General features: G+C 41.5%; 3 protein-coding genes and 3 pseudogenes across 3 annotated transcripts; 4 read left to right on the top strand and 2 right to left on the bottom strand.

Moving 5' to 3' along the window:
* Positions 1-51972: 51972 nt before the first annotated feature.
* EFHC2 (EF-hand domain containing 2) lies at positions 51973-202764 on the bottom strand. The gene is made up of 15 exons (XM_008153057.3): positions 202729-202764; positions 195654-195809; positions 159149-159299; positions 145961-146184; positions 141871-142122; positions 139608-139721; positions 139093-139231; positions 135407-135578; positions 127857-127999; positions 125609-125805; positions 122163-122293; positions 79432-79629; positions 77630-77722; positions 63854-63959; positions 51973-52192 (listed from the first exon to the last, which is right to left on the bottom strand). Exons 1-15 carry the CDS (start codon positions 202762-202764, stop codon positions 52091-52093), a joined length of 2214 nt encoding a protein of 737 aa, XP_008151279.1. The 3' UTR covers positions 51973-52090.
* LOC103296442 (sperm acrosome membrane-associated protein 4-like) lies at positions 69237-69982 on the top strand. Its single transcript, XM_028127710.2, has one exon. It carries the CDS (start codon positions 69473-69475, stop codon positions 69842-69844), a length of 372 nt encoding a protein of 123 aa, XP_027983511.2. The 5' UTR covers positions 69237-69472; the 3' UTR covers positions 69845-69982.
* LOC103296423 (peptidyl-prolyl cis-trans isomerase A-like) lies at positions 106750-107235 on the top strand (annotated as a pseudogene).
* On the top strand, positions 166842-169329 carry LOC103296424 (putative deoxyribonuclease TATDN2). Its single transcript, XM_054714718.1, is given in 3 exon segments — positions 166842-166878; positions 167028-167417; positions 167474-169329. Coding segments are annotated over 3 exon segments (2283 nt in total).
* On the bottom strand, positions 174972-184816 carry LOC103296441 (SNW domain-containing protein 1-like; annotated as a pseudogene).
* Positions 202765-265684: 62920 nt separating the features above from the next.
* LOC103296422 (rRNA-processing protein FCF1 homolog) lies at positions 265685-266309 on the top strand (annotated as a pseudogene).
* Positions 266310-288358: the final 22049 nt, after the last annotated feature.

Here is a 288358-nt window from a genome sequence, read left to right as displayed (position 1 = left end):
TCCTAGTCCAGAGGAAATTTCTAGGAACCCCAGAGAGAGATCAGTCTGGGGAGAAGTGGAGGGGGAGAGGGGCAAGTCAAGGACCTATCTTCTAGAAATCAGTGTCACAGTAGGGCCTGGACAGGCGGCAGAGTCCAGCTCCTAGGACAAGGCAGGAGGAAAATAAAGGTCTTTCTGAATACATAGCTTGAGCATCAGGCTTGTCCCAGAGTCTGGGTTGAAATTGAGCCTGATTGAATCGAGTTGACTCTGCTACCATTCAAGTTATATAAAATTGTCCTAGGTTGAACACTAGAACACTTCTCAGATTAATGTGCACACGAACTGCTTGGGAATACTGTTAAAACAGAGCTTCTGATTCAGTAGGTCTGGGATGAGACCTGGAATTCTCTATTTCTATCAAACTCCCAGGTAATATCCATGCTTTATTTATCCATGGAGCGCACTGGATTTACCAAAAACCTCCTAGAAGATGCACTGTGTGGAAGCAATCTGCTAACTGGCATGACTCTTGGATTTCTTCAAATATCTGTTTGCTCAAATTCTGAAATCAGATGAAGTAAATAAGAACACCCTCCAACACACACACACACACATACACACACACACACACACACACACACACACACTCGCACACACACCATTAAAGCCATGGAAGTCAATTTTCTATGAGGCATTCTAAGAACCCCCGTCCTATTTATTCTGAGTTTAAAACACTGCCATAGATGGTGTTGCAAAGAGATTTATAGCTTTTAATCTTCTCATATAGCACAACTGCTAAATACAATATAATATATGTGACAGGAATTAGTCCAGAATTTATTTAAGACTTTATCCCCACAGTTCATATGTCAAAAGATTGCCATTTCCAATTATTTATTAGGAATGTGATGTTTTTCAAGGTGGATGCATTACTCTTGTTATCTGCTTTCAATTAGCTGAGAATTTACTATGCTTGGCCAAATGTCCATTCATCAGCAAATTCCAGATTCCTGGCAGTCTGATTAACTTCCCAGGGCCTTTCTTTATAGTTAAAATAAATGAGCCTGTCTATATCTCATGCTTGCTTGCTTATAGAGGGAAAAAGAATAGGTTCTGGAATTGAAGGAGGATGAGGAGCAGGAGGAGGGGGAGGAGGAAAGAAAAAGCCTCAAGCAGTCAGAAAATATTATAGAAATAAATACCTGCCCTTAGACCAAAAGTTACTCCATGCTAAGGTTTTTTTCAGCCATATCAAAAGCCAGCAGTTCCGAAGTGCCTTCAGCAAAGGGTTGAAGGACTTGAACTTGACACATCATTTCTTGCTCTGGGACCTGGTGTAATGAGAGACGCATAAGCTTTGGAACCAGTGAGGCCTGGCTCTGAATACCAATTCAGCAACTTAAAACCAGGGCACCTGGGGTAAGTTATTGAACCTCCATTTTAAACTAAGTTCCCTCTTCTTTAAAATCATGACAGTAATGACTAACGTGCAGATTTGTCATGAAATCAAGTGGAATGGTGTTTATGTAACAATAATGTCAGTTAAGGTAACCCTGCCCTTGAGTTTCAAATGACATTTGTTCACACTGCATCCAGTGTTTGTAGAAGACCTCAAATCACTCCCAGTTTCTCTGGGGACTTGAAGAGAAATTGGGGATAAAGGGGTGGGGGTGGTTAATGTTTGTCCTGGCCATGGCTGGCCATACGGTCTTCCTTCTCCTGAATTAGTCTTGTCATGGGTTCCCTACTGTGTGTGTGCAACATAGGTCATCCCTGTTCTTTCTGGTATACTCACACACATCCTAAAAGGTCATATGTGTGCAGCAGATTTTATTACTAATGGTCTGAGGAGCAAGAGATTTACCTTGCAGTAATTCACACACTTAAAATTGAATATTTGCCACTTAGCACTTACAAACTTCAGTAGCCATTTTTGTTAATTATAATCCTACATAATAAAAAGGTAATATGTAAATTACCATCACTCCGCTACACCCACGATTGGGCCAGCGGGAGGTGCAGGGGGCGGGACTCGGGGTGGCCGAGGTGGTGATTGGGCCGGCAGGACGCTGAGCTCACATCGCCAGCAGCAGCGTGAGCTCAGCTTCTGCACCATGGCTGTGCTGCGGCACAGAAGGGGCCTCTAGGGCAGCGAGCCGGGCGTTTGGAGGCCCCGGCTGACAAGGCAGTGTAGGCGGGTGGGCGGCGCAGCTCCCAGGGGAGGAGTCTGGCGGCAGTTGGGCCGCAGGAGAGCACGGCAGTGTCCGCAGAGGACACGGGTTTCCACGCAGCCCAGGCCTGCTGAGGGAGGGCTCATGAGGGAGCCCGAAGGCAGAGGAAGTGGTGGCGGCCCCAGCCTTCCTGGGCAGGAGGCAAAGGCAAGACCCTGGCCTGGGTTCTGGCCACCGGAGGACCACGCCCCCACCCTGCCTCACCCTAGGGGCCCAGGGACTTTGGAGCTGCCGGCCACACCAGGTCCTGACCAGCAGACAGACAGCCTACACGTGCATGATTTAATCATGCACTGGGCCTCTAGTTTCTTTATAACTAAAGAAATATATGAGTTGTCAATATGTGAGTTAGCCCTCTTTTGGCCTTCTAATCTGTCTCTCTGTCTCTCTTTTCCTCTTCTTCTTGGGCAGGTGGGCGGGGGCAATAAAACAAAACCCAGCTCCCTCACATTTTATTCAGATCAGGGGAGCCCTTCGTTCTCCCTGACCTCACTTTTGGGAGCCCACCTAGGACCTGAGTATTGAGATCCCATTGACTTTTCAATGTGCTCTTCCAAAGAAACAGAATCCCTCACTTTCAGAGATGTCTCTCTGTGTGATTTGATCATTGTATTAGAGTCCTACATCATTCAGATATACATGGTCCAAGCATGATGTATGGCACATATAGGTACACATCAAAGCTACCTCTTAATTTGATGTTTGCTGAATACCAGACTTGCCTTTGGGGGGAAGTGGAGAGGCTAGTGAAATGTGCCTTGCATTTGATTTTCTTGTTTTCCTCCCCTGTGTTTCATTTCTTATTCTTTTTGTTGTTTTTTCTGGGAAAATTATTTTCAACTTTATTTTGCAGCCCTCTGCTAAAACTTTTAAGTGCCATATTTTAGTTTCCAAGAACTTCTACTTATCTTGTTTATTCTATTTTATTATGTCATGTTCTTGTTTCATGAATCCAGTGTCTCTTCATATATTAGCAGCCTAGTTATTATTGAGCTTTTTCATTGTCATAATTATTATTGAAGTTCTCTTCTGTCTGCTGAAGTTTCTCTAGGTCCCTTTGTTCCATGAGTTTACTTGGTCTTTGGTTTGTTTGTTTTGGTATTTTTAAATATATTTTTATTGATTTCAGAGAGGAGAGGGAGAGATGGATAGAAACATCAATGATGAGAGAGAATTTCTGCAGTCAGATAGGTGGTTTCTGCAAATGGTTTTTTGCAAATCAGGTATGTGGTTTCTGCAGTGAGAGTCTGGTAGTTGGTTTCAGAACTAGATTTTATTGTGAGTGAAGTGTTTCTAAAATGCTACCTGGATGGCAGGGCTGCAGTGCAGTGTGAGGACAGAGGTGTCCCACCCAAGGTCAAGGCAGGATTCCTGTAGAGAGATTGAGGGGGATTCTGGTGGGAGGAAAGAAGTTCCTGGGAAAGTCAGAGCCCCCCCCCCCCCGGAGGCACTGCTGGGGACAGGGATGGAGGAAGGCACTGCAGGTCCCAGTGTCAGCAGGTCTGGACTCAGTCGCTGTGTCGTTAAGGTCTCTAAGAAAGTGCCTCTCGCATAGGAATCTTCTGAGACCTGAGGTGGGGCGTCCTCCCAGGTGGGGCACACAGTGGAGAGAGGGTAGAGCCCAGTGTTGCCATAGGCTCAGCTGGTGTATGGTGAGCCCCCTGGGGTCCTCTCCAAACAGCTGAGGCATGGATTCACCTGGAAGGCTGTTTAGGGGGTGGGTATGGGAAGGAAGAAAGAAGGGGACAGAAGGTCTGACACCATCCTGCTTTCAGGGTGCAGTGGTGCCCAACAGCCCCAGAATGGTGGCCAACCTTCCCCCCTTCCCACCTTCCCCCCTTCCCATAGGTTGCCAGAACAGCTGCTGGCCCTGAGAGACTCCTGGATCTGAGCCCCACTGGTCACCCTGGCAGCTGCAGTCACCTGCAGCCATTTCCCAATGGGCTTTGAACATAACTGTGTGGAGCCCCATGGGCCACTCACAACTAGGGCCACCCCCACCTACTTACAACATTCATTCCCGATGTGGCAGGCTGGGGATGTACATTCCCAGGCCTGCACATACGTAGACAATGTGGTCCACATAGCCTCGTGAAGGCTTCTGGCCCTTTCCAAGATGGCCTCTTTGTGGGGTTCGACCCTAGCCAAGGGTCTCCATGGCAACCCCACTAGCATGGAACCCTGCCAGAAAAGCCAGTGCAGCAACTGCACTATATGTGCCCCGAATGGGGCCAGGGATCAATCCTGCAACCCAGGTGCATGCCCTTGACTGAGAATCGAACCCGAAACCCTTCAGTGCACAGGCCCATGCTCTAACCACTGAGCACACCATCCAGGGCCCATGAGGTTCCTATGGGCCAGGCCTGGAAGTTGTGTATGTCACTGCTCACTCCATTGATCAGAACTGTCACATGTTCACCTGTCATTGTAAGGGAGGCTGGGAAAGGGAGTGAGTCAGGAAGAAAGGGGGACAGGGTTGACGAGCCTACAGCAGTGTCTGCTTCAGGATTCGGTAGACTCCCCAGAGCTACGCTGTTTCATGTGGTAGCCACTAGCCACAGTCAGGACAGTGGCTCCTGTACAAGGTGAGGGCAAGGCTTCCAGAACAAGGCTGTCAGAGAGAGAGAGTCACATCAGGGCTCCTATACAGGGTCAGGAGAGTGTTTCCAGAGGCCAAGCTTTGGGGTTCCTATAAAAGATCAGGTCAGAGATTCCTGAAAACAGTCAATTTAAGGATTTCTGTTGGAAGTCAGGGAAAGGTTTTCTGCAGAATCTGGTTATAGGCTCCAGCACTGTTATAGGCAAGGCTTCCTGAGGGTCAGGCCATGGAGCCGGGACAGGTTTAGGTCAGCAAGCCCTGTACAGTGTCTGGGCAGGGGGTCCTGTGCCAGGTGAAGCTGTAGGCGCCTGTATAGGATGAGGTCTGGACTTAAAGCAGGGGGTCAGGACAGGTGCCTCCCACAGGTTCAGGAAAGGTTTTCCAAAACATTGAGAGTTGAATCGTGGGTTCCTGTGGACTCTATGGGATGAGGTAGAGATTATTGTGCAGAGTGACATCAGGGTCATTATCAACAATGTAAGCAAGGCTCCTGAACCCAATCAGGGTTTCTAAATAGTTTGAAGATGGGGGGTTCTTTTTTTACATATATAATACTAGGGGCCTGGTGCACAAAATCGTGCATGGGTGAGGTCCGGCCGGCCTTCCCAGATGGGGTCTTGGGGGCCGACAGGGAGCAGGGCCAGCTGGGGGGAGGGGCCACAGGAGGTTGGGGGGGGGGCTATTGAGGCCCAAATCGGGCCGGTTGGCAGCCACAGTGTGTGTCATAGTGACCAGTCATTCCCCCATTATGGTCTCTGGGCTTTTATGTATATAGATACTTGTATTGCATTCAGAGAGGAAGGGAGAGGGAGAGAGAATCATCAATGAGGAGAATCATTGATCAGATGCCTCCTGAATGTCCCCTACTGGGGATTGAGGAAGTTATGCAAGTCCTGAGATGTTTTCCCCGCCTCCACCCATCAAGCCCATTGTACAATTGAAGTGGTTGATGGGTATGACAGGAGACACACACACAAAAACCCTCTTTCTACCAATGCTAGAAAAGAAATGCACAGAGTTAAAGAGTCATTCCCCTTGGTTATGAAACTCCCCTTTCAAATTATGAATATTCATGGCATGCAACTAATTGAGTAGTGACATCTATATCCTCTCCCCTTAAGTTTGGGCAGGCTGATGACTGTTTGGACCAATTGATTAGGTAGAAGTAGAACTGGGTACTATTTGACTCTGGGTAAAAAACAAGGCTGTGAAGCTTCTGTTTAGTTCTCCTGAAATGGTCACTGTCAGGATGTTCCCTTTTGGAATTCAGCTGCCCTTCTCTGCAAGCCTGAGCCACATGCAGAGACCATGTGTAGGGGCCTCAGTTACAGACCTTGCTGAGCCCAGCTGCTAAAGCATCCCCACCCAGGCTCCAGCTGGATGAGTAAAGAAATCTCCAGATGACTGCAGACTCAGCATTCTAGCCATCCCAACTGAAACCCCAGACATCGGGGAGCAGAGACATCCCCGCCATAACTTGTCCAAACTCCTGGCCTTCCCTGTGCAGGCCAGAATCCCTGCCTCACACCTGCTCAGAGCAGCATAAACAAGAGATGCAAGTTCACTTGTATGTACATGGTAATGTGCTTCATGCCTTCCAACTTAAGGACTGTGTGCTCCTTGAGGTCACACGCATATGGCTTTGTACCTTCCCAAGGCCTAAAATAGTGCTTGGCATATAACTTGGCAGTACTTGGTATACAGTAGGAGCTCAATTATTTCACACATTTATAAATGGATCACTGTGAGTAAAGCCTCTCCATTATTGTCTTTATAATTCCAAATTCTGTTCTTCCTTAAGCTCAGAAGAACAAATATTGTCTGGTTCATTCCTCAGTGGTCACACCTGTCGGTTTTGAGGTTGGCTGCCTGAAAGTGAAGTCCCAGCTCTGCTTCTTTCTGGCTGTGTGATTTTGGGTGAGCTAATTGCCTTTCTATGCCTCATTCTCCTCATCTGTAAAATGGAGATAATAATTGTACACCATTTAACATTTAGTAAGCACTCATGGCTGCTGGCTATTTTACTGTTGTTGTTGTTGTTACTAGAGGCCTGGTGCACGGATTTGTGCACATTGAAAGGAAATTAATTAGAAGAAATATTTTAATATCACTATTCACCCTTTCTCTATAATAGAAGTGTCAACCAAATTCATGATCAACAATGACAGATGGAAACACACACATGCAATTGGTGCCAGGGAGGGTTTTATATATATAGATAAACTTGCTTAATTAGACCGGCTTTCTGATTTAGCTGAACTTTTTCCATCCCAGTGAAGCACCCCAACTTCTCTTTCAGGTAATTGTCAGCAACACAGCAGTAAGTATCAACACAAGGCAGATTATTATTGTAGATCACGCCGGGAGAACAAAGGGTAAAATATTTCACTGCAGCAGTGTTTGAATATATTCTGTGCAGTGGGAAAACCTGAAGTCATTTTCAAGGTCCACCATTTCTTACTTCTTTTCAGTTGGGTCCAGTTTCTAAACTTTCTAAATCTCCGTTTTCTGGCTAATGAAAAGAAAATAGGATTCCACCGAGTCTCCTATCTACCTACTCCAGGACTTCTATGAGGACCAAATGAGATGAGGCACAGGAAAATGCTTCACAGACATTTAGTTAAAGTGTAAAATGTTTGCACCTGGCTATAAAGCAAGCTGGGTTCCTGGGCTGAAGAAACTCCAAGGAGGCTAGTCATCGCTAGGGGGAGGAAGCTGGGCGTTGCTATATGACGTCATTACCCGGTGCCCACAGTGACCATTTCCAGGCTAGGCTGGGCTGGGCTGTGGGCCACATTTTGCGCCATGGGGTCTCGGCAGCGTTGGCTGCATTTTGGTGGGGTGTCGCTCCAGGGTGGTGGTGGGGCCTTTGTCCCACTTGGGGGAAGCTGAGTGTTGCTTTGTCAGTGCCAGGTCCATGGTGCCATTTCTTTGTAAATGGCCAGTGCGTATCATGGCAGCTCCTGCATTAAGCGTCTGCCCCCTGGTGGTCAGTGCACGTCATAGCAACTGGTTGGACAGTCAGAGGGACACTTAGCATATTAGCCTTTTACATATATATAGATTATTATTAAAGGCAATGCCTCCAGGAACCAAACTGCAAATTCCCCCTTCTCATAAAACAACCCCAAAAGGATGTTCCTGACTCTGAGCCAGCAGTTGCCAGTGCCCATGGCAATTCTCTTCACTTGGCTGTTTTATTTGTTGGCCTTAGTTACTAGGGGACTTACTGAGTTTGCTACTCACCAAGCATCTGCACAAGCCATGCACTGGCATTGGGGACTTATAAAATCTGTTGCTTTTACCACAATGACTCTTGGGTGCACAAGAATCACCAGGGTAGCTTGCTTAAAATGAAGAGTCTAAATCTCAGCTTTAGCCAATCTGGAATAGGGCCCAGAAACCTGCTCTTTTAATAAGCCTCCTCAGGTAGTTCCAGTGCAGGCGTCCATGGAAGCTCTGTTTCAGCAGATGGTCTTAAAAAAGCACCATCCAAACCTTGAAGGCAGCACTGATTACTCAAATAAATGGATTGGATTTTTTAACACAAATTGTTTAACACAACTATAAAAAAATTTAAAAACCTACAGGATAAACATATATTTAAAGAATGTTTGCTTCTATTTTAAATAATATGCTTGCTACATTTTTCTTCAAACTCTGGACATCATCTAAGGTGAAATGATGCTAAATTTAAAGCAATGGGTTCAATAGTTAATCTGAAAACAAATTTTATATATTAAATATATGACAATAACTATACTACAGAGTGCCTAAAATATCTGGAAACACAGAGAAAATAGTTTATTTATAAATACATATATAAATATACTCCAGAGTGTCCAGAAAGTCTATAAACATTTGAAAATGTAGCTAACATACTGCTTAATAATAAATCTATCCTGTGTTTCCTGATTGTTCAGACACCTTGTAAAATATCATTACGTCACGAGTTACATGATTCAGATATATCAGGGCTTGCATCAAGTCCCCCTCCCTCTCTTCCTCCCTTCCTCCTTTCCTCTCTCCCTCCTTTTTTTCCCTTTCTTCCACCATTCCTCCATTTTTTTCTTTTTCCTTCCACAATGATTTCCCAATCTAAAACACGCACAGCACTCTTCTCTACATGGCTACAATGGATATATAGAGGGGAAGGTGTTATCCAAAAAATAAAAGGCAGAATCCCTGCTCTTAAGGAGCATTCTCTTTGGAGTGCAAAATATAAATATGTGACACATTTAAATATTATTTTGAGTCAGCATCTCAATTAGGTGACTGATTCAGAAAGTATGTGCTATAAAATTGGGGGTTAGAGGTGTCAAGATGTCTGGGAGGATCCAGATCATTTCAAGGCATTTCATTATGGGAAGACTTTCTTCACTCTCTTTCCACCTAGGACACAATTACACAAACGTACAACAGCAGGTTGCAAATGAATCCTATGACACAATGAGAAAAAAATTTTAACTTTTCAAATTTAATATGATAGGTAACTTTGACTCAAGGGTATTATGCTTGATTCTCCATGCTGTGGGACCTGTCCCAACTCAGGGGAGAGAACAATGGCATGTCACCAATTTCTATTCTGACACTGGTTGGCTATTGACATAGGCAGGGAAGTGAACTTTCCCATCTCATTTCTCTTGATTCTTTTCATGCAGATTACTTCTTTGGGGAGGTGAAGAGGTAAAGAGATATCTTCAGTCTCCAGAAAGCAGGAGAGAGAAGAAATTTCCTTGGTTAAGTTGATAATTTATCATCCAGTTATCCTGATCAAGGGAGTCTGCTGAGACAAAGCCTTGGGCTTTTAAAGAGATTGTACAGGGTCCCACTCTTCAAGAGAATTTGCCTAGAGCAGAATTGCCATCTGGGACTGGATAATTTTTTGTTGTGGGGACTGTCCTAAGTATTGTAGGATGTTTAGAAGCATTTCTGGCCTCTACTATCTAAATACCAGTCACATGCATCCTCAGTTGTGACCAAAAAAATGTCTCTGGACATTATCAAATGTCCTCTGGGCGGGGGTGGGGGATGGTGTCAAAATTTACCCTGAGAAACAAAATTACCTCCTGGCTATACACTGGAACCACAAGAGGAGTTTTAGAAGGCACTAATGCCTGGGACTTGCCCCCAGTATCTGATTTGATTGGTCTAGCTGCGGCCTGCAGTTCTGGATTTTTAAATACTTACTAAGGAATTCCAATGTGTAGTGAGGTTGATCTCAGATTTACCCACAAATCTGAACTGGGACAGGGACCCCACACAGATTAGATGTCCAATGCTGCTTTGAGCTGGTCAGTAGGGAGCAGCTCCTGGGATGCTACAGGTCATGCTTTGATTTGTGGTCTGAGTATTGGTTATTGGAGTGTGTTCAGTTTGAGAAAATGTATAGACCTGTACATTTATAATTTATGTTCCATTTGTCTACTATGCTTCAATAAAGTATTTAAAACTTAAAAATTTTAGGCCTTCTCTTTCTTAGCTGCTGTCCCTCACTCCCATGTTGGGAGATTGGGGGCCTTGACAAGACACCAATGAGTCAGAAGGTGGGCAAGTCCCAGAAAACCCCTCTTGTCCTTGTCCTTGTCCCCCTGCCACTGTCCTGTCTATTCAGGTAGTATTGCATAGGTTAGAAACAGAAAGCACAGAAGTGAGGGAACTCAGTGTCTCATGGCCTGTCTACTGGGACCAAGACAATTTCACTATCACCTCTTTTTTCAATATATTTTTATTGATTTCAGAGAGGAAGGGAGAAGAGAGAGAGATAGAAACATCAATGATGACAGGGAATCGTTGATTGGCTACCTCCTGCACATTGGACTGAGCCTGCAACCCAGGCATGTGCTCTTGAGTGGAATCGAACCTGGGACCCTTCGGTCCGCAGGCTGATGCTCTATCCACTGAGCCAAACCGGCTAGGGCTACTATCACCTCTTGAGACCAGAGAGTCCAGCTGCAAACTGGGCAGAGAACCATGGGATATTTTTTTCCTTTAATCTAGATTTTTTTTTATGCCTAAATCAACAATCTTGCAGCAATGATGGAATCAGGCTGCGGCTCAAGGGTGGGAGCTGCTGGTGTGGCCTTTTGGCATTCACTACCCCAGCACTTTACACTCTGAGCTGTATGTCCTCTCTGCCCATCAGAGCAGCTAATGTTTTACCCACAGACACCATTGTATTTATCCCAACATCTACATAATATTCTGGATCCCACACACATGAATTGAGTGTTTATTTTACTAGCAGAATACACCTGCAGCCTAAATAGTGTATGCTGAGCAGCTGTTGGTGACTCTGAATTGAGACCTGGGTGAAGAATTGTAAACCCGGGAGGTTCGTCCGCAGCAAGTATGATCCAAGACTTTCAAATTCAATAAATCTGAACACAGTTGAGAGAAGGGAGACGTCATTATAGGCAGATAATGGTCCTAAATCCCAGTCAGTGATGATTGGGGAAGCAGATGTAAGCCAGGATGATTTTTATATGTTCCGATAGCCCCTGCTGGGTGGGATATAAAATAAGCAATAGGTCTGATTGGAAACTACATTTGGGCCACTGAGTAATTGCAGAGGTAGAAGCAATCATATTGCCTGTGCTTGCCAGAAGGAAAAAGATGGGGTTAACCTGCTAAAAGCAATCATTTTGTCACATAGCTTTATGTACTCAGACATCCTAAAATTCAGTTATATAATTCACCTAAGGCACTGCCTGTTTGGAACAATTACTGCCCCCCACTCCAATGTATTTAAGTATCGAGCCAGTCATTCTGATATTTGGGGGGAAAAAAGAATATGTATGAAGTGAAGTACTGGTAATATATTAATAAAAGATATGACCCCTGCCTTCAAGAAGTCCATCATCAAGTTGTTCTAGCTATTGGCTGCTACGTAAGAAACCATCCCCAAATTCAAGGCTTCAATATAAGAACAACCAGGGTGACTATCTTAGTCTGTTCTGGCTGTGTTAACAAATACCATAGGCTGGGGGAGAGGGGGGGGCGCTTAAACAACAGAAAGTTCTGAGGGCCTGAATCCAATATCAAAGTGCCTGCTGATTTGGTTCTTGGTGAGGACCCTTTTCCTGGTTTGCACAGTGTCCTCATGTGGCTTTTCCTTTGTGTGTTCCTAGAAAGAGAGATTTCTCCCTCTTCTTTTTCTTATAAGGGGACTAATCCCATCATAAGTGTCCCACTCTCATGACCTCATCTAGACCTAATTACCTCCCAAACATCCCACCTCCAAACACCATCCATTAGGGATAAGGGCTTCAACTTATTAATTGGGGAGGGGAACAAACAGTCTATAACAGTGACAAACTGCATTAGTTTGCTAGTGCTGCCATAACAAAAACCAAAGACAGGGTGGCTTAAACAGCAAAAATTTACCTTGTCACAATTCTGGAAACTAGAAAGAAGTCTGAGATCAAGGTGTTGGAAGCATTGGTTTCTTCTGAGCATCTCTCCTTGGTTTGCAGAATGCTACCTTCTTGTCATATCCTCACATGGTCAACCCTCAGTCTGAACATTGTCCGTGCCCTAATCTTCTCTTCTTATAGGACACCAGTCAGATTAAAGTAGGGCCTTCCCTTATAACCTCATTTTACAATAATCGCCTCTTTAAAGTCCCTAACTCAAAATTTAGTCACATTCTGAGGTCCTGGGGGTTAGAATTTCAACATGTGAACTATGGGGGACACAGTTCAGCCCATAACATTAACCATCCCGGTTTACCCAGGACTGAGTGGATTCCTGGGATGAGGACTTTCAGTGCTAAAACCAGAAAAGACCCAGTCAGACCACGACAAATTAGTCACCCTAAACATTAATATTAATGTGCTCAAACATCTGTAACATAGCTAGGGCTCAGAGGAGACAACACATATCTGCTCTCCCCACTTAGCTGGGACCCCTTGAAGGCTTACACACACACACACACACACACACACACACACACACACACACACACACACATCTGAAGGTTGGTGTTGAGGAGGAAGAGGGGATAAGGGAGGATGTTCCAGGCTGAGGAAACCCTAGCTCAAACAGTTACAGGCTGGGATGTCTATTGCTCCTCCATCATTTCTCTGTTTCTATGTGGTCTCTCCATGTGGCTCCTTTAGAATTGTAACTGGACTTCTTATATAGTAGTTTGAGGATCCCAAGGCCCATTTTTTGAGAGAGCCAGGCAGAAGCTGTGTTCCTTTATATCACTCAGATTCAGAAAACCATATATCAGCACTTCTGCGTTCATTTTATCAAGACAGTCACTGTGGCCTTCCCGGGTTCAAGGGGGAGTAGAAATAGATGCCAACACTTAATGGTGGAGTAGGAAGAACATATGGGTATATGCAATATATTATTGTAGCCATTAACATTTTTTAAATCCTGGAAAAACTTAGGAGGATGAAGGAGAGACAGCCAGAGAAAGGTGATTAAGGTAGCAAATGCAAATAAGCAGGGATGTGAGATGGCTTGACCTCATGGAGTTAAGAATGTTTAGGGTAAAGGTAAGAGGAAGGGAAACACAAAAGAATCTTCCAGGAAGAAAAGCCAGCCAAGTGAAGAGCTTTGTAGGCATGCTCTGGTGTTTGCCTGTAGCGTAGTTGCTAAGGGGAGCCACTGATGGGATTACTAAAACTATACACATATTTGACTATCCTGTACTTTTGCACATGGGGTTTTCTCAAACTGGGACATTCTCCCTTATCCCTTCTTCCAGACAAAGTCCTATTCATCTTTCAAGATATTAATTCCTGGCTATTACCTCTCTGCTGGGACCCTCCCTGTCTGCTAAGCCATAGCTCCCTACACCGCATTGCTGCTCGGCTCCAGGATACCATGAGCTGGGCATGGCCTTTGGCCTCCCCTCCCTGACAAGCTGTGAGCTCTTTAAGGCTTGGACTCCCTTTTCCATATTAGAGCCCAACATGAGGCCTGAATAATGTAGAATCTGTTCAGTAGTTGGCTGAATTAATGCCTTTGAAATGTGAAAAAAGCTTGAAACCATAGAGAAGAGACACCACCCCTACCCCTGGAAAAAACAACAACACAGTCTATCCAGTCAGATAAGAACAGGCACATCAGCCTGGACCCAGGGACATGGGAGATAACTCTCCACTGAGTCCAACCACTCTTTAGCTTTTATGCCATGGAGTCAGTACTGACTTGTTGGGCTCAGGTTAGTGATATAGGCAGTTACCCACATAGGCCCACCAGACCAAGACCACCAACCTTTTTACACAGCATAAGAAATGGCATTCATTGAAAGGCTGATATGTTCTGCCAATGCAGACCCAGGCTGGCCCTGAACCAATGGCCAGAGGGAGAAGGTAAAAGTTTCCATGTCTCCTTTTCTGCTGTTATTCCCTCTTACACATATGGGATTTATTCTTTACAGGTTTAAATGTTACATTGAAAATAAACTCAAATGACCAGAATGGTTCATTGAACAATCCATAATAAAGATAAAAGCCACCTGCACTGGGGGAGGCACAGACAGCCAACTCTAAATTGCTCTAGTGTTTGAAACTTCCTGAATAGAATTCTCAAGTGCTTTCTGAACAATTTAAAGAGCTCATCTGTCCAGGTTGGATTAGAACTGTCCCAAAAATGGGGTCACTTCAATCAAACAAAAATGGAGGAAAACAAAACATTCTGGAAAGAGAAACAAAATAAGTTACAACTGCACCCAGTGGATTCTAATAACATGGAGTTTCTGTACCCTTATATGGAATCCAGTATATCTGTGTATGTGTATATATTATACTAAACACACACACACACACACACATTACACATATATGTATATATTACACACATATATACATACACACATGTAATCTCCCATTTATTCTACTATAGAATATATACACACACACATGTAATCTCCCATTTATTCTACTATAGAATATATACATACACACATGTAATCTCCCATTTATTCTACTATAGAATCTTGGTCTAAGATTATGACCCCTCCAAAAAAAACAGCAATGTAATGGAGACACTTTTATAGTCATCTCTACTTTTATGATCATCTTTATGATTGACCTCATAAAAGAATATATACATGCATGCATACATAGGCCAGATTCTCAACTTACGTAATTCTATGGGAATTCACAGAATTATATTGGTTGAGAATTTGGCTTCAGTTTTCCTTATTATAGAAATTCCCATCAACTAGCCTGAGATGAGGCTCCACACACATTGCCACAAAACTTCACAGGCTGAGAATCTGGCTGACAGAGCACAGAATAATGTCCGTCCAAACATCGGCTGCGATTTTATCTGGCCTTCCTTTCCATAGTGGCTTGCATGATGGAATGAGCAAATGCCTTTGGCCTCTGGAGCTCTATGAATCAATGTGATCCAGTATGGGAAGCCCCAGGCTGTCTGTCCATCCTGGAGAAGCACAGTCCCTTCCCACCTCAATGTTCCTGCCTGTGAGTTGGATGGGACTATTACCTGCCTCTTCCTTTTCCCTCTGAGCATTCTTTGATGTTTATGAAAATACGGTTTGCAAATAGGACTCCCAAAAAATAGGCATTAAGAGCTGGAACCCAGATTTGGTTGCAAGGGAAAATGCATTTATTTGCTAGGTTAGCAAAGTGCCAACACCACTAATTGAATTTGTGCCAAAACATGCATTTTAAAAAATGTTGTTCTGTTCCATTCATTATTTATAGAACATCACCTAAGGGCAATGCATGCTACAAGCCAAAAATCTCATCTTGCATTTTATCAGAAAACCATTGCAAGGAAGGGGAGAAGGGAGAGAGAGGAAAACAATAAAATGAGATTTCTGGAAAAGCTAACGGAACTTGTCCGGAGTGTTTTGTCTGGACCAGTAATGCCCACAGGGTGACTTGATAATAATCTCCAAATGTAAGGGGACTGGATAGCAGCTGCTCTCTCTTGCCACTCAAGACAGAAGAAGAAACAAACCTCCACTGTAGCATGAAAGATTTAGGCGAGTTAGAAGGAAAAAATTCTCTAACAGAGAGTGTTATTAAAAGAAATTGAGGGCATGGAAAGATTTTTAGATAAGGGAAGTGTTTCATGTATTCCAGATAGTCTAAGGGTAAGAAGTCAATTAAATGTTTCCTCAACTCTAAGACAATAGATGTCCCTAGAGATCATTGCTACCTCAGGGAACTGTCCTGGTTACCAGATGGTTTGTCATCATGTTAGCAACATGGGTTTTGGTGTGAGAAACCTTGCTTTGAATGCCACACTTGGGCAAATTACTCGATCTCTTTATGTCTGCTTAGAAATTCATAAGATGGTGATAATTACTCATTTAACACCACAATTGCACGAGACATTGTTCTAGGGGATGGGGATATAGTGGTGAACACAATAGAAAAACAAAAACAAAAAACAAAAAACCAAAACCCTGCCAATTCTAATGGGGTAGTCAGACTTAATGCAATAATAAAGAATATATAAGGTCCCTGGCCGGCATTGCTCAGTGATTAGAGCATTGGCCACACACCAAAGGGTCACGGGTTTGATTCTTGGACAAGGGCATGTACCTTGGTTGCCAGTTTGACCTCCAGCCCCGGTCAGGGCACATGGGGGAGGCAACCAATCGATGGGTCTCTCTCACATTGATGTTTCTCTCTCTCTCCTCTGTCTCTCTCCTCCTCCCTCCCTCCTTTCTACTCTCTCTGAAAATGCAATGGAAAAAAAATATCCTCAGGTGAGGATTAACCAAAAAAGGTTAAAAAATGAATGAATGAATGAATGAATAAATAAATAAATAAATAAATAAATAAATAAAATATATAACATATCAAATGGTGATAAATGTTATGGATATAAATTAAGCAGGGAAGGGAATGAGGGTATGGAAGTTTCCATTTTAAGTACGGTGATGAGGGTAGATTGTACACTGAGATTACATCTTCTGAGGAAAAAATTAAAAGAAGTGAAGGAGTGAGCTAAGAGTGCAGTTGGTTGAATGGTGTCCCCCAAAAGGTTATGCTCATGTCCTAATCCCTGAACCTGTAAAGGTGACTTCATTTGGAAAAGGGGTCTTTGCAGATGTGATTAAGTTAAAGATCTTGATATGAGATCATCCTGGATTATCCTGTGGGGCTCTAATTCCCAATGGCAGGTGTCCTTAGAGAGACAACGAGACTAATAAGAACATCTAAGGGAGGAGTGGTTAAGCATTGAGGAAAGCAGGTACAAAGGCTCTGAGACAGGTCTTGTGCCTGTCTGCTTTGGAAAAAGCAGGGAGGCCTCTGTGTTTTGAATAGGGGGAGTGATGCAGCTCTCTGAATTAGTTAACAGTTGAAAGCTCTCTGCTGACAACACTTCCAATAGTTGGGCAGCAAGTCTTTTCTGAAAGAGGCAGTTGGGGGTGGGGCTCAACACAACTGAGTCTAGTGCAGATGTCATTGTAAAACAATGATGGCTGAGACCAGGTTGATAAGGGTGAAAATAATGAGTTTCTGAGTAAGTTCTTGAGGGATAGAGATAACTGGATTAATAGTATATTGCATGTGGGTTATAAGATAAAGAGCGAAGTCAAGAATGGCTCTGAGGATGGAATTATGGTAGACTGGGTGTGAGTTATAAAATAAAGAGCATTTTGGCCTGAGGAACTAGAAGAATAGAGCTGCCATTAGCTGAGATGGGGAAAGCTATAAATGGGACAGGTTTGGGGAAAAAGATCAGGTGTTTGGTTTAGGACAGGTTAGGCTTAAGCTGCTTATTAAACATCTAAGTGCAGGTATCAGATAGATATATGATTGAAGGGGAGATATCTGATATGAAGCTGTACATTTGGATGAATTTTTAAATTTATTTTTAAATTTACAGGAAAATTCTTTCTTCTGTTGTATAGTTTTATAAGTTTTGAAAAAATGTATATTTATGAAACCATCATCACAATCAAAATACAGAACTGTTTCATCATTTTTAAATATATATATTTTTATTGTTGACAGTATTATAGATGTCCCCCATTTTTCCCCATTTACTCACCTCTGCCCAGCCCCTTACCCCCACCCAGACTTTCATCACCCTATTGTCTGTGTCCATGTGCCATGCATATCTACACTAACAAAAGAGAACTGTGCAAATTGACCATCACTCTGCTACACCCACCAGTCAATCAAGAGCAAGTATGCAAATTAACCCAACAAAGATGGTGGTGGCCATGGAGCTGGAGCTAGCAGGAGGCTTGAGTTGCCCCCGGTGATGGAGGAAGCCAAGCTTCCCACCTGCCCTGGCCTCCACTCAAACTCAAGGCTACAAAGTTTCAATTATAGAAGATAAATAAATCCCAGATACCTGCTTCCCAGCCAGCCCTGGCCTCTGCTCAAGGAGGCACAAAAAAAAAAAAAAAAAAGGAAAGAAACAAAGGAGGGGCTGGGAGCTTGGGTCACTGGGGGGTGTGGCCAGCCTGCAAATAGCCCTCAGCCCCTCACCCAGGCTGGCCAGGCACCCCAGTGAGGAACCCCACCCTGAAGGGGGTGTGGCCAGTCTGCAAACAGCCCTCAGCCCCTCACCCAGGCTGGCCACACCCCCATGGCCCAATCCCTTTAAACGGGCAGTCAAATATCCCTTGAGGGGTCCCAGATTGGAGAGGGTTCAGGCTGGGCTAAGGGACACCCCCCCCACCCCGTGCACGAATTTCGTGCACTGGGCCTCTAGTACTATATAATAAAAGCTTAATATGCAAATTGATCAAATGGAGGAACAACTGATGGAATGACTGGTCGCTATGATGCACACTGACCACCAGGGAGCAGACGCTCAAAGAAGGAGCTGCCCCCAGCCTGCAGGCCTCAGGCCAGCCAAGGTGGGTGCCAGTGGGCCCCCCCAAACACCCCACTGGTTGCCTCCCACAAAGAGAGACAACTGGCAGTGGCGGTGGCGGTGGTGGGGCAATTGAGGTGCAGGGCTGGCTGGTGAGCGGGTGGCGCTGCACCCCAATTGCCCTGTGGTCGCCTCCAAGGTGGGTGCCAGTGGGCGCCCCCAGATCACCCCACCGGTTGCCCTGCCAACGGAGGCGACTGGCGGTGGCAGCAGAGGGGCAGGGCTGGCAAGCGGGCGGCACCAGGCTGGCTAAGGCGGGTGCCAGTGGGGGCCCCTTGATTGCCCCACAGATTAGCCCTGATTGCTGGCCAAACCCAGAGACCCTACCTATGCACAAATTTCGTGCACCGGGCCTCTAGTCCTATATAATAAAAGTCTAATATGCTAAGTGTCTGGTTGTCCAGTTATCGTTCAACCAATCAAAGCATAATATGCTAATGATATGCTAAGGCTGCTCAGCCACTCGCTATGACATGCACTGACCACCAAACAGTCAACCGGTTGACCAGTTGCTATAATGTGCACTGACCACTAGGAGGCAGACGCTCCAACTGGTAGGTTAGCTTGCTGCTGGGGTCTGGCTGATCAGGACTGAGCGAGACAGCCTGGACATGCCCTGGAGCCCTCCCACAGTCCCTCCCTGGCTGGCCAATGTCCTGCATCCCTCCCCGGCCCCAATCATGCACTTGTGGGGTCCCTCAGCCTGGCCTGCACCCTCTTGCAATCCAGGCTGAGGGACACACACCTTCCCCCGAGTGCACGAATTCTGTGCACTGGGACACTAGTAAGTATATAAATTCTTTGGTTAATCTCTTTCCATCCCCCTACACACAGAGACACACACACACACACACACCGAGATATATCAGTTAGTTCTATGCCTCCATGCCTCAGGTTTTATCTTGTTGGGCAATTCATTTTGTTTTTTAGATTCCACAAATAAATGAGATCATGTAATATTTGTTTTTCTCTGATTGGTTTATTTCACTTAGCATAATAGTCTCCAGGTCCCTTCATGCTCTCTCAAAGGGTAAGAGATCCTTCTTTTTTACAGCTGCATAGTATTCCATGGTGTAAATGTACTACAGCTTTTTTATCCACTCATCTACTGATGGGCACTTGGGCTGTTTCCAGATCTTAGCTATTGTAAATAATGCTATGAACATGGGGATGCATATATTCTTTCTGATTAGTGTTTTGGATTTTAAAGACATATTTCCAGAAGTGGGAACACTGGCAGTTCCATTTTAATTTTTTTGAGGAAACTCTATACTGTTTTCCATAGTGGCTGCACCAGTCTGCATTTCCACCAGCAGGCACGAGGTTTCCTTTTTTCTCCGCATCCTCGCCAGCACTTGTCGTTTGTTGATCTGTTGATGATAGCCATTCTTTTGCTATACAGAAGCTTTTATATTTTGATGTAATTCCCCTTGTTTATTTCTTTCCCTTTGTTTATCTTGCCCTAGGAAATGTATTGGTGAAAATTATGCTATGTGAGATGTCTGAGATTTTACTGCCTACGTGTTTTCTTGGATTTTTATGGTTTCATGGCTTACATTTAAGTCTTTTATCCATTTTGAATTTATTCTTGTGTATGGTGTAAGCTGGTTGTCTAGTTTCATCTTTTTGCATGTGTCTGTCCAGTTTTCCCAACAGCATTTGTTGAAGAGACTGTCTTGATTCCATTGTGTGCTCATGCCTCCTTTGTTAATTATTAATTGACTGTAATGGTGTGGGTCAATCTCAGGTGTCTGTTCTGTTCCATTGGTCTATATGCCTGTTCTTGTGCCAGTACCAGGCTGTTTTGGTTATAATGGTTTTGTAGTATAGTTTGATATCCGGTTTGTGATCCCTCCTACTTTGTTCTTCTTTCTCAAGATTGCTGCAGCTATTTGGGTTTTTTATGGTTCCATATAAATTATTGGAGTATTTGTTCTAACTCTGTGAAGTATGCCATTGGTATTTTAATAGGGACTGTGTTGAATCTGTAGATTGCTTTGGGTAGTATAGACATTTTAATGGTGTTAATTCTTACCAAGCTGTGAACATGGCATACACTTCCATTTGTTTGTATCTTTTATCTCCTTGGTTAAGTTTATTCCTAGGTATCTTAATTTTTCTGTTGCAATACTAAATGGGATTTCTATTTTAGTTTCTCTTTCTGAGTTCATTATTGGTGTATAAAAATGCCATCTATTTCTGAATGTTGATGTTGTATCCACTACCTTGCCAATTTTATTAAGTCTAGTAGTTTCCTGGTGGAGTCTTTAGGGTTCATTTTTGTTTCTAGGAAGTTTTTTTTATTTCCTGTTTGATTTCATTGGTAACTCATTCATTGTTTAATAACATGCTATTTACCTCCATGTATTTAAGTGTCTTTGAGTTTTTTATTGTAGTTGATTTCTAATTTCATGCCACTGTGACCCAAGAAGATGCTTGGTATGATATCAGTCTTCTCATGTAATCACCACCACAATCAAAATACAGAACTGTTCAATTATCTTTTCTAAAAAATCCCTCCTGGCCAAGTAGCTTAATTGGTTAGCACATCATTCTGATATGTCAAGGTTGTCAGTTTGATCTCTGGGCAAAAATCAACCAATGAATGCATAAATGGATTGAGCAACAGATTGATTCTTCTCTCTCTCTCTCTCTCTCTCTCTCTCTCTCTCCCTCTCTCTCTCACTTTCTCTTTCTGTCTCTAAAAAAAAATCAATCAATAAATTCCTCTTGCCACATCCTTTATAATCAAACCCATTATTCATCCCCAGCCCTTGGTAACCACTGATATGTTCTCTCACCTTAGAGTTTTTCCTTTTCCAGAATGTCATATAAAGTCATACAGTATGTAGCACTGTGAATCTGGTTTCTTTGCGTCTGTGTAATGCATTTGAGATTCATTCCATGTTGCGTTTATCAATAATTTCTTATCTTTTATTTCTGAACAGTATTCCACTATATGGGAGTACCATAGTTTGTTCAGCCATTGACCCATTGAAGGACATCTGGGTTGTCTCCCGTTATTAGCAACTAGAGGCCTGGTGCATGAAATTCATGCATGGGTAAGGTCCTTAGGCCTGGCCAGTGATCAGAGCCAACCAGAGTCTTCCAGCTGTTGGCTGGGGCCTCCTTTCCCCAGCTCCCGGCTACCAGCTAGGACCTCCCTTCCCTGACTGCTGGCCAAGGCCCTCTTTCATTCTGCACTGCCCCCTGGTGGTCAGCACATGTCATAGCGAGCAATCGAACTCCCAGTTTCCCAGTTGAATTCCCAAGGGGACACTTTGCGTATTAGCATTTTATATATATAGATTATGATAAAACTGGTATAAACATTCATTTTTATGCATGCGAAGAAAAGTTTCTAGTTTTTTGAGTATATAATAAGGATTAAGATTGCAGGGTCATATAGTATGTTTAAGTTTATAAAAACTGCCAAACTGTTTTTCAAACTGGCTGTACCATTTTGTTTCCACCAGCAATATCATATTTTAAATTATTTTTAATTTATTTTTAACCATTCTAATAGGTGTGTAATAGCATCTCATTGTGGTTTTCATTTGCCTTTCCCTAATGACTAATGGTGTTGAATGTTTTTTCATGTGGTTATTTTCCATCCAAATATCTTCTTTGGTGAGATATCCATTAAAACTTTGCCCATTTTTAATTGGATTATTTGTTTTCATATTGTTGAGTATGGAAAATTCTTTATATAGTCTGCTATGAGTCCTTTGTCAGATATGTGATTTGAAAATATATTTTCCAAATCTGTAGCTTATCTTTTTATTCTCTTAAAAGTGTTTTTGGCAGAGCAAAAGTTTTAAATTTTCATGAAGAGTAGTTTATTATTTTTTTTTTCTTTTATAGATCATGGTTCTTTTTTTGTATCCAAGATGTCAAGAACTAACTCAAGGTCACAAATATATTCTCCTTTGTCTTTTAAAAACATCTTAGGGATTTATGTTTTACATTTAGGTCTATGAAAATATTTGAGTAAATTTTTATTTAAGGATTGAGGTATAGTGAAGGTACATATTTTTTTCTTTTTTGCATATTGAGTACCAGCACCATTTGTTGAAGCTCTATTCTTTTTTCATTCCCCACTTTCTATTTTATTTTAATTCTTTTATCTCTTAGTTTTCAGACTGGATCGTTTCTAATTGTCTATTTTCAAGTTCACTTGTTTTCTTTCTTTCCTTTTTAATCCTCACCCAAAGACATGCTTAGAGAAAGGAGGGAAGGAGGGAGAGAGAGAGAGAGGAGAGAGAGAGAGAGAGAGAGAGAGAGAGAGAGAGAGAGAGAGAGAGGTAATAAACGTTGATTGGCTGCCCTCCTTAAGTGCTCATGACCCAGGTGTGTGCCCTGACCAGGAATCAAACCAGCAACCATTACACAGGACAATGCTCAACCAACTGAGCTACTATAGCCATGCACACTCACTTTTTTCTTTATCATCTCTACTGTTGAACTCATCAGAGATTTTTAAAAAATATTTAAGATATCATATTTTTCAGTTCTTAAATTTGATATTTTTATAGTTTCTATTTTTTTCTTGAAAGTTTTGAACTTTTCATTCATTTACAGAATATTCACCCTTACTTCATGGAACTTGGTTATGATAGCTGTTTTAAAGTCTTTACTAATGCTAACATCTGGATTATTGAGTTTTTGGCATCTGTTTATTTTCCTTTTTCTTAAGAATTGTTCAGATATTCCTGGTTCATTGTATGTTGAATCAATTTAGATTGCATGCTGAATATATTGACTATTATGTTATGAGACTGGGTTCTATTAAAATCTTGAGAATGGAATGTCAATAGATTTTGTTGTTTTAACAGGAAATCAACACAGGTTAAGATCACAAGTTTTGTCCTACTTTTTGTGGGCAGTGGTTCAAATATCATTTCAGGATTCTGTGACATTGTTTATATTGTCCCAGTATATGTAACACTCAGGAATGTGTTTGGGACTTGGGAGTGGTTTATTTCATAGCTCAGTTCCCAAAGATTTTACCCTGCTTCTTTTGCATCTGTGCACAGCTTAGGGGTGGGCCCAGGACTTCTGTCAGTTCATTCACAGAATTAGAGGGATTCTCTTTTCTAACTCTCTTCTCTCTGGGATTTTCTTCAAATTCTCTGGCTCCTGATGTCTCACTTTTCCCAATTTCTTCATTCAGATAAATTGATTTTTCTCAGATTTTATTCCCCTACACACAAACACATGCAGGCGTATATATACATGCGCGCGCACACACATACACACACACACACACACACACACACACACACACACAGTACAACCATCTTGGCATACAGTTCTGCATCACTAGAGTCACCCTCAGGGTGAAGCAACAAGAAAAAAATAATTAATGATGATTCCTTCTACACTCTTAACACAGAGAGATCATTTTTCTTGGTTCCACTAGTCAAAGAGACAAGGTTCACATGCCTGCACTCCCATTGACATTGTCACCACAGACACTGTCACCACATCAGTGCAAATCTACAACTAGGGCTTGAATCTTGTTTTTATTATGACAATTATGAGCTATAAAATTTGAGATGGTAAGGAAACAGAAGACATAAAGTAGGGAAGTAATAGAGAATTAACTAATTTCAGCAAAGCAAACAGGTTTGAAAGGGATGACAGAACTTGGTAGTTAAGGCATTATTGTAATCAAACCCAAGTTTATACGCTACAGGCACAGTAAGACCAATCACTAAAGCATTATGTATGCAACAAAGAGTTTATTGCCAGATGAGGAGATGGGAAGAAAGCCAAAATCTGCCTCCCCAATCCATGGTTTGAGGTGTTTTTTTAAGGGGTTAGGTGGAACAGGTAGGTATAAGTACTGATGGGCAAGTTTTAATTGGAGGAACTTGAAGTTTGGCCATTTATGGTAAGAGGATTCAGCACCAGATTTTCTTGGACAACGGATCTTCCACTTCTGAAAGAGTTCAGGTGTTCAAGATCTGGTCATGTCCTGATACTTTGTTTCCACGAGGAGGACAAGACTTTTGTTCCAGATGCAGCTGGAGGTCAAAATTCTCTCTTCTCACATGCTTCCACTGTATGACTTGTGGTTTTTGTCTGTTGTCTCTGAAAAACAACTTGGTATCTTGATAGAAACAGAATAGGACCATTTTGACCTGGTTCTGTGGTTACATTATGAGTTAGTGGAAAGAACACAGGAGAGACTGTCAGATAAACTAGCTCTAGTCTCAGTTTTACCCCCACCACTTGGATGGCTTTGACTACGTCAATAAACCACCTTCCCTACATTAGGATACACACCATGATCTCCTTTCCTCTAAAATTAGGAAGCAAGGTCCAGGGGGGTTATCTCTTGAGTTCTCTATTAATTTAGGGGGCCATTTATTCAACACACAATTATCAAAGTCTCCTACGGGCTTCATACTGGAAAAGACAATGAGAATACAGAGAAGAAAACTACAAGATTGCAGTAGTCATTGTTTTGGAGGTAGACCATGAATTCTGAAGGGTAGCAAAATTTGCCACCCCAAAATATGCCTCTTTGTCATAAAAATTATTTTGAGCTGGTTATTTAAAAATGAAAACAGTAGACATGGAAGAAGCTCTGAAAACAAGTAGAAATTACTCTTTTGTAATGGACAGTTACATTTATGAGGGAAATTTCCATTTGTGTCTCCCTCTCAGGAAGAGGAAGATGACCAAATCCCTGGAACCTCTTATGAATGGAGAAGGCACAGCCTTAAAGCTACATAACAACCTTATCCTTGTTTACCATGCTTTGCCTGTAACCTCCCATACCTGGCTCTGCCCTCCCTCCAACATATTTTTTATTAAATTTGTTAGGGTAACAGTGGTTAATAAAATTATATAATTACTAGAGGCCTGATGCACGAAATTCGTGCACGGAGGGGGGATTCCCTCAACTCAGCCTGCACCCTTTCTAATTGGGGACCCCTTATGGGATGTCCGACTGCCATTTTAGGCCTAATCCCAGGGATCAGGCCTAAACCAGCAGTCAGACATCCCTCTCACAATCCGGGACCACTGGCTCCTAACTGCTCACCTGCCTGCCTGCCTGATTGCCCCTAACCTCTTCTGCCTGCCAACCTGATCACCCCTAACTGCCCTCTCCTGCAGGCCTGATGTCGCCCCCCAACTGCCCTCCTCTGCTGGCCAATTTGGTTTTGATTGGTCCATTCCTATGTCAGCATCAAAAGCTTCACCTCCTGGGCAGACATTGGCTCCCCACAGCACCCAGATTTGGTTCTCATTGTTCGGTTCATATTCCAGTCATTGTCAAAAGCTATGCCTCCTAGACAGCCATTAGCTCCCCACAGCACCCAGATTTGGTTCTCATTGGTCAGTTTCAATGCCAGTCAGTGTCAAAAGCTCCACCTCCTAGACAGCCATTGGCTCCCCATAGCACCCACCTTTGGCTCTGATTGGTCGGTTCCTATGCCAGTCAGCGTCAGAAGCTCCGCCTCCTAGGCAGCCATTTGTTCCCCACAGCACCCACCTTTGTTTCTCATTGGTCAGTTCCTATGCCAGTCAGTGTCAGAAGCTCCGCCTCCTAGGCAGCCATTTGTTCCCCACAGCACCCACCTTTGGCTCTGATTGGTTGGTTCCTATGCCAGTCAGCATCTCCAGGCCTATCTCTGGGCCTGATCAAAGAGGTGGGGCTTAACAGCAGCCCCGGGAGGCAGGAGGCGGGAGAGAAAGAAAAGCCTGGCTGCTGGTGAAGATCAGAAAGAAAGAGGGAGAGAGGGAGAGAGAGGTAAGTACACTGATCAACAGCTTCCACTGAGGCTGCAGATCAGACCCTGACTCACTTTCTGGGTCTCAGCCACCCCGGCAGTCAGTGCTGGGCTGACAGGCTGCAGCTGGGCAACCCAGTGCTGACTTCCGGATGGTCTGTGTTTGGTCGTAGGCTTGGCCCCTTCCCAAGCCCCAGGCTTTAGGCTTGGGAAGCGCTGTGCCGCCCCCCCCCCCCCCTCGACCCACCCCTCCAATCACAGGCTCGGCCCCTTCCTCCGATTGGCTGGCTGAGAGTGACCTGGGTGCCGAGGAGGTTCCTGGGACCCAGGTATGTATGCAAATTAACCTCCATCTTTGTTGGGTTAATTTGCATACTCACTGACTGGCTGTGGGCATAGCGAAGGTACAGTCAATTTACATGTTTCTCTATTATTAGGTAAGATTAAGTATACAAGATTATTAGACATCTGTGTACTCTATTGCATGTTTCCACCCAAAGTCTAGTTTTCTTTCATTACCATGTATTTGATGCCCTTTACCCACTTCACCCTTACCCCACCTTCTTTCTTTTCTGGTAACCATCATTGTGCTGTCTGTATTTATAAATTTGTTACTGTTTATTTTGTTTGTTGCTTTTGCAGTATTATTTACAAATAGCCAAGACATGGAAACAACTTAAGTGCCCATTTAGGGATGATTAGATACAGAAGATGTGGTACATATATACAATGGAATACTGCTCAGCCACAAGAAAAATGGAAATACTGCCATTTGTGACATCAGTGGATGGTGAGAGTATCATGCTAAGTTAAATAAGTCAGATGGAAAAGTACAAAACACCATATGATTTAACTCATATATAGAATACAAAATACCTTTTTTTATCTTGAGTTGGAGATAGTATTTAATGTGGTGGCTTAGAACATTTCAGAGATTTACTCAGTTGTCCTGGGTCTTTCCAATGTATGCAAGATATATACCTGTTATTAAACTTCTGTTTTTTTCTTCTGTTAATCTGTCTTTTATTAAAGTGTGTGGGTGGGGTCTTAGCCAAGAACCTAGAAAAGTGGAGAGAAAATTATTTTTCCTCCCCTAAAATTCCATGTATTATATCTCTCAGTTAATATAAGGAAACCAATTATCAGTCAAGATTGTTTCTTATTTAAACCATTACTCCTATAATAACCAACTTCCTGCATGACTAATACAAAACTTCAATGAATTTGATTCCTTCTTATCCATTCTTCCTCTCACTTAGAGAAAACCACACTCCATGTTTAATTAACCCTGAAATACGCCATCCTTGTTTCTTGGGGTTACAAATGGTGACTAGCTAGTTTACTTATATCCTGATCCCATTTTCTGAAAGCTGTTCACAGTTGTTTTAATAAGAGGGAGATTTCCTTCAGGGAGATATTGACCTTTTTAGAGAAAAATTAATTTATAGTAACCCAACGGTATGCTTTGTTTCTGTCCTACAACTGCCTCACCTCTGAATTGGACCGAGCTTGGGTACATTGGTCATTACTATGATTTATCATGAGCTAATTACCTGGCCAATTGTTCCCTTACTGAAATAAAGTGAAAAAAATCAAACTAACCTTCCATTCAATGTAAAGTATACCAAATGGCAGTTTCCTTCATGCTCAGGGACTCTGGGCAGCACAGATGATTACCTGGTGTGATGTGATACCTACAGCTTTCTAAACCTCACAGCACTGTTCTCCAAGGACCCATTCACCTCTGAGTGCTTCCCTTTAGGGGTGTGTGTGTGTGTGTGTGTGTACACGTGCACAGATGTGCACAGGCGACCAGAGTTGTTTGGGAGCCCCTGGCCACTGCAATAAATCAAAATCCATAATACCAGATGCATGTTCATCCTTCTGCATTAATTTATTGCAGGGTTTTATTATTATTCACACAAAGAGATGCTACATTTCTTTTCCTGGGTGAAGAAAGTGAAGCCACCCTGGGGGGTGGGTATGACAGGTGGGAGATGGGGGCTTTGAAGTCAGTAGGTCACCCAGGTATGGGCTGTCTAGAGATTGACTCAGTCCATAAGGAAAACAGCACACATTTTTGGTCCTCAGACACACCACTTTGCTTTTCTGAGTCCGTAATGCCATTGTAAGTCTAAGACTTGGCCTTGGTTTTTCAATTTCAAAGTGACTACATTTCTAACTAGAAATCTATAGGGGCATAAAGTCTGTCATTTATCTCAAGCCTCCCCAATGAATTGCTAAACTCCCTCAAGCCTCTCTTAGCAACCTTGTATGACTCTATGAGGGTGGAAACTTCAGATATATTGTTTTATCTAATCCCTATTTTTCCTAAAGCTCCTCAGATTTTACTTTGTTTCATTGGGAATTAAAAAGATTCTGATACTTTTTACATATATGAAAAGGGAACTTTTGGATATGCTGATAATGGCTAACAAGCCTGCAAATATGTTAACTTTTCTTCTCATTAGTACATAATCTCAGCTGTGAATTTAGATTTCCCAAGAAGGAAGAGCCACGTGTCAGCATAGAGCATTCACATAGGTTGGCTTAAGATGAGCCTACACAGCTCCTTGATACCTATACCAGACTTTTTTGGGTAGATCAACATGAGAATGTGCTTACAGAGAAAGGCAAAAAAAAATTTGAGCAACTGGGTTTATTTATTAGAATTTAATATGCCTCTATGGGGACTAGTTTGTGACAAGTTGTATCATTTGTAGGGCTGGTTGGGGGTCCATACACCACAGCTGTTCATTTTCTCAGGTGCTGCATATTCCCCATGAGATAGTCTTCATCCACCATTAGCCTCATCTCTAATGGCCTATATTAATTTATAACTGAGGGGAATTGCAAGAATGCACTATGTTTCACAGAAGCAAGGCGAGCTCTCACAACCCTTTTAAAGTTATAATAAATTAAGCTGCAAAGAATGACAGTATTTATCTTGCATCATTTTTATAGTAATTGCTGCTATTTTTCTTATGCTACCTTAATTAGGATGTCTTTGGGGGATTAATTTCAGTTTGAATAAAAGCATAATTTAAAAAATAGCTTTGTTTTATTTCTGTGAATAAGAGTAGGTGCTGTGGCTTGACAAGATGGCAGAGAGAGGTGGGAAACACTGGCCTGGGAGTCTAATTCCCATACTAGCCAGGTGACTTAGGTGTTACTTTCTGGAATAGAAGAAGTTGGATTACCCAATCTCAAAGGCTCTTTCCCTGGTTTTTGACCACCCTCAGCTTGATAACTAAGTAATCCGGTCAATTGCTGCCAGATTTGTTCACGGCAACCATGAAACTAACTGAAATAGTTAAAATATATGCTAGCTTTTAAAGACTGAACTGAGTAGGACACTCAGTATCCTGATTGATCATTCCACAGCTGGTTGTTTTGACAACCAGAAACATTGCTGCAAAAGCAAGGACTTAGTGGAGAGAAATGGACACAGCCAGAAGCCTCTCTGCTATGGGAGGTTTAAAGAGGCTAAGTGGGCCCTATAGATTTGTTCCATTCAACCTTCGGCCAACACTGGCCCCATTAGTTTTTCTATCTGATACAAGTTTTATACTTACTCATTTGACAACAGCTTCATATTTAATCTACAAAGCAACACTGGTTGACTTGAAAAGTCCCTTGGTGTAGCCAACTGTAGCCTGCTCTTCAAGCTAATCATCTCTCTTTGTTTATGAAAAGATCCATATGCCTAGTAAATTCTTGTCCATGTACATCCTTATTTGTATTAATTTTATACGGCATGGCTTAAGCAATAACTCAATCCATCTAGTTAAAAAAGGCTTAAGATGCCCTTTGAAAGTTTTGCAATCACAAAAGATTTCCCCTCTTTAGTTTGTCTTAAAATGGCATACGTGTTATTTTTCCAGGTCAAAGAACAATAACACAGCAATCATTCCAGCCAAGCTCTCCTTCAACAGACCACAGTCCACCAAGTAGGACGCTGGTTGTCACCACTTACAGTAAATTACTAGATGGTGGAACCATCTTTGCCAGTCAGAAATATTTCCTCACCACACTGGTTCTGTTTGATCGGTCACGGGTTTATGCAGTTCCTGGCACAGGGAGGGTCTTTTCCTCCCTCTGCCAGGTTTCTTTCAGACTTGCTTCAGCCTACTTTCAACTCTGGCCCAGAAGCCAACCCACAAAACTACCTTCACAATTGCTCCTTTTGGCCCCAAGAATGTCATCCAGTTTTCAGTGAAGGTCTCAGTCAAAGGCTTTGTTGTTCTGGGATCTGGTACTCTAGTGGGATGGGTCATTGCCAACCACATCTTCCTCACCCACCCTAGCCCTGGGTACTGTTGGGGGACTTTGAGTTCCCACAGCCCCATAAGCAGGCAGTGAGGGTCTGGGATGTCACTGGACAAGGCTACAGGGCATAATTACGGGGTTCTGAAACTCTTGAGTTATAAAGACACTGGTCAAGCTGAGTTGGAAAATAAAAAATAAAAACGTTTTAAGCAAATAATAATATGGATTAGGTCTCAAACTAACACTAACTAATTTGGAATTTTAGGCCACTTAGCAGAAGACCTCCTATGCATCTTCCCAGACTCTATTCCTCTCCCTTGTCCATACTGAGGAAGTAATTTCTGTGAAAAAACTTTTATTGCCTGATTTATGGAAATTTCATTCTCACATTTACAACACTTCTCAAGCTCCATACACATAAGCCATGGGATCTTGATTTCTGAAGAGGGAGTAATTGCTGATGTTTTCTGAAAAAGACATTTGACCAAGGCTCCAATCTCTTTAGGCAAAGACTCTGCCACTCAAATTGAGAAATGGATAATGCTCAAAATGTCATGTGGTCAGTGGTAGCTGAATCTCATGTGAACTGAGTCACCTGATTGCACCTCTCTCCATCCATGTCCCTCTCATTACCACTCCATTTGCTTGATAATGGGATGAAAGACATCAAGCCACAATATTTATGTGTTATGCATGCAGAACACAGTCCAGGGCCAAAAGAAGGAGGAGAAAAAAAATAAAAACTGATAGCTCAAGCCTTCACAGTCTCACAACTGGGCTATCACTATAGCCTGATAACTGGTTTCCATGCTGCCAATTTCACCTTCAATCTCTAACCCAGTGGTTCTCAAACTTTAGGGGCATTACATTTACCTGGAGGGTTTATTAAAACATGTTCTGGGCCACACCTCCATATTTTCTGATATAGTGGAGATTACAATGTTATATTTTAATAAAGCAAGAAATTGTATTATTAAAAAGTTTCTAGGTGATGCTTATGTTTGTAGTTCAGGGACAATGCTTTGAGAACCACTGCTCTAATCCATTCTTCTCTGTTTCTGGAATGATCTTCTAGCATAGGAGTCTGATCAAGTGCTCACCACCCAGTCACCATAGAATATAGTATCACCTCAACATGACATTTAGGGCCTTCAGAATGTGGCCCCAGATGGTATGTACTGCCACTACCTCACACATCCCATATTCTAGCTCTCAGATTGGGCTCCCACAGAAGCAATCTCTGAGACAAAGATTTGAAGGGTAATTCCAGGAAGCAATAGTAAAGGAGGCAGTAAGACAGGAACAGAAATAAAACCAGTATGAACTGAGTTAATGAGAAGATTACTATTTGGGCAACTGGTGCTCAATCTCACGAGGGTTCTCTGAATGACTGCAAAGAGCACATCTCAGAGTTATCATGCTTGACGGCTGAGGGACCTGAGGTATTAGTCACCAATTTTGTAAGTCACTGGTTGAAGGCTATTTCTAGACCTATTAATTACCCATCACTTCAGTGTGCCCCTGTACAAGTCTAGCTCATTCCCAAGGCCAGAGAAAACCCTCAGGCAGAGCCCTAGGTACTTGAAGTAGGAAGCCATCTGGTCAGAATAAAGGGAGTGGTGAGTGCTGAGGGTTCTTGGATGGGGAAACATCAGCATCTACTCCACAAGCCCAACTATCTTCTTAATGCCAGCTCTTTCACACATCTGCTCTTCTGCTCTGGCTCTCTGGAAGACAAAGCTTTGGATTGGGCTGAGGTGATTCATTGAGGCTTGGGTGGGCAGAAGACTGGGTGATCCTTGGCTCAACACACAAATGAAATTAAGGAGCCTGAGAGCAGGTATTGAGTTGAAACAGCAGCACCCAGACACTGCTAGGGAAAGATGCTGAGGGTAGCTTGGGGTGCTGACAAAGCAGCTGAGGGAGTGTCTGCAGGCACAATTTATTTTGAAGTCGTTTTTTTTTTAGGGAAAATCTGAGCCCCTTTGCTTTCTTTAGGCAGTAGTAATTATGAAATATAATAGAACGTAAGAGAAAGTAGTGTAATAAGATCATCCTATTGACCAAATGAGAATCTTAAAGAGGGAAGGATGGAAAAGAAGGGTATGGTCACTGCAACTGTACCCTGACACTCAAGTGAAGTACTGCCCCTCCCAAGTGCTATTAGAAACCCCCTCCTTCTCAGTCAGTCTTTGCCTTAGGCACTGAGCCTCAGAAATTATTTTCTTGGTAACCCAACAAGTTGAGAGTATTCTCTCTCTTGATTTGTAGACTTCTTGTTCTACTACTTGGGTTATGAGAATGCAATTTATGGATAGCTTAAAGTGATTCAGAGCAACAAATATGTGCAACATTGGTATGTGTGGGTAGGCAAAAAGGACAATAATAATAAACAACAAAAATTCCCATTTAATGTTGTATAGTAACTTAATATTCACTATATAAAAAATAAAATGTCTTCTCTAAAAATAATAGAAATTTTTTCTTAAGAAAATCTTCTGACCCAAAGTCTTAGGTTCATAAAATGTTAGTGAGTAGCTGGTTTATATCCTTTTTTAATCCCCTTATCCTTTTAAATCACAGTTGAAGTGAAATATACATGAACTTTGCAAGGCATAAGAAAACATAATTTACTTGACATGATTTGGGGAGAGAAAAACTGAAATATATTAAACATCACCCAACCACATTATTTAGAAAGAAGACAATCAGAGACACTAATTGCCCATGATGGCTATTTATACAATGCACCACTGAAGTGAAGGGATGCTGGCTGCTCTTGAAACAGGCAATTTAAATTTGATCCCGAAGGCAACCAATGGAGCCAGTAAAGACATAATAATCTCAAATGAGACTGCAGAGTGGGAAAACTTTGTCCCTTTTCCTATCTCATTTTTTTTTGCCTGATGTCCTCCCATCAGATGCCCACTGTTCTGAGGATTACCCCTAAGTGTCCTAAACTCAACTGGGCAATTGCTCCTGATCCAGAACAATCCTTTCTTTCCTCCACATCAACCAAAACGTACCTATGCTATCTTAATCTTCAGAAGTTTTCTATGTCATTACTTAGCTGTTGCTTATAATCTAATAAAAAAAATCCCATAAAGAGTCAATAACTAATGATAGTACAAGGAGAATACATCAATTTCCCATTTCATTCTGGGTATTGCATAGGAAGGTCCTATTTTTCTTAATGGATCTTGTGAGTGTGAACATTAAAATTGAAGTGAATAAATACACCTGAATAAAAACACCTTGATGTTTCAAAGATTCTAGTACTTCCCAAATAATCTGTGATGGGAATGGATAGGCTCAGTTGCCAAATCATTTTGTTTGTGGTGCTGAAATTAGAGGGGCCCTATTAGAGCTAGGAGAAAGGTCTGTATTGCCAGTCTTCCAAATGGATAGGCTTGCTTGGATTTCCCAGAAATAAAAAGTCTAGGGGAGTTACCTTAGACTTTTCAGTTCTAATAAATTAAAATAGATTTTTATCTTTTCCTGGTAGGATGTGAGTTTTCGTTTCCATTTCTCAAATTATTCCTTTAGGCGGTGTACCTGGAATGGCACTGGTCTCTTTAAGCCTTCGGGTATCTTTGTTTTGACTCACTGCCAGTCAATATGAATTCTCATCAGAGTGAAAAATGGACAACACAGCCACACAAAAGACACAACCAGTTTGTGCCAATGGTATGTAAGGCACACAAAATTCTCAAAAAAGGGCCTATATCCACTGCCAAGTGACCTTCACACCAAAACAATGATTCCTTCACCCCTGAAGATGATGCTGCAGCTAACATTTTCAAGTAGGATTACTTTGGGAAAGAAAATAGAAACTGAGTTAAACTTAGTTTAACTGGAATGTACCAGGCAGTATAATAAGATGCTTTCATAGACCTTTATGTCCTTTACTTATTGCAAACACTTGTAAGATAGGTATTGCAATTCCTCACTTCTCAAAGAGAAACCTAAAAAAGTACTTGCCAACCTAAATTAATAAGTAGTTGAACTAAAACTGGCTCCAAGACACATGCTATTTCCTCTAAATTAGTGGTTCTCAAGGTGTGATTCTCAAAATCAGCAGCATCAGAGAACTTGGTACAAATGTACATTATCAGGTATTGCTCCAGATCTACTGGATGAGCAAGAATTTCAGAAGCTCAGCACTTTGTGTCTTAATAAGCCCTCCAGGGCATACTGATATTCCTTAAAGTATCAGAACCCCTGTCTTAGAACACAAATCTACCATCATCAAATCCAGAAATGGGCCAGCCACAGCTTGGCCCCTACCAGGGGCATTTAATCATTACAAGCCCAAATACAAGCTCACTCCTCTGTAACCATTCTGTTCTTAGTTGATCTCTTCCTCTTCTTAACTGTCCTTATCTATATAATCCTCTTGCTAACTTATCACTATGTCTTAAGACAACTCTTTCACTGGGGCCTGAAACTTTTAGGCCTTTGCAGTGATTTCATTTTTCACATTTGTTTTCCACTTAACAGTGCCTGATATAAAGTAACCGATCCATAAATATTCATTTCCATGATGAATGGATATATCAGAAGCAGTAAAAATTGCTTTGTATATCACAAGAATACTGGATATTCCTAAGTCCGTAGAGCACCTATTTAAATAAAATGCTGACAAATGAGAGTGTCCTCCTCAAGGTCCGTGCTTCTTAAATTCTAATGTGCACACAAACCACCTGAGGGTTTTATTAAAATGCAGATTTCATTCAGGATTCTAAATTCCTACAAGCTCCCAGGTGATACCCATGCTGCTGGTCCACAGACTACACTTTGAGTAGTGTGGTTAGGGTGCCCTGATCATAAGGGTATGGCAACTGTTATGCAAGAATTGTTGAGGGGGTATTGATGTGGCTGGCTTTTGATATTTGGAGGTGAGCAGCAGTACATTCACCCTTAGCTGGCCAGAGAGCAGTGAGGGAAAGCTATACTACATTAACAAAATTCCAATTTTGTCTCAATAGAGAAGAACTTCCAAACTATCAAAATCACCTATACAAGTAAGTGGATTGTCTCAAAGTATCTGTGTCCTCCTCTTTTCCTTAGCCCTGGAAGTGTTCCTGCAGATGAGGGATCATTGAGCAGAAGTATCACAGGAGGGAATCATGAATGGCACAAGCTGAACAAGGTGGTCCCAGAGCTGATCAAGCAAAATTTAAGTACAAGTATTTCCTTTCCCAACTGCGAGCAGAGACCACATCTCATTTTTTTTTTTTTTTTTAGTATTTAACTATCTTTTTTTTCTTTATTGATTAAGGTATTACATATGTGTCCTTATCCCCCCATTGCCCACCCCCCACTCACGCCCTTACCTCCCTGGTGTCTGTATCCACTGGTTAGGCTATATGCATGCATACAGGTCCTTTGGTTGATCTCTCTCCCTTACCCCCACCCTCCCCTACCGTCCCTGAGGTTTGACAGTCTGATTGATGCTTCTCTGTCTCTGGATCTTTTTTTGTTTATCAGTTTATGTTGTTCATTATATTCCATAAATGAGTAGATCATGTGATATTTATCTTTCTCTGACTGGATTACTTCACTTAGCATAATGCTCTCCAGCTCCATCCATGCTGTTGCAAATGGTAAGAATTCCTCTTTTTTACAGCAGCATAGTATTCCATTGTGTAGATGTACCACAGTTTTTTAATCCACTCATCTGTTGATGGGCACTTAGGTTGTTTCCAAATCTCATCTCACTTTTATTAATAATGCTATCAATGTTCTGAAGATAGATAAGACACATATTCTGAAGAAAATATGAATTTATAAAAGTGCAAAGGAACAGTGAAAATCAGATCAATTCTATTACCCAAAGATAACTATTGTGAACATTTTACAGTACTTCCTTCAAGTCCTTTTCTAAGCATATATTTTTTAAGAGTTAAAAATGGGTGAAGGTGGAAAAGAGTATATGGGGGATAAATGGTGATGGGAAAAAATAATAAAATAAAGAAAATTTTTAAAGGCAAAAAATATTTTTAAATTTTCAATTACATTTACCATTCAGTATTATTTTGTATTAGTTTCAGGTGTACAGTATAGTGCTTAGACACATAATTTACAATAATTCTAGTACCCATCTGTTACCATACATAATTATTACAGTATTGTTATCTATATTCCTTATGCTATACCCTATACCCTTGTGACTATTTTGTAACTACCAATTGTACTTCTTACTCCCTTCACTTTTTTATGTAAAATTTTGAGCTATGGTTTTTCCCTTAGTATTTACATCTTAAGTAATTCTTCAATGCCATTAAAAATGCTTCATAATGCTTCTTCTTATTATTTATTTTTATTTTATTTTATTTTATTTTATTTGTTAATCCTCACCCGAGGACATTTTTCCCATTGATTTTTAGAAAGAGTAGAAGGGAGGGAGGGAAAAGCTAAGAACCATATGATGTCATGCATAGGTGGGATATAAAACTGAAACCCGTTGGCCAAACAGCAGTGTGGTGGGGACTGTGCCTGCAACCCGGGCATATGCCCTGACCAAGAATCAATCCAGTGACCTCTTGGTGCATGAGCCAGTGCTCAACCACTGAGCAACACCAGCTGGGCAAACCTTTTATTTTTATACTAGCAGCCCAGTGCATGAATTTGTGCACTTTGAACTGTGGGCCGTGAGGCTACAGTGGGCACAGGGATGGGTCTCGGTCCATCCTCTGTGCCTCCTCCTGGCCCTTCCCGCCATGGTCTCCAGTCCCCTGTCTGCTGGCAGGTCTGCTCCTGCCACCACTACTCCCACATGCTGACGGTGCCAGCCCCCAGCTCCTACCGCCAGCCAATCGGCCACCCTGAGTCCCGCCCCCCAATCGTGGGCGTAGCGGAGTGATGCAGTTTGCATATTACCTTTTTATTATGTAGGATAGATAATAGTAGATTCAAATGTAGTTGTAAAAAACCATACAGAGAAATCCCATGTATCGTTTACCAAGTTCCACCAATGTGAACATCTTGAAGAACTATCGTACTGTATCACAACCAGGATATTGACATTGATAAACTCAAGATACAGAACATTTTCATCATCACAAAGATTCCTCATTTTGCCCTTTTGCAGCCACATCTATTTGTCTTTCTTCCACCCTCATTCACATTATCACTTTAACCCCTAGGAACCATTGATCTGTTCTTCACTCACTTTTTTTTTTTTAATTTCAAGAACGTTATATAAATGGAATAATATGTAACCTTTGGGGGATTAGATTTTTCACACAGCATAATTCTCCTGTAAACTTACCCAAGATGTTGCATTGCATCAATAGTTCATTTTTTCATTGTTGAGTGAGATTTGTATTGAGGTATTGCAGTTTAACCATCAACCCATTGAAGGACAGCTGAGTTGTTCCCAGTTTGGGACTATTATGAATAAAACTGCCATAAATATCCACATATAGGGTTTTGTATGAACATATGTTTTCATTTTTCTGGAATAAATGCCCAGGAGTGAAATTGCTGAGTCTTATGGTAGTTACATGTTTAGTTTTTAAGAAACCTCTAAGCTGTTTTACAGAGTGGCTGAACCTTTTTATAACTCTACCAGCAATGTATGAGTGATCCAGCTTCTCCACATCCAGCTGGTATTTGCTGTTGTCACTACGTTTTTTAAACACTCTGATAGAAGTGTAATGATATTTCGTTATAACTTTCTTTGTATTTCCCCAATGACTAAATGATGTATTTTTGTGTCCTGATTTTTCATGTGTGTATTCTCTTTGGTGAAATCTCTGTTCTTGTCTTTTGTCCATTTGGAATAGATTGCTTGTTTATTATTGTTGAGTTTTGATATTTTTTTGTATATTGTAGATACTACTCCTTTGTTGGATATATGGTTTGCAAAGGTTTTCTCTTGGTCTGTAGATTGTCTTCTTATCATCTTAACAGGGTCTTTTGAAGAGAAAATGTTCACATTTGATAAAGTCCAATTTACCTTTTTTTTTAATGGATCACATTTTTGATGTCAAGTCTAAGAACTCTTCACTTACCTCTTATCCTGAATATTTTCTCCTGTTTTGCTTTGAAAAGTTTTATGGTTTTACATTTACATCTATAATCCATTTTGAGGTGGTATTTGTATTAAGTGTGAGGTTTAAGTCAAAGTTCTTTTTTTGCCTTTGGATGTTTAATTACTTCAGTACCATTTGTTGAAAGGCAATCCTTCTTCCATTGATTTGCTTTAGCACTTTTGTTAAAGTTCAGTTGGTCACATTTGTGTGGACCTATTTCTGTGTTCTTTATTTTCCTCCATTGATCTATGTGTATATCCTTTCACCAATGACAAATCTTGATCATTGTAGCTATATAATTTTAAAATCAGATATATTGACTTTTCTTATTTTGTTCATGTTTTTCAAAATTTTGCTATAGCTACTCTAGTTCCTTTCTCTTTCCATATAAATTTTAGAATGATCTTGTCTATATATCAAAAAATTCTTGCTAAAATTCTGACAGAAACTGAATTAAACTTGTATATCAATTTGGGAAAATTCATACCTTTAGTATATTGAGTTTTCCAGTCCATGGTCAAATGACATATTTTTATTGAGGTGAAATTCACATAATGCAACACTAGCCATTTTAAAGTATAAAATTTAGTCACATTTAGCACATTCACCATGTTGTATAACAATCACTTTTACCTACATCCTAAACATTTTCATCACCTCAAAAGAAATTCTTGCATCCATTAAACATCCACTTACCATTCCTCCCTTCCTCGAATCCAGTATTTCAGTTTCTGTAGATTTACCTATTCTGAATATTTCATATAAATGAAATAATATATGTGATCTTTGGTGTCCGCCTTCTTTCACTCAGCATGTTTTTGAGGTTCATCTATGCCAGTGATGGGCAACCTTTTGAGCTTGGTGTGTCAAACTTCGCCAAAAAACTGAGCATAACTCGGGTAGTGTGTCACTTTGAGGAAAAAACATTATTTTGCAAATGTTTCATCCTCAGGAGCAGCAAATGTTTCATCCTCGGCATGCGGCTGCCTCAGCGGCCGCGTGTCATCACAAATGGCTACACATGTCAGTGCTGACATGCGTGTCATAGGTTCGCCATCACTGATCTATGCTGTAGCATGTATCAGCATTCTATTCCTTTTTATGGGTGAATAATGTTGCACTGTATGTTTATGCCACAATTTGTTTATCCATTCATCTTTGGATGAACATTTGGTTTGTTTTCCTTTTTTAGCTATTGTAAATAATGTTGCTATGAACATTTGTGTTTGTTTGTTTGACTACCTATTCTACCTTCATTTTTTTATAGAAAATTCTGCCTTCACTGATTATAGAATTCTACATTGTTTTACTACTTCAGTACTTTAAAGATGTTGGTCCACTATCTTCTTACTTGCATTCTTCTGATTAAAAATCTGCTAAAATCCTTATTTTTTTGTTCTCTGCATAACTTATCATTTTTAAATGGCTACTTTTAAGATTTTTATTCTATATCTAGTTTTGAGCTGTTTATGATGTTCCTTGGTGTAGTTTTCTTCATATTTCTTGTGCTCATGTTTTTGAGATTCTTGCATCCATGTGTTACTAATTATCATAAAATTTGGAAATTTTAAGGCTATCATTTCCCTATTTTCCTTCTCCATCTGCTACTATAATTACATATTAGAGTGATTTATCTTGTTTCACAGCTCACTGATGTCCCATTCCCATTATTTTTATCCCATTATTTTTACTCTCTGTGTTTCATTTTGGATAATTTCTATTGCTATGACTTCAAATTCACTAATCCTTTCTTCTGCTAAGTTTAATCTTCCATTAACCTCATTTATTATATTTTCCATCTTACCTCCCACATTATAGGTCTTATCAATAGAAGTTTGATTTTGGTCTTCTTTTTAAAATCTTCTGTGTCTCTCCTTAACTTTTTGATCATATGGAAAACAGTTATAATAGCTATTATAGTTTGGTTGTCATTATCTGCAAAATTATAACATTTGTCTTGGTCTGGGTCAGTATTGATTTCCTCATTGCAAATTGAAGTTTCCTTTTTTTCAAGGTTGGAAATTTTAAATTTGATTTTAGACAGAGAGAGGAAGGAAGGGAGAGAGAGAGGGAGAGAGAGGAGAGACAGACAGACAGACAGAGAGAGAGAGAGAAGAGAGAGAGAGAGAAAGAGAGGCGCATCAATTTATTGTTCCACTTATTTATGCATTTATTGATTGATTCTTGTATGTGCCCTGAATGGAATTAAACCTACCACCTTTCCAACTGAGCTACCAAGCCAGGGCAATGGCTGGTAATTCTTTCTTTTTTAAAAAAATATATTTTATTGATTTTTTTTACAGAGAGGAAGGGAGAGAGATAGAGAGAAACATCGATGAGAGAGAAACATCAATCAGCTGCCTCCTGCACACCTCCTACTGGGGATGTGCCCGCAACCCAGGTACATGCCCTTGACCTGAATCGAACCTGGGACTCTTCAGTCCGCAGGCTGATGCTCTATCCACTGAGCCAAACCAGTCAGGGCTCTTTTTTTTTTTTTTTTTTTTTTTAAGAATATTGTTTGTTTGTTTGTTTGTTTTTAATACATTTTATTGTTTGGGTTTTTTTTTTTTTTACAGAGAGAAGAGAGAGGGATAGAGATTTAGAAACATCGATGAGAGAGAAATATCAATCAGCTGCTTCTTGCACACCTCCTACTGGGGATGTGCCCGCAACCAAGGTACATGCCCTTGACCAGAATCAAACCTGGGACCTTTCAGTCCGCAGGCCAACACTCTATCCACAAGAGCTAATTGGTTAGGGCAGCTGGTAAATCTTTACTGGATACATGACCTAGTGAATTTTACCTTTTTGGGTGCTGGATATTTATGTGTTTTTATAAATATTCTTAATTTTGCATGGGGGATGTAGCTAAATTACTTAGAAATAGTCTGACCCTTTAAGTCTTGTTTTTAAAATTTGTTAGGTAAGACAAGAACCATGTTTAATCTAGAGTTAATTAATCCTCATTACTGAGTCAAGAACCTTCTGAGTATAATACTTTATTAATTATGAAATCAGGTTGTTGAGAATAGGCACAATTACCAATTTTGTGTGAACATTAGGTACGCTTCTCTCTAATCCTTTCAGGTGATTCTCTCCCTAATCTTTCATAGTTTCCTCAAATGCATGCATTGCTCAGAACCCAGCTGAATATTCAAGGGGTCTTCTGAGGATCTTTGAAGTTCCATCTCTATGTAGTTTGCTCCTATCAAGTAATCTGTGCTGTGAACTCTAGATCCCTTGGTATTCCTGGATTCTCAGCCCCATCTCCTCTGGTCAGAGAATCCACCATATTCTTCATGGTTTCCCTCTTCCTGTGCCATAAGCTAGAAATTCTCTCAAGGTATTAATCTGGGGCAATAATTGAGTTTACCATATTTGTTTCTTATCTCTCGTGGATCACTATTCTTCATTGCCTGAAATTTCTAAGTGTCCTTGAATTTCTCCTCTGAATTCTGAGAATCCTTCATGAGATTGTTGTCCAAGGAGCTGCCTTTGTTCATGGCTCTGGGGTGATCTTAAAGGGACACCACCTGAGTCTCTGAGGTCATCCAGTCAAAGGTCCTGTGGGAAAGAAGCCCTGAGGGAAGGTCACACCTGCCAGAATGGCTAGCATCAACAAATCAACAAACAAGAACTGCTGGTGAAAATGTGGAGAAAAGGGAACCCTCGTGCACTGCTGGTGCAGTCATTGCAGAAAACAGTATGGAGTTTCCTCAAAAATAAAAAAATGGAACATCCATTTGACCCAGTAATTCCACTTCTAGGAATATATCCTAAGAAACCTGAAACACCAGTCAGAAAGAATGTACACACCCCTATGTTCATAGGAGCACAATTTACAATAGTTAAGATCTGGAAACAGGCCAAGTGCCTATCAATAGATGAGTGGATGAAAAAAAAGATGTGGTATATTAACACCATGTAATACTGCAAAAAAGAATGATCTCTTATCCTTTGAGACAGCATGGATGGACCTGGAGAATATAATGCTAAGCAAAATAAGCCAATAATAGAAAGACAAAGTATCACATGATCTCACTAATATGTGGAATCTAAGAAACAAAATAAATTGATAAACAAGATAGGACCACAGATATTGAAGCACGAGACAGACTGACATCTCAGAGGCAAGGCAGGAAGGAGGGTGGGAAGAGATTAACAAAGAATTTATAAGCATGCTAGAGGTCTGGTACACAGGGGAGTCCCCTTAGCCCAGCCTGTACCCTCTCCAATCCTGGACCCCTTGGGGGATGTCCAACTGCTGGTTTAGGCCCGATCTGCAGGACATCCCTCTCACAATACAGGATCACTGGCTCCTAACTGCTCACCTGCCTGCCTGCCTGATCTGATCGCCCCTAACTTCCCCCCCTGCTGGCCTGGTCACTCCCAACTGCTCCCCCCCTGCTGGCCTGGTCATCCCTTACTGCCCCCCTGCCAGCCTTGTCACCCACAACTCCCCCCCCCCCCGCCAGCCTGGTTACCCTTACTGCCTCCCTCTGCCGGCCCGGTCGCCCACAACTGCCCCATTGTGGGCCTGGTCGTCCCATGCAGCCTGCTGCTTGGTCGTTTGGTTGCCCCTCACTAACCCCCCTACCAGCCTAGTCACCCCATGCAGCCTGTTCAGTCGTCCGTTCAGTTGTGTTGGTTGCTTAGGCTTTTATATATATAGATATGCATAGCCCATGGACAAAGACAAAAAATAGGTGAAGGTCTGGCAGGGTGAGATGGGTGGAGGAAGGCAAAAGGAGGAGAGTAATGGGGGACATTTCTAATATTCTCAACAATAAAATAATTTTTAAGTTAAACATACATTAACCAAAGGATCCAGTCTTTCTACTGGCCACCAAAGTTCACCCAGTAAGTGCACCTTCCAGATGGTGGAGACAGACAGGATATTCTCACTGGTCACAAAGCAAGTTCTCAAAACATAGGACAAGACAAACTACACAACAAACAGAAACAAAGCCCTATCTGGTTTGGCTCAGTAAATTGAGCATCCGACTGCAAACCAAAGGGTCCCATGTTTGATTCCGGCCAAGGGTACATACCTCAGTTGCAGGCTGGACAATCTTATCTAAGTTCAAAATTACCACCCATGCTATGATGTATCTCAAATATGTATCTCCAATCCTGGCCATTTTGCTATGATTCAGACCTGATTAACCAGTTGCCTTATCAACAATTCAACTTTTCTGTTCCATAGGCTCTCTAATCTAGCAAGCCCAAGGAAGAACTCTTGATCCTCCTCAAACCTAATTTTTCTCCTGTGTATCTCAGCACAATAAAAGACAGCACCATCTACCCAGTTGTCAAAAGGACCCAATCCCAACTTTTATTTCTTCTTCTTCCTTATCTCCAACATTCTGAATGTGACATGAATCTATCTGCTTCCTACCAACCTCACAACCTCACTGGCATTTCATTAATTCAAATCACCCATCAGTTCTCTGGCAACAGCCTCCCATCCTCCTCATCGCCAAACTCACTCTTGTAGTTCACACACATAAAGCAGCCAGAGATTGTTAAATACAGACATGAACTTTTCATTCTTTAGATAAAATTCTCTCAGGAAATTCTCAGGCCCTTGGAATGAAGTTTAAACTCTTTAACACGAGTTACACACACAAGGTGATCCTTATTCTCATCCTGATTTCCCTCTATAAATTGTCATCTCTTACCACTTAACTTTGTCATTCTCCACACTCCAGTCATAGTTAAACTGGGGATATCTGCAGCAATTTGAAATGACTTTCCAGCACCTGCTCTGTATTCAATGAGTGGCCTCAGCACTAATGAATAGCAGTGGTAGCAAGGGAGAAAAAAGAAGACAAAAGTAATTTTATCAAGTTCCTATTTTGGTCAGATGTTCTTAATATAGTTTAAGAAAACTGAAACAAAAATTTACTTTGGTGGAACTATTTATTTTTTTATTTTTATTTTTTTATTGATTTTAGAGAGGGGGGGAGAGGTGGGATGGAGAGAGAGAGAGAGAGAGAGAGAGAGAGAGAGAGAGAGAGAGAGAGAGAGAGAGAGAGAGAAGAGAGGGAGAGAGGAGAGAGATCAATTGGTGCACCCCAATCAGGGATGGAACCCGCAACCTAGGTATGTGCCCTGATGGGAATCAAATCCACGACCCTCTGGTGCATGGGAAAATGCTCCAACCAACTGAGCCACACCAGCCAGGTTTGGTGGAACTATTGCTAAAAGAAAACGCACTTTGTGTTTTCCACCAAGCCATCAGCCACTCTGGATTTTAATATTGGAGTGCGGGTCATAACAAGCATTGCCCCTGTTATTGGCTTTACACAGATGCAAAGCAGTGCTCAGGAAGCTAGGAGGTTGATGAAAAGCCATGTTGGTTTGGTATATTTGAACTATTCACCACTTTGAGTTAAATGTGCGTATTCTGTTCAAAATAGACAATGTGGAGAGGCATACCCTTTCCCTCTGTAACTTGCATAACATCAGGCCTCCCTGCTTAAACTATTGAGTATTTAGAAGTAAAGGCTCCTACTGATTCCAGCCAGTCATTAATTTTCTACTTACAGAGCCTATGGAGTTTTTTATCCAGCATATTTTTCAGCCATTTCCAGTTGCTTTTCAGCAGCAGTGCTGAACCTTGGGTTCCTGTGCCATGCACCAGACACATAATGGATATAAAAGTCCCTTTGAAAGGAATTTTACTGGAGACCAGAAACCAATGCAAAAATGAATATTCTAGTTTTATAACTCTTCGTTTTGGGGAATATAATTGCCATTGAATGAAAATATTAAACATTATTTAAGCCAATATATAACCTGGTAGAAAAAGGTAAGTGGGAGTGAATTAAAATTTCTCTTAAATTAATTGCACAGTCAGCACTACCCTTTGTAATAATGATGTTTGCTCCATTATTGCTCCAGGTTTATTTGCTAAATAGCTTCATTGATCTTGCCTCGGTGGGTTTTCCATTTCTACACATTATAGTCTCTTGAGAATTGAAAAGACTGTGTCTGAAAATGCTCATTCAACTGCAAAAAACTCATTTTCAAAAAGGTCTTAATCTACCTTCAAAGTTTGATGGAATTCAAACTTTGCTCAAGCAAATATTAGGGCAGACTCATCATTTAATTATATGCTCAACATTATTTGGAAGCTGTTTGAAAGGTCATTTACAGACCGTAGGAAAGCAGAATTTGTGACCCCAAATTATGTCTCTTTTGCATAAGTATTATTTGAGGCTGATTATTAAAAAAAAAACAAAAACCCTGCAGGCACAGAAAAAGCTCTGAGTAGGAGTTACCATTTTTTAAGAGATAATTGCACTTATAAGGGAAATCTACAATTGTGTGTCTCCCTTTTTGTCCCAGGAAGAGGAGGGTGACTAAATCTCTAGAAACTCTTATCAATGGAGAAAGCAATCTTAAATCTTAATCCTAAACCTCAATCTTAAATATTAAATTGAATATAAAATGGAGAAGGCAAACTTAAAGCTACATAACATTACCTTTGTTCACTGTGTTTTTCCTGGTAGCCTCCCATAACTGATTCTCCACCCCACTATCTTTTTAAAAATATATTTTATTGATTTTTTTACAGAGAGGAAGGGAGAGGGATAGAGAGTTAGAAACATTGATCAGCTGCCTCCTGCACACCCCCTACTGGTGATGTGCCCACAACCAAGGTACATGCCCTTGACAGGAAACAAACCTGGGACCCTTCAGTCTGTAGGCCACCGCTCTATCCACTGAGCCAAACCCATCAGGGCCCCAATATCTTCTTTAGTCTTTAGCTGAAGATGGTATTTAAGGTGATGGCATGCGCCATTTTGGGGAGTTACTGAGTTTTCATAGGTCTCTCCCATGTATACAGGAGGTATACATATGAACAAATATTTTTCTCTTATTAATCTGTCTTATGTCAATTTGATTATTAGACCACCCAGAAGAACTTATTAGAAGAAAAAATTGTATGCCCCTACAAGACCATTTCTGAAGGATATCCAAAGTGCAGAAATCTATATTCTTTTTTGAAACGTCATACAAGAATTTATTTGAGCCAAAATGGGGACAATTACCAAGAAACAAAATCTCAATGGATTGAGAAAATGCTCCAAAGAATGGCAGTTTTGCAGCTTATTTTATTAGAATCAAAGCAGGAGACAATTAGGGTTACATGAAACCCATCGGTGGTAGATTAAGGGGTCAGGAGAAAGCAAAAAAGGGAAATTTCTGAGATTGGATAAAAAGTAAAATGGAGAGACATACTTTTTTAAAATTAAATTATTGGGGTGACATTGCTTAATAGGATCATATACATTTCCAGTGTACCTTTCTATGATATGTGCATAGTTCTTTTACATTTGTGGGCATAGGATAGTTAATAACATTTACAGAGATGGTATGTGGGGAACAAGACAACAATACTGGGTTCTGTGGTTTTGTGCTCTGGTGGGGATAGATGAAAAAGTAGTTTACTCTGTCATTTCAAAGATATGTTAGATGAAAAAAAAAATAGGCTCAACTAAGGTAGAGATTGACCTTGTCAAGAAAGCTACAGACCTAGGACATGACTACCCACCATGACACACTTTTAATTAGTAATTTTTATGCTCAGACCATCATATGTGGTTACTTTAGGTCCCTGAGTTTGTAAGGCCCACCATGTAGGCCTCCCCGGAGCTTGTCAGATTTAGTATTGGCTCCCTTTTATCCACAGTTTCCCCTTTTGGTCATAAATCAATCTGAAGGATGCAATGATGACCAATCTTTTGTTTGAAAAATGTGGTCCCACAGGGCTAGAAAGGCTGATTCCTAGTAAGTCTCAGTGTCAGCATTTGTCTTGCTGAACAGTGGACCACTGAAGATGGGGCAAGACTGAAACTTTGGATGGAGGTAAAAGCCAAATTTTTCTCAAAGTGAAATGAAGGTCTTATGGGTCTTTATTAAGGGAAAACACTCTGGATCATTTTTATACTTGATCTTAGCCAAAAGGCCAAGAAGCAAGACACTCTGGATCGCAATGACACCAGGGGGCAGATGCTCGACCAGTAGAGGAAGGAGCCCTATTTCTTGAGGAATCGGCCATGGGTTAGGTTGCTGCTGGGGCACTGTAGGCCCCGAATCTGTTTCACCTGCACCCAGGACCCATCGGGGCCCAGTGCACAAGGTTCGTGCACCGGTGGGGTCCCTTGGCCTGGCCTGCACCCTCTCGCAATCCGAGACCCCTCAGAAAATGTTGGAGAGCTGGTTTCGATCTGATCCCGCAGGCCAGGCTGAGGGGCCTCTAGTGTACATATAATCGAGAACATGACAATTCATTATTCAATGGATTCTGCATTATTAAAAATCATAAATATTTTGTGGAATACTCTACTGTTTCATTAAGTTATTACTGAAGACTCCAATGGCCAAACTTATAACAAAATTACAACGTAAGGAAGAAGGGGACAGGGAAATGAAGAACAAGTGGAAAGACTATGAAGAAGTCATCATTCAAATTAAGATAAATCCAAGTTGGAAAGACAAGAGTTTTTGTTGTTGTTAATTTGGAGAGATTTTAGTTTTTCATCAAGAATTCCCTATTTGAAAAAAGGAATGACAATTTAAGTATCTTAAACACATTACTGAGTTGCCCATAAAGACTGGAAACTCTATGAAACAGCACACAAATCACACTGACCAGCTTAAAACTGGTTCTGCTCCTTTAAAGCAGGTTGGTGATCAATACAAGCCTTGAGTTATTTACAGAGACAGCACTATGCATGTGCCACCCTTGTCCTCTTTTCTCACATGACTGGAACTTGAACACCGGAACCCTTTCAGAGCGAAGTGTCTGTTGTCCAAGAAGTTTTGGTGCTGAAGTCCCTTACCATAAATGACCAAGTTCCAAGGTCCTCTAATTAAAACTCACCTAGCCAGCACTTCTGCATACCTGTTCCCCTAACAAACCCTATAATTGTAAGTCATTGGGTAGTTTAAGCTTTCCCATCCTCTTTGTAAGGCCTAGCAATAAAGCGACTCCAATTTCTCCACTGAAATTTTCAGTGTTCAGTGTTTGGCTCTGCTGTGCATCAGGAAGGACAAACTCTCTTTCTGTTCAGTTACACAAACACACAAAAAAAAAAAAAAAAAAAAAAAAAAAACTTCAAAGAGCATAGCATACAAAGACCAAGAATGGTATGTTTAACATTAATTGGATCAAATGTAATAAAGTAAGCAAAATGCTTAAACTATTGTAACTTGAAAGTTACAGTGCTCTCCATCTCCTTTCTGTTGTTTAAAATTTTAACTATTTTAGTAAGCACTAAAGTTGATCCATAAACTGATCCACAATACTCTTCAAACAGGTCCAAATAGTTCAAATGGTTAGATTAAAAAGGGGTGAGTGAAGGCAATTAAACACTGAAATTAGTCATCTGCCGAGAACATGCATACTTTACAAAAATGACTCAGCAAACCATTTAATGTGAACTTCAGTAGCTTTTAACCAGTTTCTTATGAAAAAGACAATTTGATTTGGGCTTTCAAATGACTTTACCAATCATTCCCACAGTTCCAGGAATACTAAGAAACAATTCATTCTTCGTACAAAAGAGTTGCCTATATTAACCTTCAATTCACCCAGACATCTACAGGCAGCACTTTTTCATCAAAATGAGAAAATGTTGGTAGCTGAAAATGTAAGTATATGCTAAGGTTGTAAAACTTTTAAAAAGTATTACTTTGGGTAATGGCAATAGTTGGAATTTCTCTTTTTTAGAAAGAAGAGAAAAGACAGAAATTCCAGAACTCTTCTCCGACTCCCCCAAATATTTGAGTCACAGGGTTGATTTGTGCTGAAAACCAGTTATCTACTGCTTGAAACCTAAACAGTATTCACCAGCATTTTGGGACCACCTGGGACCAAAGGGGTATGCTGGGAGATTTCCAGATGGATTATAAGACAATTCATTGATATTTACATAACAAGAATAAATGTTTTCCCTAAGATAGCATTTCCCTTCAGTGCCTTGAGACCCCTAGCAAAAGAGGGCGGTACAGAAATTCTATTACATTAATGGTCTTTGTTTTTATGGCTTTGGCATTTATTAACTAGTGGGAGCTGTTTATTGGGCCATAAACTTTACTAATGGGGATATTATCTCCAAATTATAAATCTCCTTCAGTATATGGCTTAGTTATAAAAAGAATAATTATTTAAAGTGTCTGTATGGCTGCAGTGTATCATGTTTATCGGCATGATTCCTATAATGGCCATTTAATTGCTAGTTGGAGGCTTGAACTTCGAATAACCAGGGCAGTGACACACATCTATGCAAAAGAAGAAGCAGTTGTCATCCTACAAATTCAGGAGCATATCCTTGGTTTGCTTCCTTTTCTTCTACTACTTCTCAAATGAATTATAGTACAAGCCTGTGCAAGGGCTAAATTATCTATATATTTAAAATCTTGAGGGAAAGACAACTGACTGAAGAGTTGAATAGGTAAGTGACAAATATGTCAGCTTGAAAAGTTCCAGGAAAGTGTCATCCTTCTAAAAGTTTGTTCTCTGGGGAATAAAAAATCTTAAAGTGACAAAATGGCTTCGCAATGTCAGTTGTCAAAAAACAAACAAACAAACAAAAAACCTGGGACAAAATTCAAGTAGTAAATTAGATTTTTGTGAGTAAATGGTTCTAGTATTAAATTGAGTGTTCTAGTTTATTGGGAAGTCCTATGGGGTCTATTCTAACAATGGCACATGTAGAATTATCCTCAGTTTATATAAAAATCATTTATTGATCAACTTTAATTTTAAAAACTGAAAGGGCCATTGTTGTTGAGAAAATTAGTATGTGTGAGTGGCAGGAAGCCAGCTCATTTCTAGGCAAATGTGAAGCCAAAGAATGAGGTAGAAGGGCCCCTGAGATAGCATCAGTACCTCCTCCTTTCCCCAAAGCATTCCCTGAAAGGTAAAGGTTGCGTTCCCCTCTCCATAGGCTTCTATTGTCTTTGAGAACACCAGGTGACTAGATTATGGTACATGGCACCCAACACTGAAGACTTAGGCAGATTGAGACAAACCTCTCAAATGAATTCCCAGATGTCCATGATTATGAGTGTTAATGAAATATACACTACATGACAAAAGTTCTGCTGAGACTCATAAATGTATAGGCCTAGAAGGAAAATAAAAATAGAACTGGAGAAATGCAAGAGGGAAATGCTATAGTCTTAGAATATTTAAACCTCTGGGGTGGGTGGTATGTGTGTGTGGAGAATGAACCAAAAAGATCTCTCAAACTTCAGCACTCACATTCTTACATATTTTAGGCATAATACATTTTGATCCTACTAAAATTATGTACACATGCAAATATTCCTAAATTAACAAGCTAACTTTAGATATAAAGGGGGCATTAAATTTTAAACACTGCATATGTTTTCATTTCTCTCCCACATTTTACGTGCCCAAGAGTGTGTGTTGCAGTGATGAGGTAGTCCTTTTCTTCTCACAGATTTGATAATGTCAGAAAATAATTATCTTCACTCTAGAGCAGTGGTTCTCAACCTTTCTAATGCTGCGACCCTTTAATACAGTTCCTCATGTTGTGGTGACCCCCAACCATAACATTATTTTCGTTGCTACTTCATAACTGTAATTTTGCTACTGTTATGAATCGTAATGTAAATATCTGTGTTTTCCGACGGTCTTAGGCTCTACAGCAGGGGCTCTCAACCTGTGGGTCGCGACCCACAGGTTGAGAACCACTAGCAGGGTCACCTAAAACCATCGGAAAACACAGATATTTACATTACGATTCATAACAGTAGCAAAATTACAGTTATGAAGTAGCAACGAAAATAATGTTATGGTTGGGGGTCACCACAACATGAGGAACTGTATTAAAGGGTCGCGGCATTAGAAAGGTTGAGAACCACTGCTCTAGAGGTTTAAGGATTATTTTGATAAGATGGGCTGCTACAAAGTTTGATTATACAGGTAACAAACATGTAAAAAATATTTCAAAAATGTTTAATATGATCATAATTTATTGCTTTGATATAATTTGATTTTATATTGCTATGTATAGCTGTCAAAAGTCATTTTCTTTTTATGTTGCAATAAATCAAATTATGTTGGTTGCCAAATTACCATAAGATTCTTTAGCATTAATAAATCATATATATATAATAAAAATGTTCAGTGTTTCTTTAAATGACATTTTTAATAGTGCTGGCATATTAGTATATAATATGATGTTCTGAAATAACTAAAGACAAAAAGAAATTAATTATAGTCTACAGATTTTAATTCAATATGAACCTTGTTTCTTTTTTGTTTTTAATGAAATTATACCCACTGAAATAAAGTTGGCAAAATCAGAGCAGGGAATCAAAGGGAGCTGAGCAAAATTGGCATGGTTACTCCACCTCTAAGCCATACACGTCCTTTAAAAATTGAAAATAGTTAATGCATTTATAAGGAATAGGTGATGGCATCCCAAGCCACACATCTTCACATCTCTAAAAAAAAATAAAATAAGGATATAATTAAAACCACATTTCAAAGTCTAGATTTGTAAATGCAGCATTAAATTATTTCTTGTTATATAAGCTCTTGGCAAATATTTTCTTTTCAAAGCAGACATTTCTGCAGTCCACTTTTGGATCACAAGGACTTTGTGGTACATTGGATTCTTGTGCTCAATTCTTCATCCCTGCCTGTATTAGAATTATACACCTATTATCTCTAAGATGTGACTTTGCAACACCTTCCATGGAGTTGATTTTTTTGTCCCTTTGATATGGGGTTGGCCATTTGACTGGATTTGGCCTATTTAATGTTAGCAGATGTACCAAACAGAGGCCCTAATGTGCTGGCATGATCTGGTTTGGCCTCCTGTGCCTCTGTCATAGCCATGAGAAGAACATGAAGCTTCTGCTGGTCAGAATGACACAAGTGGAGCAAGCAGAGCTGGAGCCAAACCCAGCTGACCTACAGGCCTATGAAGAAAAAAAATACTTGCTGTTAAGAACCACTAAAATTTGAGGGAAGGTGTCTGTTATACAGCATTATTGCAGTGGTAGCTCCTCTTATGCTTTATTAAGAATTCATTAAAAAAAAAAGCCAAACTACTAGCTATACACACTGCTTAGCTACTGTTTCTTCAGTCTAACAATGGAAAAAACACTGTATCATTCACAGTATTCTCTTGGGGTTAAGCTACTTTATATATACTTCATATATATGTAGCATAAATATATACAGATATACTTTTTATATAATATATGATAGGCACATATGTGTGCTAATTTCATAAAATAAATACCTTCACTCTAGAGAGGTTTAAATAGTAAGTTTATGAGATAGTTGCAACAAAATTATATAAGTAATAAATGTGTCAAAGAGATGTCAAAAAAATCTTGTATATATAAATCTATACAGACGCACATATGCACATGCATACTTTTTATTTATGTTGCAATGGTCAATTCATATCAACATCAAAAAAAAAGGAAAAGCCTATAACTGTGGCTCCTTAAATTTCTATTTTCAAGGATAATTATTTCATACTAGTGGCCCGGTGCACGAAATTTGTGCACATTAAAAGGACCCAGAGTCAAGTCCCCGCCCACCCACATGCTCCTCAAAATCACGTGAGATCCAGACCCGGCCAGTCCCACCCTTGTTAAGCCCCGCCAGGCAGGGGGGCGTAGCCTCAGGTCCCCTGGACCGGTGCCAGGACAGGGGGCGTGGCCTGAGGTCCCCCAGATGGGGCAGGGGGCATGCCTTGAGGTCCTCCATCAAGCCCTGCCAGGTGGGGGGTGCAGCCTCAGGTCTCCTGGCCCAGCACCGAGAGGGGGGCACAGCCTCAGGTCCCCCGTCAAACCCCACTGGCAGGGGGGCGTGGCCTGAGTTCCCCCAACCCAGCACTGGGGGTGCACCTTGAGGTCCCCTGTCAAGCCCTGCTGGGTGGGGAGCACGGCCTGAGGTCCCCTGTCAAGCCCTGCCAGACAGTGGGGCACAGCCTCAGGTCCCCTGGCCCGGTGCTGGGGAGGGGGGTGCGGCCTGAGGTCCCCCGGCCTGGTGCTGGGGTGGGGGGCGTGGCCTGAGGTCCCTTGTCAAGCCCCGCTGGGTGGGGGGCATGGCCTGAGGTCCCCCAGCCTGTGCCCAAGGCAGGAGGCATGGCCTGAGGTCCCCCAGCTTGACGCCAGGGCGGGGGGTGCGGTCTGAGGTGCCCTGTCAAGCCCTGCTGGGTGGCGGGCGAGGCCTGAGGTCCCCTGTCAAGCCCCATGGGGCGGGGGAGGGCGTAGCCTCAGGTCCCTGCTGATTGCTCATTAAGGCTCCTTAAGGGAACTTGGCCTCAGCTGTGGGTGCAGCCATCTTTGTGACGGAGTGATGGTCAATTAGCATATTCCCTCTTTATTAGATAGGATAAGAGGTGCTATATGTTACCTACAGCTAAATTGGTAACCAAAACCACAAGGTATCACAGAAATACTTAAAGGCCTCAATAATTACATGTGAATATGTTTGTATATTTTCAGAAAACAACTCTGAGACCATGTGGATTCCAGCAACAGAGAGGAATCAACAGGACTACTCCAGCCATGAAGACATAAGAGAAGCAGTGCAGAGATGGAAGATGCTGACGTGGTCTTCCCATACTAGCAGTTAGCAGCTGTGCATCACTGCAGGTTGCCCAGCACAAAATCAGAGAGAGTTGGACCTGCATTACCACCATTTGTCCACCATCCAGAACTGAAGTGTCAGTGCTGACATGTACACATAAGGAACTGTTGGACATTGAAATTGGGTCTCAAAAGAACTGTTGGCCCCAGAAAGAAACTCACTACAGACTGATTCATTTGCCTGTGACCATAGCCATTATTGCTTGTCTCATTTTCTGTTCTTATAAGTGTATTTCTAATAGCACATGATCTCACTCATCTAGGGGAAATAATGAACAACATAGACAGATGAACAAGAACAGACCCAGAAACAAGGAGGCATGGATCAGACTGTCGGGCCTCAGAGGGAGGGTAGGGGAGGGTGGGGTAAAGGGGAGAGATCAACCAAAGGACTTGTGTGCAAGCATATGAGCCTAACCAGCAGTTAAGGACAACAGGGGGGTTGGGGGCATGTGTGGGGAGGGGTGTGGGATGGGAATGGGGGGATGAGGACAAATATGTGATACCTTAATAAAAAAATTTTAAAAAAAATTGTGGAAGCAACCTGTGTAAGTGATATTTCACTTGGACCTTATAGAATAAAGAGCAGTTTAGCAGGGAATTAAAGTCATGAAGGCTGTATCAGGCATAGGGAACAGCATAAGCAAAAGCCTGGAGACTGAAAAATCAATTTTTTGAGAAAGGGTAAGTTGCGCAATGGTTTGGGGCACATAGCGCAAAGAGGCAAGAAAGGCAGTTGGAAGGAAAAGATGGGGCCAAACTAGTGCTAGTTTATATTCTATGCTATGATTAAGGAAAGCCATTGGTGAATCTCAGCCAAAGAAATCTGATTAGAAATGAATTACATAACTAGGATGTATAAAGAATGAAATATAGGACAATCACTTTGGAGGTTACTGCAATAATCCTGGGGAGAAATGATTGTGTCATAAGATGGGCAGCAGAAGCTGGTATGCATAAGAGCCACATCTGAAAGATTTTGCTACAGTAGAACATATAATACCTGGAAGGTGACTGGTTTGAATGGGTCATAAAAGGAGTAGTGTTATGGGTTGAACTGTGTCCTCTCAAAAAAATATGTGTTGAAGTCCTATTATTGCAGTAACCTCCAAGCTTCTGGGTTGCTAAACATGAGATTTGGGGATAGAGGCCCCTCCTGGAGAGGGCATGGCAGCTCCTCACTCTTGCCCCACACCTTGCCCTATGCATATCCTCCATCTGGCTCTTCCAAACCAGTTATCAGTAAGAAAAATGTTTCTCTAAGTTCTATGAGCCACTCTAGCAAATTAATCAAACCCAAGAAGGGAACCTCTAACCTACAGCCAATTGGTCAGATTCTCAGGTGACAACCTGGACATGTAAATGGTGTCTGAAGTGGAGAGGCAGTCTTGTAGGGCTGAACCACTAACCTGTGGGATCTGAGGCTATCACTGGGTAGATATTGTCAAATTGAGTTGAATTGTAGGACACACAGCTGGTGTTGAGAATTGCTTGGTGTAGGGGAAAAACCTATACATTGGAATTGGTACCAGAATTATAGCCAACCCACAATTTTAGGAAGATTTCCCAGTTACTAGTTTAAATAACACAAATCAAATTGTAATCCAAAGGAGGGTAGGAAGCAGGAGCTAAGCCTTAAGCAACTTGGAAGAGGGGGTATCAATAAAGTAGAGAGAAAAGATATCTCTTCATACTTTTTGCCCATACTTGGATCCATCTAAAGAAATAACATGGCCAATCTCTTTATAAAATAAATAGATCTTTGGTGACAGGAGAATCCCCATATTACCATGCCTAATTGTTCTAATAAATCCACAAATGTTCTAAACATTACAGAATATTTAGGACAATTGTGGCAGTGAGTTAAAATAGCCTTTGTCTTCATCGACCTTTTATTCATCCTACACCACAAAATGCAAAGCAAAAAAAACAAACAAACAAACAAAAAACAAAAAAACCCTCCATATTATATTGTATTCCTAGCAGTGCATGTAAATTTTAAGTGGAAATAACTGCATGGTAATTTTACAACAGGAGAGTTCATCCACAACAGTCCACCCCCTCCCCCTTCAAGATGAGGGTGAGCCTGCTTGTGTTTCTGTAAAGGAGCTCCCTTGATGGTGCATGTTGGAATCTTAAATGTCTTTGTGTAGCAGGCTCTTCCAGTGCCCTTCCACATTCCCTCACCCTCTCCACTTGGCTCACACCAGCCTGACTTCCAACCACCAGCTCCCTTGCACTTGCGGGGGGCGGGGGGGCGGATAACTCTGAGGTACCTGTTGGATATTGCACCCCTTGCACTCTGGGTGGGATAACTTGTTGGCTATTGCATCCCTGTGTTTCTCGGAGGCATTAAGCTTCAGTCGTCCACATTGGTTACTGATTTAACAATATGCCCTATAAGCTCATTTTCTTCCATTTCTCACTTCTCCAATCCCTTACTAGTGCTCTTTTCACCACCCCCCCCCCAAAAAAAAACTAGTTATGTTCCAAGCCTTGTTTCAAGTTAGCTTCTAAAGAAAGTCAAACGAAGGCATTATGCAATCTTCCATTTATCAAAACTAGTAAAATATCTATGACAGTCACAAGACATCTTGGAACAAAGCAACTTCCTGACAAATTGTGAATAAATTCAGAGTTTCCAGTGTGACTTTCAGATAACTCAAGAGATAGTGACCAAATTTTAAAAAAATCAATTTAATCTGAAGAAAAAGGACATGTGCCACAGAGCATTTTATGAAAAAAGGAAGAATTATGAAATACTAAGTAAAATTCAACCACAATACAAAATCATGACTCTAAAATGGCTGGGAATCATTGTTTGCAAGAGGATCCCATGACATCTTCCAAGCTGGCTGTCACTAGAGCTACTTAAGATGTCAAACAAGTTGGCAATAGATTACTTGTTCATCAATGGTGAAAACAATGTAGCTGCCAATTATAAAATTATGCACCCTTGAAATGGGAAGCAAAGATGGCACTGGATAGAAACCCAGTAAATAGCAGCTGCCCAGTGAGAATAGCAAAGCTATGAGAGAGCTCAGGGGCCCTGGATTTATTTGCTTTGACATTTTTAAAAGGAAATTTAATTGGATTATGTCTCCTTCTAGTTTAAAATTTTCTACTGTAGTACTGGCCACCAGATGCATGAGGGGAAAAGATCAGGAGCCAATTAAATTCCACGCTTCAGTGAAACAAGGTTATTTTTATTCTTCCCAAATGTAAGGCTGATAGAGTCATGTTAGTGATTTCACCCTACTACTCCCCTCCCCTCACTTGAAAAAGGACATTTCTACAGGAAATATCTATGAATTTGTAGAAAAGTACAATAATGTGCATGGAACTGAAATTGTGGTTTTATTGGATTTTCTTCCTTGTAATAGGTTAACATGATGTTGGAAGTAATCAAATTAAATTGACAAAATCATAAAAAGTTAAGTTTCAGTAAAATAAATTAAAATTAATTTTGGAAAAATAGTTCACAAATACTTGTCAAGATAATTAAGAGTATTCTGATGACATAAGGAAAAGCTCTTATGTCAAGCCATGAGATCTGCTTATATTACTATGCATTTCTGTCTTTACTATAATAACAATATTTCACAATTGCTTCCCTCTGCCCCAGACAAAGCTTTAATAAAGTTGTCATCTGTGTGAGTGTAACTAAAACACAGGTGTGACTTATAAGCAAGAAACTTCTCCTTAAAATTGCATTACATCCCTGGCCAGTAAGGTTCAGTTGGTTGAGTATCATCCCCTGCACCGAGAGGTCACTGGGTCAATTCCTGCTCAGGGCACATGCCCGGGGTTTTGAGCTCAGTATCAGGGCATGCAGACGGCAGCCAATTGATGTTTTTCTCTCCCTCTCACTTCCTCTCTCTCCCTAAAATCAATAAAAACATTTTTTTAAAAAAATGCATTATAGGACAAGTAAAGTTTACAAGGACACAGATTTTTTGAGCTTTAGTGACAGTCAGACATACAGTTCAAGTAGACATCATCCAATACTTTAAATCAAAGTGGATTCCAGCAACATTTCCCACTATGTTGTTGTTTTGTGTTAGGTAATCAGTATGTGTTTACCAGTGAGAATGATTAATAATCTATTTAATTGTTAAATTCAACCTGAAATATTAGAAATAACTGTTTATTAAAGTATTGGCACTACCTCCATAATCTTTACCTTTAAGAATGCTTTTGAGTCTCTGATTCTTATCTATAAATTGGGAATAATACATTCTCACAAGGTTGTTGGGACAATAAAATGTCACAGGTTATTCTACCCTCTAAATATCAAGAAAAAGATCCTCAACAAGTAAGGTGCCCAAAGATATATCCCAAGGTGCACCCAACTTCCCCCTACTCCCACTGCCACGGGTATATATCATACTGTTGTGACACGAGAACTTTAGAGCCATTTGCTAATGCTTCTGCAGTTCCAGAGCTTATGAAATGAAGCCACATCCAATTTTTCTCAGAAACGTCCAAAGATAAGACGCCAGTCACCCAGTGCAACTTATAAAGTTTATATGAGGACTGATTTTAGTGTTATTTTTTTAATGTGACTTCTGAGATTAACCAGACTGATTCTAAACAGTGGGACCTATTTTGCCAGTTTTACAGCTACCATCTGTGAGAAAGCACAATAGAATGGAAATGGGGTCTCCAGGCTGTGACAGAGTCAGGGCCACATGCTGAGACCATAGATAGTCACATAATGGAGTGAGAGTTAAATTACAGGCCCAATGTGGGGGACAGGCAGAGGCCTGGCCAAGAGAGCTCCTGAGAATCCAGGCTATAGGCCACAGTCAACAGTCATAATGGATGTCAGCTTACACACATCCATGTAGGAAAACCTCTCACCAAAGGGCAGTAGGACTAATCAAAGCTGGGCTAGCTACAATCATAGTCCTACTTATACATTTTATTAATTTATTGTTGGGCCACAGTCCTATTAGCTGAGATCACCTAACCATCACAGGTAGGGGAGCCCCATCTGAGTCCAGGGGACCAGTCCTGGCATCCAGCAGACCAATCCAGGAGCTATTAGTCTGAATCTGGCTTTATATGTTCGCTGTGTGGCTTGTTCACCTGAGCCCAAGTCTTTATTCTGGTAACAGACTATGCTAGATCATTCTCCATTTGCCCCTTCAAGTTCCATTTTGTGCCCTTCCTTTTTTTCACTGAGTTCTCTGCACTGAGAGGCCAACCTCTATGGATTGCATAATTTCCTGAGCTTCCTTGTTCTCTGGATTTTGGGTGGGTCCAGCCAATGTGAAGTAGCAAGAGATCAGGGTGTTGATTCCACTTCCCCTTCCCCTACTCCCTTCCTGCCTGGCCATGGTTTGGCAGTGGCTACACTCCTCTACCTTCTGACATGCTCTAGCTTCTCTACTGGGCTCCAATAATACTACCCACCCACCTCTGCTTCTTCAGACCTAGGAATGGTAAAGCCTTCCCACTCTTGTTAGTCCCTGAGTGTTCCACTGCCCTCACTGGTTCTCCTTAACCCTACCCACTCCTCTGTCAAGAGTCCCTTCATTAAATCCATATCCCTGATTCCTTTGAGTGTATTACGTGTGTATTTCCTGGTGAAACCTCACTGGTATAGTGACTTAGCCTATTCTATCCCCTGAGCAGGACTGAAGGCTCAGTTCAAGCCTGCTGACTAGCCTCTGATTGCTGAATAATGCCAACTTCAGGATTCCCTACCACTGTACTACCTGTTTTGGAGAGACCCCCTGCTGAAATTCCCGGATGCCCTGCCCTTCCAATCCCATGTCCTACTCAGCCTCTGGTTGGCTGACACCTGTGGTCCTGTTCCTCTTTTTTGGCTCCTCCCTGTTCAACTCATTAACTTCAGTTAAACAGATTACACTGAGAAGGTGTTTCAAATCCCCACCCTACCACAAATATCATCCATTGACACTGATACAATCTTAATACCTAGTCCTGCTTAGCTTTCATTAGTTGAGAAGTCCCATTTCATTTCTCAGTAAGATCCAAAATTCAGGAATGAGATCCTCTTGAGGATAACATTCAGTCCAGGAGTAAAGACATCCAGGTTCTAAGTGATGGTAGATGACGATAAGTTCTAGAGAACTTATTCATGGCATCTCTGGAGCTTCAGGCACAGCCAGCCTAACCAACTCATACACTGAAGGAAGCATACAGGTGCCCATCCCCTGGCCTCCACAGAGTAGCTAAGCCTGCTATTCCTTGTTCTTAACAAAACTTGAATATTGTCACATCACACTCAGGGCTGGGTGCTTTACAGCCTGGTGGATCTTGTCCTAAAGTCCCACATGTGACTTTTTTGCTATGGCAGGCTCCCCAAATGTTGGTGATCCCCAAAGCTCTAAGTGACAGGTTTTCTGGGCTCCACCAACCTACACATCTGGTCCAACTCCTCCATAGCCTCTTCTAGCATAACCACTCCCCTGTCAGTTCCCTGCCACAATGTAAGATTAGAAATGGATGAATAAATTATTCTATATCCACACTACACTTATTAAAGAATGGCTGAGGTCTATACATATTAAACTAGAAAAATTTCCCATGATTTACTATTCAGTGAGAAAAACACACTGACGATAAATGCATGCAGTATGATTATATTTTTGTACAACAGATGATGAAATCCCCAACACACAGGTAAACAGTTGGGTGGTGGATTGGGTGAAAAGAAAAAGTAGAAAGTAAGGAAAAGAACAACAAAGACAGTTGCTAACTAGCAAAAATAAGTACGTGTCTCACTCAGGATCCCATGGGAAATAGAGCACATATGCAAACTGTGTAAGTTGAGGAGTTTAATAAAATAAATATCTACAAAGTTGTTGGAAGTGGTTAGGGAAACCAACAGGGGATCCTCCAGTCCCTCAGGGATTGTAGCAGTGGGGTGCCATTACCATCACCCGGGGCTGAAGGGGCATATGAGGGTGCTTATCAGAACCTGGAGTGGACAGCTGTAAGGAGAGAGCCTCCGGATAGGTGCTGTGGACCTTGGTCCGAGGAGGCAGTCGATGTATTGTTACTGGCAGGGAGGGAGATGATTTCTCTCTCCACCCCCCCTCCACTCTCCTGTCGTTGCATTCCATTGGCCAACCCAATTGGAGGCCAGAGGGTTCAAGCCCCACTGATGCAGCTGGCAAAGGTCAGCTGCCTGGGATTCAGAGCAAAGGTAGAGGGGGCTGGAGAAAAGTCTTAATGGGGCAAATGGATGATATTCAACACATAATGCCATAATGTTAAATAAAAAGGTAGAATATAAACTATAATTTTTATGTAAAAATTAAATATTTACATAGATAAGAATTAAAAGGTTATTAAATGACAGTATCATTTTTTGTGATGATATCTTGGATTTTAGTTAATTAAATACAGTATCTTCAATTATAAGATTCTTTTTTTTTATTATCTGCAGTAAAACAGATCTGAGTTAAACTTCTGACTCTACCAAACTCTTGCTATTTCTCTAATTTCATCTCTAAAATGGGAATGAAAAAAGTATCTATCGCATAGGATTGCTATGAGTATTAAATGAGCTAATAGATTTGGAGGTCTCAGAATAACATTTAGCACATAGTAAATGTTCTGTTTGCTGTTATTATGGTGATGATGGTAGTCATGAGCCTCCTAATGGATCTCCATGCTCCCTCTCTAATATATCCACCATCCAGCCAGAGCAAGCTCCCTTTAAAGGGTACACCTAATCATGTAACTTTCTTCCTTAGAATTTGTCCATGGTCTCCATGTATGGCAGGACAATATTCAAAACTTATACTTGCAGTTATCTCCAGCCTCATCCTTCTCTACTCTTCCCTCTGTGCTTTCATTCCAGCCACACTGTTTCCTCCTGGTTCTGCATAAGCACCATGCTGTCCTGTGTCCCAGAGTCTCTTTTGGGAATGCCTTTTCCATACCGTGCCACTTGCCTACCTTGCTAACTTTTAGTATCCTACATAATAAAAGACTAATATGCAAATGAGCGAATGGTGGAATGACCAGTCACTATGATGCGTGCTGAACACTAGGGGGCAGACCCTCAATGCAGGACCTGCCCCCTGGTGGTCAGTGTGCTCCCACAGGGGGAGCGCCACTCAGCCAGAAGCCGGGCTCATGGCTGGCGAGCACAGCGGCAGTGGTGGGAGCCACTCCTGCCTTCGTGGCAATGCTAAGGATGTCCAACTGATGGCTTAGGCCTACTAAACCATCAGTTGGACTTCCCCCAAGGCTCCTGGACTGCGAGAGGGTGCAGGCCAGGCTGAGGAACCCTGCTTCCCAAGTGCACGAATTTCGTGCTCCGGGTCTCTAGTTCATCAATGAAACTTCAAGTATCACCTCCACTGAGAAGACTTCCTGTCCCTCCCCAATCCCAGTATGACTTATAAGCAGCTTCCTCCTCATCCCATTACATCCCATGCAGGCTGTATCATGCCATATTCCAAATCATGAGTGTATTGATTGGCTCCCCTATCAATAGTGGACCCCTGACCTTTTCCTCTGGACCCCAGCACAGAAGATAGAACCTCCTGAGAGTCTATACTTAATCATGATTTGTCTGAGAATAACATTTATAAATGAATTAGTTAAGAAAGTTACGAGCCAGAATTCAACCCTAGTTCTGTTTAATTCCAAAGGCCACCACTGTCTCCCAATCATCTGGAAGTTCTAAAGCTGCCTGACACTCCAGAATAGCTACATGCCTGAGGGAACTCCCTAGGGGCACCAGACCAGTCTAGGCCAGAATGAGCTGGTCAGCAGAGATCAGGAGGAATAAATGCCTCTTTTCTGGGAGTATCAAACACATGACATTTGCTTTATCAAGGGATTTTCCCAAGAAAATCAATTTCTGGAGCATGTTAAAATATAAATAAACCACCACCCACCCACCCACTCCTTAAAGACAATTGGTCCAAAGAGATCCTAGAGAATTTAGACAATTCCACAATGTTGAGAGCACCATCTGATCACATGAACTTTGTTTTTCCTAACCAAGCATTTTTCTACTAAATTTTCATTTTAAATCTGGCTCCACTGTGAAATGTGCATCCACATACTGTATTGTTTGACCCACGGCAAACCTGTGTGTACAGCCACAGATACACTGGGGATTCATGACATATTCACCATTTGAGATTTGCTCTTGTGGCTCATGATGATGTTACCAGAATCCCTTGATAACAGTGTTTATATCTATTTATAACTATAACCTATTATCCTATCTTCCATGTAATTGGATGTGACTAAGGTTAAAAAAATTCACTGCATAATAAAAGTCATCCTCTTATAGAACAGATGTTCACTCAGCATGGAAAGTGAATTATCCTTTAACACAAATACCCAGAAATACATAAGCACTCTTTCCAAAAGCACTGATGTTAATATTTTACATAGAAAAATGACTTTAAGATAAAGAATATTATTAAGAATGAAAGGGGGGAAAGAAAGGGAGATACCATAGCTGGTTTTTAAAATAGGTATTAATTTTACCTCTTTCAAGGGTGATATTGGTATTAATTCAGGCACCGGATTTATTCTCCAGTTCAGCGCAGAGAAAAACGACTTATAATCGATTTGTCCTTCACTGTCTTCAAACCTGAAAATATAATTATAGTATATAATTTGATTCAAACTGCAGAATTCAGGACCGAAATGTCAGTTTAAATGCTACTATGAAAACATAATATCAGGGATGCTTCAATATCTGATATTTTTCTTATTTATTATTGGTTTGTTATCTGTTTCTAACCCTTCAGAATATAAACTCTTTACAAGCAGAAATCTCACACATCTAATTCACCAAAGTATCTCCAGTACCTAGATTAGTACTGGTACTTAGTAGGTGTTCAATAAATATTTGTTGCAGTTGGCACAGGAACAAATTAGTTTATTCAGTAACTAAGACCATCACTATATTTTGTTAAGAATATTTGAAGGTCTCCTTAGTTTAAAATGGTTGATACTATATGTCAGTAAAATAAAATGCCCTTATATTTCTTAAATAGCATGCTTTTTAAATCTTTAAGGCAAACCTAGATTTATTTTGTCTAGTATATGTTTTATGAAAAATAAAAGGTGTCTTTATCATTTATTATGTAGCCATTAAAAGGGATTATTTCAATCTATATATTCTATCAAGAAAATATGTTCATGATATATTGTTGGGTGGAAATGAGGTTATAAAATAGCATGTAGACTTATGATCTCACTTTAACTTTATCCTATATTATAAAAGGCCAGAGGCCATAAGCGTCATGACCAGAATGAACACTTGACCTATTGCCATGAGGTGGCATTGACCACCTCTCGGTCTCTCCCCCTGGGGACGTGAGCAGGGGCGGGGCAGGACTGGGGACTGGTGACTGTGAGTGGGCTGAACAGCTGACATCTTGGTCCCTCCCCACTGCCTGCAGGCTCCGATGGATCAGCAATGATGAACTGGTGAATCGGGGTGGGTGGCTGGCTGTCAGGATCACCAGCTCATCCCCAGCTGCTCAGGGGCTCAGGCCTGCGGGAAAGCAGGCACCCGGGACTTCACCTCCACACTGGGGCTAGTAGGTCACGGGCGTACCCCGCAGCTTCTGTCAGTGCCTCAAGCCCCAGCAGCAGTGGCAGTGGCAGCAGTGGCGCTCACGTGAGTGGCCCCGGCCGGGCAGCATGTTCCATCAGCAGCCGGCCTGGTGCACATGCATGGAGGTGAAGTCGCCAGCACATACTTTCCCACAGGACTGAGCCCCTGAGCAGCCGGGGATGAGCTGGTAATCCCAACAGCCTTACAGCCTGGTGGCAGAGGCAGCATTCAGCCTGGGGACTGGAGATGGGCAGGAGATGGCCCTGATCACAGGAGGCTAGGCCTAGGGACCCTACCCGCACAATTTCATGCACTGGGCCTCTAGTATTTATATAAAACGACATAGAAAAAGGTCTAATAACAATACATTGAAGTATTAAGAATAGCTATCTCTGATAAGAAAGTTTATAAATTTTGGGTTTTTTTCTTTAGCATTTCCTGTATAATCTGAATGGTTTTAATTTTATAATCAGAAATAATGAAGCCAATATTCATTTTAAAATATTATCCTGCACCATAAAACTATAGGTCAAAAATAGACTCATCAATCTATTTGTCCTCCTTTTCCCCATCTCTCACCCTCCTATTAAGCAGGAAAAGATAGGATTCTTCTTTCAATACTTGACAGTCCCAGAAAGGACTCCCAGATTCCAGTTTCTGGCAATTAAGCAATAAAAATGAGGGCTAGGAGATGACTCATGCAGTGAAACCTATCAATCAACAAGGTCCACCCCCAAAAGCTTCCAGCATTAAGGACAGAAGACAAAAGAACAACAGAAAAAAGAGAATCAGAGAAACAAAGACAATTCAGGTAGCAGAGGGAAAGATGTGAGATAAAAAGATATATTGCATCCATGAAAAAAGAACAGAAAGCTAAAACAAAAAGGAATGCAGACTAAAAATGCTCTCTTGAAATAAAAATATGATAGCAGTCAACAAATGCAGTAGAAGGGGTGGAATATAAAGTTGGGGAGTACATCATAGTGACAAAGAGGAAATTAGGGAGAGAAAAATATCTAAATTCAAGAGGCCAAAAATCTTAATAATTAGAGTTCTCACAAAAAAAAATGAAAATGGAGGAGAGAAAATTATTAAAAATTAATGGACTTTTTTATAAGCTGTGGTACATTTATACAATGGAACACTGTGCAGCAGTAAAAAAAAGAAGAAGAAGAAGAAGGATCTCTTACCCTTTGGGACAGCATGAAGGGACCTGGAGATGACTATGCTAAATGAAATAAGCCAGTCAGAGAAAGACAAGTATCACATGATCTCACTCATATGTGGAATCTAATGGACAAAATAAACTGATGAATGAATCTCAGAGGGAAGGCAGGGCTGGAGGCTGGGTGGAGAGAAATTAACCAAAGAACTTATATACATATATGCATAGCCCATGGAAACAGACAATAGTGTGCTGAAGGCCTGGGGTTGGGCAGGGGCAGAGAGGAGGGAGGTAAAGGGAGGGAAATTGGGGGACATCTGTAATACTATCAACAATAATCTTACCTAAATAAAATAGTAATATGGAAATTGACCATACCTTTGCTATACCCACAAGCCACGCCCACCAGCCACGCCCACCAGGAAAGCATCCGCTGGAGGCTTTTCCGGCCTTGGGCACGAGCTAGGAGCCTGCGATGGATCGCAGGGAACTGGGGGTCAGCTCCTGCAAGGGGGTCTGCTCCTGTGGTGGATTGCACGGAGCTGGGGTCCCCTGCCCAATGGGCGGTGTCTGCGATCAGAGGGAGCTGGAGGTCCCCTGCCAAGGCCTAAAGCTTTGGCCAGAGGCTTTAGGCCTGGGCAGGGCACAGCCGGTGATTGGTGTGAACTATAGAGGAAACACCTTTTCTGACTGCACATTGGCTAAGCTTCCTGTATGCCACTGGTAATATTCTTAGTAACTTGGGTAATTAGAATCCAAAAAGGTGATCTAGGGTTTTTCCACCACACTTCTGGAGAAAAAAACGAAGGTCCGCTGCTGGAGGGCTAAGAAATGTCATATCCTGCCCTAGCCGGTTTGGCTCAGTGGATAATGCCTCAGCCTGCAGACAGCAGGGTCTGGGTTTGATTCTGACCAAGGGCATGTACCTAGGTTGCAGGCTCCTCCCTGGCCGGGGCCCAGATCAGGGCTCATGCAGGAGGCAACCAATCAAAGTGTTCCTCTCACTTTGATGTTTCTCTTGTCTTTCCCTTTCTCTTCCACATTCTCTAAAAGTCAATGGAAACATATCCTTAGGCAAGGATAAAAAAAAAAAGAAATAAAGAAATGTCATATCCTATGAAAGACACATCTTGAAAATGCCTAAAGAAAGTTGTCATTTTTTCTTGGTGAAGGGACTGGAGTCGTGTTGATGAAAACACCTTGGTGGCTATGGTGACTGGCAGTGGCTGCAGCAGCGAGGTGATGGGGCTGGTGCCTTCCCCTGACCAGCCCGGTTGCCTCCCACAAAGGGAGGCCAGACTGCAGCTTAGGCCCGCTTCCCATGGGGATCGGGCCTAAGCCATCAGTAGGACATCCCCTGAGGGCTCCCAGTATGTGAGAGGGGGCAGGTTGGGCTGAGGGACCCCCCACGCCCAGTGCACAAATTTTGTGCACCGGGCCCCTACTCTATATATAAAACCCTAATATGCAAATAGACCTAATGGCGGAACAACCGGTCACTATGGCATGCGCTGACCACCAGGGGGTGTGCATGGACCATGGTGGGCATTGGCAACAGATGACAGAGCGCGGAACATGGCGGATGTCAGCTGCGGCGGGATGGTGGGGCAGGTCAGCAGGGATGCCAGACCAAGGCGGGGCGCCAGTTGCTGTCATCGGGGAGAGCCTCTGTTGGTTACTGAAAATGCTTTGCTCCAGTGTGCTGCGGTCCTGCCTGGCACTCACACCCAATGCCAGTGACAACTTCCGGCGACAGAGCTGCCACTCGCATCCACTGCTGGCACCATCAGCAGGTGCCACCAGTGGGTGCCATCAGCTCGGTGCCATCAGCGGGTGGCTGCTGACCCTGATTGCCCCACAGGGCTTCTCCACCTCCCCCTGCTCCTGAGGGGTGATTGGGGCCGGCAGATGCCTCTTGTATCCACTGCCGGCGCAGGGGCTGGTTCCAGTCCCAATCATTCGGCACCATCAGTGGGTACAAGCGGTGACTGATGGCCCCAATCACCCATGAGGGCTTCTCTACCTCCCCCTGCTCCTGAGGATGATTGGGGTAGCAGCCACCACTTGTACCTGCTGACAGCGCTGGCCCCACTCGCTCCTGCTGCTGACACGGGACCCTTCCTCGCCATGGCCGGCCGGATGGTCAGTGCACTCCCATGGCCGACCTCCTGCAGCAGGCAAACCTTCCGCGGTAATACCTCCTGGCCAGCCAGCCAACCTCCCACAGTCCCTCTCCCCAATTGGCCCCGATCGGGACTGGGCAAGATGGCCACAATTGGCCATGATCACTGGCCAGGCCAAGGGACCCCACCTGTGCACAAATTTGTGCACCAGGCCTCTAGTTAAATAGAGAAAATGCTACTACCCTCTGGCCTCAACATCTCCCTCTATAGAATGGGAATCACCAAGGTACATACTCCATGAAGATAGCACAATAAGATACTTAAATTATCATCTGGACTTAGACTTGAGTCTAAACCTGGACTCTGCCTGTTCCCACTGAGTGATGCCTCAGTTTCTCCTTCTGGAAAGAGAGTTCATTTTCTGACATCCATGGAGACTGTTTTGAGACTCAGCTGCTTCCTATATTAACCTCCATTTGATAAGCACTTGCTGTGTCACAGGCTCTGGCTGTGTCTGCTCCATATGCAAAGATTCAAAGAAGAGAACATGGGTCGAGTTCCCTGCCTGGTGCCCAACACATGTCCAAGCCTGTGAGCTGTGGTGAGTCCTGTCATCACAGCAGTTGCTATTTAAAGCATCTAGCACTGGTCTTACACAAAGCAGGTGCTCAATAAATGCCCTCTTTGAAATTAAATAAAACTGGGCTCTAATTCTGGCCCTAGGGCCTTGGACACATCACTTTCTCCTCCTGAGCCTTGGTTTGCCCATCTGAAAAATGGGCTCACATGGGCAATGGGCAGGCACAGCACCCAGCATAGCCTAAGACTGAGTGGCCAGGATGGTATATGCTGGGTGGAGTGGTCTTACCTCGGTGGGGTGTCAATGTCCTTGCTCCCTGGCAAGTCAGCTGGTCAACTGCCCTTCAGATTGTGACACCCCTCCCCCACCATTACCTCACCCCCAGAGTGGCCAGTGGAACCTTGAGGGGTCTGTGAGGTCACCCCATTCCGCTCCACAAATACTCTTATAGGGCAGCAGCCACTGGCTGGTTTCTGTCCCTGGGAAGCTTCTGAGACCCTGAGACTCAGGAGCCGTGGTCAGGAAGACACTCCTGAGAGTTCCCACGGAGCATTGGGAACCAAGGACATTCCAGGTACTGAGCCTGGGAGGCTAGAACCAGGGGGGGAAGTCTTGTGGGTGTGCGGAGTGTCATTCAGCAGTTCCAGAGGCCCAGTGTCACTAGGCCACCATGGTCTTTGGCTGGCTATTGCTTCTGGTGATGGCTCTGCCCCAAGTCATGACAGGCGCCAAGGAGTGCATCTTCTGTGATCTGACTGACTCCTTGGACTGCAATGGTATCCCCATGACCTGTGGCGAAGACGAGGAGTGCTTCATGGGCGAAGGGACAGCCCCCGGCCTCAGCTCCATCATCAACAAAGGCTGCATAGAAACCACCTCATGTGGCAATGAGGAGGCTGTCACCTACCAAGGCGTCACCTACAGCCTCATCTCCACCTGCTGTGATGGCGAACTGTGTAACAGGGCCCACATCCCCGCAGGCATCCTGAAGGCGGGGGCCACCACCGGCCTGGCACTGGGCATGCAGCTGCTGCTTCAATGACTGTGATCAGCATGGAGGGCAGGGCATGGGACTGGTCTTGGGGCTCCCCTGCTCCTTGTGTCCCCTGTCTCCTCCCCCTCCCCTTTCCCCCATTGAATGGCCAGAGGCCTTAGACAAAAAATAAAAAATAAAAAATAAAAGATATACAATGCTTTTTTTTTCCATGGGAATGATAGTGTAACAAACTTTAGAAATAAGTAATACTGTCAACAATAAAAAAGAAACGTCTACTTTAAAAAAATAAAGCTACTAGTAATAATCTAAAAAAAATTAATGTATAATTTCTTAGAACCAAAGTACAGAGTCTCAAGACACAGTGAATCTATATACAGCCAGACAAAGACACACACACATACATACACCATAAAGCCCCATCCAGAGAGTAAGGAATAAGGAGAAGATCCTAAGAGCATCCAGAAAAAACAATAATGGGAACAAATATTATGTCAAATTCTCAAGGATCATAACAGGAAGTTAGTAGTAGTATCTAAAAATGAAAAATACAGAAATAGCAGTATGCGCATGCTATTTAAATGTCTGCAGAGACAGCTACAAGGACTGAAAGTGGTTGCTTCTTGTGAATGGGGTGGGGAGGGATGCAGCTGGAAACTGCTATTGTTGGAATAAGTTTTTAGAATAATTTTATTATTTTTTACTAAGAATATGTATCAGTTTGATATAAATAAAAATTTTAAAAATGTAAAAAGTAGATGAGAGACCCTGAAACATGCTTTTCAAGATAGAAACTCATATAGGTCAGACCTGGAAAGGAAGGAGCACCACAAGTTGGGAGCATGAGAAGCAATAATTCTGGGTCTTCTTTCCTGTTTCCAAATTCTACACATAGCTTCCTCCTGTGGACCACTGAGATAGTGAGATTTTTTTCATGTCCTTATTTGTTATTATAATATACTAGAGGCCCTGTGCACAGATTTGTGCACTGGTGGGTTCCCTGGGTGTGGTCTGCAGGGATCGGGCTGAAACTGGCTGTCCAATACTGCCTGCCACTTCTGCCTGCAGCTCCTGCCCGCTGCTCCTGCTCATCCAGGCCCCACTATGCCTGCTGCTGTAGGCTCTCTGCTGCTCCACTGTGGTCTACAGGCTGTGGCGGCCAGCTGTGGTGAGCCCTGCAGTCTGGCACCCATTGGTCAGCTGAGCAGTGTTCCCATTGTGGGAGTGCACAGACCACCAGGGGGCAGCTCCTGCATTGAGCATCTTCCCCCTGGTGGTCAGTGCATGTCATAGCAGCCAGTCAAACAGTTGCTTAGGCTTTTATATATATACTAGAGGCCCGGTGCACAAAATTCATGCACTTGGGGGGGGGGGCGGTCCCTCAGCCCAACCTGTGCCCTCTCGCAGTCTGGGAGCCCTCAGGGGATATCCGACTGATGGCTTAGGCCTGCTCCCTGCCACCGCCACTGCACTTGCCAGACGTGAGCCTGGCTTCTGGCTGAGCAGCACTCCCCCTGTGGGAGTGCACTGACCACCAGGGAGCAGTTCCTGGGTTGAGTGTCTGCCCCCCTGGTGGTCAGTGCACGTCATAGCAACTGGTTGTTCTGCCGTTTGATCTATTTGCATATTAGCCTTTTATTATATAGGATAGATTCTGTCTAATATATGTTATTGTTAGATGACACTGTGTGAGAGAGAAGACTAGGATACAAAGGGAAGCTCCAGTTATAAAAATAGTCCAGGTTGGAGGAGAAGGAGACAAGGTGAAGCAGTTCAGAGATGGAGAAAGGCTTGACTATTAGGAGAGTGAGAACAAGTAGGTCAGTACCTACATTCAACCCTGAGTATTATCTCTCTAGTCACCCATCATGGAATCCTCCCTGCCTTGTGACTACAGGCCATCATTTGCCAAATCCTACCCATCCTTTCAAATTATGACTTGTATACCAGCTCATGCTATACTTCTGACCACAAATATTAAGATCCTGTTTACTCTACCTGAGTCCCCTACTTTGCTCTTTTTCCAATATTTGGCTCTTGCTAAGACTCATCCATGGTCAAAGGATAATGACTTGCCACTCTAGAGGAAATTCTTTGGAAAAAGCAATTTCAAAGAACTTTGTATGACAACATTGTTGAAATCAGTGCACAGAGTTCAAGGGTAACTGCCCTAAAGGGCAACACTAATTCTTGTTTTTAAGTGGTCTTACGCTTGTTAAAAGTCAGCCTCCATACTTTAGATTCCCAGTTCACAGCACTCAAGTGTTTTCCTAAAATCTCCATAAATTCTTCTTTCCCTTTGATACTTGAGCAAGCCACCACTTCCTTCCCTGAACAAACTAAGGGACATGTTTGTGGAAGAAAAGGGAGAGGAGGCAATTTATCTGGATCTTCTCTGTAAAATAATGACCCCGAGCATGATTCCCAATGCCTCACTACGTGGGAGTTCTTAAAAATGACTCTAATGTGTCATTTGATGGCTGTTCTTGCTCCCCTTCCCAAAAATGATGAATGGCTTGAAAACTGTAGAACCCATCCATCTACTTGTCACGGGGAATAATGCTGATCTGCTTTATTTCCGCCATCTGTGGAGGAAAAAGGTGCAGCAGTAGCTGTATTTTGCTGAAGACTAAGATGGGTTCCACTCGGCTGCACAGACTATCATATAACTTACAGGATCGGGCTAGCTGCATGACCAGGAAAAGAAGGAGGGCAATGAAGACACACTTTATACCCATTTAATTGTGTTGGGTTTCAGTTCATTATCCAGAAAACCCAGAGGTGCTCACTGAAGCACCTGGGGAAATTCTTAAAAACCTGAAACTTGAAGAAAAAAATTGGAGCTCTGGGCCACTGTGCCAACAAACATGTAGAGTTGGAAAATTGGCATTGCCCAAGTTGTCAATGAGTAACTCAGGTTGTCTCAAATAGCCAGGCCTCTAAGTTTCAATTGTGATCCCAGCAAAGATCACCTCAGTGAGGCAGGTCACAGCTGCCAAGTACAGACTGTACATACGATCAATGTTCTGTTGATCCATGTGGTTTTGAGTATTTAAAAATTTCTTAAAGTACAAATCACCTTATATTTGAAAATATAGAAAGCATTAGAGGGAGGGAGGGATGAGGGAGGGAGGGAGGGAGGGAGGGAGGGAGGGAGGGAGGGAGCCTTCTCTGTGAAAACTTCCCAGTGTACCGAACACTGCAACAATAGCTGCTACATGGCTCAACCCTTGCCCCTCAGCTTTAATGCCAGGTATTGTTGGTGAAATAACTTGAGCCTAAACCATGCCTCTGGAAGGGGGCAAAGGGTGAGGTTGGGTAGAGTATAATGAGATAATTTTAAAGCCCTGTTAACTTTTTCCATTTTAACTGATATTTCTGGATGAGGCAGCAGCTCTCTTGGGAGACCAATTCTAAGGCATTCCATGGAGCACAAAGGCAGTTGTAAAAGACTAGCTTGGGGCAGAGTTGCTGGGGAAAGAGCTGCACTTGAATTTCCAACTATTCCAAGTCTCGATTCAGAAGTCCACAATTAGGGAAGGAGGCTACCTCTTTACTCCCTAGTCCCACAAGGAACACAGAATTGAATGACCTCAGAATACTCTATACTTGTTATGGTTTGAGAACCAGACTTTCTTGATAGCACTGAGGAAATATTAATACACAAATGAAGGCTCAGAGGGGTTGACTCAATTTACAAGGTTCACATGGAAAGGAGGCAGTACAGTTGTACTTCATATTCAGGTCTGGTAGAAATGAAGCTGTTTTTACCCCCTTCTAGCATAGGACAAGTCCCTGAGGCTGCTAAGATGAATGAGACATAGTCCCTATCCCTAGGAGCTCAGATAGGAACAAATATTTGGGTATCTTGTCATTCCATTAGACTCCATTAGAGATTCATCTTGACCTGAAGTATATGCTCTTTCATTGAGAGAGTTTCCTTATACCTCAATATTTCCATTTATGAAATGAGGAATCATACCTGCCATCAACTAAAATTCTCCTCTTAATATGCTCAGGGATTTACAAAATATTCTAGGGCCCTTGGCACTATGTCAATACAGAGTGCTACTCCTGTTATTAATGGGTAATAGGTACCACAACATAGATATTTAAGTCTGATGCTCTGTGCATTAGTAAAATGACTTCATTTGGTAAGTAAGGTGACCTCATATCACCTACCACAGCACAAACTGATGGGGGCTGGGATATCCGGATGTGGAAATATTTTAAAGTCCTGATTCCAGCTTGAGTTTTGCTAATAAGGAAAATACCCACTAAATAACAAGAAAAATAGAAATAGAATAGAGGAAAACCTTAGTACCAAAACACAGGGACAGGAGAAACACATGGGTAACGATCACTGAGTGAAAGAAACATCCAAACCATTAGCCATATTGTTTTTGGTCTGCTGGTATGAATTCAGGGCTATACAGCTGTTCAACAGTTGCCCAGTTCTATCTCAAGGCAGGTAAAACTGCCCCTGGACAGAGTGTGCATTGAAACAAATAAACAAACTCCACGGCTGCCTCCCACGGGAGACTGTAGACGTCAGAGGGGCTCTGGTAGCGTGCCACAGGAGGGCTATGCAAAAAGAGAGTCTGGTCAAGGCTCTGGAAAGCCTTGTGGAGTCTATGGGGAACAATAAGAATGCAGAATATAAATGTAGGCTGAAGGCTGATGGGCCCATTAGGAATTAGGGCAGTCTTTGAAAGGAATCTGTGGAGATGATGCAAAACACCAAGCATGTGACCCAAATCGTGGCAGGGCATATTGGAGGGAGAGGGGAATGAGAATGAGACATTTTCTAATCTGATTAGTCTGAAGTTTCTCCTGAGTGTCAAGAAGGGTCACTGCACAATTAGAGTCAAAGTTAGACTGAACATGGTTAGCTTAGTGACTCAGAGGGATGACCTCCTTGAAGCTAAGCTGGGCTCAGAGGCAGATGTGTTCTGAGACTAGGAGGACCTCAAAGTGAGTTGTGGAATAGTCTCTGCCTTTAATGTCAAATTTTAAAGCAAAGACAAAACAGTTTGCTGAGAAAATGAGAGGATGATGACTTGGTGGCCCCAGTATTGGATAAGACACATGTAGGTCCTCCAGAGGCCAGACTCCCACATTCTGGACTTCCCAGGATAACGCATCCTTGAGGCCATCAAGAGATAATCTAATAAACATCCATAGTTGCCTGACTACAAAACAGCTTAAAATGTGAAAGGCATTCAGATCCAATTGTTAAAAACAAAACTTCGTCTATGTAAAAGTACATAGGTTTCTTCCAGTTCATTTCTAAGTCAGAGTGTGTGGTCTATGGATTCCAACTTAAACTACTCTCCTAGTTCCCAATCAATACTTAGACCCAGGGGCAGTATTTTATCTATGTTATCTCAATTCATACTCAGAAACACTGGGAAATGGGTATTGTTATCTCATTCTAGAGGTAAGGAATATGAGGTTCATGCAACAATACACTGTTTGCTTATATGTGGTAAATCAAACAGGTTAGAAGTAGGTCTGCATTTGAATAGATCAAACATCAGTCACAAATTTTCAAGGGGAGGGCCAAAAATAGAAAGGGGAGGGCCAAAAATAGAAACATAAATAGTGTTGTGAGAATCCTTAAGAGGAGATAATCACTGTCAGCCAAGCAATCTGGGATGGCTTCATGGATGTGGTGCTACTTGAAAAGAGTTTTAAAGGAAAAGCAAGATTTCAGCAAGTGAAAAAAAAAGGAAAGTTATTCTATACTGAAAAAATATAGTAAGAAAAAAGGCAAACAAAAGTGGGAAGGCAGAAGGTATCCATGTGAAATGCTAACTGGCCCATTTGGCTTGACCAGTGGGAATGGGAAGGGGAGCTTTGGGAATCTGTTAACTGTGAAGAAGCCTGACTCCTAGGTCTGCTTACTTCATCTCAGGTCTTTTACACCAGGATGACCTAGTTATCCTTCACCCTGCTGCTAGCAAGTATAAGCAAATAGAGCAGATGTACAAAACCCCATATCAATCAAATGCACAGCACACCCACATCCAAGTAGAATGGCCCTTTTATTTTTTTTTAATCCTCACCCAAAAATAAGTTTTTTAATTGATTTTGGAGAGAGTAAAGAGACGGGGAGAGGGGACATTGATATGAGAAAGAAACATAGATCTGCTGCCTCTCATATGCATCCTGACCAGGGATCAAACTGCATTGTGGGCATGTGCCTTGACAGGTAATCAAACGTGCCACCTTTTCTGTGTATGAGATGATGCCCCAACACCAGTCAGGGCTGGCCGTCTTCTTGATCCCCCTCCTGACACCTTGGATCCTAGTTCTCCCACATGGGATTAAGTTTTATATGTTCTTGCCATTCTCCTTTTGTCTCAGATGATGACTCCCAACTCAGGACCCTGCCTGAGAACAATGCTCCAAATGGCAACCCTAAGCTCCATGATGGAGAAAAAGAGTTCAAAGCTAAGGAGTTTGGTCTTTCTTTGAGATGGTACAGAAGGTTTGTGAGTAGATGAATTGCATTATGATATTTTTTTCTCTAAGGTACTTAGCTGCTGTATGTAAAGATAGATTTTAAAATTAAGCGATTAGTGGAAGAAAGAACAATGTGGAAACCCTGAAAAAGTCAAGAATAAATGTGGGTCCAAACAAGAGTGAAAATAGTGGGAATGGAGATGAGAGAGTGAGAAGCAGCAGGAAGGAGACAGAACTGTCAATATATTCTAACCTAATGGCTATTTAGACAATAATTCAAAATGGTTAGAAAGGTCCAGTAGTTAAGTCACAGATCTTATTCTAGACTATGCAACTCTGCGCAAAATCATCTCTCTAAACCTTAATACATCTTCATGTACTATAGGACGATAATAGTTCTGATTTCACCAAATTGTTTTCACAAAGGAAATGAGATAATATATTCAAAGCAATGATAGAAATATCTAGTATGCAACCAAAATGTCATTGTTATCAAGGTAAGTATATCAGAGGAGGTGCTGGAGTAAAGCCATAGGAAGCATAAAAGATGACCAGAGTCTATGTGGTTTTAAGGTGGTGCCAGGAAGTCAAAAGTTAGGTTCAACAGGATAAATGATTTGTTTTATAAAGCAGTTCACCATGCTTTCCTTTTGCGACATTAGAATCTCTATGCTTTACATCTGGTGCTCTAGCAAGATAGAGCCCTGTGCTAATAACACTATGTCCTCTTATGGCATGTCTTTAGCCATCAAGAACTACTGCTTTGAAAAATATGCCCTGAATTTTACATCTAATACCCTCCCTCATAACCAATTAAGTTGTACATTTTCATTTTTCTCCACATCCTATGTATATGCAAGTGTGTCTTAATGGTAAGAAGATAAAATAATCCTATATAATAAAAGCCCAGTGACTGAACAGCATAACAACCAGAACAACCAGTCGACCAGTCGCTATGACGTGCACTGACCACCAGGGGGCAGACACTCAATACAGGAGCTGCCCCCTCATGGTCAGTGCGCTCCCACAGTGGGAACAGTCGCTCAGAGGGCGGGTCCACAGCCACTTGGCTGACCGGGATGAGCAGCTGCTCCTGCTGTGGGCCTATCCCTGCAGGCCACGTCCCCCACCAGTACCTGAATCCTGTGCACCGGGCCTCTAGTAATTCATAATAGGCTCTCTAACATTTAAATCACAATTAACTTTTTCTTTTGTAGTAGTTAAAATGGAGGTGTGTCATCAATAATATAATCAAAAGAGTCAAGGGTAAATCAAAGGTAATGAAAGGTAAATGGAAAACCAGGAATAGTCCCTTAAAGAAAAACATGAAGGATAATTCCCATGAAGGATGCAGATCTCACTTACTTGGACACTAAGGACTGCAGAAGTTCATCAGTCAAAGGCAACCTGGCGGCCTTGCACAGCTTTCTGATGCGGTTGCTGGGCAATTTATTTTTACTATATTGAAAACAAAATATGATTACTATATGTAAAACAAAATAAATGAGCTTATATATACTTTGGGTCTTTCAAGTAACAATTGCATGCTATAGGAAAAAATACATTGTATTCTAAAATTGTACACATGGAAATAAGTATGAAAATTGATATTGGAATTCACAGTAAGGAAAAACAGTCATATTGTATTTCATCAAATTTTTTCATTTCAAAACTCATCAGATTCTGTCCTTACAAAGGTCTTTCCATCAAGATTCAGATTCTTGGTTGGTGATAGTAGCTTATTAAAGCTGTAGTCATGAGTGTTGCTCTAAGTAATCCACCTGCATTCTTGACCACCATTCAAAAATGGTTCTGATATTTGAAAACATCTCTTAATTTGACAGGCATCTAGAGCCTCCAACACAAGTGGAGGGTATTTTCCTACTCTTCTCCTTGGACCCAAACCTTACAACCTGGAAGCCCCAGCAGGGGCCTTAACATTCACCTCAATTTTGTCACATGTTTTCTCCAGAGCAGCCTAACAGTAATCTTCCCCAGCCTGCTGGGGGCACAGAAATCCTTGTCCAATGTTCTCACTCAGTCAATGTTCTTCCAGGCAACAGGCAAAATTAGGACCAACAGGAAATAAAGTGGGCTTCTTTCTTTACAATGAGGTTATAAAATTATGACAAAATTTATGTCTAGAATAAAGCTTGATAGATCTAAAAAAAAAAATATCAAAGATGTCTAACCAATCAGCTCCACTATTCTGAAGAGATGTTCCTTTAGTGAAGGAAGGCCACACTTTTCACCCTGGGGAAGGAGTAGCACCAAGGTAGAAGGCAGGGCCAGAGTAATGCAAAGCTCAGGCCACACATCCTCTGAGAGGTTCAAGGAAACATAAAGATGAAAGGAAAAATACAATTTTTATAAAAAATCAGCAAGGATATATTATGGATTCGGAAAAAATCATGTTCATTATTAAGATGAACTTTAGGATCTTCAAAGATTTGGGTGTGCAGCTGGCTACTTGGGCGCACACTTCAGGGTTGGGGATTGAGAAAGGGGTCATTAGGAAGAGTGATTGCAGTGATGTGCAGTAAACAAAATTAGAACCTAGAGTTAAAACTTAGATTTTCTAACTCCAGATAAATACCCACACACTCTCTCTATCAGGTCTGTGGGTAAGATGAATACCAAAACATATTTAGGTGGGGCTCCAGTTGTTAATAACAATGACTTAATAAGCTTAATACAAACATGATAAATGTACTAGAAATAGATTATGCTTAACTTCATTATTTTCAAGAAAAAATAATTTTGAAGAAATTCTTTAAAAAGTTTACTTGCAAGCTCCTTATTCTGTATATTACAAAAGTCTCATTTATAAAGCCCAGTTATCACTAAAATAACGTAAGAAGAAATCTCAGGATTAAACCTAACATCTTAATTTGCTATATTTCAGTTGAAAGCTTCTAGAAACTAATTAAAACAAAATGCAAAGGAGCATCCTATTCTTTTGAAGTGCATCAACAAACAAAGCTCACCATCACTATAAAATATTTTCACCCAGATACTCTCCAAAAATGATTTCAGGTGGCTTTGCTGAACAGTAGAATATTATGAGATGTCAATTTTCTTTTTTCCCATTTTGATAAAATATACATTTCTTCAGTAGTCAGGTTCACAGAAACTTAAATTACTTATTAGAATCAATAAAAGCTTACTTTTTTCGATCTTCATATTCACAGTAAGAAATGAGTTTATCAAAATCCTCATAAAAAATTTTCCTGAACTGTTCATGAGCCATTGCAAGTAGAGTAGTCCCATTTGGACATGGTTTCTCAGGCACTCCATAGTGACGTACAATGGTTATAAATTGTTGCTCTGAGAGTCCATCAACAGTTATATCCATCAGTATGTTTCTATAAAGAAAATGGAAAAACACTCATGAAGTTATAAGTAAGAATATTTTCCTTCACTTTCTATTAAAAATACCCAAATCTCATTTTACAAACTTTTACCAACTGCATAGAGGATAGGTGATTGTTTTTTTAATTTAATTACTCTACTTATGAATGGCAAGAAGGTACCAGTGCTAGAATAGAAAACCATTAGCACTAAGAGCTAATAAAATGGTATATTTCCCAGAGTCAAACTTCTACCTGATAATAGCCTACAACCAGGAAGTAAAATTTTAAAGTCCTTGAATGGTCAAAAAACCTATCACTAAATGCATGATTTCATGAAATGCCTGTTAATCTTACTTTACACAAAATAGTAACAGACTTGGAATTTTGGTTTCCCAGGGTATAAAATATATAAATCAGTAAATGAAAAAGAAGTTTTGGATATGGGGAAAGCTTAAGCACATTTCTGTAGTAAAAAGTAAAAACTGACACACCCTGCCAGTGAGGGAATAAAAGAAAGAAAAAAGTGAAAAAAACCCAGCCAGCATGGCTCAGTGGTTGAGTGTCAACCTATGAACCAGGAAGTCATGGTTCAATTCCTGGTCAGGGCACATGCCCTGGTTGTGGCTCAATACCAGTGGGGGGTGTGCAGGAGGCAGCTGATGGATGATTCTCTCTCATGATTAATGTTTCTGTCTCTCCCTCTCCCCTCCTCTCTAAAATCAATAAAAATATAATTTAAAAAAAATGAAAAGAGCTGTGTAAGGGTACAGTTGTCTGAGTCTTTAGAAGGCAAATGGCATTGAGATTATTGGGCAAAGCTTAAAAAATGACAACATAATAATGATGCAGATTCAAAGCCTGACAAATAGGCTGAATTGTTTTTTCTCTATATGAAACCTATAAACCATGCAGAATGCATTAGAAAGTATTACATCAAAATCATTAAAATGCAAACTGTTATGGTGGTTCAATGAATAAACTTTCATCATCTAGAAAATTTACTTGCTGGAAATAATTCAGTTCCCTAGAATACCGAATAAATGAAGGAATACAAGATTTTATATGCTCTTCTGCTGTAGACTGGTCTTTCAGAACAATGGCTTTCAGTTCTTTTATGTATTTCTTCTCATTATCACTGTCATTTGAGAATCCTGGGTTCTCCTGGTCAAGAATTTCCTTAGAGTGTAGGAAAGCCCAGTTATGATGTTCACCTATCTCAAGGAACTGCATTTCGCCTACATCCACTTCTCAGGGTTTCTGGGGGTTTCATTTTGTCAAATAAAATATAAGGCCAAATTCAATCAAGAAGACTTCACAACTGCAGCAAGTTAGTTTAGGTCCATCAATCAGCAATATTGGCTGGGGGCTCACTGTGTGTGAAATACTGTAAAGTTACTTTGGCATCTGAAATTTTCAGAGTCTATAATCAAATAGGGCTTCCCAAGCATACAGATGAGCTCTCACAACCACAAACTGGGAGGGACAATTGAAGAACTGAGTAATAGTAAGAAATCTTGCCATTCATTCATTCATTCATTCAGGTGCTGTGCTGCCACGGTCATCTCATCTACTATTATCTTCATTTTACAGATGAGAACACTGAGGCACAGAAATGTTAATTTTTATGCCCAATGTCGCAAAAGCCAGAATGTGAACCCTTGCCACCTGGCTCCAAAGCCCATGCTCTTGCATACTATGTCCCCTTCTGTTGGAACACAGAAGACAAAATGACCAGATGGAATAGGACTTAGTCAGGGAAAGCTTCTTAAGGCAGTGGGTTTTGAGATAATGTTTCCAAACATGTATTCCTTTTACCATTCATTACCTCTGCTTTGAGGGCTATAACTGACCAGCATAAATAAAAGAAACTTTCAGAAACCCTGAGTCACCAACCATCTCTGACTGACTGGTAAGTGACCACAAAGTAACCACTCCCAGGAAATCCCCTGGCTCATTCAGAACATTGGTCATGGAATAATCAGTCATGACATGTACATAAAATAAACACTATGCAACCATGAACAGTGTGTTGTTTATTGGTATTTACTGGTATGAAAGATGTCCATACTATGTTGTTAAATGTAGTATGATCCCAATGAAACTGAAGATAGTGGTACATACACTGAGTGGCCAATTATGATCTCTGAATGCATAATAATCTGGCCACTCAGTGTATATATACAGTATATATATACAGTATATATATATACTATATATATATATATATATATATATATATACTATATATATATATATACTGTGTGTGTGTGTGTGTGTGTATTTTAGAGGCCCAGTGCATGAATTCGTGCATGGGTGGGGTCCGGCCAGCCTGGCCAAGGGGAGGGGACATGGGTGATTGGCCGGCCTGCCTGCTGGTCGAACTCCTGATTGAGGGGACAATTTGCATATTAGCCTTTTATTATATAGGATATACACTGAGTGGCCAGATTATTATGCGTTCAGAGATCATCATCATCTGGCCACTCAGTGTATAAATTCATAGAAGAAAAGACTGGAAGGATACATGCTATGAAATCTACAGCATTATTGCTGATTGATTGTTGGTAGGTAGGTGGATAGATAGATAGATGATAGATAGATGATAGATATAGATAGATAGATATAGATAGATAGATAGATAGATAGATAGATAGATATGGATATCAATAGATATAGTACGCTTTTTCTGAATTTTTATAATAATCAAATATTACTTTCATAATCAGAGAAAAAACACTTGAAAGCTTTTTCCTTTTGAGGGTAGGAAATGGTGTGAAGGAGTGGCACACACCCAAGGATCAGGGAAAAGATGTATGCGGCAATAATGAGAAACTTTCCACACACCTTTAACTAAACTGATTCTAGCACTACGAGGCTGTAAAAGTTTATTTTTCTTTTCATTGGATAAACTGAAATTATCCTGGCCTTACTGCAGTTAAAATTTATATCTTCTGGGTTTCTGTATGCTTGGGTTTTAAATGGCTCAGTATTCCATGACTTTCCATGGTTTTATGTGAGAATTTCAAACAAGCTCTCCCAGACTTAAAAGTGTTCTTAGTCACGTGGCAGGTCCCTGCACCAGCGATCCCAATCAGAAAGTACAAGTCTTGTTTTGCAGGACTCAAGAGGCCGCCACCACGTCCCCTGAGCTTGCCACTACCCATTCTTTAGGACTCACCCCACCCTATCAATCTTTAATGGGCTTCACCACAAAATAGGAATGTTATCAAAAGGTGCACACTCCATTTGTGTTGTGGTGGTAAAATACACATAATATAAAATTTACCATTAGTGACATTTAGCACTCTCACAATGTGGCACAATCACCACCTCTATCTACTTCCAGAACATTTCATCACCCCAAAGAAGAAGTCTCTCCATTTGCCTCCTCACCACTAGCTCTCTGCCCATCTGGCAACCACTAAATGGAATCATACAGTATGGTCTGTTCTGTTTGACTTTTCTCACTTAGAATAGTATTTTGATGTTCATCCATGTTGTAGCATGTGTCAGTACTTCATTCCTTTTATGGCTGAATAATATTCCATTGTATGAACGTACCACATTTCGCTTATTCATTCATGTAATGATGAACATATGGGTTATTTCCACATTTTGGCTATTATGAATAGTGCTGTCTGAACACTCATGTACAAATTTTTGTTTAAATATCTGTTTTCAATATATACGCAGGAGTCAAATTGCTGGATAACATAGTAATTCTATGTTTAACCTATTAAAGACCCGTCAACTTGTTTTCTGCATACTCCATTTTTACTTAGCAGCAACTACAAAAATAAAACCAACTTCCATCACATATAGCCATTCCTCACCTAAACCTTCAAGCGTGAACCTGAAATAAGGTCTGAAATAAGATCTTGGTACTTCCTGCCCAATCATTTAAGAGAAATAAAAATGCATTTTAAAAAGTATCTGTAGCCCTAGCTGGTTTGGCTCAGTGGATGGAGCATCAGCCAGGGGACTGAAGGGTCCTGGGTTCAATTCTGGTCAAGTGCACATGCCTGGGTTGTTGGGCTCGATCCCTATTCTGGGGCATGCAGGAGGTGGCTGATCAATTATTCTTTCTCATCATTGATGTTTCTATCTCTCTTTGCCCCTCCCTTCCTCTCTGAAATCAATTTCTAAAAAGCAGCTGTAATTGTATTGACTGGTGTTCTGTGATTACTATTGTTAATCTGAAAGATTCAAATGGCAAGTCATCTTCACCTTTACCCAACATTGCACTACAGATCATCATAACATTTTTTAGTTAATATTATAAGGGACACTACTATGATTTTCTCTGTTTTTGTTATTAAAGTCATAAGACTCCAAAAAACAATGCCAAACTGCTCTAGGACATTGAGGTAACTGTGCAAAATTTTGAAACTTGAAATGTGCCAGTTTTACGAGACATAATTCCATTAAAGTAACCCAGTCAAGTAATGGTAGATTGAAACCGCATTTTAAAGTTCTGAATCTCAGGATATTTTCTTGCATATTGAATTGTTAAAGTCTAAGCAATGTCTTTCAAACAAACTAAAAAAAAATTTTTGATGTAAACAATATTTCAAGAGTGGAAGCCTTGGGCTCTAAGGCTTATAAGAAAATCTGGTTGAGTCTTAATTAAATCAAGTCATCGTTTTTATACAATTTGGTAGTACCCTTTATCATTTCCCTCAATATCATATTCATAAAGTAAAATGAATTTCATGTCCTTTAATCAAGAGCCTGGCACACCTACTCACATCCTCTACTCCCTAGGGCTTTCTCTTACATTTGTCAGCTTAAGCTGCCCATACAGAGCAGAAAATCCTGCCTTCCCATCACTTGCATCCGAGTCTGGAATACTGTTGGACTAATGAGTTGCCAGATGGCAGACAGTGGTAGAGGTAACTGGTGGAATATGTGTGTTGAGGAAGGAAAAATAGAAAGCTACATCAAAGTGGGGCCAATACAAATGTCTAACCCCGTGGTCGGCAAACTGCGGCTCGAGAGCCACATGCAGCTCTTTGGCCCCTTGAGTGTGGCTCGTCCACAAAATACCACGGCCTGGATGAGTCTATTTTGAAGAAGTGGCGTTAGAAGAAGTTTAAGTTTAAAAACTTTGGCTCTCAAAAGAAATTTCAATCGTTGTAACTGTTGATATTTTGCTCTGTTGACTAATGAGTTTGCCGACCACTGGTCTAACCAAACAGATTTTGCTACCGATCATAGTTCAAAACCATTTATAAAGCTCTTCAACCTCACTGGAGAAAAGCCCATATGGCCACTTAGGCTGGCTACTGCCCACCTCTAGAGAGTGCATTTACAGACTGATGGTATAAAAGGTGTCCTTTAGAGTTGTGTGACATGGTAGCCTCACCAGAGAAGCCAAGAAAATCCAGAGAAAAAGGGGGAAAGAGATCACTGCAGACTATAAGAAAATCATCTACTCCAGCGTATGTCACAAACCTGTTTGCAATTGGGAGGTGGTGTGATTTAGTGGGGAAAGTGTGAGCTTTTGAATTACACAGCCATGGTTTAAAATTCAAGCAGACTATGTAACTGTCTTGAGAAAGAGCATGCTCCAACTTCAGGGTCTTTGCACCTACTCACATCCTATACTCCCTCGGGCTTTCTCTTACATTTGTCAGCTTAAGCTGCCCATACAGAGCAGAAAATCCTGCCTTTACCTGGAATGCATCTTCTCAGTTGCTGCTCCCTTTACCTGGAATGCATCTTCTCAGTTGCTCAAGTATAAGGTGACCAGACGTCCCGCTTTTGGCGGGATAGTCCCAATTTTTAACAATTTGTCCCACGTCCCGTGGCGTTTTAAAAAAGTCCCGATTTTTGGAAAGAATGCACGACAAGCTAGGGAACGGCGGGAGAACGGGAAGGGAATAGACGGTTTTCGGCGGCCATGTGGCTATTTAGCCAGGATATGAGTTTTATATTATTCTTGTTAATTTTATAATGTTAAACTTTAATAATAACAAATAATTGTTGAGAACTGATTATCGAGAACTGCTTATCAAAGTTCGCATTGTTGATCAGTTGTTAGAATTCAACCACCATTGTTTGGACTGAATGAACAATGGCATTTTTGGGGATTGGCAACGACGAAAACATTTTGTAACTGTCTCTCAGATGATACACATCATACTGCGTGCTAGTAAGCTAGTTAAACAAGTGATGTCATTACAAATCAGCTATTCAGATAATTTAGGTAAGTAATTTATTTAATTTATTTATTGAATTTAGCAGACAGTACTCATATTATTTATATTTTATAGTGGCGGCAAAAAGTCTAGCGCCAGCCTTGAAAGTGACACTTATGACTTACGTTACGGAAAATTCATGACCTTTTAAACAACGACAGCAATCTACTAAAAAATATTCACTCAAATGAGAAATATGCCAAAGAATAAAATAATACTATACATAATTTTTTATTTATTATATTTGTAAATTGTACTTACGTTGAAATTTTAAAAAAATATATTACAATACTATTTTTGCATTCTATGAAAATTTTTGTTGCTCCATATAGACCAAATTTTTAATCAAGAACCGCCCCCCCCCCACCACCCCCCCCCCACTCCCAGTCAATGGTGTCCCGCTTTACCAATGTTAAAATCTGGTCACCTTACTCAAGTATCATCTTTTCCTTGAGGCTTTTGCTGAAGTGACCCCTCCCCCCTACAAGTCTGTCTTTCCCCAACCCCCTTCTCTGCTTTCTTTTCTTCAGTGGCATTCATTATTCTCCAACATAGTATAACATTTACTTTCTTATTTTGTATATCTAACTTATCTCCCGCCTTGGCCCCTGCTGAGTAGAACGTAAATTCCACAAAGGGTAGGGTGATTCATCTATTTTGTTCACTGCTGAATCCCCGACATCTAAAATAGCCCCTGGCACACAGTAAGCCCTCTACAGTAACTAGTTTGCTGAATACATAAAAAAATGAGGGCTAAATTAGCAAGATATGAAAAGCATTTAGTGTAATACCTGGAGTATAAGCACTCAATAAATAATAGAAGTTTTTAGTATTCTCATCATTCCACAGTGGAGATTCAAGTTGTATTAAACTGAAAGCTATTTCTTTTAAGCAAGTTGACTTTGAAAAAATATAAAATATTTTTGATGACTGAAATAATAGAATTTATCAGCAGAATATGAAAGCAAAATGATGCACTTATTTTAAATAGTCATATTCAGGATTAAGTCTGAATTGAGAACGTAATAAACTCCAGGTGTGTCTTTCTGTATATAATGGATAATATTTTAGAAGCTGCACAAATGCTTAAGTCTTAGAAATCAAATGAGATGCCCACTTTTACTCTCTATTACATAGAAAAATACTGCGTCTTCATTTTGGTCATTTTTAGTAGGCAATGGCACCTAAGACCTTAGTTTTAAATTCCTCTAATTTCTGTCAAGTTCATAATGACAAGGAAGCACACTGAACCCTTAAATAAGTCATTTGGAAACAAAATAATCTTTTTTCAGTATAAATAATTACTTCCAAGTCCATCTGCTTTGTAAATTGACTTTTTGATATATTTTCTGGAAGAGAAGTACATCTGCATTGAAAATCACTGACCCTGTTTTCTTATTCCAAATAAATGTAAGCAGCTTCTAGATTTCTCTGTTACTGCTCTAATCTTCATTTCACATCAAATACTATGGCTTTTCCTGTTTTGACATGTAGTGGAATGTACATGGTAATTTTGATTTATTTAGTTTGAAATCCGGTATGTCTTGGTGTACTCGACTTTGGGGCTATTTAAGTATAGCCAAACAAAATGAGATTTTCTCATGCAGTTAAGAGAAATTGCTGTATTTTATTAACAATATTCTTTGTAGAGAAACTCTTTAAAATGTTCATCTCTAATTTTTCTACAATTTGGTACAATATGCATTTAATCAAGCTAAGACAACAGCAGTGTTTTTTTTAATCATGTCAAGATTTTTGGTAACAACAAATGATGGTGCTTAACTTGCAATGTGGGCAGAAAGGAATGAATATTCATTACATTTACAAGCAAAGTTATTCATTTTCTACCACCTTCTTTTTCATTAATACCCATTCTGTGTTCAAAGATTACTTGTCTCCAAGAAAACTTCACTTGTTTGGATTTCTGTTTTTAACTCTTACTGGTTGCCAAATGTTTTAGTGGTCATACTACAAGGGAGGGTAGGGTGTGGCTTACAGGGAGGGCGACCCCATATAAGCCCACAGATAATATATTGACATTAAATAGGCTGAACACAAGACCAGGCCTGTGCCCTCTGGGTGCTTACAATCAACTTACCACTAAACTCAAAACTTACTCCGATAAAAACATATCCAAAAATATATATAATTAGAGTCTTAATTCTGTCTAAACACACACTTTAAAATATAAAATTTATCTGCTTTATTCCATCATAAAAAGAATACATTTCTAATTATACAGAATTAATGTTTAATAGAAACAAAAGGAAAACCACATACATTCCCACCAAGCAAATACAACCAAGTAAACATTCTGGTATACTTCTTTGTAGTCTCTTTTCTATAAATGGGTATTAATTGCTTTTTTTTTCTTAATAGTTGTAAACATTTTATACTCTGTTTTTTTCATATAACTAATAGATTTCATTTTATCACATATCCTTCTGAAACCAAAATGCTAAACTTATTGGATATTTCATGGGCTTTTTTCCAATTTTTATTTAAATAATGTCACAATGAATATCTTTATGCATAACCATTTGTCTGTATTTAAAATTATGTGCTTAGCTCTCCAAAAAGGACATACAGATGGCCAATAGACATATAAAAAGATGCTCAACCTCACTATCAGAGAGATGCAAATTAAAACCACAATGAGATGTCACCTCACACCTGGCAGAATGGCTACCGTCAATAGGTCAACAGACAACAAGTGTTGGGAAGGATGTGGAGAAAAAAGATCCCTAGTACACTGCTGGTCAGAATGCAGTACACCACTGTTGTACCAGTATGGAGTTTCCTCAAAAAATTAAAAATGGAACTGTCTTATGACCCAGAGATTCCACTTCTGGGAATATATCCAAAGAAACCTGAATCACTAATCCAAAAGAATATAAGCATCCCTATGTTCACTGAAGCATTATTTACAATAGCCAAGATTTGGAAGCAGCCCAACTACCCATCAGTAGATGAGTAGGTAAAAAAGCTGTGGTAGCCCTGACCGAGTAGCTCAGTTGGTTGGAGTGTTGTCCAGTATACCAAAAGGTTGTGTGTTCAATTCCTGGTCAGGGCACATTCCTAGGTTACGAGTTTGATCCCCAGACAGGACATCTACAGGAGACAGCCAATCAATGTTTCTCTCTCACATTGATAAGAGAGAAATAGACTAGATTCAACCCCCAACCCTCAATATCTGTACCCTAAAGTTAATCGCAGACCAGAAGGCAAGTGAAGTCAACAAAGTAGAAAAAGGGCCACAATAAGGCTATGTCCAAAAGCTCAGTGATAGTACCCCTCATCCAGTCTGGCATGTATATATACACATAGCAGGAAATCCAGGAAGGCCTCACAGCAGAGGTGGTAGTGGAGCAGACCTCAAAGATAAAAAACAATTTACCACTCAGAGAAGTAGGGCAGGTAGGGGAAAGAGTTTGGGAGAAAAGGAAGAAAAAACCATATCCTCAAAGATACAAGGAGAGCAAGAGGATGGTACACCAGAGGAGCTATCCCGAGTATTCATAACAGGAACTAACATTTATCAAGTGCTTAGTGCCATGCATTGTTCTAACTGGTTCATATGCATGAACTCACTTAATCCTCACAATAATATTTTAAGTAGGAACTTTGGTTATCCCCATTTAAAAATGACGAGCTAAAGCCCAAGGGCACACAGCTAACAAGTGGTAGAGCCAAGATTTGAACCCAGATGGCCAGCGTTCTTAGAATAACTAGAACATAGGGAATGTAAACAAGAGATAAGAGAACTAGTAGGTTATCCCAATCATGAAAGGCACCCAAGTGGGCCATGTTTCTGCATCCAGATTTTCTTCCACAGATGAAGACCTCAGAGCATGTCAAGCAAGGAAGAAATCTATACTAATAAAAGGGTAAAATGCTAATTAGACCAGGAGACCTTCTGGGAGACCTTCCGGATGCCCTTCCGGACAAAGCCATGGTCACGGGGCTGAGGCAGAGGCAGTTAGGGGCGATCAGGCCAGAAGGGGAGGGCAGTTGGGGCGAGCAGGCAGGCAGTCGGGGGCATTTAGGGGTGAGCAGGCCGGCGGGTGCGGGGGGGAGTTGGGGGCAATTGGGCTGCCAGGGAAGCAGTTAGGCATCGATCAGGCTGGCAGGGGAGTGGTTAGGGGCGATCAGGCAGGCAGGCAAGTGGTTGGAAGCCAGCAGTCCAGGATTGCAAGAGGGATGTCCGACTGCGGGATCAGGCCTAAATCAGCAGTCAGAAATCCCCCGAGGGGTCCCAGATTGGAGAGGGTGCAGGCAGGGCTGAGGGCTGGTAGGGAAAAGTATGGAGCTGAGAAGCATCAACTAGGATTGGATGTGTTTAGCCAAGTATGGTCTCAGGTCTCTTGTTGCATGCCTCAAAGACAGGGCCATCATGGAAGCTAGCTTTGGACAGCAGGGGGGATTACTTTTACTACTGAGATGAGAAAAGAAGAGTGCAAAGTTGTGGATGCAGGGCATTGGGTAAGGTATGTATATTGCGATCTCTATATTCTTTAATAATCTGGACATGAAATTTTATGCTATGAGGTTAGGAGCTTAAGAGGGAGAAAGTTTAAAACATCCATTGTGGAGAACTGGAAAAGGTATAACTGAGCCTTGACCCATCCTTAACTGCTTCTTTATCCTTAACTGCTCACTGATCCATCAATTGCCTAGTCTGTCATCAGTACCTTTTATTTCTTGGTCCCTATTGATCCTTTCCCTTCAGCTTATAGACATATTTATGTCTCTCCCAACTGAAAACAGCAGCAAAACCCAGCCCTCAATCTATTGCCCAATTAAGTCACCCCAGTGGCATCCATCAATTTGGCAGAACCAGTCTCTCACAGCAGCCTTGTGACAGCAAAGAGCTACACTGTGGTGTTTGATCATGTTCTGACACTCTCTGGACCAAGTAAGTGTCCCTGGGGTTTCTGGGCAACTAAGGGAGGAGGGGAAAGGAAGGTGTCTCAAGAGAAACATATTGATCATTCCTCAAGAGGAATTCCTGGTAATATGGCCCATGGGAGCTCAAGAATTAAATGGGAAAGTAAAAGAGAGGAGATCATATGCTGGCCTTGAGCAGGTGGAATGTGTCATAATGATTCTAGGGGTCATCAGAGAGTTCACATTTGAGGTCAAAACAGCTCTGAGGACTTTTTTTCCCTGTCATCTCATTTTGTGTTTTTATATTGCTACTGCCTTCTATTGTTACTTGTCTTTTGCAATAAAGGCTATACTAGGTTTGCTTTTAGGTTCTGCAAATTTTTTCTAAAAAAGAACACTATGCAGTACACTTGTCTTTATTTTTTTCTACTGATGTTTTAAAATATAAAACAAATGCATCATGGTATGAATTCAAAAAGTATAAGTTATATAATGAATCTCCTCACCACCCCAATCTCTAGTCCCACTCCTCAGAATTTTCCCCCAGCTTTGTTGAGCTATAATGACAAAGTGTATATATTAAAGTGTATAACATGATGATTTGCTACACATACACATTGTGAAAGAATGATTGAATTCTGCAATTCTATTTGGAATTCTATCTTGGTTTAGTTGAAATTGCCCTAAAGTATGTTAAACTTATATCTGCCCAATTTTCAAAGATAAGGATGAAATATAATTTTACTTTCAAGATGGAATATGAGGAATTTAGCCCTTACATTCCCCACTCTCTCGAGTGTTGGCTATTTTATCTGTGGTATAAACCATGTCATCTTCCTTTTCAATTTTTCTAGCAATAGCATTCACCTCTTGAAATAGTGTTTTATCTTTGAATTTAGATGTATAAATGTATGTGTAAACTGTTTTAATGTTAAATGCTGTTCCAATACTTTTAAATAGAAAATGAGTCCCTTGAGTTAATTTTTATTTTCTCTTCATTCTCTAGAGTAATTTCATAAAATAATGTATTATTTTGAGTAATTTATTAAATAAACTATATTACATCTTGTTTTCTTGCAGATTTAAAAACATTTTCTACTGTTCTCATGTACAAAAACAACTTGTCCCCAATTTGTTTACCCTCAAAATCACTGAATATTTAATCCATTATCTCCTTACATTACCTGAGGCCTTATCTTTCTGTTTTTTACATCATTGGTTTTGCTGGTGGTGATGTCGTTTTTAAGCTTTGTTTTGTGTATGTTTTGCTTTGATGCTTATAAAATTGTTCCCTTAACTATGACCTCTAAATGTTTACCAGGGTATATCTAGTGATCTCTTTTTACATATTTTTCTTGGAAAACAGTGAATTCTCTCAATTTCCAGATACATGTTTTGTAACTTTGAAAAGGATTTTTCTAAAACAATCATTTTTTATTATTACTTTGGTTCCATTTGTCTAGTTCCCTCTCTGCTTCTATTTCTGCTCTCTTCTTTCTCGTTGTTTTAATTCATTTCTTGTTTTTCTCTGTTTGGGGATGTTTCTAAAGATAGTTTTCTGGTTTACCACCAAGTTGTCTGCAGCGTCCAGTGTCCTATGAGTGCCTCCTGTTTAATTTGTAATTCAGAAAATATGTTTTATACATTTTAATACAATTCTCTCCCTATTTTGGTATGTTTGCTTCTCCAAATGGCCTGCCCTTGCTGAGACCATCATACATCTAGTTGTGACCATTACATAGCTAGTTGCTAAAAACAAATAAATAAAACCAATTTTTCATACAATAAAATCACTCTTGGAATCTGCATGGATTCTCCTATACTGCACCATTTAGTTTTTCTTTGTGCAACTTTTCAAAGAGGTCTCTAGAGCAGTCTGGGCACTGTCATATGGCTGTGCTGTACCAAACTCCACAGGCTCTATCACAGATGGGCAGTGTATGGAGGGGGGCAGTTTAGGGGAAAAGGGATCCAACATGTCCATCCTCATTAAAAGTGCCCAAGTCAATATGAAAATAGAGAGGCAAGGACAGAGGTAGACAAGTTTTTGATTTGGAGACCAAGATGCCAATTTGGTGTGGAGTTTGGTAGAGAAAGAAGAATACAAGTGGTGGAGGAAAAGTTGAAAGCTTTGTCCCAATATCCCAACCACTCATAGGGACTCCAAAAAAGGCTCTTTATACATGGTGTCCCCAGACTTATGCAGTTCACAGTCTGCACATCCCATACAGTAGCCCTTCCCTAGGATCACAAAATCACATATAGGCTCCAGGGTAGGTTCTTTGCCTTTGCTCAATTTGACAGACAGTCATTGAGGCAACTGGTCTCTTACGCCAAGAAATAAATCAGAAAAGGAAGAAACAAGCCCATCAATGAATGCAATGATTCACTTCCTTATCAGAATATGATGTAGAAAAATTTCTTACATTTTGTTCTCGCAGTCTACTTTTGGATTTATTTTGGTCATCTATGAAGTATTCTGAGCTTGGCAGAGGGCAGCACTGGGATGAAAATTAAATCACTTATCTGAATCAGAAGTCATAGACACAACCTAGGCAATTGACCCAACTATATTTTGACAGTGGCTAGAACTTTTAAACTTTACAGTGTCAGTGAGAAATCATTTTTAGTCTGAGAACTTGTTCCTGGCTCCTTGTTTGAAACATCCTGTATTTAAATTATATAATGAATCCTAGTGTGTAGCCACAGAACATCAAGCCTAAATATAGCAGTTTTAAAAGTAATACATGAAGTCCATATGTTGATATCCTCAGCTATAAAACATAAGTGGCTCTAAATCAAAAAATAGCCCAGCTGGTGCAGCTCAGCAGTTGAGCACTGACCTATGAACCAAGAGGTCTTGGTTCAATTCCAGGTGGGGCACATGCCTGGTTTGCAGACTAGCTCCCCAGTAGGGGGCGTGCAGGAGGCAGCTGATCAATGATTTTTTCTCATCATTGATGTTTCTATCTTTCTCTCCTTCTCCCTTCCTCTCTGAAGTCAATAAAAATATATTTTAAAAAATAAAGTAAATATGCTTATCTATTAAGAGTTTGACATTTCTACTTACAAAAAATATGAAAAATGAGCAAGAATCAATTAAAATAAAACAAAATGGGGAAGATCATGTCAGTCACAAACCTCATTTCCCTGACACTTCAGGGGACATGCTCCCCACTCTGAGCGGGAAAGAGCCACTCTGGCAGATGCTGGAGCACAGTCCATCCCAGGCCACACAATGGTCACTCCCAGGGTCATCTGCCCTGAGCTGATTTGCAGCAACAGTGACTAGCCCAGCCACTTCATGCCCAAGCCTCCTGCAGGTCAAAATAATCAGCATAGTGACAGCAGATACAACCAGAATGGGGGAGAGGGGTAAGGGGATCCATGCTCCAGGGAATGGTGAGCTTTTCTCACAGTTATTTCCACTCCTCTGTAGGATGATGTATCACTACCCTCAATTCTTTACCCCTCCCTGTATCCACAACCTTTCCCATGTGACTTTGTTCCACCTTGTAAAGGGGCCCAATTGTTTTCCTGCTCCTTGACAATGGGATCAGCAACAGGACTTGCCTTGGACAATACAATGATGTTGAAGTCAAGGTGTGTTAGTTCTAAATCTAGGCCTCAAGAGGTCTTCCATGTTTTTTATTCTCTGACTACACTTCTGCCACCTCCATGAAAATCACATGCCTGGGTTAGCCTGCTGAAAATCCCAGCTCTGCAACTTAATATGTGATCCTGGATAGGTTCTTTAACCTCTCTGTGCCTTAGCTTTCTCATTTGCAAAATGGGAATGAAAATAGCACCCACTTTTCAGGATTGTTATGAGTATATCCTATATAATAAAAGCCTAATATGCAAATTGACCAAATGGCAGAACGACTAGTGGAATGACTGGTCATTATGATGCGCACTGACCACCAGGGGGCAGACGGCCAAGGCAGGTGCTAGCGGGGGATGCCCAAATCACCCCACCGGTCACCCCACAGATCAGCCATGATCACTGGCCAGGCCTAGGGACCCTACCCATGCATTAATTTCATGCACCAGGCCTTTAGTTCATATATAAAAAGCATTTGGTACAGGACCTGTCACATGGTAAGCAGCATAGAAGTGTTAGCTAATATTGTAGTTATTAGTATGTGGTAGAATAAATTGTCCTTCAGGAAATGCCAAAATCAGTCTAGGAGTTCCTTTTCAGTAAAATCCTAACTACTAAGTCAGTGAAAATTGAATCCAAACAAAAGGCACTGTCTTTGTTCATGTGTTCATTTAATCTTCAACTAACATGCCTAAGGGAATAAAAAGATGTGCTGAGTGGCACCAGCCATAAATGCAATGAGATCAAAGAGACACAGAACACTGTGAGCTAGGAAGTCAGGAACTTCTTAAGAAATATAATTTGGACTATATATTCAGGGGTAAGAGAAATCTAGACAGTAAAGAAGAGTCCCCTTCCAAAATGGTATGGGAAGAGAATGACCCAGATTGAGCAGCTCAGAAACAGCAGTGCCACATCTCACAATGGGTGATGGAGGTTCAGAGATAAGACTGATATTCTCCAAGGCAGCTCATTCATCTCCAAATTTACTTCAATCACCCATTATGGGATCTGGCACAGAGTAAGTACCTAATATATGTATATTGAATGAATGAATGAATGAATGAATGAACACACATGATTAAACACACTATGAGGCACACCTTCCACACCCAGTACTTTAGATAGCAAAATTTACTTGAATGAAAAATAGCCAGGTAGGGCCTGCCCTATGGTGGCCTAAGTGTCATTCCCTTCCTGCTCTGTTGTATTTTTTCATTTTACATCATAATTTTTACATCATAATTCTCCCTCTGAGGAACTGAAAATTAACATTTAGCTACTTCTCATTTTCTCAAATAAAATTTGGACTTTAACGAAAGAAGAAAGCATGGGTGGCACTAACCTGGTCATCTGTTCCCAACTAGATGGCTACATAGCTGCTTTGCTTTTATTCATAGAAACTTCATTTAGAAAAGAGACCATTAGAACATTATATTTTGGATGAAATAGAAGTTTCACTGTTAATGATTTACCCACTCCCAAAAGAATATAATCATGGAAAAAGAAATAAAAGAAACACAGTATAAATATATATGTATATATAAAACCTCAGAAAAAGAGTTGGTCTTTTTTCCACTCTTTAGAAACATAAGAAATAGTCTATCTGTTTTGGCACGACATTATATGATTTATTTATTCTAAAATGCCAAGAATTTTTTTCTAGCATCCCATAAAACGCAAAGCTATAAGAATGGACATGCTTCAAAAATAGAAAGAGAAAAGCCTGAGAGTTATTAAGATTTTTAAATAGTGTAGCTGATTTTAACTAAGTCTATATGAGCAAAGCCAAATCCACTTCAGCACAGGTATTAATAATACTTTGACATTCCCTAATAATAATGTCTAGTCAGTATCTCCTCCAGTGTAATTTTAGAGAGTCTATATGGCATGGGAGAGAGATGTGTGTGTCAAAATGGTAGACAAGGTAGCAATTAAAACGCAAACTCCTGGCTGAGCTTGCAAAACAAGAGAGAGAAAATATCCCAGGTACCAAGGCAAAGAGGTATCTGACAGCCAGAGAGAAAGGTGGTATAAGCTAATAGGGTGGGATGTGGGGGAGGTGGGAATCAAACACTATTAAAAGGTAAAAGCTTGGACTTTAATGCTCACTCAGGCACAAGAGACAAGGCCTCTGACCATGTTGGGCAGCAATTTAGAACTTCTACACATGAAATCTGTGCAACTGAAATGAAAGGATTAATACACTCTACCCATTGGCCAAGAGATATGATAATTAATCTTTGCTGAGTCTCTGATTACAAATAATAATCATAATAATAAGTTATCTGAGAACTCAAAGCCAATATTCTGTCTAAAAAGAATTTGGAATACAAATTATTTGACCCACTTATTGTGGCAAGTTCCAAAGCAATAAATTAACATCAAAATTAAAATGAAATTAGGCCCAGTGTATAAGCCGCTTGGGGAGGCAAAATCAAAACTACTTTGAAAGTTCTATTGCTGGATACCAAAATTAGTGGGCAAAAGTTTGAAGAAAAGCAGGATTTGCATAGTATCAATGTATCTCTTTCAAGGTATTTACTCTCTACAAAAGGAAAAATGGTAACTTTATAATGGAGAAATCTGGCAGACACCATCTTAATCAAGTGATCAGAGTCAGTATTACCAATAGTAAGACATATTAACATCATGAATACTTCAATATGATGCACTAAGAAAGACACATCATTTCTGTAGTATTCTTGCCAAACATGCATAATCTAAGTCCAACCGGGAGAAAATATCATACAAATCCAAATCGAAAGACATTCTACAAAATAACTGATTAATACTCTTCAAAAAATATCAAGGTCATAAAAGACAAGGAAAGACTGAGGAACTTTACAGAAGACTAAGAAGAAAAAACAACAAATGTGCCATGGGGGATCCTAGATAGGATCTTGGAACAGAAAAAGGACATTACTGGGAAAATTGGTGAGATTCAAATATGGTATTTAGTTTATAGTATTGTCCCAATGTTAATTTCTTGGTTTTGATAATTTCACTATTTTAAGATGTTAATATTAGAAGCCAGGTGAGGGGTATATTAAAATTGTCTGTACTATTTTGGAAACTTTTCTGTAAGTCTATAATTAATTCAAAATAAAAAGATTTGAACACAAGAAAACAAAAAACTAGTCTGAAGGGACAATCCAAGAAGCAAAAGAACACTGCTGTGGGGAAGAAAGTTCATCTTAAGATGAGCTTAGAAAACAGAAAAGGAAATAATCCTCTATGAGGGAGAGTCAGCAGATATAACAGAAGGATTGTACTCCATGAATTTTGGACAATATAACAAAAAACAGTAATGGAATATGAAAGTATTGTGTTTACAATTAATAAAGAGATAAAATATAGAGAAAGCATAAAACAAGATGCCATAGAAAAGAACAGAAATGTTTTTTTTTAAATCTAAATAGCACGTAAGGAATTGGAAGATACAGTCACTGAATCAATAAACTGGATGATGGATTTAAGGAAAATTACAAAAATGCGGCACAGAACAAAAAATAAATAAAAATAATGAATGAAAGGCATGGAGAAGATGGAGAAGTTTGGAAAAAAGACAAGAGAGATAGAACAGATTGAGAGTCTGAGATGGAAACGCAAGAGAATGGACAAGAGAGATATTTGAAGAGATAATGGCTTAGAAGAATTCTCAAACTGAATAGGTTACACATAGTCCCAAGATATATTGCAATGAAATTTCAGAACCCCCAAACAAAGAGAAAGACAACCAGAGGAACAATTATATTAACAAGAGACTTATCAACAATCACAATGGAGAGCCCAAGATATAATAAACATGACTGGAGGCCTGGTGCATGAACTTCGTACATGGGAGGGGGTGTCCCTCAGCCTGGCCTGCACCCTCTCCAATATGGGACCCCTCGGGGAATGTCAGACTGATGGTTTAGGCCCAATCCTGCAGGGACCCTGCTGGGATAGGCCTAAACCAGCAGTTGGACATTCCTCTCACAACCCGGGACTGTTGTCTCCTAACCACTTGCCTGCCTGCCAGCCTAATCACCCCTAATGCTCCCCTGCCTGACTGACGACTAACTGCTCCCCTGCCAGCCTGATCACCCACAACTGCCCTCCCCTGCCACAACCCACCTCCTCCGCCAGGCCCCACCCTCCACTGTGCATGTGGCCATCTTGTGATGGCCATTTTGTGATGGCCATCTTGTGGCGACATTAGGGTGTGATGCATGAGGGCATGACAACCACCTAGGCTATTATTAGTATATACTAGTGGCCCATTACAGGAATATTCCTGCAAGAATAGGGCTTCCTGCAGCCTGAGCAAAGCTCCCACCCGTCTCCTCTGCCTCACTCCCACCCGTCTCCACTGCCTCGCTCCCACCTGTCTCCTCTGCCTCGCTCCCTCCCTTCTCTGCTGCCTCGCTCCCTCCCTTCTCCCCCCCACCCTGCCTGCTTCCCTCTTTTCTCTGCTGCCCCACTTGCTTACTTCTCTGCAGCTTTGCTCCCTTCTGCAGTGCTTGGCTTCCTTCTCCACTGTCTTCAGTCTTCGCTCTGCACCTGGATATGCAAGTTAACCGCCATCTTGGTTGGGTTAATTTGCATACCACTCTTGATTGGCTGGTGGGCGTGGCTGGTGGGCATGGGTTGTGGGCGTAGCAGAGTGATGGTTAATTTGCATATTGCTCTTTTATTAGACAGGATAATAGTTTCAACAGGTCAAGGTAAAATAACTATAAATCTAGAATTATTTTCCTACCCAGTTAATCTTCAAAAGTATGAGAAAAATAAATACACTTCAGAAAATAAAGGTTCATTCCAAGAGTTATAAAGCAAGCCTCAATAAGTATCCAAGAATCAGTATCATGCAACCTTACTCTCTCACTAAATGTAATACAAAGAGAAATAAAGAATTAAAAGAAAGCTAACCTCACACACATTTGGAAATTGTAAAACAAATAAATAATTAATTGCCCCAAAACAGAGGATAATAGCATTAGGAAATATTTACATATGAACGACAATGCACACTAAAGCCAAAGCAGTACTCAGAAAGCAAATTAAAGCATTAAGTGCATTTCTTAGAAAATACTTATATTCAATGAAACAAATGTCCAACTCAAGAAATTAGAAAATAAACACAGGAAAAAAAAACACAGAAATAAGGGTTTAATAAAAGCAAGAGTGCAATTAGTGAAATAGAAAACAAAGTAAAAACAGAGGCTTAGCAAATTCAAATCTGGTTCTTTTTAAAACTAACCAAATAAACAACTCCAGTAAAATTGATTTTTAAAAAGAGAAAAGGCACAAATCAGCAGCAATAGGTCTAAAAATGGTGATGATTTTTTAAATTAGATGAAATGGAAACATTTCTAGAAAATATATAATTTCAAAACCAACTCTAGACAAAATTGAAATCTGGAATAAGATGTACTACCCCAAGAGAAAGTGAATCATTAGCTAAAAATCTACCCAAATAAAAAAGGAGCAGCAACTTCTACAAAACTTACAGAGAAGTAATAAAATGAACAAATTGTTCTAAGAAACTAATAATGAATATTCTGAAACTTATTTTAGAGACTATTAGAAAACAATGATATCTAAATTAGACAAAGACAGTGTGAGAAAAAGTATAAGCTTATTTACTCTATGAACAAGGATGTGAAAATCTGAAGTATAAGGATTAAAAGGGAAGAAGTAAGTCCGTCATTATTTACTGTTTACATGATGTGGTCCAAAATAAAATCCAAAAGAATTGACAGAATTTGAGAACTCAAAAGAAAGAAGATAAGATTAACATATTAAAAAGTAATATAAAAATTATATACCCCAGAAACAACCAATTAGAAAATGTAATTTTAAAGTAAAAAGACAATATTTGCAATAGCAACAAAACTATACGGCATTATACAATAATATATACTATATTCATGGATAGGAAATCACTATTTCATTGTGACAGCATTCTGCCCACAATTTATCTATAAATTTAACATAATTCCAGTTAAAATCCAATCTTGCTTTTTCAAGAACTAGAAAAAGTAGTCATGGAATTGATATAGAAAATTAAAGATGTAGGAATTGTCAGAACAAGAAAAATTAGAACCCTGCTATATATGGTTACAAATTCAAACAGGTAGTATCATTTAGCGAGAGACAAGTAGACAAATTTAACAAAAAAAGAGTTTATAAATCAATTCATATAGATAGGGGACCATGAAATGTGTCAGATGTGCCCATACAAACCATTGGGAAAAGGATAGACTTAACACATGGTGCTGGAAGAACTGGCAATTCAAATAGCATTCATAATTTCTTTTTTTAATATATTTTTTATTTATTTCAGAGAGAAAGGGAGGAGACAGAAACATCAATGATGAGAGAGAATCATTGATTGGCTCCTCCTGCACGCCCCCTACTGGGGGTGCGGGGATCAAGCCTGCAACCAGGGCATGTGCCCTTGGCCGGAATCTAACCTGGGACCCTTTAGTCCGCAGGCCAACGCTCCATCCACTGAGCTAAACCAGCTAGGGCAGTGGTCGGCAAACTGCGGCTCACAAGCCACATGCGGCTCACAAGCCACGGTTTGCCGCTCTGTTGACTCATGAGTTTGCCGACCACTGACCTAGACTCTTGATTCCAATAATTACAGGCTGTTGTTGTGTCTAACCCTAGGGCATAATTTCTTAAAGAGAATGCAAAGTTCACAAACCATAAATTAAAAAAGTGAATAAGTCCAGTTACAATTAAAAATCTAAACTGCCATATGGCAAAAGATACCATGCAGAAAGTGCAAAGAGAAGCCCACAAAGAGAATGTATCTGCAATGCATATAACCAACAAAGAACTCATACCCAAAATGTATCAAGAACAAAGCAATAAAACTTGAATCCCAACAGAAAAATGAGTAATATGCAAAATATGAAACTATAAATTGGTGCTTCCACTTTGAAGAATAATTTAACAATCCTTAGATATTCACCAACTATAGCCAAGCAGTTCTACTTCTATGCTTCTATTCTAGAGAAGCTGCACATATTCATAGAGATATGTGTGTTCCCTTGAAGCCATCTGTAATAGCAAAGTAGCTGTTCATAAGTGTAGGAGACTAAAAAATGATCCCCAAAGATAACAGATTCTAATCTCTGAAACCTATAAATGTTACTCTATTTAAAAAAAAAAAGTCTTTGCAGATGTAGTTAGTTTATTAATCTCAAGTTTGAGGGATTCCCTAGATGATTATCCTGGATTATCCAGGTGGGCCCTAATTGTCATCTCAGGCATATATATATATATATATATATATATATATATATATATATATAGAGGAGAGAGAGAGAGAGAGAGAGAGAGAGAGACAGAGAGAGACAGAGAGAGACAGAGAGAGACAGAGAGAGACAGAGAGAGAGAGCGGTAATATGCAAATTAGGCTGGGACTCTGTAACAGGTCATGACCAGACAGGAGGAGGTTGCGTGCATAGGTGAGGCTCAGAGTGGAGATGGAGACAGAGGCCGGGGGGCCTGCCCGAGCCAGCATGTCCCCTCAGGCAGCCCCAGAATGGACACAGGCTGGAGGGCTGGAGGATGCTGCGAGTCAGGCGCGGGTCCTAGCCCCCCCGCAGTGCTGGTCTGGCCTGACTCCCACTGCAGCTGGTGCTGTGCAAGTCAGGTGCAGGTCCCGGCCCCCCGGTGGAATGCCTTCTCGCACAGCGGGAGGTGGGGCGCCTCCTTGTGTGATTTCAATCGTGCGCTGGGCCTCTAGTATCTTTATAAGAGAGATTGGGGTGAGGGAGGGAAGGACAGAAGGAGAGAGTGAGAAGGGGAAGAAGGAGAAGAGAGGGGGAGAGAGAGTGAGAGAAACTTCTGTTGTTTTAAGCCACCTAGTTTGTGGCAATTTGCTACAGTGTCCACTGGAAACTAATATAAGTAAAAAATTGATAAACTGTATTCATTCGTAAAATGGAGTACTGTAAAACAATGAGAATAAATGAACTAGATCCACATGTATTCATATGGAAATTTCTCAATATCATATATTGATTGAAAACAGAAAGTTGCGAAAGGATATATACAGTGCTGTACTATTGTGAACATTTTTAATGACATAAAACAATATAAATTATTTATGGATATGTATATGGAAAAAATTAAGTATAGGGATTATATACACATCTTGACAATGGTAAGGGAAAGAAATTTTGGGAAGAGGGCTTTAGCTATATATCCACTTCTTATCTTCTTAAAAGAAAGATTAAAAGAAAATGCAGAAAAATGTTAACATTTCCTAATTCTATATATTTTGGTCTTTAAAATTTTTCATTATTACAATTTCATTTAAGTTTAAAAGAGAAAATATCAGATTTGGAATCAAACAGACTTAGGTCTGAATCCTAGCCCTGCCTTTAATTAGCTCTGTGACCTTGTGCTCACTAATGAGTTTGCCTTAAAGGCTTATTTTAAGGATGAAATGAGGTTTTATGTGAGTGTCCAACACAACTTCAAAGACTAATGGTAACATGTTCCAGGTGGGAAAGATTGAGACCTATGAGAAAACCTAGACCTTGTGGATAGGAGAATTATATACAGCAGTGTTTTCCAAAATTTTTGAATGTTTTTTTTTTAATTATTGATTTGAGAGAGAGAAAGGAAGAGGGGGAGAGAGAAACATTGATATGAGAAAGAAAACCTCCCCCACACCCCGCCCCCCGATTTAGGATCCAGCCTGCAACCTGGGCATCAAACCAGGTTGTGCCCTGACCAGGAATCAAACCAGCGACCTTTTGGTACACAGGACAATCAACTGAGCCACATCTGCCAGGACTGTTTCCAAAATTTTTTTTTTTTTTTATCACCCCTCCATTAAAAAATATTTTGAGCTGTCACCCTCATATATTACTTAATAATAATATGCTTATAGTATTATACTTTTATATCTAATATAATATATATAACATTAGATTAAAAAGATAAATGTAAATCATGGAAAAATAAATATGAATAATTGAAAAGACCATGGTCCCTTATAATATAAAATAGATCAATCAAGTCTCTTCTTTTTACATATAAGAAAATAAAATCCCAATAGGTACAGTGATCTGGCCACCATTGCAGGCAGGCAACTTATTCTATGAGGCTTCATGAAAATAGATGCAAAAATTTTAAACAAAATTTTAGTATATCAAATACAACAATATATAAAAGGAAAAAATAACATGATGAACAAGTGGAGTTTATCCCAGAAATGCAAGGATTATCATTCAAAAAGCAATATAAATTATCATTTTAACAAACCTGAACAGAAAACCAATACAGTCATTTCAATTGATACAGCAAAAGGACTGGACAAAATTTAACACCTAACAATGTAGGAACAGAAAGCAACTTCCTCAATATGATAAAAATTCTTAACTAACAGTACACTTAGTGTTGAAAGATTGAATGCCTTCCCCCTAATTTAAGAAACAAGAGAACAATTTTATCTCTCACCTACTTTATTTAACAATGTACTGGCACTTCTAAAATAAAACAAGAAAAGAAATCCAGTTTGGAAATAAAAAAAAGTGAAACTGCTTTTATTCGCAGACAATATGAATGTCAATGTAGAAAACCAGATGGAATAAAAAGAAAGTTACTAGGACAAATAGGTGAGTTTAACAATATAACAGGATATCAAATCAATATATAAATATCATACTTGAAAAATACAATTGGAAACTGAAATTAAAAACAATATGATTTATTATAATAATCTCCAGGTCCCTCCATGTTGTCTCAAAGGGTGATAGATCCTTCTTTTTCACAGCTGCATAGTATTCCATTGTGTGAATGTACCACAGCTTTTTTATCCACTCATCTACTGATGGGCACTAGAGCTGTTTCCAGATCTTTATTATACTAAGCGAAATAAGCCAGTCAGAGAAAGACAAATATCACATGATCTCACTTATATGTGGATCTAATGAACAAAATAAACTGATGAATAAAATAGAACCAGAGGCATAAAGCATGAAACAGACTGACAAATCTCCAAGGGAAGGAGTGAGGGAGGGGATGAGATTAACCAAAGGACTTATATGCATACTAGTAACCGGTGCACAAAATTCGTGCATGGGGGGGCGGTGTCCCTCAGCCCAGCCTACACCCTCTCCAATCTGGGACCCACAGGGATCAGGCCTAAACCAGCAGTCAGACATCCCTCTTGCAATCTGAGACCACTGGCTCCTAACTGCTCACCTGCCTGCCTGCCTGATCACCCCTAACCACTCGGCCTGCTTGCCTGCTCACCCCTAACTGCCCCTCCTGCTGGCCTTCTTGCCCCCAACTGCCCCTCTTGCCGGCCTGATTGCCCCCAACTGCCCCCCCCCCTTGCTGGCCTGCTTGCCCCCAACTGCCTTCCCCTCCTGGCCTGATCACCCCTAACCACCTCTGCCTCAGCCCCGACACCATGGCTTTGTCCAAAAGGATGTCCTGTCCAAAAGGTCTCCTGGAAGGTCTCCCAGTCAAATTAGCATATTACCCTTTTATTAGTATAGATATGCATTGCCCATGGACACAGACAATAGGATGGTGAAGGCCTGGGGTGGGGCGGGAACCAGGTGGAGGGGGGCAATGGGAGAAATAAGGGGGGATAGCTATAATACTCTCAACAATAAAGATTAAAAAACAATACAATTTACAAAGGTATAAAAAATATGAAACATTGAGGAATACATCTGATAAGAGATGGGCAAGATCTGCTCCCTGAAAGCTATAATATATTTCTGAGACAAATTAATTCCCAAATAAATGAAGAGATATCAGAAGAGTCAATACTGTTGACAAATTTATCTATAGATTCAATGTAATTGTCATCAAAATCCCAATCAGGTTTGCTGTAGAAATTGACAGGCTGATTTCAAAGTTCAAAAGGAAATACCAGTATAGCAAATTTAACTTTTAAAAAGAATAAAGCTGGAGGACTAACATTACCTGATTTTAAGACTTATTGTAAAGATACAGCAATCAAGAAAATGTGGTATCAGTGATAAGATAGACAAATAGATCAATGGAACAGAATAGAGTCCAGAATGGGCCCATTCATATATGGACAACTGATTTTCAACAACAGTTCAAAGGCAATTCAGTGGAAAAAGCATAGTGTTTTTTTCCAACAAAAGGTGCAGAAAAAGTTACATATCTACATGTAAACAAACAGAACTTTAACTCATACCTTATACCACGAGCAAAAAATTAACTCAAGGTGGATCATAGACCTGAATGTAAAACCTAAAACTATAATGCCTCTAGTAGAAAACCTTTGTGACCTTGAGTTAGTTAAATATTCCTTAGATACAAGACCAAAAGCATGATCCACAAAAGCAAAAACTAATAAATTTGACTCAATCCGAATTTAAAACTTTTACTCTTCAAAAACCCTTTTAAGGAAATAAAATCACAAGCCACTTACAAACATTAAATATTTGGCAATCATCTATCTGATGAGAATTTGTATCCAGAATATATAAAGAATTCTCACACTCAGAAACAACAAAATAACTCAAAAAATGGGCAAAGGACTTGAACAGAAGGTTCATCAAAGAAGATTTATAGATGGCAAATAAGCTCATGAAAAACCACAATGAGAAACTACTACACATCTATTAGAATGTCTAAAATTAAACTGACAGACTATACCAAGAGTAGTAAGTAAGCATGTGGAGGAGCTGAAATTCTCAAAGATTCTTGGTAAAAATGAAAAATGATACAATTGCTTTAAAAAACAATTTGGGAAGTAAAAAACTGAATGAAAAATCAACAACTCTTCTTAGATCCATCGAAGAAGTGAGGACTAACCACTGCCCCCAAATTAAAAAGGCAGAGAGGCAGATACAGAGAATCGTGACTTACAAGAGCAGAAACCTACAAGCAGAAATCTCCATGGGAACTGGAGTAGAAAAATCTGAGCTGTAACTGACAAAATTCTGGAGGCTCAATGTAGACAAATCTAAGAGATAAAAACTCCAAGGGAAAGTAATCATCATGGGGACCCCATACTTGTGAGTTTTATCTCCAGAAACTAAATCAGGTTCTCACAGAGAATACTGAAGAAAAGTCCCCTCTGGCTTCTGGCATGGAGAGGCAGAAAGTAACCATTTTGAAGTATGGCAGAACACCCAGTCTGGGTGGCTCAGTGGCTGAGGGTAGACCTATGAACCAGGAGGTCACAGTTCGATTCTCAGTCAAGGAACATGCGAGGGTTGCAGGCTAGATCCCCGGTGTGGGGCATGCAGGAGGCAGCCGATCAATGATTCTCTCTCATCATTGATGTTTCCATCTTTCTCTCCCTCTCCCTTCTTCTCTAAAATCAATAAAAATGTATATTTTTTAAATAAAATATGCCAGAACATTCTGTTCTTAACAAGGGCTGCCCTCAAGACAAGCTATTTTAGGCCTTGTCTATGCTGCCTGTGCCCAGCCATGGTCAACCCCACCTTGTTCTTCGGTATTACCATCCAGGAGAGCCCTTGGGCCACATCTCCTTTGAGCTGTTTGCAGACAAAGTTCCAAAGACAGCAGAAAAATGTGCTCTGAGCACTGGGGAGAGAGGATTTGGCTATAAAGGTTCCTGCTTCCACAGAATTATTCTGGGATTTATGTGCCAGGGCGGTGACTTCACATGCCATAATGGCATGGGTGGCAAGTCCATCTATGGGGAGAAATGTGATGATGATAATTTCATCCTGAAGCATACAGGTCTTGGCATCTTGTCCATAGCAAATATTGGACCCAACACTAGTGGTTCCCAGTTTTTCATCTCCTGCCAAAACTGAATGGTTGGATGATGAGCCCATGGTCTTTGGTAAGGTGACGGAAGGCATGAATACTGTGGAAGCCATGGAGCATTTTGGGTCCAGGAATGGCAAGAGAAGCAAGATCACCATGGCTGACTTTGGACAACTCTAATACATTTGTCTTGTTTTATTTTAACCACCAGACCATTTCCTCTGAGCACCCTTTAACCCCCATCTGCTCAGAATATCTTACGATCTTTGTGTTCTTGCTGCAGTTCATTGGGTTCCATGTTTTTCTTATCCCCCATCCTCATCTAGTTGTGTTGCAGAGTAAAGTTTATGATAATGAAATAAAAACTAAACAACAACAACACAAAAAAGAGAGAAACTATATTACCAGAGTCTAACCTATTGGGCTAGCCTCTATTAGAGGCTAACTGACCTGGGGCAAGGGAGTTACTCAACTATAGCTCCCCTGGGCCTTTCATGTGGGGAAGGGAAATACCCAAATCTAGCTCCCTCCAGCCACCCTGTCCCACCTAGGGGGCAGGGGAGGAAATTGAAAGTTCCTTTTGAAGTTCACAAACAAGGGATACAGGCACAGTAAATGATGAAGACCTAATCAAAGCAATAGAGAATCCCCTTCCCTCACACCTCACTACCACATCACTAAAGGTCTAGTTACCAGAGTTTGTTTTACACAGTATATCATGTCTGGCTTTCAACAAAAAATTACAAGGCATACTTAATGAAAAAAACACAGTTTAAAGAAACAGAGCAAGCATCAGAACCTCAGAATCAGACTCAGATCTGGCAAGGGTGTTGTAATTATCAGACTGTGGACTTAAAATAGTTAATATGCAAAGGGCTCTAGTGCAAAAAGTAGACAGCATGCAAGAACTGATGGATGAGGTAAGAAAAGAGATGAAAAAATGTTAGAAATAAAAAAAAACACTGCAGTCAACTGAATTACCAACTGCACATGGTCTCTCCATATAGCCTGCGCTCCTTATAGCCTGGCAGCCTCAGGGCTCCAAAGGCATGTGTCACAGCAGACAATGCAGGAGCTGCGTCATCTTTTCTGACCTGTCCTCCGAAGTCACACAGTGTCACTTCTGTCACATTCTATTGGTTACATGAGAATCACAAGGCACTCAAGATTTAAGGGGAAATAACATAGACCCCACCCTTCATTGGAAAGAGTGTCAAGGTCACATTTTAGATGAACATATTAGATGGGAGATACTGTTGCAGACATTTAAAAAAATATAATCTGCCATATTTGTGTGGCATATAGTTTCCTTCAGTTAATAAGATCATTGGTATGCAGCATTCCTCAGTTAACTGGGATATCAATTTAGTGAGGATACTTCAATTCTCCAAGAAGTGAGAATTTATTACATAAGGAAACTATTAAAAAGTATAAGATGTAAGAAAATTATTTAAAAATCAGCATTTCAACTTCTTTTGCAAAGGAAGATTTGAAATTTTAATAAGCAAAACTATGCCACAAAATAACAAAAAAATGAATGGTAAGACACTGCTACTAATTTAATAAGAATTTGAAAAATTTTAAATTCTTCCATTTCAAAATTATATTTTAAATCTTTGGAACTGTGTTTTTTTTACTTTAATATAAAATATTCTGGCCCATAAGAATTTCAAATAAGCATTTTAAGAATTTAAGTAAAATAAATCGTCATGCTTATTTCAAAGCATATACAAAATTTAATTTGAGAAGAATCATAGACTTAAAAGTGAAAGCTAAAGTCATAAAACTATTAGAGAAAAACATAGGAGAATATCAAGGACTTTGAGGTAGCCAAAAACATCTTAAACACCTTAAATACTAAAAACATGTTAAATAGATTACAGAAAGCAATAACCATAAAACAAAAGATTGACAACTTAAACTTCATCAAAATTTAAAATGTATACAGTACTCATCAAAGGACAACACTGAGATAGTGAATAGGAAAGCCATAGACTTGGAGAAAAATGTTCGCAAAATGTATATCTGATCAATGACTAGTATCCAGAAAATATAAAGAACTCCTATAACTCAATAGTACAACAAACAACCAATAAAAATTGGCAAAAGATTTGAAAAGACACTGCACAAAAAAGATATACAAATGGTCAATAACCATTTTAAAAAGTGCTCAACATCATAGGTTATGAGGAAAATGCAAATTAAGCTACAATGAAACAGACTCTACTACATATCTACCAAAAATTAAATTTTAAAAACCTAACAATACCAAATGTTGATAAGATTAGGAAGCTACTAGAACTCTTATACACTGTTAGGGGGAATGTAAATTGGTACAGCCACTTTGGTAAAAGGTCTGGAAGTTACTTACAAAGCTAAACATATGCCTATGTTCTAGCAATTCCATTCATGGGTATATAAGCAAGAGAAATAAAAATGTATGTTCACAAAAAGATTTGTACAAGAATGTTCAGCCAAAACCGGTTTGGCTCAGTGGATGGAGCGTCCGCCTGTGGACTCAAGGGTCCCAGGTTCGATTCCGGTCAAGGGCATGTACCTTGGTTGCGGGCACATCCCCAGTAGGGGGTGTGCAAGAGGCAGCTGATCGATGTTTCTCTCTCATCGATGTTTTTAACTCTCTATCCCTCTCTCTTTCTCTCTGTGAAAAATCAATAAAATATATTTTAAAAAAAGAATGTTCAAAGCAAGTTTATTTATATTAGCCCCAAACTGAAACTAACCCAGGTATCTATCATCAGGGTAAAAAATAAACAAATGGTGGTATAGTCATATAATGGAATACTACTCACCAATACAAAGAATGAAGTACTGATATAACTCAATAATATGGATGAATCTTTAAATCATACTGAATAAGAGAATCTGCAAAAGGATATGTGTTGTCTAATCCCAATTATATGAAATTTTAGAACAGGAAAGATATATCCACAGTGAAAAAATTAGAATAGTGATTGCTTTTTGAATGGGGAATGTGGGCTGAGATTGATTGGGATGGGGTGTGATAAACTTTCTGGGGTGATAGTAATGTTCTATGTCTTAATAGGGATTTGGGTTTGCACAGGTATATGTACTTACCAAAACTCAGCAAATGTACATTTAAGGTTTGTGCATTTTTTCGGACAGTAATTTTACACCAAAAGAAAAAAAACCTGTAAATAAATGGTAAGCATGCTGAAGTATTTAGAGGAAAGTAACTGATGACTATGCTTCTCTTTGAAATGGACCAAAGTTAAGATGAATTAATGGATGGGATGTATCATCTGCTAATTGAAGGGATGTATCAATGGAGAGATGTATGAATGGAGGTATGCCAAATACAGACATACCTCATTTTACAGTGCTTCACTGTATTGCGCTTTGCAAATATTGCTTTTTTTTCCTCCAAAATTGAAGGTTTTGAAAAACTGCATCAAGCAAGTCTATTGGAGCCATTTTTCCAACAGCATCTGCACATTCTGTGTCTCTGTGTCACATTTTGGTAATTCTCACAATATTTCAAATTTTTTCATTATTATATTTGTTATGATGATCTGTGATCAGTGAACTCTGATGTCGCTGTTGTAATCGTTTTTGTGGAACCACAAACCGCACGTATATAAGATGGTGAACTTATTAAATAATGTGTGTTTTCCTATTGCTCCTCTGGCCAGCCATTCCCATTCCCTTCCCTCCCCTCCCCTCCCCTCCCCTCCCCTCCCCTCCTCTTCTCTTCTCTCTCTCTCTCTCTCTCTCTCTCTCTCTCTCCTTCTCCCCCCTCTCTCTCTCTTAGGACCTTCCTGTTCCCTGAGACACAACAATATTGAAATTAGGCCAATTAAGAACTACAGTGACCTCTAAGTGTTCAAGTAAAAGGAAAAGTCGAACATCTCTCACTTTAAATCAAAAGCTAGAAAACAATTAAGCTTAGTGAGCAAGGCATGTCTAAAGCCAAGACAGGTGGAACGCTAGGCCCCCTGCACTGAACAGCCAAGTTGTGAATGCAAAGGAAAAGTTCTTGAAGGAAATTAAAAGTGCTGCTCCAGTGAGCATATGAATAAGAAAGCTTAACAGCCTTATTGCTGAAAGCTTAACAGCCTTATTGCTGATATGAATGAAGCTTTACTGGTTTGGATAGAAAATCAAACCAGCCATAACATTCTCCTAAGCTAAAGCCTAATCCAGAGCAAGGCTCTAACTCTTCAATTCTGTGAAGGCTGAGAGAGGGGAAGAAGCTGCCCAAGAAAAGTGTGATGTTAGCAGAGGTTGGTTCGTGAGGTTTAAGGAAAGAAGCCATTTCCATAATGAAAGTGCAAGGTGAAACAGCAGAACATTTATAATACTTCATAAACTTAGTTGATAAAGCAGTGGCAGGGTTTGAGAGAAATTGTTCATGAAAGAAAGAAGCTAATGATGCAGCAAACATCACTGTTGTCTTATTTCAATAAACTGCCACAGCCACCCCAACCTTCAGCAATCACCAGCCTGATCCATAAGCAGCCATCAACATCAAGGTAAGACCCTCCAACTGCAAAAAAGTATTATGACTCTCTGAAGGCTTAGATGATGGTTAGCATCTCTTTAGCTATAAAGTATTTTTAGTTAAGGTATATACGGTACACTGTTTTTTAGACATAATATTATCACACTGCATTATAGTACCAACATAACTTTTATATGCACTGGGAAACCAAAATGTTTGTGTGACTGGCTTTATTGCAACATTGGCTTTATTGCAGTGACCTAGAACCAAACCCATAATATCTTGGGGGTATGCCTAAATGGTAAAATATTAATGATACAATCTAAGTGATGGTCTTGAGTGTTCATTGCTCAATCCTATCAAATTTTCTGAATGTGTTAAATTTTTCATGAAATGCTGGGGGAAAAGGAATGGATAAGACTTTGTTGCTAATTTGATGAAAATTATAAGAACTATTTCATCCCCAAATTTATTTTTAAAGACCTCAAATTTTATAATGTTAAGATAAAATATTCTGGGCCACAGGATAATAATTTTAATAAACAGACTGAAGTTATTTGATTCTAACCAATAATTAGAGGGGAACTTCAAGTTAAACAACTGCTCTATGATTCTAAGACTCTTGACTTTTGCTCAGAACATTCTGCCAGCATTTGCCATTAGCTCTTTCTGGAAACTGAAGCAAGAAATTAAAAAAAATATTCAGTGCTCTTTGCCCAGGCTTTTTGGTTTTATTTGTTTGGGTTTTATTTGTTTTTATCTTTTTATTTTTTAACAATTGCTTCATTCTTAAAAAAATCAAAGAATGAGGCATACTCCATTAACAGCTTGGCATGTAGCCTGCTAGGATATCTTCAAAGGATACACAATCCTTGAAATATTTATATAAATATACATGCACATATAACCTTTAGGTTTTAGGCATAAATAGGATCATATTATACAGACTCCTGAATTTTGCTTTATCTACAAAACAGCATGACATATATATGGTAGCCATTAGTGCTATTCACCAACATCTGGTTTCCCTCTTTCTTCTGAGCATATGGATGGGGCTATGTGACTAGTAGTTGTCAATGAATTAAGAGAACAAATGATATGTATTTCTTCTCAGCTAATAATTTGTTGGGCTCAACTCCCCAAAGTTCTCTTCTTTCTCTGGCAGAGTGATCAGTACCTTCAAGGTAGTGGCTGTGCCATCAGCTTCAGTCCCTGAGTAGATACTATGAAAAATAATCCCTGACAAGAACAATGGATATAGAGAGTAAGCAAGAAATAATCATTTGTTGATTGAATTCCCTGAGATTTGGGGTTTAGTTGTGATTGCAGTATTACCTAGTCAATCTTGACTAATACATTGAACATTTCCTTCGGGTATGCATATTTGGTTTATCTCGTTCTTTCTCAGGGCTAAATAGCACTGTCTTAAAGTAATGCAACAGAATGTGTCTATTCCCCCATTATTTGGTATTTGATTTTTTTCAAAATCTTTGCTATTACAATGTTTGTTGCAATAACTATTGTGTGTGCACAAACTCAAACATCTATTACAATGCATTTTTTCAATCTTTTTCTGAATAAAATGTTTCTAAAAGTGAAATTAACAGGTAGATGGGTTAAATATTAGACATGATGCTGCCATTTGTCCTCCAAAATGTTGAACCAAGTTAAATTCCTATCAATAGGAAGTGAGCATACCTGTTATCCCACGTGCTCACCTGCAGGCATTTATGTTATTCTTTTTAAATGTTGCCAATGTAATAGTCCAAGAAGATTATATTTCATTGTTATTCAGCTTGTACCATTATTATAGGTTTAAAAGTTATTTGTATTTCTTCTGAGACTTGTCTATTCCTGTCCTTAACACATTTTTGTAGGTTGATTTTATAGGAGTTTTTCATAAATCTTCAATGTTAAACCCTAGGTTCTTATAGTGTCTATAAATATTTTCTCTCAGTCTATCCCTTATCTTGAAGTTTTTTATGGTATCTTTTTCTATAGAGAAATTCAAAATTTTCCTGTAGTCAATACAGTCAACTTATTCTTTATGGTTTTTTGAAACTGTGCCCTACCATAACATAAATGTATATTCAGTGTTTTCTAATTAATTGTAACTAAAACCTTTATTAAAAATCCATTCTTTCTCCACTAATGAAAAGTTATATATATAGTCATTAAATAAAATGGGTCTTTTATGGACTTCATACTCTAGTCCAATGATATTTTGGTTTATTTCTCTAATAGTGCATTTTGATACTTTCAAATATCTATAAACTATATAAATTCTAGTACCTAAACTTCAATATTCTTCTTTTTCAACATTTCTCAATTCCTTATTTTTCTTGAGGAACCAAAAGGGGACATATGTAATACTTTCAACAATAAAGATTTAAAAATATAATAACCAGCAAAAAACAAAAACTCAATGAGCCAATTTCTCTTCCCCTAAACCCACAAAACCAAATCAAATCTAACAGCAATAACAAAAACTCACACTGTAATTCTGATTGTAACTGCTTCAAATCTACAGTAATTTGGGCAGATTAAAATTTTTGCAATAGTGTCTTCCCATTGAGAGATATATATAATAAAATTTGAAATTGTATTCATTTTAGTCTTACACATTTCTTGTCCAATTTATTCCCAGGTATTACATTATTTTTTATTGCTACAATGAATAGTATTCCCCATTACATAACATTTCCTAACTAGTCACTATTGTTTTTTAGGTTGTTTTCTTGCATTTAGCTACCTTCCTGAATACTTTTAATAGTTCTAATCATTTTTAAATGAAGTCTTTTGGATTTTTAGATGCACAATCATATTCTGGTTCTAATTTAAAAAGCAGTCTTCAGTTCTATTTTGGGCTCTTTAATCAGTGATTCCTAAATGCCTATTTCCACTATACCTACAGGTAAGAAAATAATGGGATTTTACGGCTGGAAGGAACCTTATAATGATCTAATCCAAGGGTTACCTAGTCAAGTACCTACTAGCATATGCAGGTAAAAAACTGGGAGAAGGTATAAGACAATGAGGAATTGTAGAGACTGGGGAAAAAAATGCAGAGAACAGGCTCTGTCTGAGTTGGGCAGCTGCCACTCACCCCCAACCGGTTGCTGCCACAGGGAAATGTAGGCTCAGATTCTACTTTTCAAGAGGTGCCAGATATATAGATTTTTATATTTGAACTCCTAATTTTAAAAACATTAAACAAAAGCCAAACAAAATACAATTGTCAGCTTTCAATTCAGGAACTTGAATCTAATCCAAAACTTTCATTTAGGCAATTTATACTCAGAAAGGTGTATCAGAGATTGCCAAAGGAACAGATTGTAGGAGAGGGCTTTGTATTTTAACTGCTTGGTGGATCAGACCAGTATCTGCAAAGTGCTAAACTAGGCAAATATTTTATTTTATTTGGTTATAAACAAGGACTTTAGTCCCTAATATCAATATTTTATTTTCCCTGTTTGTCTCATCTTGGCTTAGATTTGCTATAGTGGCAAACAAAAAGGGTACCTTTTAAATCATCCTTCTACGGTATATTCAGGGAAATTCTCACATTATGTTCCCCATTACCCCAACCTGGAAGTCAGAGCTCAATTTCCCAGCCTTCCTTGCAGTTAAAAACATGCAGGTGACTCAGGCTCCACCAATGAGAGACGTTTACATGAGACTTTAACTTGGAATAGATTAACAGACAAAACCAGCTAGGTGTGGGCCACGTTTGGTATCAGAATGGTCCAGCTTTCTGGAATGGCAAAGGACTCAAGGTTGCCAAAAGCAGTGGTAGTAATGGCTGCAGTAAAATTGAGCCCTTGGCAACAGTGCAAATGTAGCAATGAGTCGTGGGTGGTGCAATGCTAACAGAGGCCATTTTCTCATCAGACAAGTTCTGCAGCCCAGTCTGGGCACTGTTCCTAGAATTTAGCCTCAAGCTTATTTCTCCAGCCCTTCCAAAGATACTATGAACTATCCAGGATCCTTTTAATAAATTTATTTTCTGCTCAACTAGCCAGAGAGGATCCTGCTTTTTAAAACTAAGCTCTCACCAATACAAACACCATCAGGCAGAGATAGAATCAAATCTAAGATCTCGGTCTTTTTTATTCCCAGGCCAGCATTCTTTTTATGATATCATACTATTTATATGTAATGCTTTTAGGAAGGTTCAAAATGCTGGGTTGTGTGTTTTTTTTAATGTATGCTGAAGCTCCCATCTCAAAGATATCCTATGAACTCTGTCAAAATGTCTATTTGCTTCTTGATGAGAGTAGATGTTTGAGTGCTTTTGGAATTTTTTTGTCTTGGTCTCTGCTTTTATTCATATAGATTAATAGACTAGTGGCTTCCTTAAAAGATTTTAGATAGCTTACAATAAAAACACCAATAATAATGTACACAGAGTTGTTCAAATAAAGATAGAGCAAAACCACATAAAAGAAGAGATAATTGTCCTAGATAAATCAGGATGAGATCATTACAATGTTCTAAGCAGCAAATTTACAATATTCTTCCTTGAAGCAAAGGACAGTAATAGGGTAGATTATAGTAATGTTTCCCAACATTGGTCCACCAACAATGATGTTTATTTTCCACCTTCATGGCCTCCAAGTTTTTAAGGAGTTTCTTCCAACCTCACTTATTAAAGAATGTTTTCAATGACCTCATCATGGGTAAATACATAACTAATTGAAATACCAAAAACAGAACATATGTTCCTACTACTATTTTAAGTGACACCAAATTGCAACTATTGATAAAAGGGTTTAATTTCTAGTGTCCACTATGCATTATAGTGTGCTAAAATAAGAACTTTTCATACAGTATCAAATTTATTCATCATAACAGCTATATGTCATAGGTATTATTATCCTCATTTTACAGGTGAAAACACTGTTGAGCAAGTTACTCAAAGCCAACAAGCTGACAAATAACAGAGCTGAGATTCGGATTCAGGTCTGCAAGTCCAAAATCAGATGAATTTATGTTATGCTACCTCGCTCAGCATAAATTTTAGTTTTACAAGAGAAAATTTTCTCAAGGCTCTAAATCTTAGGAATTTATTACATAAATATTCAAAGGAAAACTCCTGACCCTGCCATTGATAACGGGGGTCTGAGGAAGAACTGTGTGATAACTCACTATACTGAGTGGCCAGATTATTATGATCTCTGAACGCATAATAATCTGGCCACTCAGTGTGTGTGTGTGTGTGTGTGTGTATTAGAGGCCCAGTGCATGAATTCATGCATAGGTGGGGTCCAGCCAGTCTGGCCAGGGGGAAAGGACATGGGTGGTTGGCCGGCCTGCCTGCTGTTCGAACTCCTGGCCGAGGGGACAATTTGCATATTAGCCTTTTATTATATAGGATATACACTGAGTGGCCAGATTATTATGCATTCAGAGATCATAATAATATGGCCACTCAGTGTACTCACTGAGGCCTGAGACACAATACTGAAGGTATCTGGGGAAAAACACAAGAAAAGGGTGAACTGGGCATGGACCCTGCCCTCTGAGAGCTCTACCCAGGTAGGGAGAAGAGGTGAGCACCAGCAAACCAAAGTACACACAAGTTACATGGGGTGTCTGTCATCTCTGATAAACAGATCAAGGCTCAGGGAGGTGGCCAGAGGGAGGGACTGGCCACATCATCCCTGGCATGGGGCCCTACCTGCTGCTGCTACTGTCTGTGGTTCAAAATCCAGGGCCCACAATGGGAAGCCTTGCCCTGCCCATGTTCCCAATTGTCCAGCCCTGACAAGCCTAGTCCCTGCCTGGCTCCCTGCTGAAATCTGCCCATTATGTATCCAAGGTTCTGAGAAAGACTCTGCATTTTTTAATAACAACCAGCAGCTCTAATACACATCAATCTCAAAGACCATAAAAATGGTCCCAGATAAATAGGTACAGCCTAGAGGCAGAACTAGTGACCTCCACAAAGTAGAAGAAAAACATTCCCTCCCCAAACTGCCTTATTTTCCCTAGTCCCTGCATTCCCTCAAGTCAATTTTGAGGCAAATATTTCAGGAAAGCCCATTCATTAATCCAATAATCCATTATCAACCCTGGCACCTTAGGCAGAGGAACTTTATTAGCTCCTACTCTCAAGGTTTTCCCTAAGACGACGTGAAAATCTCTGAGAAGAAGAAAAATGCCCAGGGCTTGAACCTCTGCCCAGAGCAGCAGATCCCATTCTGAGTCCTCAGGTGTATATTGAGGGTGCCAGATATGTCATCAGGGGAGAGTCACAGCCACAGAGATGGAGCCCAGAGGCCTGTACCACAATGCTGCCTCTGTCTGCCTATGCTACTATTTTCATGCAAGGATTTGTAAAGGGAACATTTTTACAAATGTATTTATGAACTTACACATTAAGAGTTTCAGAATGTCAATGCCTACAAGGGGTCTTAGACAAAAGAATGAGGCGCAGGTAGGTAGTGAGTTGCCCACGTCACTTGGCTTGTGAAGCTGAGGCCAAGCTCTCCCTGACTCCCCTACAGTCAGAGACAGATTGCCCTTCCCCAGTGTAAAGTAATTAATTATTTACTTGTTTGCTTCAAACTGTATACTGAATGCTCCTTGAGAAATAGGACCATTCATTAAATTATTCAACAAACATCTATTGTGTTTGGCAGGAGCCAATTGTGGAGGCAGAGAAGTAAACAAATAACTCAGCAGGGGCTACCAATGGATAGTAGATGAAAAGCACTTAGCATGATGCTTGGCCCAATGTAAGTATTCAATAAATGGTGACGTCTACAAAAGCATTCTTCTAGTGAGATGGAAATAAGGGGAGAGGTAAAGGCAAAGGTCCGGTTATCACCAAACTCACATGAAACACTGAAAGGGTTAGGTTTGCCCTAAAGACAACAAAGCACTGATGGAGGGTTTAGAGCAGAGGAACAACATGAGCAGATTTTAGGAAGGTCACTCTAGCAAAACTTTGGAATATGAGAATTAAGAAAAGAAAATCAGTTACAAAGCTCTCAAGAAAGTCTAAGTGAACAGTGATGAAAAGCTGAACTGAAACAGTGAAGCTGGGATGGAGAGTAGTTTAAGAAGTTCAATTTACAGAGGGTGGAAGACATCAATCCACATAGGAGAGAGGGGAGAGACAAAGCAAACCCTGCCCAGGTCCTGGGGAGAAGTATGGTGGCCTCTACCACGATAGAGTCCCCAGATGCAACTTTATGGGAGAAAAAAATGAGGTTAATTCACGAAAAGTTATGTTTGGATACCTAAGAGACATCCAAGTGAGAGATGTCCTGGAGGTATTTGTATTTCCAGGTGTCTAAGTTAGGAGAGAGGTCCAAGCCTGAGGAATTAATATAGAGGACTAGGCCTTCAGCTGACAAGCAGAGCAATTAGGGCTGGATAAAATATAGCCATTTAACAAATATTTATTAACACCCTACTATCAGCCAGGCACTATGAAAAGTGATAAGGCTAAAGCAGAAAACATATAACATTATGGTGAGAAGATATTACATTATGGTGAGAAGAGCCAGAATAATTATACATAGAGGCCCAATGCACGAAATTCATGCAAGAGTAGGCCTTCCTTTCCCCAGCTGCAGGTACTGGCTTCTGTCTGGCACTCGGGACCCGGGCTTCCCTCACAGGCCCGGCTTCATCTGGAAGGTCGTCTGGAAGGATGTTTGGTCTAATTAGCATATAACACTAGAAGCCTGAAGAACATGAACTAGGGACCCACAGTTGTAGGCCAACCAATAAGGCACAGTGCCCAACACTGAGCATGTCATATGGAGATGTCTTGAAATAATTCCACCACCTCCAAACTAAAACCCCTAAGAATAATTCTAGAACTTTGTTATTTCATTCAGGAACTATGATATGTACTGAACCCAGTGCTAAGTGCTGGGAATAGGGCAGTGAACAGGGCCATCAAGGTCCCTGTGCCTCAGAAAGTTCATATTATAATCAGACTAGAGGCCTAATGCGCAAAATTTGTGCATGGGTGCAGTCCCTAGGCCTGGCCAGAGATTGAAACGCAAGCATCTGGCGTGGAAGGGCAGGTCCCAGCTGATCTCTGGGCCCTGAGCAGCACCCAGGCCCCCGTGTGCCCCCCTCCGCCTGAGTCACAGTGCCCGAGTCCCCACGCGGAGATGCGGTGAGTGCTGCCAGACACCGCAGGCTGGGGCACAGCATGGGCCTCTGGGCAGCCCAATAGCACCTCACAGAAGCCCGGCAGGCAGTGTGCTCTCTCCCAGCCAGCACTGCAGACCGGCTCCTGTGCAAAGCCACGGGGAACCGGACCGGCCCCTGCAGTCCCTGTGGCTGGGGCCTGGCTCACTCAAAAGACAACGCGCAGGTACAGGGCAGGCTCCTTGTGGGCACCCAGCACCTGAGCACAGGGGCTTCCCCAGTGCGTGAGCCCTGGCATCCCAGGGGAGGGAAGCAGGAGGAGTGAGAACAAGCTCAGCAGACACTCTGCATTCTCACCGCACCTCTGTCCCCATCACCCCCCACACCCAGCTAGCCAGCGAGAGGTCGCAACGCACATCGTAGCGAGTGATTGAACTCCCGTTCTCCTGGTTGAACTCCCGAGGGGACACTTTGAATATTAGCCTTTTATATAGATATAGATAAGATGAACACAAGCACACATACACCAAGTACGGATATCCAAGTAAAGTAACTGCAAGTTGCCATAAGAAAATTATAAACCAAGGTCTAAGAATAAGTGAGTGACCTACTTTAGGTAGAATAGTCAGAAAGTAAGTCCATCTGAGGAAGTGACATTTAAGCTGAGTCCTAGAGTTTGTCATGAGAAGGATGGTGGGGTGGACATTGCAAGCAAAGGGAAATAATGTGTGCATAGGCTTAGAACCAGGAAAGACCTTGATGTGTTTGAGAAACTGAGTGACAGCCAGGAAGGCCAGAGGACAGTGCTGGAGAAAAAGAAGTGATGACACCAGAAATGTAAACAAGAGAGTCACATCACTCAAAACCCTGCCAGCTGCAGTGAAATGTTTGGATCTTATTATAGGGACAATGGCAAGCTACTGAAGGGTTTTTCAAGCCAGGCACAACCTGATCTAATTTTTATCTTAAGGAATTTCTGGCCAGGAGAGGGCCTAGAGATCATGAGCTGGTTCTTTCTGAGCATGCATACCTTGAGGCTGTCCTCCAACCACAGTGTGGTGATCCTTTATTCCACCCTCAATTAGGGTCAGGACTCCATCTGTGGAGCAACTTTTCCTCCTTGCATCTCCTGCCTGGCCTAAGTGCTTTCCCCAAAGTCCCATAAACTCACTAAAGTATTTCCAATAGACTTCGCTAGAGGGTTGGGAGAATGGATGTTTTCGTAAAAGGATACAAAATAATAAAAGAAAACCACTCCCTCATTTCTGATGGAAACTTTTCTCCTCCACTGCTTGCCATTAGTCCATGGCCTGAGCAATTATCTTTGTTCTTTATTTTGTCTCCATTTATTTTGCAAAAGGCCATGAACATGTGTACTACTATGAGCAGTAACAAAGAACTATAAATTCTTATTGATCCCAGAAGGTTGGGAATTCTAAACAATAAAAATATGTCCTCTGACTGCTTCTCTCAAAAGAACATTTTAGAAAAACAAAAGAGCTTTGTTAAAAGAACAAATGAGCTTTTGGGACACTTGGGGCCTCATGGTGGGCTCAGGTCACCAGCTTTTGATGCAAGAGGTGACTTCAGGCACAAAGTTGGAAAGACCTCCCGGCCACCCTTTCCTGGGCTCACGTCCTCATTTCTCAGTTCACATCTTGACTGCATCAAGCCCAGTTTCCTATACAGCTTTCAGCCACAATTGTTTTCAGGAGCCAGAATTCTCAGCCTAAAGAGAAAGTCCCCTTTGTCCTCCACCCATGATTTAATTTACATTCTCCTGAACGCTCCATTCACTTTGTTCTCAAGCTAAGGGAAGTCTCACAATTATACTAGGCCCTGAATTTGAATTTCCCTGTGTTTCCACTGTTTGGAAATTTGCCTAGGTCATCTACTGAACAGTCCCTTCAGCATTCAGCTCTACCTTAGAGAAATCTTTACTGTTCATGATGTCTTAAAATATTTCTATAATTACTGTCATATATCCTCCCTCAATTTCTAGATTCTTTATTTCTTTCAAAATACACAGATGTGTGTGAACATTCATACACACAGTGATATACACAGTATAATTTTTTCTCTGATAATCAGTAAAGTGTCCACTCTCTTTTCCAATTGGATGTCATTCCTAGGGATATGTCCTTCCTTTGTTGCCCAGATTTTGGAGGGGTGCATTTAGCTCCATTTATTTTGCCTTTCTCCCTGAGATGCACCCTTCCTGGCATTCCTCTGATCCTTCAACATCATGATTCACAAGACAATGTTACCAAATGACTTTCTATATTTTGTCTCTCTGTTCTCATCTATAAACTTCTTTATATGTAAATGCATTAGAATTTACTAGAAATGAGCAAAACTTGACCACAAAGTAATATAAATGCAAAGAATTGTCAATTTCTAATAAAAAAAGCATGCAGTGTTAATTAGGGAACACCAGGGAAGAAATTGTTCTTTCTGTTCTTTGAACAATCTTGAAGGAAAAACAGATTATTGCTAGCAGAGTATGGCTTACCTGAACGTATTATAATCCACCATCTTTGTGAGATTGCAATCAACAGCCCTAAATACCTGCTTGATCTCTCTGGCTTTTGATTTTTCATCTTTCAGCATTTGTAGGGCACATTCAAGGTTGCTATGAGGAAACTGGAAAGGAGAAAAGAAAGGATAGATATTTAAATATGCCTGAGACATAGGCAGCCCAATCTTTTTGATGGCAAGAAAAAAGACTTCACACTGTGAACCTGAAGTTAGCTTGGCATGTCTTTCCATAGAGATCAACACAGAGAAGACATGACTATATTTTTACCTCTTCAGTTAAGGCTTTAGGACTAAGAGTGAGCTGAAGGTATGGCAGGCCACAGGAATCAGAAAACAACAGCTACTTCTATCTTAGCCTCCTCCCTTTAGCCCTTAGACATTAGCCTAGTATGTTGGGAGACCCTAATGGAGAGAATAGGGATTCAAAATTGGATAAGAGGACCCCCATTTTCTCCAGATCTTCAGAGTGGGTCCCTGAAACTGCTGGCCAGCACACAATGCACTTAGCAGAACAAGGCTGGATGTTAGAGGTCCACACACACTGAAATCCCCTTTCATTCGCTCTCCAGGCATCCCCCAGTTTCTGCCTCCTACTCTGTGACTCAGTTTTGACTCTGTAAGAATATGCCTTAGTCAATGCAGTAAAGCATAAGGTTGTAAATAATTACAGCTAAGAGCTAAAAAACTAGAAGACTAAATATGAAAGTAATGTGGATGATAATTTAGTATAAAGTCCTCTCTCTCCCACCTGAGGGTTTGGCACCTGTTGCAGCCCCCCATTCCCTCCTTGCTTTACATTTCCTTTCATCTATTTCCATGAGATGATCCATGTGCTCTTTTGAAAAGACTCCTCAGACTGATATTAAAGAGTATATTAATCTTTCTCTGCTTAGAATATCCTTGTTAAGGGCAGTTTTAAAATGAAGTTTTCACTTGGGATGCTCATACCAGATGTCCAACCCTGATTTTATCTTTTTGAAAGGAGAAAAGCCCTTTATATCTTCATATATATATATATATATATATATATATATATATATTCATTATTTCTTATATATGCATTTTTATCAACTTTAATTAAAAGCAAATTTTAAAAACATATATGGATATATATATATATATATATATATATATATATATATATAGTTGACCCTTGAACAACACGGGTTTGAATAGCATGGGTCCACTTCTACCTGGATTTTTAAAGATAAATGCTGCAAATGTATTTTCTCTTCCTTATGATTTCCTTACTAGCATTTTCTTTTCTCTAGATTACTTATTATAAGAACATACTATATAATACATATAACATACAAAATATGTTTATGGACTGTTTGTGTTATCGATTGGTAAAGCTTCCAGTCAATATTAGGCTATTAGTTGTTAAGTTTTGGGTAAATCAAAAGTTACATGCATATTTTTAACTATGTGGGGGAGGATCAGCGCCCCTAACCCCTGTGTGGTTCAAGGGTCAACTGTATTTTATAAGAAGGTGTAGGCTTGCCCAGTGTTTGAATATCAAACTCTAATTTACAATAGATACCATAAATTATACATTGACTGAGCTTGCTATGGGCCAGATAGTGTTAAGCACTTCACACACATTACCGCATCTAATCTTCATAGGAAGTCTATAAGAGAGACACTGGCCCTAGCTGATTTGGCTCAATGGATAGAGCATTGGCCCATAGACTGAAGGGTCCCCGGTTCTATTCCAGTCAAGGACACATACTTCAGTTGCAGGCTTGATCCCTGACCCTGGTCGGGGCCCATGCAAGAGGCAACCAATCTATGTGTCTCTTTCACCCTAATGTTTCTCTCTCTATCCCTCTCCCCTTCCTTCCACTCTCTCTAAAAATCAATGAGAAAATATTCTCTGGTGAGGATTAATAAGGAGAGAGAGAGAGAGAGAGAGAGAGAGAGAGAGAGAGAGGCATTTTGCTACTCCCATTTCAAAGATGAGGAAAGTGAAGTTCATGAAAGTTACATGTCTAAAGCCCTTCAACTATGAAGTGTAGAGTCAGGTTTCCAAGACAAGCCTACTGGCCTCCAAAACTCTAACTGCCCTATTACGGAGCCTCTCACATGAATTCAGTGCTTTTAAAAAGATACTGGTTCGCAGTTTAACAATAACCCAAATTCTTAATACTGCAAATGGAAAGATAGTGTGAGAGCCCTAGAGCATGCTACCTGGGCTTACCATCAGAGAGACTGTATAGAGAAGAGCATTGTTAGGTCATAGCCCTCAGCTGCTATACCTTCAAGATTGGTGGAGTGCTCCTACCAAGGCCACACTCTTCCCAGGCTGTTCCCACCAACGACTGAGCAGGGTGGGGGCACCAGAGCTGGGCCATCCTGCCTGACATGGGACTTTTCTGATGGTCAGTCTTTATTCTTGGCTCCCCACTGACCTGGCCAAAGAGTTCTCAGAGCTTTGCTATGTTTGAGGCTCTTCCTGACCCATCCTCCTTCCTTCCTTCTCCTTTCTCGGGGTTCAGACCTCTGAAGGCTCTCCCTGTCTACTCATTTCCTCTACCTTTATCCTTTATACAAATTTCTTCCAATACATCTCTTACACATATAATTCTGTCTTGGCATCTGCTTCTCAGAGGACCCAAACTAATATGGATGATACACTGAGAAACTGAGCAACTTGCCCCTGAGCATTTTATATACAAGTGAAACAAAATTGGCAGACTTTTCATATAAATTGTTTCTAGATAGATTTTTCAATATTAGGAAATGATTCTTAAATATAAGTGTTTGCTTTGCATACCAAACTAGTCCACACTTAAAATCAAGATTTTGTCAACATGTTATTTTTACTGCAGAGCACTGCCTAATAGTACTTTTAATAACAGTATCCATCTGCCATCTTATCCCAAATGAAAAAACTCTTTGAGCTCACTGTTGCCAATTTGTCCTTGAACTCTAATTTAGGCCTCAGGTGGCTCCTGTTATGGGAAGTTGCAACCCCAGCAACTATTGGATTCCCTAGGGGATTCTGTTTGTTCAGGTCTTAGCCTTCCCTCTAGGCCTGTGCCAATTAACTGGGACAACACAGTGTGTGGCACCAGATTTTCTTCCTTTCCTATAGTTGCCGGATTTCTTTGTGAAAACATTGTTGGCGTCAGCAGAAAACTCAGGAAACTTGATTCAACCCTGGGCCTGCCTCCTGCCTGTGCCTGGCATCTGTGATGCTGGGCAGCAAAGGACCCAGCATGTAAACAGAGTAGACCGGGACCTGGCCTCTGTGACAGGACCTGTGGCCAAGTCACGCTGATCCATTATTCATGCCCACATGTGTGAATGCACAATATAAACCGGGTGGCAAGATGGAGAAGAAAAGGCCTAGAGAAAGAAAAACACAGATTGCAGAGTGCTGACAGACAAGTCAGGAATTATACAAAGTAAATTCACCCTATCTGAATTCTCCTCCATGAATTTTAAGGTGTACTCATCAGCATTGAGCAAAATAAACAGGTAGCCATTCACGTTCAGTCTGGCTCCAATATACAGCTCCTCAGGCTGGATATATTCTGAGAGTTCACTTTTAAAAATTTCTTGTCCAGGCCTCTTAACTCGTATTCTTTTCAAGAACAATCCACCAGTATAGCCTACAGAAAAAGAGAAAAGTTAGAGTAGGCTTTATTCTTAAAAGAACCACACAACTTGCCTTTAGAGTTTCTTCGTGCTCAAACACAGACCATACAACTTAGCTGTGAACTCATAGTGCCTATTATTCTCAGACTGAAAGGAAGAATGGGAAAGGAGGTGAAGAAATGAGGCTCTCTAGGTAAGTGTATAAAGAAACAAGTGGCATGTTATTCCGGCCCTTTCTCTCCTCTCTTTACTCCTTCCCAATCCAAACATTTCAATAAACACTTACCAGTAGCCAGTTCCTACTATATGCCAGCAGCATACTGAGAATTGAGACATCAGAAAGATAATCATTTTTAGTGCATGTTTGAATAATACCAGGTAGAAATTTCCTTTCTTGAGCTTATTTCCATTCATTTGACCCAGATGATGTCTTATACCTATTCTGACATACAGATTAACTTTTTTTCTTGAGCAAAATATCTTTGCTTCTTTTATCAATGTCTCATGCTTCTTGCTTTGCAGAATTCTCCCTATTTCATCTGCTCCCTTATGGCATTATTTGATTTTTGACTTCTTGAATAGCAGTGAACAGAGTTAGTTGAATATGAAACTCCAGTATCTTCTGATAGTGAACTGAAATCTTTAGACCTATGAATAAAATCTGAAACCAGAAGAGCTTTTGGGGTCAGCTTTACCACATTCCTCCTACCATATTCAGAAACCATAGGTGGTGGAAAGACGAGGCTTTAGAGCCAAACAGAGCTGGAGTCCATCCTGGCTTTTTCAATTGTTTGATGATCTCTGAACCTCTCTGAATTCTCATTCATAAAATGGGAATAACATTTCTGAGGGCATGAAAATGCACCTCATCAGCATTTCCCCTAATAAATCTCTTGCATATTTAATCCCACCTTGGGGTTTGCCTCTTAGGGGACAAAACTTAACCTCATAAAGTTCTTGTGAGGATAATAGTGGGTATTCAATCATGGCTGCTATTATTACTAGTAAGCTTACAGTTGACAATCAGCACCCTTTCTGTTTTACATATGCTGCAATTTGCTTGACCATATCTTCCCCAATCTAGAAGTATAAAGTTTGTTTTTTGACCTTTAAGAGCATGATTTATATTCACCCATATTTGATTTCATATTTTAAGATTTTATCCATTATTCAAATCATTGTAAAGCCTGACTTAATTATACAAATTATTCGTTATTCATTGGTGTGCTGAGTGGCTCAAACCAGCTCATAAGGGCTGACTTTTCAACTACCAGAGATTTTGCAAGCCAGTTGTTAAACTGGTGATTTCTTGAAATTGGAATTGGCCATGGTTGGGGTATTTATACCAGGGAATTGGGGAAATGATACAAATTAGATCCTCTAACACTTTTTCAGAGTGCCTATTAACTAGCGCACCACTGATTATTCTACCCAAACATGTGTCTTCAGCAGATAAAAATTTTAAACATGTTAGGAAAAAGAACAGAGCCATGCAGCTCCATAGTTTGGTCAGTCAAAATCAATGGCTCTCCTCATTAATGGCCACAGTATAAGCACAATGTGTAGAGCCATTCCATGGGCCTGAGTGCTAGAACCTTGCCAACAGCTCACCAAACAGAAAAACCAAAAGAAGATGGACTATGAAGATTATACTGTATTTGTCTTATAATTAAGCAAAAAAAAATTTGTAAGCGGTGCTATCAAGAATACAGATTTCCTTTTTTTCTTGCTGGCTGTCAGTGAAATTGGTGGCAGCCAGTCCATGATTTTAAAGCCCTTGGATTCCACAGAGGTGTCTCCGAAGCCACAGAAGTGTGGGTAGTGTCCAAAAGGAGGCATCCCAAGTCCCCCAGTCCCAAGCCAACGAAAACTGTTCCTCTTTTACCATTTTATATGACCGGTTTACCATCTAGAGATCTTTGTAAAATACACGTTATTGGTTCAAAAAGGTGAAAACTAGAATCTTAGATCATCTAGTATATAAAATCAGATCATATTCCCTAATTTTCAAAGTGAAGAGACAGTTAGTTGTTCTGAGAAAATTGCTATGAGAGGTGTCTCTTACCTGAATTCCTTTCTATGGGTTCAAACACTGAAAGTGTGTTATTACCAAGAAAATATGAAATAACAAACAGCCTATCCACATCTTCACATTGGTGCTTAATCATTTTTGCAAAGAACCGGAGCGTATTGCTCTCGTTGCCATAGCTAAATGGAAGAGAAATGAGGGTTATGGCATTACACAAGTAATCTTGCATACATTATGTATATAAAATAAAACCTGCTGCCCTAGCTGGTTTGGCTCAGTGGATAGAGTGTCGAACCATGGACTGAAGGGTCCCGGGTTCAATTCTGGTGAAGGGCACGTACCTCGGTTGCAGACTTTATCCCTGGCCCTGATTAGGGCACGTGTGGGAGGCAACCAATCAATGCATTTCTCTCATATTGATGTTTCTCTCTGTCTCTCCCCCTCCCTTCCATTCTCTCTAAAAATCAATGGAAAAGTATCCTCAGGTGATGATTAACAACAAATAATAAAATAAAACCTGCAAAAGGTGTACTGTAAATTTTTTCATTGAGTTATAAATGACATATAACATTATATTCATTTTAGGTGTACAACATAATAATTTGATATTAGTATATACTTCACAATGATCACCACAGTAAATCTAGTTAATATCTATGACCATGCATGGTTATTTTTGTCTTATGAGAACTTTTAAGATCTACTCCCTTAGCAACTTTCTAAGATATAATACAATATTATTAACTACTAGAGGCCCAGTGCAAGAAATTCGTGATAGGTGTGGCCCCTAGGCCTGGACAGCGATCAAAGCGCAAGTATCTGGCGTGGAAGGGCAGGTCCCAGCTGACCTCTGGGCCCTGGGCAGCACCTGGGCCCCCAGACCTCCACGTGCCCCCCTCCACCTGAGTCACAGCGCCTGAGTCCCCACACGGAGATGCGATGAGCACAGCTGGACACGGCAGGATGGGGCACAGCGTGGGCCTCTGGGCCGCCCAGCGGTGCCGCATGGAAGCGGGTGGCCCAGCTCACCCAGAAGAGGCCACATGGGTGCTGGGCAGGCTCCTTGCGCGTGCCCGGCACTGAGTGTGAGGGCTTTCCCAGCATGCAAGCCCTGGCATCCCGGGGGAGGATAGCAGAGTGAGTGAGAGCAAGCTCACAGACACCCTACATTCTCACCACACCTCCATCGCCGTCACCCCTGCCCTCAGGTAGCCGGCGAGAGGTCACAGCCCCCCACCCAGGCACCGCGGGAGGTTGGTCACCACCACCTACCCCCAGTTCCCCATCCCAGCCTGGGGCCCACGCCAGATCGGGCAATAAGCGCCTGCTGGCTGTTCACCATCTGCGGAGTGATCGGTGGGGGCCTCCCCCTCCCCCCGCCTGGCTCCCTCATGCCTGGAAGCCGGGTGGTGGCCCTGCCCCCTGCCTCCACCGCTGGTCACAGTCTACAGGGCAATTGGCGGGGCAATCGGGCCTCTGCTTGCACCCGCCTTGGCCTGGCACTGCCCACTCACCTGCTCCACCATCCCACCATGATCCCACTCTCATCGGGGCCCATTGGGGCCAGCAGTGCTTCCACTGCCACCTGCTGCCAGCACCTTGTCACCAACACCCGCCACGGTCCATGCCGCCCCCTGGTGGTCAGCGCGTGTCGTAGTGAGTGGTTGAACTCCTGGTCAAACTCCAGGTCAAAGGGACAATTTGCATATTCGGCTTTTATTATATAGGATAGTCAGCATGCTATACATTACATCCCCATGACTTATTTATTTTGTAACTGGGAGTGTGTACCTTTTGACCCCTTCACCCTATGGTTTTAAGATAGTAGGATAAATTCTCTGAAGTTGAAAAAGTTCAACCATCTTCTTACTAAGGTTCTAAATTTATATGCAGAGGAATTTCTCCATTTATTAAAATATGACTTACTCTTTAGATGTCCAGGGTAACACATTGGGAAAATGTACCCAAAACAAATGCCATATACACATTACTCAAACAAGCTGCATTAAACAGTTGTTCCCCTCTCACAAAGCTAGTCAGAAATTACAACAATCATGTCAGCAAGAAGAACAGCACCTAGCCCTCATTGCTTGAGCATAAGTATGGCAGCAGGTGTGCTCCATGGCATCCTGGAGCCACATCCTCATTTCACTTCCCACTTTCTCATGCCCCTTTCTTTTCTTTCTTCTAGCCCCACACCCTCTCCTCCCCGAGTCATTCCCCCATTTCCTCAGCATCTCCCCAAATCCCTTTCAGGGAAAAATTACCTTTTCCCTTTCGAATGCTATATTAAATATCATTTCACTTATCACCCATATTGTAATTAGCCATTACAAATCTGTTTTCTGGCTGCATCTCATGAACCATTGTCTACTATAACAATTTTACATTGTAACTGTCGTCTAGTATAACAATTTTACATCATTTGTATAAAGTTGCTATACGATCCATATAGATTGGAATTTGCACTTAAAATTCTATGCATGAATAGAATAATCTAGTAGACTGGTGATGGAATCAAAGTCTAGAATCAAAGTTCCCGAAGCTAATTGCCTTGTCATTGAAGAAATTAACGTATGATCTGTCAGCAGAAGCATGTCTATGGATATCAGCTAGTGAAATGTGGAATATGTAACAAATCCTAAGCCCTTGGGGAGGTCTTTGATAATCAAAATCATTACCCCAAGGAAGCATAGAGTAAAATAAACCATGTACTTCGTCACTTCCCTGTCACAACTCTAGGGAGGTTTCAAGTTTTCCTATGTTGAAACTCATTCTTTCCTTGTGGTCACATGATTTACAAAAAAGAAAGAAAACAAAAAAAAATTCTAATTCGCAGAGCAGAAAGTGCGTTTCTCTGGCCCTTTCTCGGGCTGTCCTAGGAAGCAGGAGTGCAAAAGCATGGCACCAAGATTTCCAGTTTGAGGCCTCATGTGAGATGGAAAGCAGCAGTTTGGAAGGCTAGCCCCAGGGCAGCCCCAGATCTCCATTGCTGTTTTCTTGGTCCCTAGTTTCCCAGGCTTCAGATAGACCTCATCTAGTACATAATTGGATTTATAAGTAACAAACAGATTTGGTAACCCTCTCTTATGCTATATGGTTATGAATAGCACAAGTTTGGGATAATAACCATCCTGATGGGAAGTCCATCTGTCTCTTCTACCCATCATTAAGAATTGGAAGGTTGAATGTTTATTCTATTTAATCACTTAGGCATCATTCCTTCTCTTACTGGACAAATATTGATTGAGTCTCTAGTATGTAGTCCCCACTGTTTGAACTCTGAGGGAAGCAGTAAAGCCAGTCTCTGTTTTCAAGGAACTCTTGTTCTAAGGGGAGATCACAATTACATTATCAAGCAATTGCCGAACACTGCAATAAGTACAGGTTCTGTGGCAAAAACAAAAACAAAAACAAAAAACACAAATCAGGTGAACTCCAGAAGTCACACTTCTTCTGGATTCAAAACCTACTTCAACTAAAAATTAGCTGTGTGAGCTTGGGCAAGTTATATAGCCTCTCTGAGCCTCCATTTCCTCCTGTAAAGAATGGGTACCTTATGAGGCTGTTTTGAGGATTAAATAAGATCAAGTATTATAAAGTTAGCACATCATAACTACAAATTGCTTTTTATTAGTAGTGATATTATTATTATTATTATTATTATTATTATTATTGCTGTGATCAGCAAAGCATGGTGAATAAACTGAGAACAAAGTAATTCAGCCTGGTGTAGCAAGAAACACATTATTCTGGCTATTCCAAATCAGACTAGACAATCAGAGGACACCACAGTGAATCTTTACCCAGACAATGAAGGTCTTCATCCCATCAAAAATGTCATATCCTTTCATTCAAAACTATTTCCTCCAATGACTCAAACCAAATCACCATTAACCTCATACAACAATTAGTACCCACTAGATTTTTACTAGCAATACATATAATCAATATGTGTTATGTACAATTGTATGTCTCAATTCAGTTTATTTATTTGCATTAAGAAACTGGTCTTTGTATGCTTTTGAGATCATCTTCCTTAGGTTCTCACAGTTTTAAACCTTGGATTATTCGAACTCATGTATAAGTCTCCAGCTGAATGTGCCAGTTACTATGGAAACAAGGTCATTGTGTAGGAGGAGCTTGAGGGCAGTGTATTCCTGGCACAGATGGGTAGTGGACAGAAAGAAACAAAATTAGAGACATTTGTGCTTGTACCACCATCCTCTAGCCACAACAACATGACAAGAACATGGAATACTGTCTAGAGTCAATGCTCTGCGGGCAAGTTGCCACGGTGTAGACAGAAGGAGAGACTAAGGCAACTACCCACAAAGAACTATTTTCCCCTGGATTCCAAAGAAACACCCTGGATCATGTTTCATCTTGTTTACTTATAAGAAAATGTCCCTCTCCTTTTATAATAGGGACATTCTTTCTTCCTGCCTCCTTTGGGTAGCTGCCCTTAAAAAACAGCAGTTAGTAAAAAGTATCCATCAAAAACCCTGCCCTGCAACCCCACTGTAAACACTGCTATCTATAAGGTAGGATGATAGTGTCCCTCTCAAAATCAGTATTTCTCAAACCCTGGTACCCATCAGAACCCCTGGAGGGCTGGTTAAACACAATACCAGTCCCACCCCCAGGGTTTCTGCCTCAGTAGGTTTTGGGTGTGGCACAAGAATTAACATTTCTAACAAGTATGGGTGCCATATTTTGAGTAGCATAGATTCTAATACTGAAAACAAAACTCCAAAGTCCTCAAAAATAAAATATCATTTCTTGAAAGACAAAGGACATCACAGGCAGCCTTTTATACATTCTTCATAGCTCTTAATATATTTTCACCATTTTTACAGTTATAGTAAAAATACTGTTCTACTTCAAAATGTTCTACAACAGCATCTCATTCCATAAATGTTATCAAATTCAAGGTGCTGTCTCTTTCCTTTCCTTCTCCTGGTCTAACTACATGTTCCCTTCATCATTTTTCCTCCACAGGTTCTCTTGACCCTTTATTTCTCTTAAACAGGACTTCAATATTTAGCCCACATTCTTTTCAAATATCTGCAACATTTTCCTACCACTTTTCTCCCAACTTCTTTCTCCAGGGCCTTCTCTCCCTGAGAAATCAAAAGGTAGCTAAGGGAGGTACCTACCTTCTATATGTATGACTCAGCGGCAGATTTTTCCTTATATATATTAGGAAAAATTTTAAAAATCCATCTTTTGAAAGTATATTCAGCCATGTGAACAATCTATGGTTACTGAACTCAGCTAAACCTCTCAAATTAAAGCCACATTAATTGTAACAAAAAAAGACTCACAGATACAGAAGCATTTTGATGGTTGCCAGATGGGAGGGAGAAGGGGGGATGAAAAGAGGAAGAGATTAAGAAGTACAAATTGCCAGTTGTAAAAATAGTCAGGGGGTATAAAGTACAGGATAGGGAATATAAGTCAAGAATATTGTAATAATTATGTATGGTGTCAGATGGGTACTAGACTTATCGGGTAATCACTTTGTAAATTATATAAATGTGTAATCACTATGCTGTATACCTGAAACTAATATAATATTATACATCAACTCTAATTGAAAAAGAACAACCATATTAATTTCCAAATAACATTCTCAAAAACACATAAATCATGGAAGCCTATATTCCAGGGGTCGGCAAGCTACAGCTTATGAGCCAAGTACAAACTGCCACCGGTTTTTATGTAGCCTGTGAGCTAAGAATGGATTTTACATTTTTAAATGGTTGAAAAACATCAAAAGAATAATATTTTAATAGGCAAAAATTATATGAGATTGAAGTGTCAGTGTCCATAAACAAAGTCTTATGGGAACATAGTCACACATTTGTTTATGGACTCTGTGGCTGCTTTCACCTACAACTGCAGAGTTAAGTGGTTGTGACAGAGGACATATGGCCAGCAAAGCCAAAAATATTTACTATCTGACCCTTTAAGAAAAAGTTTGCTGACCCCTACTATACACCATTTCCTAGGGACCATCATGAGGAAATATATACAGAAAGATATATATCTATCTATATACATATATGTGTCTATCGATGTAGATATATATCTAATAAAGAGGGAATATGCTAATTGACTCTCAAACTGTCGCAAAGACAGTGGCACCCACAGCCAATATGGAGGGAATATGCTAATTGACCGTCCCGCCCTCAAAGATGGTGGTGCCCACAGCCACAAGATGGTGGCGCCCAGTCCCCTCAGCCCCCCAGCCACACAGGGCCAGTTCAAGGACAGGCAAGCCTCCGATGGCAGCTGACCTCCCGAGGCTCAGGTAACCAGGGCCAGCTGAGGCTTGCTCTGGCTACAGTGGCAGCAGCAGAGGTGTGATGGGTGCGTTGCCTTCCTCTGATCACCTGGTCGCCTCCTGCCCCTGAGGGCTCCTGGACTGTGAGAGGGGGCAGGCCGGGCTGAGGGATCCCCCATCCAGTGCATGAATTTTCATGTACCGGGCCTCTAGTATATATATATATAATAAAGGCAGGTTAGCCATCCCTCTCACTATATGATTTTAGGTGCTTTCAGGTGATACTTATTAAAATAACCACTCATAATCACTCAATGGCAAGGATTTGGAAAACAGGGAATCCTTGGGCGCTGTTGGTAGGAATGTAAACTGGTACAGCCACTATGGAAAACACTATACAGGATCCTCAGAAAGTTAAATATAGGACTATCATATGATCCAGCAATTCAACTTCTGCATATATATTTGAAGGAAATGAAATCATTGTCCCAAAGAATTATCTGCAACCCATGTTCACTACAGCATTGTTTATAATAGTCAAGACATGGGAACAACCTAAGTGTCCACTGACAAATAGATAGATAAAGAAAATTCAATATATGTCACATATATACAATGGAATGTTATTCAGCCATTCGAAAAGAAGGAAATCCTGCCATTTGATACAACATGGATGGAACTTGAGGGCATTATGCAAAGTGAAATAAGTCAGACATACTTATTATCTCACTTATATGTGGAATCTAATAAAAACCAAACTTACAGAAATAAATATCAGATCTGTGGTTGCCAGAGGCAGGGAGTGGGGAATGAATGAATTAGATGAAGATGAACAAAAGGTACAAACTTCCAGTTACATGATAAATAATTTCTGGGGATGTAATTAATATACAACATGGTGACCATAGTTAACTATAGTATCTGTATATTTAAAAGTTGTGAGAGTAAATCGCAAAAGTTTTCATCACAAAGGAAAAATTATAACTGTGTAAAGTGTTGAATGTTAACTAATTTCATTATGGTAATCATTTTTCAGTACATACACATAGCAAATCATTATATTATACAACGTTATATGTCAAATTATATCTCAGTAAAACTGGGAAAAATATAATAACCACTCAAGAACCTGTTAATACTTGCATGTTAATTGACTTCATTAAAAAGCTATAACTTGTCCCTGGACTTTAAATTAGATGAGCTGAGAAACATCTGTATCATCTTGGAGACTATTAGTGTATATATTTTGAACACAATTGGGAAAAGATCAAACCAAAATCATGGTTCTGTCAAGCACCTATCTTTTTCAATGCATTTCTTGAAGGCCTCCAGATCAGGACGAACTACGGGCACAAGGCCTATGCAAGAGCGGAGAGAATCCTCTTCAGAACCAAAACCAGTATAAGGTGGATATATCTTCTTTCTTTTTGGAGGCGATGGAGGCTTGCATGGAATTGAGGGAAAGTTTTCTAGAACAAAGCAAAGGCAAATAAAACATCAATATTATTTTTGCTCTGATTATGGCTGTTTTGAAAAGCTTGTTATGTTTTCAAGATGAACATGGAAATCTTTGTAGACTATTTTAAACTCTTTCAAACAAAACACAGCAAAATCCTGTGAGGGTAGGTTTCAATCATGTTTACAAAAACCACAGAACTCACTCAATAATCGTCATTGGTTCAAAGGGGGAAAAAAAGAAACTATGTCAAATAAGTAAACATTTATCTTTTGTTATCACATCCCATTTCTGAATATTTTTGTTCATCCTGATTTTTCCAGTGATATGAAAATTCAAACTTCGAAATTTATTCCACCCATTCCATATTTTAAGCTGTAATTTAGCTCTCTCATATCTTTAGTCAACACTCACTAATCAAATTCCTTTCCAAACAGGATTGACTCCTCACTATTCTGCCTTTACCTTTCCCATCCACTGTCCCCTCCTGCTGTACGCACTTTGTAAGCCCTCTCCCGTTTCCCCAACTCAAGTCCAGGCCACAGCCCTTCACTATCTAGTTAAACAAAAAACTTTTTGTTACCAACCACTGCTCCAGGTTGCTCTTGGTTCTGCCCACAAAAGGACTACAATTGTATAAAAAAAGTGTCATTTGTAATGGAAAGAAATTCATATAAGCAATGATTTCCTTTTCCAATGTCAAAGTTCTAATAGATGGAAGAATCCAGATTTAGTGCACACCTCTGTAATTGAAAATGTGCATTAATTTGTCATCCAGGGCAAACTAACTCTTTAAATTAAAGGACTTTTTTTATACTGATTAAAAGGTTAAGGGTTTGAGGCTACTTCTAATTCTAATTTGAAAAGTTCACATTTCCTTAGACTTCCTCACAGCCTTTGTGTGAACTCCTCTCAAGCATACTCCCCCATATTAATCTGAGAAATCTAACCAAAGGAGAACACATATGGAATAGCAAAGTAATTAAGAATGCATTCTATACTTTCCTGTATAATTACAGATTTCATAACACAGTGTTGTTTTCTCAACTACATAATTTTTGCAACAGATTTAAGTAACAAAAGAACCAATTTAGTGTTCCTCTGCACCCACAGTGCCATCTAGTGTATAAAAGTTGAGAACTGTTCCACTCTTCATGCCTGACTGTTCTAACACCACATACATCTTTTTGGATATTATGACTCAAGATATAATTTCTCTGGGTAATCGCTTACAACGCTTTGTACTGCACCTGAATAAGTTTCCTTTCTTTGGTTTTCCACCATCCTGCATTTTTTATGTATTAAAAAACATTTGGTGAATAAATGAAAAAGTATACATTTTTGTACAAAGCATCTTCCCAAATATCTTCTTAAACTGACACTCTGATGGATCTTTGAGACACATCTGTTTTTCAAATAGTCTGATTCCTCTAGTTCCAAGCAACTTGTAAAAACATGTATATTGAATGTCTATTAACAAATAACTAGATTCCAATAAATTTCCGGAGATGTGATATATTTTTAAAAGGAATCTTAATGTTCATTCACAGTGATTTACTAATTGCCATCTCAGTTGGAAACAATGCTAGCAAAAGCTTTCAATTACCTTAAAGTTGATTTTGTATGTTCTAGTGACCCAGATGCGGACCCAGGTTTAAGGAGGCCTAAAGCTTAAATAATTTGGAGAAGCTCTTCAAGACAAAGAATGACAAATTATTAAGACAAAATTAGGCCCAGGGCTTTGGACTAGGGCCCCTGCAAAGGAAGAAGCCTACTTGTACCCAATTCCAACGTCAAATGACTTTGATGGGATGTACATTTTGAAGTCAAATGATTATCAAATCCCATAGTTTTCTAGTTCTAGCTAGAAAATCCTTAGAAGTCATCGAACCCTCAATCCTCTTCACTTCATAAGGGAGGGAAAAGAGGTAAAACTGTTAACTCCATTGAGGCCATATGATGAGACGAGTATTTCATCCCTGTTACTGTATCTTGTGATGGCTAATTTGCTCAAATGATCATTAAACTTTCATCTTGGATGTCCTGCTGTTTCTAGCACCAAGAGTTCAGAAATGGCTAGAAGTGATTCCACATCAAAGGAGCTTTAAGTTTTTTGCTCATCCTTAATGTCAGCACAACCTATTAAGTGTTGATGGGCAATGGGAATGAATAGTCTTGTTACTAATTTGGTTATCCCAGCCACTACGAATTAATAATAAGAAAGTCTTCTTATAGACAAAAAACAAAAAATAAACCAAAAAAACCCCACAACAATAACCCAAGGAAAGAATTCTAAGCACAAACAGTTTACATTCAAATCCCTGTCCCTTCAGTGAAAGAAACACCTGCTGGGGCCTCTGGAGCCTTTTCCAACCTTCATGCTACAGGAAAGTCCGACAGGTCTCCATCTGCCAATCCGTGTTCATCCACATGAAATAATGAGGGAGTAATATGTTATAGTCCACAGGCAAGCCCGGGCCAGTGGGATGACCAAGCTGCCTAGTTGGGGGTAGAGAGGTCACACTAGACTATTTTGTGGAAGAATTCTATGAAATCACCTTCTCCTTAGAAATCTTAAATGCGTGAAAAACATCTTATCTTTTTAATAATCAGATTGGGTTTTGCATGGGGGTACAGATACCTCTTGGATTTCTATCAAGCCCTCTGCTTCTACATAAATAGAAAGCTTACTCAAGTACCTTTCTTGAGACTGTGGCCAACTCCTTCTCTTAGTCTGTTTGCCATTTTTTCTCCCCCCCCCACCCCCCCCCCCGCCACAAGTATGTTGTGGCATCATTGGTTAAGAGAAAGTACTAAGCACCAAGGTTCCACAATGCATTAGAAATCTCTCCCTGGCTTCCTCTTAGGGAGGCCCTTAGCTGTGTTGTTGGTGCTTGTCAGCGACTTCCTGCCTGTGGCATTATAGAGTGGAGACACCAGGTATTCCACTGACCACAATTACAGACAAGGAAGGAAATGTAACTACAATTATTGATGGGACTTTGTCCTGGTTTGGGCATTAAGAACACCAAAATAAACTGTATAGAATTTGGTCATTCTTATGAATGTAGAACCAGATTAATTATAAACAAAATTAAATTGTCAAAAATAACTAAGAACATTAAGTACATTAGTTTAACCTTACCAAAAAGTTAGGAAAAGCAAATGTAAAGATTATAAGAGAGTATTTATTCATTGCCCACCTAGCCCGCATCACGCATATAATTTCTAGTCATTAGTTACATTAAGTACACTGTTGTTACTCAAGAAATGTTGTGTAATAATAGTGTCTGCTAAGTGGGAGATTTTAACATATGTTATGAGGAATATAAAAAGTCAGCATGACTAGAAAATGCATCATAATTTACATTTGCATAATTTTCTGTTCAAATGCATAATGGTCATATTATATTCGCTTTAAAGGCATAAACTACTTTTTATATGAGTTTATATAGTAAAATCTTAACTAGAGAACAAAGATTTTAAGTTTTCAATATCATTTTCTAATTGACAGATGTATCACTTACGAATTCCATATTTAGTCCTATAATAAGTCTTCGTAAATTCATCACAGTCACAAAGGAGCACTTTTCTTCCCCACACATTGATGCTGGCTCCTATGGTCAGGTCAGTATCTTTGTAAAAATCTTGTACTAATTTTGAATCCTAATGAAAACAAAGGAACACAACACTGGCACCACAGACCCTCCAAACATCTAACCCTTCCCAAAGGAAAAAGAAATTTTTAAAAACTCAATTATATCATTTATAGCCAAATTTTTAAAATCAAACCAAAAGACAACTAGTCGATACTAACTTTTAAAAAATTATTTTAGCAATGTAGTGCTTCTCAACAGCAATGCAAAGCATATATTTATATATGCACTTAAGCATGGTTATTATTGAAAAACAGCAATGCAATGTATTCACTTATTAATTTCACTCACAATCAATCTCACCAGAGAAGAATATGTAACTCACCCCACATTTCAGGTTCTAGGGACGTCCCATTGAAACAGTAATAAAACATACGGTTCCTCACCTTGAATTTATCCAACATGTAGCCATGCACTCGGCTTACGTTATAGCCATTATACACGTTGAGAACTATTCTATCTGTTACGTCTCCTGGTTGATGGACTCCAGGTGGGCCATACTGGAAGACAAAAACCAAAGCAAGATGTGGTAGAAGGCCTCTAACGACAAAAAGGGGCTCAAGTGGGAAATATGCATTACATGGTTCTTCTCTGCCATCTGCACGAAGACAAGACATTTACTTTATCTACCTGCCCCTGTGCTTCTTCACCCCCTGCAGGCTGGACTATACTCCCTCCATCCATCAAAGCCCTGGGGAGCCTCATCTTTCCCCATGACCTCTCCCATCCTACTGGCCTGTCCCTAATTCAATGCTCCATAGCACCTACCGCAGGATTAAACCACTTGTTGTGGTTCTCTAGTTGCTTCATCTTTTCCCTTCACTGAGCTACAAACCAGGCCTTGCCTTATTTTCTTTACTCTGCTTAGCCTCCGCCGGATCCTGAACCCAAGAGGCATTTGCTGGCTGAGAGAGACAGTGTGGTGAGATAGCAAGAACAACAGAGTGTGGTCAGTTTCTAACAGAAACCATGGCCTGGAGGGAGCCAGAACACTCCTCAGTTCTACACACACTGGAGGCGGTCCAAGCAGTTGCATAAGCTTCAGGAAATACCTTAATTAACTTCCAGAGTCACAGTGACCAGTTTATCATATACAGATGAGAAATGTGAATCATCTCTGATACATGTGACATAATATGTAAGTGCAAATGTGTGAATATATTACATATGGGGCAGAAGTAAGCCACATAACATAGGAAAACAGTACATTTGGACACAAATTCTCTCTTCACCACTTACTAGCTACAGGACTTGGGGCAAGGTTTTTATCTTCAGTTTCCTGTAACCACAATAGTACTTATTTCTTGCTTTCTCAAAAGATGTTGAGAGTGCCAGGGGAACACCTACCACTACTGTATCTTTCTCCCCCACGAGAATATATGCTCCATCAAGCAGGACTTGATCCATTTTCTTTCTCACTGTAACCCCAGAGCTGACATACAGTTGACAATAAATATGCGTTAAATGAATGAATGAAGCAATTGATGTCCAGACACGCTGCAAATGTCAGGTGTGTCATTATTATTTTATAGTCAGCCTATTTTTCAAAGCCATTCTAAAGACAGGCTTCCCAGGTATCTCCTGGCCACCTGCTGTCCATACTCCAGAGCTCCCTCTGAGACAAATCCTGCCACCACCACCACTACCACCACCCCTCCCAGCAATACTGCAGGGCTCCTGGCTATGGGCTCAAAGAATCTGGAAGCGCCTCTTGTTTAGACCACATAACCAGTGGTTGTTTGCTTCAGAAATGAGTGTCACAGTAAACTCTTTAGTAGCGTTAAGAATTGTTAAAAATATTTTATCCAAATAAGAAATAAAATGTAATATAGAGCTGTGAAAAAAGCCTGTATGTTTTTGTGTCCTCATAGGTGTCTATAGGTCCGTAGGTAGTGTGTTTTACTATGTTACCTTATTCTATCTTTACAGTTATCTCAGGATGGAGGACTTGTTAACTATATTTTAGAGATAAGGTAAGACACTCAAAGAGCTTAAATGACTTGCCCAAGGTCACACAGCTATTAAGTGTAGAACCATAATTCTAACCCAGGTATTCTATATTTGTGCCATTTCTGGCTGTGCCCAAGTTATGTTAGCTCTCAAATAGCCATAAATATGTGTAGAAAACAGTCTGATAACTTTTTAATAGCAAATAAAATGCAAAGCTGTCACTGCTGCTAGCCATTGGCTAGTTGGTGATTGGTGGTTACTCTCAGAAGAATCACTCCTGTGTGTGTGTGTGTGTGTGTGTGTGTGTGTACACATTCACAACACAGACCAATACCAGTAGGATACAGAGGCCAAAGACCAATGTCCCATTCAAGGCCATAAGCAATTTTTTGACTAGAGAGTCATTTACTTTCATAGGACTGTGAACTCGATATTAAATAGGTAATTTCTCATCCATTTGACATTTTTTCTTTATTTGCCTTATACCCAGAATATTCCAACTACAATTTGTCATATCCTCTGCGTTACTTTCCAAGATGGATATTAATATAGGGCACCAAAAATGAAAGTTTTCTAAACTCTTGAAATAATGTATGGTAACTGTCATCACATAGTCATAACACATGACATTCCAGTGAGTGAGCAGAGTCTTTCAGCCCACAAGCAAACTCAGAAAGTGGTTCTGTGTCCACCACTCACCTTGGGCAGCTTTCCCCTCTGGAGGAAAAATGACATAGGATCCCGGCCTGAGTTATGGGGCAGCAATTCTTTGATTTCAATAGTATCATCAGACAAGAAATAATGCAAGATGAGTTGTCTATAGTCCCCAAAAATTGAGGCTGTGTCATCCCACATGCAGAAGAAGCGTAAAACTTTCCCATCATACTCAAGGAACTCTTTCAAGGTGTTGAAGGAATCATAGGGACGTAAAGGTCGCACATAGTCTAGTATCTGAAAATGAAGAAAAGTTTCATAATAGTTGTAGTTTGGGTATAAGCACCTCTGAGATGCAAGCAATAAGAGAACATACAGATATTTTTTCCATAGACTAGTCTACAATTTATTTTTTATTTCAACTAACATTGATGTATAACCAATTATACACACACACACACACACACATACACACACACACACACACACACACACACACACACACACTGAGTGGCCAGATTATTATGCATTCAGAGATCATAATAATCTGGCCACTCAGTGTATATATATATATATATATATATATATATATATATATATATGTTATAACCAGTACATATAACCAGTTTCAACCTTAAAAATATAATCAAGTATTAGGAAACTTTCATATTAAACATTATTTTAATGCACTAAAATTTATTCCTATCATATTTTTAAAAACTAATTTTTCTCAGACTTCAAATTATTGTTTAAGAAATGACAAAACTAATGCATAGTGACAGAAATTAGAACAGCAATTGCCCCTTAGTAGTGGATTGACTGGAAATGGGAACTAGGGAACTTTCGGGGGTGATAGAAATATTTTACATCTTGATTTTCATGTTAGTTACTAAATTGTACACATTGTTCAAAACTTGTTGATCTGCATGCTTAAGATCTATACATCTCTGTTAATTATATATCAATTAAAAATTATCTTTTCAATGAAAATTCATATCTGAATATCCTTCTTACTCATCCAAAGGTTTTTGTGAAGGCAAAAGGGAAGAAATATATTCATGATTTCATTTTGCTCAAAAGCTTTAGATATTGAGGATCTGAAAGTACCATGGAAACAGAAGCAGAACAAATGGAAAACTTCCCAATCAGCACAGAACCACTGCCTGGGCTCTATCCCCCAAGCCAGGAACCACTAGCTCTGCAGTCTTCTTGGTGCAACTCTTCTCCATCAGTACGTTCCCCGCCCAGTTTTGGAGCAAAACTGCTCCACTCTATCTAATGTAACCAAATGGCATTGGAAGTGCTCATTGGCAAGGGAGATGTAGTTTCACAACAACTTATGTAATCTGGTGTGTCAGTTCTCAAAAATTTGTACCTGTCCAGGGCAGTCTACATGCAGACTTATCCCAAGAAAGGAAGGAGACATAATGGCCTTTTAGTGGCTCTCCAGTATTATCCCTGATATTTAAATGAAATTGTGGGACCTTTACTTTCATTGATTGGAAAAATATTTCTTCAGCATTATTAGGCCTCTAAGACATGTATTATTGATTACATACTATTGGGGCTCTCTTCAGTTTAAGTTAAATGATTTTGTTTTGTTTTTAATCCTCACCTGAGGATACCTTTCCACTGATTTTTAGAGAAAGTGGAAGAAAGAGGGAAAGACAGAGAAAAATATTGATGTGACAGAAACACACTGATTGGTTAGCTCTTGTACATGCCCTGACCAGGGCCTGAGCCCGGGAGGAGCCTGCAACCTAGGTAAGTGCCCTTGACTGGAATCAAATCCAGGACTCTTCGGTCCGCAGGCCAATGCCCTATCCACTGAGCAAAACCAGCTAGGGCAAGTTAAATTGTTTAAATTTAACTACGTTTCAATGTAGCAAACACTGGAGAAGTAAAAGCATTAAAATCAATATAAAAGCCTCTTATTAAACTCCTAATTTTCCACAGATTTCTATATCTATTAAAGAACTTTCTCCCTGAGGGAATAAATGCTAAAATGATTCTCCCAATCTGAAAGGAAATTACTTAAAACATTTCTAGGATGTTCTTGGTATTTATTCTCGATTCCTGGCACAAAAGACTTTTTTTCTTTATAAACCTATGAAATTGCACAGTGCTCTATGCATTTCATATAATGCATCATCATTCACAACCACTATCATATAATACCAACTGTTAACTGTTAGTGAATGAATGCAGCTATATGTAAAGGGTGAGAATTCATATGGATCCATTTCTTTTAGGTTCTTACTGTTGGTTCTAAAGACGTATTTATCTAGATTCTTTCATCTAGGACATTTAGAAAAAATAAAAATGAACCAAAACCACTAATCTGCTTGCATGCCAATATACACTGAGTGGCCAATTATGATCTATGAATGCATAATAATCTGGCCACTCAATATATATCTTATATAATAAAAGGCTAATATGCAAATTGTCCCCTCGACCAGGAGTTCAACCAGCAGGCAGGCCGGCCAACCACCCATGTCCCCTCCCCCTGCCAGGCTGGCCGGACCCCACCCATGCACGAATTCATGCACCAGGCCTCATACACACACACACACACACACACACACACACACACACACACATACACACACAGAGTGGTGAGATTATTATATGTTCAGAGATCATAATAATCTGTCCACTCAGTGTACACAAGTATAATGCCACAAAAATTTCACCTTGAATACTCCAGGATCAACAATATATATTTTTCAGGAGGGTTGTATGCCTATAACATTAAAGAGTAATTCTGCTGGGGCTAGAAGGCAAGAACAGATGAATGATTCTACATGCAGATTTTAACAAGAGATTAAAGCAGAATCAAAAGAGAATTTTATTCTAACTTGGATATTATCTTTCTGCAAGGAAATGAATTACAAATTTAAAAACAATAAAAATGAGATTAATCTATAGAGGCAGAAATGAGAATAGTGGTTACCTTGGGGAGGAGAACAACTGATTAGAAAAAGGCATGAGGGTACTTTGTGGGGGCGGGTAAAAATGTTCTATATCTTGATTTGGGTATAGATTACATGGGTGTATGTATTTTTTAAGACTCATCCAACTATATACTTAATTTCTGTGAATTTTACTGTGTAAAACCATACTTCAATAAAAAGAAAAAAGGAATCCCTTGCTGGTTTGGCTCAGTGTATAGAGCATCAGCCTTCAGACTGAAGGGTTCAAGGTTTGATTCCAGTCAAGGGCACATGCCGGGTTGTGGGCTCGATCCCCAGAGGGGTTGTGCAGCAGGCAGCTAATCAATCCTTATCTCTCATCACTAATGTTTCTATCTCTCTCTCTCCCTCTCCCTTCCTCTCTGAAATCAATTTAATATATATCTATATGAGAACAAATGGCAATAATGAAAATCAAGTAAGAAGCAAAAAATTTGAGTTCAACTCCTAGAAAGAACATTGGCTAGGTATGTGACCTTCTACATGACACTTACCCTTTTGGGTGTTCAGATTATTTTATAAAGCACAACATTTGGACCAGGGGTCATTAAAAAAAACTTTAGAAAGAAAACAATGATACAATTAACACTTATTCTTTCCTCCCTACACTAATTGGGGTCATACTTTTCTTTCATAATGGGGGTATATCAGAATCATGGCCCTTCTTACTCCTCCAGAATATCTCTGTATCTGATGCCACCAGAAGGGGAGCTGGGAGTCCCAAGGAAGAAGGGAAAAAGTAAAAGATGTACCCAAGGCTTGGTTCAGTAAATCAGTAGAAAAGAAGCAAACATTTTTCCCAGAGTTAGGGAACTAAAATGGGAAAAGACAAGCCAGGTAAGTGTGGATTCACTGTCAGAGACAACAAAAACCAATTGTGGGCTCTTAGAAATTGTCCCATGTGGGTGGCTCACTGAAGACTCCTACTGACTGGAAGGAGGTCTCCATGAAGAGAAGTGTGGCCAGGGGCAGTGAGTGAGACTTTCTAGCACTGAGGCTGACAGCCAGCGTTCCCTCCAGCCCAAAGGACAAGTGGACAACTACAGCAACTCTTGCACTCAAAGTTATTTCACATCTGCATCAGAAGTAACCACTACCCTCTATTGACTGAAGGGATTCTCATTCTGAAGAAAAGAACTCACGATGTATCAACTTCTTACCTCTCTCCGCAACTTTGTGTAAGGATCATCTGGACACTTTCCCGGGGGGTTTAATTTGACTCCTACTTTCTTCAAAAAGTTTTTTGTGAATGGATTACAGTCATAAATCTTGAAAGTTCGGCCATAAAAGACCACGTCTATGTTGATATTGAAATCATGTACGGTATAAAACTTTTCAACATCAGGAGGTGGGAGAGGAATCCGGTGACGCCGGATGGAAGTCCCTGTGATGTGAAATAAAATACAATTGTTTCATCATGCAGCTAACAAGGAAGAGGTCACAGCACATATCAGTAAACAGCCCCGAATACTTTCCTACAACAGTGATCTGGGCAAAGGGATATTTCTTGGAGGCAGCATTAGTATATTCAAACTCTGAGGAAGCCAGAAGAAGCTGAGACTTCTGAGGTCCAGAGTTATTTGACCAGTCTTACATATTATTAGAATTGCCTAAGTGGTACTAGGGAAGTACTTTAATAAACCATAAAGACAAGGGTAGGAGGGAGTAAGAGGGCATAAAAAGTGAACTAATACAGCAGACACTGCCATCATGCCTCTTCCCAGAACAAGCATGGTCACTTTCACCCAATGTGAGCACACTAAAAAAGGCACTAAGAGTTCGCCATGGCAACAGCTTGCGACGATGCCTTTTTCTTCCCAGTTTCTGTATGTCTCTTCAGGTCTTGTGTTCTAAACTGTGAGAAAGGGAGGGTGTGGGAGGTCTCTGATATGACATTGTGGAGGAAGGGACAACAACTTGGACGGTGTGAGTACCAATCACCGTAAATGGCAGTTACTGGAAGAAATCCACTTGAACTGAGTTGGAGGGTGCTGCATGGCCTCCCGTGCTGGGTGTAGGGTTCACATCCTCACCAACCGAGGGTCTGCATCTGTGTGTACCCTGCCATTCAATGCTGAAGCCACTGAAGTTGATGTGACACCAGCAGTGTGATTAATGACAGATTTCTTAACTCTAAGATTGCTATGCAAATTATCTGATACCTCTTATGGTTGTTGCCAGGATTGAGTAAAATGCATGTAAAACACTTAGCATTAGTTTATAAAAAGCATTCTGTGGAAGTTAGCTGCTGCTATTGCAATTGTTCTGTTCACTTATTCACTATAGTATCTTAAACACTTCGCACAATGCCTTGAACACAATAGGCATTCAAAAGTATGTGATGATATACTCTGGTTTCTTTTCAGACCGTATACATCTTCCACCTAATACAAAAATGTGTGTTGAATAATTCTGTCATTTCAAAAATCAAAGCAATGAGACCCCAAAGCAGATTGCTTACACAAAATGCATACTCTTGGCTCAAAAATATAAGGTAATAAGCTGCATTGTGGTAGGTGACAACACTATGATTTACAGATCCTATAAACATAAATGACTTTATGCTGCTTTGAAGTTTTGTAGACTCTTCTTTCTTCTACCACCCTCTTCTCTCTCCTTCTTCCTCTATAGCCTCTATCTACCTCCACCCAACCATAACCACAAAACGAGCATTATCAGAGGCTTCATAGTTTTAGACAGTGCTCTGGGACAAAGGTTCTGATTTCATCCCATATTTTACTTCCAACCCTATAATGCCCATTCACTTCTCCTCTTGAAAATATGGACCCCAAACGCCTAAGTACACTCAAAATGGTGGTTTGCCACTGGATTCCCTTCCTAGATTAGGGTACCAACAACACCACATCATACTAGGCAACTTACCCAAACACTGCTGAAACCTGCTGTCAAGAACTGTTTACAGTTTGCGACTTTATCCCACTTGCAAGCTAATGAGTTAGCCTGCCAAACATTCAAGAGATGCTTTGGTTATAAACAAAGGGCAGTTTATTAACAGAAATACTAGTAGTAAAAACATCAGCACTTTTTGCACCAGTTTCCTGAGCTTCAATTCCCACAAGTGATACCAGGTCCTGGTAACTCCTGAACACACAGTGGGTTACAGGAGAGGAACCCTGAGCTTAGGGATTCCAATATTTTATAATGGGAAACAATCATTCCTGCCTTTTGCCTCAGAGGAAGACACTGCTTTATTTTAAATATATTTTATTGATTTTTTACAGAGAGGAAGGGAGAGGGATAGAGAGTTAGAAACATCAATGAGAGAGAAACATTGATCAGCTGCCTCCTGCACACCTCCCGCTGGGGATGTGCCCGCAACCCAGGTACATGCCCTTGACCGGAATCGAACCTGGGACCTTTCAGTCCACAAGCCAACGCTCTATCCACTGGGCCAAACCTGTCAGGGCGAAGACATTGCTTTTATTAGATTAGACCAGTGGTCGGCAAACTCATTCGTCCACAGAGCCAAATATCAACAGTACAACGACTGAAATTTCTTTTGAGAGCCAAATTTTTTAAACTTAAACTTCTTCTAACGCCACTTCTTCAACATAGAATCGCCCAGGCCGTGGTATTTTGTGGAAAAGCCACACTCAAGGGGCCAAAGAGCCGCATGTGGCTTGCAAGCCGTGGTTTGCCGACCACTGGACTAGACAGTAAGTATGTCTGTGCTTTGTTATGGAATGAAACACCACCTCTATTTTCCAAGGCTATGAGCAAATCGGTAACTTACTCCAGAGGGAGATACTATCTTTGTCTTCCAAAGCTGTTTGCTATATAAACATCCTTGAACAGAGAGTAGTTGGTGCCTTTGCTTGCAAGATCTACAGAATTGCAAGATACCCATGGAGAATTATCTCTCAACATAGCTGACTAACTTAGGCCTGACAATCTACTTTAAGAGTAAAGAGGCCTGACTGGTATGGCTCAGCGGTTGAGCACTGACCCAGGAACCAAGAGGTCACCAGTTCAATTCCCAGTCATGGCAAGGGCACAGGCCAGGATTTTAGGCTTCATCCCCAGTTGGTGGGGGGGCAGGGGCATGCAGGAGGCAGCTGATTGATTATGTGTAGAGGGCCCCCTGGGAAGACACATGGACATTCTTTAGCTTGCTGTTGACTAAGCCCAAGATATTTGACAGAGTCATGTCAGTTGCACCCCGCCCCAGGAGTGCGCAGGTGTTGTTAGTTCCTGGCTTACCTTTGTCCAGGTTCCAGAAGAGGGCTTTGAGATGTGGAACCAGTCTAGCACCGGAAAAGAGGAAATGAAATGGACCTGGGCCCTCCCAAGCTCCTTTAATCTTAAGTTTTTCAGTGAACCCGCCTTGTATATGGGAGTATAAATAAATGTGCTGCGTGGCTCAGGGGGTCGTCTGTCTCTCCAGCAGAAGAGGTCAGCGACCCACCCGGGACCCAGCTTGCATCTACTTCTGTGTCTCTTTATTTCTTTATTTCTCAATCCCTGGATGCCTCTATCAAGAACCAGTTTGATCTCTCTCCATGCTGGCCACGGAAAAGGGAGATCCCCGCCGCATCAGGCCCCCGCAATTATGTTTCTCTATCATTGATGTTTCTATCTCTTTATCGTCTCCCTTCTTCTCTCTCTCTAAGAAATCAATAAAAACATACTTGTACAAAAAGAGTAAAGAGAAAATCCAAACATAGCAAACTGAGGCTCTAATGGCTCAAGAAAAATTGGCTTGTGTGACCTCTGTATAAAAGTGTTTCAGTATAAAAATGTCATGCAATCTTCTTCATTTTATATAGCACTGAGAATGGCACCTTTACCCAAGTCTAGAAATACTCATTAAGTATTCATTACAATTTATTGGGGAGCATTTAATGAATATCTTTATGTGCCAGGTACTGTGTTAAGCTCTGTTCCATTATTCTACTAATCATCTTTTCACTCTGTTGAAAGTAAATTTACTGAAATCATTTTCATCTTCTTTTCTTTGTAGCAATTTTTAATAACTTGGTACATTAAATTAAAATAATAAAACTATAAAATTAGAACTGGCCTTCAATATTTTTAAATGTACTACATAAAAGATAAAATGATTTCACTGCAAAAAAATTACATTTCAATTAGCCTTTAATTCATGCCACTGAAAATAGTATGCAAATTACTTAATCATTCAAGATTAGACATTTAAAACAAATTGCATACTTACACATCTATGAAAGCATGGGCATTTCAGGTATTTTCAAGAACCATTATATACCTTTTTAAAAATACTTACATTGTGACAGTTTTTAAAAATACATAAGATTTATGCAGTAGCCAGGAGCTTCTTCAGAAATTACATCTATCTCGCATTTGTACTTCATTATAAAAATCCAAATAAGCAATTTCGGTTCAGTAAGATTTTAAATAGAAATCCTATATTTTCCTAGGTGGGAAGAACTAGCCCACCTACTGAGCTTTCAAATACTAATCATCATCATAATTATCATAGCCCTAAAGTATGCTTTCATGTACATCTTCTCATTTAATCTTCACTAATCCCAATGAGGCAGATAATGCATGAAATATAAATATTCAGCTTATGGATAAGAAAACCAAAGCTGGACTAGCTAAGTGACATGCCTAAGGTCACGCCCCAACAAATGGCAGAAAAAGATCTTCAACCTGGGTTTTCAAGCTCAAAGTAAATACCATTACTTTCCACAGCTTGCACTGAACTATATCTCACTGTACTGAAGCCACAAATTAATTAAGTGAAGGAAGGTCGGAGTTTTATAGGCAAAACAGGATAGAAATAGAGAGAACTGGCAGCGACCATGAAAGGGAGTGAGAGATGATAAAGCTGCTCTTCCCGAGGAGCCTGCATATCCCAGGCCCCCACACTCTTTCTTATCTTAGTTCCCATACTTCTTTCACCAGATGGTTTTCAGAAGTTTTTCGTGGTAACAGAAACAGATCTGACCATCCAAGGGTTGGAAAGAGAAGGCAGGTCTAAGGCTGAATAAAAAAACTTTAATAACAAGAAATCCCAAGTCACAATTCCATGTTAATCAGAAAACTAATGTGGGCCATTTGAAATGTATAGTTGCACATGAGAGCCTTCAATAATATATTTGAGGGTTCTCTCAACTGTGTCCTTTGGGAATTGAAATTTCTATTTATTGATAATGTGTGTGTTTATAGGCTTCCATGATAAATGACAGAAACCCCATCAGCAGGAATTTGTTCTGGAATATCAAAGAAATGGGCAGGATGCCATGTCTTTGGCACACACTGAAAAACACTCAAGATCATCAGGCTATAAAATAAAAATAATGCTCCAAAATAGAAAAACAACAACAGAAGCACTATATTTGCCCTTTAAGTCTTTAGATGTTTACCTTCTACACTGTCCCAAGTTGGGCAGATGTCCAGGCTCAGATACCTGCTTTTAAGCTCTTCCTTATCTTGATATTTTACATCCCTCTTCCAATTTTTAAAGGTCCTGCTATCTGATTATACTCTGCAAGCTTTAACTTTCTAACATCTCCCTGTGGTTTAGATCAAAATGATGATAGATTCCCTTTATGTTTAATGTGTTTTCATTTCACTCAGTTGGGATTTGCTTTAGATCTTTGCTCATACCACTAAATTTAATTTTTAGGAATTTACCTCCCAGAATTAAGTACGTTGTGTTCATTTTAGTAACATTGTAGACCTAGGATACATCCAATGAAAACAAGAGCTGGTTCTTTGAAACGATAAACAAAATTGACAAACCTTTAGCCAGACTCATCAAGAAAAAAAGAGACAGGACCTCAATAAATAAAATTAAAAATGAAAGAGAAGTAGCAACTGATACCACATAGATACAATGGATTGTAATAAAATACTATGAAAAACTATATGCTAACAAAATGGACAACCTGAGTAAAATGGGTAAATTTCTAGAAACATACAATCTTCCAAAACTGAATCAGGAAGAATCAGAAAATCTGAATAGACCTAAAGAAATCGAAGCAGTAATAAAAAATAAAAATAAAAACTCCCAGCAAACAAAAGTCCTGGACCCAACAGCTTCACAAGCAAATTTTACCAAACAAAGAAGCGAATAACTATCCTTCTCAAACTATTCCAACATATTTAAGAGGAGGGAACACTCCCAACCTCTTTTATGAGGCTAGCATTATCCTAATTCCAACCCCAGATAAAGACAATAGAAAGAAAAAAATTATAGGCCAAAATCCCTGATGAATACAGATGCTAAAATCCTCAACAAAAGATTAGCAAACTGGATCCTGCAATACACTGAAAAGATCATACACCATGATGAAGTGGGATTCATTCCAGAGAGGCAAGATTGGTACAAGATCCGCATATCAATAAACGTGATACATCACATAAACAAAAAGAAGGGTAAAAACTACATGATCATATCAATAGATGCAGAAAACGCACTTGATAAAATCCAGTACCCATTTATGATAAAATTGCTTATTGAAGTGGGAATACAGGGATCATAGCTAAGCATAATAAAGGCCATATATAATGTTACATATCATGATAACATCATACTCAGTGGACAAAAACTAAAAGCATTTCCCTTAAGAACAAGAATAAGATAGGGATGTCCACTTTTTACCACACTTATTCCACACTAAAGGCCTGATGCATGGAATTTGTGTAAGGGGCTCAGTCCCCGCCACTGCGGCTTCATCCAGAAGATCGTCTGGAAGGACATCCAAAAGGACATCTGGTCTAATTAGCATATTATACTTTTATTACTATAGATAGTACTGGACATCTTAGATCAGTGTTCTTAACCAGGGATACACTAAGAACCAAGTTCTAGACACAGGCCTACAGAATCAGAAATTCTGGTGGTAGGTCAGAAGATTCTAATTATCTCTCTCAACTGAAAACTGGTATAGCCTTATCAGAATATCATAACACATTTCTAATCATTATCATTTCTTTAGCATAGATTAGTTTGGACTTGGTAGTATTTGACAAACGATTTTTCTGTTAGAGAATTGGAGGTAAAACTAATGGGGTTAACCTCTGATATTCTTGGCTCAGTGTAAATTACTTCAACTACATTGCAACAAATTCTACAAATATTACACATCTAACCAAAAAGAGAATAATGTCCTGGCAAGAAATGAAAGTAAGCCTTGAAGTGCAACAGTGATTTGACTTATAATACACATATATCTCTCTGACAGCCAGGATTCAGGAACATTAAAAATAAGTTCTGATTAGAAGCTGCATATAACTGAATGCCCATTATGGCACCTTGATAAGGGATGCTTCTTTATTTTGGGCTTATTCTAAACTCCCCTTTCCCTAAAAATTTGACATGATAGGAGAGGCAACTAAAAGGGAGGCTAAATCCAGGTGCATGAATTTCTAAACGTTCTGCTCCACAAAAAAACAAGCAAACAAACAAGTGTATCTGACCTCCTAGTTCATTTGGAAAATACTGAAACCCTTTGAAAGTGACAGGAACACCATCAGTGTGCAGAACCTAAATGTGACCCCTGGCCCCTTCCCAGGGCCCACAGGCACATGAAAAGCAGTCCCAGACCACTCAAGACACAACTGAAAGAAATGCTACCTACCCCATCCCAGATCTGAGCCACTGATTCATTAAGTGTGTTTTCTTTTCGCCAGTTTTTTAATTTAGAAAAGCCTAAAGAAGGTATTTAAATTATTTTGCAGAGTATCCTCTGTTCAAACAGACTTTCCTTCACAAAAATCATCATATTAAATTTCAAGAGAGACTGGTTTCTCACTGAACAAAGCTTGGTTATTCGTGTTTGCTTTCCACAGGACTTGCTAGAGCTCATCAGGTATCTTCACTGTGCTGACAAATTCAGTCTCATTACATATCATGATTACTATGTATTTTATACAAACCCCTTGAGCTGTGTCTTCACTCAGGGAAATGACCTGATCAGAATGGGCCAATCAGAAATTCTGAAATTTTCACAGAATACTTTAGAAATGTCTTTTACTCAGGGTTTTTTCTGAGTGTTTATGAATAACATTCCCTACTACTTACATAAAATTATTTTCAAATAAATCATTATGACTATCTTCAATTTGCCTTTGGAGTCTGCCTATGTGAGATGTGAAATCAAGAGGGTGAAAAATTGAAAACTCTTAATAAAAGCCTTTCCAAGGTCCTCAGAGAGGATCTTGCAATTCATTTGTTTTCTTGGATAGTTTAATAAAACCAAGACTCACTGGACAGGTGCCAGTGAGCTCCAGGAATATGAGTTTTCACTTAAAAATAATAATAAAAATCAATGCAAGTCACTAATGCAGGTTCGGGATGTCCTAGACTTCCTGTCCATCACTTGTATAAATTTGGTGTCATGTAGGGAAGGTAATCAAAAATAAGAAAGGCTTTTTTAGAGAATATCAGAGTAAAGCATTTAAGTGTAAACTTACAAGAAAACATTTTTTTACTAAAACAATATTGTCACTTACCTAATATACATACTTACGTAAAATGCATGCTCATGGAAATTAAAAGTTATAAATTTTCTTTCTTTTCTGAAATAATTCTTCAAGCATTTTCTAATACATTATTATAAATATTTAAAAACTGCCTTATACATGTTAAAAAATGACTCTAAAGAGTCAGAGACCTCTTATCCATTTACAAAATAAAATGTCACACTTTTAACGTTAAAAATTTGTGAAAACCTTTTTTAAAATATCAAGGCTGCCTTAGCTGGTTTGGCTCGGTGGATGGAGTGTCTGTCTGCAGACCAAAGTGTCCCAGGTTCGATTCTGGTCAAGGGCACCTACCTCAGTTGCAGGCTCCTCCCAAGCCTGGGCCCTGGTCAGGACATGTGGAGGAGGCAACCAATCAATGTGTTTCTCTCACATTGATATTTCTCTCTGTCTTTCCCTTTCTCTTCCACTCTCTATGAAAATCAATGGAAAAATATGTTTGGGTGAGGAATACACACACACACACACACACACACACACACACACACACATACACACACACACACATATACACACACATACATACTAGTGGCCCGGTGCATGAAATTCATGCACCGGAGGCGGGGGTGTCTCTCAGCCCAACCTGCATCTTCTCCAATCTGGGGGATTGGGCCTAAGCCAGCAGTCGGACATCCTTCTCACAATCTGGAACTGCTGGCTCCTAACTGCTCACCTGCCTGCCTGCCAGATCGCCCCTAACCACTCTGCCTGCTGGCTTGATCACCCCCAACTGCCCCCCTTCTGGTATGACCACCCCTAACTGCCCCCCTGAGGGCCTGATTGCCCCTAACTGCCCCCCCAAAAGCCTGCTTGCCCCAACTACCCCCCGCCAGCCTGCTTGCCCCCAAATGCCCCCCAGCTGGCCTGCTCTCCCCCAACTGCCCCCCTCCTGTCCTGATCGCCCCTAACCACCTCTACCTCGGCCCTGCCACCATGGCTTTGTCAGGAAGGTCTCCCAGAAGGTCTCCCAGTCTAATTAGCATATTACCCTTTTATTAATATAGATATGTGTGTGTGTATATATATATATATATATGTGTGTGTGTCTGTGTGTGTGTGTGTGTGTGTATCAAGGCATTTCCATATTTCCTAAAAGATTTACCATTAAATCATAAGTTATTCAAATGAAAAGACCAAAGGAGTAGAGAACATATCAGTTAAAACGCAATGAATAATGAGGACAGCTCATATTGCCTCCTCAAACCAATTCTCCCTTCTCCCTCCACTAGTAAAATCAAGCACAGACACCAAATCAAATCTTCTTCCTCTTTCCACCACCTCAACAGCAGTTCTATTCCAACATGGTGGAATAAGCCCAATTGTATTCATGATCTGGACACCCCTAATTCACAGTCCACATCTCTAGTCTTGACTTTTTCCCTGAAAACACATGTCAAGGTTCCACCTGCCTGGTAGGCATCACCATACAGATGTCCCAACACACTTTCAAAGTCCTCATGACCCAAACAAACATACTTCAGTTCCAAACCCAATGCTGCTCCTTGCTCCATGCTCCTGGATTTTATTAATGCATCAACCACACAGTGAGCTCTGAGGCAATCATTTAAGACTCAGATGGAGCAAATTATCTCTCTAAGCCTGTTTCCTTTTCTGTAAAAACCGACAATGACATATTTTAGATGGTTGTTAGGGGATTAAGTAAGATAATGATAAAGTAGACACTTTATCATTAGATATTTCCCTTCCTCATACTCTGTATTTAAGCACTTCTCACAACCTATCAACTCTGCCAACCAAATGTCTCTAAAATCTTTCCCCTATTTTCTATTTCTACCATCAAAGTCATGGTCTGGACACTCAGCATTTCTAACCTAAACCATTGCAAAACTCTTGGACTAGTCACCTGTTCCCTTCTCTCTCTCTAAACCTGCTTGCTTATAAGCTCCACAAGATAGGAGTATAACAGGTCTTATTCCTTTTCCACTTCCCCCAAAACAAGCACAGTGTCTGGCAGAGAATACGTTGGCAATGCTGACTGACTCCCAATTCATCATCCAGACACAATGAAGCCATGCTCTAAGAAAAAGTTCAATCACCCAGCTGGCGTGGCTCAGTGGTTGAGCATTGACCTATGAACCAGAAAGTCACGGTTCAATTCCCAGTCAGGGCACATGCCCTGTATGGGGGGAGGTGCAAGAAGCAGTTGATCAGTGATTCTCTCTCACTGATGTTTCCATCTCTCCTTCCCTCTCCCTTCTTCTCTGAAATCAATAAAAATATATTTTTTAAAAATTAAGTAAAACCTCAATCCCTTGAGCACTGAAGGAAGTCCTTTGCATACTGACTCATCACCAGCTTATTCTCAAGGTCCCCAAATTCCTCTATTTCTACCTTTAGAATCCAGTATAGTATATCCATATGAAGGCACTAAGCCAAATAAGGAGCAAACAAAAAGTTTATTTGACATAGGCAGAAAATCATAAAATGTGTTAATAATGATAAATAGTAAGTAAAGCATGTATATATTAAACAGAGAAAGAAAGTTATGGAAGGACCAAGAGATAACTAATTTTCAGTATATATTAAGTATACATAAGGCACCTGGGTTCTAAATATTCATCATACACTAATCTACAAGATATAGTAAATATTCGTGAGTACTCAATATTCATGAGGCCTTAATTCGGCCACTCATCCATTGGGATACACATTCTGGCCCCATGTGTCCTTTGCCCAAGAAACAAAAAAAAAGTCTCTACTATTCAGCAGGTGTATTGATAAGCTGCAGCTGTGGCCAGGCCCACTGTCCCTGCATCTCTCTGATACACTATGTGCCATTACCCCAAGGTCCCTTCTGTCTTTGGTCCTTCTTGAACTTCCACTCTGGTCTCCCAACCACACTAATTAGCAGGAAGGGCTGATGCAGCAGAAAGAGACACATAGGACCATTGCTTATCCCAAGGTTCAGGCAAGGTGGTCATTCCATTCACTTTTACCCTGTCCTAAGTGTGTGAACCTACCTCATCTCCTCCCCCTTGGTTCTTGCTATGTATTTGAAATCATTTTAATGCATCATGTGATTGATGCATTTTAATTTGGCCCATGAGTCTTCTGTTCTGTGGTCTCTGGAAAGCCCATATGCATGCTTCTTGGAAGCCACCATTGCACCAAGGTAATATCCCACACTGTATTCTGGCTGCTTTGTAGGAGGAGCAGAAATGGAATCAGAGCGATCTATTAGGCAGCTATTCCATTATTCTAATCAAGAAATAAGGTTATCCAGGGTTACAATAGTAGCAAAGGGGACAGAGAAACATGAACAGATTCAAGATATGTTTTGCTATGAGAATAAAGAACAAAGATGCTGGGAGTAAACAATAGGAAAAGTAAATGAAGTAGAGACGATAGTCAGAGAAGGCAATTTCAGAGCCTAAGCTATTAGAGATGGCAATACTCAGAAAGACAAAGAGATAATAATAATATACCCAAGAATCATGGTTTGTCAGAGATCAAAGGGGCCTTTGAAGGTCATCAACACCAAACCCCAAACATGTGACTCCCTTCCTATAACTCTACTGTCAGTAAAAGCCCCTGACCTGCTCCCAGGACCATCCATCTATACCAATGACCAAAACAAATATGTGACTCCCTTCTCCACCCAACCCTGACTATGCTCACCCAGAGCCATCCACTACAAGTTATGGCAGCTCTCTTTCAGAAAATTATTCCTCTTACTGAACTGGATTCTGATCTATTAGAACCTGTCCTTGAGGATACAGAAAATTAGGTTACCCCTCCTCCACATGATATCCCTTTAGATTTCTGAAGACATTTATCAGGCACACCTAAGTATCCCCTTTAAAGATTTTCCATTTCAATAATTTGCCTCATATATGACAATTTCCAGTTCTTTCTCCATCATGGTTGTTATACACTAAAGGCATAACGCACTCAGCATTGTTCCGTATGATTTACTAATAGCATAAACAGAAGAAATCAGTCACTTCCCTTAATCTCTGCCATGCTTCTAATAATGCCACCCAGGATTAGCTTCTCAGGTGGCCACATCACAGAGTTAACTCTTGTCTGGTAGAAGTGGAGTATGGATAAAGATTACTGGTGTACATGGGGTGAAAGAACAATAACCCTCTGTTGAAATATCATCAAAGTCTGTAGTTAACAGGTATGAGGATGAAAGGGTGGTTGAAGCAAATGACACTAAATTCAAGAAAAGAGTGAATACTGATCTGGAAGTGGCAGTACAAAACAATCCTCTCTCTTCCCTTGAGAGTGTTGTGAAGGAAGTAATATGATCATAGCAAAAAGACCAAAATATCTAAAGAAAAAAGTCAGACATGGGAGAGTTTGCTCATACTAGAATATCACCTGAAAGGATACAAGTATGTCACAGAAGAGTGAGAGAAGTGGCCAATTTTGAGGTAGGGGGCAAGAAATCTGATAAGTCACCATTAGTAAATACAAGCTAATAGCATGTGTATTTTCATCATTGCCAACAAGTTAAATACTTAAGAAGTAGCATAGGGTCTTTTTGTTGTTGTTGTTGTTGTTAATCCTCACCCAAAGACATTTTTCCATTGATTTTTAGAGAGAGTGGAAGGGAGAGGAAGAAGACAGAAAGAAAGAAAGAAACATTGATGTGAGAGAGACACATCAATTGGTTGCTTCCTGCACTCGCCCTGACCAGGACTGGAGAGCACGCCTGAAACAAAGGTACTTGCCCCGGATGGGAATTGAACTTGGGACCCTTCAACACTCTATCCATTGAGCCAAACCAGCTAGGGCAGCATGGGGTCTTTTTAAAAAGCTACAGAAAGATAGTATATAAAGGCAGAAGTTTAAAAATAAAGAACTATAACTCTGCTTTAAATAGATACCTTGAGGCAGTCCGCTATTTTTCATCTCTGGTTCATTTACTTGAATTGTGTCATCTTCAAGGTAGAAATAGATTTTATAGCGTCTTATTCTATACTCTTCTATCCTTTTATCATGCATTTCAGCTTCTTCATAGGCATCAAAAGATAATACCTGTTGGAATCATAATTAGAAACTAAGAAATAAAAAATTCAGCAAACTTAAAATCAATAAAGCTACTTAATTTCCATATCCTTTTTGTTACTGTAAAGAAAAAAGTTGAGGCTATTTTGCAAGAAGATATTCTACACATCAGCTATGATAATGAATATACGACCCAGATTTCAGTATATAAAGATTATTTTATATTTTCATCACCATCTGGTTTTAAATGATATTAAAGCAATAAATCCATCATTCATCTCTACCATAAATTGAACTGTCTGTCTTTGTAATTTCACAGTGGGATTCTATATGTATGTGCTTTAAACAAAATAATATTCTTTCTCACAATATAAATATAAGTTTTGTCATTTTTTTCCATTAAAAATAACACAAAACTACCTTGGTCCTAGGATAAAATTATCCTGACTTCTGGTCCTGCTGATTGCTTGCCTTGAGAGCAATTCAAACAGGCATACCTGAAATTCTTCTAGTGTACCAGAGACCCCACCTTATACTTCTTCAGGAACCTCAAAGAACCCAGCTCAGTGCCAGACCCGGTCACATCTCACATTGTGTTATGTGTTTGGGTGGGTGGGTGGGTGGAACACTCAGGTAAGAGAGGTAGATTATACAGTAGTTAGTAAAAATCAGAGATAGTCAAAAATACCCTTGAATACCCTTAACCACTGAAACTGTGCCTCGTTCAGTAATACAACACAGCCCAATTTTCCCCCATGTTCAATGAAGCAAAGGTCTCTTGTTGCAGAGCAGTTGAAATAGCTTCCTTAGGCTTAGGTGCCATGTTGTATGGGGGGTGGGGAGGGAGAGGATCTTTAATAATTGGAATAATTATCAAATGGTGAGATGCTCACATACTGAGAAAAACATGGTAATTGAGGACAACTAAGAGAACAGTAGATTTAGGCTACCATTTTAAGCTTTACCTGGGACACAGGCTACTTGAAAGCTCCTTTTTAATATTCCCTTTGCTCCCATTTTTAAACAATTCTTATCATTAAAGTTGCAAAATTTAATTGTGCATATGGTGTAACATCAGGGTAATTCAAAATGGACAATATAATAGATATGAGTGAGTCTGTTTGGGTGGTCAGTTATCTTAGTTAGGAATACACTGAGTGGTCAGATTATTATGATCTCTGAACGCATAATAATCTGGCCACTTAGTGTATATCCTATATAATAAAAAGGCTAATATGCAAATTGTCCCCTTGACCAGTTCGACCAGCAGGCAGGCCAGCCAACCGCCCATGTCGCCTCCCCCTGGCCAGGCTGGCCGGACCCCACCCATGCACAAATTCATGCACTGGGCCTCTAACATATATATACACTGAGTGGCCAGATTATTATGTGTTTAGAGATCATCATAATCTGGCCACTCAGTGTATATGCTTTGGGAGTGTTGAGCAAAATTCTATCAGAAACCCACACTTTAGAAGGAGCTGATAAAATGTGCCAGTAGTTTATCTCTGATCAACACAGGAAGCTTTGTTAATTACCATAAAGGATTATAGAAGTGAGTTTTAGTTAGTGAAATAATTATATTCAAAATCAAAAAATCAGCTACAAATATTGACTAGGCACTGTCTTTACCAGTTCAGGTTCTAAATATCTACTAAGCCCACAGATTTATATCCTTCAAATGGCACCTTTGGCTTCATTCCAAAATGGTCCCATGTTCAGCTGCTTTCTTGGGGAAGTCATCTGGCCTGATTCCATTTAGACATTAGCTAAACTCATGACTATAATATTGTCGTACTTATGTTGAGAGAATATTTCTGGTAAGATGCTATTGGATGGATACAGGGTTTCTTTCTGGAGTGATTAAAATGTCTTGGAACTATGCCCTACCCAGTTTTGCTCAGTGGATAGAGCTTTGGCCTGCAGACTGAAGGGTCCCAGGTTGGATTCCACGTCAATGCACATGCCCCGGTTGCCAGCTCGATCCCCAGGAGGAGACATGCAGGAGGCAGCCAATCAATGATTCTCTCTCATCATTGATGTTTCTATCTTTCTCTCTCCCTCCTCTCTGAAATCAATAAAAAATATATTTTAAAAAATAAATAAAATAAAATGTCTTGGAACTAGAAAGAGGTGATGGTTGTACAACACTGTGGATATACTAGATGTCACTGAATTGTACACTTTAAAATGACTAATGTTTTATTTATGCTACATAAACTTTACCTCAATTTGGGGGCAGGTGGGTGGGGGTATGCTATAAGGAGTCAATGGGAGAAAAAAAGGGAACATATGTAATAATTTCAAATATAAATATTTTAAATAAATAAAATTTAAAAATTATATTGGACACCAAACTGTGTTGGGCATGTTAAAATGGTGAATTTTATGTTGTATGAATTATATCTCAGTAAGAAAAAGTAGGGGGTGAGAAGATGTTGCTGGAACATCTAAAAGGACAACAGAGCTGGGGTTTTATTGAGCTTTCATTAAAGGTAGCAAGGGAGAACAGAAAATGTGCCCTTCCCCGCCCCCCCCCCCCCCCCCCCCCCGCCGAATGTGCCACTTTGGCAAGTGGGTTATTTCAAGCTGAAGACAATAGGGACCCAACAGACTCAGGAAGAACTTTTACTTCCCACTTAACTACCTAAAAGAATTTAGACAGGGGCCCTGTACCAGGAGGAGAGCTATTATCAGAGAAAACTTTTTAAATCAGAAAGATTTATCTGCATGGCATGGCAAACATTTGTCTACCAAACATTTGCTCTGCCCAACTTCCTGTGAATTGTTCCACTCTCCTTGTAAGCCCCAGAGCCCTACCCTCTTCTCTTTAGCTCAAGATGGATGTAAGCCTCAATTTCCTTTCTACCAGGAAGTCTCATATTTTTATGGGACTGCCGTATATACAAAATTTGTTTTCCTCCTGTTAGTCTGTCTTAAATCAGTTTAATTACTAGACTAGCCAAAGAACCTAGAAAGGAAGAAGGGAAGTTTTCCATCCCTACAGTAGTATTCAATCTGAAATTTATCTTTTGGTAATTGGGTCAGAAAGTGTAGAGAAAATATTCATAGCTCTCACCTACTTCTATGTATTGAATATATATTTATTAATGACCTGAAATGTAGTTGTCCTATATAATAAAAGGCTAATATGCAAATAGACCGAACAGTGGAACAACTGGTCACTACGACGTGCACTGACCACCAGGGGGCACACGCGGAACATAGCCAGCATCGGCCGTGGCGGGTTGGTGGAGCAGGTGAGCAGGGGCGTCAGACAAAGGCAGGGTGCTGGTTGCTGTCATCAGGGCGAGCCTCTGGTGGTTATTGAAAATTCTTTGCTCCCATGCACCGCGGTCCTGCCTGGCACTCGCACCTGCTACTGGCGCTGGCCCCGCTCATACCCGCTGCCGGCACCCAGCGCCAGCCCGATCGCTTGGCAATGTCAGTAGGTGTGAGCGGCAGCTGCTAGCCCTGATCACTCCTCAGGGCTTCTCCACCTCCCCCTGCTCCTGAGGGGCGATCAGGGCCAGCAGCTGCCTCTCGCACCCGCTGCCAATGACAGAACTGCTTCTCAAAACCACTGCTGGCACCAGCCCCACTTGCACCTGTAGCTGGCACCAGAGCCGCTGCTTGCACCTGCTGACGGCACTGGCCCCAATCACTCCACAACGTCAGTGGGTGCAAGCGGGACTGGTGCCGTCAGTGTGTGGGAGTAGCAGGGGAGCAGGGCTGCCAGCAGGGGTACTAGGGCCGTGGCAGGAGGGGCCGAGTGGGGGCGCGGAGGATGGGCCAAGACCCATCCCTGTGCCCACTGCAGCCTCGCAGCCCACCATTCCTTTCAAGGTGCACGAATTCATGCACTGGGCACCTAGTGAATATATATTTATGAATGATATACTGATATATATTTATGAATGACCAAACTGATATATATTGATGAATGACCAAACGGGCATAGATCAATTGACAACACTGTCATGTATGTAATCATTAAATATTCATCAATCTAATGATGAATTAAAAGTGAGTAAAGGATGCCAAATGGAAATAAAGAGAAAAAATACATCATTTTAAACTGGGCTTCAATATTTCTAGGAGAGGGATATACTGATAGTTCATGTTCTGGTCCCCTGAGAATACAGGGCTGCAGAACTTCACCATGAAAATGAAGGGGAGCACAATCTGTCACCTCAAAATATGCCTATTTGGCAGAAGGATTATTTTAGGGTGGTTATTTTTAAGAAACTGCAGACACGGGAAGCTCTGAAAACTGAGTAAAAGTTACCCTTTTGTAAGAAACATTTACATGTATAAGGAAAATCTCCATGCGCAAGGGTGTTCTCTCTGTACCAACTAGAGAAGAATGACTTCAATCTACACAACAACCTTACCCTTGCTTACTGTGCCTTTCCAGATAACCTCCTCTAACTGGCCTTACCCTTCCCACCACACCTTGTGTTTTTAGCTAGAGATGATATTTAAGGTGTTGGTTTGCACCCATGTATACAGGTGGCAGCCATTGCTGATGCCCTCTGCATTTCAGGAAAAGACAGACTGAGATTTCAACCTCCTGTACTATCCCCCTGCATGCTTACACCCTCTGAGTCAACCACTGCAAGGATGTTCCTGGTTTTGTCTTTTCACCAATGAACTGAGACCTGCCCCAATTTGCATAAAACAGACCGAATTGGCAACTTGGGCAGAACCTTTCTCTGTAAAAGGTGGCCTCCCTTTTGTCTCAGTGGAACACAAATGAGGTTGCTACCTGAATCGGTGTCTCCCAGGCTACAGCTCTTTTGTTCAAATAAATGCTTTCTTTTATTTATTACACTGTAAAATTAATTTTGATTTACATAATCATGGTGCTGGGAATAAATTGAAAAATACAAGTATTAATTCTAATAAAAATTTAAATATATTTTTATTGATTTCAGAGAGAAAGGGAAAGGGAGAGAGAGATAGACACATCAATGATGAGAGAGAATCATTGATCCGCTACCTCCTGCACATCCCACACTGGGGATTGAGCCCACAACCACTAAGCCACGCCAGCTGGGCTAAAATGTTTTAAATGTACCAACCTATAAGACACAGGCAAACCTATAAATCTTGGGTAAATTATTTGATTTAGATTATTACATAAGATAACTTAAAGATAATTAACTTAGCCCAGCCAGTGTGGCTCAGTGGTTGAGCATCGACCTATGAACCAGGAGTTCGCTGCTCGATTCCCAGTCGGGCACATGCAGGGGTTGCAGGCTCAATCCGTGATTCTTTCTCATCATTGATGTTTCTGTCCCTCTCTCCATCTCCCTTCCTCTCTGAAATCAATATAAATATATATTTTTAAAGAAAGTTAACTTAGTTAAATGTGCTAACAGCAATTCTCGACCTTGACTTCGCATTAGGAACTTAAAAAAAAAAAAGAGCCAAGCCTAAATAAATTATATCAGAATCTTGGGGTGGGTAAGAGTGGCATTAGTATATTTTTAAAGTTCCCCAAGTAATTCTGAAATTCAGTCAGAGTTTTGAACCAGTGAGCAATGAGCTGAACAAAAATTTTTGAAAGTGCAAAAATTTGTCATAAGGAAAACAAGCAGAAAGCAAAAAGGATAAAATAGATGAATTTGGAAGAAGAAAAACAACTGCAACAAATAAAACCAAGTTTTTTAAATAAATGAAATAGATCAGATTCTAACAAAGATGATCAAGAAATAATATAAATAATGAAATAGTACATGACATATAAAGATGCAATAAATTATAAATTATCTTATTATGGTAAATTATACAAGCTTTTATGAAAGAAATTTAAAGCCACAATTAAAGAGATGATATTTCTGTAAGAATTGTGAACTATCAAAACAAATGAATAAACTAATAACCAAATAAAAAGTGAAAAAAAATTACCCAAATAATTGCCCCAACAAAGGCTCCAACCAATATGAGTCACTAATGGATTCTTTCAAACTTTCAAGAAAAATAAAATTTCTACAACATTATATAACTCCCCCAGGATACCAAAAATAATAAAATAGCATGAAGGTGAATTGCAGTGCCTGATAGTCTTACCATTAAAAAAAAAAAAAAGGAAACTGTGGAGCAATAATTCTCACCCAGGCTGCACATTAGAATCACCTGTAGAGCTTTTTAAACTGGTGCTTGGAACACACACACACACACACACACACACACACACACACACACAGAATGAAATCAGAATCTCTCAGAGTGGGCCCAGGAATCAGTGATTTTTAAAGTTCCCCAGATGATTACAATGTTGAGAACTACTGCTCCAGAGCAATTTCACTACGTATGATTTATAGAGCAAAGATTCTAACTAAAATACAAGCAAACAGAATTCAAATCCATAAGAGTTATAAGCCACCCACACACACAAAAAGCAGCATTTTCCTCACAGATTTAAAAAATGTTTACAAATTAATAAAATAAGGGCAAATATAGGAGTGTGTCAATAAATAAAAGGAAAATATCCACTCTTAAGAAATTATCAGGTAACTGCAAATTAAAATAACAGCAAGTCACTGGTTTTGTTTGTTTCTTCTATTAAACATACCTGGTAGGATTATTGGATGGGATGTTAAATTATTACAATTCTTCTGGGACCATGTGGTGCTATGAAGAGACATTTTAAAATTCCTATACTTCTCAGGAACTTTATTTCTGGGCATATAGCCCAACGAAGAAAAGCAAAATATGGAGAAACATGTGCAAAGGTGTTCTTTGCAACATTTACTTTTGTTAGGGAGAAAAAACTAGAGTGAGGGAACTTAAAGGGTTAACCAAAATGAAGTGTCTGGTGAATTATGGCACATCGATCTACTCTTGGATTATGAGGAAAGCACTAGAATGATGTTTTAAAAAAAACTATGCAGCAATACGAAAAATATTTAGGTTATATAGAAATGTTGATTTAAAAAAACAGGATTGAAAATGGTAGCATACTACAAAAACTATGGTTTTGAAAGCACGTATATTTAAAGTATGTTTTAAAAGCTGTAACTATGTTTTTGTTTTTTGTTTCATTTCTTTATTGATTAACTATGTTTTTTTAAAAGAACATGGGGGGAAAGGGAACGAAAGGCAAACAATGGCGGCAGCTCCAGGGGTAGACTGACCTGAGGGAAGTCAGAAGGGTTCCTTGCAAACTGCTCCGTGTCATACCCTCCCCCCAACCCCACTCCTGCCCTGACTCCCCCCACTTCCGCGCTAACTCCCCCCCTATTCTTCCCTATGCTGGCCACCGTCCCCCTGGGTTGAAGTGAGTGCTTCCGGTGGAAAGGACTGGTGGGTGGGGCGAGCTGTGCTATACTCCCTCACCCCTCCCTTCGGGAACTGGATTTGGTAATGTCCTCCTTCACAACATTGGTGGCTTGAACCTCTAAGCCTAGTTCAAGAGTGCCCTGTGTGTGGTCTGTAAGGCACCTTGCAGTCTTTTCAAGGGCTTCAACATTTCAGAAAAGTCTTCTATTTCAAACCACATGGAGCTTTACACCCCCTCCCCACCCCAGCTCATCCCCACCCCCATCCCCAACCGGAAGTGCCTTAATGCCCTGGAAGTGCTTTGATATACCGGAAGAAGAAGGTTCTTAGTCACCTCAGAAGCACATCGTGGGCTTGGGCGCCATACTGAGCCTTCGGTGAATCCGCCTTGAGACTTCTCCCTCGCGTTAAATCACAAATTCAGTGTGAGGCCTTTGGCATTTCTGGAACACTGAGAACTGTGATGGGCAGGTGAAAGAAAGCGGACCCGTCCACAGCCAACGGACGGGTGCAAAGTCAAGCACCACAGGAACGCCTCAGAGGTAGGGTCCCCGAGAAAACGCAAATGACTCTGGGAGTCCAGTGATGTGGCCCCCTCCAGCTGGCCACCTCATAGCTCTGCCTCACATTCAGGAGAGGCTAGCAGCCCTGAGTGTCTGAAAGCCCAGAGGAGGACCTTGTGGCCTTCAAGCCGAGGTTTTTCCAGGGGCTCAGCCTGCCAGGGAAATTCCTCCTATTCCTCAGGCCCAGATGTGGGTGGAGCGGCCTCCAAAGACTGCCTAATTCGGAGCGCTTTGGGTTCCTTTTGCCTGGAACCCCCTCAGTGCCCCCCCCACCCACCCCTTACGTGCTACGCGCTACGTGCTACGCGCTACGCGCTACGCGCTACGCGCTCTGCCTTGCCGGCGCCTTTCTAGGAGAAATGGCTTCTCGAGACGATGCCTACAGCTTTAAAGCTAATTCCAAATACAGTTCCTATAAGTCTATGAACTCTGAATTTGCTGCCAAAGCTGAGAGTCAAAATGGTAACAGTGAGCAGCCACACAAGTCTTGGAGAAGGTGCGGTAGACGGCACCACCAAGGCTCTTCGCTGACCTATGGGTTAGCTATCCAGAGCACCTTGGTAAAACCAATGCCAAAAGAAAAGGGAGAGGCTGCCACTGGAACCAAACCGAGCACTAGCGAGCATCCCAATCCTGATGCAAGACCAGCTAGTGCTGTCACCTCTGTTCCTCAGAAAAAGCACATGTCAGGGCCAGAGGTCAAGGAAAAGATGGTGATAAATGTCAGCAACTTGCATGACAGAAAAGTATTTATATATCCTCAGGAGCAATCCAGTGAGAAGCCACGTGGTGACTCAAGAGTAGTCATTTTTGAAAAAAGCTCTACAGCCTTAAAATTGCTGGGCAAATGTGACTCTCATTCAGAAATCCAAAAGCATACTGAAAGGGGTGTAATGATTAAGCACCCCTCTTCAGAAAGGGCCTGCTCTAATGTGAAGGACATTTCTATAGTCAGATTCTCTCAGGAGGGGCGAGGCTCACTGAGTCTCTCAAGAATTTCAAAGTCTTCCTCCTTCACCACTAACCGTGCCATGTACCAGCCTCCTTTGTACAGTAGCCCTTTACTTAACTATGCCAGCTACTGGACCAGCAGTCCAAAGCCTTCTCACTATCCCTCCATGGGCAGCAAGAGCAATAATACATCCCAGGCTGGGAACAGCAGCTGGGGCGTCTTAAGAAATTATTCCTCCAGCCCTGCAGTGTGCTCCCAAAACTGGTCCAGAGACCTGAAGGCAGCAGGGCAAAGTTATCCCCAGAATTCTTATTCATTTCCTTTCTCCAGAAGTTCAGAAGCCATGGTGAGGGAGAAAAGAACTTTCCAAGATCAGACACTAGCACGTTCTCGGGGAAGGTATGCATCTAGTTCCCTGTCAAGGAGCCACTGGGAGCAGAGCCTAAAGGAGGGTTTCATTGATACCCATTGTCACTTGGATATGCTGTATTCCAAGTTGTCTTTCAAAGGGACCTTTGCCAAGTTCCGACAAATATATAGCTATTCCTTCCCTAAGGCATTTCAGGGCTGCATCTCTAACTTCTGTGATCCTCGCACAATGAAGGATGGCCTATGGGAGATGCTGTTGAGTGAGGATCTGGTTTGGGGAGCCTTTGGCTGTCACCCCCATTTTGCACGTTACTACAATGACTATCAAGAAAGAAATATTTTGCAAGGCTTACGGCACCCCAAGGCTGTAGCTTTTGGAGAAATGGGCTTGGATTACTCTTATAAGTGCACTACACCTATCCCGCAGCAGCACAAGGTATTCGAGAGACAGCTGCAGCTGGCTGTGTCCCTAAAGAAGCCCTTGGTGATCCACTGCCGAGATGCTGACCACGATCTGCTGACCATCATGAAAAAGTGTGTGCCTCCTGACTACAAGATCCATAGGCATTGCTTCACTAGCAGTTACCCAGTCATTGAGCCCCTCTTGGAGTACTTTCCCAATATGTCTGTGGGCTTCACGGCAGTCCTGACTTACCCTTCTGCCTGGCAGGCCCGGGATGCTCTGAAAAAGATCCCACTGGAGAGAGTTATTGTGGAAACTGATGCACCCTACTTCCTTCCTCGTGGGGTTCCCAAAGGCTTTTGCCAGTACTCTAATCCAGGCATGGCCCTGCATACAATTCAAGAGATGGCCAAAATCAAAGAACAGCCACTCTACCGTACCTTAGCCACCTTGCGTGAGAATGCTGTTCGCCTCTACAATCTTTAAGCAAAGAGAGCACCGGCAGGAGTCTTCTAAAAAAAAGAAGACCAACCAACTGACAACATAGACTTGATTTGAACTCTGCCTGTATCCCAGCTCAAGGATGTGTTCAGCAAGCCCATTGGCTCAGAAAAAAAAACAGGACATGATGGTTTCCTCAAAACCTCTTCAGAAGACTTCATCTGGCTGGTAGGATGCAGTACAATGGGATGGGAGGAGGGGTAAGGGGGTCTCCCCTTGATTTTATTAAGGTTTTTTCCTCCCAGCCAGATTGTGCCAGCATAATCATTAAGGAAGAAGAATTCCATTGGGTATGACTTTGCTAATCCAAATTTCTGTTCTCTGCAGCCAGGGTTTTTGAGCAGTTGGTGAATAAAATCACCTTGTAAGAAAGTGAGGAATGTTGAAGTTTGAAAGTGAGCTAGGTGATTTGTTCTGTTTATTCTGTAAATTTATTTTTATAGGAATTCTATAATCCATATGGTTTGTTGTTACATTCATAAATTCAGTGACTGTTCAACTTTCAATTTCTTGTTTCTAAAGATAAACCAGCAATAGCATTTCATCTAAAAGGAAATTGATTTAGATGAAAATTGGTCAGTTAATAGTCATAATGTGCCAAGGTGTGGGGGTGGGGGGGCTATGGAGGAGCTTGGAACGATGGGGGCCAAACTGGTTTTGAATCTGAACCGAACTCCCAAAAGTTGTATTAATTCCAAATCTCTGCTGGTAACCAGTATATAATAGCAACTGTTCATTCAAATTGCTCTGATTCTTAATGAGACCCAAATATATATCATTTGGTTCTCAGCACAAAAGCCTCCTCCACCGAGAAGCCCTCCCTGACTACCAATCTATAATGTTCCTCTCACCTGAGAGGAAAAAATCCTTGGCTTGAATTTTTATTTTAGCTAATTGATTGAATTATAGCACTTAACACTGAGACTGTGTTGTTAGTTTATTTATATGTTCATTGGTTATTTTCCCCACTAGGTTGTAAGTTTACAAGCTTGTCAGTCTTGTTCACACTGTACATATATACCTGATGTAAGAATAGTGCCTGGAACAAAGCAGGCAGTGAGCAAAGATTTCTTGAATTAACATGTGACTGAATAACAGACTTCATTAACACCTGAGAGTTAATGACAATATTTGGACGAGGGGGCCGATATTAGAAAGAGAATACAGAAATAAACCATCATCTTTCTGATTAAAGGCCAACTATATTCTCACTACATAAGATCCATGGAGGACTAAATGTCATTTATCTGGTCCTAACAAAGTGACATTACCAAGTGGGCATTTAAAAAATGGGTGTGAATAAATGGCTGCATGTATAAGGACACATTCAACAGGATAAGGAGTATATATACATGAGGTAATTTTCATTTCCAAAACTCAGATCTTTTGATATGAAGAAAGTACTTTGTACAGTACTTGGTGTGTCTACTCCATTATGGGGGTATCAGAGAGCATGAAGGCAGCCGGTGATCTAGAAATTCAATTTGCTGTTAGTGGTCCCTGGGCCATCAGTCAGCCTGGAGTCACAAGGCATCTCAGGCCCATTAACAGGCTCTCTGAACCTTGGCAGTCCTTTCACTGCAGGTCAATATTTTGCTTCACTTAAATGTTAGAAAGGCAGCTGTTTCTACCTTTAAAGCTAAAAAGAAACAAACTGCCCACTTTGTCTTGGGAGATGGGAGATAGAGGATTCTGGTTGTTTTGTTTTGTTTTGTTTTGTTTCAGTTGGTGTTTATTCATATATGACTTTAAAATTAGTACTTGTTTATTATAGATTTCTGAGACTATTAAAGAACACTAAGTGGAAGAAAAAATAGTCCATACTCCTACTACTTAGACACAATCACTTTAACAACAGGAGTAGCTAGCTCTTTGGCAGTTTCTCTAATATTATTGACTAATTCCAGCATTGTTTTTGAGTCAGTTTTGCTAGTTACTATTTACTATAATATTCACTTCACTTCATAATTAGCATAAGTTTGTACATTTTAGTGTCTCTAAGTTTGTGATTTAAATGGATCACTTTGTGTATTTTTGTTTACTTTCCTGAACAAACAAGTTAGAAGTCTAATTCTGTTTGTTTTAAAGAATCAACTCTTAGACTTCTTGTTCAAATCTATTCTGCTTCCTGGTTTATAAAATTTTGCCTTTAAGTTTGAGATTTTTTTCCCCTGCAATTCTCAGATGTCTGGGTTTTTTGTGCTTTTTCTAATGGCTTAAATCAAATGCTTACTTCATTTTTCATTGAGAGAGGGAACGAATAAAGCATTTAATGCCATAAATTTGCCTGTAATTGTAACTCTGCTGTATCTATAGGAATTTTTATTTTAGCGAAGTTTACTTCCCCGCTGTCAAAATAACGTATATGCATTATAAAGATATGAAAATATGCACAAAAGAAGTGCAGGGTATTTCTGCAACCCAGAACCCACTGTTTTGTTAATATCTTGCCCATTGTGATTGTGATTATATAGCTACACCAAATTATATATACTTTTTAAAAATGCATATGCTTCACGCCCAAACTTACTAAGATTAACATCCTACAAAGTCCCACCACCAATCTACATACAATGTTCATATTCTGATGTAGCTTTACTTACAGTCATTTGTAAAAATAGAGTTAAAAGTACAAAGTAGAGTTAAAGAAAGTATTAAGTAGAGTTAAAGAAAGAACATTTACAGGTACTAGACAAAGATGATATAAACTTTTTTCTCTTGATTGTTACTTTTAATTTTTAAAGACTTGTCAGTTCGAGTATTAATTCTAAGTCAATATATGTTAAAACTTACCTAAATACTTCTCCTTTTTATATCCCTATCTTGCATTTGGGATTCATTGTATTAGTACTATTCTTTAACATTTATAGTGTTTACATTCTGTTTTGAACTTTAAATAAAATTTATTTGATAGTTACTTATAAGTTTGCTTCCGTTGTTTACCACTAATCCTTTTATTTCATGACTTCCCATGGCTGAACTGTTTAATTTGCTTTATAATTGGCTGGAATACATCTTTAAACAACTTTCTCAGGAAAAATATGTAGATGGCATGTTTGTGAGAAATTATGTATCTGAAAATATATTTCTGTTGCTGAGTCTAGAATTTCTGTTTCACAAACATTTTCCCCTAAAAGTAATAATAGATAGTGCTTCATTTGTGCTTCACTGTCTTCTGGTATTTATTATTTTTTAATTTTATTTTATTGTTTAAAGTATTACAAATAGTAGCACATATGTTTCCTTTTTTCCCCATTGACCTTCCCCTGGTCTCTCCTACCCTCCCCCCTACCCAGCACATGCCCTCACACCCCCTCCCAGTGTCTTGCATTCATTGGTTATGCTTATATGCACGCATACAAGTCCTTCAGTGGATCTCTTACCTTGCCCCCCAACCCTCCCCAGCCTTCCCGCTGTAGTTTGACAGTCTGTTCGATGCTTCTCTGCCTCTGTATCTATTTTAGTTCATCAGGTTATAATGTTCGTTATTATCCATAAATGAATGAGACCATGTGGCATTTTTCTTTCACTGACTGGCTTATTTCACTTAGCATAATGCTCTCCAGTTCCATCCATGCTGCTGCAAATGGTAAGAATTCCTTCTTTTTTATAGCAGCGTAGTATTCCATTGTGTAGATGTACCATAGTTTTCTAATGGTACTATGGTACATCTACACAATGGATGGGCATTTAGGCTGTTTCCAAATCTTAGCTATGGTAAATTGTGCTGTTATGAACATAGGGGCGCATATATCCTTTCTGATTGATGTTTCTGATTTCTTGGGATATATTCCTAGAAGTGGTATTACTGGGTCAAATGGCAGTTCCATTTTTAGTTTTTTGAGGAAACACCATACTGTTCTCCACAGTGGCTGCACCAGTCTGCATTCCCACCAGCAGTGCATGAGGGTTCCTTTTTCTCCGCATCCTCTCCAGCACTTGTTGTTTGTTGATTTGTTGATGATAGCCATTCTGACAGGTGTGAGGTGGTACCTCATTGTAGTTTTGATTTGCATCTCTTGGATGACTAGTGACTTTGAGCATGTTTTCATATGTCTCTTGGCTTTCTGAATGTCCTCTTTCAAAAAGTGTCTATTTAGGTCCTTTTCCCATTTTTTGATTGGATTTTTCATCTTCTTTTTGTTAAGTTGTATGAGTTCCCTGTAAATGTTGGAGATTAAACCCTTATCGGAGATAACATTGGCAAATATGTTCTCCCATGCAGTGGGCTTTCTTGTTGTTTTGTTGATGGTTTATTTTGCTGTGCAGAAGCTTTTTATTTTGATGTAATCCCATTTGTTTACTTTCTCCTTAGTTTCCATTGCCCTAGGTGCTGTATCATTAAAGATATTGTTACAACAAATGTCTGCTATTTTGCTGCCTATGGCTTCTTCTAAGATTTTTATAGTTTCCTGTCTTACGTTTAAGTCCTTTATCCGTTTTGAGTTTATTCTTGTGTATGGTGTAACTTAATGGTCTAGTTTCATTTCTTTGCATGTATCTGTCCAATTTTCCCAACACCATTTATTGAAGAGACTGTCTTGACTCCATTGTATGCTCTTGTCTCCTTTGTCAAATATTAATTGAGCGGATGGCTTGGGTCGATTTCTGGGTTCTCTGTTCTGTTCCATTGGTCTATATATCCTGACTTGCTTTTCTTTTATTTTTGTTAACCCTCACCCGAGGATATTTTTCCATTGGTTTTTAGAGAGAGTGGAAGGGACGGGGAGAGACAGAGAGAGAGAAATATCGAAGTGAGAGACACATGGATTGGTTGCCTCCTACACATGCCCTGAACAGGGCCAGGGCTGGAGCCTGCCCGATTGCTTGGCACTGTCAGTGGGTGCGAGCGGCAGCTGCTGGCCCTGATTACTCTTCAGGGCTTCTCCATCTCCCCCTGCTCCTGAGGGGCGATCGAGGCCAGCAGCCTCCTCTCACACCCGCTGCCGGTGATGGCCCTGCTTGCACCCACTGCCTGTGCCAGAACTGCTGCTCGCACCCACTGCTGGTGCCAGCCCCACTTGCACCTGTAGCTGGCACCAGAGCCACTTGCACGTGCTGATGGCGCTGGCCCCAATGGCTCCGCAACGTCAGTGGGTACAATCGAGGCTGGTGCCGTCAGTGTGTGGGAGGGACCAGGCCTGCAAGGGAGGGCAGTTGGGGGTGATCAGGCCTTCAGGGGAGGGAAGTTAGAGGTGACTGGGCCAGCAGAGGAAGGCAGTTGGGGGGACCAGGCCTGCAGGGGAGGGCAGTTGGGGGCAACCAGGCCAGCAGGGGAGGGCAGTTGTGAACAACCAGGCCTGCAGGAGAGGGCAGTTAGGGGTGACCAGGCCGACAGCGGAGGGCAGTTAGGGGCAATCTGGCTGGCAGGGGAGCAGTTAGGCATCGATCAGGCTGGCAGGGGAGTGGTCAGGGGGTGATCAGGCTGGCAGGCAGGCGAGTGGTTGGGAGCCACCAGTCCTGGATTATGAGAGGGATGTCCCAGATTGGAGAGGGTGCAGGCTGGGCTGAGGGACACCCGCCCCCCATGCATGAATTTCATGCACTAGGCCTCTAGTGTGTTCTATAAATTCCAAAAGGTAAGAGAAGCATAAACACAACCCACTTAAAAAACTTAATAGTTCAAATTAGAATTTTCTATACCCCCTGTATCCCATAATAAAAGGTAGTGCTGAGGTCTGAAACCCAGATTTGGTTTTTAGCTGGCCCATTGAGAAAATGTTCCCCCATATGACTTGCATCATTCGCATTATGGATAATAGTCCATTCACTTTGAAGAGAGGTGTATCTACTCCCCCTCTCTTGCCTTCATGCTCATGTTTCTTGAGGCAGCTGCTAAGAATCTTTTAGAGCCACAGTGTTGTTTGGCTTCTTCCTAAAATTTGTTCAACTGAAAAGGATCTTCCTCAAACTGAACTGTTCCTTTTTGACCTCTTTGCCTAAGACTCAAACCAGAAAACTTATTGGGAACAAATGTGTTGGTTTTTATTCTGGCGTCGAGGTAATCACCACATATGTCCTTATCCAGATTTTTACTGGGCCTGCAAATATTCTGAGGCATATATTTACCACCTCTCCAGACTTAATCATAAACATTGTAAATTACATCTTCTCCATTTGTAAAACCACTGTCCATAGCCTTGGATTAGTTGAACAGCCTGGTCATACTGAACTTCATTGGAAGTTTGAGGACTTGACACACCAAGAGCAATGAGATAACCTCACTAATATCTCGATTTTTATTTCTCTGCAGTATCAACCTCTTATCAGGAGCTGCCCCGGAAAGATTCCAGTCATGCTGTCTCTCTTTTTGCCTATCGTGCCAGATTTCATCCCTCTCACATGCCTCCCTATCCTCTTTTTCCACATGGGTTTTTACCCCAGCTCTTCTCTCCCTGGCTTTCTGGGCCATTTCTCTTTGTGTTTCTTTTCTTTTTGAGCTGTCTGTCTACTTGAGCATGCATTTTCCCAGTTTCACAAGCCTTACAATCAGCAATGTAGATGGCTTCTGCTAAATGGGCAAATTTTTCGTTTATATGAACTGTCTTCAGTCCTCTTCCATCAGCAGTCAGATGTTTGCCTAATGGACTTGTATAGCCCTTTGCATTTTTCCAATCTGAAATAGAAAGAGGAATCTTCCACTCTTATTCCTTCACAGCCATCTTTCAGGTAGGAGAATGCATGACAGGTGTTGGAGGAGAAGGTGGTCCCCGGGGAATTTTCTTACTACTCTTGAACGTTGGAGGCGCCATTGGATCTCTCTGCATTTCCACCATCCGAATAACCCTCTGTTTTGCTTTCAGAGTTGAAAGGCACTCCTTGTCGAAATGGTGTGTATCGGATAAACTGAGCAGGAGCCAGTTTATCAGCTGCTCAAACAGGCGTGGACACAGCAACCTTCTGTGATACAGATTTTTCTAAGCCCACCCTTGTCTTTTCTGTTATCTCTTTAGCAGCTTCTTCATCAGATCTTTACAGGTCTGGATCATCTGCATTCATGACTTCCTTGAGAACCAGGTCAGTGTACTCGTTGTAAATGATCTTGTCTTTAGGCTGTCCTTCTCAAGCAATTGTATCGTTTGTTTTTTTCTTTTTAAATACATTTTTATTGTTAATAGTATTATAGATATCTTCCCTTTCCTCCCTCTATACCCCTCCTTCCAGCCCCTCAGGTCTTCATTACCTTATTGCCCATATCCATGGGCTTATTTGCGTCATACTTTATTTTTCCTTCAGTAACCATCTGAATAGCCAGTTCATTCGACTTTTTTTTCTTTCATCATGTATCCTGTGGATATTGGGCCACATGATCTCTAGAAAAGCACCTCCATCTCCAAAATCCTTTAATAACCGAGGTCTCCAACTTTTCCAGTGCCTGTAATAGGGGAGATTCTCTTCAGGAGGAGACCAGTGGGGTTTGTAATGAACTCTGGGATCTTTCCTTTTCTTCAGCCTCAAGCTGGTCCTGAGATAGCTGAGTAGGTGCAGGAAAAAGCTGGTGAGCTCCATCTTCTTCCACTTGCTTCCAGCATAAGCGACCTCAGCAATATTCTGAATGTATTCTCTTGCTCTATTTTCTCCTGCCAGCCTTCACTTCAGAGTGTGCTTTAACTGCTTACTTTGTTTTGTTACTTCCTTACACTCAATAGGAAGCACAAAGCAAACTTATCAAAAATAGTAATTTTCCTGTAGAAAACATACTTTTGAAATATTTTTTCTTCCTCTGCCTCTTAAATACTATTTTGGGTTAGTGAACAAAGAGCAGTCTATTCAAGCTGGTATTTCCCCCAAAATAGGGTAGGTAATTTCGTTTCCCTTCCTTCGCCATCTATTCTGCTTGATAGAAATTCACATACAGCATATCAAGAGAAGTAGGGAGGACGCTGGGGCCATGGATAGTCTCCTACAGGAAAAACTTCAAAATTTTCCATAGAAATTGACCTGACCGCCACTCCAGGAACGACGCATGTAGCCAGTCCTTCCTATGCATGCTTGTCACATCAGAGAAAGGCCTTAACGCAGGGCCTGCTTTTCCCTCAGTATGACTTATCCTAGTGACACTTCTAATCCATCAATAGCTGTGAAAGTAATCCAAGTGGAAGCCCCTACAGGTTATCCTAACCCCCAACCCAATTCTTGTCACCTTCGTAGGAAATGAAATTGAAAATTGGTTTTGGTATATTTCTTCAGTACTATTCCATCTGCACTCTATCTGGTGGAAATTCTTCAAAGTTTGCAGCATGAAAATGGAACTCCTGGCCTCCAACACTAACTAATATGGTTTCTTCATATTTTAAACTTTTGCAGTCATTTTAATTGGGATTGTGAAGGTGGAGAGGTTCATCTAAATATCAATGCTTAAGTTATCATCTCATTCTAAAGTCTCATTTTTTCTCTCACTTCTCTTTTTTGATAAATTTATGTTCCTATGGATACTGTCTTTAAATAGGCATATCTTATTTTAAGAAAATTCAGTTTTTACAAATCTGAATCTCATTTAGCTTATTGAACATAAGGGATGGTCAGTAAGGTAAGTTGAATAAATGAATGAGAAAAAATACAAATTATAGAAAGAGGACTTCCAAATAATTTTTTGCTTTACAAACTATTATCACCCTTAATCTATAATTCATGCTCAAATTTTCATGACTAAACCTAGGGTTCAAGATGAAATGCACCTATATGGACAGTATAAGCATTCAATGAATTTATTTTTACTTATCTGCTTCTTAAGATCTGATTTTATAATGCATAAAAGGGGAAAAGATATAACTAAAATGCTGGAATAGTCTTCTTTTAGTTTTATCACTAATTAACCATATAACTGGTACAAACCACTTAAACTCTTTATCCACCGGTTAACCTTTCAGCCAAAATTAGAAAATCAGCACTTGCTAACTACAGGACAGTACAGTACCATTTAAAGGATTAAGAAAATTATATATACAGATATAACAGAGCTTTGGAGAGAAAATGAACGTATAAAACTATTGAATAACATATAAATCAGTTAGGATGCAAAGCCTGGAAGCTTAAAAATATTGTCAAAACCACATATAGTCTTTTTACATCCTGTGGAATCTATTGAGCAATGCAATTAAACATTTGATATTACTGAGAGAAGAGATTCAGACCCACTGCTTAAAATCAGACTTCCTGGAAAATTAATTAGGACTAGAAAAGGGGAGTTATTCTATCCAACAGAAATCACATTGCTAATCGTAGAGTTTCATAAACTGAATATTCAAACATTAAAGATACAACAGATAAAACACCTATAATCTATCTAATAATAGAGTAATATGCGAATTAGCCATCACTCCGCGACAAAATGGTGGCGCCCATGGCCACAAGATGGAGGTGCCCAGTCCTCTTAGCTCTGAGCCCCAGCACGCGATCCATGGCAAAGCGGCTTCGGGCTGGGGGGCCGGGGGTCTCAGGCCAGCCGACAGCGCCCCGCCCCCGAGGCCCGGTGCACGATCCAGGGCAAAGCGGCCGCGCTCGGGGGCCTCAGGCCGGCCGACAGCGCCCCGCCCCGAGCCCCAGCACAAAGTGCGTGATCCGGGGCAAAGCGGCCGTGGGCTCGGGGCTGGGGGTCTCAGGCTGGCCGACAGCGCCCTGCCTTGAGCCCCAGCGCAAAGTGTGCGATCCGGGGCAAAGCGGCCGTGGGCTCGGGGGCCTCAGGCCAGCCGACAGCGCCCCGCCCTGAGGCCCGGTGCACGATCTGGGGCAAAGTGGCCGCGGGCTTGGGGGCTGGGGGTCTCAGGCCAGCCGACAGCGCCCCGCCCAGAGCCCCTGAGCAAAGTGCGCGATCCGGGGCAAAGCGGCCGTGGGCTGGGGGGCTGGGGGTCTCAGGCCAGCCGACAGCGCCCCGCCCCTGAGGCCCGGTGCATGATCCAGGGCAAAGCGGCCGCGGGCTCGGGAGCCTCAGGCCGGCTGACAGCGCCCCGCCCTCGAGCCCTGGGGCAAAGTGCGCGATCCGGGGCCAAGTGGCCGTGGGCTCGGGGGTGAGGGGTCTCAGGCCAGCAGGGCAGTGCAACCCCAATGCACGATCTTCAGGCCAGCGAAGGCAGCTTGGGCTGGAGCTGCGCACCGCCACCAGGGTACCCCCACCGGGCTATCCCCAGCCAGGCTGAGATGGCAGCCTGGGCAGAGGTCTCAGCCTGGCTGGGCTGAGATGGCATTCTGGGCTGGGGTCTCAGCCTGGCCAGGGCCCGAACCCCTTCCAGCGGTGGCAGCCTGGGGACTCAACCATTGAGTCACACCAGCCAGGCAGATATGAAGGAATCTTAAATGTTTCTTTTTTTATAATATATATTTTATTGATTTTTTACAGAGAGGAAGGGAAAGGGATAGAGAGCTAGAAACATCTATGAGAGAGAAACATTGATCAGCTGCCTCCTGCACACTCCCCTCTGGGTATGTGCCCCCAACCAAGGTACATGCCCTTGACCAGAATCGAACTTGGGACCCTTGATTCTGCAGGCCAATGCTCCATCCACTGAGCCAAACCAGTTAGGATTGTCCAATATGCTAAAGGAAAAAACCCTATCTAATAAAGAGGGAATATGCAAGGGAGGGCATTTGGGGGTGACCGGGGTGTCAGGGGAGAGCAGTTAGGCATCGATCAGGCTGCCAGGGGAGTGGTTAGGGGGTGATCAGGCTGGCAGGCAGAGCAGTTAGGGGCAATCAGGAAGGCAGGCAGGCGAGTAGTTGGGAACCAGCAGTCCTAGATTGTGAAAGGGATGTCCGACTGCCTGTTTGGATAGGGCCTAAACAGGCAGTCAGACATCCCCCAAGGGGTCCCAGATTGGAGAGGGTACAGGTTGGGCTGAGAGACACCCCTCCCCCCCCTGTGCACGAATTTCGTGCACCAGGCCTCTAGTATAAAATATAAAGGAAAATATTTGGTAATATATATGAAATTTACCAAATATTTATACATTAGGAGGGTGCTGCAGGAGGACCATGTTTCCAAGCACTGTACACATAGTTCAACACTATGTTTGGGGAAACATCCAACACTATGGGCAAAGGGAAGGGAAAAAACCCTGGTAATCCTATAAAATAAAGAGCTAATATGCAAATGGTCATCACACCCTCACGCTCTCTTGCCGAGGCGGAAAGACCTGAGGCTGGGCCAGGGGACCTGAGGCTGCGCCACCCACCCTGGCACTGGGGCCAAGGGACATAAGACCATGGCCCCTGCCCTGGGGCCGGGGCCAGGGGACCTGAGGCCGGGCCGGGGGACCTGAGGCCGCATCCCTGCCCCAGCGCCAGGGGACTTGAAGCTGCACCATCCACCCTGGCACCAGGGCCGGGGGACCTGAGACTGCACCCCCTGCCCTGGGGCCAGGGCCAGGGGACTTGAGGACAGGTGACCTGAGGCCATGCTCCCCACCCCAGGCTGGGCCAGAGGACCTGAGGCCATGACCCCCGCCTGGTGCCAGGCCAGGGGACCTGAGGCTGTGCTCCTTGCCCCAGGGTCAAGGGACCTGAAGCCACACCACCCACCCTGGCACCAGGGCCCAGAGACCTGAGGCCACCCCTCCCGCCCCAGGGCCAGAGGACCTGAAGCCGCGCCACTCACCATGGCACCAGGGCTGAGGGACCTCAGGCCGTGCCCCCCACCCTAGGGCCGGGGCCAGGGGACCTGAGGCCATCCTGGGGGACCTGAGGCCAAGCCTCCCACCCAGTGCCGGGTCGGGGGACCTGAGGCTGTGTCCCCCTCCCTATGGGGCTTGACGGGGGTGGGGCTGGCCAGGTCTGGGTCTCGCATGATTTCAAGTAGTGGGTGGGCAGGGACTTGACTCTGGGTTCCATGGCATGCCTCAGACTCTGACAGGAGGGAGATTTTCATATACATTTTACTAATTTTCTTTCATCTCTGACACTTCTATTATAGAGAAAAGGCAAACAGCAATATTAAAGTATTTCCTCTAATTAATTCCCTTTTAATGTGCACTAATTTCGTGCACTGTGCCACTAGTAATAACAATAATAATAATAATAATAATAATAATAATGGTTATACTCTCCTAAGAGTTGAAGTCAGCAATTGCCAGGCCTTAACCAGAGGAAGAAAAAGTAGAAAAAGCAAAGATAATGAAGATGACGTGACAGACAAAGTCCAGTAAAAGAGAAAAATAAATAGAGAAAAGAACAAAAGAATGTAAGGGGAAGCCCTAGCAGATCTGGCTCAATAGATAGAGCATCGGCCTGCGGACTGAAGAGTCTCAGGTTCACTTCCAGTCAAGGCATGGACCTCAGTTGCAGGCTGCTGGTCCTGGTCTGGGGCATGCAAGAGGCAACCAATTTAAGTGTCTCTCTCACATCAGTGTTTCTCTCTGTCTCTCCCTCTCTCCCCTCCACTCTCTCTAAAAATCAATGTGGAAAAAAATATCCTCAGATGAGGATTTAAAAAATATATAATGGATATAATGGAAAGGGAATGGGGGAATGGAATAAGGAGGGTGAGAGATCAAGGAGGAGGGGTGGAAAACTTTGAAAAAAGAATGGAGATAATCATGTCTGCCTCCCTTTGAATACTGTCGCATTCATGCCCTCCCTGCCACCTCCCATTTCTGACATCCTAGAACAGTGGTCGGCAAACTCATTAGTCAACAGAGCAGCAAACCGCGGCTCGCGAGCCGCGGTTTGCTGACCACAGTCCTAGAATAAACAACCCTGCTGCTTCAATTATTTATACATCTGATAAATGGTTTGTGATGATGACATGTGTCCCTAGAGAATCCTCTTTAGTGAAAGAACTATTACATACTAAACAGCACAATGAATTTCATAGTCAAAACAGGTATTCAAATGGAAGGTCATAATTAAAATAAGTAGAAAAATATGGACAATTCTAACATCTTTTGAAGTTTAAAAACCTCTGAAGGGGTTTAGGAAAGTAATTTATTTGAAAAAATAAAACCATGTTTAAAAATAAAGGTGTATGAATCTAGAGGATGAAAAATAATTATACAAATACCCAGAAATCTGCTATGGTGTATTATTACCTGAATTGGCTGCACTGTGCATATATACATACATGTTATAAAAGCTGTGCCTCAAATCTTAAATCTGAATCAGTGAGATAGATGCAAGAGAAGATAGACTGTAAGATTTCATTTATATGAAGTTCAAAATAGGCAAACTAATCTATGATGATCAAAGTCACAGCAATGGCAGAGGGCTGAATGAAAGGGGGCATGAGGGAACTTTCTGGATGGTAGAGGTATATTCTATATGGTGTCTGGGTTGGTGATGGACACATTTGTCAGAACTCATGAAACCATATGCTTAAAATGGGCACATTCATCATGTATAAATTACACCTCAATAAAGTTGATTTGGAAAATTAAAATAAGGTTTACCAAAATAAAGTTGATTAAAATAAAGACTCAAACAATAAAATCCTAAAGGAATACAATTATTCTGTAACCTGACTGTGGTTGTTGTCACACAAGTCCATACATATAATAAAATTTCATAGAACTATAGCCCTGGCCAGATGGCTCAGTTGGTTGTAGCATCATCCTATACATTAAAAGATTGTGGGTTTCATTCCAGGTCAGGGTACATACCTAAGTTACAGGTTCAGTTCCCAGTCAGGGAGCATATGAGAGGCAACCGATACATGTATCTCTCTCACATCACTGTCTCTCTCCCTTCCTCTCTTTCTAAAATCAATAAATATATCCTTAGGTGACGATAAAAAAATCATAGAACTATAAACTAAGGAGAAAATGAGTACATCTAAACACTGGTGAGATTCAAATAAGGCCTGCAAGTTTAGTAGTATACCAATATAGATTTCCTGGCTTTGATAATGCACTATGGTTATATACTATGCTATCATTGGGGAAAGCTGGGAAAAGAGTACATAGGAACTCTCACCCACCATCAAAGGAGTAAGCTTACTACAGGGCAGAATCCTGCAAATACAAAATTGGGGAAGGCAGATAATTTTTTAATGTTTCCAATAAACTTGCATCTGATCTGAATTTAGAAGGGGAAAGTACATAAATAAACATTACTCTCTAGATTAAAAATTCAAAACATAATATAAATCAATTTAAACTGTAAGTCAACAAGTCAAACAGCAACTATTCCTAATTTGTGAACTAAAATGTTGCAAATAACCAATATTTTTATGTTCAAAAACTAGTCAGTGTGCACAAAGGACAACCATGTGAAGAGGTAGCAAGAGGGCAGCCATCTGCAAGCCAAGGAGAGAGGCCTTAAGAGAAAGCAACCTGCCAGCTCTTTGATCTTAGACTCCCAACCTCCAGAACTGTAAGCAAATACATGTCTGCGGTTTAAGGCACCCCGTCTATGGCGGCAGTCCTAGTAAACTAATATATTCAACTACAATTTACATAGCATAAGATTTACCTCTTGTAAGTATACAGTTCAACTTTTCATAAATACAGTCACAATCCAATTTAGGCCATTTCCATCACCCCCTAAAAGTTCCCTCTCCCGCTGCCAGCCTTGGCAACCGTGGATCTGCTTTCTCTGGTGTATTTGCCTTTTCTAGGATTGCAGATAGATGGAATCATACAATACGAAGGCTTCTTTATCTGCTTTCTTTCACTTGCTATGTTTTTGAGGTTTGTCCATGTTGTAATATATATCATCGTTTCTTTGCATTGCTGAATAATTTCCATTACGTGGCTATAATACGTTTTGTTTATCTATTCATCAGTTGATGGACATTTAGGTTGTTCCCTGTTTGGGACTATTATGAATAATGATGCCATGAAGTTGTATGTGAACATATATTTTAATTTCTCTTAGAAAGATATGTAGGAGTGGAACTACTGAGTCATGTTGTAAACATTACATGTTTAACTATTTTAAAAACTGCCAAAATAGCAGTATCATTTTACATTCCTATCAGGAATGTCTGAAAGTTCCAGTTTTTCCACATTCTTGCCAACACTTAGTATTTGTCAGTCTTTTAAAATTATATACAACCTGCCCTAACTGGTTTGGCTCAGTGGATAGAGCATTGGCCTGCAGACTCAAAGGTCCCAGGTTCAATTCTGGTCAAGGGCATGTACCTTGATTGCGGGCACATATCCAGTAGGGCACATACTGCAGAAGTCAGCTGATCAATGTTTCTCTCTCATCAATGTTTCTAACTCTCTATCCCTCTCCCTTTCTCTCTGTAAAAAATAAATAAAAATATCTTTTTTTTAAAAAATTAATTAATTAATAAAATTATATACATCCTAATGAGTATGCAGTGGTATCTACTCAAGTTTAAGCTCAAAAAGACAATTTTAACTTTGAGTTAATGTTTGGTCTGAGGGCAGGGTCTTAAAATTTTGTCTAATAACTGAACTCTAGGTTTTAAAAAAGATGGAATAACTCTATCTTCTTTAACAATCTGATTATCCTATATAATAAAAGGCCAACCACATTAAGCATAATGACTGGAATGACCAGAGACCAGTACCACCATGGCCCCTTGCTGGGCTGGCTCTGCCCCCAAGCAAGCAGTTAGGGGCAATCAGGCAGGCAGAGTGGTTAGGGGTGATCAGGTAGGCAGACCAGCCATTAGGGGTGATCAAGTAGACAGGCAAGTGGTTAGGGGTGATCAGGTAGGCAGACAGCCCCTGACTCTGCCCCCCAAGCAAGCAGTTAGGGGCAATCAGGCAGGCAGGCTGAGTGGTTAGGGGTGATCAGGTAGGCAGATGGCCCCTCACAGGGCTGGCCCCACCTCCTAGCAAAGAAAGAGAGAGGCCCAGGCCACCGGTGGCAACTCTGTGACAAGTGTGCAGCCGGCCAGCGATTGCCCTGCAGAGGGAGGCCCAGGCCAGCCAAGCCATCGCACCCCATGCCTGTTGCCTGCAGAGGGAGGCCACTGGTGACGGGGGGGGGGGAGGGGACGCGGGGGGCAGCACTGCACAGATGGCAAGCAATGGCAGTGGCAGGGGTGGGGCCAGCTGCCTGCAGCCAGGGGAAGGAAAGCCCTGGTAGGCCCTGATCTCAGGCCAGGCCTAGGGACCCTACCCAAGGGGTCCCGGATTGTGAGAGGGTACAGGCCAGGCTGAGGGATCCCCCAAGTGTATGAATTTTCATGCACCAGGCCTCTAGTATTTTATAACATTCCTAATTGGCTTTAGGCAAAACTTCAGGAAACCATATTCATGTATTTTTCCTTGCTAATCATATGTAATTCTAATGTACTTGATTGCTCCTTGATCCCCCTGTAGAAAAATTTAAAATTTTGGCTGGTTTGGGATGAGAAAGAGAATAGTAGCCCCTGACATTCAGGAGCCCATTTGGCATTATCAGCTGGCCTTGGTGTTGCTACAAGCTGAGCTGGCAGCTACAGAAAAGCTTTGGTATTCTCCTGTTGAATATGAATACTTTCAGAGAACATCAACATCAGACAAGGCCAGTCTATGACCACGATGGATCAAGACAAAAACAAGACCACTCCGTAACCACATCTGAACACAGACTGAACATGAACACTGTCTCAGTTATAAAATGTCAAACATCCCCCTCTCCTCGCTCAGAGGAGTGACAGCTGCTTCTCTCCCAATTACAGCTGTAGCTTTACATTAATCCAGCAGTCACCAACCGGTGGTCCACGGACCACTGGTGGTCCGTGAGGTCTGAAATGTTGGCGACTGCTGGTTTAAGGAAACCTTTGGAACAGCAGTCACCAACCGGTGGTCTGCAGACCACTGGTGGTCTGTGAGGTCTGAAAGGTTGGCAACTGCTGCGCTAGTCTATCTATCTATATATAGATAGTGACCAGAACGGCAGAACAACCAGAATGACCAATGGCTATGATGAGCACTGTGGTAGCCAACCAGCCTGATCCAGGCCCCAATTGGCCCCCCCAGCCGGCCCCGCCCCTGATTGGCCCTCAACACCCTGATCGGGGGTGTGGCCAGCTGGCCAACCACCCACAGCCCCTCTCCCCAGCTGGCCCTACCCCCAATCACTCCCCCAACCCCGATCGGGGGCAGGGCCCACTGGCCAACTGCCCACAGCCCATCCCCCCAGCTGGCCAACCACCCTCAGCCCCTCCTCCCAGCCGGCCCTGCCCCAGATCAGCACCCAACACTCCAATCGAGGGTGGGGCTGGCCAGCCAACTGCCCGCAACCCCTCCCCACCCCGCCGGCCCAGCCCGATGGGCCCCCATTGGGGCGGGCCGGCTGGACCCCACCCAGGCATGAATTCATGCACCAGGCCTCTAGTCTATAAGTGAGTTTTATTGATACACAATCAGAGAAGTACCCCCCGTTTCTATAATAGCAACCAATCCAGAGCAAGGCCCCCCTTCCTTATGCCCTCCCCAAAATTACCTAACACAAGCTCCAAACTTATAGGTAAACCTCTTCTAACACCTGCTCACTTAGACATCCCGTGGTTACTAAGAGTGTGTGTTTTCCCTCACTGCAATGAGTAATAAACCAACTCGCTCAATTAAAAAAAATCCAGGTGACCTAAGAGATCAAATTATACTTTAAAATTTTATCTTTATATTGTTCAAAGCATAGAGATTCACACAGTACTACATAAATAATCAGCTCACCATAAGCTCAATGCCAATGAATACAAAGTTATTAAAATTATATTTCTGTGGTCAGTAGGTTTGATTATATAATTATATTCATAATAGATGGAAAAAATAAAATAACATTCTTAAATGCATTCATATCCCATAGGATCAACCTTTATCCTGCCACTTACTATAATAGAGTCATTTGCAAAATAGCAAACAAATTAGGCTAAATAGGAGCCATTGAAAAATGAAAAGAAATGAGAGCATAATTGTAGAGTCGATGTAAATGCTACTTAACATCTAGATAAAAGTCACATAAAAACATTGTCATTTGAAAATTTCTAACTAGTCTGACTTTTTACAACAGCATCTAATGATAGATTATATACAATAGCAACAACAGCATATAAACTATGAAATACCAAATTTAAATTAATAATGAAGCAATAGGTGCCTGGTGTAATTAGAAAGAGCCCCAGGCCAGGAGATCCAGGGCCTGGGCTCAGTTCTAGGATGAAATTAATTTGCTTTTAGTCATAGGCATAGGCTGCTAGTGGTAAAATGTCATTCGTAATCAGCTAGCCAAACTTCACCTTACAGTCAAGAAAATTGAGGCTCAGAGAGAGAAAGAGACCAAGCCACAATCACAGTTAGTTAGCTATGTGAAAATAAAAATAAAAACCTCCTTTAAAATCATCAGAGTTGGGAAGCCCTAAAGAGAGAGCTCTCACACACAGTCACCCACTGCCTTCTGCAGACTCCAGCCTGAAGAAGCATACTTTGTACTCCCCAACAGGAAGAGGCTTACTTTATTACTCCTGCAGGAAAAAGGGAGATTTTTCTCCTTGCCCAGCAACAACCCAGCCAATGAGAAATGCCACAATTCCGCCAAGAAGAAGCCATCTCCACCCTGAAGTCTCACTCTCCTCCAGTGAACTTTTGCTTATTACCTCCCCTCCCTACTTCCTTCTCTGTCTCTATAAAGCAACACTCCCCTCCTTTGTTCTCTGCACTTGCCTATGGTTTCCTGTAGCTTGCAGGTCCAAAATTGCAATTGCTCTGCCATTTCTGAATAAACTCATTTTCACTGGTAAAAGAACTGGCTATTGTATTTTTAAGTTTAACATTACATGACAGTTCCAGGGCCTTCAGCACACAACCTCAGAACCCTGGCACCTGGCCCACTTCTTGTAAACAATTCCTCATTTATAGAAAAGAACAAATCCAGATTTGCTTCTTCCTTGTGGAGGTGCTGGGATGATGACGGCAACTAATTGGTGTGAGTGAACAGGTGCTTGTTTATATTTAAATGAATCCAATAAAATAGTCTTTGGAAGGTGGGTGTGTTATCAGGCAAAATTATGCTTGGGTGTTTGCATAATTCTGCCAATGCCAGGAGTTTTAATCAAGTAGAACTGTGTTTCTCAATTGGCATTTTAGGTAGAACATTCTCTCCAGTGTGCAGTTGCCCTTCCCACATTGCAGGATGTAAAATCCTAGTTGGCCCCCAGCTTCCCAATAGCAGCAGCACCTCCCACTTAGGGCTGGCCCTAGAGCAAGGTGATTTAAAACATCAAAATTAATGCAAAAATATCCACGATGCCGCCAAAACCGGTTTGGCTCAGTGGATAGACCATCGGCCTGTGGACTGAAATGTCCCAGGTTCAATTCCGGTCAAGGGCATGTACCTTGGTTGCGGGCACATCCCCAGTAGGGGGTGTGTAGGAGGCAGCCGATCAATGTTTCTAACTCTCTGTCCCTCTCCCTTCCTCTCTGTAAAAAATCAATAAAATATATTTAAAATATATATATATATATCCATGGTGCCAAATGTTAAATAAAGATGGAATCAGTATTACTTAATTTTCCCTTTTGCCTCTGGCTCTAATATAACTAAGCATAGCAGTTACTGATCCTGTCTTTATTTAAAATGTTGGCATTTTTCCCAGCGGCATGGCTCAATGGTTGAGCAATCAACAAATGAACCACAGTTTGATTCCCGGTCAGGGCACATGCCTGGGTTGCAAACTTGATCCCCAGTGTGGGGCATGCAGGAGGCAGCTTATCCATGATTCTCTCTCTTCATTGATGTTTCTAGCTCCCTCTCCCTTCCTCTCTGAAATCAATAAAACCATATTTAAGTTGGCATTTTGTTCATCATGAATTGTTTGCATTATTTTGATTTTTATATTTCATTAAAATATTATCTGGCTTGATTACTGAGTTTTGGGGTGCCCCTTAAATTTTACACCCAAGGCAAGTGCCTCATTCACCTCACCTAGTCCAGTGCTGCTCCTAGTCATTGTAACAACCCCAAACACCTTCCCACATTTCTAAAGGCCTCCTTGGGCTGAGAATATCTGAAATAGGGATTGATTTTTTTCTCATATAACAAGAAGTCCAGGAAAAGACAGCCTGGGCCTGGAAATAGTGGCTCCATGATGGCAGCAGAACCCCAGATCTCCTTTATATTGGCAGCACTCACAAGGTGGCTGCTGTGCCCTGAGGAATTATGTCCTAGTTCCAGACAGAAAAACAAAGGTAGGGCAAAGGGCAGGAAAAATTATCAGCTGAGCCTGACTCTTTTAATTAAAAAAAAAACTTTCCCAGGAGTCACACCTAATAAATCTTAACTCATATATCACTGGCCAGAGTGAGTCACGTGACGGGCCCTAGCTGCAAGTAGCCTGGGGCAGTGAACTTGCAAGTGGTCACATCTCTGGCATGAATAAAACTGGTGTTCTCTCCTTGAGATGAAGGGGGTTCAGAGAATAAAAGATAAACAGCTAGAAATGGCTGCCATAGGGGCCATATCCTATATAATAAAGATGTAATATGCAAATGGTCATTGCACCGTGAAGCATAACGACCGACCAGGTAACAACCGGATCACAGATCAGCAGGAGGGTGGGGCAGCAAGCTACAAGCAGGCAGCGGAGAGCTACAGGAGGGGGCAGGACAGCAAGCTATGGGGGTTTGGGAGGGCGGATGGAACTACAGGAGGGCAGGGCAGCGGGCGGAGAGCTACAGGAGGGTGGTAGTGAGCTACTGGCTACAAGCGGGCAGCAGAGAGCTACAGGAGGGGGCAGGACAGCAAGCTATGAGGGGTTGGGGGAGGGGGAGGGCAGAGCTACAGGAGGGCGGGGCAGCAGGCAGAGAGCTACTGGAGGGCAGCAGAGAGCTACTGGCGAGCTACTGGCGCACAGATTCATGCACAGGGCTACTAGTAGGATAATAAACACTGGCTCTTTTTGGTGACTGCAAATAGTATCGTCTCTGCTTGTAATTTGATGGTCAGCCTGAACAGATGTTGTCTGAAGCTAGGCTCCACAGAAGCAGAGCCTGAAATGGATTTAGGTGCATGTGATTTGTTATGGACATACTCATAGGAGAAACCTGGAAGGGAGTGAGGGGGGGCAGCCAAGCAAGGATGCATTCCCATGTGAAGTTTGGCTTTGGCTGGATGCACAGGGACTATGAGCCTATCCTATATAATAAAAGGCTAATATGCAAATCAACCAACGGTGGAGCGACCAGTCACTATGATGCGCACTGACCACCAGGGGGCAGATGCTCAACTCAGGAGCTGCCCTCTGGTGGCCAGTGTGCTCCCACAGGGGGAGCACTGCTCAGCCAGAAGCTGGGCTCACGGCTGGCGAGCACAGTGGTGGTGGCAGGAGCCCCTCCTGCTTCTGCAGCAGTGCTAAGGATGTCCGACTGTCGGCTTAGGTGGGGAGTGGGCCTGAGCGGTCAGTGGGACAACCCCTGAGGGCTCCCAGACTGTGAGAGGGCACAGGCTGGGCTGAGGGACCCTCCCCCCAAGTGCACAAATTTCGTGCACCGGGCCTCTAGTATCAGAATAAAGAGTTGCCACCTTGAAGAAGCAAACTCTTTACCCTTGACAAATCAGTCAACCATTTTCTACCCGTTCTTGTGGTAAAGGGGCAGTGTAACCTCCCAGGCTTCTCTGGGTGGTGTAATGCCCATTGGCCAAGAGCAACACTCCATAAGGGAATTAAAAATGTAAACTGTTTGCCAAAGCACTTGCTTCAGTTAGGGCGGGCAGATGCCCTACCATTAATGTGGATCTGGATGGGTGCCAAGAGCATCTACTACAAATACTAATTTTGATACACTTTCCAAGGAACTGCCTTTATTTCCACTTTTCACTGTTTGAGAATGTAACCCTGGATATATTGCTATGGTTAAAAACTATTGGAAAAACTGGCAGCAAGTTGAAAATGTCTCATTTTTTAAGAAAAATGATTAACAGGTGTTGACTTGTTTTGTTGAACCACGAATCTAGAAAGTGCTTTTTAATTTGCTAAGGGTATTAACCAGGATCCAGTCTGTAGTTCACAATCTCATCATAGCATGTAAATATTTCATAGTCTTAGTGTCTCATTTAAAACTCAATGAATATTTCATTGAAGTTGACCAATAAAATAACTGAAAGAATTATGTTGCATTTAGTTAGGCTTGAAATGAGCAAGCTCTTCATTTTCTCAAGTACTTGGAAGCTAAAATTATTCCAACTTCATGAAATATTCTACATAATTTTATAAGTAACTAAAGGTCTGCAAAATAAGCTTGAAAGGGTACATATTACATATTGAGAAAAACATAAAATAAAAGGAATTTTCAACTTCAAATTCAAGAGAATAGTTAAATATTTTGTGATCTACAACAGTACTTAATCAGCAGTGAATTATTTCAACTATTGTAAATAATCCTCTTTTTGACACTAGAAGTAAAAGTAGAATCTTTGGCCCTTGCAAATTAAATATTCTAGAATGATGATGTGCAAACACCTATAAGGTTGATATTAACAGAAAATCATAAATAATCCACCCAAGTACATTAGCCCAGAAATTGGTTCTGAACTCTGGGTCCAGCACTGAGCCAGGTACTGAAAATAATTTTTTAAGAGAGAGAAGGATTGGTCCATGTTCAAAGTAGGGATGGTTTCCCAAGAAAGAAGCTTCCCTGCAGTCTGTTAGATCTCCATAAGTGTCAGAACTGGCCTTCAAAAGATAATGTGCTCTAAGCGACGGACCCTAATGCTGAAGACACAGGATACGTCACTTCTACCAAATTTGAAAACATTTTCAATGGAATCAAAGTATTGCCAACCAACCCATGTTAAAAAACCACCTGGTAAATAGCATACTAAAGTCTGAATTCTTTATCTAGTCCTGAATTATGTTTTAATTACAGGACCTAAATAATCTAAACAGGCTCTGTTTTGGAGAACAGAACATGGGGCAGTGAACAGGGTTGTCAATAAATAAAGCAATGAGAAATGACTGGTCACCTTGGGGTCTTTTCCTTTCGATCTTAGTCCCTTTTTTATTTTTATTTTTTATTTTTTTTTTTAAATTTCTTTATTGATTAAGGTGTCACATATTTGTCCTCATCCCCCCATTCCCATCCCACCCCTCTCCCCACGCATGCCCCAATCCCCTGTTGAACTTAACCGTTGGATAGGGTTATATGCATGCATACAGGTCCTTTGGTTGAACTCTCCCCCTCCCCCCACCCTCCCCCTACCCTCCCCTATCCTCCCTCTGAGGCCCGATAGTCCGATCGATGCCTCCTTGCTTCTGGTTCTGTTCTTGTTCCTCAGTCTATTTTGTTCATCATTTCCTCTAGATGAACGAGATCATATGTCACTAGATATATACTAATAAGAACTGAATGTGAGACGAGCAATAATATTTATGCTGACAGGCAAATGAATCAATCTGTAGCGAGCTTCCCCCTGGACCAACAGTTCTTTTGAGACCCAATTTCGATGTCCAGTAGTTCCTTATGTGTACATGTCAGCACTGACCCCTCAGCTCTGGATGGTGGACAAATGGTGGTAATGGAGGTCCGACTCCCTCTGGTTTGGTCTCGGCCGAACCCAGGGGCACGGCGTCACCTGGACTAAGGGCACGTGGCCTCACCCATACCCAAGGGGCGCGTGGTCTCACCCGGGCCTGGGACCCAGCCTCACCCGGATGGATCCAGGGGCGCACGGCCTCACCCGGACCCAGGATCTGGCTTCACCCGTACCCAGGGATGCTTGGCCTCTCCCAGACCCAGGGGCACGTGGCCTCACCCGGGCTTAGTTGCACAAGGCCTCACCTGGATCCAGGGACACATGGTCTCTCCCGGACCCAGGGACGCTTGGCCTCTCCCCGACCCAGGGCCACTTGGGCTCACCCGGGCCTAGGTGCACGAGGCCTCACCTGGATCCAGGGACACATGGTCTCACCCGGACCCAGGGACGCTTGGCCTCTCCCCGACCCAGGGCCACTTGGGCTCACCCGGGCCTAGGTGCACGAGGCCTCACCCGGATCCAGGGACACATGGTCTCACCCGGACCCAGGGATGCTTGGCCTCTCCCAGACCCAGGGCCACTTGGGCTCACCCGGGCCTAGGTGCACGAGGCCTCATCCGGATCCAGGGACACATGGTCTCACCCGGACCCAGGGACGCTTGGCCTCTCCCCGACCCAGGGCCACTTGGGCTCACCCGGGCCTAGGTGCACGAGGCCTCACCCAGATCCTGGGACACATGGTCTCACCCGGACCCAGGGACGCTTGGCCTCTCCCAGACCCAGGGCCACTTGGGCTCACCCGGGCCTAGGTGCACGAGGCCTCATCCGGATCCAGGGACACCTGGTCTCACCCGGACCCAGGGACGCTTGGCCTCTCCCAGACCCAGGGCCACTTGGGCTCACCCGGGCCTAGGTGCACGAGGCCTCATCCGGATCCAGGGACGCATGGTCTCACCCGGACCCAGGGACGCTTGGCCTCTCCCAGACCCAGGGCCACTTGGGCTCACCCGAGCCTAGGTGCACGAGGCCTCACCCGGATCCAGGGACACATGGTCTCACCCGGTCCCAGGGATGCTTGGCCTCTCCCAGACCCAGGGCCACTTGGGCTCACCCGGGCCTAGGTGCACGAGGCCTCACCCGGATCCAGGGACACATGGTCTCACCCGGACCCAGGGACGCTTGGCCTCTCCCCGACCCAGGGCCACTTGGGCTCACCCGGACCTAGGTGCACGAGGCCTCACCCGGATCCAGGGACACATGGTCTCACCCGGACCCAGGAACGTTTGGCCACTCCCAGACCCAGGGCCACTTGGGCTCACCCGGGCCTAGGTGCACGAGGCCTCACCCAGATCCAGGGACACATGGTCTCACCCGGACCCAGGGACGCTTAGCCTCTCCCAGACCCAGGGGCACGTGGCCTCACCCGGGCCTAGGTGCACGAGGCCTCATCCGGATCCAGGGACACATGGTCTCACCCGGACCCAGGGACGCTTGGCCTCTCCCAAACCCAGGGCCACTTGGGCTCACCCGGGCCTAGGTGCACGAGGCCTCATCCGGATCCAGGGACGCATGGTCTCACCCGGACCCAGGGACGCTTGGCCTCTCCCAGACCCAGGGCCACTTGGGCTCACCCGGGCCTAGGTGCCCGAGGCCTCATCCGGATCCTGGGACACATGGTCTTACCCGGACCCAGGGACGCTTGGCCTCTCCCAGACCCAGGGCCACTTGGGCTCACCCGGGCCGAGGTGCACGAGGCCTCACCCGGATCCTGGGACACATGGTCTCACCCGGACCCAGGGATGCTTGGCCTCTCCCAGACCCAGGGCCACTTGGGCTCACCCGGGCCTAGGTGCACGAGGCCTCATCCGGATCCAGGGACACATGGTCTCACCCGGACCCAGGGACGCTTGGCCTCTCCCCGACCCAGGGCCACTTGGGCTCACCCGGGCCTAGGTGCACGAGGCCTCACCCAGATCCAGGGACACATGGTCTCACCCGGACCCAGGGACGCATGGCCTCTCCCAAACCCAGGGCCACTTGGGCTCACCCGGGCCTAGGTGCACGAGGCCTCATCCGGATCCAGGGACTCATGGTCTCACCCGGACCCAGGGACGCTTGGCCTCTCCCAGACCCAGGGCCACTTGGGCTCACCCAGGCCTAGGTGCACGAGGCCTCATCCGGATCCAGGGACACATGGTCTCACCCGGACCCAGGGCTTAGTCCCTTTTTCAGATATTCAAATGGATATTTGTCAACTGTCAATATGCAAATATATATGTGTGATATGTATATAAATATACACATTAAGAAGTTCAGACTCTTCTCTAATAATAGTACCTCTTTCTTTCACATCTACAACTCTTGCCATGGCACCCTTTGGTTCTCAGGGGTGGGGGATCATAATTATCATGGAGAAAAGAAAAGAAGGCATCTTTCTGTTGCTATCTAAAGGGACATTCAAAATCAAACAAAATTATTTAGTTAATGGCAACTCACTAAGCAAAAGTGACAGCCTTACCAGACTCTTAGTATCTATAGAAGAAAAGCTTAGAGAGGAGATGAGAGGAAGGTTGGTAAAATACCATATGATTTCACTTATTTGTGGAGTCTAAAAAACAATATAAGTGAACAAATAAAACAGAAACAGACTCATAGACACAGAGAACAGACTGATGGTTGCCAGGGCGGGGGTAGGGGGTGGTTGAAGGACTAGGTGAAAAAAAAGTAGAGGGATTGAGAAGTACAGATTGGTAGTTACAAAACAGTCATGGGGATATAAAGTACAGTCAATGATATTGTAATAACTGTATGGTGCCAGGTTCTTGAGTATGGCTTTTGAGAAAAACTAGCCTTAACATTTACATTGAGGACTCTTATTTTCTCAAATCTGCTTAATATTTAGTACATATAACATTTTAAGACTGCATTTCTCCCAATGTTATGTGACTTACGTGTTTATCAAAAGCAACCCAGGATGGTACTGCACTTCCCAACCCTGAAGGATATGAACTGTAATTCGGCTTCTTCTTTGGCCCATGAGGCAACATTTCACGTCTTCCATGTTTAGCTTCAGACACCAAAATTCTTTGGTACTTATCCTCTCCCACCTGTGAACACAAGAAACAGCATAAAATGACCAAGCTTATTCTTTAAGATTTGTCTTATTTGTCTTAAAAGGTAAACACATTTTCTGTCATTTCTTTTTCCCATTACAAAATGCATATTAGAGTGGCAAATAATTATGATCAATCTTTCTCCATAAAGTTGTGTCACATTTTAAATTCATTTAAACAAATTCAAAACTTAGAAAAGCAATGAGAATAAACCCAATGCTCCATGCTATTTAAAACACTTAGAAATAGCTATTACCGCAAGTGAACATTTAGAACCTTAATCTGCTAATTGGCATATTCTACTTATTTGCAGAGTGAAAAGGGGGCGGGGTGGAAGGGATAACTTACACATTTTCCTTCAGAGTAAAAATGTAAGTTATCTCATAGAAGTCTAACATTCTTTTCACCAAAACAGAGAATAAAGACTTTTGCTCATTGAAATAAATATAACAGGATATTCCTCAGAGCTGATGTTCTCCACCTAATTGTAGAGCCTTGCCCTCCCTCTTCCTCATTCCTCTCCCATCTTTTCTGGGGATCTGGGCAGAGAAGTAAAAGCCCGGAGTATGCTACAGGGACTAACAAAGATGTGGACCAATATCAGCTCACATACGCTGCTAGTAGGAAAGTGAAGCAGAAGAATCCCTCTGAGTTATGACAATACCTAGCAAACTGAAAGGTGTATAAGCCTTATAGGCTACCAAGTCCACCTCTAAATATTTTTTGCATTGTGCACAAGGAGCTATATATTGGATTTGTTATAGCAGTGTTTTATGAGTGAAAAATAGGAAACAATCTAAATGTCCATCAGTAGCATAAAAGATACCTCAATGGTGTTCTCTTTATAAAATGGAATATTAATAGAGGTGTAAATTACGTATATCAATATGAACAAATCTCAAAAAATTTCAAGCAAAAAATAGGTAGTAAAGGGGAACATAAAACCTGATAATTCCTCATATATAAAGCCTGAAAATATTCAAAAAATACAGTATTATTATCGATAATATAGACATAAAAATGATAAATAGAAAATTAAGATAATATAATATCTATGACAATACAATATCTGATACAATAAATAGCATATGTCATATCAAAGTGAACTCTGACATACTCCATAGCCCTGCATAAAAATATAACATTTTAGATACAACTGAAGCCCTCTATCAGAGCTGATGCCCTTGCCTCCATCTTCAGAGGTAATCATTATCCTGAATTTGCTGCCTGAACTTGAACACTTTGTCAGGACTGTATACAGCCAGGGCAATTGCCTCTTGCAAAACATGATGCACTGGCAGGGAAGTCTGAGTGGAAATTCAAAAAGACTTTGTCTCTTTGTTTGTGTTTTCTTGTTTCAAGGCAGCCTACTGAATGAGAAAATATATTTGCAAATCATATATCTGATAAGGGGCTAATCTAAAATACATAAAGAACTCATATAACTTAACAGAAAAAATAAATCCAAGTTAAAAATAGATCTGAGAAGACATTTTTCCAAAAAAGACATACAAATGGCCAACAAATATATGAAAAGATGCTCAACATCACTAATTATCAGGGAAATGCAAATTAAAACCACAACGAGATATCACCTCACACCAGTGGAATGGCTATTATCCTATCTAATAAAGAGGGAATATGGTAATTGACCATCACTCCATCACAAAGATGGCTGCACCCATAGCTGAGGCCAAGTTCCCATAAGGAGCCTTAACGAGCAATCAGCAGGGACCTGAGGCTACGCCCTCCCCCGCCCCCGTGGGACTTGACAGGGGACCTGAGGCCATGCCCTCCCACCCGGCAGGGCTTGACATGGGACCTCAGGCCATGCCCCCTGCCCTGGCGTCAGGCTGGAGGACCTCAGGCCATGCCCCCTGCCCTGGCACCAGGCCGGGGGACCTCAGGCCACACCCCCAACCCGGTGGGGCTTGACGGGGACCTCAGGCGGCTACCCCCGCCCCGGCACCAGGCCAGGGGACCTGAGGCCATGCCCCCCACCCGGCGGGGCTTGACGGGGGACCTCAAGGTGCACTTCCCGTCCTGGTGCTGAGCTAGGGGACCTCAGGCTGCTCCCCCCACCCCAGCGCCAGGCCAGGGAACCTCAGGCCACGCCCCCACCAGGTGGGGCTTGACAGGGGACTTCAGGCCACGCCCCCCACCCCGGCACCAGGCCAGGGGACCTGAGACTGCGCCCCCCTGCCTGGTGGGGCTTGACAGGGGACCTCAAGGTGCACCCCCAGTGCTGGGTCGGGGGAACTCAGGCTGCACCCCCCGCCCAGCGGGGTTTGACGGGGGACCTGAGGCTGTGCTCCCCTGCCAGTGGGGCTTGATGGGGACCTGAGGCTGCACCCCCTTCCCAGTGCCAGGCCGGGGGACCTGAGGCTGCGCCCTCCAGCCTGGTGGGGATTGACGGGGGACCTCAGGCCATGCCCCCCACCCAGCAGGGCTTGACAGGGGATCTCAGGCCATGTCCCCCCACCTGGCAGGGCTTGATGGGGGACCTCAAGGCACACCCCCGCCCCATCTGGGGAACCTCAGGCCACACACCCCGTCCTGGCGCTGGGCCAGGGGACCTGAGGCTACGCCCGCTGCCCAGCGGGGCTTGACAAGGGTGGGACTGGCCAGGTCTGGATCTAGCCCAATGGGGGGGGGTGGCCAGGTCTGGGTCTCACGTGATTTTGAGGTGCATGTGGGTGGGTGGGGACTTGACTCTGGGTCCCCCTTTTAATGTGCATGAATTTCGTGCACTGGGCCACTAGTCAAAAAATAACAAGCATTGGCAAGGATATGGAAAAAGGGGAACCCTCATGCACTGTTGGTAGGAATATAAATTGGTGCAGCCACTATGGCATACCATATGAAGGTTCCTCAAAAAAAAAAAAAACTAAAAATAGAACTACCATGTGATCCAGCAATTCCACTCTTGGTTATTTACCTGAAAATGAAAACATTAATTTGAAAAATATATACATCCCCATGTTCAAATAGCAGCATTATTTACAATAACCAAGACATGGAAACAACCTAAGTGTCCACCAATAGGTGAATAGATAAAGCAAATGTGGTACATATAATGGAACAAAAGTGGACATTTGAGGGCATTATGCTAAGTGAAATATGTCAGACAAAGACAAATATGATATGACCTCACTTATATTTGAAATCTGAAAAACAATTAGCTCACAGATACACAGAGAAGATTGGTGGTTACAAGAGGTGAAAGGTTTGGGGTGGTGGGTGAAATGAGCAAAGGCGGCTCAACGGTACAAACTTCCCATTATAAAATAAGTAAGTCATAGGATGTAATGTACAGCATAGTGACCATAGTGAGCAATACTGTATTGTAAGTATACACTTGCTAAGAGAGTAAATCTTAAAAGTTCTCATCACAAGAAAAAGAATTTTGTAGCTATGTATGATGTCAGATGTTAACTAGATATGGTGGTGATTTTGCAATATATACAAATATCAAATCATTACATTATACACCCGCAACTAACATAATGTTATATATCAATTAGACCTCAATGAAAATAATAAATAAACAATATTAAAAGGCAAAGATCCATTTCCTCTTGTAGTGAAGGCAGCCTAGAAGAACAGGAAAGGGCCTGAGCAGCCCTGCCCGGGGGAGTCCAGCCACAACAGCTGCTCTGAGCACATAACCAGCCCAGCTCAAGCTGCAGGAGGAAAGCTAGAGGCAATGCTTAGGATGATGAGCTGCAGCCTAGTTCTTTCCCTTAGAGAATCCATTGACACCACCTCAACCAGTCTCCCCACCCCCTGTCACACTCACAACCACACACACACTCAGGTTACCACAAGTTGGTCCCAAATCACCATAGCAAAGCAAACGTTGGCATGGTTAAAATGAATGTTGGAATACATAATTTTATAGCAATATTTATTCCCTCTTTTAAAGCAAGTATTTTGGGAGTAATCACAAACTCACCTCAGTTCAAACTAGTAAATATTTCTAAAGCATTTACTATATTACTAGATTTGTTCCAGATATACTAGTTAAAATAAACATAAGACTCACAACCCTTGCCCTAAAGAAGAAACCTACAATTTTACTTATAAGGCAAGATTTAGATATATAAAAGAATTTTAAAACTTTAAAAAAAAAACCAGTATGACTACCATTTCTGACCACTTACCATGAGCTAGACTCTTCACTAAGGGCTTTATATGTATTATCTAACTTCACCATCACAAAACTAGTTTATAGGTGTTATTACTGACATGTTACCAATGAGGAAACCAAGGCAGAGAGAGATAGACTAGCATATCCACAATTTCATGGTAACTAGTGGAGCCTGCATATGAACCGAAATTCCATTTCTGCACTATCAGAATATTAACTTAAAATTTCCTTATTTAATTTAAATTCTTTATTGTTTAAAGTCTTACATAAGTCTTCTTTTCCTCCAATTGACCTCTCCCCGGCCTCCCAAACCCCCCAGCACATACCCTCACTCCCCCTCACCACCCCCCTTGTCTGTGTGCGTTGGTTTTGCTGACATGCATGCATACAAGTCCTTTGGTTGATCTAAATTTCAATTCAAAATTCTATACTTTGAAAACTTATTGCTTGAGGATTTGTTTAGTATAATGTAAAATTCCATAAGGCATCTGTTTCAAATGTTTGCCCTTCCTGACACACACAAACTTGAGATCTGGCCATTATAATCTCTTAGGATCACATGTCAACCTGCCCTTTGCCCTAGTGACTGTGAAGTGGTGGTCATTCTCACTCCAAAGATAATAGGCAAATGTCTTGGCAAATGATAATGTCAGAAACATAGCATCCCCAGATCCAGGGCCCCCTGTTATCTCAACCCCTGGGGTCCCATCCCATTATGACACTGCTCCTGGAAAAACAGCAGCCAAATCCAGACCCCCTTGATGTTTCACATCCGATTAATAGCTGATACAACTACCACTTCTGTGTTGCTAAAGACTGGAAGAGTGCCCTAGCTGGTTTGGCTCAGTGGATAGAGCATCAACCTTCGGACTGAAGGGTCCCAGGTTTGATTCTTATCAAGGGCACATTTCTGGGTTGTGGGCTTGATCCCCAGTGTGGGGCATGCAGGAGGCAGCCCTATCAATGATTCTCTCTCATCATTGATGTTTCTCTCTCTCGTTCTCACTCTCCTTTCCTCTCTGAAATCAATAAAAATATTTTTTAAATGAAGATTGGAAGAGCAGTTTTATCACATGCTTGGATTGATTAATGAGTAATCAATAAGTTGTCAGGGCCACTATAGAAAACCATAAAGCTAACCCAAACTGAGAATTAGTCTGTAGTCATCAGCATGAGTTGTTTATTCACTTATTACCTCTCTTTCAGAGCTCCAGCATTCAGAGTCTCTTTGTTTCTTTCTAGGCTGCACTCCAAAACTCAGATGCTTAACAACCAAAGGACAAAAGCAGGAAGAGTGAGGTGCTTCTTAAGAACATGACAGCTCTTTAGAGCCACCATGAGCTAGAGATCTATCTTTACACATATGAATATCATTCCTGTAGCCATAATAGCTAACATGTGTGGCACTGTTCTAAGTACCTTAGAGGCATTAAATTATTTTAATTCTCAGAGCAGTTACCTGAGTATGTTTTATCATTATCCCCATATTATACATGGGAGACTCAGGCACAGAGAATTTAAGTAATTTTTCCAAGCTCACTCAACTAGTTTAAGTGATGAATCCAGGGCGTAAACTCAATGCCTGAGCCTTAGCATTAGGCCTCACATTCATTATTCCCTCTTAGAGGTGACAGACCTTCCCTTGTTTAAGTCATCAGAGTTTAATTAATACTTTTGCTTTTGACAAATCTAATCTAATAATAGACAAATATGCAAATTGACCGCACCTTTGCTACACCTAAGCCATGCCCACCAGACAAGCCACGCCCACCAACCCATCAGGACGAGTATGCAAATTACCCCAACAAAGATGGCGGCTAATTTGCATATCAAGACAGCGTCGAAAGAAGCCAAGAGCTGCAGAAGGGAGTAAAGCTTCGAAGAAGCAAGCAAGCCGGGGGGGGGGGGGGGGGGGGAGAAGGGAGGAGCGAAGTCAGGGCCGGGGGCGAAGGGAAAAGCAGGTGGGCTGGCGGAGAAGGCGGGGCGGGGTGACAAGGGCGTAGCAGAGGCAGGGCCGGGGGAGAAGGGAAAAGCAGGTGGGCTGGAGGAGAAGGCGGGGCGGGGCGACAAGGGCGGGGTGGAGGCGGGCCGGGGGCGAAGGGAAACGCGGGCGGGCTGGAGGAGAAGGCGGGGCGGGTGACAAGGGCGGAGCAGAGGCAGGGCCAGGGGAGAAGGGAAAAGCAGGCGGGCTGGAGGAGAAGGCGGGGCGGGCGACAAGGGCGGGGCGGAGGCGGGCCGGGGCGAAGGGAAACGCGGGCAGGCTGGAGGAGAAGGCGGGGCGGGCGACAAGGGAGGAGCGGAGGCGGGGCCGGGGGCGAAGGGAAAAGCAGGCGGGCTGGAGGAGAAGGCGGGGCGGGCGACAAGGGTGGAGCGGAGGCGGGGCCAGGGGCGAAGGGAAAAGCAGGCGGGCTGGAGGAGAAGGCGGGGCGGGCGACAAGGGCGGAGTGGAGGCGGGGTAGAGTGCAGCAGGAAATCCTATTGCAGGATTTTTCCTGCAACGGGAATGCTAGTATAATAATAAAATGACCACCATCATGACCTGGTATACCCAGACTCGATCCCTTAAAAGCAGGACAGATATTAGAGAGTGCTGTAGAAAGCCTTTTACAGCCACCAGCAGTTATTGAAAATTTGGGGACTGAAGAGAGCTAGCAATAATTTATATTTCAATATGTGTTAACAATATATTTCTAACTACTTTTTGCAGGTAATAGAAAATATAATGTAGAATTACCTAAAACTATCATTCTTAGGTCCTCTTACCTGATCAGGTTTGGGACTAGTTTGCTTCTGTTCCATGAATAGTTTATTATTTCTCCTTTTATATCATACTAGGGGCCCGGTGCACAAAATTCGTGCACTGGGGAGGGGTCCCTCAGCCCAGCCTGCCCCTTCTCACATACTGTTAGCCCTCAGGGGATGTCCTACTGATAGCTTAGGCCCGCTCCCCATTGGAAGTGGACCTAAGCCACAGTCTGGCCTCCCTTTGTGGGAGGCAACCAGGCTGATCAGGGGAAGGCGCCAGCCCCATCACCCCACTGCTACAGCCACTGCCAGTCACTGCAGCTGCCAAGGTATTTTCATCAACACAGACTCCAGTCCCTTCACCCATGAAAAAATGACAACTTTCTTTAAGCATTTTCCAGATGTGTCTTTCATAGGATATGACATTTCTTTCTTTATTTTTCTTTTTATCCTCACCTGAGGATATGTTTCCATTGATTTTTTCCCCCTTCCCTCCAATCTTAGGTTCAGCCCCTTCCCAAGCCTAAAGCCTCCGCCCCAGGCTTTAGGCTTGGGAAGGGGACCCCACCCCCGCCCCTCCAATCGCAGGCTCAGCCCCTTCCCAAGTCTAATGCCTCTGCCCGATGGCCGGCTGGGAGTGACCTGGTTGCAGAGGAGGTTCCCAGGACCCAGGTATATATGCAAATTAACTGCCATCTTTGTTGAGTTAATTTTCATACTCACTCTGATTGGCTGTGGGCATAGCGGAGGTACAGTCAATTTACATGTTTCTCTATTATTAAGTAAGATTTATTTTATAAATTCATTTTTTCTTTTTACCCTTTGTGTACTTTTATAGAGAAAAATAAGTCACTCAGCAAATACTGTGACCCTCCCAGAGAAAATAACAACAAAATTGCTTCAAGTATAGTGAAATCTTAGAACTCTGTACCATAAGAGCATGAAAATTATCATTACTTATTAATGAAGCTAAATCACTCAAAAAGAAACCCCAAATGTAAAAATAAAGTCATGTCAAAGAAAACTTCAAAGATTTTTAAGCTAATTTTCTTCTCTTTCCAAACCTAATTTTGAAAAGTGTTGTGCTCACGATTCTTAGCCATCAACTAAATATAACAATAAGATTCATTTTATAGCCAAAACCGGTTTGGCTCAGTGGATGGAGCGTCGGCCTGTGGACTGAAAGGTCCCGGGTTCGATTCCGGTTAAGGGCATGTACCTTGGTTGCGGGCACATCCCCAGTAGGGGGTGTGCAGGAGGCAGCTGATCGATGATTCTCTCTCATCGATGTTTCTAACTCTCTATCCCTCTCTCTTCCTCTCTGTAAAAATCAATAAAATATATTTTTTTAAAAAAAGATTCATTTTATATATTTAACTAGAAGCCTGGTGCACGAAAATTCGTGCAAGAGTAGGCCTTCCTTTCCCCGGCTTCTAGCTCTGGCTTCCCTCCGCACCAGGGACCCAGGCTGTTTCCCTCCGCCCTGGCTTCATCATGAAGGACATCTGGTCTAATTAGCAAATACCCTTTTATTATTATAGATAATGTACTTAAATCAGTAGAGTGGAAAATACAATTTAAATCAACAAGATCCAGAGAGATATGTAGCCCCTTCCTCAAAAACTCTGATTTTTTTTCTCTAAATAATTCAACTCAAACCACCAGTCAATAAAAAGAATGCTAAAGACTTCCTTAAGAGTCGATTAAAATCACTGGCTCATTGTAGCTGATTAGTACATCCATTCCCAGATTTCTTCTCCATTGCCAGTCACCATTTATAACTAAGAAAATGCTAAATACTCCACTTGTGTCCTCACCTCCTTTTCAGAAGTCTGTTCTGGAAAAGGCTTTTGTCCTCTCAAGCCAAGGGACAAATGCAGGTGACGCTGCCCCTAGCTCTCCTCTTCTTGCCTTAAGATGCATACATGATGCCTAGAGCTACAGTAGCTACATTGGGATCATGGGCAGGATGCTAGCTCAGACCAAGATGAGACTTTAATTGTATGCCAGCAACCACCCACCTCCAGACTTCCTGCTTGGGAGGAAAAATAAATAAATCCTTGCTTGCTTAAACTTCTATTAGTCAGGTATGCCATTACTTGCAGTAAAGAAACTGTGTACATACATAGACTACTACTCAGCAATAAAAATGAATGAAAAATTGATACACACAGCTACCTGGATAAATCTCCAGGGAATTATGCCAAATGAAAAAATAATAATCCCAAGAGGTGCGTAGTTTATGATTCTATTTTTCTATTTATATAACATTTCAAAATAATAATATTTTAGACATGGAAAGTAAATTAGTGGTTGCCAGAAGTGAGGGATGTTGTGGTGGGGTAATGGGGGTAGGGGTGATGGGAAGATAGATATGGTTATAAAAGGGTAGCAGGAAGAATCTTTGTGATACTGGAAACATTCTATATCTTCACTGTTGTGATGGTTGCAGTAACCTACACGTGGTGAAATGTACAAATTAGACTAATTTATACACACTGCTGGTGGCTGTAAAGGGCATTCTATAGTACTAATATCTGTCCTGCTTTTAAGGGATTGAGTCTAGTACAAGTAAAACTGGGGAAATCTGAATAAGATTGGTGGATTATGTTAATGTTAATATCCTAGTTATGTTATTATACTATAGTTTTGTAAAATGTTACCAATGGAAAACTGGATAAAGGATACACAGGATCTTTCTGTATTATCTCTTACTGCTTGTGACTTTACAATGATCTCAATAAAAAGTTTAAGCACCAATAAAAGGAAAGAGAGAGTCCACTTTGCTTGATAACTAGGAAGAGGTCCCACTCAGGTGCCTTTCACAAAGTATTAAGTATGAACATGAACACATAAGCAATAAATGACTAGTCTCAACAAAAATGAGATGGAAATAGCCCTATAAATTGTCAAACAAACATCTCTGTTTCAATTACCAAGCTCATGTGAAGAAGAAAACACAGTCTAAATCAAACATTAAGCTATGTGAATTGACCTTATCACCCCCCACACTCTAGCAATTGCGACCATTCCCTCCTTTGGGATGCCAAATACATAACTGGCCAAGCTGGTTACTTTGTCACAGTTGAGTTACCAGGTCAAATTCAGGTATTCTAAGGCCCGATTAATGAAGTAAAAATGCTCACCTCTCCCTTCCCTTTGCTTTGGAGAGTTATACACACACACACACACACACACACACACACACACACACACACACACAGCTGGTTCTGCCCTTTCTACAACTGTAGGAACATGATAAACTCAGGAAATAACCCAAGAAATCCCTTTGCATTTGCACTAGTGCGTATCCATAATCCTGTTGTTGGGAGACTGGTTTACTAAGGGGTCCTGTCTGATGAAAGCTCAGAGAAAAATATGATGCTTCTGGAAAAAAGCCAAACTGTAAACCAACAAGGAAAAGAGCAATGTCTCTCTGCATGGCACAATAGGCCCCAGAGACAGTTTGAGTTGCATTGTGCATGGTACATCTTCATGCTGTCCAGGACACTTCATAAGCAAATGACTTTCTTCCTCTTTTATATTCACTCTTCCTAAAACAAGAAATATGTATTTTGGCCCTAACCAGTTTGGCTCAGTGGATAGAGCGTCAGCCTGCAGACTGAAGGGTCCCAGGTTAGATTCCGGTCAAGGGCATGTACCTTGGTTGTGGGCACATCCCCAGTAGGGTGTGTGCAGGAGGCAGCTGATTGATGTTTCACTCTCATTGATGTTTCTAACTCTCTATCCCTCTCCCTTCCTCTCTGTTAAAAAAAAAAAAATCAATAAAATATATTTTTTAAAAATGTTTCCAGGGAAGGCTAAGATCTGTATGGAAAGAGGAAGAGCATGCTGTCAGGGAAGTGGGTAAGTAAACCAATAATTGAGTGGAAAAGTCCAAAATATATTCAAAGGACAGACAGTGAGCATACCAGTTTAAATGGGGTATTACATTTGTTTTCCATTATAATGTACTCATGCGTCACTTGTATAATTACAAAACACAAACAAAAAGTTTTTAAGAAAGGGATGCTAAGGCTGAAAAGAGCATCTAGACTCACGTACTGAGTCTGTGGCTGGTGTGGCAAAGTTTGCTGGCTCCCAACAGCCATTATTTACTCTCTTTACTCTTTCCCAGATCCAAAAATACACAGCGAAAAATCAAGTTCCCAACGCCCCTTATAGCAAAGGATAGCCATGTGACTCAATTTTAGATAAGAAGGTGGGAGGCAGAAACTAACTGGGGTGCTGGGAACCATTTTGTTTTCTGATATGAGAGCCTTTCTCTCTCCCTTTCCTTCCTGCTCATCTTGAACATGGTTATGAGAAGTTGTTCTGAAGATAGCAAAATGGAGGGATAAAAAGAGACTGAGTCCTTTATGACATTCATCAGCCACTGCTTAAACCTGACACTGCCACCCGCTAGAGTTCTTTTTTTCCCCAAATATATTTTTATTGACTTCAGAGAGGAAGGGAGAGAGAGATAGAAACATCAATGATGAAAGAGAATCATTGATCAGCTGCCTCCTGCAAGCCCCTCCACTGGGGATCAAGCCCACAACCCCAGCATGTGCCCTTGACCAGAATCAAACCTGGGGCCCTTCAGTACTTAGGCCAATGCTCTATCCACTGAGCCAAACCAGTTAGGGCTCTAGAGTTCCTGTCATATGAGATCATTAATTTGGCTTAAGCCACTGTTAGTCAGGTATTCTGTTACTTATAGCCAAAAGTATCCTAAGTGGTAAAGCTATGAAGTTCAGGACAGAATACAAAAGTGAGCAAAGTTAGATGTTTGATTCCCTGAACAGGCAAAGTGACCCTGATTTCTGAACCCATTGAATATTATCTCGTTTCCAAACTATAATGGCAGCTTCAAGAAGTGGCCTGGTCGCCCTGTTTTGGCTCAGGGGATAGAGCATTGGCCTGCAGACTAAAGGGCCCTGGGTTCGACTCCAGTCAAAGGCACATGCCTGGGTTGCGGGCTCTATCCTCAGTAGAGGGTGTGCAGGAGGCAGCCAATCAATGATTCTCTCTCATGATGAATGTCTCTCTCTCTCTCTCCCTCTTCCTTCCTCTCTGAAATCAATAAAAATATATATACTTTAAAAAAGAAGTGGCCTGGTCTGAAATAATGTGATTTTCAAGGACATTTCAATAATAATGGGAACAAGTAACAGAATACTTTAAATCAATACCATTTTGTGAACCAACATCATAAATACCTATTGTTTGTCTGCCCAGCAATTCCCTACCAACTCCTATCTTTAGCTATTTATTAACTAGGGGCCTGGTGCAAGAATTCATGCACTGGTGGGGTCCCTCAGCCTGGCTTGTGCTCTCTCACAATCCAGGAATCCTCGGGGTAGGTAGTAGTGCATGAAGGAACAGTTGGATGGGGAGGAGCCCGAGCCTGGGCCAGGCACCACACCACTCCCGCTCATCTTGGCCCCACTGCGCCTGCCACTTGGTAGCTCTGCTGGCGGAGGCGGGAGAGGCTCACACTGCTGCAGCTGCACTCACCAGTCATGAGCCCAGCATCTGGAACCCGTCTTCCCGCTGGTGGTCAGTGTACATCATAACTGGTCAAATGGTCGCTGAGGGTTTTATTTACACACACACACACACACACACACACACACACACACACACACACACACAGTTTTAATGAGGTATAACTTATCCTATAGAAGAAAAGCCTAAGTGGTGTCACAACCTTGTGTGATGTCATCACAAAATGGCCACCACAAGATGGCCAGCAGGGGAGGGCAGTTGGGGTCACCAGGCCTGCAGGGGAGGGCAATTGGGGGCAAGATGAGGCCAGCAGGGGAGGGCAGTTGGGGGCGAGATCAGGCCGGCAGGGTAGGGCAGTTGGGGGTGATCAGGCCAGCAGGGGAGCAGTTAGGCATCAATCAAACCGGCAGGGGAGCAGTTAGGGGCAATCAGGCAGGCAGGCGAGCAGTTAGGAGCCAGCAGTCCCGAATTGTGAGAGGGATCGGGCCTAAACTGGCAATCGGACATCCCCCAAGGGGTCCCAGATTGGAGAGGGTGCAGGCCAGGCTGAGGGACACCCCTGCCCCCGTGCACAAATTTCTTGCACCAGGCCTATAGTATATTATAAAGCTTACCCATCTAAAATATCCAATTCAATAGAGTTTACTATAATTACCATGTTATGTAATCATCACCATAATCTAATTTTAGAACACTTCCATCATTCCATAAAGGTACCCCATACCTTTAGCAGTCACTTCCCATTTTTTTCCTTACCCCACATAGGTCTAGGCAACCATTAATATATTTTTGTCTCTATAGATTTGCCTATTCTGCACATTTCACATAAATTAGATCATACAATCTACAGTCTTTGCATATTGTTTGTAGCATGTTTTTGAGGTTCATCTATGTTGTACATATACCAGTATTTCATTTCTTCATATAGCCAAATAATATTCCATTGTATGGATATAACACATTTTACTGATGGGCATTTGGGTTGTTTCCATCTTTTGGTTATTATAAAAAATACTGCTATGAATATTTATATTTTTTCATGTTGTGAGCAGCATTAATTAAAATGAATTCACAATCTTTATTTAAATTAAATCAACTGAGCTGACTTTTTAAAAAAGTAAATCCTATCTTGGATTAAAACAGCTATTTAACAGAAATGTATTATGCTGCCTTAAGAATTTTATACATGGTTGGGGCGTGTGCAGGGGGCGACCAATCAATGTGTCTCTCTCACATCGATGTTTCTCTCTCTCTCTCTCTCTCTCTCTCTCTCTCTCTCTCTCTCTCCCTACTTCTTTGCACTCTCTCTAAAGATCAATGGAAAGGTGTCCTCGAGTGAGAATTAACAAAAAATTAAAATTAAAAAAGAAAAGAAAGGTAACCTAAGCTTAACTACTTATTTGTTTCTCAAGAAAAGCCAACTAGGCTGGCCTGGGTGGCTCAGTTGTTTGAGAGTCATCCTGTGCACCAAAAAGTTGACAGTTTGATTCCTGGGTGAGGGCACATACCTGGGTTGCATGTACAGAAGGCAACCCAATCAATGGTTCTCTCCCACCCCTCCGCCTCCTCACCTTCTCTTCTCTGTAAAAAATCAATAAAAATATGTTTTTTTAAAAAAGAAAAGATGGCTACAAATCATTTTTAGTTTTAAATAGGAGGAAAGCCTACTCTTGCTCATATGCTACACTATATCTCACATCTAATAGCACCCTCTATAATAGAAACTATTAGAGGATTCTTGGGCCTATTCCAATAAGGGGAAAATGTCAAGTAGAAAATTTTACCATAAGGAAAAAACAACACCTTACAGTTCCTTCTACTATACTGCCACTTGCATTAGAGTTTATATCTATTGTGGCAAAGGGAAATCACACATAGTAGGTGAATAAGTTGACCAAAATCAACAAATCCACAGAAAACTATTACTCTTTACTCAAAAGAGATATATCTACAACTCATGGGTTGTACTAAGATACCATTGGCTATAGAAATCATTTTTACACAGGAGTTCCCTGAGGCTTGAAAATCACTTCAAAGTTTCCATTGGGGTAAAAGATTGAGATTCAGGGTAGTGAAAATGTCTTAGAAGTAGTTAGAGCTGATAGTTGCAAAACACTGTGACTGCACTAAATGTCACTGAATTGTAACTTTGAAATGGTTAATAGGATCTGTTGAGGCTTCCTAAACAATGACAGCCACATTTGGTTTTTTAAGGAAGTTGAAGATCTGAATTTAAAACAGAGGCAAGAATTGGTAAGATGGCTCTAGTGAGAAACGGTTTTTAAACTCTGACTACAACCACAATAACAAATAGATTTTGGTGCAACCCAGTTCACATGCACACATGTGAAAGAAACCAAAGTTCTTGAAACAGTACTTATCCTTCACAAGAATAATACATTCTGGGGAGAACAACCAAGATGGCAACATAGGTACTTGCCACTCACAACCACATCAAAACTACAACTAAAAGACAAAACAAATATCATCCAGAACTACAGGAAAGCTGGCTGAGTGAAAGTTATACAACTAGAAGGAAAGAGAAAAGTGCATTGAGAATGGTAGGAGGTGCGGAGGTGTGGAAGTGTGGAGGTACGGAGGCATGTGAAACAGGCTGGCAACTGGGTGTGCTGTTGTTTTATTCAATTGGGAGGGAGATACAAGCTCCCGATTGCTCTGAACTCCCATTCCGGGCGAGACTCTGGGGACCCAGACTCATACAGGGAGAAACTGGACTGTCTGGCATTGGCCAGAACACAAGGGCGGCTTTCTCTCAGAGGTGCTCACAGCGATCATTGTTCTTGCATGGGGCCGTGGGACACAGAGACCCAAGGACCTCTCTTGGGCAGGGCTGACTGGCAGCCATTGCTGTTTGCTACACCCTGGTGATTCCCTGAGACCCCGCCCCACCCAATTTACAACCCCACCCAAGCTGTGCGCAGCGGGTTTTGCATATGAATGGCCTGTCCTTTTGCAGCCTAAAACCTAACAAACTGCAGCTGGGTCAGAGAGCTCCAAAGCTTCCAAAAGAAGGCCCAAGGCCCAGCAGTAGCAGCCTGCCTTGCTTCACAGTTGGGCCTCATCTGGGCACTTCCAAACCCCAAACAAAGAGGAGGAATCTGCAGATCTCCCTGTAGCTCCTGCTGGGTGGCCTCAGGCAATGGCTGACTTTGCACCTCCTTGGAGATCCAAGAGCCAGTGTACCCAGGGGTCAGTGTGAGACCAAACTAGTTTACAACTCTTCATATTCATAAGTGACACACTCAAGGGATAGACTCAATGAGCACCAAAGCCCCACTGAAGCAAGTCCTGCCCCTTAAGGCTATCTCCAGCACAGCAGTTCTTCCATTGTAGACACAGCTGGTCCTCACAGCCAATTGGCCTGGAGGTCAATTCCTCCCAGTGATACCAACAGCAATCAAGGCTTAACTACAACAAGACTGTGCACACAGCCCACAAAGGGGTGCACCAAGAGCGTCCACCTCAGGTGATTGGGGAGGCTGAGACACTGGGCCCTATAGGACACCTAGCACACAAAGCCACTCTATCAACACAGGGAAGCAGCCAAAATGTGGAGACAAAGAAAAATGTCACAAATGAAAGAAATGGAGGAAAGCAAACTACTGGATATAGAGTTCAAAACCATGGTTATAAGGTTACTCAAGAATCTTCTAGAAACCTCTGAGAAATTTAGTGACACCCTCGAGGATATGAAAAAGGACCAATCAGAAATTAAGCATACACTGACTGAAATAAAGCATAATATACAGAGCTCAACAGCAGACTAGAGGATCCCCAGAATCAAGTCAAAGATTTGAAATATGAAGAAGCAAAAAACACCCAGCCATAAAAGAAAAAAGAAAAAAGAATCCAAAAATATGAAGATAGTGTAAGGAGCCTCTGGGACAATTTCAAGCGTACCAATATCCGAATTATGGGGGTGCCAGAAGAAGAGAGAGAGTAAGATATTAAAAACCTATATGAAGAAATAATGACAGAAAACTTCCCCTACCTGGGGAAAGAAATAGACTTACAAGTCCAGGAAGCACAGAGAACCCCAAACAAAAAGAATCCAAAGAGGACCACACTAAGACATATCATAATTAAAATGCCAAGGGCAAAAGACAAAGAGAGAATGTTAAAAGCAGCAAGAGAACAACAAGGGAGTACCCATATGACTGTCAGCTGATTTCTCAACAGAAACTGTGCAGGTCAGACGGGAGTGGCAAGAAATATTCAAAGTGATGAACAGCAAGAACCTACAACCGAAATTACTCTACCCAGCAAAGTTATCATTCAGAATTGAAGGGCAGATAAAGAGCTTCACAGATAAGAAAAAGCTAAAGGAGTTCATCAACACCAAACCAGTATTATATGAAATGCTGAAGGGTATTCTTTAAGAAAAGGAAGAAGAAAAAGGTAAAGATAAAAATTATGAACAACAAAGTGACAACAAATACATATTTATCAACAAGTGACTCTAAAAATCAAGTGAATAAAAAATCTGAAGAAGAGAATAAACGTGAATATAATAGAATCAGGGGCATAGAAAGGGAGTGGACTGATAATTATCTGAGGGAAGGGGATGTGGGGAATGCAGGACGATACTGGACAAAAATCTTACACCTATGGACGAGGACAGTGGGGGGGAGGGGGGAAGGGCATGGGGTGGGGTGGGAACCAGGTGGAGGGGAGCTATGGGAGGAAAAAGGAGGAACAACTGTAATAATATGAACAATAAAGATTTATTTTTATAAAAGAATAATACATTCTGATTTTTTTTATTCTATTCTCATTTCAAAGTTTGTCATGATTCATTAAATTGCTTACATGCACAAAGTAAGTGGCAAACTCTAATGGCCTAGGCTGTCAGGTTAAGGTGTTTGGACCTGATGCAGTTATTTTAAGGCAATGGAACTAACCACTAAGAACATAACCAACAATCTGTAGGCAGAATTCTAGATTGGGAAAACCCTCCAACTTGTGAATAAAGTGACTTTTATTATTATATTTGTCATTGAGCTAAATTTAAATTGACTTATCTAACATCACATAATGAAGTCAATAATGTGTACTATGTATTTTATTCATAGTGCTTTTCTCTTTCAGGTGTTTATCATTTAAATTGCTGGTAAATTTCCCAGAGAACCATTTTCCCTATCTATATATATAAAAGCCTAAGCAACCGTTACGACTGGACAACCCGATGACTGGATGACTGTCCGGTAGCTATAATGTACACTGACCACCACGGGGCAGATGCTCAATGCACAAGCTGTCCCCTGGTGGTCAGTGTGCTCCCACAGCCAACCCTCTGCGGTCCCTTACCTTGGCCAGCCAACTTTCCGCGGTCCCTCTCCCTGGGCAGCCATCACCAATCAGCCCCAATCAGCCCCAATACGATTGCTGGCCAGGCCAAGGAACCCCAGCAGTGCACGAATTCGTGCATTGGGCCACTAGTATATTAATATGTAGGCTTATATTAGTCTAGATAAAAATAAATTTCAAGGTATTGCCTGAACCTTTTTGTAAGAGAGAGATCCTGAATTTGTTTTATTTTACTGTTGTAAATTCAAATATTTTTTTTTCTTCTTAAGGAAACAGTTGTTTCACTATAAATTCAATGATGGGCTATTTACAATAACTACTCTAAAGATTGTGGCAAGTAAGCTTCATAAAAAGCAGAAAGTGTTCTCCTCATTATTCATTAGAGGCTTTCAGGATCAGCAATACAACCATCTGTCCAAAATACTGGAGAAAGGATTGTCAGCTTTGACTAGAAATGTACCTTTTAACTTTAATATCCTATCGTTTTTGACAATATGCCTGAGATTCTCTTAGCTGGATAGAAATCCAGCATGTAAATTGCTGGGAAAAGATACTGAGTCTGGAATTTAGTTGTGATCTTTCCCAAAGGTTTTCAATTAATTCACACCAAATGTAATGTCATCAGAGGTAGGCATGCTTATATTTTAGAAAGCACAATACTTCTTGTATTTTAGAGATAGAAGTATAGGTTGCACATCAGCTAGCTGTGGACAGAAACCAGCAGCTAATTAAGGGAGAAAACACACTCTTTTTTAATTTCTGAGAAAAAGCAGTAAAAGTTAGCTTGTGTTATAACTTGAAACCCAAACAGCCAGTAATTATACTATCTCCGGGAGTCCAACATTTTTCACTTGATAATTTAATTCAGCAAGCAAGGCTCTATAATTGAGGCAGGGGAGGGAGAGAAGTGATAAAAAGGCCAGATTGGGCTTTAATGACTTTCTGACCAGTCTATGCCAGAGAACATTCAATCTTTTAACCAAGTACAAGTTTTTAAAGTAATATTAATTTTGTAGCAACACATATCACATTTAGTCCCAAGACAAGTGCAATAATTGTTTAAATGCAGCCACCTAACTTGGGCACATACTAGGATACTCAATATATAAATACTGATTTGTTGAATGACCATCCACGGTATCTAGTAAGTATACTGTCATTCCCTAATTCCTCTCCTTCTCCCTCTCTCTTTGTCTCACGTGCACATGACTATTGATCTGAGGCATAAAGTAAATAAATAATTTTTCAAATACACTCACGAGTCTAGAAGCAGACCCAAACATATTTAGATATTTAATTTATGACAAACCAAGCTTCGCAGAGAAGTAGAGAAAGAGTTGGCCTTCAAAAATGTATTGAAGACAAGACAACAGACCCAAAATGGAGTCGCTCATGCTAAGCCCCATGTTGCCAAACTGAAATTTAATTATAGTTTTGGCTCTCCCAAAAATAGAATCTTGAACCAGCCAATCATGAATTTCCTGATCAGCATTAAAGTAATCTGCCTGATAGTTAGAGTATATATCTAAACATGAAAGGCAAAAAATAACAAGATTTCAAAAAAAAAAAAAAAACACAGGAAAATATCATCATGACCTTGGTGCAAGGAACTATTTCTTAAATAGGAAACAAAAAGCACTAAAATAAAGGAAAAAGTACTCTTTAAAAACACCATCAAGATGGACCTAGAGAGTATTATGCTAAGTGAAACAAGTCAGTAAGAGAAAGATAAATAAACAGAATTAAAATAAAAACAGAGTCATGGACACAGAAAACAGACTGATGGTTGCCAGAGAGGAGGGAGGTAGGGGGACTGGGTGAAAAAGGTGAAAAGATTGAGAAGTACAGATTGGTAGTTACAAAACCATCATGGGGACATAAAGTACAGCATAGAGAATATAGTTAACAATCTATATATATAAAAGCCTAAGCAACTGAGTGACTGAACCACCAAACGACCAGTCCACTAGTCGCTATGTTGCACACTGACCACCAGGGGGAAGACACTCAATGCAGGAGCTGCCCCCTGGGGGTCAGTGCACTCCCATAGCCAATCTCCTGCAGTCCCTCCCCTGGGGCCAACCAATCCTGATTGGGACTGCGGGAGATGCCCTAATCGGCCCCAATTGCCAGCCAGGTAGAGGGACCCCAACTATGCACAAATTCGTGCACCAGGCCTCTAATCCTATATAATAAAGAGGTAATATGCAAATTGACCATGACGCCCTAACACAAGATGGCCACCACAAGATGGCCAGCAGGGGAGGGCAGTTGTGAGCGATTGGGCCTGAAGAAGAGAGCAATTAGGGATGACTAGGCTGGCAGGGGAGGGCAGTTGGGGGGACCAAGCCTGCAGGGGAGGGCAGTTAGGGCCAACTGCACTGGCAGGAAAGAGCATTTGGGAGGACCAGGCCAGCAGGGGAGGGCAGTTAGGGTTGACCAGGCCGGCAGGGGAGGGCAGATGGGGGCAACCGGGCCAGCAGGGAAGGGAGGGCAGTTGGGGGAAACCAGGCTTGGCAGGGGAGGACAGTTGAGGGGGGGACCAGGCCTGCAGGAGAGGGCAGTTAGGGGCAACTGGGGAAGGAGGGGAGAGCAGTTTGGGTGACCAGGCTGGCAGGGGAGGGCAGTTAGGGGCAACTGGGCCAGTAGGCGAGGGAAGTTGGGGGAACCAGGTCTGCAGGGGAAGGCAGTTGGGGTCACCCAGGCCTGCAGGGAAGGGAGGACAGTTGGGGGGATCAGGCCTGCAGGGGAGGGCAGATGTGGGTGACTGGGCCAGAAAGGGAGAGCAGTTAGGGGCAACTAGTCTGGCAGGGGAGGGCAGTTGGGGGGACCAGGCCTGCAGGGGAGGGCAGTTATGGGCAACTATGCTGGCAGGGGAGAGCAGTTGTGGGGGAGACCAGGCCTACAGGGGATGGCAGTAGGGGGGCCAGGCTCTCCCCTGCCAAACCTGGTCTCCCCCAACTGCCCTGCCTTCCCTGTAGGCCTGGTCGCCCCCAACTGCTCTCCCCTGCCAGCCCAGTTGCCCCAACTGCCCTCCCCTGCAGGCCTGGTCCCCCCCAACTGCCCTCCCCTGCCAGCCTGGTCCCTCAACTGCACTCCTCTATAGGCCTGGTTGCCCCAAATTTCCCTCCCCTGCAAGCCTGGTTCCCCCCAACTGTCCTCCCCTGCCTGCCTGGTAGCCCCTAACTGCCCTACCCTGCAGGCCTGGTTCCCCCTAACTGCCCTTCCTTGCCAGACTGGTTGCCCCTAACTGCCCTGCCCTGCAGGCCTGTTTTCCCCCAACTGCCCTCCCTTCCCTGCAGGCCTGGTCACCCCCAACTGCCCTCCCCTGCTGACCCAGTCGCCCCTAACTGCCCTCCCCTGCCAGCCTGGTCAACGCCAATAGCCCTTCCCTGCATGCCTGGTTGCCCCCAACTGCCCTCCCTTCCCTGCAGGATTGGTTGCCCCCAACTGTCCTCCCCTGCCAGCCTGGTCACCCCCAATAGCCCTCCCCTGCACACCTGGTCCCCACAAATGCCCTCCCTTCCCTGCAGGCCTGGTCACCCCAAACTCCTCTCCCCTGCCAGCCCAGTTGCCCCTAACTGCCCTCCCCTGCAGGCCTGGTCCCACCAACTGCCCTCCCTTCCCTGCAGGCCAGGTCGCCCCAATAGCCCCTAACTCCCCTGCCCTCCCCTGCCAGCCCAGTCAACCCTAACTGCCCTCCCCTGCTGGTCTGCTCACTCCTAATTGCCCTCCCCTGCAGGCCTGGTCCCCCCAACTGCCCTCCCCTGCCAGCATAGTTGCCCCTCACTGCCCTCCCCTGCTGGCCTGGTCACCCCTAATTGCCCTCCCCTGCAGGCCTGGTCACCCCAACTGTCCTCCCTTCCCTGCAGGCCCAGGTGCCCCCAACTGCCCTCCCTTGCAGGCCTGGTCCCCCACAACTGCCCTACCCTGCAGGCCTGGTCCCTCCCAACTTGCCCTCCCCTGCCAGCCTGGTAACCCCAAATGCCCTCCTCTGCTGGCCCAGTTGCCCCTAACTGCCCTCCCCTGCCAAGCCTGGTCCCCCCAACTGCCCACCCTTCCCTGCAGGCCTGGACACCCCCAACTGCCCTCCCTTGCCAGACTGGTTGCCCCTAACTGCCCTCCCCTGCAGGCCTGGTTTCCCCCAACTGCCCTCCCTTCCCTGCAGGCCTGGTCGCCCCCAACTGCCCTCCCCTGCTGGCCCAGTCGCCCCTAACTGCCCTCCCCTGCCGGCCTGGTCACCGCCAATAGCCCTTCCCTGCATGCCTGGTCCCCCACAACTGCCCTCCCTTCCCTGCAGGATTGGTCGCCCCCAACTGTCCTCCCCTGCCAGCCTGGTCACCCCAATAACCCTCCCCTGCAGGCCTGGTCCCACCAACTGCCCTCCCTTCCCTGCAGGCCTGGTCACCCCCAACTCCTCTCCCCTGCCAGCCCAGTTGCCCCTAACTGCCCTCCCCTGCAGGCCTGGTCCCACCAATTACCCTCCCTTCCCTGCAGGCCTGGTCGTCCTAATCACCCCTAACTCCCCTGCTCTCCCCTGCCCTCCCCTGCCAGCCCAGTCAACCCTAACTGCCCTCCCCTGCTGGCCTTCTCACTCCTAATTGCCCTTCCCTGCTGGCCTGGTCCCCCCAACTGCTCTCCCCTGCCAGCATAGTTGCCCCTCACTGCCCTCCCCTGCAGTCCTGGTCGCCCCCAACTGCCCTCCCTTGCCAGACTGGTTGCCCCTAACTGCCCTCCCCTGCAGGCCTGGTTTCCCCCAACTGCCCTCCCTTCCTTGCAGGCCTGGTCACCCCAACTGCCCTCCTCTGCTGGCCCAGTCGCCCCTAACTGCCCTCCCCTGCTGGCCTGGTCACCGCCAATAGCCCTTCCCTGCATGCCTGGTCCCCCACAAATGCCCTCCCTTCCCTGCAGGCTTGGTCACCCCCAACTGCCCTCTCCTGCCAGCCTGGTCACCGCCAATAGCCCTTCCCTGCATGCCTGGTCCCCCACAACTGCCCTCCCTTCCCTGCAGGCTTGGTCACCCCTAACTTCCCTCCCCTGCCAGCCTGGTCACCGTCAATAGCCCTTCCCTGCTGGCCTGGTCCCCCCCAACTGCTCTCCCCTGCCAGCATAGTTGCCCCTCACTGCCCTCCCCTGCAGGCCTGGTCCCCCCAACTGCCCTCCCTTCCCTGCAGGCCTGGTCACCCCCAACTCCTCTCCCCTGCCAGCCCAGTTGCCCCTAACTGCCCTCTCCTGCAGGCCTGGTTTCCCCCAACTGCCCTCCCTTCCCTGCAGGCCTGGTCGACCCCAACTGCCCTCCCCTGCTGGCCCAGTAGCCCCTAACTGCCCTCCCCTGCCGACCTGGTCACCGCCAATAGCCCTTCCCTGCATGCCTGGTCACCCCCAACTGCCCTCCCTTCCCTGCAGGCTTGGTCGCCCCCAACTGCCCTCCCCTGCCAGCCTGGTCACCCCCAATAGCCCTCCCCTGCACACCTGGTCCCCACAAATGCCCTCCCTTCCCTGCAGGCCTGGTCACCCCCAACTCCTCTCCCCTGCCAGCCCAGTTGCCCCTAACTGCCCTCCCCTGCAGGCCTGGTCCCACCAACTGCCCTCCCTTCCCTGCAGGCCTGGTTGCCCCAATCGCCCCTAACTCCCCTGCCTTCCCCTGCCAGCCCAGTCAACCCTAACTGCCCTCCCCTACTGGCCTGCTCACTCCTAATTGCCCTTCCCTGCTGGCCTGGTCCCCCCCAACTGCTCTCCCCTGCCAGCATAGTTGCCCCTCACTGCCCTCCCCTGAAGGCCTGGTTCCCCCCAACTGCCCTCCCCTGCCAGCCTGGTCGCCCCTAACTGCTCTCCCCTGCTGGCCCGGTTGCCCCCAACTGCCCTTCCCTGCCGACCTGGTCGCCCCTAACTGCCCTCCACAGCAGGCCTGGTCTCCGCCAATTGCCCTCCTCCGCAGGCCTGGTACTCATAGTAATTAGGAGTGAGCAGGCCAGCAGGGGAGGGCAGTTAGGGTTGACTGGGCTGGCAGGGGAGGGCAGTTAGGGGCGATTGGGATGGCAGGGAATGGCAGTTGAGGGCAATCATGATGGCAGGGGAGCAGTTAGGCATGGATCAGGCTGGCTGGGAGTGGTTAGGGGGTGATCAGGCTGGCATGCAGCAGTGGTTAGGGGCAATCAGGCAGGCAGGCAGGCAGGCGCGCGGTTAGGAGCCAGCAGTCCCGGATTGTGAGCGGGATGTCTGACAGCCGGCAGTCGGACATCCCCCAAGGGGTCCCAGATTGGAGTGGGTGCAGGCTGGGCTGAGAGACACCCCCCCCCAGTGCATAAATTTCATGCACCGGGCCACTAGTATTGTAATAACTATGTATGCTGTCACGTGAGTACTGGAAATATCAGGTGGGACACTGTAAAGTACATGATTGTCTAACCACTATGCTGTGCAGCTGAAACTAATACATAATAATATTGAATGGAAACTGTAATTGAAACATAAAATTAAAATTAAAAAATAAATAAATAGCCCTAGCCAGTTTGGCTCAAGGGATAGAGCGTCAGCCTGCAGACTGGGGGTCCCAGGTTCGATTCCGGCCAAGGGCATTTACCTGGGTTGTGGGCTCAATCCCCAGTAGGGGGTGTGCAGGAGCCAGCCGATAAATGATTCTCTCTCATCATTGATGTTTCTATCTCTCTCTCCCTCTTCCTTCCTCTCTGAAATCAGATGAACAATAAATAATCCTATCTAATTAAGAGGGAATATGCTAATTGACCCTCATACTGTCATCAAGATGGTGGCACCCACAGCCAATAAGGAGGGAATATGCTAATTGACTGCCCCTCCCTCAAAGATGGCAGCACCCACAGCCAATAAGGAGGGAATATGCTAATTGACTGCCCCGCCCTAAAGATGGTGGTGCCCACAGCCACAAGATGGCAGTGCCCAGTCCCCTTAGCCCCCCAGCTGCCCAAGGCTGGCCTGAGACTCAGATAACCAGGGCTGGTCGATGCTTGCGCTGACAGCAGTGACAGCAGCAGAGGTGTGATGGGGCATCACCTTCCCCTGATCGCAGGGTCACCCGCCCCTGAGGGCTCCTGGACTGTGAGAGGGGGCAGGCCGGGCTGAGGGACCCCTCCTCCAGTGCATGAATTTTCATACACTGGGCCTCTAGTCTTTTAATATAAGTGGGTCCCATGCAATATTGGGGATATGTTTTTATTTGCTGAATCTGGCAACTAGTCAAGGGGGATGCTTTTCAAGTGGTAATATGTTTATTTCTTGCTATTCATTCTATGATCCTTTGTGCATTTTTCTGTGTTGTACTTCACAATAAAAAAAAAGTTTAAAAGAAAAAGTACACTCAGTACAGCCTTGCAGATCTTAAAATATCTCATCCAACCACTGTTTCTCCTTCCCACTCAATCACTGCATTTGAGAGCTGTGGTACTTGCGCAAGAAGCAGGCATCGGTAATCTCAAGTATTGCTGGGCCCAAAGCTGTGGGCTCTCCTTTCCATTTTTATTACCATTACTTTTACACAGCATGCTTGTTTACTTCTGGAATCGTTTTATGCACTGCCTCTCAGGGGTCTTTCGTATTTGTTGCCAACCTAATCTTACCAAAGGGCAATGCTAGGCTGGAAGGCCAGCCTCTTCCCCATCAGCCAAGAAATAAACAAACCAGTGTTCAAGAAGCAAGCTAGATTGGTCAGCCCCCCTGGAGGAGTTGGAATGCAGTGGGCGGAAGTTACAAAGAAACCTTGCACGTTAGGGCCCACAACTTTGTTCAGAATCCATAAAATCCAATGCTTCCTTCCCCCACCTGCTTTCTAAACTTACCAGAGGTTTACACAAACACCTTTAATGGCTCCAATTAGGTCCCCCCCATTGGTAAGTTACTTACCTTCTTCCTACAGACACAGTGGAAAACACAAGTAAAAGTAGTTAACTAATGTGAACAAAAGCCTGGATTATTTTTCTGCTGTTGTTTAAATAAGATGCTATTCATTGGGAAAAGTGCTTTCATGCTCAGGGATTTTTATATTGTTGTGTTTTGTTGTTTTGCTTTATACCTTTGTCTTGTTTTGAAATGAATCCCTCCCAATTCTAAATAAAAAAATCTTCCAAGTTTGGATGCATCTCTCTATAAAGGAACCCTTAACCTATCTGCCCCCTACCAGCCTTGCTATTATTCTTGTTATTATACTTCAACTTAATAGTAACTGTATCTATCTCTTTCACACAGGGCTGTGGGAACAGGTTGCCTGAAAGAAATCCAGTTTCGCCACTGAGACTGTGTAACTCTGGCCAGTGCCTCAGTTTCTTCAACTGTAAAATGGGAACAAACACAGTATTTAATACAAAGAGATGCTGGGAACATCAAATGTTCTGTAAGGTGATTAAAGCACTGCGCCTCTCTTACCTTAAATGCCCACAGATGATTGTTATCATCACTACCATCTACTATCCTCCGGGGTCCCCCCCCCACCTCTAAGGACTCTTACTTATGTATCTAATTTAGCAAACGCACCCAGGTGCAGTTGGAGATGCAGGGGGGAGGGGGGCAGAAAGTAAGGATCCCACCAGCCTACAAAAGTTTGGTCCAAGTTGAGCCCAGTTCACAGAAGGGGAAACAGAGGCGGGAGGACTGAAGTAGGGTTCAGGGATGTGGCCACGTCTAGGTCCCAGACCCCAGCCAGGGTGCCCTCACTACTCACATAGCGTTCGAAGCCGTAGCCCGGTAGCATCGGCAGGGACATGGCTCTGAGTGCCTGAGGGTCAAGGGTCCGAGAGGAAAGGGGCCAGCAGGTAGCAGCCGCACTGCGGCCGCTTTGTTTGACACCCCACTCCCCGCCACCAAGTTACCTAGAGACGGGAGGTGACGTCATGGAAGAGGGTGGGGCTGCAGCGGGCCGGGGGGGGGGGGTTCTGGGCGGGGCCTGAGGAGGGGCGGGTCTTGGGCGGGGCTAGGAGGAAAGGTCTCCACGCACCTCCTCCCCCGCGCTCCCGCCCCCCACACTCAGCCGGAGGCTTTTCTCTCCTTAAAGCCTTGTGCACACACAAAGACTTGCCCCCGCAGCTTTCTGCTTTAACCCCTTTATAGAGCTCAGAGCTTCCCCTGGCCTTCAGCTCCTCAGAATCTTGGCACAACATGCTTTGCCATTTGGTTATTAAATGTAGTTCAAATGCACAGAAAAGTGCAGAAAGCAATATGACAAATAGGACACCTACAGAAATGTGACACCAGTAAATGTTACATCTCCATCCGGTTTTATTTTGTAATTACAACTTTCCAGATGAATTCAAAGCCACACAGACCTCATCGGTCCCTCTCTCCCCCCTTTCCACCCACCCAATGAAAGCCCACCCTCCGTCCTTCCTCTGTCCATTTCATATTTGAACTAAACATTTGTAAGGTGTTCCTTCCTGACCCAATGAGGCTGACCAGGGGCGGGGGCGGGTGGCACAAAACGCTGCCCCTGTCCCTCCATTCTACACCCAAGATGCACAGGCCAGCAGCTCCCTCCATTCCTCTCCCCACACCCACCGCTAAGCCCTCCCTGAGTCCTACCGGCTGGATAGGCTGGTATCTCTCAGTCACCACTACCTCCTCTGTGTCAGTTGAGGCTCCATTATTTCCTCCCTGGTTTTCTTTTCCTTTTTTTTTCAATTTCTTTTCAAATTGATCTTGCCTCCAGAGCCATCTCCTATAATTCATGATGCACCTGTTACTCCTCTGCTTCGAGTTCTTTATTGTGCATGAATGTGTCATTTTACCCTACTCAAGTAGATCATTCTTCCCGATGATGATTTGTACTTTGTGAATTCAAAAAGCCTGTAGAACAGAATGATTCTCCTACATGTTCTAACAAATATTTTTAAATATTTTTGTTGCTTTTTAGATTGAAATCATTTCAAACCAATAGAAAAGTTACAAGAATAGTACAAAGAACTGTTTACACTTCATCCAGTCTCCCCCAATGTTTTTTATTTTACTACATTTGTTTCATCATTGCCTCTCTGTATACATTTTTTTTCTATTTTAGAGTAAATAGATCTCATGCCCCTTTACCCCCTAAATATTTCAGTGTATACTTAATAATAACAAGGATATTCTCCTATATAAATGAAATACAATAACCAAAATTAGAACATCAGTATTAATGAAATACTATTTTCTAATCTAAAATAATCAAATTTTGTCGATTATTCCCCAAATGTTCTTTTCAGCAAGAAGTTTTTAATTAAAAATTGGAAATCTGGTCCAAACAGCTCTGTAGTTTATGGCTTTTCAGCAGGAACACCACAAGAGGAATGCTGTGTCCCTCTCAATCATCAAAGGAGCAGCTACATACTTTAACCATTAATGGTAAAACCTTTAACCACTCATTTAAGGTGGTGATGTATGCCAACTTTGTCCACTCACATAGCGGTCGAAGTTATCATTGTTTCCAATTAATAAGAGTTTTGTGAGGAGATATTTTGAGACTATGTAAATACCAAAGTTCTCATTAAACTACTAGCATCAATTGAGAATTTTGCCCAAATCATTTATTACCATGATGGTTGCCAAATGGTGATTTCTTAACTTTAATCCTTCTACATATATTAGTTGGCCTTCTTCTACAAGGAAGAAATTTTTCTTTCTCTCTATTTATTTATTCATTCATTCATTTATTCAGAATGGTCTACAGATTCTTATTTTTTCAGTGGATTATAATATTATTATTAATTTTGCTGCTAAAATTATCCCACATTTGGTCAGTGGAAGTCTCTCTAAGGTTACTCTTCTCTCTTTTTCTCATTTTTCAAGCATTTCCATATGCTCCGTCACTACAAGATATTCGAGATATCTATAAATATAGGTAGATATAAATATGCATATGTAGATAGATCTTTCTATTTTTCTATAGATAGATATAGACATATGTAGAAACAGGCATATTAAAACCCATGAGTTTATACTTATACCTCCAATTCCAAGCAACACAATATACTGCATGCTTCAGTTCCCCTTCCCATATCTGTATATTGCCCTTCTCAAACAGTGAGAAACCTGATTCCAATTACTGTCAAAATATTTACTTATTATTCACACTAAAAGACCTCAAAAACCGTTTCAGAATATCTAACTCATGTCATTGTGACAAACAAACCTACTAGCTAGAGTTCAGTGTTTGTTTTCAGGGTTTTTTCTTTAGTCTTAATGTGCTTCATCAGAATAGTGTGTTCCCAAATGACTAAGGTCCGTTTCCCCCCTCCTCTCCTCTCTCCCTGTTTAGAATGCTTATGCTGCTTATGTTATTCGTTTGAAAAACAGTCTGTTCCCATTTGTATGTCACATTAACTTTTTTGCTCCATCCTTGTCTGTTTCTTTTTGTCTTTCTTATTTTGTAGATGTGTTTATCCCTTTTTAAAATATTTTTATTGATTTTAGAGAGAGGGAGGAAGAGGGAGAGGCGAGGAAAGGAGAGAGAGAGAGAGAGAGAGAGAGAGAGAAAGAGAGAGAGAGAGAGAGAGAGAGAAGGAGAAGGAGAAGGAGAAGAAGAAAAGAGAGAGAGAGAGAGAGAGAGAGAGAGAGAGAGAGAGAGAGAGAGAGAGGCATCAATGTGAGAGATAAATATCAATGGGCTGCCTCCTGCACACCCACTACTAGGGATCGAGCCCACAACCCAGGCAAATGCCCTGACTGAAATCAAACCTGGGGCCTTTTGGTGCATGGGACAATGCTCAACCAACTGAGCCACACCAGCCAGGGCTCCCCTTTTTTATTTGATTATTTTTACTAGTGATTTATATGTTTTGTTACTTTTTTCAAAGAACCAAAAGTTTATTTTTTACTTGAGCCTACTGTTTTGTATGCCTAATGTCCATTATTTTTCTGCTTTTACCTTTATTGTTTTCTTCTTATGTTTTCTTTTGGCTCATTTGTTTTTATTTCTCTCACTTTTTAAGTTGATATAATTCATTCATTTTCACTCTTTTCTGTTTATTGATGTGTTTTTTATTAAATTTATTGGGGTGACATTGTTAATAGGATCATATAGCTTTCAGGTATAGATTTCTGTGATGCAAGATCTATATATTGCATTGTGTGCCCACCACCCAACGTCAAATCTTCCATCACCATACACTGAGTGGCCAGATGATGATGATCTCTGAGCGCATAATAATCTGGCCACTCAGTGTATATCCTACATAATAAAAGGCTAATATGCAAATTGTCCCCTCGACCAGGAGTTCGACCAGCAGGCAGGCTGGCCAACCGCCCATGTCCCCTCCCCCTGGCCAGGCTGGCCGGACCCCACCCATGCATGAATTCATGCACCAGGCTTCTACTATATATATACTGAGTGGCCAGATTATTATACGTTCAGAGATCATAATAATCTGGCCACTCAGTGTATATTAGGCCCCCTTCACTCCACCCCCTTCCCTGTGGCAAACACAAAAAGATCAGTACAGGCACTACAGAAAGCAATCTGGTGATTCCTCAAAAAATTAAGAATAGAGTTAACATATGACCCAGAAATCCCTCTCCTGGGTATATACCCCAAAAAATAAAACTCAAAAACATGTATTTGCAAAGATATGCACCCCTATGTTCATTGCAGCACTATTCAAGATGGCCAAGATATGGAGACAACCAATGTGCCCTGCAATAGAGGACTGGATAAAGAGGGTGTGGTACATCTACACAATGGAATACTACTCAGCCATAAGAAAGGATGAAATACTGCCATTTGCAACAACATGGATGGACCTTGAGAATATTATGCTAAGTGAAAAAAATCAGTCATGATGTGCTTAAGGCTATGAATTTTCCTCTGATCTTTACTTTAAATGTATCCAATAGTCTCTGATATGTAGTGTTTTCATTATTTGCATGTGTATGTATGTTTTTTCTTGGGGGGGGGGGGGTAGATATCCTGTAGTTTTGACTCATGTTTTTCCCTTTCACCCAGGAGTTGTTTAATAGAATATTTTTAAATTTCTAATTGGAAGAGCTCTTTGGGTTTTTTTAATTCTAGTTTTATTGCACTATAATAGAAAGTATTATTATACTAGAGGCCTGGTACACAAAATTCGTGCACAGGTATGGTCCCTAGGCCTGGCTGGCATTCGAAGTGTGAGCATCTGGCATGGAAGGGCAGATCCCAGCTGACCTCTGGGCCCTGGGCAGCACCTAGGCCCCCAGGCCCCCACATGCCCCCCTCTGCCTGAGTCACAGCACCCAAGTCCCCACGCAGAGATGCAGTAAGCACAACGGGATGCCAAGGGCCAGGGCGCAGCATGGGCCTCTGGGCTGCCAATAGCACCACACAGAAGCTGGACAGGCAGTGTGGTCTTTCCCAGCCGGCTTCACAGACCAGCTCCTGCACAAACCCATGGGGAGACCAACCAGTCCCTGTGGTCCCGGAAGCCACAGCCCGGGTCACCCGAAAGAGGTCGTGTGGGTGTGGGGCAGGCTCCTCGTGGGCGCCTGGCACATGAGTGTGGGGGTTTCCCTGGTGTGTGAGCCCTGGCATCCCGGGGGAGTGTAGCAGGGGGAGTGAGAGCAAGCTCAGTGGACACCCTACATTCTTACCACATCTCTGTCCCAATCTCACCCCCAGGTAGCCGGCAAAAGGTCGCAGTGGCTTCGCTGACAGCCACCATGTTCTGCGCTGCCCCCTGGTGGTCAGCGCACATCATAGTAAGTGGTTGAACTCCTGGTCTCCTGGTCAAACTCCCAGTCGAACAACCGTCCAAGGGGACAATTTGCATATTAGGCTTTTATTATATAAGATTATTATATAAGATTTCCACTAGAGGCCTGGAGCATGGATTTGTACACCGGTGGGGCCCCTTGGCCTGCACCCTCTTGCAATCTGGGACCCCTCAGGGGATGTTGGAGAGTGAGTTTTGGCCCGATCCCTGCAGGTCAGGCCAAGGGACCCCACTGGTGCACGAATCCATGCACTGGGCCTCTAGTATGCATATAAGATCTTTGATTAATGTCTTCCCACTCTCCCCACTACCCTCTTCCCTCTGAGATTCATTAGTCTGTTTCATGTTTCCATGCCTGTGTATTGAGCGTCTGCCCCCTGGTGGTCAGTGTGCATCATAGCTACAGGTCAAAAGGTCACTTAGGCTTTTATATACAGGTATATAGATTGTTCCAATATAACTTATTAGTATACTAGAGGCCCAGTGCATGAAATTCGTGCACTGGTAGGGCCCCTAGTGGCTGGCAGCAGCCAGCCAGGTACTCCCTTTCTTCCTCCGGCCGCCTACCACCGGCCAGGGCCTCCCTCCCTTCCCCCAGCAAGCCCCACCCCCTGGTCAAACTCCCAGAAGAACTCCAGGTCAAGGGGACAATTTTCATACTACGTTTTTCTTATATAGGATACTTTGTAAACTAATACTTGATAAATTTTTGTCACTATTCCATATGCAGTTGAAAAGGAATGTGTATTCTTTATTATTAGGTTTTAAGTTTGGCATAGATCAATGAGTTCTACTCTATTGATTATGTCATTTACTTCTTCCATATCCTTATTTATATTTCTGCCAATTAATCTGTTCTGCACTGGAAATGGAGTGTTAAAGTCTGTTTCTATCTGTATCTATTAGTCTGTTTCTATCTGTATCTCCTTGCATCTGTAGTCTCTGCTTTTCTAAAGACAGTCATTTGATGCATGGATTTTCATAATTGTTATACCTACATTGTGAATTGGCCTTTAGCATTATAAAGTAATGTTTTTCATCATGTTTAATTATTTTTGTCCTGAATTCTACTTTGTCTGATATAAAGAATCACAGCCCCCAGTTACTTATCATTTCCATTTGCACATGCCTCTATTTTTGACCTGTCTGAATCCTTTTGATTTTGATATATCTCCTGTACACCACATATAGTTGGGTCTTGCTTTGTGAGCCATGTAGAAAATATTTTCCTCATAGTATATGAGTTAAGCCCATTCACATTTATTGAAGACATATTTTTGTTCATGATGTGTATTCTTTGCTATTATAATTTATAAATTTCTTTTTCTATCTAGGAAAGCTTGCGTTTTTGTTCTAGTGTTTATTTTTGTAATTATAACATCTTAAAAGAATTGAACATTTTCAATTTTACCAAGTAATATTACATTTTAAAAGGTTATTATAGCCAGTACATTGAAATTTTAATTTCAAAAAGTGAACTTTTCATTCCAGAAGTTTTATTTGTTCTTTTAAACCTGTATGTTCTTTCTTTTAAATAGGATCCTGCTCTTTACTTTTAATTTCTCTTGCTTATTTTAGCTCTTTAATCATTTTAAACATACTTAGATTAGAATCCTTAACCAACAGTTCTACTCTTTTATGTTCACAGGGTGCCACTTATCCTCTTTCCTGTGTTCTGACTCCCTTCAAGGCAGGTTGTTCCCTCATGTGTTTATAAATGTTTCTGGTGATCTCGCCTGTGTGGCAAGTTGTGGAGTTTGGGCCTCCCACCCTCTGATGTCTAGCCCAATGTCCTTTCTAGGATGCTATATCACACACTGACTACTGTCCAGTCACAGCAACACTCTACACACACAAGGGCTCTGCCTTCCACATTGAGGATATTTGGGACCCCACTGGTGCACGAATCTATGCACTGGGCCTCTAGTATGCATATAAGATCTTTGGTTAATGTCTTCCCACTCTCCCCCCTCCCCCCTTCCACAGGAAAAAAATTCTCATAAGAATGACTTTCTTTTAAAAATTGACAGAACAGAATATTTTAAATTAGAGCTAGCTGAAAAATCTAGGAGCCAAGGCTGCCATAACCCATCTATCTATTACCCTGCCTGTTCACACATGCTACCCCCTTTGGGCGCACTGATACTTCCACCTTTGTATTTCCGTAGGTACTCCCCACATACTGTCTATTCTCCCCTACACACATACAGTTTTACAATACGGTACTGATCCAATGGGTTCTCTTTTTTAAAAAATCCTCGCTGAGGGTATGTTTTCCATTGATTTTAGAGAGAGGAAGGGAGAGAGAGGGAGAGAGAGAGAGAGAGAGAGAGAGAGAGAGAGAGAGAGAGAGAGAGAGATGTTGATTGGTTGCCTACTGTATGGGCCCCAACCAGGATAGAAACCAAAACCTGAGCATATGCTCTGACTGGGAACTGAACCCACCACCCTTTGGCACATCAGAGGATCTCCAACCAACTAACCAACTGAGTTACACCAGCCAGGGCTGATTCAATAGTTTTTCATTTAACAAATATTTATTGAGCATCTACTCTGATGTAGCAGGACCTCTTTCAAACAGGGATAAGTCAGTGATTAGGACAGACTGAACACTTCTAAACAACCCAGATATGAGATTCTCAGTCTTTTGTAACTTGCAGTTTATCTTCTTGCTTTGTTTACTTTCCATGACACCTATCTTCCCATTTCACCTCCCCTGACACATCTACCACAAAGGAACATCTGAAATGCATGTATCTCTTTTTCAGATAAATTGAAAATAAAATAGACGCCCCCTGAAATAACTGAAGACACTTTGGGGCATGTCAGGACCAACACTAGGAAGCACTGTTATTTATGTTCAAAGAATCTGTTACACACACCCATGGATGAAGGAAGCACAGGGGAGGTCGGCAGACCTAACACTTCTGAACAAGCTCAAACTGGCCTATGAGCAAGGAAATATTTGCCCAGTTGGAAATTTTCTTTTGAGTCATGAGGTCATCCAGCAATCTAGAGCCTTCCTACAAGATGTCAGAGACCTTGGCAGCAGGAGGGAGTGCCCTTGACAGTAATTCTGTGGGAATTTCCTTTACTCCTCCATTGAAGCTTTGTCTCTCAAGTCCCCCTTGTCCTGATGTCCTCATAAATATCACTGCTCCATTCCTCTAAGCTCCTCAAAGCTGACACTCTTTATTATTTTGTGCTTACTTGGATTGCATCCACATTTCAAGTCCTTATTCTAAGCATTTAAAAGAAGAATTAGCACCAATCCTTCACAAACACTTTCAAAAAATAGAAGAGAAGGGAACACTTCCAAACTCATTCTATTAGGCCAGTATTACCCTGACACCAAGTCCAGACAGAGGCATCACAAAAAAAAAGAAAAGTTATGAATATCCTTTATGAATAGAAACATAAAAATCTTCAACAAAATACTAGCAAACCAAATCCAGCAATATGTAAAAAGGATTATTCACCATGATCAAGCGGAATTTATTTTAAGAATACAAAGTTGGTTCAGCATCTAAAAATCAATCAATGTAATATACCATATTACTAGAATAAGAGATAAAATCATGTGATTATCTCAATAGACACAGAAAACGCATTTGAAAAAAAATCCAGCATCTTCTTTTTAATTTAAAAAAAATCCAACAACCTAGGAATAGAAGAGAACTTCTTTAACCTAATAAAAGCCATACATGAAAAACCACAGCTAACATCGCACTTGATGGTGAAATATTGAATGCTTTCTCCCTGAGATCAGGAAAAGCCACTTCTGGAGGTTTTAGCCAAGGCAATAAGACAATAAATAGATAGCATTCACATTGAAAATAAAATATTAAATTATCTATTCACAGAAGATGTGACCTTGTGTATAGAAAATTCTAAAGAATACACACACACACACACCTACTAGAAATAACAAACAAGTTTAGTAAGGTTCCAAGGCATATGATTAATAAACAGAAATCAATTTTATTTCCATACATTAACAGTGAACAATTTGAAAATGAAATTAAGAGAACAATTTTATTTACAATAGCATAAAAAAGAATAAAATACTTAGAGATAGGTTTAACAAAAGAAGTGGAAGACTTATACACTGAAAACTATAAAATGTCAGTGAAAGACACTAAAGAAGATCTAAATAAATATATTCATTTCATAGATTGGAATATTTAATATAGTTAATATTGCAGTACTCTTCAAATTGATCTAAAATTCAATGCAATCACTATCATAATTCTAAGCGCATGTTTTGCAGAAATGGTAAAGCTGATCTGAAAATTTATATAGAAATGCTAGGACTCAGAATAGTCTAAACCATCTTGAAAAATGAGAACAAAATTGCAGGCCTCACACTTCTCAGTTTCAAAACTTACCACAAAGCTACAATAATCAAAGCAGTGTGGTACTCATATGAGGATACACATACAGATCAATGGAAGAAAATTTCAAGTCCAGAAATAAACTCTTAAATTTATAGTCAGTTGATTTTTGACTATAACTTATACTCAAAAAGATGAGCAATAACAAGTGTTTGTAAGGATGTGGAGAATTTGGAACATGCACACATTGCTGATGGAAATGTAAAATGTTGCATCTGTTTTGGAAAACCATTTGGCAGTTTCTCAAATAGATAAACACAGAATTACCATATGACCCAGAAATTTCATCCATAGGTATATAGTTAAGAGACTTGAAAACATATGTCTACAAAAAATAAAATAAAAAAAATAAAACATGTACACGAATGTTCATAGTAACATTATTCACAATAGTCAAAAAGTGGAAATAGCCCAAATGTTCATCAATTGATGAATAGATAAGCAAACTATGTGTATGCATACAATGAAGCATTATTTGGCTATAAAATGGAATAAATGAACTGATACATGTTGCATCAGTTGAGGAACCTTGAAAACATTATACAAAGTGAAAATGGTGACACACAAAAAGCTACATATTGTATGATTTCCTCATATTAAATATCCAAAATAGGCAAACATATAGAGAAAGTCAGTAGATTAGTGGTTGGTTGCGAGAAGTTGGGGGCAGGCAGAATGGGGAGTGACTGCTAATCAGTTTCTTTTAGGGGAGATATGTTTTGGGATAAATAGTGATCAAAGTATAACTTTTGAATATATTAAAAGCCATCAAATTGTATACTTTAAAAGGTGTACCCATGGTATGTGAGGTTTATCCAAAAAAAACTGTTTGCAAACATTTTTAATTAAAAAAAAATTAAATAAAATTAACAAATCATTTTCTCAGTTGTACTCGTTATATTTCAAGAGCTCAATAGCCATATATGGCTAGTAGTTACCACATTGGATAAAATTTTTGGATAGTGCTGGTATAGATCTCACTATTAAATCTCAGAGATTTAAGAAATGTATCAAGTATGTGCAATGTAAGGACTTTATTTGAATTCTTCTTTGAACACACTGTAAAACAAAGGTGAGAAAATGGAGAATTTTGAATAGTGAGTGGGTATCTATATAATAAAAGCCTAAGCGATTGTTACAGTGGAACGACCAGAATGACCACTCACTATGATGCGCACTGACCATTAGGGGGCAGACGCTCAACACAGGAGCTGCCCCCTTGTGGTCAGTGTGCTCCCACATAGGGAGTGCCGCTCAGCCAGAAGCCAGGCTCACAGCTGGCAAGCACAGCAGTGGTGGCGGGAGCCTCTCCTGCCTCCTTGGCAGTGCTAAGGAGCAGCAAGCCCAGTGGTCAGGAGCAGTGAGCAGGTGGGTGATAAGGAGCAAGTGGTCCCATGCTGGAAAGGGATATCTACCTGCCAGCTGAGGGACCCACCCCCCCCCCCCCAGTGCAGGAATTTTGTGCACTGGGCCTCTAGTTTTATTATATTAAGGAATTACTGTTAAGTTGTTTTAGATATGACAATAACATTGTGACTATGTTTTCTAAAAGTACTTATCTTTTAGAAAGAAATACTAAAATACGTTTATATAGTGCCTGGGATTTGCTTCAAAATAATCCAGTGTCAGGGAAAATAGACATAACAAAATTGGCCATGAGTCAATAATTGCTGAATTTTCAACAATGGATATCTGAGAGTTCATTATGCTCTTGTATCTTTGAAAATGTTTGAAGTTTTTATAATAAACACTCATAAACCAAACAGGCAGCCACCACTTATTTGCATGTAATTGAGTGTTACCACATGGAAATATAGTACTGTCCTATTTTTTTAATTTTTAAGAGAATTTAGAAATCCAGATTCTAATGTAAAATCTTTGGTGTTTACTGGTTCATTTGTTTAATCATAAGACACAAATAACACTCCCACGTGGAGCTTGGATTCAGCACACGGCTCCCACTTTACAACATCCAATTTTGAATAACCAATGGAATCCATGGATTCTGAGGTCAGACATCATAAAAATGATTTACCTTGAGCAGAAAGTTAATATTGTGTATTTTTTTAAAAAAACAGAGGCCTCACCGGGATCAATAGTGAATAACAATATACCTTTGCTCATGCTGACCCCTTTGCCTTTCCTGCCCCTGTCTTCCTGGTCAGTTACTGTTAGTCCTCTTTGTCATACCCAGGTTCTCTTTTCCAAGAGTGCTCTTCTGTTCCCATAGTCCCCTGCACAGACCACCAGCATACATATTTTTGTCCAGGTAATGTGTTTTTCTCTCCAACTGAGAGGAAAACTCCTTAAGGAAAGAGATCCCATCTTACTCGGTGTTGCATGTTAGCATAGAGTAGAAGCTCAGCAGACATTGTTTGAACTGAATATGAAACACAAAAAGTAAAATTTCTTTAAATCAAGTAATGACACATTGATTTATAAAAAATGAGAAATGCTCTTTATTTTAACAACTGACAGGAAATACATTAAAGTACAAAGAAGAAAGCTGCAAATCCCCCAGAGTCCCACCACATGGAAACTGATGCCATGATGGAGACATATAACATGGAGAACATAACAATCCATATAGCCTGAAATAATTTCATAACAGTACAGTTGGACTACATATGCTATGTCTAGTACAACAGATGAAATTTAATAATACTTTAACTTGAGAAAAAAAACTGAAGTGAGTCTGCAGGAATATTCTAAACCATCCATGAACATTTCTGCACCACGAGCATTAGTGAGCTTTGAAAGTGATTCAGGCTCCCAGGAAGATGATGTGAATTTGGCAGAGAAGTTAACAACTTCAATTACTGTGTAACTTTGGGAATGGTTAGAGAGTTCCCAAGAGGAAAGAAAAGTTTTACTCAGAAACGAAATGTACTGAATTAAGCAATGGGGAGTTCAAAAACAATTATTATTAAGAGCTTCATTGTTTTTTTAGCTTTGCAAAATTGGTTTTCATTACTTTTGCTCTTGGTTCAATAAAAGGCTTTTAAATTGACTGCTTTTAGAATTTAATAAGCTCCTTAAAAGTGATGCAAATATTTCTTAAATCCTGAAATGAGCTTTCCGCTGCATTCAAATGTGCCCATCTAAAAAGTTTGATTCCAATCAATGGAATTTAAGAGATGCACCTAATTGCAGGATTACTTAGTGGGTACCTTACATAATGCAATATAGGAGAGCCATGGCCCCTGCTTTTCAGATACTTACAACCTGGCAGAAATGTGTTCATTTATTCTGTAATATTTTTCACAAAAGATGACAATGTGCCTGGCAGTGTGCAATACACAGTGGTTGTAATATGTCCATCACACCAAGAGTAAATGGAGAGTTAAAAGGTCACTTTGGACAGATACAGTACAGAGTTCAATTATGTCATCAGTGAATCCTCTACCATTATAATAGCATCAATACCAGATATAGGATAATCATAGGGAATTAGTTTGGGGGCAGTGTTACCAAGATGTTTTGCAGTTACCTGGTCTCACAACTTAAGAGCAAATGGTGGTTTTTGTTATAAGTAAACTGATTTTGAGATCTTTTTGAGGAATTCACACAAAAACAGCCAATCCTCAGTTCTTCCGGCTACAGCACTCTACTGCTATTGAGTTCCACACCCTGAACCAAAGGTTCTTATTTTGTGGTACTTTCTAGAAAGGGTGATGGAGTAGTTAAGAATCTGGATTCTGGAGCCAGGCTGTCTAAGTTTCCATCCTAGCCTCTCCCCTTATGAGCTATGTGATCTTGGACCACTTATTTAACCTATTTGTGCCTCAGTTTCCACATCTTTAACATGGGGATAATGGCCCTAACTAGTTTGACTCAGTGGATAGAGCGTCAGCCTGCAGACTGAAGGGTCCCGGGTTCGATTCTGGTCAAGGGCATGTACCTTGGTTGTGGGCACATCCCCGGTAGGGGGTGTGCAAGAGGCAGCTGATCAATGTTTCTCTCTCATTGATGTTTCTAACTCTCTATCCCAGTGGTCGGCAAACCGCGGCTCACAAGCCACATGCGGCTCTTTGGCCCCTTAAGTGTGGCTCTTCCAGAAAATACCATGGCCTGGCAAGTCTATTTTGAAGAAGTGGCATTAGAAGAAGTTTAAATTTTAAAAATTTGGCTTTCAAAAGAAATTTCAATCGTTGTACTGTTGATATTTGGCTCTGTTGACTAATGAGTTTGCCGACCACTGCTCTATCCCTCTCCCTTCCTCTCTGTAAAAAAATAATATATTAAAAAATAAAATGGGGATAATATTACTACTTATACAATAATTTGAGGATTGAATTAAATAGCAAATGCTTGGTAATTGTTAGGTATCTTGTTTTCTAAGGGAAGAAACAGAAAGAAAAGAAGGCCATGGGTAGAATGGGGTGTAAAGGAAAAGGAAAGCCAGACATGAAAGTACAGAAAGGTGTCCTAGAAAGCAAAGAAAGAAAGTCTCATGAAGCAAGAAGGCAGCAGATTCAGACACTGTGGAGTTTTAGGAGAAAGGGCCATTGTACTTGGTAAGTAGGAGCTTCTCGCTGATTTTTAAGAGCTAGCACCACTGGCCAATATTGCTTTCTTGTTACCTGGTTTGTTTTGTTTTCTCAAGGAGAAAAAAAAAAAACACCCTTTTTTATTTGGGAAATTTTAAACGTCTATAAAAGTAGAGAGAACAGTGTGATGAATCACCATTTACCCACCACTCAGCTTCAACAGTTGTCAACGTTTTGCCATTAAATTTTTAAAAAATAAACAGTATTTTAGAAAATGAAGGTTAGTGTTTTGTTTTTTTAATATAAATTGGGACCCTATACATTGTAACCCATTAGAACTCAAAATATATTGGACAAGTTTTCATGTCAATACCTGACCTCATTCTTTTTAACTTCTGTATAGTATTTTACACTGAAGTACTACAATCGTTAGCTCTTTGCCACTCCCTCTGTGGTAATATCTGATCAGTTTCTAAAAAGATGAAATACTGTCTGGCTCCACACTAGTTCTAGCAAGAGCTAGAATAGTGACTCTCAACTTCACATTTTCAAAATTCCAGGACTTGTATTTTTTTATAGTAATACTAAAAACTCAATGATAATGATGATTAATAATAATAATAATAATCAAGCCCTGGCCAGTGTGGCTCAGTTGGTTGGAGCATCATTCTGTACACCATTTAGAAGCTGCCCTGAGGAGGTAACATTTGAACTGAATCTTGAAGGCTGAGCAAGAGTTTGTCTGGTAGAAAAGGAAATCTCACATTTTGAAAAAGTGAGTTAGGTATCTTGATATCAAAACAGAATATCCCCAAAGGGCTGCACATACCTACAGACTTTTTCACTGTTACAATATTTAGATACCTTAAGTTTAAACAGAACTAGCTGGCTAATTTGGAGATATTTCAACTTCTAACTATATAGTTGACCCTTGAACAAGGTAAGGTTTAGAGGCACCAACGCATACACAGTTGAAAATCTGAGTATAATCTTTGACACCCCAAAAATTTACTGATAGCCTACTACTGACTGGAAGCCTTGCAGATAACATAAGCAGCCATTAACAAATAGTTTGTGCTATATGTGTTACATACTTCATTTTTACAATAAAGTAAGCTAGAGAAAAGAAAATGTTATTAAGAAAATTATAAGGAAGAGAAAATATATTTACAGTATTTATTGAAAAAAATCCACTTCAAACCCATGCTGTTAAGGGTCAACTGTATTTTGTTTTGTAGAACTATGTATGTAACAATGAGATTGGTTTTATTATTTTTTATTGAATTTATTGAGGTGACATTGGAAAATAAAATTATATAGATTTCAGGTGTATAGTTCTATAATGCATCATCTGTATATTGTATTGTGTGTTCATCATCCCAAGTCAAGTCTCCTTCCATCACCATTTATCCTCCCTTGTACCCTCTCCTACCTCCCCCCACATCCTTTTCCCTCTGGTAATCACCATACTGTTGTCTGTGTCTACGAGGGTTTTTTTGTTTTGTTTTGTTTTCATTTGCTTAACCCTTTGCACTCGCTTGCTTTTTTTCTCAATTCCTTTATTCTACTCGGGATTTAATTTTTTAAATACACCAGATTTTACAAAGCGCGGCAGTAGAATAAAAAACTGGAGTTTCTTTTCATACAAACTTACTTATTTGGATTTTTTATATTTCAAATTATTGATACATTCAAAGAGTAATTTTAATCTCGACATCCGAGTGCAAAAGGTTAATCCCTTCACCTTTTTGACTGGATATTTGCAGCGTTTCAAAGAGGCAGATATGCTGGGAGAAGATCTGAGACTATTGAGTAAAATAATTTTCAAGTAAGGTCATAAAAGCATCCACATTTGTTGTTTGAGGGTGTGAAGAGGGTTCCCAAGATCACCCCAGGTTCAGTGATTTACTGGGAGGGCGCACAGGGTTCAGCACATAATTATACTCATGGTTAAGATGCATCACAGTGAAAGGACAAAGGCACAATCAGCTAAGGGGAAAGGCACGCAGGGTGACGTCCGGGGAACACCAGGGGCAATTTTCCAAGAGTCCTCTCTCAGTAGAATCAGAAGTGAGTGTGACAGCACATGGAAAATGTTGCCAACTAAGGAAGCTTGTTAGAGATTCAGCACCGGGATTTTCACTGGGAGCTGGTCACGTAGGCACCCCTTGCCTGGCATGTTCTCAAATTCCAGCCTCCCAGAAGGAAAGCAGGTGTTTAGCATAAACCTAATGCTTGTACAAACAGTTCATGCACAGTGTGCCACACTTATTAGTTCTGGAAATGGTAGAATGCTCCTGAAATCTGAGTTCCCAGACTTCAGCCAAGGGCCAAATGTGTAAGCAGGCCTTTCTATTCTGAATTCAGAATAATATTTTCCCCACGAGTGCTTTTTTCTTTCTTCATAAGTTGTGTTATCCTTCCAGTTTCTTAATATCTAAAGCAAAGACCTATTAATAGCATTGTATCAACATATATTTGGGCTTTAAGGGTGTGTGTGTGTGTGTGGGTGTGTGTGTGTTTAAAATAGTTATTGTACCTGAAACAGCCTAAATGTTTTGAGTTGCAAATGTTTGGAGTCTTTCCTTTATGGTTAATACATTGTGAAGTCCTTACATAGATGAGTAATTACAAGAAAGTGTTGTGGCCTATTATAAATGTCCTATTTTTAAATCATTCCTTGGCCATTAAAATTTGCTTCACCTGCTCTTAACATCAGTTTTCTATATGCAGGTACTCAAGGAGAGAACAAAAAAATACGCCTTTGAGCAATATTTCTTCTTCAATCACACTTTTTTTCTTTAAGGTCCACAACTCATATGTTGTATATAGAACAATTACTACATTTTTAGTACTGTGTTTGTTGGTAGGAATTTTACTTCTTTTTGTTTAATGTGTATATAACACATAATCCTATATAAAGCAAAGTCAAATCTTCCTAAGCAGGAAAATATTGGAAGTCAGTGATAATCACATGTTATTTAAATAAGACTCTCACTTCCTGAGAATTATTCTATATCATCTGATGCCCAAATTTTACAGATCAATGACCCTCAATATTTACTCCTATGAGATTATTTAAAATAATGACCCTCCTACATACAATCTTCTTCAATTCATTATTTCCCAAAACTGGTTTCAATGGATTCTGTGTTTATTTTTTATTTATTCATGGAATAAATATTTGTGTAATGTATATCACATGCCTTCTAGGTGTCAGGATACAAATAATAAAGAAAACAAGGTCACTGTCCTCAAGGAATTAAAAGTCTAATAGGAAAGTCAAACAGGTTAAAAATGCAAATATCTATGAAACAGGAGGTCTGCAGGGCATGGCGTAAGTAGAGGTGATATAGTTCAAGGGGTCAGAACAGGTTTTAGATACATGAATTTAGTCTTGAAAGATAAGTAGGAATTCATCAGAGAACTCCCAATATTCTGCATATGCAATGACCCAAAGAACAAAAACATGGCTAGTCAAGGAATTGCCAGTAGCTTAGTGAAACTAGCTTGCTAAAGGGTGGGGCGTGTGGCAAAAGATAGAATTGAAAAGATGGTCAGCAGCCAGATCATGAAGGGACTTGAAAACTATGCTTACGAATGTTGATACTGTCCTGTGGCAATGTTTAATCCTTGAAGAATTTTAAGGACGAGATATGGTGAGGTTTACATTAGAAAAAAACACCTCTTGGGGCAAACTGAAGGATGTTGAAACAGAAAACATTGAGTCCAATTAGGAAGATGTTGGCTAATCGCGATGGGGATTAGGAGGGTCTGATCTAAGGATAGAATTACTTATTCCTAATTCAAGTCCATATTTTAAGCTGTATTCAAAATAGAGAGACTATGATGGACTTGGAAAACATTTTAAAAATTCTATCTCTCAGGATCATCTTCAGTAACACATACCCATCATCTAGCAGAGAGAGGCCAGGTCACATGATAGGTTCTTGGGGACATTTTCCTTTCTCCTTCCCCTATCTTGAATTTTTATTTAACTCCCTTTGTTCCCGTGTCACATGATGCTCATGGTGGCAATGTGAGTGTGGGTGTGGGTGTGGATATAACTGAAGAGGCTGCAGTGAAGAGGAATCTGAGCACCATGTGAGGCAAAGGAGACTTGTTTGAGCATTTATTTTCTTATTTTTTCATTGGAAAAAATATGCTAATAAGTGTGAATTGTAAAAAAAAAAAAGAAAAGGTCAAGTGCCAAAGTCCATTTTTAAAAATTGAAAATTTCCCCTATTCTATTCCCATCTTTATAAGTAATCAGTGTTAAGAATTTGTGTATCTCTTTCCAGAAATTTTTAGACACTTAAACATGTATAAAGATAATTTTATTGTTTTTTGTTTGTTTTAGTTTTACAAAAATATCACATTACACGTATTGTTGTGGAACTTGCTTTTCCACTCAAATATATTCCTTGTAGATCACTCCATGCTAGTACATAAAGACCTACCTTGATCATGCTAACCAAGGCATAAAATTCCATACTATGGCTAGACCAGACATTTAACCAGTCCCATACTGATGCACTTTAAGGTATTGTTGTTGTTGTTATTGTTATTATCATTATTATTATTACTATTACAAAGTGCTATAATTCCCCACCCTTGTGCATTTATCTCTGAGAGTGTGGACAAGTGTTTCTGCATAATGGATCCTAAGAAGTGGAGTCAGTAGTGTGTATTTCAAACTTTCATAAATGGCATTAGGTCTTTTCCCAGTGATTCCCAGTTGGGTGAGAGAGAGAACTGCCTCTCGGTGTTACCTGGGATACTTATCAAAACCACCTGCGCCCATTCCCGCTGGACCATCCTGACATGATCACCTCCATCGGACTCTACAAGGCAGGAAAAGGGTGGAAAGTGATATGTGTAGCTCCCTAGTGATTTTGCTACATGCCTTCCTCTCTTGAGAACCATTGCTTTGGCTCTTCTAATTAGGAGGTTGTTACTCTGAGTTAGTTCACTTCCCACTGGAGAGAGTTGTGTTGGCCATAATCCCTGTGAGGAAAAAAATGTTCCTTTAATATGTTTAGACCCTGTTTTCTTCAAAAAGCAACTATTTTTCCCCCAGAGTCAACATCATTTATTGTGAACATCTCCTAGTTCAAAAGAATAAGTCAATGCTGGCCCACAGAACAGGAAGAACCCAGGAAGTTTTCTATTTCATCCCCAGCCTACAGCCAAAACCATATGTAACTATCCAGGGCCTATGTGCCTCACTTGCTTCCCCCTCCCCCAGGGCCCCATACTTCAGACAACTTTCCTAAAAACTCATCAATAAGAACGTTGTAACCCTTTACCAACTTTTAAGCAAAAAAAAATGAATCTTTCAGTAACTTCCATGAAAAACCAACTTTAACCTAAAATACCAATGCACTTTACTAGAATCCAAAGGCCTCAGACTTAAAAGAAAGGACTAAACTTTAAAAACCGGGATTAATTTTCTAAGAAGAGAGAAAAATGAAAGGTGGAAATATTTTTAAGTAGTTTCAAAGCACAGGAAGCAGAATAGTATGGAGGATGATCAATAGTTGTCCTCTGTTTTCATCATGAATAAGTGCCTCAGACATAGGTTTGAATTACAGATGGAAATTTACCACATTACTTTTTTCCCCAACTATAGTAACAGTCAATATTATATTAGTTTCAAGTTGGACACTTATATAACTTAAAAAGTGATATCCCTGATACGTTTAATACCCCCTAACACTGTACATAGTTATTATATTATTGACTATATTCCCTATGTTGTAGTTTACACCCCCGTGACTATTTTGCAACTAACAATTTGTATTTATTACTCCCTTCCCCTTTTTGCCCAGACCCCTTAACACCCCTCCTATCTGGCAAGCATCAGTTTGTTCTTTGTATCTATGATTTTTTTTTCTGTTTTGTTTATTTTGTTCTTTAGATTCCACATATAAGGGAAATCATGTGGCATTTGTCTTTCTCTGACTGACTTATTTCACATAGGATAGTACCCTCTAAGAGTTCCATCCATGTTGTCCCAAATGATAAGGCTTCATTCCTTTTTTATGGCCAAGTAATATTCCATTGTATATATGTATATACCACTTATACTTTTTAAAAAATGTATCTTCATTGTCGAAAGTATTACAGATGTTCCCTTTTTTCCTCATTGACCCCTTCCACGCCCCCTCCCCAGGCCTTTACCACACGGTTGTCTGTCCAGGTGTTATACATGTATGTATGTAAGTTCTTTGGCTAACCTCTTTTCGCCCCCACAACCCCTTCCTTATGAAATTCATCGGTCTGTTGCATGCTTCAGTGTCTCTGGACCCACTTTTATTCATTAGTTTATGTTGTTCATTAGATTCCACATATGAGTGAGATCATGTGATACTTGTCTTTCTCTAACTGGCTTATTTCACTTAGCATAATACTCTCCAGGTCCCATGCTGTCCCAAAGGGTAAAAGATCCTTCTTTTCTATAGCTGCATAATATTCCATGGTATAAATGTACCACAGCTTTTTTATCTACTCATCTATTGATGGGCACTTGGGCTGCTTCCAAATCTTGGCTATTATAAGTAATGTTATGTTTATTAAACCTCAGTTGTTTAAATGTACCAACTTCCTTGCCCCCCAGGTAAGATCATTCATTTTTCCATGTCCCCCCACAGGACTGAGCCCCAGTTGCGCACAGTGATAACTTGCTCAATAATGGACCAGTTATTGACTGCCTTTCCTCCCCTGTCTCCTTCCCCTCTTCCCTACCACTGGGATCCCCTCCTGAATGAATCACCTGTTTCCCAATCCTTGTCTCAGAGTTGCTTCTGGGGAAACCTAAATGAAGACACAAACATTGAGGCCAAGTGCCCGGAGGAAAGCAACCGATATCCCCTGGGGCTTTAGAGTCAGATAGGGCTGGATTCTAATCCCAAAGTCTGTACCTTCATTCTATAACCCTGGCCCCATTGTATGCGATCTCGGAGTCCAAGTTTACTCACGTGTAATGTCCTTCTTTATAGGGTTGTTGTGAGTATTAAACAAGATAATAGGTATAAAGGGCCCAGAATATAAAATGAACTTGAAAGTGGATACAATTGTTATTACTGTGAGCCTCCCCCAGACCATGAAGCGGAAAAAGAAACTGTACTTTCTCTATTGAAGTGGCTTCCCAAAGAGAACTCTTTTTCACCCTCATATGCACAGATCCAATTTCACCACAACACCGTACATGGAAATGCCCCATACTCCAGCCTGATTCCTGCAAGGAATATGCTTTAACATTTATGAGATGAAAATTCACCAAGTTCTTTAACGGTTAAAGTCTGCCCTAACTCATCACCTGAAACTAAGCAGATGGTCCTCAGCCACATATCTCTTGAGATTTTTCAACATAAGTGCCATGTACATCAGGGAAGCAGAATATTTCACTTCCCCGGGAGACCCCAACACACACGGTGATCTCCTCTGTCCCAGGCCTGTACTTTGGGATCTGCGGCCACTGTGGGATCAGTTGTCTATATTACTGCTCTGATGTGCTTTAATGAGGGAGTTAGCACCCCCTCTCTTAAGGGCTAAATAACAATGGTTCCTTGAATTTGTGCAGCATTTTTACTCCTCCAAATGGGTCAATCCATAGTATCTTATTTTGTACTCCAATAGTTCTCATATAAAAAAAAAGTGTTCCTCTTTTTTTATCAGAATGTTTGTAAACCACACTGTACTCATGGTTATGATCCTTGGGGATTTGTAGACCAAATAAATCCCTCCTTTGGGTTGACACCTTTCAATGGCTGTAGACCAGACCCAACCATGGCCCATTCCCCTCCCTCCTTTCATACTTTTATCTATCAAATTCCCTTTAAACCCATTTAAAAGTCAGGGGGAAGGATAAAAGTGCCATAAAACACCATCAAACTCCAGCAGCAATATCTGCACATATATCGTATATATTTCCTCATCCTTCTTTTCTACCATTTCTTCTAAATATTTTTGTGCCTTTTCCCTGGTTTCAAGAGAAAATAAATATTCTAGGTCAAAATGTCAGCAACATCATAGTAAAAAATAAATTTCCATCTCTCAAGCCTGCAGAGTCCCTTTAAGTCAAAAACAATTCAGCCATCTTGGACCTTCTTTCCTTTCTTTGCTTGCCTCCATCGCTGGTTGAAGGCATTTAAATCCTTCTGCAACATGTCCACAAAATCAAATAACACAGCTAATGTGGACACAATTATCTCTCTCCCTTCGAACCCAATCTGACATCCTAATCTAACAGGCCTGACAGTTGAGGATACTTCCCTGTAACTGTACACATGTACACACACACACACACACAAAAAAAAAAAAAAACAAAAAAAAAAAAACACACACACACATCTTTCTGGTGCTCACCATCTCCTTTCTCGCTTATAATCCAGTCTTCACATTATCATGCCATAGCCAATCTCCCACTAGGCTGTGTCCTAGATTCAGCTTCTGCCTCAATTAAGAAAACATGGGAGACAAAGCAGCACTTATTTTTAAATTAAAAAGCCTCCTGGCTTCCTCCCTTACAGGCTGTCCTGAGTATACTGCCCTGATCAAAGCTGCTTTGAACATTCTTCTGCTCTGGCAGGCAAAGGAAAGAGTGTTGCCTGTAGAAAACATTCGTATAAAATAGAGCTCCAGGAACATGTGAGGGGCCTAAATCTGCATGGAGGGGGCTCAAAAGTTTATCTTCTCCCAGAGTCCTCAAAAAAATTATTAGAAACAGAAGTTTCATGGTTCTAATTCTTTTTACTTTTTCTGATTCTATAGGCTTTTTTCTCATTTCTGTTATTTATTTGTTTCTTCTTATCCTTGCCCATTTTAATTCTCTTTTTAATTAATTTCCCCTTGGATTTCCTTTCTCAAAGGGCCTTTTGTTTCATTTTTATCACTCCTCCATCCCTAGTCTTTCAATTGTATCCCCTGATTCTCTTTATCTTCTCTTTAAAAAGAAAATAATCACTGATCTATCTATCATTTATTACCATTTCTCACCCCCCCAAAATTACTTTGAAAAAATGTTTAGATTAGTATATTTCATAATAGACCCAAATTGGGAAAACCCAAATGTTTATTAACTGGTAAATACATAAACAACTGTTATATATCCATGCAATGGAATATTACTAACAATTTTAAAGAATGGACTACTGATAAACACAACATCATAGGTGAATCTGAAAACAATTGTTGAGCAAAAAAAAAATCCAGACATAATGAAGTATCCTGTATAATTCCATTTATATGAATTTCAAGAATAGGCAAAATGAATCTGTGGTGATAGAAATCAAAACACTGGTTATGGAGAAATAAAATATTGAATGGAAAGAGGCACAAGGGCACTTTTAAGGGTGATGGAAATAGTCTTTATCTTGATTAGCATGTGTTTGTATTTGTCAAAACCCATCAAACTATGCTTTAGATCTGTGCATTTCACAGTCTGTAAATTATATCTCCATTTTAAACTAAATGTTTTAAAGAATAAAAAGGAGATAATTATTAACTGTGCTACTTACATCACATGGCTCATGACATGACTACTTTAAATAATTTTCTGAAGATTAATAACATGGGGAAATGTTTAAATGTGAAAAAGGAAAGACACAAAACTATATATAAGAATTGCCCTGTTTTTCATAGGAAACGTTTTCCATATGCATGGAATAAGATGAAGAAGTTTTAAAAAATTTTAAAGGCTCGCCTCAGCTGGTTTTGCTCAGTGGATAGAGCATTGGCCTGAGGACTGAAGGGTCCCAGGTTTGATTCCAGTCAAGGGCACATGCCCAGGTTTCAGGCTCAATCCCCAGTGTGGGGCGTCACTGGGTCATGCAGGAGGCAGCCAATCCATGATTCTCTCTCATCATTGATGTTTCTCTCTTTCTCTTTCCTTCTCCCTTCCTCTCTGAAATCAATAAAAATATATTTTTAAAAATTTTAAAGGCAATAGGCTCTTCTTTCTACATAAGAGATTTTGCCTTCCCTGATGTCTGGTCCTGATTGTTACATAAAACAGGACTGTAAATAAAAGAAAAACATTCTTTCAGAAAACCACAAGCTGTACCTATTTGTCTAGTATGGTCATCATTTTCTGTACCGGGCTGCACAGAAAATGAATGAACCCTGGAAGCCTGTTTTGTTTTCTTCCCAAAGTCCCTCTGTTTGATTCAGCAGACCTCTCATTTGGTTTCTGTTTCTTTGTCCAAGTTACCAGAGCCCTGTTAGCCTGCTCTTCAGTGGGCCAATAACCCACCATTTCTTTGCCTCTTCAACCAGATGTGATCAATCATGATATCCAAGCTGTAGGCATAGCATTTTCTATCTAAGTCATTACTCTAATTAATTTCAGAAAAAGTTACATGACTATGAGAGTGCTGAGACCTGATAGAATACAACTGATAAGCCCACATTATTTTTAATAAGCATTGATGGGGATGGAAAGGCATTTTTTATTCAAGATTAACTTTAGCTGAAGAAGATACAAAACATGTAGGAAATGCAAAAGGGATTATTGTGGTGATTCTTAGAATTTTTCCAGAGATGACATAAAAAAGATCATCACCCTTGAAAAAGAGAGTAAGAGAATAGGTAGCAGGTAAAAAGAACCAAAGCTTATGGGATCTTCATAGAAACCAATCAATGGGAAAGTGAATTTTAAAAAAGTGAAAACTTGGGACTGAATACATTCTCTCATTCTGTCCTCATTTCCTTCTTTCACTGATGAATGGAACTTTAGGAAAGACTCAATCCTAATTTTTATGGAGAGCTAGGAAAACGTCTGCTTCGTTGACTCTTTCAATTCCTCTTTTGAGAAAGGCTAGTGTTGTTCCAGGGGTTGGGCAGGGAGAGAGAAATCAATAGGCAGAGCACAGATAATTTTAGGGCAGTGATACTATGCTGTATCCTATATAAAGAGGTAATATGCAAATTAACCCTCACACCCTCACAAGATGACTGCCTACAACCAGGCCGGCAGGGGGGTTAGTGAAGGATGACCAAAGACTGAACAGCAGGCTGTGTGGGGCAACCAGGCCAGTGGGCGGGGGGGCATGAGGGGTGACCAGGCTGGCAGGGGGGGGAACCTGGGGGTGACCAGGCTGGCAGGGGGGGGCAGTTAGGGGCGACCAGACTGGCAGACGGGGGCAGTTGGGGGCAACCAGGACAGCAGGGGGCCAGTAAGAGGCAACCAGGCCAGCAGGGGGGGGCAGTTAGGGGAGACCAGGCTGGCAGGAGGGGTGCAGTTGGGGGCAACCAGGCCAGCAGGGGGGCAGTTGGGGGCAATTAGGCTGGCAGGGGGAGCAATGAGGGGTGACTAGGTCGGTGGGGGGGAGCAGTTAGGAGCAACCAGGCCAGCAGGGGGGGCAGTAAGCAGTGACCAGGCCAGCAGGGGGGGCGAAGTTAGGGGCAACTAGGCCAGCAGAGGGGGCAGTTAGAGGTGACCAGGCAGGCAGGTGAGCAATTAGGAGCCAGCGGTCCAGGATCGGGACTAAACCGGCAGTCGGACATCCCCCAAGGGGTCCTGGATTAGAGAGGGTGCAGGCTGGGCTGAGGGGACACTCCCTCCCTGTGCACAAATTTTGTGCACCGGGTCTCTAGTAATATTATAATGGTGAATACTTGTTATATGATTGTCCAAATCCATAGATTGTACAACACAAAGAATGAACTCTAATGTAAACTATAGGTTTTGGGTGATAATGTTGTATCAATGTAAGTTCATCAATTGTAAGAAATGTATCACTCTGGTGGAAGATATTGCTAATGGAGAAGGCTCTGCATCTGTGGGGGCAGTATATGGGAAATCTCTAGATCCTCCTCTCAGTTTTGCTTTGAACTTAAAACTGCTACAGAAAGATGAAGTCTTTATTTAAGACTTTTCAAAAGAAAAATAGCAATAATAAAAGTTTTTTCAGTGCAGTGTTAGGATGAACAGTTATTTGCCTACAGAGTATCCATTTCCCTCTTCCCCTTTCCTAACAGAAATCCGTTTTGTTCAAGCATCCTTCTTACTTCCACACAGCCCAACCGACTCAAGAGAAGCTGATCCATTCCTCAGCTCCAGGAATAGGTCTTAATTAGTCTCAGGTAATTGGGTAATCCTATCATTCTTGCCAGCAATTGGTTAAAAAACCCAGGTTTATGGGCATTCATTGCACAGCATTCCCTAGGCAACTGTAGCTTCATGACCTTAGCCCAGCCAATCACACTGTAGGAAAGGACTTTTAGTCTATGGTTGCGGGGAGATGCTTTCTTGCTCTCCCACTGAAAATGGGCTCCTGGTACTGGTGGCTGCTGGTACTGGTGGCTACCTTGCAATCAGGAAGGAAGTCAGACTGAGGACAAAAGAAACACATGAAGGAAGGCAAAACCAAAAAAAAAAATTGAGAGAAAGAAAGCAGAGCCCTGTAAATGGTGCCTGGGGTTTGTATTACATTTGGGCATGGTAATGGATTTTCTTACTTTTAAGAGAGTTTGAGCCTTATTTCTGTCACCTGACACTGGAAATAATCTGACTGGTACCGGGATTCCCTATTTGATTGGTTTTATGTGATCTTTTGCTCACCATATATCCATAATTATTTTTGCTATACTCTTTGGCAAACCAAGTATTTTCAAAATAGCACAATTAATTGTGTTAGTGATGTAATAATAAGACTCCAGTAAGACTAACCAAAAACCTAAACTCAGGATTTGATGACATCTGCTCAACTGGTCAGTCATGTTTTTATTCATCCGACAAGGAGTTATGGAGAGCCTAATATGCATCAAGCATTAAATAACGTGAAGTCCACTGCACCCTGAGTCTGTCCCTTTAAATTATATTTGAGTACATAGAAAGTAGGGCAATTTGTGGTTATGCATATATTCATTACAAACTACTGCACAAATATTTGGCTCATAACTACGAGTTAAATGGTATGACATTTCCATGAGAAAATTAATTACTTGAACATGTGTTATATAAAATATGTCAAATCATTTATTTGAATGTTGTAGATTGCATATCAGTTTTTAACCAAAGGAATTACATGAGAAATAAACATGAAATACACATTCTATACATCATAAATGTCATGTTATGCCTAAGGCCCTCTTGCAAGTGAACAATTTTTTTCTTCATGAGGAGAATGGTGTCCAAAAGATCGTAAGATCACAGACCCAAAGAAGGAACTCATGTTGCGATGAGTTCTTCATGCATTTAGAGGTTGCACCTATTGCACCTGTTTCATGCAGATAGCTATGTGTAAAGAATGGGTAGATTAATCATTTCCGATAATAAATTGTCATCTAAAATAGTTTGGAATTCTGTCTGCTTAGGAGTAAAAAATAAAGATTTATGGTGTAGTATGAGTACCTATATTCTGATGTTTTTTATGGTTTCAACCATTTTAAGGGAGAAGGATCTATATAAAGATCTATAAGTTAGAGACTTACAGATCTATAAATGTCACTGGAGATAAACATATAATACTGTAATAAATGATGGTACAAGATAACTAAATGGGAAAAAATCAACTAGGAAGGTAAAATACACACCCAAACAAAATAAAGCTTGTATTGCTAGTTGAGAATCAAGAAACAGTTCATAAATGAAAATAAAATTCCCCAGAGAAGCATATGGGTTTTATTCTGTATGCTCCAGAGGAAATATGCTTATTCAGTCAGGTATACAGAAGGACCTTCTCCATATTAATATAGATACACCCTAGCAGCCAGCCTAGCCCCTAAGACCTCAACCTAATCCAGAATAGACAAAGCCAGTCCCGAAGGGCGGGGCCTAGGGCCACAGAGCCTTGTGCTCTGATACGGAATGTTTTACGTCATTTGATTACTTATAGGAGTAGAGAGATAGGGAATATAGTCACTAATACTGTATTAACAATCTATGGTGCCAGATGGGTACTAGACTTATTGGGGGATCATTTCATAAATTATATAAATGTCTTATCACTATGTTATATACCTGCAACTAATATAATATTGAATGTCATCTGTAATTGAAAAGCTCTTTTTTTAATTAATGCTTTTGCTTTGAAAGATTCTGTTATGAGAATGGAAAAACAAGCAGTAGATCCAGAGACAATATTTGTAATACACATCTTACAATGGACTTGTATCAAGAATCTATAAAGAACTCTCAAAATTCAATGGTAAAAGAGAAAACAACTTCATTAGAAAATGGGAAAATACATGAAGTGCCATTTCACTGAAGAGGATATACAGATGGCAAACATGCACATGGCAAAATATTCAGCATCACTAGCCGTTAGAGAAACACTGCTATTAGAAGAGCTTTTAAAAAATGCTAGCGAGGATATGAAGAAGCTAGATCTCTCAAACATTGCTGATGAGAATGTAAAATGTTACAGCAATTCTGGGAAATAATTTAGCAGTTTCTTTTTAAAAATAATCATATATTTACTATATTATCCAGCAAAAGTGCTCCTGGGCTTTTATCCCAAGGAAATGGAATCTTGCATCCACACAAAAACATATAGATAAATATTCATAGCAGCTTTATTCGTAATAGTCAAAAATGGGAAAAAATTAAAATGTCCTTCAATAGATGAATTGTTAAACAAACTGTGGACTTCCCTCTCTGCAATCAAAAAAGAACAAACTACTTATACAAACTATCCATGAAACAATTTGAATGGATATTAAGGGTGCTATGCCAAATCTCAAAGGTTAAAAAGTGTATGGGTCTGTTTACATTCTCAAAATACAAAATTAGAGATGGCGAACAGATTTTTAATTAGCCATAGTATAATATCAAAATCAGGAAACTTTCATTGGTACAAATCAATACATGTGATAAAATGGCATAAAACTATGCACATACTTTGTAACCATTGAAAGAAACTGGGTAAAGGGTAAAGAGAACCTTACTACCAAGATCTCCTGCCCGCTAGTTTTTTTATAGTAAATATATTTATAACTCATACAAAATGGCAAACAGACAGGAAGAGTGTGTTACAGCACAGCCCTGGCCAAGTGGCTCAGTTGGCCTGAACATCGACCCATACACCAAAAGGTTGTGGGTTTGATTTCCTGTCAGGGCACATACCTAGGTTGCAGGTTCAATCCCTAGTTGGGGTGCATACAGAAGGCAATTGATCAATGTTTCTCTCTCACATCAAAGTTTCTCTCTCTCTCTCTCTCTCTCTCTCTCTCTCTCTCTCTCTCTCTCTCCTCACCAATTAAAAACAAACAAACATATCCTTGGGTTAGGATTTTAAAAAAAGAAACTAAGCACAATCTCACTCACCAACACAGATATAAAACAAAAATATATGCAAACTGAATCCAGCAATAAATAGAATAGATACTAAGCTATCCCAGGAAGGCACAGTTGTTTTAATAATAGAAAATCCATTATTTTTATTCACTGATTAAGAGAGAAAAAAAACTAAATTATTGTCTTAAAATAAATACAGTAAAAGCATTCAATATAATTCCATATCTACTTAGAATAAAATTGTCTAATAACCTAGGAGTAGAAGATAAATTATTTACCAAACACCTACAACCAATCAATTTAATATCTAATTCTGAAGCATGAAAACTTCACCTTTGAAATCAGATCAGGAACAAGACAAGGATTATTACCACCTCTATTCAACATCAAACTAGAGGTCCTATCTGGTTACATAAAATGAGAAAGAGAATTTATAACCTTTACAGCTTATAAGGATTTAAAAGAGAGAAAAAGTGTTTGATTGCTAACACAGAAAACCCAAGGCAATAATTGGACAACTGATTGGAGTCAATAAAATAATTGAGAATGGTTTATTAAAATGGTAAGATTTAAAATTCGTTTCATTTATATACAACAGCAACAGATGGAAAACATAATGTTTCAAAATAGACCTCATATAATAGCAAAAATGTTGCCTGGGAATAAATCTAATAAGGATATGCATGACATTCATAGAGAAAGTAATAAAGCTTTACTGAAAGTTGAAACAATTGTACCTCCCCAAACTGATAGAAATATGGAGGTTTATTCTCCACGCAGAAGACCTCTGGCCTGCAGACAATAGGCACATTTGAAAGCAGAAGTACTTTGCACAAACCAAGCATCTGACCCAATCTTTAAATGCTAAATACTGAGATCCAACCCAGCTGCGCCCCCAAGTTGGTTCTCTCATTGGATTTCAAAACTCTGGCAGCCAAAACTTTACCCTCCTGGCAGAAAATTAGATGATCTCCTCTAGGGAATTTAGCCAATCCACAAAGAAAGACCTAAAGATACTGACATTAAAGATTTCCCCCAAATGACTCACTCTGGTCATTCAACGGTAAAGCTCAAAGTCAACAAGTTCCACACATGTGGTCAGACTTTCAATCAACTTTTTAATACTAATACTTCATCATGATCAAACAAGGTGTAACAAACATCATAGGAAAATCTCTAATACTAGAGGCCCAATGCATGAAATTTGTACAAGAGTAGGCCTTCCTTCCCCTGGCTGCTGGCACCGGCTTCCCTCTGGCACCCAGGACCTGGGCTTCCCTCCAGCCTGGGCCTTGTCCAGAAGGACATCCAGAATTATGTCCAGTCTAATTAGCATATTACCCTTTTATTATTATAGATGGAAGATAGAGTCCAAAGTAAACAAACTAGTAAACAAAACAAATAAAATAAATGAAAGCAATCTGAAGGAATCATAATCTATGCAAGGAAAAGAAAAACTTTAAGATAATTATCACTAATATATTAAAATGAATAAACATAAACAAGAACAAAATCCTATTATTAAAATGTAGAACAAAAAAGAGTTCTTGGGAAGTAAAAACATGGTAAGAAGGTAGCAGAAGTGAAAAACTCACAGTGAAGTTAAAAAACAAAAGAAAAGGAATAATGGTGAGAAAAGAAGTATAAAAGAATGAAAGGACCAGACCTGGAGGTACAACACCTGGGAAATGTGAGTTACAGAAAGAAAAAATATTAAAAGCAGAGGTGAGAAAATCACCACTGAAAGAATTAAAGAACGTCTCTCCAAACACAGGACATGAATTGTCAGATGAAAAGGCCCACTTGGAAGACAGCACAATGGAAGAAATTAGGACTACATCAAGGTAATTTCAGAACAGTGGAAACAAACAGAAGCCTCTGGATGGGGCTTGTGCAGGAAGCAACCAATCGATGTGTTTCTCTCACACGCTTTCTTTCTGTCTTTCCTTCTCTCTTCCACTCTCTCTAAAAGTCAATGGAAAAATATCCTCGGGTGAGGAATATATATATATATATATATCCTGAGATTACAGCTGTGCATCAGACATGTGCAACCAGACCAAATTGGAGCAGGTGACTAATTACTAAGCATGTTGAGGAATGCCATTACCAAAATGCCCACTACCTTTGTCTCATCTTTTAACCTGAGAGCAACAAATGCAAGTAAGCCAGACCAAGACTTTTCTATGTATTTGGTTTGTCTTGACCACAGCTGATGAACTGTGACTCTCTCCTCCATGCTCTATTGCCTCAATTGACTGAGGACACTCATTCCCTCCACAAGAATGTTCTGCTTTGACCTTCTCCTAGGAGCAAGGGCTGCTGTCTTGCAGAAGATACAAACATTTTTTAATGTGGTCATTTTCTCATACAGTGTTCTGTTCAAGGACCACTCACGGAGTTAGTATAATGGTTAAATATATAAGACCACCCAGACAAGGAAAAGCAGAACCATTTCTGTATTTAGAATCTTTCATTGTCATTGTGACAGCAATACTTGAAGAGCCTATTTTACTCTTTTAATTCCTAAATTTCCATGCTGCGTTTTCAAAAATCACTCAGAAGCATAGATGACATAAATAATGCAATGTTCATCACACATTCTCTCTTTTCAGAAAATTGAGATAATGTTCTAAAGAGACAATTTTTGAGAAAACCAGGTGCACACATGTAACAACCATTTAAGCCATTTATTGTGACAGTAAATAAGAGATTGAGTAAGCTGTATTTCAGCAAAGAAAACTTCTCTAAAAAAGAGACAAGGACTCTAAAAGACATTGTGTCGGAATGAAATCTACCCATGGCTCAGTTCTTTACAAAAGACTTAGCTCTGTTTTCTAAAGACTAGTCCATGGATGTAGTGGCATATATTGTGAGTTACAGGCAGAGAATTTTTCCAAGATTGATTCAAACATATAAGCAAAGGCAGGAGAATGCTTCTAAAGTTTTAAAGCAGTCTTGAGTAAACAATGCTTGAAGTAGACAGCTATTGTGGTCTGCCTTTCACTTTTCCCTCCTTCTAGAAACAGTTCTCCACATTTAAAGTAAACTGTTCCTCTCCCACTCCACCCAAGTGCTCCCACTGGGGCAATCAGCCATACTTATGACCATGTGACCCCTATGACCTCATAGTCCTCATTTCCCTTTTAATAGGAGCTTGGAAAATAGGAGCAGTCCCTCTCAGACAGCAAACCTATTGCTCAACCTGGTCCAAGCCCTCATCGTATTTCACCTGGACTATTAAAATAGGCAACTGATCTCCCTACTTCCATCCTTGCCTCTCTGCAGTTCATTCTCAACATAGAAGCCAGAACCTAACGCTAGTCAGAAAACATTGCTCCTTCTCACAAAACCCTCTAGTGGTTGCTCATCCCATACTGTAAATCAAAGTCTACTATGACCCACGAAGTTTCACCTAATCTGCCCACATCCCCTTACCTCCCTGGCCTAGGACCTGGGGTGCATTTTATGTCAACTTTCCCAGGAAATAGATCCTGAGATGGAGTTTAACATTCAGAAAATATGGAGTATTCTTGGTGTCAGCCCCTAGGGGAGGGGGCAAGTGAAAGAAGTAGGATCGGGCAAAGGAAGGTGATGGGCTGTGATACGGTCCCACAAAAAGGCCTTAGCCAATCTCATTAGTTGTTCTGAAGCTGGGATGACTTTTCAGAGTTATCTTGCACAAGGGGGAGAAGTCTTGAGAGCACCCTCTTTGAACCAGTCAGTGGATGTAGGCTGTCCCTGGGAAGGAATGTGAATCTTGGGTGAGGCTGTTCTCTTCATTTGAGAAAAATCCCCAGAGAGGGAATTGTATGAAAGCCATCATCTGCCAACACTGCCAGCAGCTGGGCCAGTGAGTATTCAGTCCTAAACGGGACATTCTAGGTGGCCCACCAAGAAGTTCACTACAGGATAAGTGCCCTGGGCAGTAAGCAAACTGACTTCGTCAAACATAAGAGTGCAGGACTAAAGTCATAGCTAGAAATTGCACCTACCATAATGCATGGGTATTTTGAAAGTGGGAGAAGAACCAATGGATTCTTCCACAGTTAATTAAGGCAGAAAGTAAAAAGGAGATAAGTGAATAGGTGGCAATGATGGTGGAAAGGAGGGGATGGAGGTGGCAGAAGCATTGAAGACACAAATATTGTGTGCTAAGCACTTTTTAAAAAAAATTATTGTTGAAAATATTACAGATGTCCCCTTTTTTTCCCCATTGATTCTCTCTACCTGTCCCCCCCACCAGGCCTTCACCACACTATTGTCTGTGTTCATTGGTTATGCATATAAATTCTTTGGTTAATCTCTCCCCACCCACCACCCACCCCCACCTTCCATCTCAGATTCGTCAGCCGGTTCCCCATGCTTCTATGTCTCTGGATCTATTTTGTTCCTCCGTTTCTTTTGTTTATTACATTCCACATATGTGTGAGATCATGTGATACTTGTCTTTCTCTGGATTATTTCATTTCCCTCTCAAGTGCATTCAATACTGTCTATCATTCTTCATTCTTGAAATATTTTACTCCCTTGGCTTCTATGACACCACATTTTCTTTGGCCACACCTTCTTAGTCATTTTTCCTGGCTCCTTTTTTTCTTTCTTATCCTGAGCCCAAAATGAGTGGCTGCACATGAAATTTTATGGGTTGGCCCTTTAAGAGGGTGCCTGCATTTCCAATCATCTCTCCCTGGCAGGCAGGAACCCCACTGCTTTTCACAACCACATGTTATGTGGGCACCTTTCTCAGTTCTGGTGCTCTGGGCTGTGGAGCCCAGATTGAGGTTTAGAGCCCAGAGTTCTTGGTGCGAAGTCCTCCCAGCTAAGATATCCCTCCAGAACTTCAGCTGTTGCCTGTGGGAGCTCAGCCAGCAGTCTGGTGCCTCCGCACTTCCTACCAGTCTGGATGCAGTCTCCACTTTCCATCCTTGGTCATTAGGGGTTCTCTCCAGCTACTCTTCAGTTGGTTATTCAGGATGTTTTTTTTCTATATTTTAGTTGTAATTCCAGTTTGGTCCTAGGAGAATGTCAGTGTAGCTTCCACTTACTCCACCATTATCTTCCCTCCTCCATGCTAAGCATTTTCTACAAAAGGCCTTTAAGACTGAAAAAGGAACCATGCCTTACCATGGTTCAACCATTCCATGGAACATTATCCAGCTTTTCCATGTCAATTCCATGTGAACAAGAATCTTTGTCGTTTTCCCAGCTTCTAGAACAAAGTCTGGCAAATAGCGGTCAGTTTTTGCTATAATCATGCTGAGTTAACGAAATCCCAAAATCTCAATAGCTTATAGCAACAAATGTTTACCTATTGCTCACTGTTCTGCAGTCAACTGTAGCAACTTTGTTCCAGGCTGTGGGTTGGGTTCAGGTTTGTTCCATGTGTCTTCCCATGCCAGGGACTAGATTGAAGAACATGGGGGACACGTTCTTATAGCGGAGGGCAGGAGTCCATGAAGGCTAAAGGAAGTTGCAATGCCTCTCAAAACTTCTGCTAGGATCTGGCACATTGCCACTTTCACCACTCACATTCCATTAGCCTAAACAAGTCATGAGAGCAACTTCTGCATAAGTGGGGCAGGGAAATATGCTTCTCCCCTGAGGAGTTGAGGAATGGGGAGCGAATATTTGCTGAACAACAATAAAATACTCAATAGTAATGCTCAATAGCTACTTGTTGAATTATCCTATCTAATAAAAGAGTAATATACAAATTGACCATCACTCCAACACACAAGATGGCTGCCCCCGTGTGGTCAAAGATGGCTGCCCCCATGTGGACACAAGATGGCCACCACAAGATGGCCATCAGGGGAGGGCAGTTGGGAGGGACCAGGCCTGCAAGGGAGGGCAGTTGTGGGCCCATGTGGACACAAGATGGCCACCACAAGATGGCTAGCAGGGGAGGGCAGTTGGGAGGGACCAGGCCTGCAGGGAAGGGCAGTTGGGGGGGGGTACCAGGTCTGCAGGGGAGGGCAGTTGGGGGGGACCAGGCCTGCAGGGGAGAGCAGTTGGGGGGGACCAGGCCTGCAGGGGAGGGCAGTTGGGGGGGACCAGGCCTGCAGGGGGGGGCAGTTAGGGGCAATCAGGCTGGCAGGGGAGTGGTTAGGGGGTGATCAGACTGGCAGGCAGAAGCGGTTAGGGGCAATCAGGAAGGCAGGCAGGCGAGCAGTTGGGAGCCAGCAGTCCTGGATTGTGAGAGGGATTGGGCCTAAATGGGCAGTCGGACATCCCTTGAGGGTTCCCAGATTGGAGAGGGTGCAGGCTAGGCTGAGGGACACACATGAATTTCGTGCACTGGGCCTCTAGTTGTATTAATAAATCTACATGTACTGATATGGAAAGAACCCCTAACACATCCCACTAAGTGAAAAAGGCAAGTTGCAAAGCAATGCATATACTATGATCCAATTTATAAACACACATACCAAAAATAAAACCATGCACTAATATATGCACATATATTTTCATAAATGCTTACAGAAGGGGCTGGAAGTAGATACACTAAACACTTAATGGTGTAACTTCTAGGAAGGGGAGTAAGATTGAGTAGGAATAAAAGGGGACATTTGCCTTTACATCATTTGAAACATTTTTACAACAAGAACGTATTTATGCTTAATTTGTATGATTTTTTTAAAGTGTATAAAAGAATAAAAATAATAACGCTATGTCCATTGTGAAGCTCCTCACACAATCTGGATTAGAAAAATGTCAAATGAGCAATTGTGAGGAAGTTAATGTCATAGTAAGAATGACAAATTAACAACAAAATGTGCCCTAACTCTTATAATTGTTCAGTTACTGCTCTGACATTTAAAAAATATTACAACCTTTATGGTAAGTGCCTTTATCTGGCTTATGAAATTACTTTGACAGTATCTTGCACTTACATTGTGTAAAAGAGAACATTTACTCAACCCATGCCATGTACATAGTAGATATTCAGCATTTGTTGCACTTAATAAGCAAAAATCCTAGCAAGTCTATGACTAGTTTAAGACTTGCAATTCATATAGGAATATCAAGCCTTCTTAATGAAGAGAAATAGCCTCTAAATGGCATTCTTTATTTTGAATATGTTGTAATAAGCCATAGTGTAAAATAAATTAGACATTCAACTTTCTACCCCTTTCTCTAGAACCTCATGCCTTACCCGAGTAGTCATGGATATAAACATTCTAAAAGACTGAATCACTTTATCAAGTAACATCTTAGAACATCTTATCAGTGCTATGATGACCACTTTTCATAGCTAACATTTCAGCAACCACAAAAACGGTCACAAAGTTTAGTGGCTGAGGTCTTGGAAAAAAGTAGGCAAGTTAATCAGCCCCCAAACCCTCAACTGATCGCCCACACAAGGCAACCAGAATCTTTTAGATGAATGGATACAATTCAAAGAACAAACACCAAATCCACCCCTCCCTCAAGAGTAAACAACAAATAAGTAATTTTAAATTTTGGTGTTTTGAGCTAATCTTTAAGGTGGTTCTTTACTTGCCACTGAACACTTCTGTTTTGGATGTGATTTTCAAACTTGCAGGTTCAGAAATTCTAGTATGTTAAATTATCCAAGGTTGAGCTCACCTGTTGGACTAGTTCATAATAATCAAACTCATCGGAGGTTCACTTAAAAACCAGACCATGAATTTATCCATTTATGGTACCCTACCAAGTAAATCCCAGGGCACAGGTTTCATCTGCTATATGCACTCCCTTCCCAGAACACAAAGGCTACATGAAGTCCAAATAGTTGGCTGATAAACACTGAATTCAAAAAGAGGAAACTGTATGGTTTAAATAATGGTTATTGATCTGTGATATCACAATAACCTCACAGCTAATGAAAATATCTGCCTGGCTGACTTTACACCTGGGTTGGTCCATCAAAGCAAGCCTCTTTCTTGATGGTGCTGGGGGACCCTGAAAAACTATCCTTATCAACTCCTCATTAAGGATTTAGTTCCAATTTTGGCCTGTGGCGATTAAGGGTGTCCCCAATCCACAGTTGGTCTTAATTTCCAGTTATATTAGTGAAGATGAACTCTTTTAATCGAAAGTATTAGAAAGTTAAAACTCAAACTAAATTAAGCAAAAAAAGCATAAGTTATTTGTTCATCCCTGAACCCAATACTCTGGCCAAAGGGATAAAATGTGCTGATTGTCCAGGCTTGGGTTTCTCAACTATGCCTAGGAGAAAACCTACCCCTAAAAAAAATCACAAGGACTGAGGGAGGACAGAGTTTCTCCAGTGGAAAAGAAGAAAGATTGGACACTGGCAGGCCAATAATAATAATAATAATAATAATAATAACAACAACAACAACTTGGTGGTTGAGATTCTTGGCCACACTCCCCTTCCCTGGCTCAGACTCACTTTTCATGGATAAGGAAGCATCCACACCAATCACCAGTACAATGATGAATTGTTGATTACCTATGGAAGAAAAAGAAAAATCACAAAACAGAAGATGTTGGAATAGGCTAAAGGCTTCATTTCAATAATTTTAAGGTTTACCTTTTTATTTGCCTTTTACCCTATTTTATCTTTCAGCTAGTTCCAGTTATTCTGCTCAATCTCCAAAAGATAACATGACAACTTAACAAATAATAATTATAAAAGTCCTATGTGAATTGATTTAAGGATTACAATTTCAAATGTAAAATGTTGGTGAGTTCAACATAATTAATGCCTGGTGAAGATACTAGAAATTAGGAAGAACAGATAGAGTTACAAGAATCAAGGAGTCAAGAAGTTCCATCAGAGCAGATATCTTGTAACTGTTCATGCCCTGTGTGCTCAGAGCCCCATAGGGCCAGGGAGGCACCCAGCTTTCCCTCGTGGATGAGGCCAAGGTCACAGCTTGAGGGAGACCGCACCTCTCAGCTCCTGTATCTGGCAGAGCTGGTGAGAGAGGAGGTGTGAGAGGAAGAGACAATTCTTCCCAGCTGCCAGGATAATCAAGAGTTGTGGCCGGACCTTTGAGCACACACCTAGAGAGTGAGAAGCCAGATGCAAAGCACAGGCCATGGCACTGAAATGGATGAATAAGGAACTTAGTGATTTGGTCGGTGACTCTCCAGCACAATGTTCTGCAGGTCCAGTTGGGGAGGATATGCTTCATTGGCAAGCCACAATTATGGGACCCAATGACAGCCCATGTCAAGGATGCGTATTCTTTTTTTATATATATACTAGAGGCCCGATGCACGAAGATTCGTGCAAGAATGGGCCTTCCTTCCCCTGGCTGCTGGCACCGCCTTCGCTCCAGCCTGGAGCTGCCTTTCCACCTTCCCACACTGCCCAGAGGCCTGGAGCTGCTGGGGCGGTGTGGAATGCCTGCATCGTTGCCATGGCAATGACTCAAGCATCCTGCCCACTCGGCACCTGCATATGCAAATTAGCCCACCATCTTTGTTGGGTTAATTTGAATACTCATTCCTGATTGGTTGGTGGGTGTCACGAAGGTATGGTCAATTTGCTTATTTCTCTTTTATTAGTGTAGATCTTTATTGATTTCAGAGAGGAAGGGAGAGGGAAAGAGAGATAGAAACATCAATGATGAGAGAGAATCATTGATTGGCTGACTCCTGCACGTCCCCCACTGGGGATCAAGCCCGCAACCTAGGCATGTGCCCTTGACCAGAATCGAACCTGGGACCCTTCAGTCTTTTACATATTCTTCTGGGGAAGAGGTCAGTCCCATGACATAAAAAAGTCTGTATTATAAATACCACAGGTTGAGCTGTAGGTACTAGGTACCATATTAAAGTTGCTCAAATACCCCAGGACTTCCTTTGCCCAGACACCCAAATTCAACAATGAATTTTTTTCTGTTACTTGATAAGAATCAATAGCTAAATGTAATGTCAAAAAATAGAAAAGATAAAGTCTGAGCTAAAGGCAGTGTATATTCTGAATCAATTAGGTGTTATTTTTCTATGCCTTTACTGCTTTCATTCCTAATTCCTTTCTTCTTTTATTTTCATGCTCCACTTTAAAGAGGAAATGCTCACCTACTTAATTCTATGCCAAAAGTCTCTCCTTAATACAAGATAAGGCCACTCAACTGACTCAATCTTATTATTTGCTGTGATTACTTTCCTTCCCAACCTTCTCCTAACTTGCCTTTATTATAGTTTTTAATGCTGTTTTCTTTTGGTCCATTTAAAGTGCCTGTTCTACTTTTAAAAGGAAAGGCAGAAAATAAACATTTTCATTAGAAAAGCCATGCATTGCAGATTGCCAACCACCCACTTCCCTTGTCTTTCAATACTCTGCTCACTCTCTGGCATGATGAGGGCTTTCTTTATGGTGAGTGCTGAATTAGTTTCCTAGGACTACCATAACAAATGACCATAAACTGGGTGAGTTGCAACAATAGAAATGTATTCTCTCCTGGTTTTGGAGGCCAGAAATCTAAAATCAAGGTGTCAGGAAGGCCATGCTCCATCTCAGGCATCCTCAAACTACGGCCCACGGGCCACATGTGGCCCGCTGAGGACATTTATCCGGCCCGCCGGGTGTTTTTGCATTTTGTTTTTTTACTTCAAAATAAGATATGTGCAGTGTGCATAGGAATTTGTTCATAGGTGTTTTTTTAAAACTATAGTCCGGCCCTCCAACGGTCTGAGGGACAGTGAACTGGCCCCCTGTTTAAAAAGTTTGAGGACCCCTGCTCCATCTGAAGATTCTATAGAAGACTCCTTCCTTGCCTCTTCCAGCTTCTGGTAGTTGCCAGCAATCCTTGTCTATTCTCAGGTTGTGGTCTCCATCCCCAGTGTGGGGCATGCAGGAGGCAGCAAATCAATGATTTTTCTCTCATCATTGATGTTTTTATCTCTCTCTCCCTCCCTCTTCCTCTCTGATATCAATAAAATATATATTTTTAAATTAAATAAATGTGTCATTATTAAATATCCCCTGGTTTGCAGTATTTGAACATCACTTAGGTCTTTGCAAAGTTCCTTCCCATTTATGTCCTTACATGCTCCCCCTGGCATTGTGTGACAGGTCAGATAAATATTATCACTTTAGAGATACAGAATCTGAGGCTCAAAGACTCATCCAGAATCTCCTGTCACAGAATATACCCATCTAGAGTATTAATCTTGGTAGAAGTGAGAAACTCCACTAGCACTTAATCTTTAGGACTCAATGCGATGGCATCTACCACGTATTTGGAAACCATTTATTTGTTGTCATCTGAAAACAGAACCTCTGACCTCCAATAATGATAGTCTGTGTGCGGTTTCATGAATATTTTTCTCTTTCTGAAATTGAGGATGTCTCAGTCCATTCAGGCTGCTATAACAAAATATGACAGGACCATGGAGGTCAATAGACAGGTTCAATCTAGTAGGACTTCCTGACAAGAGCCCAAGGGGTGCCACTTTGCAAAATGCACAAAAGGTGTGCTTCTCCCTTTTAGAAGGACTATGAGTGCTGAAAAGCTGTTATGAAGGCAGAAAGTAACGGCTATTATCTTCCCATGAACTTTAGAGAAAACAATATACAATTGTCATGAGTAGTGTAACCTTTAGACTGCTCTGGAATGCAATATCCTTTCCAAGTGGGCAAACCCTTGATGGTGTTGATTCGGTTTTGTGTTTGCTTCTAATAAGCAAAAGGAAGTGGGAGATTTCTGGTGGCAAGCAGCCAAACCATGCATCTAAAGATTTAGTAAGTGTGTATGTGTTTACTTTGAATTATATAAGTTACTCCCATTTAATCATTTATATTGACTTTAAAGAAGCAAACAGTACCTATATGAAAAGTTAAATTTATCATGCACTACATTCAGAGATTGCTTCAGAAGTCTCCCATTTCAAAGAAAACAGTGATTTGTCTAATCTCCATCAAATCCAGTGTTCATGGAACAGAAGATCACAGAGCCAGAGATGAAATAAATAGCACCTGCTGAGTCCTTTGAGAGGGACATAAATTATGAGGGGGAAAGTTCTTCAGTAAGTATGATGTAATGCATATCTCCATGTGCTGTCTGGTCTCTGGGCCTCTCTTAACTTTCCCTCTCCCTTCCTCTCTACCCATCTGTAAGCCAAGAGGCTCTACATGCTGCTGGCCTGCATTTCAGCAGTCTACCCATGCATGATGCCCTACTCTAGGGCCCTTTGAAAAGAAGAAATGACCTCCTAAACGCAAGACATTAGTTATTATCACAGCCTGCAACCGAAAGAAATTTTCTAAAATGAACATAGCATGCTGAGCAGAAGTTAAATTGCGCTGGTTCCCTGAGTCGGGAAAGGTGTCAAGCAGATTGATCACAACACTGACCCCTTATAAGGGACACTCGTGGTGCCTCATCCAATTCCCTTTTCTGGGCCAGTACCCCCGTTCCCCAACTGCTAGAAATGGTGGTTGCTGAGAGCTCACAGCTGCCCCCTCTCCAGAGAATTGCTCTTATGCACATAGAGCCATCTGGCAAGGGACGTTATACCTTACCCCACTAGCCCCAGGCAGCAAAGCCAGTGAGTGGCTGGCTGGGAAGTACAAAAGGCAGGCCCCTTTGCCTCAAGGTGTGACTAATTGCGTGATCCAATCAAGCTACAGGGCTCCCTGTGGGATTGGCTGAAGCTGCTCTCCAGGTGACACTACCTCCTTCCTTTCTTTTCTCTCTTTTTTTAAAAAGATATTTTAAATTGCTTTTTAGAGAGAGAGGAAGGGAGAAGGAGAGAGACAGAAACATTGATGTGAGAGGAAAACATCAATCTCCCTCCTACATGCCCCCAACCAGGGATTGAACCCAAAACCCCCACCCTGACCAGGAATCAAACCAGCAATCTTTTGGTGACCACACCCACCCAACCAACTAAGCCATAGCAGCCAGGGATACCTCCTTTCTCTGCTCCTCCCTTCTTCCCTCACTCTCTTTCTCCTGAGAACACTCCTCTAATAAATCACTAGCCCAAGAATTCCTGCCTCAGATTCTGCTTTTAGATTCTTGATGAAGATGCTCCTTTATGTTGAGAGCAAGAGCAACCCTATACAGCAGAAATGCTACCTCTTTGCAGTGCCCCACCAGGAGGACCTGAACTCTGACCTCCCACCTCTGATCTCGGACCCAAGTCAGGTTCTCCCTCTTGCTCACTCTTGTAGCCAGAACAACTAAACAAAACTCTGTCTGCTTAATATCTTGTCACTCTACGCCCTCCCCAGTCACCACCCCAGGTCAGACTCTCATGGCTTCTCAGCTAGGTAATGTCAAATCTTCCTAATTGGTCTTTCTGACTTCAGGCCTATTAGCTGCCTACTGGTATTTTCCTGAATGACAAATATGATCAAGTTTCTTTATCCTCAAACACTCTTATTGGTTACCATATTTCTCTCAGAGTGATAATGATTGCCACCCTTTATTATCTATAATAATAAAAGTGTAATATGCTAATTAGACCAGAAGTACTTCCGGGTGAAGCCAGGGCTTCTAGGGAAGCCCAGGTCCTGGGTGCCAGAGGGAAGCCAGTGCCAGCAGCTGGGGGAAGGAAGGCCCACTCTTGCATGAATTTCATGCATCGGGCCTCTAGTATATAAATAAGTGATTAACATTCATTAACTTATCCTGTGAAGTAAAACTACAACAAAGTTATAATTATCCTCTTTGGCAGATAAGAACATTGAGTCTCTGGAAGGGTAAAGAATTCACACAGCTTATAGTTACAGGATAATCTGAAAAGAGTTCTAGCTGACTTAAAGTCATGTTATTAATCTTATCACTAGGTTGCCTCAATAAATCTAGACTCAGGATTCTGGCATTCAAAGCTCTCTATGGATAGTTTTTTAAATGTATCTCCTCTGCCCTGGCCAGGTGGCTCAGTTGATTGGAGCATTGTCCCATACACCAAAAAGGATGTGGGTTTGATTCCTGGTCAAGGCACAAAGCTAGGTGGTGGGTTCCATCACTTGTCGGGGCGGGAACAGGAAGCAACTCACCAATGTTTCTCTCTCACATTGATATTCCTATCTATCTATCTATCTATCTATCTATCTATCTATCTATCTATCTCTTTCTCTCTCACCTTCCCCTCTCTCTAAAATCAATAAAAATATACCCTTGGGTGAGGATTAAAAAAATTTATCTCCCCCAATTCATCACACTCCTTACCCCAGCCAAACCAGACAACTTGCCATTCCTTCAACACACGTGGCGCATCCTTCTTTCCTGGTTCTGTTGTTTTCTGTGACTAGAAGGCCCTATACCCACACATCTACCTCTCATACCCTTGTGGTAGACAGCACATTCTCTTCTACAATATGACCTTGACCTTCCTCCCATCAAGAAATGGGGGGTGGGGGGGGGGGATTCCGGAAGAAACAAGAGTGCGGCGTGAACATGGGGAAGCAAAAGAAAACAAGGAAGTATTCGACCATGAAGCGAATGCTTAGTTTCAGAGATCAGAGGCTTAAAGAAAAGGATAGATTAAAACCTAAAAAGAAAAAAAAGGAAGATCCCAGTGCACTCAAAGAAAGAGAAGTCCCCCAACACCCCTCCTGCTTATTCTTTCAATATAACACACAGCTAGGCCCACCTTACCACATCCTGGTTGATACCAACTTTATCAACTTTTCCATTAAGGCCAAACTGGACTTAGTGCAGTCAATGATGGATTGTCTCTATGACAAGTGTATCCCTTGTATAACTGACTGTGTAATGGCTGAAATTGAGAAATTGGGGCAGAAGTATAGAGTGGCTCTAAAGATCGCCAAGGATCCAAGATTTGAACGATTACCATGCACACACAAAGGAACCTATGCAGATGACTGCTTAGTACAGAGAGTAACTCAGCACAAGTGTTATATTGTGGCCACAGTTGACCGGGACCTTAAACAAAGAATCAGGAAGATCCCTGGAGTTCCATCATGTACATTTCTAACCATAGGTACAACACTGAGCGGATGCCAAATGATTATGGAGCCCCTCGGTTCTAATACTTAAAATTTTTAGACAGAGTTTCTCTGCTTTCCTTCAAACAACTTTCTCTGTTGCAGGTTTATTAAACATGCTATAGCATGCGTTGTTGCCCCACTCACACATTTGCTGTTATGAGCTGAGAACAGTTAAATACACTCACTTTTTGGTGGTGTTTTGAAAATGATAATGATGTTGTTTTGAAAATGATATTTTGTGCCATTTAAAATTTTGATACATCTTTTTATAAATCAGATGACTGCTCACAACTTCAAAAAAAAAAAAAGAAAGAAAAAGAAATGGGGCTTGTGACCCCTCCCCAGCTGCTCATAGTGATTCTCTATCGGTAGAATGTTGCAGAAATGATGCTACATGATTTCCAAGACTAGGTCAGAAAAGTCTACCCAACTTCTGCATTAGACCACCATGCTATAGAGGCCATGTATAGGCACTCTAGTTGGCAACCCAGCTGAGCTCCCAGCCGAGTTTCCACTGAAGGCCAGCATCAATTCCAGCCCTGAGAGTGCACCATCTTGGACATCCAGGCATTTGAGTTTTCAGATGATTGCAGCCCCAGTCACATTTGATCAAAACTACATAAAAGACCACAAGCAAGAACTGCCCACCTGAGATCTTCCTAAATTCCTCTGCATAACATTTTCAGCAAACTAAAATGATTGTTTAATGCAACTAAATTTCAGGGTAAATTATTATATAACCATAGTAACCACAATACACCTACAATTTTCCAGTGCCCTCATTAAATGCCAATTCTGTAGAAGCCTCCCTTGTGGGATTTAATTTCTACCTTCCCAAAACTCTCATAATAGCTTCTCAAATATATTACTTATTACAGTTGGCCTTTTATGATAGTTGTTTGTGTGCTTGCCTTTTCTCAGTCATCAATACATCTTGAGAGAAGGAATAATGCAGTATTAATATTCATTAATCTTTATATTCCATAACTACTAACCAAGAGCCTGGTACCAAGTGACACAGGGCTGAGTGACACAGAGGCTGCAGGAGTCCCAGGAAGTTCCTCTTAAATGGCTGGCACATGAACTTACACTGTCCCACACTCTCTAGCACTAGGTGGTGTCATTGGGCGGGGGACAGGGACATATGGGGAGGAACTGGATTGTCTGACATTGAGGCAGGAACTCGGGAGCAGCTTTCTCAATATACTGTATCTCCTATATCACAGTTCTTTGATTTCAATAAATATTTGTTGTCATGGACTAAATTGAAGAGATAAGGAATGTCTTATTCTCTACCAACAGGAGAGAGTTGCAAATCTCTATGCATATTGGAATTACAGTGTTTTGCTGTACTCCAGACCCAAACAAAAGAGTAAGACTTGCCAATCAGAGTGAAAAGCTCCATTAAATAGAAGAGACAGTATAGTGTTGTATCATTGAAGAGAATGGATTTTGCCAGCCTTGATAAGATCTTAGTAAGCTATTTCTCATCTCACAACTTTAGTTATTCCCCTCCAAAACAGATCAATAGTGCCCACCTCCTAGAGTTGTCCTGAGAAGAAAATGAGATAATTTTTGTAAAGCACTCAATTTGAAGCTTCAACAACAAGCCTTCAATAAATGGTAACTATTCATATGATAGGTAGTGAGTGTATATTAAAATTCCTGAGACAACGTCAATTTCGTAGTTTCGTTCTTGTCTACACAATGATTTGTCACATAAATCACTAAAAGCTATTGTAAGTCTCCTTTTAAATATATTCATAGACCATAAATAATCTTTGGCCAAACCATTAGTCCTGATTTTTGTTTCAAAAAATATCATCACCAAACTCATAGCTCAGAGGACCAAAATCTCATGCCTTTGATGGTTCACCCGCTGTTCTGTATCATGAGTACAGGAACCAAGCCTTAGTGATTCTTTCACTCAGCAGGTAATCAGAGTAAGGAGAGTATCTTAAACTGGATTTAGTTGCCAGCTACTGCTGTCGTAATAATACTGATCTCAAGTTGTTGTCATGGTGGTTTGGACTGTAGATAATGCTTCCTAGAGACACTAGATGAGGCAACAGCCCCAAAGAGGCATTTAGAAGCAAAATATGAACATTACTAAATGATGCACAATTCCAGAGCTCACCATTTACACTGTTGTATTCTAGTGTGTATCATGCACATAGGATACAATGTAAGGGTGTCTCCTGGGGTTGTGCAATATGGCAACTTGGATGCCATAAATGTTATGTGTATGCATGTGCCCTTACCCAATCTGCCTTCCCCACTGCAGAAGAAAAATAAAGCTAATAGCACACTCCACCCCAATCTGCATCTCTGAGTTCTCTCAAGTGTACTTTATTCTGAAAAAGAGGATAAATAATATGTGCAGTGGTTATTTTACGAGTTGTAAAGACATACTCTCAAACTATTATCTAACATGAAAGGCTCAAAACAGATCTGGCTTTCGTTTTTTCCAAAACAGAGAAAATTCTTTTGTCATAAACTTTTCTTAAACAAATGTTCCAATTTTCTGTTCTCAAAAAAGTTCCCCTTCCTCCACCAAAACAAATAAGCAAATAAACTTGTTCACAACTCTACTCATTATGCAACATCAACATTTATGAGCAGGACACCAGTGGGGAATATAATGAAAGAAGATAATTTGACACACACACCCCACCCCCCGCCACCTCACCAAAAAAAATGACTTTAAACATAAAAAGGGTTAAAAAATCCTTGGCTTTGTTCTTAATGTGTGCATTTGTATTATGCATGGGGATTCCTTTGGATGGCTTAGACAATTCCAAACAATGCTGAATCATAAACCTGGACTACACCCAAATAAACCCAGAAGCAATGTGTTTGCAGTATGGAATCTTCCAGCACCAAGAGTCTTGGAAGACCTTACTTAATCCATCATAATCCCTTCTGTTCTAGCTTTTCCATTTCCTTTTATGTTGTCCTCAGTGGGAATTGAAACACCTCTCACCATTAAGACCCCTTGCTATATAGAGAGTCAGTCCTTCCTTTTGGGTACAGGTCATTGGATTCCCAAACATTTACCAGAAGAGAAAAGTTTGCAACCCACATGCTCTGGTGTTGTTGTTGTTTTTTGTTTATTTGTTTGTTTTGTGAGTGTGTGTTTGTGGTTGGTTTTGTTTGTTTTTGTTTTGTTGTTGTTGTTGTTTTTGCTATCTATTCCAGCCCCTGAATGAACTGAGAGATCAAAGCAGTGGGAGGGAAGTATGGGCCCTTGGTCTATTTTAGAATATAACAAGATGTAAGGACTTGTGCCTCATTGAAAAAAATCTTGACAAAGTATGGAATACTCAAATGGGAGAAGCATATTTTAGATCCATAGGGAAATCCTACTTCTGAGTACAAACTGCACCAATGCTTTCGGTGGAATGTGGTTTAAGTTGCAGTGTGGTTTGCATAATCCAAAGGCAGCCTGTTGTGTGCTTCCAGGTCAGTAAGCTTGTGATCCAATCCCAGCTCTGCTGCCTTCTAACCCGATGCTCTTATCTCTCTGAATCTTGGTTTTATTTTCAATAAAATAGTAACTATAATACCTATTTTGCAACATCCTTACGAAGAGTCAATGTGTTCAGTCCCTGGCAGAGGTTCTGTAAAGAATATTGAAAAGTTAGCAGGTATTGTGGTTATTATTATTGAGCATTTTCATTGATCACAATGAAAGGTCTCAACATGGGGGAAATATGTTTAGAACAGAAAGAAAATCCAGAAGTGCTTTTGGTCTTTAAGTGCCAACAGCTCCACTTTTCACCACTTCTTCACATTGTCCTATTCCAATTTTTTTATTGTAAAATAGACCAACCCTTTCTAACCCTTTTCTTTGCCCAAGGCCCTCCCCACCATCCACAGCAAGAGGAAGGGCATGAGGTCAGTGATCACATAGCTGTTGAGATGGGAACATAACTTTTTAAGCAGACATGTGTCCTTGTTTCTTTGGCAACAAACATTTTTTTTTAAGTATGAGTACCCTGAAACAATTATACTATCACCAGAATAAAATACAGCATATACTAATTATTTCACTTATATTTGGTGAGCCATTAGGATGATAATATTTTCTCTAACACTTTCTTACATCGTTAGGAAAAGTCTGAATTGATACAAACTCTGGAGGATAATAGAGCAATATCTCTGAAATCTATAAAAATAACATGTGCACATACCATTTGTCTTAGATGAACTTCTCTGGAAACAGAGGCTGAGACAGGGACTCCTGTGCAGATAAATTATAGAGGGAACGTTCTTAGAAGAAACATGTAAGGGAGTAAGGGAAGTAGGGTGGCAGGGGGAGGAGCTAGAACAAGATATGGCTTCAAATCAGTAGCCCCAGCCTGATCCCACAAGGAACTTTGGAGTGAAAATTGCCCCGCAGAGTTTGTCCTGCCCAGAGACAAGGAGGATGGGCTGTTATTATTCACACATCTGTCAATCATTGGCCAAGGCCTGTCCCCAGAAGGATGAGTAACTTCCAAGACATCTGTGGGCAAGGCAGCGACTGTCAGTCAACAGCAGTTCCCCAGAAAAGAAAGCAGGTGTGAGCTTTCAGCAGCCAACATCTGCAGCAGCTAGGGAATAGGTATGGCAGGCCCATAAAGGAGATCTGGGCCAAGCATCAACTACACCTGCTATCAGTTGACCCAGCAGTTCCATATCTAGTAACTTATCCTCAGATACATTTGCAGACATGTAAAGTGATGCCTGTCCAAGTTTATTCATTGCAACTTTGTTTATAAGTAAAGGCCCATCAATAAGCTACTGGTTAATTACATAAGGGTACATCCATGCAATGGAATATTAAGTGGATGTGGGAAAAATAAGAGTAAGGAAATCTCCCTTGTATGGATATGGAATGAGTTTAAATATGTGTTTTTATCTGAAAAAAGCAAGGAGCAGAATGCAATATGTATAGTATGCTGCTATATATCTTTTCTGTAAGAACATATACACTGAGTGGTCAGATTATTATGATCTCTGAACGCATAATAATCTACTACTCAGTGTATATCCTATATAATAAAAGGCTAACATGCAAATTGTCCCCTCGACCAGGAGTTTGACCAGCAGGCAGGCGGGCCAACTGCCCATGTCCCCTCCCCCTGGCCAGGCTGGCCGGACCCCACCCATGCACGAATTCATGCACTGGGCCTCTAATATATATACACTGAGTGGCCAGATTATTATGCATTCAGAGATCATAATAATCTGGCCACTCAGTGTATATATGTATTTGTTTAAATATGCTTTACGTTAACCCTGGAAGGATAAACAAGAAACTGGAGCAGTGTGGTTGAAAAACAGAGTGAGAGGTTGAGTTTTCAATGTATATCACTTTGTACCTTGTGAATTGTATACTACACGAATATATTAGCTATTCAAATGAAATGAATAAAATGGGTGGATAAGTAGGTAGATAGATTACAGACAGATGGATAGATATGCTGATTTGCCCTGAGACCCAACCAGGAGTTTCTGACGCTCTTGACAACCAAAAGAGGCAGAACCAAAAGGGCATTTTGAAACCAATTATTTTCCTATTCATAAGTAACTTCCTTTCTGCTGGTTGCTAATGTATTTCCTGTATTTGTGTGTAATTTCTAATTTAACCAATAGCTTCTTATTTTCTGAAAGGCTATTTTAGATCCTCCATCCATCCCTATTATTCATACCTCTCCATGGAAGTTTGATTTCTTTATCAAGATGAAGTTAACGAACTATTGCAACTGCAACAGTCTCTTTTTTATTTTTTTTATTTTTTGAAATCTGAGCCAAACTATAGTCCCAAGCTATGAACAAACTGAAGTACCAAGCAAAATAGAGACAGACTCATAGATAGAGAGCAGGCTGACAGCTCTGGTGAGGAGGGGTGGGTATTGGCAGGGGTGGAGGTGGGGGGTAGAGGGATTGAGCAAAAAAGAAAAAAAGGGAGAACTTATGGACATGGATGACAGTGTGGTGATGGTGGGGGTGGAGAGGAGGTGGGTGGAGGTGGAAGATGGCATAGAGGGGATAAATGTTGGTGGAAAAAATAAAATAAAAATTTTATAATTGAAAAATGTATTAATCAGGGCACTCATTTTATTAATGAGATGCTAATAAATGTCTCAAAACAAAATATCTCTGTGGCTAACAAATTTGGGCTAAATATATTTTTATACTACAGGACTTATGAGAGCCCTAATGGAACAATGTGCATTTTGAATCCCCTGAGCTGCAGAATTCTCTCTAAAACTACCTGACTACAGAATTTTGGAGAAGGGCTCAGCTGAGTCATCCGAAGGCTCACTCGTGTGACTGGCAGCTTAGCTGTTGGCTGAGAGTTCAGTGTGAGGGTCTCAGGGTGGTTGGATTTCTCACATGGCACCTGGCATCCCCCACAGCAGGTGTCCCAAGAGAACCAAGCAGAAGTTGCACGGCCTTCTATGAAGTTGCCTCAAAAGTCATGCAGATTGCTTTGCTGATTCTATTGATTACAAATGAGTTGCTATGGTCAGCTCAGGTTCAAGTGGAGAGGCCATAGAACCCACCTCTTCTGCTGACCTTGGCTGACCTGTCTGCCACTTCTGGGCTCCCCAGGAGGTACTTAGGTGCTAGCCACCATCAGAAGCTGCCCTCGTAGACGCTCAGCACCTGCTTGAAGCTCCAGGCCACCCACAGTTTGTGTCTGTCTCCGCAGGACTTGGCTGTGTGTGGGAGGGGTCAACCCGCACTCTCAGGCCTGTTTGTTAGCATCATCAGCAACGTCCCAGGTTCCCCAGGCTCCACCTCCCCCTGCCTTCGCCTGCCAGCCAGCTGTCCATCTTGATCACTCCAAAGTCTGTTTCTGCAAGGCCTGATGTAGGAGGAACTGGGAGTCTAGACACTGAGTCTCCCATGAGGGGGAGGTGCTGTTCAGATGTCAGGGAAAGTGCTGGGTGCGTCTCCCCTTCCTGGAGCTACTCCTCTGAGACTGACCCTGAACATGTCCCTGCCCTGGGCCTGACGGGGACCCTCCTATGCCGTCCAGTGCGATCAGCTGGAAACCGGGAGTCTCAGCCCTCCCTGGCAGGGGAAGCACCGCTCAGGTTCCCGGGCCAGCAGCCTGGAAGGCCCTCCCTCCCCCAGTCCAGTCAGGGACGCTTCCTGAGATTGCTCCAACCAGAGGCTTGGCCTCTGCTGCTGTCTCCTCTGCCAAGGTCAAATGCAGGGTGTGCCAGGCAGGGCTCCTGAGGGGGGGTGGGCTGTAAGACCTAGGGCGGGTGTTTTCCTTTTCCTGAGCTGCAGCCTTTTTGGTTTGGGGGTTCCTACCAAATGCTTTTCCATGTCTCCCCCAGTGCTTCCCACCCCAGCCTCTCCTCAGGCACCTGGAGTCCGCACCGCCCTCCCGCCACCAAAGCCTCAGGTGAGTAGCTGCAAATGAAGCTCCTGTATGTACTTGGGTTTAAAAAAAACAACACATAATGCTCTCCATCTCCATCCATGCTGTTGGAAATGGTAAGGCCTTCCTTTTTTTTACCGCAGCGTAGTATTCCATTGTGTAGATTTTACCACAGTTTTTTTAATCCACTCATCTGCTGATATAATGAAAAACATAAACTGATGAACAAAAACAGATCCAGAGACGGAGAAGCATCGATCAGACCGTCAAACCTCAGAGGGAAGGCAGGGGAGGGTGGGGGTAAGGGGGAGAGAGCAACCAAAGGACCTGTATGCATGCATATAGGCCTAACCAATGGACACAGACACCAGGGGGTGAGGGCATGAGTGGGAGGTGGGGGAGCAATAAGGACACATATGCAATACCTTAATCAATAAAGAAAAAAAAATTTAAAAACACACAAAACAATGATGCTTTCTCTCTGACCTGCTCTGGTCTCCTGGGCAGCCAGAAGCTCTGCCCCTTTTCATAGCTGATGTCACGTGGGCCACTGGTCTCGACTCGGGTGCTCTGAGCTGTGGAGCCCAGCCTGGACTCCGGGCCTCGATCTTTCCAGGGAAATAACCCTCCCCTAGCCGGGATATCCCTCCCACTCTTGGCCTGCCTCTCGCCACCTCACCCTTCCCACCAGTCCCCAGGTGTTTCTGTCCTTCCTTGATATAAATCCCCTCCTCAGCTGGACCTCAGATGGTGATTCCAGGTGAATGTTCCCCAATTTAATTTTATTTCCAGTCCGGCCCTGGGAGGAGGTGCATGACAGGTCTGCCTATTTGGCCACCATCTTCTCTCGGATCAGTGCATCCTTTTTTTTTTCTTTATTGATTAAGGTATTACATATGTGTCCTTATCCCCTCATTTCCTCCCACCACCACCCGACTCATGCCCTCACCCCCCTGGTGTCTGTGTCCATTGGTTAGGCTTATATGCATGCATACAAGTCCTTTGGTTGATCTTTAATCCCTCCCTCCACCCTCTCCTGCCTTCCCTCTGAGGTTTGACGGTCTGATAGATGCTTTTGTGTCTCTGGATCTGTTTTTGTTCATCAGTTTATGTTGTTCATTATATTCCACAAATGAGTGAGATCATGTGATACTTATCTTTCTCCAACTGACTTACTAGTATTTCACTTAGCATAATGCTCTCCAGCTCCATCCATGCTGTTGCAAATGGTAGGAGTTCCTTCCTTTTTACAGCAGTATAGTATTCCATTGTGTAGATGTGCCAGTTTTTAATCCACTCATCTGCTGATGATCCTTTTTGAAACTAAAATTTGAGGGGATGAAATCATACTCTATAGTTTACATTGACAAAAAAAACACATTAATTTTAGTATAGAAATTTTGACTTCTCTGTTTCAGACCATCAATATTACTTCAATCCTTTAATATATTTGTCTATGGAAGTAAAGTTGAACAACTAGATTTTTTAAATGCTGACTTCCTTTATCATCAAACTAAAGAAAATATCAGAAATATTTTATTTTATTAGGACAATGAATCAAAAATGAGGACCCCCCCCCCACACACACACACACTTAAGCTTATTATGAAATTCCCTGTCAGCAAGTCTGAGGATTATATAACCATTACAAGTACCTTCTTCCCAGTTCAGTAAAACAACATTAGCAGCAAAGGCTCAGAGTATGTGAGCAATGCATAATTAACACATTTTGAATATCGTGAGGCTAAGGCAAGAAAATCTTTCACAAGCTCTTAATGTACAAAAAAGGTTTCACATATTCAGTGAAGGAAAGAGTAAAAGAGGATGACTGAAGAAGTTTGAAAATGGTGGAATAATTTTTTAAGTGGGAGGGAGACATAGGTCTTTGTCCCAGGTCCTTGTGCATTTGGTTAAGCAAGTTGGTCAAGAAGACAGAGGAGGTAGCCCTGGCTGGATAGCTCAGTTAGATTAGAGCATCATCCTGATATGCCAAGGTTGTAGGTTCGATCCCCAGTCAGGGCACAAACAAGAATCAACCAATGAATGAACAAGTGGAACAACAAATCAATGTTTCTCTCTCTCTTTCTGAAAAGAAAAGAAAAAAAGACAGAGGAGGCAAAAGTGACTCTTCCACCCCTCCAGTCAAACCGGGAATGACGATGTCACCACTAAGCAGGTGAGCTGGGCAGGAGAGCACATTCTCAACATTCTCAATGGCAGGTGACAGCCCAAAAACCAGGGGACAAAACCCATGGGAGATGGCTCAGGCCTGGAGGGAGGAATGGCTTGTTGAGAAACATTAAGTGTGCTGGAACACTGGTCATGGCCTCTCTAATCACAGGCCAGTGTACAAGAGGCTCATGTCACTTTACTAAGAGTGGCCCAGCTCCACAACTTTTCATGTTTCCTCGCTATTGATGAGTCTACAGGGAACGCTATCTTGACCCTGTTAAACATGTGACGTATCTTAAAACCGGGAAGGACCTTAGAAATCATTTGTTTCAGCCATTTTCTGCTTGGGAAAAGTCCTCTGGTTCTCAATACATGACAACTTTCTCATCTTCAAAGGTCTCTGGGCTCAATTGTTAGTTGTCAACTTTGCATGGTCACTGCCCACTTCTGAGGTCTCCTCTGAAAACTATTCTCTCCGAGCTCTCTGTGAACTGCACACTCTCAGAATTGTCTGGGATTTCCCACTTGGCTATCATTGTGGCCAAATACCATAGCTTTACAAACGTCTCCAACTTCCCACTTTGCTGCTGGAGAGAAAGTTGGTTGGGTCATTTCTAGCCATTTGACAACTGCAGTGATTTCCTGGATAACTTCTGAAAACCACCTGCTCCATCCAGTGCTTCATGCTAAAAGGAAGCGTCAGTGACTGTTTCTCCCCCACCTTCCCCATACTGTGTAAGCCCTCCAGCCTTTGGTTTCCTGCAATACGTACAATGGCTCTGTTTTCCTGACCAAACCCTGTTTTCCTGTCTAAATATACTTGCATTGAGAAACGTCCCAACTCTCCCACTGCAAAGTGAGAGCCAAGATTGCTACTTCAAAGCAGGAATTTTAGAAGTGGGAACTGCTTGAATTCCTGTTCTTGGTGACTGCTCTCCACTCTGTTCCAGATGTGCAGTAGTGCTTGGCACAGGAATCACAAATACACTGGACTGAGTATGTTTTTGCTTAAGCAAAAACTATATGGAAGGGGCATTATAAGGATACTGAGGTGTGTCCTGGAATTGAAGGAAAAGTTAGACAATCAATCTTCAGGAAGGTTAGAGAATGGAACTTGAGGAAAATGGAAAACTCATGAATTCCTCTATTCTCATCTTTTGGTTTTGCTTCTCTCTGCATTTTTGCTTTATTATTTTTTTCTATTTCACTACAGAAGTGTTTTCTTTGTCTCCCAAGCTAATAGAAGCGAAGGTTCTAAGTTAGTTTGTAGAGAAGAAATAGGTAGAATAGAAAAAGGACTATTTTCCAGCACCAAATCACCACTGGGGTGAAGTTTACAAAAATTTGAATGCAATCTGCACATAGAGGTCAGACACTCAGCCTGGGAAAAAGGCATGGCTGGGGACCGAGAAAGAGAGAAGTCTGAACAGGTGCAGAATCACATTCCAAGAGATACCACAGGTTCAGTGTGGAAGTGGTGGTTTCACTTTTACATTGAAGAACAATGGTTCTTCAATAGTACGGAGAGTAACAAACCCAGGAAATAGAAAGTGTGCAAGACCCTTGTATTCAATTTCCTGTTGCTAAAGGCGACTGCTAAACAGCTCAACAAAGTCAGAATGGAAGTGAAAATAAAACAAAGGAAAGGAAAAGACATTCCAAATGAACGTGCAAACAGGAATTCTAGTACACAGAAAGAAATCCCATGCTAAGGAAAAAAAATCTAACAAAATTAAAATCTGATATGAACTCAATACAGGAAGAGTCAACATTATAAAGCAGAAAGTGTTAAAAAGAATTGTTTAGGGTGCGCCAAGAAATCAGTGAATATATTACATCTATTTTTAAAAGGGCTTCTAACCATAAGGACCCACCCACCTCCATGAGCCCCTTTCCCCTCCCTTAAGGACATCCGGCCCATGCAGTGCGCCCAGGGAAGCCCAGTCCCCTTTTTCCTCCTCCAGGCACTGGGCTTGGTGACTGCTCTCCACTCTGTTCCAGATGCATTCTCATTGCTTAGACTCCTTGTGGGAGGTCTGTTCTGTTCTCCCATGGTTGTGAGTGCTTGTTTTAAAAAATAAATAGATTTTCTTTTTTAGAACAATTTTATGTTTAGAAAAACTAATCAGAAAGCTCCCAAATGTCCCTCTCCCCCACCAACCCACAGTTTCCCCTATTATTTACATCTTGATTTGGTGTTATTACTAACTAACGTCCATAGTTTACATCAGGGTTCACTCTTGGTGCTGTATATTCTATAGGTTTTGAAAGGTGTCTAACGACATATATCCACCATTACTGTGTCACACTGGGTAGTTCCACTGCCCTAGAAATCCTCTGTGCTCTACCTATTTATCCCTCTCTCCTTCCCAACCCCTGGCAACCACTGATCTTTTTACTGTCTCCACAGTTTTACCTTTTCTAGAATATCATATTGTTGGAATCATACAGGATGTAGCCTTCCACAATTGTTTCTTTCACTTAGCAACATGAATTTAAGGTTCCTCCATGTCTTTTCTTGGCTTGATAGCGCTTTTCTTTTTAGCACTGAATAATATTCTATTGTCTTGATGTACCACAGTTTATTTATCCACTCACTTACAGGGGGACATCTTAGTTGCTTCCAAGTTTTGGCAAGTTTTGGTAATTATGAATAAAGCTGCTATAAACACCCATGTTCAGGTCTTTGTGTGGATGTAAATTTTCAAATCCTTTGAATAAATACAAGAAGCACAATTGCTGGGTTGTATGATATGAATATGTTTAACAAAAAAGAGAAAGAATATATATTAAGCTTTGTAAGAAACCGCCCAACTATCTTCCATAGTGGCTATACTATTTTTCATTCCCACCAGCAATGCATGAGAGTTCCTATTGGTCCACATCCTCACCGGCATTTGGTACTGCCAGTGTTCTGGATTTTGGCCATTCTAATATGTGTGTTGTGGCATGTCTCTATTGTTTTGGTATATATATATATATGTATATATATATATATATATATATATGTATATTTTATTGATTTCAGAGAAAGGAAGGGAGAGATCAATGATGAGAGAGAATCATTGATTGGCTGCCTCCTGCACGCTCCCTACTGGGGATTGAGCCCACAACCCTGGGGATCGAGCCCGCAACCCGGGCATGTGCTCTTGACCAGAATCCAACCTGACCTCCTGGTTCATAGGTCGATGCTCAACCACTGAGCAACACCAGTCAGGCTCTCTCTATTGTTTTTATTTGTAATTCCCTAATGACATATGATGTGGAGCATCTCTTCATATGCTTATTTGACATCTGTATGTCTTCTTTGATGAGATGCCTGTGCAGATCTTTGGCTCATTTTCTAATGGGGTTGTTTGTTTTCTTATTGTTGAGTGTTCAGTGCGTGTATCTTTTTCATGGCAGGTTTTGGAAAAGCCAGATCTCCACGTTCTTCCAGGGCATTAACTACAAGCCCCCTCCCCTGCCCCCTAAGATGTGTCACAGACCCTGAGTTGGGATTTCCCCTCTTTCCTGACTCTCACGGGGGCTTTTTGATCTGTGGACATGGGCTGTGGAACTGTATGGACCTCCATTCATAGACTTGCTTCAGGGCACAGTTGCTAATTAGAATTGTGGCCAGTGCATCTGGCCTATCCTGCCAGTGAGGGAACATTTGTAGCCCATGGTGCTATCACACTTGTGACAAAGAACCCAAAACAGTAACAACTGCCAAGACTTGTTTGGAGTCATGTCAGAATCCCCCAGGTTCCAGTTAACTTCTCTCCCAGGTCCTCTGAATCCCACATTTTTAAAATATATTTTTTATTGATTTCAGAGAGAGGAAGGGAAAGAGAGAGAGAGAAACATCAATAATGAGAAAGAATCATTGATTGGCTGCCTCCTGCACACACCCCCATTGGGGATCTAGCCCACAACCTGGGCATATGCCCTTAACCAAAATCGAACCCAGGACCCCTTCAGTCCACAAGCCGACGCTCTATCCACTGAGCCAAACCAGCTAGGGCAATCCCACTTTAAAAAAAAAGAAATCCAGACAAAAGGAGGTTGGGAGAGCAGATTATATTCACCTCTTGGACCCAAACTGAATATGGACTTGTTTGGTAGGGAGTTCAGTGTGATGAATCTGATTCTTCCACTGACAGGTTTGGACTTGAAGCATCTGATGAGCTTGTTTCTGCTTCACTAACCTTGAAGCATGGAGGGTTGTACATTCATTTGAGAACCCTGCAGTTACATCAAACATCAAAATCTGACAACATTTAAGAAAAGGGGAAAAATCACTGAAGAAGAAGTAGTCGAAGGAAGGCGGTGAGAAGAGAAAAAAAGGAAAATGATGACACTTTCAACAGGGAGAAGAAATGAACAGAACCCAAGTTTTCCCAAACTGGCTTCCCAAACAGCAGCTCTCAATGCTGGGAAGAAGGAGGAGGAGGAGGAGGAGGAGGAGGAGGAGGAGGAGGAGGAGGAGGAGGAGGAGGAGAAGGAGGAGGAGGAGGAGGAGGAGGAGGAGGAGGAGAAGGAGAAGGAGGAGGAGGAGGAGGAGGAGGAGGAGGAGGAGGAGGAGGAGGAGGAGGAGCAGGAGGAGAAGGAGGAGGAGGAGGAGGAGGAGGAGGAGGAGGAGGAGGAGGAGGAGAAGAAGAAGAAGAAGAAGAAGAAGAAGAAGAAGAAGAAGAAGAAGAAGAAGAAGAAGAAGAAGAAGAAGAAGAAGAAAAAGAAGGGATGCTCGTAGGGCTCTAGGTGATAGGAGATGTGAAAGAAACTTCAGAAAGAGAAATGGGCTCTGGGAAATCAGTCATGAGGAGCATAAGCCTGTGGGGATGGGGAGCACCCGCCACCCTTGCTCCGACCTTCTGCTCTGCTTCTAACAATGATTTGCTTCTGGAGGTCACTGCCACGGTCTCTCTGACCCATTTGGACTTGAAGCAGCTGCTTCCTCCCAAAAGGAAGACTCGTCTGCAGTATGGATGATGAAAGAGGCCTGTGGAGTGGGATTGGACCAGGAATTCAGACAGTTCCCTTCCGTCCCCAGAGGCCTGCCAGTGTCCCTGGAGATGCGCATTGAGGAGCTGCCTCAGGCTTGGGGCGGGGGAGGGGGGGGGGGGGGGGGGGAGCGTGCAAACAGAAATTCTCCACTGAGAATATGCGTGGCATCCTATTGAGCATGGAGGTGCAAACCTGAAAGCCGAGCAGCCAGGCCTGTGCCGAGGTGCCTGCCATCTGACTTCATTCCTGCCCTGCAGCACGGACGCCCTGGTCATATTTGCTCAAACACTTTCTCTGGGAGCTGGTGGTGGGGGCGGGGGTGCATCGGAAGGAGCCTCTACAGAAACTTAAATCAGCTATTGGCAGGGCACTGGCAGAGCAGATGGCCCCGTACCAGGAGGAATGCCAGGCACACACAAGCAAAGACTGCAGAGCTGCTGGGAGAGGAAAAAGACAAGTTGCCGAGAGAGCAGATGTGTGGTGGGAAGGGAGAGGAAAGGGGAGCAGAGCCCAGGAGAAATTCCAGTGGACTGCTGACATCAGGGCCGCTATGACCGGGAAAGACGCAAGAGCCAGTCTGGGGAAGGCCTGGGTGGAAGCTTTTCTGGATACTAAAGTCCAATCTCTGCCCCAAGGCTGAGTGCAGACTAGGTCTCTGTGTAAGTAGAGCAGAACACACTGTGGGTCCCTGACATGGATATTGACCAAGAAGAAAGCAACGGCTCCTTCAAACTCAAGTTGAAGGAGTCACAGAATCAGCCTCGTAAAAAGGTTCTCATCCTATCAGCCCAAATTGGCAGCCCAATTGCTTTGCATAAAAGTCACAGGGCGTGGTGTGTGTTTTTTGTTTTTGTTTTTTCAATTACAGTTTACTTTCAGTATTATTTTGTATTGGTTTAGGTGTATACCATCGTGGTTACATAATCCTATACTTTACACAGTGTTCCCCCAATATTTCCAGGACCCACCTGGCATAATACATAGTTATTGTAATATTATTGACTATTCCCTCTGCTGTGCTTTACATCCCCGAAAGTCACAGGTAGTAAAAAGGGAATTTTCCAAAGTCCAACTCACTGTAGCACTCTGTAATCACCGCCTCAATTTTCTGGCCAAATGGAGAGTGGCACTGAAGCAGTCTGAGGAAAAAAAATCCTCAAGAGCTCTGGCTACAAAGAGCTCTCCTGCCAGCCTCCTCTCAGCAAAGCTTTCCGGAACAACAGTCTAAATTGCAGCACTTCAGAGCCCGGGCCCAAGTCAGTCTTGTGTGTAGGCCCTGAACAGCACCAAACGTCACTCCCACACCCCATCTAGCTGTATTTGACAACAAGCTCCCAGACCCCAAATGTCCCTCCCCTGACTCTCAGCATCCATTCCTCCTCCTCAAGAGGCACTCCAGCCCCCAACACCGTCCTCAAAAGAGCCCAGCCTCATCCTCCACCTCCCTGAGCCACAAGGCAACACGACATTCTGCCAAGTCCTCGGGCCTCTCTTACAAGGCTGCCCTTGCTGGCTCCCTCCACGGAACAGTCCTAAGCCCACAGCCAACAAGCCTTCTGCTCCCCAGCAGCTGGCCGTGGTGGTCAAATGGCGATTTAGTGACGGGAGCCAGGGAAGAACAAAGGTACTGACCTCTTCCTCAAAGCCCACCATGGGGAACAGCCCCCTGCTGTACAGTTCATGAGGAGGCAGATCTTGGGATTGAGAGAGTTCTGGGTCTGGAATATGGGAACATATGTGTTTCTGAGTTCCAGCCCTGTGGCAGATAAGTTTGTACACCTACATTTTAAATCTGCCAGCCCAGCCGGCATGGCTCAGTGGTTGAGCATCAACCTGTGAACCAGGAGGTCAGGGTTTGATTGCCAATCAAGGCACAGGCCCGGGTTGTGGGCTCAATCCGCAGTGGGGGGCATGCAGGAGGCAGCCGGTCAATGATTCTCTCTCATCATTGATGTTTCTATCTCTCTCCCTCTCCCTTCCTCTCTGAAATTAATAAAAAAATATATTTTTTAAAAACCCAGCCAGCATGGCTCAGTATGTCACGGTTCCATTCCTGGTCAGGGCACATGCCTGGGTTGTGGGCTTGATCCCACCCATCCCCAGTGTGGGGAGTGCAGGAGGCAGCCGATCAATTATTCTCTCTCATTGATCTCTCTCTCTCTCTCTCTCTCTCTCTCTCTCTCTCCTCTCTCCCTTCCCTCTGTAAAACAATAAATAAATCTGCCAAACACCTTGGCATTTGGTAAGAGTACCTCATGGAGTCCCATAGGCCAAGGGCTCCTTCTAGCCACAGAATATCCATGGGATGGTCACGGAGAAAAACCTGAACTAAACCCACAACTGGGAGACTGAGCCTTGTCTCTTTGAAAATATATTTAGCACTAAATGTGTGCTCATTGCAGTGGCCAATTTCTCCCCTGAACATGGCAATGAAGCTCTATTAGAGAAAAGACATGTACATCCATCAATGTGGAGACAATTGTGATAGGCTTTTTAAAGGCACTTATTTTGGACTCAGTTTTCATTACTACTAAATGCATTGGATAGAGTAGGACTGCTCATGGCATGCCATATTATCAAAAGACAATTTCAATGCTTTTATGGTGAAGCAGGACTAAGTAAGTCACATTTATTTTAGCCCTCTGAGCACTTCTCAAAGACCTTTTTTAAAAGGAAGTCTGTTTTTGAGACAGAGCCAGTTTTATTTAGTTGAGCTTTCATGGTTGAATTCTGTAAATACCTGGTATGTGCCATCCTGGCTTAAAGGTCATCTGGGCCCAGTACACCCAAAGCCCAATCCAACCAGAATTCCAGTTTTGTTTTTCCATAGTTTATACAAATATACCCCACAAAAAGCTCTTGATCAAATCTTCATCTTTTTATGGGTAGAGGTCATGAAGGATAACGAATCACAGATAAACAGGCCAATTCCTTTTATTCTTAGAAATCCCCTCTAGTAACAGGCTTCTATGAAGTGTCTGTCATATAGAGACAGGCCTTGGAGTCCTGGAGCTTTCCAAGCACTGAGTATACATTAACATAAAGGTGGCATGCAGGTAAGCTTGGAGGATGGACCAAGGACAGACTAGAACAGATATTTCAGACTTCCCAAGTCATCAAGTGATTCACTAAACTAGTGACTATTTCACAAAGGTCTTTAGAGTGTTTGCTTGTACCTGTTTTAGCTAAGTGAATTCAAATATGTCAAGTATAAACAGTATCTGGGTGAATTTCATGATTATATAATTTATGCAAAAATCTATAACGTGGTAGACTCTATAGAGCAAATGACTCATTTTCTTCCACAAATAGTAAGAAACAAAAGAAGGAAGAGGAACCTAAAGGTTAAAAGAAATTAAAGATATATATCAATCAAGTGCAACGTGAGAAGCTTATTAGGATACTGACTTGTAGAAATCAACTGTTTTTTTAAATAAGACAATGGGAAAAACTATAACATTTATTAGATATTTGCTAAGAATAAGGGATTGTTTTATTTTTTAGGTGTGATAATGATATTGTAAGAAAGAAGGAAGGAAGGAAGGAAGGAAGGAAGGAAGGAAGGAAGGAAGGAAGGAAGGAAGGAAGAATTTGGTTGGCCTTCGTCCCAGTTCCTGGGAGGTAATCTCTAAACCCTTGAAATTTCCCAAGTGATGGGAGTGTCTTTGTTATTCATTGTGGGCCCTTCAGACCACACCCTGTCCTATATAATAAAAGTCTAATATGCAAAATGACCCCTCGGGCGGTTGTTAGACCAGGAGACTGGGAGTTCAACCGCTTGCTATGACATGTGCTGACCACCAGGGGGCGGCGCAGAACATGGCAGGTGTCAGGCATTGGTGATGCGCTGTGACCTCTCGCCAGCTACCTGGGGGCAGGGGTGACGGGGATGGACGTGTGGTGAGAATGTGGGGTGTCCCCCAAGCTCACTCTCACTCCCCCTACTACCCTCCCCCAGGATGCCAGGGCTCACGTGCTGGGGTAGCGACCCCCTGCCCCCCCGCGCACTCAGGTGCTGGGCACCTACAAGGAGCCTGCCCTGCACCCATGCGGCCTCTTCCAGGTGAGCTGGGCTGCAGGTGCCAGGACCGAAGGGGCTGGTCAGGCTCCCCATGGGTTTGTGCAGGAGCCAGTCTGTGAGGCCACCTGGGAGAGAGTATGCTTCCTGCCCAGCTTCCATGTGGTGCTGCTGGGCAGCCCAGAGGCCCACACTGCACCCTGGCCTGCAGCGTCTGGCCATGCTCACGGGATCTCCATGTGGGGACTCAGGCACTGTGACTCAGGCAGAGGGGAGTGCACAGGGGCCCGGGGCCCAGGTGCTGCCCAGGGCCCAGAGGTCAGCTGGTACCTGCCCTTCCATGCCAGACACTTGCATTTTGATCACCAGCCAGGCCTAGGGACCACACCTGTGCACAAATTTCATGCACTGGGCCTCTAGTAGCTTATATTAGCATGATGACTCAGGAAAAAGGCTAACCAAGCCAGAAAGACCAACCACATGAATAGAGGGTTCAGGCTATGAGCCATGTGGTTATCAGCCTTACTCTGGGAGCAGAGAGGGGATGGAGATTGAGTTCAACCACATGAATGATGATTCAACCATTCCTACTTAATGAAACAAACAAACAAAAATTCTAGACACCAAAGCTCAGGTGGGCTTCTTGGGTTAGTAAGACTGTGTGCATATATTACCACAGTATCAGTGCTGGCATGGTAATGCATTCCTGAAGACATGGAATTGTCCTGAGAACATGGAAGGACATGTCCTCATCTTTAAAGATAGAGGGTAGGGAAAAGAATGTTGAGACATAAATGAAATAAGATTGGTCATGTGGAATTACAGAAGCTGGGTGCTGGGAACATAGAGATTCCTGAAACTATTTTCTCTAATTTGTTATATGTTTTAAATTTTCCCAAGTTAAAAAACAATGGTAATCCATGTGGAAAAAATATGGATCCTTACTTTACACCATATGGTAGGCAAAATTCTAACATGGTTCCCTAGATTATAAGCCCATGGTAAATACATACCTTCTCCCCAGTAATTCAAATCAAGCACTAATGTAGGTGGTGTTGTGAAGTTCTGCAGATGTAATTAAGATCCCAAATCAGTTGACCTTAAAATAGAGAGATTATTCTGGGTGGGTCTGACCTAATCAGGAAACCCTTAAAAGGATAGGACTCTAATGGGGGGGAAAAGGAAACTCATAATTTTTAAAAAAGGATAGAACTCTTCCTGAAGCAATTCACTATCAGAGAACTTTGAAGAATGAGAGACATCCCACACAATGGACATTCTTCATTGATTTCTCTGAAGATGGGAAGACCATGTGGCAAGGAATATGAACAACCAATTGTTTGGAGTAATTCATCATACAGCAATGGAGAACTATACACACAAGGAACAAAAATAAATTTCAGTTGTGAAAAATAAAGCTTTATACATTTTAAACAAATTTAGAAAAATATGTTCATGACCATGATACAGGGAAGGATTTGTTAACATTCAAAAGATCAATAAATTAAACTATACTAAAATGATATACTTCTGAACTATAAAATGCACCAAAAGGTAAAATGAAAAGAAAATTAACTAGGAGATGCTATTTACAAGACATAAAACTACAAAGAATAATTTTAAGAACCTACTATGCAATCTGGGGTGGGAGGAACAAGCCAACAGAATACAAATTGATAACTCAAAGAAGAGGAAGATTAAAGGACAACAAATACATATAAAGATCTCCAATATGACTATTCATCAGAGAAATACAAAATGAAATGGTAATGAAATGCAATGTTACCTGTACTGGACCAGCAAAAATTAACAATCCAGATGAGGGCATTTTCATGTTTATGTGAATTCCCCATGTGCATATATTAAAAATTTGGAAAAAATAATAATCCAGATGATACTGAGTTTTTATGAGGTTATAGAGTAACGAATTCTCATGTCCTGCTGATGGGATTATAAATTGGTTCAGGCACTTTATAGCGCAATGTGATAATATCTAGTAAAGTTGAAAATGTATGTAATCTTTGACCCAACAATTCGACGTATGGGAATATATTCTATAGAAAATCTCATATATAGGTTCAGGGAAACACCCACAAGTATCATTGCAACGTTATTTGTAACATTAAAAAACTGCAGACTACCTAAATGTCCATCAACAGAGAATGAAGTTAATTAAGTTTTCTTTTTCTTTTCAAACCTTCAATATGCTTCTTTAATCTTGATTGCCATCCCATCTGCTAATCTGCAAGAGAACCAACCTAATTGAAAATAACTGCTTATTTCACCGGCTCCAAGAGTTACCTATAATTCTCTCAATTGTTGTCATCCACAGAAAAATGGTTTCACTGACTGTGATCTTCAAAGAAGGCCTCTGAGCCAACAGGGATCAAAAGTGCCCAATATATCTGGAAATGCACTTCTGCCCAAGGATGAAATGACTTTCTAAAGTGAGCTGGAAATCGCTGAGCCGAAAGAGAATATGGATAATCCAAGGGAGTCAACTGAAAGCTTCTAAGCGACTGAAAAGGGAATATGCTTTTGAAAGGTGCCTCCTCCCAGTCTACGTGAGAATTAACTTCATTTAATGAGGCTGCACATAAGCAAAGCTTAGGGCCTAAAAGTCAATCTGTGGATTCCTCCAAACAAATTAGGAATAGTGTTCTGCTCTTCAGAACACATCTAGCTTTTGAAATCACCTGTAAACTTTCCATCTTCATTTTGGTTTTATTTATACCTTATCTCGGATGGCAAATGTCAGAATAAGATACTGGCTAGTAAGAGCATTAGATACCCTCAGGAAGTACATATGTATGGATTTAGCAAAGGAAAGAAAACGGAGAAAGGATTTTTTTTCTCTCTTCTATCTGTCCATGATAAATGTTTACTTTAAAAGCATTTTTCATATCCATTCTAGCCCCAATTTCTATTTCTTTAATTACATTGGATGTTTATCAGGGAGTACACATGAGAAGCAGGTACACATTTTATTATTTGTAATTGTATTTCTTAGATACTATCTAACACCTTCGATTGCAATAACTGACTAAACAGAACTAGCCAAGATACATTTTCCCGTTTTTGCTGATAAATAGTTACAATGGAGTGATATTTTAAAATTCAAATAATATATTTTCCTAAAATATTCCAATAGCAGAGTTATGTATGAGATGCTACAAAATATATGTGAGTTTGATTAACAGTTTTATGAATAATCATATCACATAATTACCCAGATTTATCACTTTAAATTAAATGAAAGTTCTTTGTGGCAGAAGGTTTGTATGAATATGAAAATGTTGACTTTTGTTCTTATTTGCTAGTTTGAACCATGCCACATTGTAACTTGCTAAGCCATTTACTCTTTGTGCTAATTATCCAAAAGTGAGTTCAAAGTGCTTTTCCATTAACCGAAGTGTACAAAATCAAAAACTTAATTGCTAAGTCAAAGTGCTAAGCAAAGGCTCTAGATTTCTTCAATTCTAACCCTAATGACTCTTAACACGATGACTATAAAAGCCAAGGAAGGCTCTA

Source organism: Eptesicus fuscus, chromosome 1, assembly GCF_027574615.1.
Source record: "Eptesicus fuscus isolate TK198812 chromosome 1, DD_ASM_mEF_20220401, whole genome shotgun sequence".
Lineage (NCBI taxonomy): Eukaryota > Metazoa > Chordata > Mammalia > Chiroptera > Vespertilionidae > Eptesicus > Eptesicus fuscus.
This window is presented reverse-complemented; position numbering and strand designations above follow the sequence as displayed.

Excerpts from the sequence above, each read along its gene's own strand:
- EFHC2 (XM_008153057.3), bottom strand. The coding sequence starts at position 202,764 with ATGGAACAGAAGCAAACTAGTCCCAAACCTGATCAG. Across the intron at positions 128,000-135,406 it reads AAATGCATTGAAAAAGATAG|CTATGGCAACGAGAGCAATA; the intron begins GTGCTTGACAGA and ends TCTTCCATTTAG. Across the intron at positions 52,193-63,853 it reads CAATATCACCCTTGAAAGAG|AGATGTGAAGATGTGTGGCT; the intron begins GTAAAATTAATA and ends ATTTTTTTTTAG.
- LOC103296442 (XM_028127710.2), top strand. The coding sequence starts at position 69,473 with ATGGTCTTTGGCTGGCTATTGCTTCTGGTGATGGCTCTGCCCCAAGTC.